At 39.9% G+C, this 267,448-nt stretch overlaps 2 protein-coding genes and 2 pseudogenes across 4 annotated transcripts; 2 read left to right on the top strand and 2 right to left on the bottom strand.

Annotated features, from left to right (window-relative positions):
* Positions 1 to 39,777: 39,777 nt before the first annotated feature.
* PPP2R5E (protein phosphatase 2 regulatory subunit B'epsilon) lies at positions 39,778 to 200,386 on the top strand. Of its 3 annotated transcripts, none has more exons than XM_005211993.5 (14): positions 39,778 to 40,353; positions 42,522 to 42,682; positions 125,253 to 125,449; positions 155,339 to 155,440; positions 161,834 to 161,926; positions 179,491 to 179,621; positions 179,778 to 179,837; positions 181,698 to 181,806; positions 183,235 to 183,288; positions 183,393 to 183,443; positions 185,090 to 185,209; positions 188,404 to 188,531; positions 190,606 to 190,707; positions 195,721 to 200,386. In XM_005211993.5, the coding sequence occupies exons 2-14, from the start codon at positions 42,526 to 42,528 to the stop codon at positions 195,818 to 195,820; spliced, it is 1,404 nt and encodes a 467-aa protein (XP_005212050.1). In that variant the 5' UTR covers positions 39,778 to 40,353; positions 42,522 to 42,525; the 3' UTR covers positions 195,821 to 200,386. The 3 variants fall into 3 exon arrangements, with proteins under 3 accessions (XP_005212050.1, NP_001076937.1, XP_024853422.1); NM_001083468.1 differs by having other exon boundaries at positions 39,833 to 40,353; positions 42,519 to 42,682; positions 195,721 to 195,988; XM_024997654.2 differs by lacking the exons at positions 39,778 to 40,353; positions 42,522 to 42,682 and adding an exon at positions 112,053 to 112,439.
* A 28,167-nt stretch (positions 200,387 to 228,553) lies between these two features.
* Positions 228,554 to 230,141, bottom strand: LOC783478 (protein CBFA2T2-like; annotated as a pseudogene).
* Positions 230,142 to 246,761: 16,620 nt separating this feature from the next.
* On the bottom strand, positions 246,762 to 253,689 carry LOC783427 (dihydrofolate reductase-like; annotated as a pseudogene).
* Positions 253,690 to 254,558: 869 nt separating this feature from the next.
* Positions 254,559 to 259,821, top strand: GPHB5 (glycoprotein hormone subunit beta 5). Its single transcript, XM_015473288.3, has 2 exons — positions 254,559 to 255,100; positions 258,523 to 259,821. Exons 1-2 carry the CDS (start codon positions 254,897 to 254,899, stop codon positions 258,709 to 258,711), a joined length of 393 nt encoding a protein of 130 aa, XP_015328774.1. The 5' UTR covers positions 254,559 to 254,896; the 3' UTR covers positions 258,712 to 259,821.
* The last annotated feature ends 7,627 nt before the right edge of the window (positions 259,822 to 267,448 follow it).

Here is a 267,448-nt window from a genome sequence, read left to right as displayed (position 1 = left end):
CCGGTGGCCACTGCTGAGCTTTCCAAATTTGCTGACATATTGAGTGCAGCACTTCAACAGCATCATCTTTTAGGTTTTTAAATAGCTCAGCTGGAATTCTATCACCTCCACTAGCTTTGTTTGTAGTAATGCTTCCTAAGGCCCACTTGACTTCACACTCCAGGATGTTTGGCTCTAGATAAGTGAACACACATTGTAGTTATCCGTGTCATTAAGACTCTTTTTGTATAGTTCTGTCTATTCTTTCCACCTCTTAATCTCTTCTGCTTCTGTTAGGTCTTTACTCTTTCTGTCCTATTTATATTTAAATACACTGACATATTTAAATATAAATACTCTAAATAGAATTAAACTTTTTCAGAAATAGTGATTTTCATTTTTGAGAAAAGTATATTTAGTAAATTTGCATTTATACTTTTAATACTATTTGCATTTTTGAGAAAATATGTTGAGTAAATTTGCATTAGTACTTTTAATATTATTGGTTAAACAGGTATTTCACTGATGAAAAGGAAAATATCTTGCAAAATTTGTTTTGAAACTCAAAGTAAATATACAAAAGTGAAAGTATTTATAAAGCAGAATGACTTTTTAGTTTCAAAAGATTCCAATATTTTGTGATAAAATTTTCTTCTAAAGTGTTTCCTCCATCCATAATTTTAAACTTGAGTTTTTGTTTACTGCTAATTTTTCCATACTTCCTTTTAACTGTTTCTCCAAAGAATCTTAGTTAAAAAGTTGATCCTTCTAAAGGTTTGGTACCTTATCTATGAGACTGTAGCACTAGGGGAAATTTTTTTTCTATAGAACATTTGTAACTTAAATTTAGATATGATCTAACTTAACTCAAGTGAGACTGAACAGTAAGTGAAAGTGAAAGTCTCTCAGTAGTGTCCGACTCTTTGCGACCCCATGGACTATATAGTCCATGGAATTCGAGTCAGAACACTGGAGTGGGTAGCCTTTCCCTTCTCCAGGGAATCTTCCAAACCCAGGGATCATACCTGGATCTCCTGCATTGCAGGCAGATTCTTTACCAGCTGAGCCACAAGGGAAGCCCACACAATAGATAAGTAACTATTAAACATATTAAAAATACATGATTCTTATTTCAAGAAATTCAACTATGCTTGGTATTATCCAAACCATACACCTGAGGGTAACTTAGGACTTTCCGTTTTTCTCTTAATCACTCACCAAGTCCTGTGCCATTCTACTTCCTAATAGAAGTAGAAACTTGTCATCCTTTTTTTTTGCTTTACCCCTACCACTACTGCCTTAGGTAAGACTTCCATCATTTCTCTCCAAGATTATAGACTTTTATCTACTCCAGTTCATTTTCTCTATTCTTCTTGACTGAACATCTAAAACACAGGTTTGATAATGCCTCATGCTGCTTAAAATCTTTGATACATTTAGATCTTTTGATAGAGGACTATGTAAAAATGAAAAGCCATGTTTTTAACATATTTAGGATATGAGGTAATGCTGACTATGGTGTAAGTGGGAAAAAATTCAATTATTAAAATGAAATAAGAGGCTATCCCAGAACTTGTCTTCAGGTTGAAAGGCCCAACAAGACTGTCAAGTGTAATGACAATAATAAGACCACCCAATTTTTTCAATGGTCAAAGGATCTGAATAGACATTTCTCCAAAGAAAATATACAAGTGGTCAATAAACACACAAAAAAAGATGCTTAATATCATTAGTCAGTAGGGAAATGCAAATTGAAACCACAATGAGATACCATTTCACACCCACTAGGATGGCTATAATTAAAAAAAAGTATTGGTGAGAGTGTAGAGAAAGCTTCACACACTGCTTTTAGGAATATAAAATGGTACAGCTGCAGTCTGACAACTCTTCAAACAGTTGCTATTTGATAAAACAGTTTCACTCCTAGGTATATGCTGAAGAGAATTGAAAACAAATCCACACAAAAACTTGTATGTGAATATTCATAACAGTATTCACAATAACCAAAAGAGGGAAATTCAAATATCCATCAGTTGATGAATGGATAAAAGTACACATATGATGCAATATTATTCATCCATGAAAAGGAAAGAAATATTCATCCATGTACTAATGTATGCTACAACCCTGATGAATCTTGAAAATACACTAAGTAAAGATAGCCACAAAAGACTACATATGTATGATTCCATTTACATCAAATTTTCAGAATAGTCAAATCTATAAAGAGAACATATATACAGTATTTGCCTGGGGCTGGGAGGTGGGGGAAAATGGGAGGGTTGATGGCTGATTGCTGATAGGATTTCTTTTGGGGATGATGAAAATATTCAAAAATTGATTGTGGTTATGGTTGCATAACTGGGCATATTAAAAACTATTAAATTGTACACTTCAAATAAATGAATTATATGTGAAATACATCTGAATAAAGCTGTTGCCAAAAAAAAAAAAAAGATATACCAAACAGATATGAACCAAAAAGCTAGGTGGCAATCTTAATTATTGACAAGTGGAATTTACAAATGTAATTATTGACAAATGTACCATTGATTCCAAAATCAGATGAAAATGAAGAAAAAGGCTTATTTTGTTTGTTATGAATATATATTCACAATTTAAAATATTAGCTACCAAATCTAATGGTGTATTTTTTAAAAACATGATAAATAGGGTTTATCTGAGGGATGCTAGGGTGACTCAACATCAGAAAATCTATCAGAGTGATAGAGAGTGACATAGAAAAACATAGAAAAACACGTGGTAAGGCTTCATACCTATTTATGAAAAATCTAAACCTCAAGCTATCAATAGAATAATTTTAACTTGGTTAAAGTTTATATATACAAAATACGCACTAAATGTTATTCTTAGTGGAGAAATGTTAGATTAAAATACATTGTCTTTGAGGAATTGAGACCGGAATGCAATGAGGAAGCCTGTTGGAGTAGTACAGATTCTGGCTAATACTATAAGGAACGATGAAAAAAAACTATAATGTGTAAGGATTGGAAGAGAAGAGGGGGAAAAAAAACTCCTTTGCAAATAAAAAATACCTGAAAAATCCAACAGTCAGCAAACTATTTGAACTATAAAGAGGTTCAGCAAAGTTGCCAGAGGACGGTCAGTCTACAAAAATCCAAACATCATTTAACAAAAGCAAAAGTTAAAAACTATCCCAGAATTGACCAAGATTATAGGATATCTATTTGAAAGTGAAAGTGAAGGTTGCTCAGTGGTGTCCAACTCTTTGTCGGACAAAGAGTCCAGGCCAAAATACTGGAGTGGGTAGCCTATCCCTTCTCCAGTGGATCTTCCTGACCCAGGAATTGAACCAAGGTCTCCTGCATTGTAGGTGGATTCTTTATCAGCTACCAGGGAAGCTACTGTACGGCCAGAGAACAATGCAAATGAATAGAACTCAGAGATAAAGCATGGATGTATGGCAACGTAATATTTTATAAAGGTGACATAATGAAAAAGGAAAGTTTTTTCATTAAGTTATTTAGAGGATACTAGCTAACTATATTTGAGAAGGAAATGACAACCCACTCCAGTACTCTTGCCTGGAAAATCCCATGGATGGAGGAGCCTGGTGGGCTACACTCCATGGGGTCGTGAAGAGTTGGACACGACTGAGCGACTTCACTTTCACTTTTCGCTTTCATGAATTGGAGAAGGAAATGGCAACCCACTCCAGTGTTCTTGCCTGGAGAATCCCAGGGATGGAGGAGCCTGGTGGGCTGCTGTCTATGGGGTTGCACAGAGTCGGACACAACTGAAGCGACTTAGCAGCAGCAGCAGCTTACTATATAGAGAAAAACAAAACTAGATTCCTTAAATGATAAATGTCATTCAGTTGATAAGCCTTGTCCAAATCTTGTGACCCCGTGAATTGCAGCATGCCAGGATTCCCTGTCCTTCACCAACTTTCTGAGTTTGCTCAGACTCATGTCCATTGAATTAGTGATGCCATCCAACCATCTCATCCTCTATTGTCCTCTTCTCCACTTGCCCTCAATCTTTCCCAGCGTCAGGGTCTTTCCAATGAGTCGGCTCTTCACATCAGGTACCCAAGGTATTTGGAGCTCCAGATTTAGCATCAGTCCTTCCAATGTATATTCAGTGTCAATTTCCTTTAGGATTGACAGGTTTGATCTCCTTGCTGTCCAAGGGAATTTCAAGAATCTCCTCCAGCACCACAGTTTGAAAGCATCAACTCTTTGGTACTCAGCCTTTACAGTCCAACTCTTACATCTGTGCATGACTACTGGAAAAACCATAGTTTTGACTATATGGACCTTTGCCGGCAAAGTGATGTCTCTGCTTTTTAATACTCTGTCTAGGTTTGTAGTAGCTATTCTTTCAAGGAGCAAGTGTCTTAATTTCATGGCTGCTGGGACTGTCCGCGTTGATTTTGAAGCCCAAGAAAATGAAATCTGACACTGTTGCTGCATTTTCCCCATCTATTTGCCATGAAGTGATAGGACCAGATGCCATGATCTTAAATGAGACGAGCTCTAATTTAGAGGTGGTAAATGGCTTCTTAAACTTCAAAAGTATAGAGTATAAGGCAGAAAAAATATTATTGTATCAAAATTAAGCATTTCTGGTCACAAAAGATCTATTAATAAATGACAGATGGAAGAAAAGATACTTGGAATCAATGAGTGGTTAAATGTAGACTATAGAAGGAATTCTGCAAATCAATAAGGGAAAATACCAATGGAAAAACTAGCAATAAATATATAAAGGCAAATTTCAGATGAAACCCACAAAAATTGTCAAACTTCTTAGCAATCAGAAAAATGAAGACTTAATCACCGTATATCTTTTATAATTAAAAAAATTAGGAAACTGATACCAAAATGTTAGAGACATGTGGGCACAGAGGAATCCTACTGCACTGCTGATGGGAGTGTAGACACACAGATACAGCTATTCTGGAGAGCAAAAGCACATGTTCATGTACCCTCTGACCTAGCCATTACACTGCGATGTGATAGCCCAAAGATATTTGCATCCAGGTTCATTATTGGGCATTGTTTGTGATGTCATAGAGTAGTAGACAATCTGGATATGCATCCCTGGGAAACAGGTAAAAATGTGATGGATGTACACCATGAAGTATTCTGCAACATTTAACAAGCCACAAACTAGATCTATGTACTTCAGACATATGGCTTAATCATAAAAATATAGTACCCAATGAAAAGAGTAAGAAATGGAATGCATGTGTGGGAAAACCATTTATATAAATTTAAAATATACCAAAAGCAATTCACATTTTGCAAGCACATACAGACGATTATACATGTTAATCACCATAGGGTGGTTGCCTAGTATGGAAGGAGAAAGTAATGGAAGAGGGTTCAGAAACAGGGAGAATGAGAGAAGGAGGAGAGAAAGCAAAGACAATAATTTTAACAGGAAAGAAAAGAAGATCACATTGATGGGATATTACAACCTCTTTCTGCAGTTTGTGGGTCATCTGCTTGGCGGCTATATGGTGAGTGGCATTAATGGCGACCTCCTCCAAAGGGGGTTATGCTACAGGCTGTGTCACCCACGTAGCTGCATCCTTCCTTCCAAGGACATTCCTATTCTATACCTATGCCCCTCATGACTTTCAGAGCTTCAGGCTCTGGTCCTTTCATCAATCTCTAGGTCCATCACAACTTCATTCTTTGCAATGAAGCCCCATCCAAGCCCAGAAATGCAACTGCAACCCACACAACAAACCACATATATGTAAGTGTTCTGTGTACTGCCCCAAACTTCCACAACCTCTGCCTCACCTATCTGATAACCACACAGTGAACCAAAGACCCCTGCAACAGATAGCCATGGCTCCTGCTACCACACTGATTATATTCTTTGCACCCAAAGATGGAGAAGCTGTATACAGTCAGCACAAACAAGACCAGGAGCTGACTGTGGCTCAGATCATGAACTCCTTATTGCAAAATTCAGACTTAAATTGAAGAAAGTAGAGAAAACCACTAGACCATTCAGGTATGACCTAAATCAAATCCCTTACAATTATAAGTGGAAGTGACAAATAGGTTCAAGGGATTAGATCTGATGGAGTACCTGAAGAACTGTGGACAGAGGTTCGTGACATTGTACAGGAGGCAGTGATCAAGACCATCCCCAAGAAAAAGAAACGCAAAAGGCAAAATGGTTGTCTGAGGAGACCTTACAAATAGCTGGGAAAAGAAGAGAAGCGAAAGGCAAAGGAGAAAAGGAAAGATATACTCATTTGAATGCAGAATTCCAAAGAATAACATGGAGAGATAAGAAAGCCTTCCTAAGTGATCAATGCAAAGACACAGAGGAAAACAATAGAATGGGAAAGACTAGAGATCTCTTCAAGAAAATCAGGGAAACCAAGTGAATATTTCATGCAAAGATGGGCACAATAAAGGACAGAAGCGGTATAAACCTAACAAGCAGAAGATATTAAGAAGGGGTGGCAACAACACACAGAAGAACTATAGAAAAAACAACCTTCATGAGATAACACGATGGTGTGATCACTCATCTAGAGCCAGACATCCTGGAATGTGAAGTCAAGTGGGCCTTAGGAAGCATTGCCATGAACAAAGCTAGTGGAGCTGATGGAATTCCAGTTGAGCTATTTCAAATCCTGAAAGATGATGCTGTGAAAGTGCTGCACTCAATTTGCCAGCAAATTTGGAAAACTCAGCAGTGGCCACAGGACTGGAAAAGGTCAGTTTTCATTCCAATCCCTAAGAAAGGCAATGCCAAAGAATGCTCAAACTGCCACACAATTGCACTCATCTCACACCCTAGCAAAGGAATGCTCAAAATTCTCCACGCCAGGCTTCAACAGTACATGAACCATGAAATTCCAGATGTTCAAGCTTAATTTAGAAAAGGCAGAGGAAACAGAAATCAAATTGCCAACATCTACTGGATCATAGAAAAAGCAAGAGAATTCCAGAAAAATGTCTACTTCCGTATTGATTACACCAAAGCCTTTGTGTGATCACTACAAATTGTGGAAAATTCTTCAAGATGGGAATACCAGACCACCTGACCTGCCTCCTGAGAAATCTGTATGCAGGTCAAGAAGCAAGAGTTAGAACTGGACATGGAACAACAGACTGGTTCCAAACAGGGAAAGGAGTTCATCAGGGCTGTATATTGTCACCCTGCTTATTTAACTCAGATGCAGAGTACATCATGTGAAATGCCAGGCTAGATGAAGCACAAGCTGGAATCAAGATTGCTGGGAGAAATATCAATAACCTCAGGTATGCATGCACATGACACCACCCTAATGGCAAAAAGTGAAGAGGAACTAAAGAGCCTCTTGATGAAAATGAAAGAGGAGAGTGAAAAAGCTGGCTTAAAACTCAACACTTATATACTAAGATCATGGCATCTGGTCCCGTTTCTTCATGGCAAATAAATGAGGAAACAATGGAAACAGTGACAGACTTTATTTTTGGGGGCTCCAAAATCACTGCAGATGGTGACTGCAGCCATGAAATTAAAAGACACTTGCTCCTTGGAAGAAAAGCTATGACCAACCTAGACAGAATGTTAAAAACCAGAGACATTACTTTACCAACAAAGGTCCATCTAGTCAAAGCTATGGTTTGTCCAGTAGTCATGTATGGATGTGAGAGTTGAACTATAAAGAAAGCTGAGCACTGAAGAATTGATGCTTTTGAACTGTGGTGTTGGAGAAGACTCTTGAGAGTCTCTTGGACTGCAAGGAAATCAAGCAAATCAATCCGAAAGGACATCAGTCCTGAATATTCTTTGGAAGGACTGATGCTTAAGCTGAAACTCCAATAATTTGGCCACCTGTTGTAAAGAACTGACTCACTGGAAAAGACCCTGATGCTGGGAAAAATTGAAGGCAGGAGGAGAAGGGGACAACAGAGGATGAGATGGTTAGATGGCATCACCGACTCAATGGGCATGAGTTTGAGCAAGCTCTGGGAGGTGGTGATAGATAGGGAAGCCCGGCATGCTGCAGTCCATGAGGTCACAAAGAGTCAGACATGACTGAGCAACTGAACTGAACTGAACAGTCCCATTGGAGGGTTTGAGAACTAATCATCAGTTCAGTTCAGTTCAGTTCAGTCGCTCAGTTGTGTCTGACTCTTTGTGACCCCATGAATTGCAGCATGCCAAGCCTCCCTGTCCATCATCAACTCCCGGAGTTCACTCAGACTCACGTCCATCGAGTCAGAAACAGAATTATTGTATACTGTTTGACCCAGTGGTGAATAATATTTATGTAGTCATCATGGCGGAGAAGGCAATGGCACCCCACTCCAGTACTTTTGCCTGGAAAATCCCATGGACGCAGGAGCCTGGTAGGCTGCAGTCCATGGGGTCGCTAAGAGTCGGACATGACTAAGCAACTTCACTTTCACTTTTCACTTTCATGCATTGGATGAAGGAAATGGCAACCCACTCCAGTGTTCTTGCCTGGAGAGTCCCAGGAACGGAAGAGGCTGGTGGGCTGCCGTCTATGGGGTCGTACAGAGTTGGACACGACTGAAGTGATTTAGCAGCAGTCATTATGGAAGTACTGGAATATTGATTTAATCAAAAGTTGTAAAACTATGTTAACAGCAGGGAAGGGAAGTGGAAATGGTGTGCAAATGCTTAGTTTCCTTTTCCACAGTAAAATGTTGGCATTCTTTCTATGGATAAATCAAGAAAATAGCAAGGTAAGCATATTATCAGTTTTAGAAGTATGTAAGTAAATCATCTGCCAAAACAGTTGAAAATTTAAAATGATCCCCTCTAGAGAAGAAAGGCAGAAGAGAAAGGAAAAGAGATTTCTGGTTTTATTGTTCTTTGATTTTTGTTATATGTAGGCTTCCCTGATAGCTCATTTGGTAAAGAAGCCACCTGCAATGCAGGAGACTGGGTTCCATCCCTGGTTTGGGAAGATCCCCTGGAGAAGGGAAAGGCTTCCCACTCCAGTATTCTGGCCTGGAGAATGCCATGGATTGTGTGGTACCTGGGGTCGCAAAGAGTTGGACACGACTGAGCGAGTTTAACTCACACCTTGTGGTGGAATATCAGGATAGTTTTGGCCGCAAATAACAGCTCAATTCAAATTAACCAAATGAGGAACATACTACCTGGCGTAAGTTCAGAAGTAAGGCATTGCCAGGGCTGCTAGCAAGAATGCAAATTCTTTCCATTTTTCTGCTCTGCCAGTTTTCATCTTGTCAAGTTCAAGTTCACAAGATGACTACAATCAGCCAATGAGCATATCCATACTCAACAATGTCTAATGGAGAGCAGCTGCTTCTTTCGGAGAAGGCAATGGCACCCCACTCCAGTACTTTTGCCTAGAAACTCCCATGGATGGAGGACCCTGGTAGGCTGCAGTCCATGGGGTTGCTAGAGTTGGACACGTCTGAGCGACTTCACTTTCACTTTTCACTTTCATGCATTGGAGAAGGAAATGGCAACCCACTCCAGTGTTCTTGCCTGGAGAATCCCAGGGACGGGGGAGCCTGGAGGGTTGCCATCTATGGAGTCGCACAGAGTCAGAAATGACTGAAGGGACTTAGCAGCAGCAGCAGCAGCTGCTTCTTTGCTTCTGATACTTTTTATTAATGTTTACATACATTTACAGAGAAGCCTTGTAGCAAGTGTCATTGGCTGAAATTTCATTGTGTGCCCAAACCAAAAACAGTCACTAGCAAGAGAAATACCATCACCACCAACTGGCCCAGTCGTGATTCACTGCCTGTGGGGCTGAAGATGGCACGTGTTCCTCGGAAGCACATGGGTTCAGAGAAGGGTGCGAAACAGTAGGTTGGGGTTGATGAATAGTTGTTCTTCCACAGGAAGACTACTTCATTCTGTGTATGTGTTATTTCAAAACAATTTTCATTTTATCACTGAGTCAATATTTGTGAGGGAAGGATTAACTTTCACGGTCTAATCAACATGCATTAAATGCAAATTATTACATCTTTATTGGACTCTTGTTTAGAGGGGAGGTAGACATTAAAAACGAAGAAGGCAATGGCACCCCACTCCAGTACTCTCGCCTGGAAAATCCCATGGACCGAGGAGCCTGGTAGGCTGCAGTCCATGGGGTTACTAAGAGTCAGACATGACTGAGTGACTTCACTTTCACTTTTCACTTTCATGCATTGGAGAAGGAAATGGCAACCCACTCCAGTGTTCTTGCCTGGAGAATCCCAAGGACGGGGGAGCCTGGTGGGCTGCTGTCTATGGAGTCGCACAGAGTAGGACACGACTGAAGTGACTTAGCAGTAGCAGACATTAAAAAATTAAAAGGAAAACTACTACATATAAAATAGACAAACAATGTCCAACCACATAGCACAGGGGACTATATTCAGTACTTTCTAATAAACCATAATGGAAAAGATTGTGAAAAAGAATATATATGTAAAACTGAGTCATTTTGCTGTACACCATAAACTGACAAAACACTGTAAATCAACTATGTGTGTGTGCTTGCTAAGTCGCTTCAGTTGTATCCAACTCTTTCTAACCCTATGAACAGTAGCCTGCCAGGCTTCTCTGTACATGGGATTCTCCAGGCAAGAGTGCTGAAGTGGGTTGCCGTGCCCTCCTCTGGGGATCTTCCCGAGCCAGGGATCGAGCCCTCATCCCTTATGTGTCCTGCTTTGGCAAGTGGATTCTTTAACACTAGCACCACCTGGGAAGCCCATAATACTTAAATAAAATTTAAAAGAGAAACTGAAAAATGTGTCAGGTGATTTTTGTGGTCTTTTTGGCAAAGTTTACAATACTGATTGCTTCTGAAGTTGGTAATATTATTTAAACTAATTCATTATTCAATTACTGACTCATTAGTAAATACATCTCTCAGATCCACAAACTAACTCTCAGTTATCTAGCTTTGAGATTACTCACCTTATGTCTTCTGTACTTTAGTGCTGCCTGGGTTTTGTGCTTTTCACTACCCATTAGCTATTTGATCATGTGACATGTCAGAATTAAAATCATACAACTTTGCAGCCTCATCACCTTTCATTCCTCCCACTTTTACACTTGTGCATCAGCCAAAAGAAACTGCTTGAAATCCCTGAATGCACCATGAAAATAATGTAACCACACTTTGCATCAGTTTTGTTAAATGAAAAATGAAGATCAGTTCAGTTTAGTCGCTCAGTCGTGTCCAGCTCTTTGAGACCCCATGAACCGAAGCACGCCAGGCCTCCCTGTCCATCACCAACTCCCGAAGTCCACCCAAACCCATGTCCATTGAGTCAGTGATGCCATCCAACCATCTTATCCTCTGTTGTCCCCTTCTCCTCCTGCCCTCAATCTTTCCCAGCATCAGGGTCTTTTCAAATGAGACAGCTCTTCTTATCAGGTGGCCAAAGTGTTGGAGTTTCAGCTTCAACATCAGTCCTACCAATGAACACCCAAGACTGATTTCCTTTAGGATACACTGGTTGGATCTCCTTGCAGTCCAAGGAACTCTCAAGAGTCTTCTCCAGCACCACAGTTCAAAAGCATCAATTCTTCAGCGTTCAGCTTTCTTCACAGTCCAACTCTCACATCCATACATGACCACTGGAAGAACCATAGCCTTGTCTAGACAGACCTTTGTTGACAAAGTAATGTGGCTGCTTTTTAATATGCTGTTTAGGTTGGTCATAACTTTCCTTCCAGTGTGATAAAAACTTTATTGTCTCCCATTATCTGTTCTCCCTTTCCATAGTATGGAACCCCTACATTTTAGGATGGGGATGTAATGTCCAGAATAAAGATAGTATTTTCCAGAGTATTCCTTAACTGTTTGTGGTTATAAGATTTTGTTGAGGGACTTCCCTGGTGGTTCAGTGGCTACGACTGCACTCCCGATGCAGGGGGCCCACGTTCAGTCCCTTGTCAGTAGATCCTACACGACACAACTAAGAGTTTGCTTGCTACAACAAAGATCAGAGATCCCATGTGCCACGACTAAGACCAATGCAGCCAAATAAATAAGAAATAAAAATAAATATTAAAAAAAAAAAAAGGACTAGTTTGGGTTGGGCGTTCCCTGGTGGGCTGGTGGTTAAGATTCCAGGCTTTCACTACTGCGGTCCAGGTTCAATCCTTGGTGAGGGAACTGAGATCCCACAAGCCATGTGTGGCATGGCCAAGAAAAAAGACTAAATTGGGTTAATGAAACATATGTCGAACTTCCATAAAATGACAGTTGAGTTCCTTTGCTCCCTTCTGCCATCTGGAATGTGGTGTGATCGCTGGAGCTCTAGCCAACATCTTGGACCAGGAGGATGAAGGCCTAGAGTAGTTGGCTAAAAGAAACCTGGGACCCTGAGGTTTTATGGAGAAAGGACATATTAAACTATCATTTAAGCCACTGTTATTTTAGTCTTTTTAAGATTGTTCAAAACATTACATGAACTGACATATGTCAAAGCTTTTAGAGCAGTATCTGAGAATAGAGTGAGTGCAAAGTAATATTTATAATGTTATAGACTGCAAGGAGATCAAACCAGTCAATCTTAAAGGAAATCAACCCTGAATATTCACTGAAAGGACTGATGCTGAAGCTGAAGCTCCAATACTTTGGCCACCGGATGTGAAGAGCTGACTCACTGGAAAACACCCTGATGCTGGAAAAGATTGAGGGCAAGAGAAGATGTGGGCAACAGAGGGTGAGATGATTAGATAGCATCACCAACTCAATGGACGTGAATCTGAGCAAACTCCCGGAAATAGTGGAGGACAGAGGGGCTTGGCATGCTGCAGTCCATGGGGTCACAAAGAGTCTGACGGGACTGAGTGACTGAACAACAATAAAACTATTTCTGTGATTTGGTAAGGTTGTTCTATCTGCCTGGGGGTTTATTTGGCAAACTTGTATTTGTTCTTAAGCCCCAGATCAATCATTTCTCCTCTCTGAAACTTTTTCTGATCCCCACCTGGGGAGGTAATCATTCCTTTATTTTATACTGGTTCTTAATCTTTTTTTTCTCAATCTTGTGTATACTTTTATAGCAGGTTGACATTTCAGTTTACAAATTTGTCTTCATACTAAATCACTTTTTCTCATTCAAAACAAAACAAAAACAATTGGAATCCTCTCTCAATAAACATAAGAACCTCATGGCTCATGTGGATTCCAATACTGCCCCTAAGCCTATTACTGCTCCTAAAGCTTTCCTGGTGGCTCAGACAGTAAAGAATCTGCCTGCAATTCAGCAGACCTGGGTTTGATCCCTGGGTTGGGAAGATCCCCTGGAGAAGGGACTGGCTACCCACTCCAGTATTCTTGCCTGGAGAATTCCATGGACAGAGGAGCCTGGCAGGCCCCAGGCCATGGGGTCGAAAAGAGTCGGACACAACTGAGAGACTTTCAATTGCACTTTCAAATTTATTACAGTATTACTATGCTAATCCTGCAGCCCCTTCCCCACTCCCCACCACTGCTGCCTAAAGACCCTGATGCACCACTCTTAGAGGAGACATACCCCTCCTCCCCTCTCCTGGCTGACTCAACTGATGAGTTAGGATGAATGCCTATTGAACTGGACAGTGTGGCAGATGATGCTGGAGGAAGAGATTTGGTCTCGTCTTTATAGGGCTTGCACTGTGCTAGATGAGACAGGGTCTCTAATAAAAATAATACAATGTACAGAGTGAACAAGTAGGCGGGATGAGAGTGTGATTCATTCTGTTCTCAGGCACAGGTTAAGAAAAGATGATGCCTGGACTGTGTTTGGAAAGAAAAATAGTTTACCCGATAGACTGGAGATCGGGGAGAAAAGAGCAAGGCAGATAAATTGGGCAGAAGGAGCAACATGTGCACAGGCGCAGAGGCATAAAATTCATGGTTAATTTTAGTCATGAGCATTGCACTAGGGGCTTTCTGAGATTCTATGCAGACACATTCACAAAATATTTCAAGGGGTGAGCTACCTCTGCAGATGGTTCATCACATCTCTTCTGTCTTGATTTTTCACTGCTTTAGTCTGAGGGCTGTGTTTCCCTGAGCCTCTTTTCTGGACTCAATAACATGATTTAATAGCTGAAATTGTTAATTTCTCTTCTGGAGAAATATCCCTTGGTGCCAGTTCAGGGCCTCACTGTTGATTCATCCTGCAATTGTGCATATTCAGAAGCTCTTCCTTCTAAGGCTCATGCTCTTCTCTGACATTCAGAGCATTTGCAAGATTACTTTGTAGAAACTTAGTGGTTAGTGCTTAGCTTTCCTTTTCTAGTTAACAGCAGGTTGGTTAGTTTTCTACCCTCTGTCTTTAGTCCCTAGCCTAGGGACAATGCTGTGCTCATTTAGCCTTAGTCTTTCTGTGTTTGTTTTTTTTTTATTCCAACAGCCTATTTATAAAGTTCCTCTCTGTGCTTTGATTTCTCTTCTCTTGGAGGGAACAAAGGCTACATATTTCCTTGCTGCTGCTGCTAAGTCATTTCAGTCGTGTCCAACTCTGTGCAACCCCTTGGTCGGCAGCCCACCAGGCTCCTCCGTCCCTGGGATTCTCCAGGCAAGATTACTGGAGTGGGTTGCCATTTCCCTCTCCAATGCATGCATGCATGCTAAGTCTCTTCAGTTGTGTCCGACTCTGTGCGACCTCATAGACGGCAGCCCACCAGGCTCCCCTGTCCATAGGATTCTCTAGGCAAGAACAGTGGAGTGGGTTGCCGTTTCCTTCAGGGCTTTTCAAATAATGTAGCTTGGCTCAGGTGTTGAATGAGCTCCTAAAAGGAGGTTTAACCCAGTACTCTTTCCTTGGAGACCTTCAGCGGCTATGAGTCTCACAGTGCACTGGACCTGGCATGATTTTACTGTCCCCTGGCTGGATAGAGCTGCCACACTCCACCTGGCAACTCCTTTTAAATTTGGATTGAGTTTTGTGAGCCCTGAAGGCTATTTTGGATCCAACTGTAAGCTCCTGCCAGGACGGGGGTCTCTCTGCTTCCTTTGTAGTTTGCTCACACACCTCGGCTGTTACATATAGACTATAGTTTACATTTGTAACTCTACTATTAACTGCCGCTACCACTTGTATTGGCCAAAGCCAAAGAACTGAAATATTAAGAAGTGAATCTTGGGATTTCCCTGGCAGTCTGGTGGTTAAGACTCCGAGCTTCCACTGCAGGGGGCACGAGTTTGATCCCTGATTGGCGAACTAAAATCCTACCTGCTGAGCACAGTGGCCAAATAAAAAGAAAAAGAAAAAAAAAGAGGTGAGTTTTGTGAATGCTCTTCTCTTTACCAAGACTGCTCACTTGGCATGGAGTCTTTGATAAGGTTCCACTTTGAGTGCTGTGTTCTTGGCATCATCAGGGCCACACACACGTAGCCATCAATAGATCTTTAGCTCCTCCTAGATTCGGAGTACTTATTTCCTGCAGCTGTGTGGTCTCTTTGCTTCTCTTTCCTGCCACACCTGTTTTGATACAATCAACCACTTGCTCTAGGATCTAGGTGTGATCCCTGACCTGGCTTTGCTCTCTGAAGCAGTTTTAGAAAGAATCCTCCAGGCAACTTCGTGCAATAGCAACCACTAATCCCAAGAGGAAACAGAGGACACAGGAGAAAACGGAGATTTGCAGAGGTAAAGTTACTTATGATTCCAAGATTAAGAATGGGAAGTAGCCGGCTTCTGTTCTGACCAGCTGACATTCTCAGGATTGTAGGTAGGAGGCTGTAATGTGATCTACATGGTTACCAGTGTGGACTCAGATGTCAGGTTGCCTGGGGTTAAGTCCTGGCTGTATTAATTGTTGCTTCTGTGGTTTGAGGGGCAAGTCACATAATCTCTCTGTGTCTTGGCTTCCTCATCTGAAAAAAAAAATAGAGCAATTAATAGCCTTTACCTTTTCGGTTGTTCTAAAATTTTAATGAGTTGATACAATTGAAGCATGTAAGTCCTTGATAAATGTTAGTTATCATCATCATCATTGTCATCAGTGGAACTGAGTTTCTCAGATAGTAGAAGTCAGATAAAATGAGGCCCACAGCTGTTCGTCACTGACCACACGAATTTGTTACTTCCACAGTGTTTGTCAGTGTTCAGAGAACTTTCACATTTATTATCCTGTGTGATTCCATCACTCTATTGGCTGGTGTAGTCAGTTATGCCATCTTCATTTTATGGAGATATTCAACTCTACTTAGTGAGAGTTATGTGCCAATCATTTATGTACCAGGCACCGTTACATTCTGTAAACTCAAAGATAGAAAGATAGCATGGTTCCTGCTCTAGGTCAGTAAGAGCTATCTTTGGGAGTGGATTTTGAGAGGCCTTTTCTTTTTCTACACTTTGTTTAAATTTATATGATAATAATATATTAATTTTGTGGTCAGAAAATTAAAAGATGTGGCATAGGGGATGTGTCTAATGGGGAGACAGGGGTGCAAATTACTAATTACAATACAGTTGTCACAGCAGAGGTGCAGATAAGGGTCAATGGACATATAGGACTTTCAGGAAGAAAGTCAGAGGAGTGGTATTTAATCAGGGAAAGGAGCTTTAGGAAGTTTGCAAGTAAATGATGGAGAAGGCAATGGCAACCCACTCCAGTACTCTTGCCTGGAAAATCCCATGGACGGAGGAGCCTGGTGGGCTGCAGTCCATGGGGTCGCTAAGAGTCGGACACGACTGAGCAACTTCACTTTCACTTTTCACTTTCATGCACTGGAGAAGGAAATGACAACCCACTCCAGTACTCTTGCCTGGAGAATCCCAGGGACAGGGGAGCCTGGTGGGCTGCCATCTATGGGGTCACACAGAATCGGACACAACTGAAGCGACTTAGCAGCAGGAGCAGCAGCAGCAGCAGCAAGTAAACGAAGAGAGGAAGGTATTCAAGCAGAGGAAGCATGAATGACTGTGCTATAGCTTGAGGAAATTATGAACCATTCAGTGTTGCTTGACACAAAGTGAGCAGCAAATGATATAAATTAATGCGATTTACACAAGCGGGAGGAGTCAGATAAGGAAGGAATGTACTAGGACAGAGGTGTTCAGAATTTGCTCTGTAGGTGATGGATGTTGTGTTGAAGAATTTTGTGTTGGAGAGTAGCAGGATGAGAATTGTTGGCAGTGCGGGGCTTCCCAGGTTGCTCAGTGGTAAAGAATCTGCCTGCCAAGCAGGAGACGCAGGTTGGATCCCTGTGTTGGGAAGGTCCCCTGGAAGAGGAAATAGCAACTCACTCTAGTATTCTTACCTAGGAAATCCCATGGACAGAGAAGCCTGGTGGGCTACAGTCCATGGGGTCACAAAGAGTCAGACACGACTTAGTGACTAAATAGCAGCAGCAGCAACAGTTGGCAGTGTAGACAAGGGGGTGATTATATTCTAAAAGGCTAAAATTGTCAAATCAATACCAATATCAGAACTCAAGTCTTTTGACCCAAGTTTAGCATATTTTCCATTAAACCATGCTGACCCTTCTACAGAGCAGTTTATCAAAAGTCCCACTCTATTGATTTGCTAGTGTGAATTTAAATTCTGAACTAAGAGAATGGGAAAAGATTTCATATAATCACTAAACAACTTAACCCTGTCTTTCCTCTCTTTGGGGAGACATGCCTATTAGAAGATAATTTTCTCTTGAATTCCATCTCGTCATTTGACAATGAAAAGAGCTATGAAATTTGGAAAAGAGCTCCAATTCATTCATTCTTCAGATATGCACAGAGCACAGATTCTACCAAGCAATTTGTTCTAGTGCATATATCCTTTATAAATTCATGTAATTTTTAGTCTAAATTTAATTTTCTTTGATACAGTGTAGTCCCACTTCTCCTTTCATAAGATATATAAAGTCCAAAGATGTATGGACAGCAGCCTTTCACAGGAAAAGCCTGCCTTCTCCGTGTGACTATAACTACCCTCAGTGTGTGCAACACTCTTTGCTTCTACACCCCTGTCCCCAACAGAGGGCCTCAGTCAGCCTAATGCACAACAATCTGGTCATCACAGATTCTTCCATTTGGGGCGACAATGCTTTTGCTTCTGATGCTCTCTACCCAGGGCTCCTGCTGTCTGGCAGGAGAGAAAGGAAAATACACTATTACCTACACTACACTACACTATTAGCGCCCTCTCTCGGCTTTTCCTACCTAAAGCACTATCCTGTCAATTTGCAGGACTTTATTAGTATTCCAAGGGCTTCCCTGTTGGCTCAGATGGTAAAGAATCTCCCTACAGTGTAGGAGATCCGGGTTTGATCCCTGGGTCGGAAAGATCCCCTGGAGAAGGGAAAGGCTACCCACTCCAGTATTCTTGCCTGGAGAATTCCATGGACAGAGGAGTCTGGTGGGCTACAGTCCATAGGGTTGCAAAGAGTAGGACATGACTTAGTGGCTAACACTTTCACTAATTTTATTAGAATACCAAGGGTTTTCTGAGCTCCCCAAATCCTCGTGGTTAGTATGATCCTATGTTACCAGCAGAGATTTAGTCTGAATTCATCCTAGGGATGTTATCGTCGTTCTGGCAAAATTCATGTCATTGAGTGTTTCTTTGCCATCTGTGTTCTACTTCCTGCTTGTTGGAACAAGAAGTGCTAAACTATTCTCTCTCATCAGTGACAACACCCACTTCTGGGGTTAAGTTCAATCTTTTAAACTATAACCAGAAGCATGGTCTTTTACTCATATACTCATTCATTTATCCATGTTTTGACTGCTTGTTTAATGCCAGCCACTGGCAGCCTTAAGTAACTACTTGAGGCACAGTGCTGGACAAAACAGAAAGATACTTCCATCATGAATCTTCTGACCTAGTGACCCTGATGAGGGGTGGTATTAAAAGTGAAGAACAGATTATTAATTGAGAATGGGAGGAAATGGAAGCATTTACATTTGCCATCATTGTAACTGATGCATTTTAAGTAAAAAGTTTAAACAAATTTTAATTGTTACAGATGAGCATGGATTGCTATTTTCAATTTTATTAGAGGGAAGGCAATATACTGTCTCTTAACATATTGCAGGAGAGTCCATGAGAATGGGGCTATTTGTTTAAAAGATAACTTTTTCCTTAAAAAACTAAATATGGTCCATATGATCCAGCAATCCTACTTCTGGGTATATGCTGTTGTTCAGTTGCCCAGTTGTGTCTGACTCTTTGTGACTCCATGGACTGTAGCATACCACGCCTTCCTGTCCCTTACCATCTCCCAAAGTTTGCCCAAGTTCATGTCCATTGCATTGGAGATGCCATCCAGCCATCTCATCCTCTGATGTCCTCTGTTCCTGCTGTCTTCAATCTTTCCCGGCATCAGGGACTTTTCCAATGAGTTAGCTGTTTGCATTAGATGACCAAAATACTGAAGTTGCAGCTTCAGTATCAGTCCTTCCAACAAGAATTCAGGGTTGATTTCCCTTAAGATTGACTGGTGTGATCTCCTTTTTGTCCAAGAGACTCTCAGGCGTCTTCTCCAGCACCACAGTTCAAAGGCATCGATTCTTCAGTGCTCCGCCTTCTTTACAGTCCAGCTCTGACAACTGTGCATGACCACTGGGAGACCATAGTCTTCTTGACTATATGGACCTTTGTCAGCAGAGTTATGTCTCTGCTTTTCAACACACTGTCAGGTTTGTCATCGCTTTCCTGCCAAGAAGCAAACATCTTCTGATTTCATGGCTACAGTCACCATCCGCAGTGATTTTAGAGCCTGAGAAGAGGAAATCTGTCACTACTTCCACCTTTTCCCCTTCTATTTGCCATGAAGTAATGGGGCCAGATGCCATGATCTTAGTTTTTTTAACATTTAGTTTTAAGCCAGCTCTTACATTCTCCTCCTTCACCGTCATCAAGAGGCTCTTAAGTTCCTTGCTTTCTGCCATTAAAGTGGTATCATCCGCATATCTGAGGTTGTTGATGTTTCTCCCACCTTATCTCAATTTTAGCTTGTAACTCATTCAGACTGGCATTTCTCACAATGAGCTCAGCATATAGAATAAACAAACAGGGTGACAGCAGACAGCCCTGCTGTACTCCTTTCTCAATCTTGAACCAATCAGTTGTTCCATACAGGATTCTAACTGTTGCTTCTTTACCTACATACAGGTTTCTCAGGAGACAGGTAAGATGGTCTGGTATTCCCATCTCTTTAAGAATTTTCCAGTTTGTTGTGATCCACACAAAGGCTTTACTGTAGTCAATGAAGCAGAAGTAGATACTTTTTGGAATTCCCTAGCTTTCTCTATGATCCAGTGAATGTTGGCAGTTTAATCTCTGGTTGCTCTTCCTCTCTAAACCCAGCTTGGACATCTAGAAGTTCTTGGTTCTCATAATGCTGAAGCCTAGCATGCAAGATTTTAAGCATTGCCTTAGTAGCATGGGAGATGAGTGCAATTGTCTGATGGTTAGCACATCCTTTAGTACTACCCTTCTTGGGAATTGGTGTAGGATGATCTGAAGGTCATCCTTGATGCCCTCTTCTCCTGCTGTCTTCAATCTTTCCCAGCATCAGGGACTTTTCCAATGAGTCAGCTGTTTGCATTAGATGACCAAAATACTGAAGTTGCAGCTTCAGTATCAGTCCTTCCAAGAAGTGGGATGACCATTAGAGTACTATCTTTCTTGGGAAACTCCCAAGTCCTGTGGCCACTGCTGGATCTTCCAGATTTGCTGACATATTGAATGCAACATCTTGATGGCATCATCCTTTAGGGTTTTGAATAGTTCTACTGGAATTCTATCACATCCGCTAGCTTTATTAACAGCAGTCCTTCCTAAGGGCCACTTGACTTCACTCTCCAGAATGTCTGGCTCTGGGTGGCTGACCACACCATCATAGTAATCTGGTTAATTAAGATATTTTTTGTACAGTTCTTTTGTACAATTCTTCCATGTATTCTTTCCAACCCTTCTTGATCTCTTCAGCATCTACTAGGTCTCTACCATTTATGTCCTTTATTGCACGCATCTTTGGGTAAATCTTTGAAATCTCCCATTTTCCTGAAGAGATCTCTAGTCTTTTCCCTTCTGTTGTTTTCTTCTAGTTTTATACACTGTTCATTGAAGAAGGCCTTCTTGTTTCTCCGTGCTGTTATTTGGAAATCTGCATTTAGTTGGATATACCTTTCTCTTTCTCCCTTGCTTTTCACTTCTCTTCTTTCTTTAGCTATATGTAAGCCTCCTCAGAGGGAAGGGCTTCCCTGATAGCTCAGTTGGTAAAGAATCTGCCTGTAATGCAGGAGACCCTGGTTTGATTCCTGTGTTGGGAAGATCCACTGGAGAAGGGAAAGGCTACCCACTCCAGTATTGTGGCCTGGAGAATTCCATGGACTGTATAGTCCATGGGGTTGCAAAGAGTCGGACACGACTGAGTGACTTTCACTTTTAGATAACCACTTTGCCTTCTTACTTTTCTTTTTCTTTGGGATGGTTTTATTTGCTGCCTCCTGTACAATATTACGAACTCCATCCATAGTTCTTCAGGCACACTGCTTACAAGTTCTAACCCCTTGAATCTATTCATTACCTCTACTGCAAATTCATAGGGGATTTGATTTATGGCATACCTGGCTGGCCTAGTGGTTTTCCCTGCTTTCTTTAGTTGAAGCCTGTATTTTGCTATGAGATGCTGATGATCAGAGCCACAGTCAGCTTTAGGTCTTGTTTTTGCTGACTGTATAAAGCTTCTCCATCTTCAGCTACAAGAACGTAATCAATTGGATTTTGGTATTGACCATTTGGTGATGCCCATGTGTGAATTTGTCTCTGGTGTTGTTGAAAAAGGGTATTTGCTATGACCAATACATTCTCTTGGCAGAATTCAGTTAGCCTTTGTCCTGTTTCATTTTGTTCTCTGAGGCCAAACTTGCCTGTTACTCCAGGTATCTCTTGACTTCCTACTTTTGCATTCCAATCCCCAATGATGAATAGGACATCTTTTTTTGGTGTTAGTTCTAGGAGGTCTTCTAGTTCTTCATTGACCTGATCAACTTCAGCTTCTTCAGCATCAGTGGCAGGGGCATAGACTTGAATTTCTGTGATGTTGAACAGTTTGCCTTGGAAATGAACCAAGATCATTCTGTCATTTTTGAGATTGCAACTGAGTATTTCATTTCAGACTCTTTTGTTGATTATAATGGTTACTCCATTTCTTCCATGGGATTCTTGCCTACAGTAGTAGATATAATAGTCATCTAAATTAAATTTGCCCATTCCTGTCCATTTTAGTTCACTGATTCCTAAGATGTCGAAGTTTATTCTTACCATCTCCTGCTTGATCATGTCCAGTTTACCTTGATTCCTAGACCTAACATTCCAGGTTCCTATGCAATACTGTTCTTTGCAGCATCGGATTTTACTTTCATCACCAGACACATTCACAACTGAGCATCATTTCCGCTTTGGCCCAGCTGCTTCTTTCTTTCTGGGGCTGTTAGGAGTTCTCCTCTGCTCTTTCCAAGTAGCATATTGGACACCTTCAGACCTGAGAACTCATTTTTCAGTGTCATATCTTTCTGTCCTTTTATACAGTTCATGAGATTCTCACGACAAGTATACTGGGGTGGTTTGCCATTCCATCCTTCAATGGATCACATTTTGTCAGAACTCTCCGCTATGACCCATCCGTCTTGGGTGGCCCTACACAACATGGCTTATAGCTTCATCAAGTTACGAAGCCCCTGCTCCATGACAATGCAGTGATCCATGAAGGGGATATATTCCAGAAGAATCAGAAGCAGGATCTTGAAGAGATATTGGCACCTCTGTTTGTGACAGCATTATACAACTGCCAAGAGGTGGAAGCAGTCCACCATTCATCTGTAGACAGATGAATGAATAAAGAAAATGTGATATAAACATTCAGTGGGACTTCCCTGGTGGTCCAGTGGCTGAGAGTCCACCTACTGATGCGGAGATCACGGGTTCGATCCTTGCTCTGGGAAGATTCCACATACTTTGGGACAACTAAGCCTAGGGTGCCACAACTACCGAGTCAGTGCACCCTCGAACCTGTGCTCTACAGCAAGAGAAGGCACTGAAATAAGAAGCATGCACCACAGCAAAAAGTAGCCCTGCTTTCTGGAACTGGAGAAAGCCCTCGCATAGCAATGAAGACCCAGCACAGCCAAAATTAAGTAAATAAATAAATAAAAATTTTAAAAAGATCCTGCTTCTATCCTCCCAAATACATTAAAGAAAATACCATACAATGGGATATTATTCAGCCTTAAGAAAGAAGGAAATCCCATCATATGCTACAACGTGGACAAACTTTGAGGATATTATATTGAGTGAAATAAGCCAGTCACAAAAGGACAAATACTGTATGATTTCCCTTATATGAGACATCTAGAACAGTCAAAGTCATGGAAACAGAAAGTAAAATGCTGGTTGCCAGGGACTGAGGGGAAGGAGAAATGAGTTGTTTGATGGCTAAAGAATTTCAGTTTTACAAGATAAAACAATTTTAGAGATCCATTACAGAATAATGTGATCATGGTTAACATATTGAACCGTACACTTAAAAATAGTTGACGGAAAGTTTTATATTATGTCAGTTTTTTGCCACAATTAAAAATTTAAAGAAGTAATTTTTAAAAGTTAACATGGTTACCATGGAAACAACTATGGGTATGATAGAAGGAGTGGTGAGTTGGGGTCAGTTAAAAGACTGAAGTTATAGACCTAGCCCTGCTGGTTCCTAGCTGTGTGACTGTGACCTTGGACTTGCATTTAACCTCTAAGTCACAGTGTCCTCCCTGATAAAATGGAGATCATGTCACTACTTCAAAGAGTTTTGCAGGTGATCATCTTACAATTTTTAAAATTGCACTATTTAATTTTCAGTGTTTATAAAAAGATGAGTTTTTCCAAAAAAACTCAAAGGAAAAAAAAGTTCTGCAGGGTTAAGTGAGACAGTGAGATGATGTCTGTGCAAGCTGGCAGGCCTAAAGCACGGCTAGTTGGTGTGATGATGGGTTTCTCTATTATCTGGCTTCCCCACTGTGGCATCTGGCCATCCCTGGACTTGGAAGGATGTTGAGGCACTGTGTGAGATAACTGAGCATCTCTCTTCCATTTGTCCTGCTATTTTCTTCAAATTCAAGATTACAGATTTTAAAAGTAGAGTGCCTAACCTGGTTGCTGTTCCTGTTACCAGCAATCATTTTTTTTTCCTGGCTGCACCAGGAAAAATCTTTGTTCCCCAATCAGGGATTGAACCTGCACTCTCTGCAGAGGAAACACAGAGTCTTAACCACTGGAACACCAGGGAAGTCACTCAACAACTGTTCTTACTGACTTCTCTCCAGGCAAGTTCTACCTGCCTCGCTTTTGTTATTTTAGTTAATCCAATCATCGAGTTGGAGAGATTAAATACAAGCATGAGGAAACAGAATTGCAATGCAAGATAGTGGGATAACTCCTAAGACTCTTAGAGTAGCTAGGACCCCTTCTTTGGGGAATGGAAGGAAGGGTTGGCATTTCTGGTGGGAGGAAACCTCATGAACAAAGTTTGGAGATAAAAATAGATGAGAAAAGTTTAAAGGACAAAGAGGATACAAGTATGCTTGAATTAATGAGCTTGAATGATGAGAAAGAGTTATAGATAATGGGAGAGACTTCAGTAGAAGCTGAGGGTATTGGATTTTGTGCAGTGACCAGTTTAGTCATTTCAGTTTGAGAGTGGGAGTTTGATCTGTTTAGTGTGGGTTTTAGACTAAAATTATTCTTGGACCTAATGCAATTACAATAAAATCTCGATAAGCTATTTAGGAGAGCTACAACATGATTCCAAAATTCAACTATGTAAGTCATCAGGTGAGAATAAGGAAGAAAAAGACTTAAAAGTCTAAGGAAAATGGACTTGTCATGACAATAAATGATGGTGGGAAAATTGGTTATTTATAAAAAATCAATTTAGGTTCTTATTTTATACCATATGCCAAAATTAATTCAAGTTCAATTAAAGGATATAGTAGGAGAGAGAAATAAAAATTAGAAGATAATGTTGATAAATGTCTACTTTCTGAATGAGAAAGGATATTTTGGACATCAGAATCTCCTGTATGCTGCTGGTGAGATTGTAAATTGGCACACACATTTAGGAAAGCAGTATGCCCCTATCTTGTTGAAGTTGAAGAGGACATACCCTTTGACCTGATGCCTCTTCTAGATATGCACACTGGAGAAACCACAGTACACAAGGAGATGTGCCCAGGAATGTTCACAGCACCGCTGTACAAGATATAAAATGCTGGGAAACAGTCCAAACATCACAAAATAAGAGGAATAAATGGCAGAACATTTGTAAGCAGAATGCTATATAGCAGGGAAAGTGAATGACCCAAAGCATCTCTATCAACGTGGTTAATATCATGTTGAGTGGATAATTATGTTACAGAAGATAATGTACAGTATAATACTAATTATATGCAATCCTAAAATATGAAAACTAAAGAGCCTCTGTGAAAGAGGAGAGTGAAAAGGCTGGTTTAAAACTCAACATTCAAAAAACTAAGATCATGGCATCTGGTCCCATCACTGCATGGCAAATAGATGGGGAAACAATGGAAACAGTGACAGACTGTATTTTCTGGGGCTCCAAAATCACTACAGATAGTGACTGCAGCCATGAAATTAAAAGATGGTTGCTCCTTGGAAGAAAAGCTATGACCAACCTAGATAGCATATTAAAAAGCAGAGACATTACTTTGCCAACCAAGGTCCATCTAATCAAAGCTATGGTTTTTCCATAGTATGGTTTTCCAGTAGTAATGTATGGATGTGAGAGTTGTACCATAAAAAAGCTGAGCGCTGAAGAATTGATGATTTTGAACTTGGTGTTGGATAAGACTCTTGAGAATCTCTTGGACTGCAAGGAGATTAATCCTAAATCAATCCTAAAGGAAATCAGTTTTGGATATTCATTGAAAGGACTGATGCTGAAGCTGAAGCTCCAATACTTTGGCCACCTGATGTGAAGAACTGACTCATTGGAAAAGACTCTGATGCTGGGAAAGATTGAAGGCGGGAAGAGAAGGGGACAACAGAGGATGAGATGGCTGGATAGCATCACCGACCTGATGGACATGAGTTTGAGCAAGCTCCGGGAGTTGGTGATGGACAGGGAAGCCTGGTGTGCTGCAGTCCATGGGGTTGCAAAGAGTTGGACACGTCTGAGTGACTGAACTGAATCGAAAATATGAAAAAATACTACATGATGTTTAGGGACATTTACTTAAATATGACATCATGAGAATAAAAGCCCCCCAGATTCAGGGTCATGGTAACCTCTGAAAAGAAAGGACATGATGGGAGACCATTACATAAGAGACTTCCACCATAATTTTTTTTTTTTGACCAAGTTATGAGGCATGTAGGATTTCAGTTCCCTGACCAGGAATTGAACCTGGACCCTCAGCAGTGAAAGCTTGGAGTCCTAACAACTGGATCACTGTTTAAGGGAATTCCCTAAAATGTTTTATTAAATAAAAGGTAAGATGATGCCTATTCTTTATAAAAATTAAAACAATATTTCAATATATAATTTAACCTTTACCATCTTCCTCTGAGCCATGCCCTCAAATATTCACTGTTAATAGTTCCAGGTATATTCTTCCAGATCTTTTCTAGATATCTATATATCTATTTATATATCAGGTTTCTCCTAATATAAATGGGGGACTACCTTATCTACAATTTTATGATTCTTGCTTTTTTCACTTACTGCCATAGACACCTTACCACATGAGTGCATATACATCTCCTTTATATTTAATAGCTACATAGTATTCCATAGTATGAATGTACCATAATTTATTTTACTGTCCCTCAACTGATACATATTTACGTTGTTTATATTTTTTTGTTATTAAAATTCTGCAATGAGTATCCCTGTAAACCTCAGGAGTGTTTTTGTTTGAATTATTTCCAGAGGGAGGAATTTTTAAGGCAAAGACTTTCTAAGAATTTATGCTTAGCAATGAAGGAAATCCCAAAGGAAACCTGGTATATTCCTGTATGTAAATCAATATGTAAAAAATTCATATAAGTAGATCATAAAAGCATTAAAACTGTAATAGAAAAACAAGCAATGAACACAAACAATTTGCAGGAAAATAAATATAAATGACTACTAAATATGGAAAATATTTTAACTATTCTAGCTCTATAATTAAAGAGATGAAAGTTATAATTAGTTTCAAATTTGGGACCTATCAACTCAGACAAGATAAGAAAGGGAGTAATAGTTTTGGCAATGTGGCAGAACTTAATCAAGCACTTAACGAATACTCTTCTCCCCAGACCATTAATTCCACTATTATAAATTTAATTTGAGGAAAAAAAAAATCAAAGATGTCATAAGCAGATAGTCATTGCATGTGTCTTGGGGTAATGGCTTCTTTTCTTTTTTTTCTTTCTCAGCACACATGGAGACAACAGAAAGCCTCATCGCTTATTTTGTGCAACAATCCTCTGATGTCCTGACCACCGTTGACAGGACCAGACGTGGGGAGGACCTAGGTTGGACCAGAGTCCCCTCCCCAGGGAGTCTAGCCTAACTTCTGGATACTGTCTTAAATGGAGACAATGAAAGCATGAGACCTAGATCTGCCATTTTGCACCGTGTAGCCTGGTCTTCGAAGAAAGTGCCTCTTTAATGAGAGAAAAAAAAATAGAGTACAATCACAGCAAGGGACAGAGATAAAAAAAGACCTCAGGCTTTCCAGTCCTGCTGCTAGTCCCTGTCGGCTGAGGCTATATGTCCCCGCCCAGAATTTTAATAACAATTCATCCCTTTTCACACTGGCTAAATCCCTGATAAGGCTCCTGCTGCTCTTTTATTATTATTAATTATTTGTATTGAAGTATACACTTTGCTGTACAGTAAAGTGTATCAGTTATACGTATACATATATCTACTCTTGTATTTTAAAAAGATTTATTTATTGATTTATTTTTTGACTGCGGTGGGTCTTCGTTGCTGCATGCGGGCTTTCTCTACCTGTGGCAGAAAAGCGGAGACTACTCACTAGCTGCAGCACACGAGCTTCTCATTGCGGTGGCTTCTCTTATTGTGGAGCATGGGCCCTAGAGAGCTGGCTCAGCAGTTGTGGTGCATGGGCTTAGTTGCTCCGCTGCATGTGGGATCCTCCCAGACCAGGGATTGCATTGGTGTCCCTTGCATGGCAAGGTGAATTCTTAACCAGTGGACCACCATGGAAGCCCATGTCCACTCTTCTTTAGATTTCCCTCCCATTTAGGTCACCACAGAGCGTTGAACAGAGTTCCCTATGTTATACAGTAAGTTCTCACTAGTTATCTGTTTTATACATAGCACTATGTATACATCATCGAGAAGGCAATGGCACCCCACTCCAGTACTGTTGCCTGGAAAATCCCATGGATGGAGGAGCCTGGTAGGCTGCAGTCCATGGGGTCGCTAAGAGTCAGACGCAACTGAGCGACTTCACTTTCACTTTCCACTTTCATGCATTGCCTGGAGAATCCCAGGGATGGGGGAGCCTGGTGGGCTGCCGTCTATGGGGTCTCACAGAGTCGGACACGACTGAATCGACTTAGCATGTATACGTCAATCTTAATCTCCCAATTCATCCCACCCTCCAGGCCCCTGCTGCTCTGACTCAAGAGAGAGAACCTAGATTCTACCTTGTTCTGCAATATCCCAGCACACAGAGAGTGAAGGGAAATGAGTATCCTAATTCCTAACTCTGAAGGTGGACTGGGGAAGAGGAGAAGGAATGGAAGGAAGAATTCAACATCAGTTGAGCACTTATTAATCAAATGAAAATAATTTATGTGACTCATTTGGATATTTCCTGGCTATAGCAAAGAATACTTTAAACAAACAACCAAACAAATAAAACGCTGAGCCAGGAATGAATGAGAGCTCTGAGCGTCACAATGTTTAGCTTATATACCACACCCTCTTTTTCCTTTATTTATTTTTTTCCATTTGCCTTTCCTGCTCACAAGGTTTTACACTGGACTCAGATGGGAGAAGGCAATGGCACCCCACTCCAGTACTGTTGCCTGGAAAATCCCATGGATGGAGGAGCCTGTTGGGCTACAATCCATGGGGTCGCTAAGAGTCAGACGAAACAGAGCGACTTCACTTTCACTTTCCACTTTCATATATTGGAGAAGGAAATGGCAACCCACTCCAGTGTTCTTGCCTGGAGAATACCAGGGACGGAGAAGCCTGATAGGCTGCAGTCCATGGGGTCGCACAGAGTCAGATACAACTGAAGCAACTTAGCAGCAGCAGCAGATGGTAAAGAATCTGCCTCCAGTGAAGGAGACCTGGGTTTGGTCCCTGAGTCAGGAAGATCCCCTGAAGAAGGAAATGACACCCACTTCCAGTATTCTTGCCTGGGAAATCCCATGGACAGTGCAGCCTGTCCATGGTGGGCTACAGTCCATGGGGTTGCAGACAATCCAACAAGTTTGAGTGACTAAAACTTCCCTTTTCACTTCACTGGGCTCCCATAATAATTAACTCTTGATCATAACTTCCTGTAATACACTAGAGTAATATTACTTACTATATCTTATTCATATTTGAATTTCCTTTGAGCACAGAGTAGTTACTTAAATATTTGGAATGAATGCACAAAGGAATGATTAAGTAAAATGATAGAAATTTGGTTAGGAACGTTCTCTGATATTAAGTGTTTGAAAGGCTTATTGAAAATGTACTGACTTTGATGATGATAATGATTTCTCTTGAAGCTAAGCATTGGCTCCCATCTGCTTCCAAAGCCAGTGACTTTTAGTTATGTTTAACTTTTCCTCTCTAAAGGTCAACACAGCTGGAATTTTATATTTTGAATGAGTCTCTTCCAATGCTTGTTCTTCAAAAATACTTTTTCATAAATAGTTTGTTCCAGTTGCCAACTGATTTGTTAAGCGGGTCACTAACCATCCAAATCTGAGAATATAAGCTTTACTGACTTTGAAACCCATCAGACAGAACGTTTTTAAATATTAGAGGTGGCTGCTGCCATTGTCCCTGTTTCAAAGCTCTTTAAGACTAAGATCTCCAAAGCAGATCTCTTCAATAAGAAGGTTGATTTGGAGCCACACTGCAACCTAACTCCACCAGCAAAGTGCACTTCTCACCAAAGACAGAATGGGGCTTCTTTGTTGTTTTGGAAAAAGGCTTGACTATCAAGGGAAATGAGTGAGAAAGTTTTCATGTTTTCTATATATTCTGTAAAGCACTATATACAAACCGGATTGTATAGACCATTTCCCAGGGGAGACAGGCAGTAAAACAATGAATTTCAATGCCTGTCTTCTAGTCTTAACTCCTGCCCAAATTCTGACACTTACTAGTTGCATGATTTTTGAAAAGAAACAAAACGTTTCTGTGCCTTAATTTCTGTCTCTGTAGAATAGGATAAAAGTACTTGCATTAACAGGTTATTTTAAGAATTAAGAGAATACATGTAAAACGTCTGCTGTAATTCCTCGCTTATAGGGTGGGAGTTCACATTGATGATGATGATGGAAGACTTGATCCATTGTTTATACCATTTTTTTTTTCTATATGACATTGTATAGGATATTTGATCTCTGTGTCTTATTAGTCTTTCCTTCTGTAAGATGGAGAAAATAGTAGCCTTGTATTCAATTACTTGGCCATATCATTAGCAAACAAGGATTTAAAAATAGAGGTAACTTGGTACAGTGTGAAAAGGCCTGGGCCCTGGAAGAACTGGATACAAATTGTGGTTCTACTAGTTACTAGCTATGTGGAACTGGACAACTTCCCCATCTCATCTTTCCATATTTATAAAAAATGTCCATATTTATAAAATGGAAATAATATACATCTACAGAGATAGGATTCAAATTAAGTAGTGCACAGGAAAGTGAGCTAAATTGCTATGCATGTGTTTGCAGTTATCATTACCAATACCATACAAGATTGATTATATTGTCCTTATTGTTGTTTTGATAACAGTGTATTCAGATTTAAGTTCTCACCCTCTTGGTTGTCTTGCCCATTGATAACATTTTAGCAGTGATTTACCTCCTGTTCATAGGTTTTACCCAATTTTATTGATCTCTGAGAAGTAATGCTTGCTCTCTACGATAGGTAAGAATCCTGGATGCAACATTCAAACATAGGCTACACTTTCTAAAATATGGTCTGGTGTCTTAAGTGATACAGTAAAAACAACCTACTGAAAAGCAGCAGTTTGCTAAGAATAAAGCTTATTTTCGTGTTTGGTAGGTCACTGCACTTTCTCCTCAGGTAGATGTATTCTAAGGAAACTTAACTCTGTAGGTGTAATTCTTAAAGATATTTGCTTTGAATTTTAGAAATAAAACCCAACAAATAAATTTGATTTGGTAAATTACATTATGAAAGAATTTCTGGCAAGTTCACTTTAAATAATTTTCTCTCATGCATCGGATCAGAGTTCACCTAAAGATTTCATCCCATAGAAAACCCAAGATTCAGGGCCTAAAGAGTAAATTGAGGCTTGGAGAGGTTAAATAACTTGGCCTTGCATTATTAGTCAGGATTCTTTTGGGTGTAAGTTATAGAAATTCAATATCAAAGTAGCTTAAACAAGATAGACTTCACTGAATCACACAACAGAAATTAGTTTCTGACATAGCTGAATTCAGCAGCTCCAATCAGGTGGTTAAAACTCAGCATTTGCCAGTGTTTTCCCCACAGTACTGGCTCCTTCCAGGCTGGAGGAGAGGAACGGAGATGGTCAGAAGTAGCTCCAACTTACATCATTTCTACGGTTTATGATCCAAAAGAAAGAGAGGCATCGCTCTCAGTTTTCACAGAGCAAATCTTGTGGAAGATCCAGGTGATCCCCTTGGGTTGTGTACGCATCTCTCATGGTTAACAGTTCCACCAAGACCACATGAAGTGAGGAGTGTCATCCTCAAAGGAAAAGCGGGTTTGGATGGGAAGCCAATATCCACCACACCAAGGCTAGGCTATTGCTAGAAACAGGCCTAGGACCTCAGTCTTAGTGCTGTTCTGAAGGTTACAAGGAGAAAGAAACTAGGTAAGCTTAGAGCAAAATAGTTTACACCTCTTTTAAAGGTATATAAATTAGAAATGAACATAAAGCTCTGAAATGATGTTAAATCAAATGATCATTTTTTATTACTTTCAAAAGTATGCAGATATTGTACAATGCAAATCCCTGTTATTGCTAATGAATGCTGCCAAACGCACATGATAATTTAGTGTGGAAATGGATTGAAAAGCATGTGGCTCATTTCCTTGCTCCTTGTTTTCTTTTTATCACAGAAGGGCATTTCAGAATATAATTTTAGCGGGGAAAAAAGACAAAACCTCTTAAAGGACAATTTCTAAATGGACAAAAAGTATTGAAACGTGAAGACAGTGGATGATTATGGTAATGACTAGTATTTATTGAACAGTTAACATGTGTCAGGCACTATAGTAAGTGCACTCATGAATGCATGCTAAGTCACTTTAGTTGTGGTCTGACTCTTTGCCATCCTATGGACTATAGCCTACCAGGCTTCTCTGTCCCTGGAATTCTCCAGGCAAGAATACTGTAGTGGGTTGCCATGCCCTCCTCCAGAGGATCTTGTCAAACCCAGGGATCGAATCCATGATTCTTAAGTGTCCTGCATTGGCAGCCGGGTTCTTTACAATAGTGACGCCTGGGAAGCCCATAGTAGGTGCATCGTTGTTCAGTCCCTCAATTGTGTCTGACTCTTTAAGACCCTGTAGACTGCAGCACACCAGGCTTCCCTGTCCTTTATCATCTCCAAGTTTGCTCAAACTCATGTCCACTGAGTCAGTAATGCCATCCAACCATCTCACCCTGTGTTGCCCCCTTCTCCTTTCAATCTTTTCCAGCACCAGGGTCTTTTCCAATGAGTCAGCTCTTTGCACCTGGTGGCCAAAGTATTGGAGCTTCAGCATCAGACCTTCCAATGAATATTTAGGGTTGATTTCCTTTAGGATTGACTGGTCTGATCTTGCAGTCCAAGGGACTTTCAAGAGTCTTCTCCAACACCACAGCTCGAAAGCATCAATTATTTGGCACTCAACCTTCTTTATGGTCCAACTCTCACATCCATACATGAATGACTACTGGAAAAGTCATAGCTTTGACTATATGGATCTTTGTTGGCAAAGTGATGTCTCTGTTTTTTAATACACTGTCTAGGATTGTCATAGATTCTCTTCCAAGGAGCAAGCATCTTTTAATTTCAAGGCTATAGTCACCATCCACAGTGATTTTGGAGCCCAAGAAAATAAAGTCTCTCACTGTTTCCATTGTTTCTCCATCTATTTGCCATGAAGTGATGGGACCGGATGCCATGATCTTTGTTTTTTGAAAAGTGAACATGAAAGTCACTCAGTCGTGTCCAGCTCTTCGTAACCCCATGGACTATACAGTCCGTGGAATTCTCCTGGCCAGAATACTGGAGTAGGTAGCCTTTCCCATCTCCCGGGGATCTTCCCAACCCAGGAATGGAACCCAAGTCTCCTGCATTGCAGGCGGATTCTTTCCAGCTGTGCCACAGGCAAACCCATTTTGAGCTTTAAGCCAGCTTTTTCACTCTGCTCTTTCACCTTCATCACGAGGCTCCTTAGTTTCTCTTTGCTTTCTGCCATTAGGGTAGTGTCATTTGCATATCTGAGGTTATTGATACTTCTCCCGGCAATCTTGACTCCAGCTTGTGTTTTATCCTGCCCAGTATTTTGCATGATGTACTTTGGATATAAGTTAAAAGAGCAGGGTGACAATATACAGCCTGATGTACTCCTTTCCCAATTTTGAACCAGTCTGTTGTTCCATGTCTGGTTCTAACTGCTGCTTCTTGACCTGCATACAGGTTTCTCGGTAGGCAGGTAAGGTGGTCCGGTATTCCCTTCTCTTGAAGAATTTTCCACAGTTTGTTGTGATCCACACAGTCAAGTGCTTTAGCATAGTCAATGAAGCAGAAGTAGATGGTTTTCTGGAATTTTCTTGCTTTTTCTATGATCGGGTGGATGTTGGCAACTTAATCTCTGGTTCCTCTGCGTTTTCTAAATCCAGCTTGAACATCTGAAGTTCTTGGTTCATGTACTGTTGAAGCCTAGCTTGGAGGATTTTGAGCATGATCTTGCTAGCATGTGAAATGAGTGCAATTGTGTGGTAGTTTGAATATTCTTTGGCATTACCCTTCTTTGGGGTTGGAATGAAAACTGACTTTTTCCAGTCCTGTGGTCACTGCTGAGTTTTCCAAATTTGCTGGCATATTGAGTGCAGCACTTTAACCTTTGAAATAGCTCAGCTGGAATTCCATTACCTCCACTAGCTTTGTTCCTGGTGATGCTTCCTAAGGCCCACTTAACTTCGCATTCCAGGATGTCTGGCCCTAGGTAAGTGATCACACCATCATGGTTATCCGGGTCGTTGAGATCTCTTTTGTATAACCTTATTTAAATCTGATGACTATCCTGAGTTAGGAAGTATTCTTCTGTTCATTTACAGGCCAGGAAACCCAGGCTGTGAAGAGTGAGAAATCTGGCCCAGTTGCTAGCTCTTGGCACTGGAATTCTACTTTGAGTATAGTATCTGATTCCAGAGTCTGTGTTCTCATCATTATGATTATAATTAGTTACAAATTTAGTCCATTTTTTGTGGCTTCCTTGGTGGCTCAGATGGTAAAGAAACTGCCTGCCATGCAAGATATGGGATTGATGCCTGGGTGGGGAAGATCCCCTGGGGAAATGAATAGCAACCCACTCCAGTATTCTGCCTGGAGAATTCCATGGACAGAGGAGCCTGGCAGGCTATACAGTCCATGGGGTTGCAAAGAATTGGAGGCAACTGAGCAGGCACACACATTAGTCCATTTAATTGTATGTAAGTTGACTATTTTACCAGCAAAATTATTGCTTGTAGTACATTTGTCTTTTAGCCTATGTGAAAGAAAATGCACTTGAAGCATAGGCTTTCTCGTTCCCTGTTTTTTCCCCCTTTTTTGTTAAATTTCCTCCCCCATCAGCAACATAGGGTCCCTCTTCCTGTTTGATGCATTAGTGACCTAGGACTTCTCACTGCTAGGAATGGAACTGGAACAGCTAAATGTTTTAAATCTCAAGCTATAATTATACACATTAATCACATGAAAAGCCATGCATAACCTATGACTTTTGAGGTATATCTGAAAACGCAACTGTACTGTTTAAATTGTGACCCAAGAAAATGTCAGTGCTGAGGGTGTTTCCTGTGTAGGTAAATGTTGTAGTACCAAATTTTCTTGCCTATGTATCTGTACATATAATCCTTTTATTGCTTTTCTAAGACAGCAGCTCTTGTCTCAGGCTTTTTCACTATTCTTCACTCTTAGCTCACAACCAGCTTCATGTACCCTCTACCCCCACTCACAAATTGGGCTCGTGCACCTCTGATGGTACTTATGCTGATAAGATGACACCTCTGATGGTGTCTGTCATCTTATCAGCAGAAGTCTTTGTCTCCTGTGGTGGTAGTGTAGTCACTCAGTTGTGTCTGATTCTTTGGGACCCACAGACTGTAACCCTCAAGGTTCCTCTGTCCATGGGATTCTCCCAGCAAGAATACTGGAGTGGGTTGCCATTTCCTTCTCCAGGGGGTCTTCCTCACGCAGTGATTGAACTTGAAGACATGTGTCCCCTGCAATTGGCAGTAGGGTTCTTTACCACTGAGCCACCATGGAAGCCCTTTCCTCCTATACTTGTTGATAATTGTTTTGATGATACTTCTGCTTATTATCTTAACCCTTCTTTAGTTCACCAGAAGATGATAGTTTATATCTTCCAGTCTCATCACATGGTCAACTCACTAGTAGATTCACGGTAAGCTCAGCCTTGGTCTGGGAACTGAATGCTTTCATCTGATACAATGAACAGTGTTTTGTCACTTGATGGCTTCCCAGACAACTATAATGTATTTCTTCATTGTTGTTTGTTTTTATATTTTTGTGTAGAGTAGACGTCTCCAAACTTTTTTGATCATTCATTCCCATCAGCATATTTTTGGGAAGCAATTATTAACTGCATATATGTATATTTATTTATAAAGTGTATACATATGCTACCAGCATTAGCTAATAACTCAATTATATGTTCAGGATGAAGTTCACTGTTAATGACAGTGGATATAAATCCACATTCAGAATCTTCTTGATGAGTTTGGTATTTTTTCAAGCCAAAATTTGGTTGAATTTATTATATTAATTTTGAAATGTAGCTGCCAAAAAACCTGATACTAGAAGATGTGTCAGTTCTGCCATTTGCTTGTTTTCCTGTGGTTTCATTGCAAAGAACCCTGTAAAGCAGCTTGGATATTTTCTATGGATTAGTTAGGAAATGACAACCCACTTCAGTATTCTTGCCTGGGAAATCCCATGAACAGAGGCAGGCTACAGTTCTTGGGGTCACAACGAGTCAGATATGACTGAGCGGCTGAGCTCAATCATGAGTTTCATTAAACCTAGGTAATATATTCAGTAACTTCTCTTAACTGAACCGAGCAAACTGCAATAAGTCATTACATGTTGACAGAGATTTGACTGAGTGGGACTACCACTGCCAACCCTTGAAAATGCGTAACTCCCACTTTTCCTTGAGGACCTCTCCTGTGCTGTTCTAGGCCAAGAGATCATTCCATGGACTGGGTGCAGGATCACTCATTATATATATGTAAAATATTATGTAGAATATTAGTTTTCTTTTTTGATTAGAACTAGGCATAAAGACGGAGAAGGCAATGGCACCCCACTCCAGTACTCTTGCCTGGAAAATCCCATGGATGGAAGAGCCTGGTAGGCTGCAGTCCATGGGGTTGCTAAGAGTCGGACCCGACTGAGCGACTTCACTTTCCCTTTTCACGTTCATGCATTGGAGAAGGAAATGGCACCCCACTCCAGTGTTTTTGCCTGGAGAATCCCAGGGACGGGGGAGCCTGGTGGGCTGCTGTCTATGGGGTCGCACAGAGTCGGACACGACTGAAGCGACTTAGCAGCACCAGCAGCAGGCATAAAGAGATGTCCCCATACTTTCTTCTCCTGCAACCCAAATGGACTGGGTTGACTTTAAAAATAGTCACAATCTAAAAGTTCAGAGTTATATTTTATTTGGTGGGAATTTTTAGGACTTTAAGCCCAGGGAAACAGCATCTCAAGCGACCCTGAGAGAGCTGCTCCGAGGGTCGGGGGGAGGAGTCAGGTTATATAGAAGTTTCCAACAATGAGCAGGTGGTTTAAACATTAAAAGATTATTGTTAATTAAGGAAAACCAGGTATCTCATGAGTTTGAGTAAACTCTGGGAGTTGGTGATGGACAGGGAGGCCTGGAGGGCTGCAGTCCATGGGGTGGCAAAGAGTCGGACACGACTAAGCAACTGAACTGAACTGAGGATATCTCAAGGAATTTAGTGCTTTTCTATATATAGGAAGATGCAAGAGTCTAGGTTCACTGAAATCACTTCTTTCATTTACATCTCAGCTATCTGGGGCCAGTATTCTGCATTTTTCACATCTTCACTGCACCCCTCATCTGCCCTGCCCCTCCCCCACCACCAGCTCCTCAGTGCTCATCTAGGGAATGACTGCAGCCTGAGGGCTTCCTGGGGGCCCTCCCAGCTCAGAAATTCACATTTGGAGAGCCAAAATAGCTGATGGTTGTGACTCCATGCTTTATTGATATGACAGGAAATACTCCATTTCTCAACTGCTTTGTACTTGGCTGGAATATACATACCCCTTGGATGCTTGGATCTCCTTTAGAAACTATCAGTTCAAGGAACAATCTCTCACATAGGCAAGGATTTTTCCATTTAAAAAGACCTACTCATTTCAGTTACTCAGCCATTTTATAGAAAGCGAGAGTTTTGAAATGAATTGTCTTTATAGAGATCCATAATTTGCAAGCAAAATCCCCACTCTACAAAATGTGAAATATTCTAAGCAACAGCTGTGAGCATTTCAAACAAGCACTACTCTTTGACAGTTCAATTGTTGCCAAGGGAAACTGAGTTGGTTTTAAAATCTTCTCTGGTTTAAATTCTACATTTACCCTTAATCAGAAATTGAGCAAAGAAGTACTGCATGGCTGGGACACTGAATTTTTCATGAAGACTGGTATGGGAAATTGAGATGTGGAAATGCAAGTTGCTTGAAGGTGGGAGGGAGACTGGTATTCTAGCCAGTTTTATAATGCTTAGGGGAGATGGAACTTTTCAGAGCAAACACAGACACCACCTATAGTGGCCAATCATCTGGAGCCAGTAGGGGAAGCCCGCTTCCGTCTAAGAGCACCAACATTTTCGGCTTCCTATATCACTTAAAATTTTTTTTAATGACAAATTTTTTTTTCATTCAAGACTCATTTCTGGGGATATGCATAGAAATTTGCAACGCTTGAGTGTTAAACAACACAAACAAGAGAAATAAAAGCATTTCTTTTTCCTGCTGTTAGTTGTATGCATGGTACAGTTTTACTTACATGGAAAACACGATATAATGCCAAGTGGAAAAATTAAAAGTCTACAGAACGGAATAGACAAATTTTAAGGAAGAAAATGCTGGAGAGAAGCACATCAAAATGCGAACAGTGGTTGTCCCTGGGTTCAATGATTATAAATGCTATTTTTTTTTTCTCATTTTCCAAGTTTTGAACATTTGGTACCTTGGCATTTGTACTTAAGAGTTTTTTTTTTTTTTTTCACCCTCTCAAAAGACAAATGTAGCATGCAGTCGAATAGAGCAACGGTTCAAGAATATTATCTGGTAATGCACCACGTCGCCTGTTCAGTCACTCAGTCGTGTCCGACTCTTTGAGACCCCTTGGACTTCACCACTTGGCCTAGGGCTCACTAAGAATGCAACCATTTCTCTAAATATTTAATCACTTGTTCCAGCTAGAGTTAAGTGAAGCCTTCGCCACAAACTCTTTCGGATCCAACTTGCTAATTAAAAGCTCCCAAACTCCCACAGTTTGGAGCTGGATTTCCCTGAGCTCCGTGCAGCGGGTGAGCCCAAGCGGCGGTTCTCAGTAAATGATCTCGGGGCTTAGAGACAGCGTTCCCACCTGCGCCCGCCACACCGACCTGGCCCCAACCAGGCTTGCAGCAGCTCCAGAGAGCTGACATTCAAAAGAGGTTCAGGAAAAAGGAGACGAGGACGAGAGAGAATTCGAAGCGATATCCAACCCTTGGCCGGGCCCCAGGGGTTCGGATTTCGGTGCCAGGCCTCCCACAAGGTGGAGCGGAGAGCGACTGCTGGGGGTTTACGGCCGCGAGCCGCGAAGGGCCCATTTACACGAGCAGCGGCGCTGGTTCCCGTCGCGAGTGGACTACTCGAGCCCAGAAGGGCCAGTCTCGCGGCTGAAAAGGGCGGAATCGAGGGCCGGGAATTACCCGACCCTTGCCCTCGGAATCCTCAAGCTGCAGACGACCGCCGCCCAGAGGTTCCGCACTGCACAGAAACCCTTCGTATTTTTGTCCGCTGCACACCTCCCGAGCTTTAGCAGCTCCAGTTAGGCCTAGTCGCTGCAGCAGCTCTTTTCCTCGGCCTACCCTACTGCTTGGCGGAAGCGGCGGCAGCGCGGCCTGAGAACGCGGCTGCATCCGGGTTCCTCTCACCTTAGTCCAATCCTCGGTCTCCTCTCTTCCCACCCTCATGTTTCTCCGCCCACCCCCCGCCGCCAATCCGCGATCGGCTCTCAGCCGAACATGCTGACAGGGGAGTGAAGGCGGACACCGACCAATGAGGCCTTGCTTCCCGTTCGAAGTTTCCAGTGAGTGGGCGCCGGAGGCGGGCGCTGTTGGCGAGAAGGTTCGGTTGCGCGTGTGCCATGGACTCAGCCGCCCGGTGATATTGACAATAGGAGAGAGAAAGGGGCATTGACGGGGACCCACCGCGGGTACCGAACGGAGGCTCTGGCAGCGGCGGCTCCAGCCCCAGCGACTCCTCCTCTTTCTCTTTCCTTCTGCTGCCGCTGCGGCTTCAGTCTTCCTCCCTCCCTTCCCCCCTCCCCTCGTCGTCGCTTCTGCCGCCGGGTCCGAGGCAACGAGCAGAGGCGCCGCCCGCCGGGAATGTGAGCGAGGAGCCACCGGCGGAGCCGCAACGGGGTCGGTGCCGATTTGATGGGACGGGCCCGCGGGGGAGGATCGTGAGGCCGCCGCCGCCGCCGGAGCGCTGTGAGGCCTAGAGGCGCCGCCGCCGCGGAACCGGAGGGACGCCGCGCCGGACAGCCGTCGCCCCGGGCTCCCTGCCGCTGTCCGGACCTCCCCCTGCACGTCCCTGTCCCGCCACCCGCCCCCGCTGCGGCCCTCTCTCCCGTCTCCCGCCCCTCCGAAACCACAGATCATCTTTGGATTCTTCTCCAGAAGCTTCAAGGTAACTTCGTCCCTCCAGCCCCGGGGCTTGTCTGCTTCCTTTCCTCCTTGCTTGCCTCTTCCCTGTCCTCCTGGAGAACCCGCAGGGCACCGGACTTGGGAAAGGCCTGGCCCGAGCTGGCGAGGGGTGCGGTGGGATGAGGTGCGGGAGAGGGAGCGCCGGTCCCACTTGTCTGATTTACCTGCAATTGCTTCTGATGTTGTCTCTCGTTCTGTTTGCCCCCTCCCCCCTTTTTCTCCACCTTCCGGCACTGGAGGCGTATTCTTGTCCCCCTTTATCCACTGACGGAGGCGGAGGGGGGAGGAAAGGGGGATTGGTGTAGTGAGAAGGATTCTGTAGCAGCTTAGCTTCTCCAGGGCTTCGGGTGGTGGGGGGATGGGGTGGGTGGGAGCAAAGGGAGTATGTGAGCATCCCTACAGACCAACCCCTTGTCTGTCTTTCTCCTCCACCCCAGCACCCCCTTTGGATTATCCTGAGCTTTGGAAATGCCCTATGCCTGCTGCTCAGAGGATGATAAAGCTTGGGCGCTCTAGTTCGGGGCGAAACCTGTTTCCCCGGGCTTTGCACCGACCCGCTGCTACTGCACGTTCAGTTCTGCAGCGCTTCAGGGTTGAGATCCTTGACGTTTATCCTGGGCTGCGGGCATAAGGGTCAAGTGATTTAAAAAAAATTTTTTTTTTTTTTGGTACCAGTAACTTATCTGTAAGATGAGACGTGAAGAATAAAGGGGAGACAAAATGAGTGATGGAGGAACAGGATTTACGGAAATTTTGTGTTGTGAGGGTTACGTGTAATCTAAATAACTCACATACCAGATTGGAAAAGAAAGCTGCCCCTAAATTTACAACATACAAATGTGTTGTGGAGCTTCTTGTAGATGCAGTCATTATGAATTTTTAAGTGACCTTACTTCTACAGTCATTCATGCTTTGCAATTATCTATCACATTGTATTTGAGGCTAAATTAGATTGCTAAAAACCTTTTTTTTTAAAAAGAGCCAAACGGGACTTCAGCATCCCAAACCTCAGCACTGTAAGGTTTTGTTTGTTCTTGGTTTCTGTTTTTGTTATTTTTGCTCTGTCAGAATCCAGCTAATCCAGGTAACTTTTTATTCTCACACGTTCAGAAAGAAACTCCCTTACTCTTTTATTTCGAGGTTAAAAGCCACTCATGTTATGTAGGGATGCCAGGTGAGTGATTGCATTTCAGCGTTTCCACTATGTGTCTTATTTCTATTCAAGACTGCCATTCATTTTACATGGGGCATGGTGGAGCCTGGGTGCCATGGAAATAAGGGCATCTGTTTAAATTGGTGAATGAAACTGAGCTTAATGCTTGTTACTTTTAGGAAATAGCCTTCATTTTAATAGTTTGAGAAGGTTAAAAAAAATCTCAAGGAACTGTTCTGTTCCATTAGTTTGATGGAATGAAAATTAATATTTGATGATGAACTTCAAGGGAACTCAACTTTGTTGTCTAAGTAGGCTGTGACTTTAGGTTTTTACGTCAATTTTGGTGCACGATTTCATCATAGTTTTTAAGCTTTAGTAACATCAGATGGCTTCTTTGAAAAAGATGACTTCTTTGAAATGATTTTAATTATGCCCTTTATGTGTTCTGTTTAATCTAGCCTGTCTTCATTGGTGGTATGGTGTCGTTTATTTTAGCTAGCACATTGCATTAAAAAGACATGCCTTGTTAGTTCAGAAATTGTAAATTTCACCTTGCTGTGATCCATTGGTGTAGATTCTTGAAGTACCATAAGGATTTCAACTCTAGAGCCCATTCATAATATTAAATATCTTGGGAAAATGTATCGATGGAAGTTTTCCAGTTGCAGAATAGCTCCAAAATTAATTTAGGATCTCAAGATGAGAAGAGCTGTGCAGTTAAAAAATGAGTACATGGCTTAGAAGAATTTTTTCAGGTATAAATGAACATCTTTACTGCAATATTACAATGTTGTTTATATAGTACTTAAATTCTATTTTCCACCAAGTTTTTCTGTTTTCCCATTGAATATAGAACTGTTAATTGATTTTATTTGCTTTTTTTCCCCCATATTCCCATTTTCAAAAAAAGTGTGTGAGAATTTTAGAATTTGTGTAACACACTTGTTTGCTTCCACCTTGGGGGTGTGTGGATGATACTTCTTTCTCTTCAGTAGGGATATGTCCTCAGCACCAACTACTCCTCCATCAGTGGATAAAGTAGACGGATTTTCTCGGAAGTCCGTCAGAAAAGCCAGACAGAAGAGGTCGCAAAGTTCCTCACAGTTTAGGTCTCAAGGCAAGCCTATTGAGTTAACACCTCTGCCGCTGCTAAAAGGTAAGGCTCATGACCAGGTGTGGATTCCTTTTCAATTCATCTTTTTATATCTGTATATAATTTTCTTTTTGTAAGTTCCATATTTGTTAAAATTCTATGTTGCAAGTTGAAGGACATGTTTTAGACAAGTCACTCCCCCTTTTTAGAGGGCTCAGTTGAACCTAAATAAATAGCCATGGACAGATGAAAAAAAACTTATTATCAGGAGTATCTCTAACATTGATAAGTAGAAAAACTGAACGCCACAGAAACTTTAAGATGTCTGGGTCTGTGTTTTTCTTTTTTTTTTCTGTTGAGATTTAGATGTATACATTGTATGCAATGACACCTATAAATTGTACAGTCTTAATCACAGGAAGTAGTAGAGGATATGGGACCGTTAATTTAAATATAGAAAATGATACTTGAAATAATTCATTTTTTTAAAATTGAGAAAAAATGGTCAGTAATTGATGACATGCATTCTTGTTTTCAGATAGTACAAACAGGAAATGGATTTGATGATCATTCTTGTTTGTGGAATTAATTATGGATAAGTTCTTATGAGAACTGTTTTTTTTCTAAATTGGACTTTATTCTCAAAGGAAATAAAAAAACTTGGTTTCCTTTAAGCTCAAAGGAAAGAAAAAACTTGGTTGCTAGTTAGTGAACATTTATTTCTATAATGATTTGTGAAATTGTTTCAAAGGTATTATAAGAAAGTTATCATAAGAAAAGCTGGAGTGTGACTAGAAAATGTAGCGGAGGATATTTCAAGCTTCTGTTTTTCCCACATGAATTTATGCTTATGTTTTTCCCAGTGTAAACTTGAAGTTGGTGGAGATGAAATGAATATTTATTACTGTAGAGATGATATATCTACAGTTAATGAAGATGAGCTCATATGAGTTTGGTGGAGAAAATTTTTGACTAAAGATTTTGCTGGTAAAAATGAAAATAGTCTTTGTAAGACTTTGAAAGAAAAATGAAAGAAAAACTTGCTAGGGATAAAAGTAGCCATGCTTGAACTACAAAGTTGGGAGGTATATTGGGTTTTTTATTAATTTATTTTCTCTGAAATGGACAGCTGATAACTACTATCATCTCTGTTTGGCAAAGGACTTTATTTGGCGGAAGCAGTTTAAACTTTTTTAGAACAGATTTAAACTTTGTTATATTAATTTCTTGGGGTCCATGGTAAACATTTAAATTGGAATTTAACTGACCACTCAGAGCCATGATGTTGGTTTTGTGCGTAGTGAAAGAGGCATGCATGAGGCAGATTTGGCTCATGTTTCAACACTTTGCTGTTGCTTACCTTATTTAAAAAAATGTGGTAAAATATATATAACATAATATTGATCACTTTGCCTATTTTAAAGTATGCATTAAGCATGGCATTTACCTTTGCATTGTGAAAGCATCCATCCCCACCTCTCATCTCCAGGACTTTTTCATCTTTCCCCAACTGAAATCCTGTGTCCATTAAATAAATACTGCCTCCCCGTTACCTCTGCCCCTAACCTCTTTGTAGCCATCATTCTACTTTCTGTCTATGAATTTGAATACTTTAGGTATCTTGTATAAGTGGAATCCTACAATATTTGTCTCTCTTGTGGTTGGCTTGTCTTGCTTAGTGTAATGTCCTGAAGATTCATCCATGTTGTAGCACGTGACAGAATTTCTTTCCTTTTTAAGGCTGATTAATATTCCATCACACACACACACACACACACACTCATGCACACAAAACTCATCTTTTTCCGCCTTTTGGTTATTGAGAATAATGCTGCTATGAACATGGGTGTATAAATATCTGTTTGAGTCCCTGCTTTCACTTCTTTTGGGTATATACCCAGAAGTGGAACTACTAGGTCATATGTTTAATTTTTTGAGTAATTGCCATGCTCTTTTCCACAGCAGCTGCACCATTTTACATTCCTACCAGCAGTGCCCAAGGCTTCTTCCAATTTCTGCACATTCTCACTGACACTTGTTCTTTTCTTTTTTTGATAATAGCAATCATAATGTGCATGAAGTGGTAGTTCATTGTGGTTTTTATTTCCCTAATTATTAGTGACACTGAACATCTTTTCATGTGTTTATTGGCTATTTGTATTTCTTTTTCCTATATTTTAAACGTAGTCCGGTAGTACTGAAAAATTTCCAAGATTTCTGCTCTCCAAAAATGTGATTTTTGTGAACTTGTATATTTTGCCAGCATAGGAGCATTGGAGAGCAACAAGATCATATAATACGAGATACATCTGCAAGCTTAATTCCAGACAGACTAAAAGTGATTCTTGTGTAATAAGCACGTTTTGGGAAAATATTTAGGAAGCATTCCATAAGTTAGATTTCCATATCTGTAGAATAACAAAGAAGTAACAGTCATGTACAGACTTGAGAAATGTGTGTATGTTCTTGATTATAGTGAATGTAGAGAGTTTGTTGAATGACATTTGTTGTCCTTACAATGGATTGACTTTTGTTTGTGTGCCTTCTTACAACTTTAGGAAGTGGTTTATGAACATAATGAAAATGTAAGATGAATTTCTTTTCTTTTTTTGCCATTTCTTTAGGAAAAACCAGAATAAATTATACATGCATGCCAAAGGCTAGCTACTGATTTAATTTTCTATAGAATTGTTTTGACTAACTTGGAAGGCTTGAGTTAATTTTATTTGGGGGTGCAGTATAAAGTACAGTTGAATTTTGGGGGTTGCTTTAAAGAATAAAGTAAAAACATGTCCTTAAGGTCTTTAATTTTAGGGGAGTTTGAAAATGGAAATTGTATAAACATTGTAATTTTGTAACATTTTTAACATATACTTTTTGAAAGCTCAAAAATTAGGTATTCATTAATGATCACTTATTTTGTGTGTTTGCCCTATAAAAATGTTTATTATAGACATCATAGTATTTGACTGTAACTCAGTCAAATAAGTAACACTACCATTATTGCTTAGCATTTTAAAAAGTCTCTTTATTTGCAGAACTGTAATAAAGTGAAAGGAAAGTTTCATCTCTTTTGCTCTTTTTCTAATAGGTGGGGTTTTGAAATTTGTATCAGTGATTTTATTCTCTGCAGAAAGCAGCACCAGCACGTAGTTCTGTCTGTGTTAATATATTAGAGTGACCTGGCTTTTCCTGCAATTGTGAAATTGCAGGATAGACCTTGACATATAGACATCTGAATTTTCTCCATGAAGTACTTCTGAAAGTATTTTCAGAAGGTCCTAAAGTTTTTAAGCTTGAGGGACTTTTCCTCATTTTCCTGATAAGGGAAATTCAGTAGAGGTTGAGTGCCTTATGAGCGTCATAAGAAAGTAAAGACTTTGATGCTTTCTGGGTACCTGCACAGCAGGACAGGAAGCAGACTTTGACAGGTACCTAGGACGAGATAAACACTATGCAGATACACACACACACCCGTGAATAATAATTGCAATAATACTAATAACTACTAGGAGTTATTATCTGGTCAGGTGGTTTATGTTCTCTACCCACTCCTTATTTCCTTCTCTTTTTAACTTTAAACGATTATATACATTTAGATTTGAGAGAAATGTTTTTGAAAACTACCACCTCTTTGAAAATGTGATTATAATGGAAGTGGCATCATTGTTGCTAGGCTCACAATTCATCATACGTTTCTGAGACATTTTGCTTATAGTTCGAACAGTCGGTATCAGATATTCCCAAAACTTTGATGCCTGGAGGTGCTGTTCAGCAGAAAGAAACTCTTTGCCTCTTGATATTGAAACCTTTAGATGGGTAACATTTCTGTGACACTCATTCTCTGATTTTTTTTTTAACTTTAGGCTTATGATTCAGCATACATTTTTATTTTATAGGGTGACAGTTTGTAAGGACTTAAATAATTTCAAGGTAAAACTAGTTTTTGTGCTTTTGAAATTGTTAGATGGGATAATTCCTCTCTTTGATTTGTATCTGGTTTGTATAGTGTATAGGAAAATGCAGATAGAATTTTCAGTTTTTATAATGGTCTAGGGCTCTAAACTGTATTTATAATGAGAATGATCGCCTGAGAAATAGTGTCCTTGATTTTAGTGTTCACCTTCCTTTGTGGAGGTTATGCTGCAGTGTGGCATGGGAGGAGGTACATAGGCTTTGTTTCCTGCAAAAGTTCTAGCTAACTTCTAGCTTTGTTGCCCAGGGCAAGTGAGTTAACGTCAGAAAGCTTGGTTTCCATATCTTTCAAATGGGAATGATAATAAAAATCAAGAGATATGGCAGTACCACATCCAATACATTACTAATTATTGTCATTTAACTGAGATTTCAGAAGTTAGAATATGAATAATGTGAAATTATTATTTGACTTTTTATATTTTCATAGCAAAAAGTTGAAACTGGAAATTTCTCTGAAAATTAGGAAACAAGAGCATAGTTTTGTGGTCAGGAACCTCTTTCCACCCCCAAATATGAAGAAACAGTGTGCAGATATGTTGATTTTGGTAGACTAGTTATTTTAAATATCTTTATCTGAAGATTTTTTTACCTTCTGCATTGGTATCCTGCCACATATTTGAGTGTAATGCTTTTTTATTTTTAACTTACTGGTGGTTTGAATAGATAGTAGAGTTTTATGGTTCAAATTTTGAAAAATACAAAAGGATATGTAATGAAAATTCTTCCTTCCAAGTTGGTTTTCCTATTTAGTTCCCCTTCCCAGAAACAGGCAGCCATAATATACTTGTGTTGTAGGTATAGGCATTTTTAAACCCTTGATTTAATTTGAAATGCACTGAACAGAATGAATTTATATGCACATTTTGTATGCACATGTCCATTTTTTTTTTTAAATGGGAGAATTGTATAACATTTTTCAAATTCTTGAAGGGGTATTGGAATCAAAAAAGGTTCAGAACCATTGATCTAGTGACCTAGTTTGTACCTTAGATTAGTGAAGTATTTCTTTATTTTCTTTTCCCTTATGGTTTATTACAAGATATTAAATATAATTCCCTGTAGGGCCTTGTTATTTCCCTGTTTTATAGTAGTTTAAATCTGCTAACCCCAAACTCCTCTAATTTATTACCCCCCTCCCTTTTCCCCCTTTGGTAACCGTGAGTTTTTCTTCTTTGTGACTCTCTTTCTGTTTTATAATTTGTAATTGATGTATATTCCTTAGGCAACTAAATTGTAGTGTGTGTTTGTGTTATGTGTGAATGGTTTAAAAAAAATAATCATAAGCTTTGCTTTTGAACCAGAAGAACATCTGTAAGTTAATAGGTGTTAATGTTCAGCTTTGCAGCCTTTGAAGCAATGTGGTAATATTTTTCTTCGGGAGAAGAAATTATAAGATTTTGCACAAACCAAATCTCAAATTACACTGTTATCATGTGTGAAAGATTACAGTAGGTGTAGTGAAGAGGTATTTCATTCACTTTTAGGTGGGAATTTATCTATCTTTCTTCATACATATATGTATAAATCTCTCTCTCTCTCTGTATATATATATCTGTTTATCTATATTCTCGGAAAAGGCAATGGCACCCCACTCCAGTACTCTTGGCTGGAGAATCCCATGGACGGAGGAGCCTGGTGGGCTGCAGTCCATGGGGTCGCTAGGAGTCAGACATGACTGAGCAACTTCACTTTGACTTTTCACTTTCATGCATTGGAGAAGGAAATGGCAACCCACTCCAGTGTTCTTGCCTGGAGAATCCCAGGGACGGGGGAGCCTGGTGGGCTGCCGTCTATGGGGTTGCACAGAGTCGGACGTTACTGAAGCGATTTAGCAGCAGCAGCAGCAGCAGCATTTATATTCTCTATATATGTATATCTGTATATATATATATCTAATTATATCTGTATCTATCCTAAAAGTCTGTTTCTGTAGAATAGAGAAAATTCCTGTACAGAGTCTTATGTGGGCCAATATAAATTGAGAGTAAGCATTCCTGATTTGTGAATGATTTAAAAGTAGAGTGGCAGCTTGCATTCATATCCATACCATCTGAGTATGATAATTACTGCTTAATTCTTAACCTAGAATTCATGGATTTCTGGTTGGGGATAGGGTGTATGTGTTATAGATGGGCTTCAAGGTTCTAACAACCTCCTAAAATTTTATGTAAAGTTTCTGTGTATATACTTTTTTTTTTTTTTTTTTGGGAGGACAGAGTTCATTGCTTTCATCAGATACTCAAAGATTTAGCGTAATCATTACTGCTCGTTCCCCAGAGTTAAGTGCTTCCGGCTTAGACTAAAAGATTGGGAAATTGTTATTACTATTACTGTTTTTTCTGTGTATCAGGTTAGCTTTGTGTGTGCACAGATGCATTGGATAATTATCAGTAAATATTGTAAGCTATAAACAGAATTCATCATAAAGTGGGTCTCTCCAGGATATAACCCATCCAAGACATAAAAATGAATTAAATTGTGAAATAAAACCTCTCATATGGTGATCAGATCAGATCAGATCAGATCAGTCGCTCAGTCATGTACAACTCTTTGTGACCCCATGAATCGCAGCACGCCAGGCCTCATTGTCCATCACCAACTCCCGGAGTTCACTGAGACTCACGTGCATCGAGTCAGTGATGCCATCCAGCCATCTCATCCTCTGTCGTCCGCTTCTCCTCCTGCCCCCAGTCCCTCCCAGCATCAGAGTCTTTTCCAATGAGTCAACTCTTCGCATGAGGTGGCCAAAGTACTGGAGTTTCAGCTTTAGCATCATTCCTTCCAAAGAAATCCCAGGGCTGATCTCCTTCAGAATGGACTGGTTGGATCTCCTTGCAGTCCAAGGGACTCTCAAGAGTCTTCTTCAACACCACAGTTCAAAAGCATCAATTCTTTGGTGCTCAGCCTTCTTCACAGTCCAACTCTCACATCCATACATGACCACAGGAAAAACCATAGCCTTGACTAGACGAACCTTTGTTGGCAAAGTAATGTTTCCGCTTTTGAATATGCTATCTAGGTTGGTCATAACTTTCCTTCCAAGAAGTAAGCGTCTTTTAATTTCATGGCTGCAGTCACCGTCTGTAGTGATTTTGGAGCCCAGAAAAATAAAGTCTGACACTGTTTCCACTGTTTCCCCATCTATTTGCCATGAAGTGGTGGGACCAGATGCCATGATCTTCGTTTTCTGAATGTTGAGCTTTAAGCCAACTTTTTCACTCTCCACTTTCACTTTCATCAAGAGGCTTTTGAGTTCCTCTTCACTTTCTGCCATAAGGGTAGTGTCATCTGCATATCTGAGGTTATTGATATTTCTCCCAGCAATCTTGATTCCAGCTTGTGTTTCTTCCAGTCCAGCGTTTCTCATGATGTACTCTGCATATAAGTTAAATAAGCAGGGTGACAATATACAGCCTTGACGAACTCCTTTTCCTATTTGGAACCAGTCTGTTGTTCCATGTCCAGTTCTAACCGTTGCTTCCTGACCTGCATACAGATTTCTCAAGAGGCAGATCAGGTGGTCTGGTATTCCCATCTCTTTCAGAATTTTCCACAGTTTATTGTGATCCACACAGTTACAGGCTTTGGCATAGTCAATAAAGCAGAAATAGATGTTTTTCTGGAACTCTCTTGCTTTTTCCATGATCCGGCAGATGTTGGCAATTTGATCTCTGGTTCCTCTGCCTTTTCTAAAACCAGCTTGAACATCAGGAAGTTCACGGTTCACGTTTTGCTGAAGCCTGGCTTGGAGAATTTGAGCATTACTTTACTAGCGTGTGAGATGAGTGCAATTGTGCGGTAGTTTGAGCATTCTTTGGCATTGCCTTTCTTTGGGATTGGAATGAAAACTGACCTTTTCCAGTCCTGTGGCCACTGCTGAGTTTTCCAAATTTGCTGGCATATTGAGTGCAGCACTTTCACAGCATCATCTTTTAGGATTTGGAATAGCTCAACTGGAATTCCATCACCTTCACTAGCTTTGTTCGTAGTGATGCTTTCTAAAGCCCACTTGACTTCACACTGCAGGTTGTCTGGCTCTAGGTCAGTGATGACACCGTCGTGATTATCTGGGTTGTGAAGATCTTTTTTGTACAGTTCTTCTGTATATTCTTGCCACCTCTTCTTAATATCTTCTGCTTCTGTTAGGTCCATACCATTTCTGTCCTTTATCGAGCTCATCTTTGCATGAAATGTTCCCTTGGTATCTCTGATTTTCTTGAAGAGATCCCTAGTCTTTCCCATTCTGTTGTTTTCCTCTATTTCTTTGCATTGATCGCTGAAGAAGGCTTTCTTATCTCTTCTTGCTATTCCTTGGAACTCTGCATTCAGATGCTTATATCTTTCCTTTTCTCCTTTGCTTTTCGCTTCTCTTCTTTTCACAGCTATTTGTAAGGCCTCCCCAGACAGCCATTTTGCTTTTTTGCATTTCTTTAATATGGGGATGGTCTTGATCCCTGTCTCCTGTACAGTGTCATGAACCTCATTCCATAGTTCATCAGGCCCTCTATCTATCAGATCTAGGCCCTTAAATCTATTTCTCACTTCCACTGTATAATCATAAGGGATTTGATTTAGGTCATACCTGAATGGTCTAGTGGTTTTCCCTACTTTCTTCAATTTAAGTCTGAATTTGGCAATAAGGAGTTCATGGTCTGAGCCACAGTCAGCTCCTGGTCTTGTTTTTGCTGACTGTATAGAGCTTCTCCATCTTTGGCTGCAAAGAATTGAGATGGTCCTTTTCTACTTAGAACTTTCTTCTCTTGGTATCATTCTTCAAATTTCAGCTCAAATGGGACCTTCTTACGGACCATCCTGCATCACTTTAAAAAATAATCTTCTTTGACATTTCTATCATTTTATTGTTTTTTAGCATCATATTTATAACCTGAAATTATTTTATCTTTCTTTACTTGTATGTTATCTGTTTCTCATCCCCCATGAGAATGTAATCTTTAGTGTCAATACCTTGTTTCACTTATCTCTAAGGGCCTAGACCAGTGCCTCATATATAGTTGGTATTCAGTAAGTATTTGTTAGCAAATGAATGAACATTGTTAGATCACAACATTGAGATTATTAGTAATAGCAGTATAGACATTTGTTTTTCCTTTCTAAATATTAAAATTCTTCCCCTCAAATCCAGGCCATGCAGATTTTAACTAGTAATTTACACAAAATAGTAAACTTGTTTAATGAAGATTTTTTAGTTTTAAAGGATCAAATTGCTAAGTGTTCACCTAAAATGCTGAGAATGGGTTTATGTTCTGTGTAATTCTGCGTGTTTCAGGTTAAAAACAGAAGTGGTATCTTGTGGAGAGAGAATAGAGTGGATTATATGTATGGTAGACTAAATCATTCCTTTTACTTAGGGGATTCATCACTTTGATTTTGCACAAGTTAAGATGTTAAGTACAATGAAATTTCTTTTTTCTGCTGGTATTTGGGGACTGAATTATGGGCTGATCAGATTATCAGATGTTCTTTCTTAATATAGTTGGAGAGAATATCTGATTTATAATGGACTTTAAGAGCAATGTTTTATGGTCAGATTTTCTTGTCTTTAAAACTTTTATAATAATGTTAACTCTTAATATTAATTAGATTTTGTAGCACTTGAAAAAGAACAGTAAAGTTTCTTGATATTCCATAAAGGCTAACTAAAGTAATTCTTTGATTTGTTTGCCAATGACATTCTCTTTTACCACTTAAAAATACTTTTCTACCTTTGGTATTGTAAGATTTTATTTAAAAAACCAGGGATCTTATTTTTATATTATAGTACAATTATGCATAAAAGAACTTATGCATGTGATAGCTGTGTATTATTATTGTTACCTAATATATAACAGTATATACCTAACATATGTATCATATATTACTTGTAGGAGGCAGTTACCCTCCCTGAGGTGAGAATGATCTCTGGGGTCACACACACGTAGGTTTGAATTCCAGGTCCTTCACAGCCATGTGACTTCTGAGCATTGGCTTTATATCTTCAAAACTGGGAGTATATGGGACTTCCCTGGTGGCCCAGTGGCTAAGACTCTGTGCTCCCAAAGCAGGGGGCCCTGAGTTCAGTCCCTGGTCAGGGAACTAGATCCCACATGCTGCAACTAAGATCTGGTGCAGCCAAATAAATAATTAAATATTAAAAAAAAACAAAACTGGGAGTGTATTAGAAGAGTAAACTCCGGGAGTTGGTGATGTATAGGGAGGCCTGGCGTGCTGTGATTCATGGGGTCGCAAAGAGTCGGACACGACTGAGCGACTGAACTGAACTGAACTGAACTGGAGAGAGTCAGATTAAGTACCATCAGGCAGGTAAAACATTTAGCTCAGTGATGGGGACATTGTAGGAGTTGAAGAGTATTAACTATCACAATTATGGTAAGAACTGCATAGTAGAAAATGCTTACCAGTGTTTTCAGTTGATTTTTTATTTAATTCATTACATGGACACCCCACTCCAGTACTCTTGCCTGGAAAATCCCATGGATGGAGGAACCTGGTGGGCTGCAGTCCATGGGGTTGCTAAGAGTCAGACACGACTGAGCGACTTCCCTTTTACTTTTCACTTTCATGCATTGGAGAAGGAAATGGCAACCCACTCCAGTGTTCTCGCCTGGAGAATCCCAGGGTCGGGGGAGCCTGGTGGGCTGCTGTCTATGGAGTTACACAGAGTCTGACACGACTGAAGCAACTCAGCAGCAGCAGCAGCAGAAAGATATGGAGTGAGTGGAGCTATGAGAATTAGACTGTAAAAGCAAAAGAGGGAACTGGTTTTTGTGGAACAATCTCAGCATTATTGTTGAGTCAGTTTGAAACCAACTTCTCATTTCAGGAGTAAGAAAGATGGCTAATGTGATTATTTTCAAGGGAAATTCCATTTGTGGAGAGTTACCTAGGAGAAACTATTGTTAGGTAAACTAATTTTGGAAGCTGTCTAGTAGGACAGGATTTACAAACTTTTTTTGTGATTGCTTACTCCTGTCAGTAAAAATAACATGTATTTCTGTTCATATATTATATATATGTGTGCTATTATGTAAATATGTAATGCATGTTAAGAACATACACAGACATTGAAAATTAAAAAGGATGATATTGAAAAATACAATGTGTAGATGTTCTTAATACTTCATCTTTTAACCTTCTTTTCCCTTGCCCGCCCTCCCAGCACATTCACTAGCCTTGGGCATCTCTTTATTTTGATGTTTTGCTTCAAAGAGAGAACCTTCTTTTTAGGTTTTGAGCCTTGCTAAATTTATAGCATTTTGTTTTGAGCCAGAAAGAGTTGACACTGAACCCAGATGTGGAGAATTGAATGTGAATACTTCTTTCTTTATCTTCTTGAGGTTTTTGTCTAGGCTTTTGAGTTTATTGCACCTTAAAGAAACAAAATCTAAATGGATGATTTTGCCAGTTTGAATATCGTAGATGGTTCCTTGTTGAGGGCTCTTTGCTGTTGATGGGTAGGTTTCAGAGGGCTTGTGAATTTAACCCTCATGAAATTCCAGGCAGTATTTTATGTCTCTGTGCAGATTGACATTTTTCTGGGCATAGGGTTTAGAGTGTTCATCAGATTCTCAAAAGGAGTTTCTCCCAAAGGCTAGCAATCATTGCCTTGGGTGGTGGGTGTCCATTTGCTCAGAGCAGAAAGAGAGAGAATTCGTCATATGACCCGTTTCTATAGAAGGGAGATCTCATGTCAAGAGATTTCTCCTGCCTGTGTCTTCTGATTTTTAATTCTTTTTGGTATCAAACAGAATCTTAAAAGATGTTTGAAGGTAGAAGTTGCTACGTGACTCCAATGTGGTTGGTTGGAAAATTTTTGATCAGTGTCTTTTGAAAAATTAAGCTGAATGAATGTAAAATTGAGAGTGCCTGTAAAACAGCATTTTCTCTGGAACAGTTGTAGACCAGGAAGAAGTCGGGTGGAGAAGCTCAGGTTATCTTTGCTGGTGAAGAAATAATTTAGTAACCAGTGAAGCAGAAGAGAAGCGCTGTCTCTTGGTTCTGCCCTGTGCTGGGCCATGTGGCACGTGGTGTTGCATTGACGCTTCGCAACAACACGAAGAGCATGGGATGTTTGCTGTTGACAGAGGGTAGAGAGGGCCCGAGTTGGGGCCCCAGGCCCACCTGGTTTCAAAGCCAAGGCCTTCTCCATTGTATGCATTAGTGGTGGATGAACACAGGTGGGCCCTGGACCTAACAACTTTCTTGCTTATGCTATGCTAAGATGATTTCCTAAGTGAATCATCTTACTACCTCTTGTAAGAACCCTGAAAATTGTGAGGAGATGAGGTGATGAGAAAGAGAAGCAGAGAGTAGAAGAGCAGGGAGCAGCCAGGCTGGCAGGAGCACTGTGGTGATGGAGAAGAGTTGAGGAATAGTAGCAGGCCTCCCAGACTCAGCTCCCTGGAAACGCCAAGGCAGTGCCACCGAGAGGCAGACAGAAAGGGTAGTTGGCACCTCACAGTGGCAGGGAGAGGGAAGATGCCTCCCTGGACCCCTGTTGTCACTGTCACCGTTAAGTCCAGATAGAGTTTGATAAACAGGTAGCACTCTTGCCATGGTGGTTTCTTTTTCTTTTTTCTTTTTCTGGCTGCACAGTGGCATGTGGGATCTTAGTTTCCTGACCAGGGATTGAACCTGCACCCGCTGCAGTGGGAGGGTGGAGTCTTAATCTCTGGGCTACCAGGGAAGTCCCTGGCAGTGTTTTTTTTTTTTTACCATTTATCTTCCCATCTTTGGGAACTAGCATATTGTAGGAAAGGGTCTTGGGTTCAAGCCTGGGTGATAATTCTAGCTTTGTGAATTGAGATCGGGTATTTAACCTCTTTGGAGCTTCAGTTTCCACTTTGTAGAGGGGGACTCATACATCCCAAGGTGGTTGTGAGGAATGAGATCATGTGGGTAAACTGCTAATGTGTGGTTGGTGCTTAATAAATAGTCCTTCGCTTGCTTTCTGTTTGCCATTGATCTTTCTTTGAGTCACTCCTGTGGGCCTGTATCATGTTTCAGAGTATACAGTGTGAAGGAAGAGATCTGGCAAAATTCCATCCTTTTATGTAGGCACCATGAAAGCCTTTTTGTCTTTTAAAAAAATTTATTTATTTTTAATTGGAGGATAATTGCTGAACAATGTTGTATTGATTTCTGCCATGCATCAGTGTGAATCAGCCATAGACACACATATGTCCTCTCCCTTTTGAACCTCCCTCTCACCCCATCCCACTTCTCTACGTTCTCACAGACCACTGGGTTGAGCTCCCTGTACCATACAGCAAATTCCCACTGGCTATCTATTTTACATATGGTAATATATATGTTTCAATGCTGCTATTTTAATCTGTCCCCCCTGCCCCCCCAGCTCTGTCCGCAAGTCAAAAGACTTTCATCTTAAGGTGAGGTTACATCTTAATATAATTAATTTGTGGTTGCCAGTGTCTGGAACATGGTTCAGAGTAAAACATTAAAGCATGAAAAAGAACTTGGAGAAAATTGGGACTTGCTACCATTTCAGGAAAAGTGCTATCTTCTGACAGGAAAGATACAGGCTTTGGAATTAGCCTTTCACTGAAACATGCCCAGAAGACCCGCTCCATTGAGGGGTTGCACCTTAGCCATACCTTATAAGGGTATAAGTGAGAGTTCAGAGTGGTTCCAGGCTCCCAAGGAGCTCTTCGTGTATTCTTACATTAGCAGTTTGGAAATCACAGCCAGACTGTACCTTCCACATTGTAAAACTGTAACACTTTTTTTGAATGAATATTTTGAAATTCAAGGACATTTAGCAAAAATAATGCTTCTTTTAAGGGTCAGAAGGCTGTTTCAACCTTTTGACTCATCAAGTTAAATTTTCAGAAAGTTAGTGATGAATAGGACTGGTGTTTTACCTTAATTTGTGAGCAAAAGTCAAAATAACTTGAAAGCACATTGATACAAGGGACTTTCTAAAAGTAAAAGGAAGTTTCAGTACTCTCCGTTCCACCTTCAGCTACATCTACACGTGATAGAACCAACTGTTATTTTTAATGGTACCTAGTGATTTAGAAGGGCTTCCCTGGTGACTCAGAGGTAAAGACTCTGCCTGCAATGCAGGAAACGTGGGTTCGATCCCTGGTTGGGGAAGATCCCTGGAAAAGGAAATGACAGCTTACTCTAGGGCTTCCCTCATAGCTCAGTTGGTAAAGAATCCACCTGCAATGCAGGAGACCCTGGTTTGATTCCTGGGTCGGGAAGATCCTCTGGAGAAGGGATAGGCTACCCACTCCAGTATTCTTGGGTTTCCCTTGTGACTCAGTGGGTGAAGAATCTGCCTGCAATATAGGAGACCTGGGTTCCATCCCTGGGTTGGGAAGCTCCCTGGAGAAGGGAAAGGCTACTCACTCCAGTATTCTGGCCTGGAGAATTCCATGGACTGTATAGTCCATGGGGTTGCAAAGAGTTGGACATGACTGAGTGACTTTCACTTCACTAGTGTTCTTGCCTGGGAAATTCCTTGGACAGAGGGAGCCTGGTGGGCCACGGTCCCTGGGGTCCCAAAGAGTTGAATACGACTTAGGGACTCAAAACAACAGCAGCAACAACAGTGATTTAGAAATAAAATATATCTCACTTTAAGAAAGGATTCGCTGGTAGCTCAGATGATAAAGAGTCTGCCTTCAGTGTGAGAGACCTGGGTTTGACCCCTGGGTCAGGATGATCCACTGGAGAAGGAAATGGCAACCTACTCCAGTACTCTTGCCTGGAAAATCCCAAGGATGAAGGAGCCTGGCAGGCTACAGTCCATGGGGTCACAAAGAGTTGGACACAACTGAGCAACTTCTCTTTCCTTTTCTTTAAGAGGGCTTAAGGATGTTTTAATCAATAACAGTTAAGATGAAGTCCTAAAACTCAGTCATTTCAGTCTGGGATGTGACTGGATCTTGGAGATCTGTCTATAACTTTTCATGTATGAGGAATCTTGGCGTAACCTTTGGCTATTGAGAAAAGCTTGTGCTTTACTACCTAAACGTAGTTATTTCTTAAAAATTTGAATAGAGCTTTATTTTATTGTGTTTAGACTTACAACTTAACATTGTAAAAGGCATTTCAGGTAATAGTGGAATTTATTTAGGCATTTCTGGTTTAGTAGTATGTTCAAGAAATGGTATATACTTTAAATACCCTTGGCTTACAAGTGGTAGGTCCTGTACTCATGCTCTTGAATTTCAGTGAGATCTGAATGAAATAAATTGTGTGCAGGTATTTTTCAATGTGTATAGAAGCAAACACCTATGAAAAGAGTCTGCATTTGACTCTGGCTAAATTGGTCACATCCAAGGGACTTAAATTCTCATTTTTGAAGTTGTTTTGTGGGCTGTTTAATTCATTTTGTTCATTTGTTCCTTCATTCATTCATCAGATTTCTACTTTGTGGTGTGATGTACCAGGCACTGTCTTGGGAACATGGTGATGGGCAAAACAAGAAGACTGATGAGGTGCTTCTTCTCAAAAGGCCGTTGTAGCTGGAGGTCAGAGACTGATAGAGCTCTTCAGGTTGTTTGCCCAAATAATTCAGGCTAGGTTAAAGTTTGTCCTTGATCCTGAGGGTATTTGTTGTCTGTTGTTGTTTAATTCTGTGACCCCATGGACAATAGCCTGCCAGGCTCCTCTGTTCATGGGATTTCCCGGGACATTTCCTTCTCCAGGGGATCTTCCCAACCCAGGGTGTTTCCTGCAATGGCAGCCAGGTTCTTTACTGTTGAGCCCCCGGGGAAGCCCAGGGGTATTTGCACATAGCTGTAAATATACAATGATAGACTATATACATCACTTGTAAATAAACCTCCTACTCAGTCAGTCACGAGGAGTATTTTCCCCTCACGTTTATATATTCCCTTTAAAAAAAGTCATTTGTTTGGCTGTATCGGGTCTTGGTTGTATCATATGGGGTCTTTTGTTGCAGCCCACGGACTCTCTAGCTGTGGTGCTCGAGCTCTGGAGTGCACAGATTCAGTAGTTGCGGCTCGTGGGCTTAGTTGCCTTGAGGCATTTGGGGATCTTCCCAGGCCAGGGCTCGAACCCGTGTCCCGTGTACTGGCAGGCAGATTCTTAACCACTGGACCACTAGGGAAGTCCTTCATGTTTAAATATTCTTGTGTTATGCTTTAAATTTCTTTTTTTGTTATATGTGACAATTAATAGCATTGTAATTATTTTCAGTTCAGTTCAGTTCAGTTGCTCAGTCGTGTCCGACTCTTTGCGACCCCATGAATCGCAGCACTCCAGGCCTCCCTATCCATCATCAACCCCAGAGTTCACTCAGACTCACATCCATTGAGTCAGTGATGCCATCCAGCCATCTCATCCTCTGTCGTCCCCTTCTCCTCCTGCCCTCAATCCCTCCCACCATCAGAGTCTTTTCCAATGAGTCAACTCTTCGCATGAGGTGGCCAGAGTACTGGAGTTTCAGCTTCAGCATCATTCCTTCCAAAGAAATCCCAAAGCTGATCTCCTTTAGAATGGACTGGTTGGATCTCCTTGGAGTCCAAGGGACTCTCAAGAGTCTTCTCCAACACCACAGTTCAAAAGCATCAATTCTTCGGCGCTCAGTCTTCTTCACAGTCCAACTCTCACATCCATACATGACCACTGGAAAAACCATAGCCTTGACTAGATGGACCTTTGTTGGCAAAGTAATGTTTCTGCTTTTAAATATGCTGTCTAGGTTGGTCATAACTTTCCTTCCAATGAGTAACCGTCTTTTAATTTCATGGCTGCAGTCACCATCTGCAGTGATTTTGGAGCCCCAAAAAATAAAGTCTGACACTGTTTCCACTGTTTCCCCATCTATTTGCCATGAAGTGATGGGACCAGATGCCATGATCTTCGTTTTCTGAATGTTGAGCTTTAAGCCAACTTTTTCACTCTCCACTTTCACTTTCATCAAGAGGCTTTTGAGTTCCTCTTCACTTTCTGCCATAAGGGTGGTGTCATCTGCATATCTGAGGTTATTGATATTTCTCCCAGCAATCTTGATTCCAGCTTGTGTTTCTTCCAGTCCAGTGTTTCTCAAGATGTACTCTGCATATAAGTTAAACAAGCAGGGTGACAATATACAGCCTTGACGTACTCCTTTTCCTATTTGGAACCAGTCTGTTGTTCCATGTCCAGTTCTAACTGTTGCTTCCTGACCTGCATACAGGTTTCTCAAGAGGCAGGTCAGGTGGTCTGGTATTCCCATGTCTTTCAGAATTTTCCACAGTTTATTGTGATGTACACAGTCAAAGGCTTTGGCATAGTCAATAAAGCAGAAATAGATGTTTTTCTGGAACTCTCTTGCTTTTTCCATGATCCAGCGGATGTTGGCAATTTGATCTCCGGTTCCTCTGCCTTTTCTAAAACCAGCTTGAACAGCAGGAAGTTCACGGTTCACGTATTGCTGAATCCTGGCTTGGAGAACTTTGAGCATTACTTTACTAGCATGTGAGATGAGTGCAATTGTGCAGTAGTTTGTGCATTCTTTGGCATTGCCTTTCTTTGGGATTGGAATGAAAACTGACCTTTTCCAGTCTGTGGCCACTGCTGAGTGTTCCAAATTTGCTGGCATATTGAGTGCAGCACTTTCATAGCATCATCTTTCAGGATTTGAAAGAGCTCAGCTGGAATTCCATCACCTCCACTAGCTTTGTTCGTAGTGATGCTTTTAAGGCCCACTTGACTTCACACTGCAGGATGTCTGGCTCTAGGTCAGTGATGACACCATCGTGATTATCTGGGTTGTGAAGATCTTTTTTGTACAGTTCTTCTGTGTATTCTTGCCACCTCTTCTTAATATCTTCTGCTTTTGTTAGGTCCATACCATTTCTGTCCTTAATTGAGCCCATCTTTGCATGAAATGTTCCCTTGGTATCTCTAATTTTCTTTAGAGATCTCTAGTTTTTCCCATTCTGTTGTTTTCCTCTATTTCTTTTCATTGATTGCTGAGGAAGGCTTTCTTATCTCTTCTTGTTATTCTTTGGAACTCTGCATTCAGATGCTTATATCTTTCCTTTTCTCCTTTGCTTTTTGCTTCTCTTCTTTTCAAAGCTATTTGTAAGGCCCCCCCCAGACAGCCATTTTGCTTTTTTGCATTTCTTTTTTATGGGGATGGTCTTAATCCCTGTCTCCTGTACAATGTCACGAACCTCATTCCATAGTTCATCAGGTACTCTATCTATCTAGGCCCTTAAATCTATTTCTCACTTCCACTGTATAATCATAAGGGATTTGATTTAGGTCATACCTGAATGGTCTAGTGGTTTTCCCTACTTTCTTCAATTTAAGTCTGAATTTGGTAATAAGGAGTTCATGATCTGTAATTATTTTGAGGTAGTCTTATTATTGGAGTTGGAATTTTAAAAAGTTCTTTTTTCTTGTCATGGTAACATCATGGCTTGTCATTTTCTGACACTGAGGTTTCTTTGAAAACAAATCACTTAATCATGACTTGCTTTTAAAAAATTTTTACCAGTTTACTTTCAGACTATAAACATGAAGTGTACAAAATGGAAAAAAGTCTTTTTAAAACTAAATAAAGTCCACTTGTAGGTCCAGCTACACGCTCTATAGATGGCACTGTGTTATTAAAGTGCGTGGTCTTAAGTTTTCATGTTTTAATTCACTCTTTAATGAACTGCTGCTTGGAGTAGTGGGGGACATAATACAGTAGATTTAATTCATTAATACAAGAAAGGTTTGGAAAGATTAGAGCTAGATGTACTGTCAACACCACTTGAAGCTCATTAAATGAGAATGTAAGCAACAGTAAACCACAGTTAGGCAAAGCAATTAACACTGGTAAGCATTATGGTTACTGTGAAGATTGGGAAAAACAAATGGAAAGTATTTTAAATTTGACAAATTGAATGAAGTTAAAAATTGAATCCACCTCTTTATCACTTGCTAATTTTAAATTTTCCCGAGCTATTATGATTTAAATTATTGGGTGTTATCTGTGCTGCGTTCTGTGGGTGGTGAAAATTGAGTGGAGTGAGTGCTTTTCAGTACCAGTGCTTGAAGCAAAATTGGATTTGTGAGAGTTTGTGATGTCTCAGACTCTGACTTGTGGGAGTGTACAACAGAATAAATAAAAGAACTGTAGAGTTTGGAGTTTTTGACAGTCAGAGCTTAAAGGACCACTCTTGTACATCAGTGGTTAATGAATTTCAAAATGATTTTAGAATCAATGTACAGTCCTCTAAGTGCAAATCTGTATTTAATGTTAGCACGCTCTTGGTGAAATTATATTTCTTTGCAGTTTTACTTACTGGAATATTTTCTTTTAGTTGTTAAAATAACACTTTACCTTCATATATTTCCTGGCTAGAAAGACCCCCTTTTTATTTTGTAGTATCTCTTAAGAGATAGTAGGGATAGATAGAAGGGAATAATTTCTTCGCATCAGAGCATCGTAGTTAATAATTGATACTCATTTCTCCATAAATATAAGGATAATTGTGTAGTTATTTGCCCTGCTTGGTGAGACAGTTGTAATGTTTTGCTTGACTCATGTGGAAAAGATGAGAGATCAAGAACTTCTCCACAGGGTGGTTTTGAGTGTTGAATGAGTTAATTTAGCTAATGCTCGGAGCAGGGCCTAGCTCATGCCAAGTATTATATAAATGTTAGCTAGCTTTGTCATTGTTGTTACAGTTATTATCATTTATTTATAAATAGTACTGAATTGTATCTTAAGGCTTGGGTTTCAATTGAATCCTGTGAGGATGATCTATTTTTGTATACCATGTTTAGGAAGGGTGTTTTGTTTTTTGAAATCTGTTTGGTCTATACATAGACAAAATTGTTTAAGCAAAACAGTGTATTAGTAAATGTATTACAGTTACTAGTGGACTTTAAAGAACATTTAAAACGAGTTTTTGAGTGAAGAAATATTTGGAAGCTGTAAAAAAAAGATTACCGAACCCAAGGACTAGTCTAGCCAAGAGTGAGCTGCAGTGCGTTATGATGGATGCGGAAGCATTGTGCTCACCTGTCTTCCCCAGCTGGTGTGTCCTGTGCTTTGAAGGGAGGGAGGCTTGGAGTTGCATGTGTGTGATGACACTGAACATTGTCACGTGAGACATCAGGAGGGACCGTAGGTGGTTGCTAAATGGAGTTAAGACGTTGGTGGATGCTACCTGGACAGATAGAAAATAGTTATCAACCTAACATCTTTCATTTCGTGGGACCATTAGAAAATCGTAAAAATCCAAAGCAACTCCCCAAATCTAAGAATTTGTTAGGAGTTTTGCAAAAGTATCTTTGGAGCAGGTGGTTTAGAGTATGAATTTCAGGTGTGTTAGAAATTTTCCTTCATCTGTGAGTTTTTACCTAAAGCTGTTTTTATGAACTGAGATTATGGATTCAGTGAACCTGTATTTAGTCTTTCTTCAGGCCTAAACCTAGAAAGTTTTTTTTCCCTTTTTCTTTCCCATGGGAAGTTATGGTTGTTACAATGTTCAGACCACTCTTTTCTCATCAGATGGTAAAGAATCTGCCTGCTGTGCAGGAGACATGGGTTCGGTCCCTGAGTGGGGAAGATCCCCTGGAGAAGGAAGTGGCTACCTACCTCAGGATTCTTGCCTGGAGAATTCCAAGGACAGAGGAGCCTGGCGGGCTGCAATGGGGTCACAGTCAGACCTGACTGAGCGACTGATAGAAATCTAGAAGGCTTTTTTCCCTTTTTCTTTCCCATGGGAAGCTGTGGTTATTACAATGTCCTGACCACTCGTTTCTCATACTTGTCTCACGATAATGAGTTTTCCCATTGATATGTCTTCAGTTTCTGTTGAGAAATAATGAATTCAAATAAGTGACTGTGAATTGAAAACATTCATGAAAACAGCATATACATACACTGAAGTAGGTATATAATGAGGGAAACCAAGGCTCCAGGAAATTACTGGCAGTTCAAAGTTCAGTAAGTGGAGTCGAATTGGAATGCGTTCAGAAAAGAACTCTCTCTTCCCAGTGACCTTTCTCCTTGAACTGATAGATGCTGATGATTCTGTTCTACCTTGAATTTTTACTTTTTATCTTAAAGATTTAAAGTAAAGACGCAAACTTGGAGAAATGAAAGCTTCAGTCAAGGCAAGGCACTTTAGGTGTATACTGTACTGTTTGACTTCAGCTTTGTTGAAGCAAGAGATGGTTCCTAGACTTTTTTCCCCGCTATCTGTTTAGAAAAAAATTTTTAAGACAGATTTTTGACATTTATTTTTCCAACTCGGTTTCTCTTGCTTAGTTTTTTTTTTTTGTCTTTCAGGTGAGTTTACTTCAGGCCATATAGAACTAGCTGTGACTGGGTCATAAATACAGACGTAGCATGGGAAGCTAGGGAGACTGATGATTAAGACACGAAAATGTTACATAGCCAGCAAGGTAGGGTTATGGGAAGAGGCTAGGTTTGTGAGCCAGCCAGCCTGACGTCTTGGAATTCCATCCAGTTTTCCTTGCAAACTGGTTGACTTTGGACACATAACTTTCTCAGAGCCTCAGTTCAGCCTCTCAGTCGTGTCTGACTCTTTGCGACCCCATGAATCGCAGCACGCCAGGCCTCCCTGTCCATCACCAACTCCTGGAATTCACTCAGACTCACGTCCATCGAGTCGGTGATGCCATCCAGCCATCTCATCCTCTGTTGTCCCCTTCTCCTTCTGCCCCCCAATCCCTCCCAGCATCAGGGTCTTTTCCAATGAGTCAACTCTTCGCATGAGGTGCCCAGAGTATTGGAGTTTCAGCCTCAGCATCAGTCCTTCCAATGAACACTCAGGACTGATCTCCTTTAGAATGGACTGGTTGGATCTCCTTACAGTCCAAGGGACTCTCAAGAGTCTTCTCCAACACCACAGTTCAAAAGCATCAATTCTTCCGCGCTCAGCTTTCTTCACAGTCCAACTGTCACATCCAGACATGACCGCTGGAAAAACCATAGCCTTGACTAGACTCAGAGCCTCAGTGTACTCATTTGTAAAGTGTTGATAGTATCCATGTCTATAATATGTCTCGACCAGTACCTCACGCATGGCAGAGACTTGCTGATTGACCCTTGTCATGGTATTTCCGTCTTTGGGTCAGGGACCATGTCCACTTATGATTATATTCCCACTGTCTAGGACAGTGTCCCTTCACATTGTCCCTGTTGATTGAGTACCTGTTGAGTTGGAGCCATCCTTCAGATAGGAAAGGAATTCTTTATATATGTAAAGCAGTGCTGACTCATCCCTTTTTCTTTTCTGATTTGTATCTTAAATATTCTTTTAAACAAGTGTACATATATATTTTAAATGAAGAGACTTTTATGTAACATAGTTGTTTAATAAACTGAACATTGCTTTAAAGACAGATGTCTATGACTGCTTGCCCTGGTTAGGGTGAAAAGGTGCTGCTTTGGATAGAGCCCAGTCTCTGAAAGGATTATCTGAAGGTGCCAAGTGCTTTGAAAGGCTTCCTCTTCTGCTTTTATCTTCAGTCTCTTCAGCTGTGATTTAGAACCGTCTGTGTCTGGTGTGTTGGAGACATAGCATGAGTGCTTATAGAGTGAATGAATATGCTGATGGTTCAGATATCAAAATTTTGTGGGATCTTCATTGGGTACTGTTTATTTAATCATCTTTGCAAAGCAGAGAGAGTATGCAAACATTAAATGAATTTTAGTACCTTCTTGACAATAAAACCACCTCAGTTTCCTGTCACATCCTAAGTGTAGACCAAACAGACTTGCTGGTTCACAGTAATTGCTGCTGACACTAACCTGGCACTTTACTGCTCTCCTTAAAATACACCATAGAGAAGTTTCCACTGGTTTAGCAGCTAGGGCCTGAAAAGCGTCACATTTGTGTAGTCTCCTTTGGTTGGATATGTAGGGGATGTATGCGTGAAAGAGGGAGCTGCAGGAGAGAGTGTGTATGTTCTCGTCTTTTCTCTCACTTTGGCCCAACTTTTCTTGTAGGTATTTATGTCATCTCAGATGCACTGGTTGTGGCTCATTTGTGCTGTAAAAGTTACTACTCTGGTCCTCTGTGTAGTTTCTCTTTTCTCTTTAATGGACTTTTTTTCTTCACCCAGTCTGTCGCTTGTTTGGTGTGTGTTCAGGAAATCTAAAAAGCTTATTTTAATTCTAGCCTTAAGCTAACATAATTAAAAAGGAAAAGTTTCTGTTGGTTATTGCAGGAAGCCCTCCCTACTTCTGCTCCCCGCCTCCCACGCCCTACCATCAGTATATTTTTTAATAACTCAGGAAGAAGTGAATTTTAGGTTTTCCATGTCCCTTCATTAGGGAGTATAATTAAGAGGTGAAAGGATTTGATGTGGCTTGCTAAATTTTTGAGTAACAGGAGAAGCACACTGAGTGGTTCATATTTTTGAAAATCTGTACAGTATTTGGGAACATTTTCTTTTACTAGAAGCTTTATTTTCTGGACTCTTCATTTTTCTGTGCATACTTTGATAAGACTCAGTCTGTCTGTCCTTGTTCTTTATACTTGAAAGGAGATGCAATGTATATTCTGAATAGACCAGCCTGTGACCCTGGGAGGCCTTTGGTGAGCGTAGCTTCAGAAACAGAGGTAATCAGAATCTGTCCCCAGGAATTTCCTTTCTTCCCGGAGACACGTTTCCAAACGCCAAATATAAACTAAGCCCATAAACTCTGGCAAGTGCTTTCCTTTAACCATCCAAACAGTTTCTGTTTCAGTTCTAAAAAAGGTAATTTTCCCCCTCCCATTAAATCTTTAGGTTTTCAGATTAAAAAAAAATATTTTGTGAGGCAGAGTGGATTGTTAACAGTGATTATCTTTGGGGAAGTAAGAGGGTTTCATTTTCAAACTAGAGAAAGTAAGCAAGTGGGAATAAAATGATCCATTTAACATTGGTGATCATTAGATTAAGCCTTTATATAGTTAGTTGTAACCTGAGAAAACATGAATAGGAGTTTATCCATATAGCGTAAATGCTTCTACTGAAAGCAGTTAATAGTCGAAGTATTATTTGTATGTAGGTATGCCTGTCCTTCTATTCTTCCACCTTCTATCTACCCATCTGTCAAGGAAGAGTGATCTCAAGTTGTGATCTCTTTAATATAATTGGTTTCTTTTCTATAAGGAAAGAGTTTTAATTACTCATCTGTCTACACAGCCTTGAAAAAGTTATCATTTTTAATGTTTAGAAGGGAGGTAAAGTACTTTGTAATTTTCAGAAATGGTGTGTAGGACATTGCAAAGAAAAAGTCTATCGGTGTGAAATCTTTTATTCTCACAGTTTTCTGAGATGCTTATCTTGGTGATTTTATTTCACAAAGAACTCAGCTCCCTGAGTCTCATACACCACACTTTAATGAGCTACACAGTAATTTGTGACTTGTGCTCTCTCCTTTTTAATCAGCTTATCACTCATCAACATCATACCCATTTTGTATCAATTTACTTTACAATTGAAACTTTCTTTTTGTGTAATGCTATTAGAGAAACCAGGAGAGCTTAGTGGTTTGCTTTCAATTTGGGGGATCAAAAGGTATTCACTTAGCTTTTGCTGCTTAACAAATGATTCCAAAACTTGGTGGGTTAAAACAGCCATTTAGTTAGCTCACCATTCTGTGGTTTGGCAGTTGGGGTTGGGTTCAGCTACGTGATGGTCCTGGCCTCTGCTGGGCTCACTCTTGCACCTGCAGTCAGCTGGTGCATAATAGTGTCATTCATACATCTGATCGTTGGTTGACCGTTGACTGGCTGTGGCTGCAGGGGTGTCTGGGCTGTGTTGACTCTCACCATGCAGCAGGTTAGCTTGGTTTTCTTTATGTGGTGGATTGTGGGGTGCTGTGAAGCAGTGAGAGAGGGCAATCATTAATGCTTCAGGACTTTTCAAATCTCTTGCATTATTTTTGCTGTTATCTTATTGGTTAAAGCAAGTTACAAGCAAGCTGAAATCCTAAGGGTGGAGAAAGACTCCACCCCTTTGTGGGAGGAGCTCTAAAATTGTATTGCAGTGTCATGAATACAAGGAGGAGAAGAATTAGTGACCATTTTTGCAGTCTGTGAAAGATATTCTGAGGACTTCAGGTCTTGTTTCAGTGGATATTGTCTCTCTTTTGAAATACATGTGGAATCTACCACCACTTCTGGTCCTACCTCCAAGTCCAGACCACAGTCACCTTCTGTCTCCTAACAGGTCCCCCGCTTCCACCCTTGCCCCTGTATTCTACACAACAGCCAGAGCAGACTTTTTGAAATAAGAATCAAATCATGTTTAAAACCTTCTATTCACTTCTCATCTCTTTCAGAACAAAATTTAAACTCCCTACTGTGGCTGTAAGACTGCACGATGTAGCCCTTTCTCTGACCTCTTCTTACCTCACTCTTCTCACTCACCCTGTCCAGTTCCACTGCCCTTCTGGCTGTTTCTGATACACTAACTTGTTCCTGTCTCAGGGCTTTATCTTTGCTCTTTCTCTGCCAGATATTCTGCACAGCTCCTCTCTTCTGTTAGATCTCTGTTTATATCCTCTTTGCAGAGAGGCCTTCACTGATATCCCCACGTAAACTAGCATTCTTTCCTACCAGTCTCCAGCTGGCATTATTTTACTCCCTAGCTCTTATAATCACTTGCTGCTGCTGCTAAGCCGCATTAGTCGTGTCCGACTCTGTGCAACCCCATAGACGGCAGCCCACCAGGCTCCTCCATCCATGGGATTTTCCAGGCAAGAGTACTGGAGTGGGTTGCCATTGCCTTCTCCATATCATCACCTGACGTGTGTTTATTTCCTCTCTCCTCCAGGTAGAATGTAAACTCCTTGAGGGCCAAGATTGAGTGTTTATTCCCAATGACTGGAACAGTGCCTGGAGCAGGGTATATGCTCCCTGAGCCTCAGTGGAATGACCATTAGGTGATATTCATCACTGGGCCTTGTTGATGGCCGTTCACTAGAGCTAGTTTCATCTGTGTCCCGTTGTTTCTGGGCTGGAAGCAGCCTCTCTCTTCCCCTTGCCTGATGCTCAGCTGGACCAGTGTAATGGTATTTAATGAAGTAGTCATTCAGTTTCCCTTAAAAAATTTTAAACAATCTAAATATAATGATTTTTGGATCATTTTTCTTTATAAATATCTGTATGGACTCAGGAAGATAATCATTCTCTTTTATCCTGATGGCTTATGTAAATGCATAAATATTCATTCATTCATTGTTTTTTTGTTTTTTGTTTTTGCAGAAGGTTGCAAACAGCAAACTCTCAAGGCTAAATGGGGAGGTTCAGCTGTTGTGGTGTTAATACCTTTTTTTTTTTCCTTCAAAGATAATTGTCAGAGTTATTTGTCAGAAAGTTAAGAGCACCTCACAGAGAATGACCGAACTTCCTGAGAATTGTTAATGACAAGAAAAATACTCCTACTTAAGTGACAAAACAAATCAAGAAATAGCAGTTCCATACGTTTGTTCCCAAGAATATATAAGTTGTTGTTTTTTCAAATACAAATAATACATTAAAATAATATAAACTATCATTTGCTGGTGGGATGAAGGATAACCTTCTTTATATGTTCATATTGTCTAAAGAAAGTACTACTTCTGCAAACAGTACATTTAAACCTGGGAAATAAAATGGCAAAAAATCAACAACATGATATTTTTATTAAGAAAATCAAGCGGGAGAATGAAATAGGGCCCATAAATTCTTCGCAAGAGACATAAACAGATCTTGAAGGCTGCTAGGACACAGAGAATGAGAAAGAAGTCTAGGGTAATTCCAAAGTCCCAAGCTGGGAGGGATATAAAACAAGAAAGAGGTTTGGGGAGAGTTGTATTCTGTTTTGAACCTAAGGAGTTTGAGGAGCCTGTAAAGTTCAGTAGAAATGTATAGAGAGCGTGTGTGTGTGCTCAGTCGTGTCCCACTCTTTGTGACCCCATGGCCTGGCCTCCCCAGTCCATGGGATTTCCCAGGCAAGAATATTGGAGTGGGTTGCCATTTTCTTGTCCAGATAATCCCTTCTTCTTGTACGCTGGAAACTCCTTCAGTCCCCAAGCCCCCTTTTGGTAGGCCTGTGTACCAAATTCAGGTCCTACTGAGCCACACTTCCCCTGCACTTTAGCTGACCCAGGCATAGGGTTGCTTCAAGTGTAATTTGTCTCTCAAATGGCTTTCCTATAGCCACCTCTAGGCTTTGAATCTGAGTTCTGCAGGAGTTTACCATCTGCAGGTATTTGTTTGTAACATAGAGTCAAACCTCTAATTTGGAATAATGAGATGGGATGGGGCTGAGTAGGAGGAAGGGCATCTGGCTTAGTGAAACCTCTGAATTACAGAAAACTTAAAAATAAAAACAATTATATGATTCTTAAATTATAGTGCGTATGATACACTAATATATAACTGAGACATAATGAGCTGTGCGAACAACAGTAATGGAAATATTTACCATTCACAACAGGGCTACAGAATAAGCTAAGAATGGTAAGCAGCAAAGTCTTTGTGAGAGTTATTTGACTCAGAATTTGAAGGCTGACCTAAAGAACCCGAGGACTCATAAATTTCCTGAAAGCTTTGATTTGAAAATATCATTGATTTTTATATAGAGTGTTCTTAATTTATGAAGACCTGAAAATGTGCAGGTATGGACTGACTTGTATTTGATTGTAATCACAATCTTCAAGTTTAAAATGGGAACGTGGAAGAGGAAAAGTTGAGACAGGAGGTTTCACTGCTTCACCTTCTTTCTTTCTGGCCATTCAGGTAATCCTCTGTGGAAACATCTTCTCCCATCCTAGAAGGTGGGTGGGTACATATTAATTTCTGTTGCTCCAAAGCTGATTGAGTTAGGAAGCTGGCAAGCAAAACAAGATGGGGTTTTAAATAATTTAGTGGAAAGAGAGTGCTCATAATGGCAGTAGGGACTGGGGCCTTTTCTTCACTGTGGCTTCTTATAATGGAATGGCCAGGATTAAGAACATGCACTTTGGAGACAGGCTACAGTTTTAGTCTAGTTTTTGCCATTTATTGTTGGAGTGATCTTGGGCTTCCCAGGTGGCGCTAGTGGTAAAGAACCCACCTGCCAATGCAGGAGACCTAAGAGACGTGCGTTCAATCCCTGGGTCGGAAAGATTTCCTGGAGGAGGGCATGGCAACCCACTCCAGTACTCTTGCCCGGAGAATCTCCACGGACAGAGGAGCCTGATGGGCTACAGTCCATAGGGTCGCACAGAATCGGACACAACTGAAGCGACTTAGCACATACGCACACATTGGAGTGATCACTAATCTAATAATCTACATCTCAGTTTCCTTTGCGATAAAAAGGAGGGTGCACATAGAACTTGTATTTTAGACTTGTAAGGAATAAATGAAGTTAATATATGCAAAAGACTTAATACTAGAGAAGGCACATAATATATACTCATGAAGTACTAGCTAATTTATAGAGAAGGCATACTTTCTCAAGTATCTAGACAAGTGATGGTATCAGAAGGATTTAGAAATGGGCAGCAGGGTATAGTCTTTTATGACGTTTCGGGCCCTATGAAAATATTGAATATGTGCAGTTAGTCTGTGAGAGGGACAGGGTGAGGGGTGACAGGGAGAGGGCAGGGGGTGTCTTAGCATTCACAAGGCCTGTGGCTGGGGTGGGTAGCCAGTGGTTTAGCAAGGAATGGGCAGGGCCTTTGATGTGTGCAAAGTGGCTCTGAAGAGAGGAGTGTGAGGTTGTGTGAAGAGAGAAGAACATGTGCATGATAGTGGGCACAGAGCTATAGAGCAGGAGGAGAACACTGGTGTGTGCGGGGTGTGTAGAGGACAGGGGTGGGAAGGCAGGGAGTGGAGTAAGGACTTGCAGGCTTCAATCTGGCAGTTGCATTGGATTCCAAAGACATTTAGGAGCCACTCAAGCAAGGCAAATGGCAACCCACTCCAGTGTTCTTGCCTGGAGAATCCCAGGGGCAGGGGAGCCTGGTGGGACACGACTGAAGCGACTTAGCAGCAGCAGCAAGCAAGGCCTCTACTAGGAGGGATGATACAAACTAAGGCTCTCCTATTGGCATGAGACAAATGGTGTAAGGATAATGCTCGAGTGTGTCCACTCAGGTGCCTAGCCATAAGAGAATTACCCTTGCCACAATCCTGCAATTTCTTTGAAGTTTTGTTTTTTACTTTAAAAATTCAGAGATTTTTGCATTGCATAGGATCTTCGCTTCTTTTAATTCTCAAAATTGGTGTTTTTAGTAAAGTTTATGGTTCCAGGGAGATGTGCCATGTTTATCCTGTGGCTTCTGGAAGACACTCGCACTGCCCTCCTTGGATCAATCCAGGAGCAAGGTAATTAACAAATAGGGCATTTGGAATGTGAGGACCAAGGGGCTTTAGGAGGGCTTCACCCTCAGTAGGCAGGCCTTCGTTACTCTCCTTCCAGACCTTGTAGGCCCCAAATTCTTTTCTTGGGGTCTTTGAAAGTTCATTGACCATGCTCTAGTGCTTACTGCTTCCCCATCTTTTTTTCCTCTTCCCTTGGCTTAAAATATCCAACCTCTTTCTTACTGCTTTTTTCAAGCAACTTTTTGGAGACATAATTTAGATATTGTACAATTCTCCCATTTACAGTGTTCAATTCAGTGTTTAGTACATTCACAGAGTTGTGCAACCGTTGCCACCCTGTAGTTTTGGAAATTTTTGTTCCTCCTAAAAGAATCTGTGCCTATTATCAGTTACTCATTCTCCTTGCCCCCACCCCTGCCACCCCTAATCCTTGGCAACCGTAATCTATTTTCTGTGCATAGATTTGCTTTTTCTATTCATGTAAGTGGAATCATACATTATGTGGTCCTTTGTGACTGACTGCTTTCACTTAGCAGGTTTCCAAAGTTCATAATGCGACGTGTATCATTGCTTCATTCCTTTCTGTGGTCAATCATATTCCATTGTAACACATTTTACTTATCCGTTTGTCACTTGATGAACATTTGAGTTCCCATTTTTTGGCTTTTATGGATAATGTTATGTTTTTGTGAGGACATGTTCTTAAGTTTTCTTGGGTAAATACTTTAGGCGTAGTAATTCTGTGTTTAACTTTTGAGGAGTCGCCAAACTTCTTCACAGGGGCGTGCCATTTTGCATTTCTGTTAGTAATGTATAAGGGATCTGATTCTTCTGTATCCTTGCCAGCACTTGTTATTCTTTGTCTTTTTGTTTCGGCCCATCCTGTTGGGTGTGATAGGCATTTTTCTGATGGCTTGTGATGTTGAACATCTTTTCATGTGCTTATTGGTCAATTAAAAGACGCTTACTCCTTGGAAGGAAAGTTATGACCAACCTTGATAGCATATTCAAAAGCAGAGGCATTACTTTGCCAACAAAGATTTGTCTGGTCAAGGCTATGGTTTTTCCTGTGGTCATGTATGGATGTGAGAGTTGGACTGTGAAGAAGGCTGAACGCCGAAGAATTGATGCTTTTGAACTGTGGTGTTGGAAAACTCTCTTGAGAGTCCCTTGGACTGCAAGGAGATCCAACCAGTCCATTCTGAAGGAGATCAGCCCTGGGATTTCTTTGGAAGGAATGATGCTAAAGCTGAAACTCCAGTACTTTGGCCACTGCGAAGAGTTGACTCATTGGAAAAGACTCTGATGCTGGGAGGGATTGGGGGCAGGAGGAGAAGGGGGCGACAGAGGATGAGATGGCTGGATGGCATCGCTGACTCGATGGATGTGAGTCTCAGTGAACTCCGGGAGTTGGTGATGAACAGGGAGGCTTGGCGTGCTGCAATTTATGGGGTTGCAAAGAGTTGGACGCGACTGAGCGACTGATCTGATCTGATATCTTCTTTGGAGACATTTTTGTTCAAATCATTTGCCTATTTTTGTTTCTTTGGTTATTGAGTTGTGAGACTTGCTGTAATATTTTGAGCACAAGTTTCTTATCAAATATTTTTTCTTGTTGTGGCTTGTCTTTCACTTTTTTGATGGTGTCCTTTGAAGCAGAAAAGTTTTTATCTTGATGAAGTCCCACTTATTTATTTTTCTCTTTCACTGCTTGTGCTTTTCTTCCTGCTTTATAATCCCAAGCTTGTTGGGATAGGAACAAGAGAACCTGGGTTTTAGTCCATTTTACCAATAATGAACTGGTTGACAGTGGGCAAGTCACTGTTTGCTCTGCTGACACCAGTCTGTCCTCCACAAAAGAGATCTTTTTCTAAAAATTCCACGGTGATCATGTAAGTTCCCTCTTCACAAATGTCTGTTTATTATTGTCCATAAAGGATAAAATCTAAATATTTAAGACATTTATTTAAAGTTGGTCCTCTGTTCTTTAGCACACATCTTTCTGGGTATGCTGAATACCTCATCAGTGTTTAAATCTATGCTGAATATTCTCACCTGCGTCTCAGTCTGTCGTACCCTTTTCCTACTTCATGACTCTGTGTGCTTTTTTCGTGACTGAGAAATCTTTCTCCATCCCATATTCCTCTTTGTTTAGTAAACTCCCTACTTTAGTCTTTCAAGATCCTCAGCAAATGTTCATTGTTGTGCCCATGCAGTGCCTGGTACACAGTACATACTTAATAAATAATTGTTGAATAAATGAATGAATGAAACATTACCTTTTCTTGAAAGCCTTACCAGACTTTATTCAAAATTGTAATTTCCTCTTTCAGACTTCTAGAGCATATACTTTTTTTATGTTTGTCATGGTATTCCCACACAGTTTTGTACTTTGTGATACTTTTCTGTCCCACCCAGTGATCCCTTGGGAAGCAGGGACTATGTCCTCTATGCTCCAAGCTGAGTTTCTGCCAAGGGCAGCAGGATAGCTTAAGGTGGTCGGGAAATGTTGCCTGTGAAGGGACGAGTTTCTCTGGGGAACTCTGTAAAGTGTAAGAGGGGATATAGACTGTTGATTCTCAGCTTTTATGAACCAGGTTATAGAATGATTGTAAAGCTGGTGTAAAAGGATGTGAGGAGTTAAATTCTCAGCCAAAGATACTCCTCCAGACTTTGACAGAGACTGTTTGGAGACACGCCAGCTCCGTGGACCCAGCCTCCCTTGCCTAGTCTTTTGAGTGTGGGGAAGGAGTTGGGGGAGTGAGTGGGAAGAGTACTTGAGCAGATAGGTGGTTATTATTAGGGTTCTGTAATCCCCACCGTTTATGCGGATTTCCTCAATTCTAAAGTAGTTACTACCGAGTTTAATTATCTTTTTAACCTTAGCGGGGTGTAAAGCTGTTTTTGGCTTCTTTAGAAACTTCCTTGGGAGTAACTAGATTATGTGATCCTGCTAATGCTATAATAAGATCTGTTGTAGTTCTGAGATTTCATGGTTCAAGACTTTGTCTTGCCTGTGAAATATTTCTTGATTAGTCCTCAGTGATCTCTGTCTTCTTATCCTAAGTCATGCAAGACATATTTATGTGTACTGCACCCTGTCGTTCATTCATTCAATAGACCTTCTCCTAGGAACGTGCTAGATGCTGTAGTGACCAAGATGACTAAAACAGCATCTGTTTAACTGCATTTATTTGGCATATATTTTATACTATGTCCTGGGGATAACGTGTGAATAATACATGCAAAGCTCTGACATTGCACCGGTTGTTGTTGCTTTTCATGGGTGTTGGTTTGCTCTCCCTGATTAGACGGTAAGTTTGTATTTCATTCCCTCAGTCATCTTAATACGCTGAATAAATAGTTTGCAAGAATTACCTGATTGACTTCTTGGATAGGGTTCTTTTGATTGATTGCCAAGAAAAATTCTACTTGCCAAGAAAACACATGAGCTGTTTGGATAAATCAGAACTTTGAAGTTTATAATCTATACAATGGTGTCCAGGTCTTACATGTAGTAAGGTAGATAATGTGATAGGAATAATCTATACCTGTAGTTGAGTTTTATTTGGAAGGAAAAATTGGAAATAACTTAAACTCCTGGGCTTTTTACCCAGATTTCATTGCCTAGTGATGAACTTGTATTCAAAGCTTGGACTCAGGATCCTGGCATGTGACTTTGGTATTGCATGCTAAATCAGAACTTCAAAGAGTTTTTCTGTTTTGTTTTGCTTTTAAAAACAGGGCAATGCCCTTCTTAGTAAAGTAGAATCTTTTTGTTTGCTTGTTGGAGTTGTATTGGGGTTCTCCCAATATTTTTTCCTTGCATTCTGCTTTTAATAAGGGCTTTCAGAGCCCTCATGCAGTTCTCACCGGTTCATTATTTAATACCTAAGAGGATAGAGACTATGATTGTTGTATCATTTGCAGATACTTTCTCCATTCCGTAGGTCATCTTTTTGATTGGTTGATGGTTTCCTTCACTTTGCAAAACCTCTTAAGTTTAAAAGGTTTTGCAAAGTGGTCTCATTTGTTTATTTTGGGCTTTGTTTCCTTTGCCTTAGGAGACAGATCCAAAAAGATATTACTATGTTTTACGTCAGAGTATTCGTCCTATGTTTTCTTCCAGGAGTTTTATGAATTCTAGTCTTACATTTTAGATGTTTAATCTGTTCTGAGTTTATTTTTGTATATGGTATGAGAAAATGTTCTAATTTCATTATTTTACATGTAGCTGTTCAGTTTTCCCAGTACTACTTATTAAAGAGTTTTCGCTGTTGCATATTCTTGCCTTCTTTGTCGTAGATTGACCATAAGTGAGTGGGTTTCTTTCCAGGCTCTCTATTCTCTTCCCTTGATCTGTGTGTGTGTTTCTGTGCCAGTACCATACCTTTTTGATTACTGTAACTTTGTATAGTATAGTCTGAAGTCAAGTAATGTGATACCTTCAGCTCTGTTCTTAGGATTGCTTGGCTACTCGGTCTTTTGTGCTTTCACACTACTTTTGTATTTTAGTCTTCCTACTGACTGTGTATGTGGTTGATTTGCTGCAGTTACTGCGGTTTTGCCATTACCAGTGAGCTTTTTCCTCTTGTACCTTTCATGTTTCTAGTTGTGGCCTTTTCGTTTTTGCTTAGAGACCTCCCTTTGACATTTCTTGTAAAGCTGGTTTGGTGGTGCTGAACTCTTTCAGCTTTTGCTTATCTGTAGAACTTTTGATCTCTCCATCAAATCTGAATGAAATTTCTTGGTTGTAAATTTTTCCCTTTCAGCTTTTTGCATATATCATGCCACTCCCTCTGGCCTGCAGAATTTCTGCTGAGAAGTCAGCTGATAGCCTTTGGGAATTCCCTTGTATGTAAGTTGTTGCTTTTCCCTTGCCGCTTTTTATTATTCTCTTTATCTTTAATTTTTGCCTTTTTAATTACAGTGTATCTTGGTGTGGTCTTCTTTGGATCGATCCATTTTGGGGCATTCTTTCCAGGTTAGGGAAGTTTTCAGGTATTGTGTCTTCAAATAAGGATATATTTTCTGTCCCTTTCTCTCTTCTTCTTCTGGGACCCCTGTAATGTGAGTGTTAGTACCCTTGATGTTGTCTCAGAGGTCTCTTAAACTGTTTTCATTTCTTTTTATTTTCTTTTGTCATTGTTGTTCAGCTTCATTTCCACTACTCTTATCTTCCAGCTTGCTGGTTCATTTCTCTGTATCATATCTACTGTTGATTCTTTCTAGTTTTTTTTTTTTTTTTTTAAGAAAAATTCATTTGTTGTATTCTTCATCTATTTTTGGCTCTTCTTTATATTTTCTAACTCTGTTCATCCATTCTTCTCCAGGGTTCTTTGATTATCTTTACCATCATTGCCTTGAACTCTACTGTGTAGATTGCCTGTCTCCACTTTTTAATTAGTTCTGTGGGGGGTTTATCTTGTTTCTTCATGTACAACATGTTCCTCTGTCATCTCGTTTTGTCTGATTTGCTGTTTTTATTTCTATGTGTCTGCTAGGTTGATTATGTTTCCTGACCTTGGAGAAGTGGTCTTTTGTAAGAGATGTCCTGTGCATGTCAGCAACTCACTTCCCTCTGGTTACCAGGGCTGTATGCTTTAGGAGTATCCCCTATGTAGGCTGCATGGGTCCTTCTGTTGTGGTGGGCTGACGACTATGGGCAATCTGGTTGGTTGTCAGGCCTTACCTTATGTGGAGCCTTGATGGCCGTTGGTTGGTGGGTGGGACCAGGTCACAAGGTAGCTGGCTATGGAACCCCAGGGGTTCTTACAACTAGTGCTGGCTCACTGGAAGGCAGAGCTGGGTTCTGGGGTGAGGGGTTATAGGACCAGGGTTCCTGAATCCAGTGTTGGCCTGCTGGTGGGTGGGCCAGTTCTTGTCATGGCTGACTGCAGGTTTCTGGGTGTTCCAAAGTTAGTGCTGGCCTTTCGGTGAGTATGGAGGATCCTGGCATGACTGGCTGAGGAGTTTAAGATATTTCAGAGCTAGTGTTTGCTCGCTGGTAGGTGGGTCCAGGTTCCAAGGTCCCTGGCCGCAGGGCCTTAAGGGTCCTGAAGCTGACGTTAGCTGGTGTTAACCCACTAGTGGCTGTGGCCGCTGGCTGATGGACCTAAGGTTTTCCCAGAGCTGGTGTTGGCCTAATGGTGGGCAAGATCAGGGCTTTGGCGGTCCTAGGGTTTTTGCCAGCCCGCTGGCATGTTGGATGGGTCCTGATACGGCAGGCTGTGGGACTGTGGTGGTGTTGGGCTTGTGCCTGCCCACTGATGTGTGAGCTTGGTTCCTGGTCTAATGCTGGCCTTCTGGTAGGCAGAGCCAGGTCCCAGAGTCTCTGACTATAAGACCTGGTGGTTGCAGAATTGGTGTGTTACTGATGGGTGGGGCTGAGGCCCAGTGGGATTTGAGGCTGATGCCTGGTCCACTGGTGCGTAAGCTGGGTCCTGGACCCTCTGGTGAACAGGGCCCATGTTCAGGGCTGTGGTTTCAGGGGGATTTAAGGCAGCCTGCCTACTGGTGGGTGGGGCTGCATCCCTGCCCATCCAATCGCTTGGCTCAGTACTGGTGCTGACAGTCTGGTAGGTGGGGCTAGGTCCCTAGTGCTACTAAGCTAGTGGGAGAATTCCAAAATGTTGCTTGCCAGCACCAGTGTCCACACAGTAGAATGAGCTAAGTGATGACTGCCGCCAGTGTCTTATATCCCCAGGGGGACTCCAGTTGCCTCCTGTGTCTCTGGGAGGTTCTCCAAGATCAACAGGTGGGTTTGACCCAGACTGCTTTCACATCACTGCCTCTGCCTTGGGTTCAGAGTGTGTGAGGTTTTTGTTTGTGCTCTTTAAAAGTGGAGCCCCTGTTTCCTGTTGCTCTCTGGGTCTCAGGAAAGTAAGTCCTGCTGGTATTCAAAGCCAAACAGTCTAGAGGCTTGTCTTCCTGGTGCAGGATCCCTGAGGCTGGGGAGCCTGATGTGGGAACTCAGACCTGTTGCTCCCTGTGGAGAACCTCTGCAGCTGTAATTATCATCCTGCTTGTGTGCTGCCCACCGGAGGTGTGGGTTCTGACTATATGGGTTTTGACTATACTGCTACTCTGCCCCTCCTTCTTATTTGCATTGTCACTTGTAGATGATCTTTTCTGCTAGATTCTGGTCTTTCTCATCAGTAGTTGCTCTGTAAATAGTTGTAATTTTGGTGTGCCTGTGAGAGGAGGTGAAATCAGGCTCTTCCTACTCTGCTATCTTGCCCAAGCTCCTTGAGTATGTAATTCTTGATGTATGGTATGTATTGCTTATTGGACCATTCCCATATATTAGACTGCCTTACTAGCATACTTTTCAGGGCTCCCACATAGAGCTTTGCAGATTTTACACTCACTGCATAATGTATAGTGTTTTAATGCAAAAAATAGCTCATTTCTCTTATTAATATTTTCAGTTCCTTGAAAGTAGGAATAATCTTAGATTTTTATGTTCTCCATAGTACCTAGTTAACTATTTATGTTCAGCCTATTTCTTCTAATGTTTTTATCAATTTCATACAGCAAAAATATGGTGGTATTATTTTATCTTTTATTTAGGAAATAATTGTACTAACAAATGATTTAGGATTAGTCACAATCTTAAATTTGATGAATGTTCTTTTTTAGTTTTAGAGTTCTTTTGCCACCATTGCTTCATTTTCATTATAATTTAATATGTGATGAGTAATGTTTTAATAGCCATTAAAATTAAAGAACTATTGATTGAATATTGTCTTATGAAATATACAGTTGCTAAAGATTATTTTTATGTAATGATTCCAGTTAGAAGCCTTGAGCTAAGTTTTTCCAAATCTACCCCTCCACTACCTTCAAAATATACAGATTATTCTTATGTGAATAGTTGAATGTGTTTTTTGGTCTTCTGAAAAATAAAAAAGAACAAAAATCGCAACATTTTCAGTTATATAAGTCACACATATATCATTATAGAAAATACAGATGAACATTATAGAAGGACATAAAAATAATCACCCCTACTCTCAGCTCCAGAGATGGTTACAATATCAAACATTTTGTTGTTATGTTCTTCAAGCTTTTGGTCGGGGGTGGTGGGGGGTGACTATTTATATGGGCTCATGGTCTTACAAATCATTCTGAATTTATTTTTAAATTGATCCCCCATTTTTGGGGGTAAGGGCTAATTCTGTCGTATCCACAACTATGAGTAATTTGTTAATTTGCCTTTTTTTCAAGTCACATCAAGAAATTGACTTAGCCAATTAGTATTATGTCTCTTGGTTAGTTCAGTGCTTATTGAGCAACAAGACTGAAATACAAAGAATATAAAGCAGTGCTACTGGGATATTAGGTCATTGTCTTCTGCTTCAATAGCCTACCCATTTTGGGAACCACTGACTTTTTTTTTTTTTTTTTTTTTAATATTGGAAGCTGAGCCAGAACATTTTGCTTGTAGTTTGAGGAAAAAGACTGCTGGCGCTCAGCTTCTCTGCCTTTTGGAGGATCATGGTTTATGACTTAATGTGTACATTTCTCCAGTTCCCTTCTTACCCTCCCATCTTCCTGGCAGAAGGAATCCAGGTTAACTGCTGACTAATGCCAGTACAAAGATTTCTTGTGTTCATAGAAGGAGTCTGGGGTAGTGGAAGAGAACAGGCTTTGGAGGTTTGCTGTTTTTGCCCTGTGCATGACCCTTAGCAAGAGCATAACCCTTTTGAGTCACAGTTAACTCATCTATTGGAGTCTGCTCCAGTGGTCATCCCTGCTGTTGTCCTGGCTCTCTGTCCTTACATCACATTTCATTTGGTCTTCATGGCATGTGAGAGAGTGAGGAAGATGAGGATTATTATTATTTAGATAAGGGAAGTTACAGGTGTTAGGAGGCAGGCCCTTTTGCCTCTAGCTGTGGTACCCTCTACTTTATGATATGTTGATGTTTCCATTAAAAACAAAAAGAACTAAAAACAAAACAGAACCTAAAATAATTTTAGATTTAAAGTTGCAAAAGTAGAGAATTCAAATTGCTTTCCCTAATACTAGCAATTTATATAACCATCATCTCCATTTTTTTCTACTGAATATGGTTCAGTTTTGAATATATTTCACCACCGTCTTTTCATTTTATTTATTTTGGCTGTGCTGGGTCTTTGTTGCTGTGCATGGGCTTTCTTTAGTTGTGGTGAGTGGGAACTACTCTTCCTTGTGGTACATGGGGTTCTTGCTGTAATCGCTTCTCGTTGTGGAGCAGAGGCTCTAGGGTGATTGGGCTTAGTAGCTGTGGTTTTTGGGGCCCGAGAGCTCAGGTTCAGTAGTTGTGGAGCAGGGGGGCTTAGTTGCCCCACGGCATGTGTAATCTTCCTGGACCAGGAATCGAACCCATGTTCCCTGCATTGGCAGGTGGATTCCTATCAATTGCTCCATTAGGAAAGTCTCATCTTTTTCTTTTTTTAAAACAGCTTTATTGAGATAACAGTTTATTGAGATAAACCTAAGGTTCCAAAACTGCAGATTCAACCAACTGTGGATTGAAAATATCCAGGAAAAAGAAAAAATTCCAGAAAGCTCCAAAAGGCAAAACTTGAATTTACTTCATGCTGGCAGCTGTTTACATAGCATTTACATTGTATTTACAACTATTCATATAGCCATTTACATTTTATTATAAGTGATCTAGAGATGATTTAAAGTATAAGGGAGGAGGTGCATAGGTTATATGCAAAGGCTATGCCATTTTGTATAAGGAATTTGAGCACACATGGATTTTGGTAGGTGGGTGGGATTTGTGTCCAAAAACCAATTCCCTGAGGATACCGTGGGTTGACTGTGATATGCACACCATATAGTTTACCCATACAATTCACTAGTATTTAGTGTAGTCACAGATTTGTGTAACTATCACCAACAGTCTAATTTTAGAACATTTTTATCACCTCAAAAATAACCCTATATCCATTAGCAGTCACTTTCCTTTCTTCTTTCTACCCCTTTCCCCAAGCCCCAGGCAGCCACTAATCTACTTTCTGTCTCTTCTAGATTTGTCTAGATATTCTGGACATTTCATGTACATTTTCTACCATCTTTGTATCTTGTTAGCATTTTCTATACAGATTCCAGAGCTTCACTTCCTGATTTTAAGTCCCTTACTAGAACCTAACCGTGAACTTGTCATTTAATTCGTCTCTGCCTTGATTTTTTTAGTTTGTAAAATAAAAGGTAATTATAGTACATACATACAAGGTTTTAAGAATTAAATGCGTGGAAGGTACTTAAAATTGTACCTGTCCCCAGTAAATACTCTATAAATTTTAGCTGTTGTTATTGTGGTATGATCTGTCATATTTCTAATTAATTCATTTTGCAGTCTTCTGTATTAGTATTTATTGTTTATGTGTTGTTAACGACTTACCTTAAAGTGTATAAAAGTCATTCAGGTCAGTTTTAACTCCAGAGTTTAGAATTTAGTTGTAAACTATTTCCTGTCACAAAGGCTTAGTTGGTTAAAAAAAATACCAAACAACCCCCCCAAACATAAAAAACCTGCAACATTTTGCAGTGTAATTATGCCTCTTCATTTGGTACCTTGATGTGTTTATTTGAATGGGAGATGATGCACCCATCTGATTTTAAAGTAAAGTAAATCTCAGGCATTGGTTTCTGAAAACCAAGTTGGACTTCATTAAAGGAAGTTTGTTTCTTGGAAAGTTGTGTTTGAAATTGATTTTTTGGACACAGTTATTTTTCATAGACTTCCAAAATCCAAGAGGAGATATGTTCCTATAAGAAAAATTCACAGTGCCCAAAAAGCATATCCACCACCACCACCACTTCCATAGATGGGTAAACTCTGAGGCTCAGTTGAAATGATCTGTAGGATAGTAAAATGAAGCGTGAGAAATGTCTGTTTAAAGTTAGTTATCTTTGTCAAAATAATTGTCAGCATAAATGCAAATCACATCTAGATTAGGACATTCAAGAGGGATTGTAAAATACCAGATAAGACACTAGAGAGGTTAGGCTAGGAACCAGAAGTTCTGGGGCTACCACTTGCTATATCAGTCGGCTGAATGACCTGGAACATGCCACTTAATGTTCTTTGGGTTTTCTCATTTGTAAAATGAGACAGTGGGTCCCGAATAGATGGTCTCTTGGGGCTTATCCAGAGGGAAAATTCTTTGGTTTATTTAGTAACAGACAAGATGCTAGCAAACATTGATCAATTCCCTGTGCACTATAAGGGAAGGATAGGGCAGAGGAATGACTAAATGTGTGTTGTTACTGCTCTTTCCCCATTCTTGTAATTGCTGCCACCTTTCTTCTAGTTTCATAGTGAGGTGGTTGTTTTATGACTTGTATTTATGCATTTCTGCAATGTGTTTGTCTCTCTCAGTAGCAAAGTCTTGTTAAGATTTTAGTTAGAGATGGTCTGGCTGAGCAGCATAGCTCAGGACTAAAATCAACCTTCTCTTCGGTGGTGGAAATGGAAGCTGGCATATCCCATGTTCTAGAGTATCCTGAGGCCTTTTTATGAGTAATTGCATTTCTTAAAAATTGCCTATGAAGTAAATGCTTGTATGTAAATGATTTTTGTGACTAATTTTTAATTTAAATTCGGAATTGTAATTTTAGAGGGAAATAGCGTATTCATGCCTGACATACAATAAACTGTCACTTCAGATTCCAGATACTTAAAGAGCTGTCTGCTGTTTGTACCTAGGCAGTTTTGTGTTTCCTGTTCTCTGCCAGTGGTTCACCAAATGTGGCCTTCAAAAGATGAGGGATATGTAGTAATTGTAAGGGGTTCAGTCATCTATGCAAACCCCTAAGCTACAGGCTAAATAAATAGGCCTTGGGCATAAATGTATTGTACTAGTATTTTTCAGATGTTTATAGGTGCTTGTGATTAATAAAGCATAGATTTATTTAAAAATATATATTGAATTCAGAAAAACTTTGTCCTTGTATTTTCTTGAATGATAAAATTACTAGCATGTAAAGATCCCCAAACACTGTAAAGCCTTGTAAAAATTCATATATGTGAAGCTTGGAAAAACCATGTCAAGAAGGTAGTGAAATGCTTAGATGAACCATCTGATAATACATATTTGTTTATAAATATGTGTATTAAACAGTTTCTGTCTTAAGTAAAACAATTTAAGCAAGCTTTGCCTTTTCACTTAATAAAACCCACAGTATTTGTCTCTCTAATGGATTTAGGGCATTGAGTCTCAGGACAAAATGACAAACATTCAAAAAAGCTCTCAAGACTTGGTTGATACTAACTAAAAAAGCCATCTAAGTCATAAAGAAAAAATACTAACTTCTTTTTTAAGATGATTATTTTGTTGACCGAATGATATTATACTTAAAATAAGACATAAGCCATAGAAACTGAATTCAGTTATTGCCAAAAGTTCACCAAATGTATTGTCTTCTAAGTGAGTAAGGAAATGAGATTTACTGATATTTGTGACGAAGGAAATATTGAACAATACCAGGTGGCACCATTAAACTGAGTGTGTTTTGGCCATGAAAGAAGTGGTGTTTTTTGACAGGTTGCAGTGATGGTTACCTTTCCAGTTTCTGGGTAAACTTTGTGCAGTTTCCTGTGTTTATACCTGCCTGGTTCCTTACTCCGTACACTGTTAGTTACTTTTGGAGAATGAAGGAGTGTGGTTTATCTGCAGATGGTGCTTTATCTTGGTGGTGTCAAGAAAGAAGAGGATTGTATGTAGCCTTTTGATGTAGACCCAGGTTTTATGAAATCCCATGGATCCAGTCTTCAGATCCAGCATTCTAATTGAATAAAGACCTTCAAGGTTCTTTGTTATATTGTTCTTTCAGTAGAAAGGAAATAGTATCATGCTCACATTTATGCATCTCTATGTAAAATAATTTAGAAGTGGTATCATATCATCATCGTTATAGTCACTAAGACGTGTCCAACTCTTACGACCAATGGCTCCTCTGTGGATGGGATTCTCCAGGCAAGAATACTGGAATGGGTTGCCATTTCCTTCTCCAGGGGAATCTTTCTGACAGAGGAATTGAATCTGGGTCTCCTGCATTGCTGGCAGCTTCTTTACTGACTGAGCTATGGATATAGTGTATTTGAGATAAATGCCCTAATAAAGGTTAAACTATCTTGGAAAAATGGGAAAACTTAAACAGGAGGGAATACAGTTTATTTTTACAACTTAGAATGTTCCATTTAAAAGCAGTTAAACTGGTTAGAGCTGAGGGTAGAGGGTGGTGTGCTAAACTGGTTTAAAGGCCATAGCTATTATGGTTCATGCTTGACATTTTGTTTTGAAAAGTGTCTGCTCGTTTATTTTAGAACCAAAAAAGGTTTTTTTGGAAAAGTACCTTTCCTACTGTGCACCCAGATAAAATAGTTTGTTACTCTAAATCTAGAATTGAGGTTTTACTTTTTATTTCTTATCAGGTCTGTCAGTCCTTCCGATGTTTGATTATTCATTGAAGATTTAAGTAGAAGAGGCAAAGCCACATCAATAAGTATGGATCATTTAGAGCAATAAATTGAAAAGTAAACTTAGAATCAAATTTAAATTTGTATAAGATAAGAGTCTGCTAAATTAAACAATAGGACATTTATTAACATTTCACAAAAATTAAAATATTGTGCTAATTAAAATACTTCTTTCTGACTATGTTCTTAGTTATCCACTGACTATGATTCAAGAAGGCATCTTGGTGAGATTTCTTACCTCTTTGAAGTTGACTTGGCAAAGTGAATTAAGCCTTACGTGACTGCTTTGAAGGCTCAGCAATGTCAACATTATGTGGTTGACAAACGGCGGACTCTGATACATCCCAGTGTGTGATACAGAATTACCACAAAGCTTGATTTATCGAAAAAGTGACATACAGAAAAAACAAGTTTTTAATAAGCCTTAAATTTGAAAAATGAAGGTAGCCCAAGTCTAACTTTAAGTCTGTGTCTTGAAAATTATTAGTGGCTTAAAAGAACACATACTTGTCAAAAAAATCAAAACAAATTGGTGTATATTCTTTCAGACTTTTTTCTGTCTGTATCTACACACACACACGCCCTCACCCACACCCACATACATGAAGCCATACTTTCTCTCACTATATATATTTCTTTGTCCATTTATTTCCCACTTAAAAGTTTGTCTTATTATTGCTTTTTTTTAAAAAAAAATGGCTATACAGTCTTCCAAGGTGTGAATATACACTAATTTATTTAAAACTATTTCCTTATTGGCATTTGAAGTATTTCCAATTTGTTGTTGATGTAAACAGTGCTGTGGGAACTGCTTTATGCATCCCTCTCCTTGTGTAGAGGTGAGTATACCTGTAGGATAGATTCCTAGAAGTGGAATTTTGAGTAAAAAATGAAGTTTGGTAGATGCTGCCAAATTACTTTACAAGTTGCAGTCTACATTCCTAGAAGGTTATCGGAGAATACCTGTTTTCCCACAGTCCCCGGATGTTCTCAATCCTGTTAATTTTTTGCTAACTGTGTGGGTTGTGTGTGTGTGCGTGCTAGTCGCTTAAGTTGTGAAGCGCCTCTTTACGACCCTATGGATTGTAGCCCGCCAGGCTCCTCTGTCCATGAGATTCTCCAGGCAAGAATACAGGGGTGGGTTGCCATGCCTTCTTCCAGACAGTCTTCCCAACCTACTTACCGAATCTGTGTTTCCTCCGTCTTCTGCATTGTAGGTGGACTCTTTACCACTGAGCCACTGGGGAAGCCTGAACTATCTGGGTCACAAAGTGGTATCTTATTTTTCTTTAAAACCATATTAAGACAGTAACCATCTGAGTTTAGGGGTTAGAACATCATGTCTTCTGAATAATCATTGTTGGTTAATCTAATAAAAATGTTTACCAATTAAATTAGTTACTTAAGGCAGGAAGCTTTACTTCCACTGTAGTTGAAGAACCTTGTGTCTGAAGCTTGGCTGGTTCCTTCAATAAATTGTGACCCTCCATGTTTGGTCGTATCAGAGACTTCGTCAGAAGTACTTCTTACCAGGTGTGCAAGACCAGCTGTTGGAGTACAACTTGCCACCCGGCCTCCACACGGAGAAAGTTGCCTCTGATTTGGTGCAGCTTTTCAGGTGCTTTTGCTCTCTACCAATGATTCTTGACTGTGGGCTTTTTTTGTCTCCCAAGGGACCTTTGACAGTGTCTGGAGACCTTTTTGATTGTCACAGCTCGTGGTGTGGGTACGTGGGAAGGAGGTCACTGCTGGCATCCAGTGGGTGGAGAGTGCACAGATGCTGCTAAGTATCCTACAATTCACAGAACATTGCCCACAGTAAGGAATTTTCTGGCCCTAAACACCAGTAGTGTGAAATTGAGAAACCCATATCTATACAAAGAAGTTAGGGTGTTTAGCCTTAACAGCTATTTGATTTCTTAAACTGTACCCCCATTTCTTGCTGCTTCATGCCAAGTCTGTCTTTAATGTATCAGAATTTTTTACTTAGAGTGGCTGATGGGCAGATGACCATCTGGTTAGCCCTTAGCTACCTTTCGGGACTTTGTTGTTAGAATGTCTAGCTTCTTCATGTTTTGCTCAGAGGTAGAGACAGGCAGGATTAGGCACAACTTGGCCAAGTAAAGCCTGGTATAAAGAGTCGACTTCTAAGTTCCAGTGAGGACACTCTGGTAGTTTCTGTCTTGGAATTAGCTATTTTAATTTTGCTGTTATTTTCTACTTAAATGGATAAGTAAAGCATTCCCCCCCCCACCCCCCGCAACAAACAAACAAAATTGCAAAATCCAATCAAACAAAAATCCCCCCATAAACAAAAACAAAACACCTGAGAAGGAGAGAGCCTGAAGTAATTCTCTTTAGTTCACATTTCAAGTTTGTACTTGACTTGGGTTAGCGTAAAAGAAAACGAACTGGTGTGACCGTCCGGTGTGCATTTCCAGTGAAGAGGCTGGGAGAGTCCAAAAGAATGTTTTGAGTCATCAGATCCTTTTAAAATGCCAGATTCTTTCTGTGGGGTTAACTTAAACCTGTTGTGACCCTTTAAAAATTTTCACAAGAGGCCTCAGAGTCATAATAACGTGGAATACTGCTTGTTTAGTAGAAGTTTCTAAAGGGCACCTTTATATTTGGCCACATTTTTTACATGATTAACCATCATGTAAGAGAAAAACAGGAATTTTGGAGTCCTTAACAGGAAAGAACAGTTGCTTAGGGTAGAGCCTCTCATGGCATCGTTGTCTTTTGAATAAAAAGGAAGCTCTCTGATTGAAAAGTAAGGTATTTTCTTCTTCTTTTTCTGTGACAATTTAGGTTTAATCTAAGTGTATGGAGTGTCAGTGAAGGTGTAACAGTTCAGTGTGCTGTTTATTTAAGGTTGTCTGCACTTCTTGTTCAGAGGTAGTAAGCTGTTAGTCAGGTTATTGAAGAGCAGAGAATGACTGGGTAATGGTGTGGGCTATTCCAGGTCCAAAGGAATGGCAGTTTTCCTCTTTGTTTTTTGTTGTAGCAATTTGTCTCCTTTGTTTCTTGTGTTAGTTTAGTGCTTCCCAGGGAAATAGGATGCAGACCTCAATATGAGTCACATACATAATTTAAAATTTTCTAGTAACTAGATTTTTAAAAAAGGAAAAAGAAACAGATAAAATTAATTTTTATTTCTTTAACTCAAGGTATCTAAAATACATTTTAATACATATATGATATAAAATGAATTATTTCTCTTTTTCATACTTAGTCTTTGAAATCTCATGTGTTTTTTTACACATTTATAGCGCACCTCACTTATTAGAACACCTGATACTTCAAATGCTTAATAGCTACATGTGGGCTACTGTATCGGACTGCACAATTGTTCTTTGTTTTTTTGTTTTTACTGAAGTATGATTGACGAATAGAAATTATATGTATAATTAAAGTGTACAATGTGCCATTCTAATACTTAAGCATTGTGAAATTACCAGTCAGGCAGTTAACATATTCATAACTGCATATAGCTACTGGTGTGTGTGTGTGAGAGAGAGAGATATGAGAATACTTGTATAAAATAAATTATTTGTTACAGAAAAAAGTGGGTTTGAGACAGCTCAGCTCTATTCATGTTGTGTGTTGGTCTCATAGGGGCTACATGGCACAAATACAATTAAATATAATTCCAAGAGGGCAGATATTATTGCATCCTGTAATCTACTTAAGTGCAGTAAGAGAGTTAGAAGCAAAGGACCCCTGCACTTCAAAGGCAGGGAAAGATGACATCAGGTTGAGCAAATCACCAGGAAAGGTTCATGACCTTTGAAAATGACATTTGAGAGGGACATCTAAGGATGGATGGGGATAGAGCCTGGAGGGGTCCGGGGCCAAAACGAGGAGAGTGAATACTTGCTTGGGGTCTTTTAGCTGAAACACAGGTAATAGTTTGGGGCTTAGAGTCTGTACAGGAGAGAGGAAGGCAGGAAAGCAGAGATAGGATGGAAAGAAAATGGAAGGGGAAGGAAATGGTAGAGCATAGTGGATCTCATGATTTCTAGTTTCGTATTCTGATATATTCCAAATGATGGTGTTGGTAAGCAGTTTGTGATGAGAATTGAGTATATTTGCACAAATAAACTAAATATGTAATTTAGTGTACATCTCAAGGGGTTTCCCAGGTGGCACTAGTGGTAAAGAACCTGCCTGCCAATGTGGGAGACTTAAGATATGTGGGTTCTGTCTCTGGGTTGGGAAGGTCTCCTGGAGTAGGGCGTGGCAACCAACTCCAGCATTCTTGCCTGGAGAATCCCATGAACAGAGGACCCTGGCAGGCTGCAGTCTATAGGGTCACGAAGAGTCGAACATGACTGAAGCAACTTAACATGCACACATGCATACATCTCAAGATAAGAATGTTGCCATATATAGATAATAGATCTTTTTGTATGAGAGAGAGGTAGAGAGAAGAAAGAAAGAGACTTATTACCGAGAAGAGTGTGTCTTTTGGTATTTGTTAGAGAACCTATTGTTTGTGCAAATGTTTTCACTTATAAGCATCATGGAAAAAAAATTGCTTCCTGGTGAAAATGTTTAAAGTGTGTGTGTGTGTGTGTGTGTGCTTATGAAAGAGAGAGTGGAAGAGCCAGAAGTTAGGAGAGGGCAGGGGGGAGAAAGGTGAGGAGGAGAGGAGAGAAGTGAGAAGGGGAGTTGGAGAGAATAGGTAATACCAAAGTGTAACGAGGACATAGTTTTTAGAGGAAATGCCTTTGGGAGGCTTCTCTACCACAAATGTTTGTCAGTATTTACACAACCATAGATTCATCGCAAGTTGTTGTTCAATTGCTGTCATTTTGACTCGTTGCGACCCCCTGGACTGCAGCATATCTCCTGGAGTTTGCTCAAATTTAAGTCCATTGAGTCAGTAATGCTATCTAACCCTCTCTCATCCTCTGCCACCCCATCTTCCTTTTTTGCCTTCAGTCTTTCCTCGCATCAGGGTTTTTTCCTGATGTAAGCCTTCAATCTTTCCTAGCATCAGGGTATTTTCCTGATGTAAGCCAGCTTTTCACGTCAGGTGGCTAAAGTATTGGAGCTTCAACTTCAGCATCAGTCCTTCCATTGAATTTCAGGGTTGATGTCCTTTAGGATTGACTGGTTTGATCTTCTTGCAGTCCAAGGGATTCTCCAGAGTCTTCTACACCACAACTCAAAGCATCAGTTCTTTGGCGCTCAGCCTCCTTTATGGTCCAGCCTCCACATCTGTACATGACTACTGGAAAAACCATAGCTTTGACTATACGGACCTTTGTCGGCAAACTGATGTCTGCTTTTTAATACGCTATCTAGGTTTGCCATAACTTTCCTTCCAAGGAGTAAGCGTCTTTTAATTTCTTGGTTTCAGTCACTGTCTACAGTGATTTTGGAACCCAGGAAAATAAAATCTGTTACTTTCCTCTTTTCCCCCTTCTAGTTGCCATGAAGTGATGGGACCGGATGCCATGCTCTTAGTATTTTTCTTGTTGAGTTTCAAGCCAGCTTTTTTCATTCTCCTCTTTCACCCTCATCAAGAAGCTCTTTAGTTTCTCTTCACTTTCTGCCATAAGGGTGGTATCATCTGCATATATGCATCACAAGTTATATATCACTAATAATAGAAACACCTGTAGATTTTTTCCCCTGCTTTTTAAAAAAAATAAGAAAAACATGGAAAAGAGCACTCACATTTCATAGTCATCTTGTTGAACTAGTTATGTAAAAAAATGTGTTTTTACTTGAATACCGTAGCAGTAGCTCTCTTCTGCGAGGCAGAAAGATTTAAGCCAAAATCTTACAAAAGGAGTTGATGCTTCCTTTGGACGGAACATTTACTTTCATGAAAGCAAAGCAGGTGAAAAGGCTGTTCAAAGAAATAAATGGTTGAGTTTGGATATAATAATGGCTTTAGGAGAAAAATTATTTTTTCCTTTCTTTTAAAGTGCTGAAAAGTTTTTATTTTTAAAATAAGAAATGTGGTTACATTGTCCCCTCCTACAGGACTGTTTTCAGGGGTGCTCCCACTGAGAAGGATGAGGCAGCTCTTTGCTGGCTTGGTCTCCTACAAATTTAAAATAATTTGTTGGCTTATCTGTTTTTATTATGAATTATTGAAATCTTAGGCTATAAAAAATGAACTTGGTGGTGCCCTGGTAGTATTTTTAAACTTCCTGTATCTCTGACTAGCTTGAGAACACTGTGAAGGACCCAGCAAATATACCTGGCCTAGTTAGAGCCTTGTTGTGTCTGGCTTTCCTGATCTTTTGAGTAGATTCTGAATACTTTTCTTTGGTTTGAATTATAACATTGTTCCTTGTGGTTCTGGAAACTATCTGTAATAGCCTCATTCTTAAGAAGTTCCTTTTTTGCTTTTGAGTAATTGTGTTTGGCACTGTGCACTTAGGACAGATAAAAAAAATCGTAGTAGTTGTGTTGTTGCAGGCTGCTTCTTTCTGAAAAAGATGAGAAGATCTTGGTGCTCTCTTTGTAACTGATACATTGTGTATGTATGTACTGTATGTGTGAGAGAGAGAGCTGGAGAGAGAGAGGGAGGGGAGGGGAGGGGAGAGAAAAAGATTGATAGTATCCATTCTGATGCCTTCAGCTGCACCTCCCAGACTTTTCAGTTTATATTTCCAGGCTAGAATTTTTTCTAATCCAGATCTGCATTTCTCACCACTCCATGGTCCCTTTCACAGGTCCCTTACATTGAGCGTGCCCCAAATCTCTAGGATCTCTTTTGAATGTCCCCATTTTAGGGAGTGGTACCTTCATCTCCAATGTGGCCTTTACTGTATCTGTTTGGGCTCCGTGTCTTTTCTGCTTCTAGCTGCTCAGTAGATGTTTTGAGTCTGTCCTGTCCTCCTTTCCCCATCACTGCCTCTGCTTTTTCATTTCTTTCCTGGCCCCACACGAAGCTGCCTTTCAGAGCTGCCTGTGTGAGTTTTCTGTAGCACAGCTTCGTGGTAGAAAGCCACCCCCTCGAAGGCAGAACCCCCTTGCTGTGACCCCTGCCTGCCTTTCTCACAGCTGCCTCCTCCCCCATCATGTCAGCCCTGGCTTCATCCTGGGAGGCTGCCCTCTCCTAGCTCTCCTCTCCCGGCCACGGCACATGCTGTTCTCTGGGCATTGAGAGCCCATTGTCATCTCATGCCTCTGGCCAACTTCTCTTGATCTCTCAAAAATTGGTTCAGATGTTCCTTCCTCTGGGAGGCAGAATTAAGGGCCTCCTCCTCCTTCCCACTGAGCCTTGATCAGATCTCACGTAATACGTATTATCATATTGATGTCATAATTAGGTAAATGTCTGTCTAGGCCACAAGTCTGTGAGCTCATCCTACTTAAAATTGTAACCCTGCTGCCTTTCCCGTTGCTCTTTCCTTGCTTTCTTTTTCTTTTTACTGTTGCACTTATCCCCCTTTAAAATACTAGCTAATCTTCATATTTATAATAGTATCTGTGCTAGAACATAAACCCCATCAGGGCAGGAATTTTCATCTTGTTTGTTCACTACTGTATCATCACTGCCTAGAGCAGTGTCCAATGCACAGGAAGTATTCAAGAAATATGTGTTGAAGGAAATATGCTGGGGTTCAGCTCACAGCAGGCATTGGATAAGTTAAACTGTTGATGAATAGTATATTCTGTTAGACTTGCCAGAAGGTATATGCCTGTGCCTTTGTGTGGTACATAGAAGTAAATATAATTAAATACTTTTCAGGATTTTTATGTGTTCAAATAGTTGTTTTATTTTGTAAATGGCTGGCTTACTCTGTTAGTTTCTTTGTCCTTGTTGATGAGAGATATTTTGTGCCAGCATATATTTACCCCTCTTTCTTATATAAACCAAAACTCAACAACTAAGAAAATATTTCACCAAAACTCATGCTTTCAGAATACCATCTATATGGCATCCAGGATCACACACGCCTGATGGCAGCAGTTTTCAAGTATTTTTGGTCTATAAACCTGACAGAATTTTGTAGAACATTGAATTTTTGAATTGATTCTGACAAGTTTATCTTGTATGTTTAGACAATTGCATAGCGTGTAATTTCCAGGATGTTGTAAATATTGACATTTAGAGAATGTCAGAAAGAGAAGTTGGATGATGTGTATGTGGGGATTTATTATACTGTTTTCCTTTTAAGTGTATTTTAATACAAAACACAAAGTAAAACAAGACAAAGCAAAAGTTCTCTGTGGAAAGTGTTTTCACATGTGTATTCTGGTTTGAGCCTATTGTCCTTTGATGCTACTAATATTATTAGTCTTAGTGCTATTAACGAATTAAGGCATTCTCTTAGGTTGAGTCAAGTGAAATTGCCTATATTTCATATAGGCCTAGGATCAGTTTTGACATATAAAAACATTTTCTGTTTTATTTAATTCACACTAACAATATTTGATCATATGCATTGGTTTTCTCTTCACACGTTTCACTTTTCTAGTTGGAAAATTTCATTTTACTAGCTTGATGGCTCAGGGAGAATTTTTTTCAAGCTCTTTAATCCTTATAGACAGTATTTTTAGTTAGGATTTGTCAAAAGGGTTTTTAATTTGATGTCAGTATGGTGCTAGGTGCTATTTAGATTGACATGTAACCGTGTCTTACTCTATTGTATCAAAGACTGCGTTTTGTTCAGCTCTTGATTCCTAAGTGTAGGCAAACAAACGGGTCAGTTCATTTAGCGAGGTGTTGAGTGAATAGAAGACACCGTTTGGGGCCAGACAGCTGGAGCTGTCACCTGAATAGTACTTGACAAGTAGACTTTAGAGGGAAATTAATCTTCTAAAGAGCTCAGAGTGTGTATGTCTCTGTGTGTTTTTGTCTTTGTTGTGAAGTATGGGAATAACAGACTGGAGACAGATACTCTTCTTAATGTTTTCTTTAGCCAGAAGGAGATTAGGATCTAGAGAAGATAAGTGATTTAGTCTGCTCTTATGCTAAATCAGGGATAGAGTCAAGTTCTCATGGATTCTCATACCCTAGACTGGTTGTACTCAGAGTGTGCTTGCTGCCTTAGCCAGCTTGGCTGTTGTCACCCAAGAGATTCCTGGCCCTCTAGTTAAATGTGTTACTTACATACTTTTTAACTTAACGTCGGGTAAATATTGGAGAAGGCAATGGCACCCCACTCTAGTACTCTTGCCTGGAAAATCCCATGGATGGAGGAGCCTGGTGGGCTGCAGTCCATGGGGTTGCTACAAGTCGGACACGACTGAGCAACTTCACTTTCACTTTTCACTTTTCACTTTCATGCACTGGAGAAGGAAATGGCAACCCACTCCAGTGTTCTTGCCTGGAGAATCCCAGGGACGGCGGAGCCTGGTGGGCTGCCATCTATGGGGTCGCACAGAGTCAGACACAACTGAACAGACTTAGCAGCAGCAGCAGCAGGGTAAATATTAAGCATTTAATGCATTTTTTTTCCCTAGTTAGGTATCATATGGCATAAATTACAACAAAACTCTGGCTTTTGTGATATATAGATCTAGCCTCTGAATTTCAGTAGAGGGCTTTGCCTATGGTACAGTTTGCTTTGCTACTTCAGCCTCACTGTAGAGAATCTCAGACATACGATTATTTTGTGGTATCTCACAAAAGAATAATTATGCTCAGAATTTATCTTGAGTTTATAGTAAAGTAGTGAATTTACTATTCACTGTAGTAAATTTTTGTGTTTTGGTTGGGAAAAAAAGTTACAATGGTTTAGAACTGTTCGACCATATGAGTGAGTTCATTGGTGAATTTTGAATGTATGTTTCAAGTTCTAGGTTTCATGTAGGTACCATGTTTGTATTTTCCAAAGCAGTACTTGGAAGTTCAGTTCAGTTCAGTTGCTCAGTCGTGTCCGACTCTTTGCGACCCAATGAATCGCAGCACGCCAGGCCTCCCTGTCTATCACCAACTCCCAGAGTTCACTCAGATTCATGTCCATCGAGTCGGTGATGACATCCAGCCATCTCATCCTCTGTTGCCCCTTCTCCTCCTGCCCCCAATCCTCCCCAGCATCGGAGTCTTTTCCAATGAGTCAACTCTTCGCATGAGGTGGCCAAAGTATTGGAGTTTCAACTTTAGCATCAGTCCTTCCAGTGAACACCCAGGATTGATCTCCTTCAGAATGGACTGGTTGGATCTCCTTGCAGTCCAAGGGACTCCCAAGAGTCTTCTCCAACACCACAGTTCAAAAGCATCAATTCTTTGGCGCTCAGCTTTCTTCACAATCCAACTCTCACATCCATACATGACCACTGGAAAAACCATAGCCTTAACTAAATGGACCTTTGTTGGCAAAGTAATGTCTCTGCTTTTGAATATGCTATCTAGGTTGGTCATAAATGTCCTTCCAAGGAGTAAGCGTCTTTAAATTTCATGGCTGCAGTCACCATCTGCAGTGATTTTGGAGCCCCCAAAAATAAAGTCTGACACTGTTTCCACTGTTTCCCCATCTATTTCCCATGAAGTGATGGGACCAGATGCCATGATCTTCGTTTTCTGAATGTTGAGCTTTAAGCCAACTTTTTCACTCTCCTCTTTCACTTTCATCGAGAGGCTTTTTAGTTCCTCTTCACTTTTATGCCATAAGGGTGGTGTCATCTGCATATCTGAGGTTATTGATATTTCTCCCGGCAATCTTGATTCCAGCTTGTGCATCTTCCAGCCCAGCGTTACTCATGATGTACTCTGCATAAAAGTTAAATAAGCAGGGTGACAATATACAGCCTTGAGATACTCCTTTTCCTATTTGGAACCAGTCTGTTATTCCATGTCCAGTTCTAACTGTTGCTTCCTGACCTGCATACAGGTTTCTCAAGAGGCAGATCAGGTGGTCTGGTATTCTCATCTCTTTCAGAATTTTCCACAGTTGATTGTGATGCACACAGTCAAAGGCTTTGGCATAGTCAATAAAGCAGAAATAGATGTTTTTCTGGAACTCTCTTGCTTTTTTGACGATCAAGTTAGAATCAAGTTGGAAGTTATGGTCTGGCAAATATTTAATTTTTCTTCATGGTATTTGACACACATATGTATAAAACTCAGATACTATTTAGTTAATATACTTCCTTTTACTTTTATTGATAAATACAATTCACATAAGAATGAAACTATCCTAGAAAATCTAAGATGGTGGTTTTCTGATTTTTTTTGCCGCCTCCAGTAAAAGGTTCATTTTGCATTCTGGCTGCAATTTATGGGCCTCTCCGTAAATGCAACAGGGTACATGTAACCAATACAAAAGTTAAATGAAATAGAACTTATATTTCATATGTTAGATGCACTTGTTTATATTGTTGTTTCTATTCTGCTTCATTTACAAATATATGCTGTTGCAATTCCCTAAGTTGAGATTGAAAAAACAATGAAATAGTACATATTGTTATTATATACATGGTATTAAGTGCCTTCTAGAAGGAATTTTGAAGAACTGTGTTGAGTACCAATTCCTGTTGATTATTTGTGTAATCTTTCTTTCTTTCCTCCCTGCCTCCAGTATTTAATGGCTACTCTCTGCCAGGCTCTACCCACCGTCTAAGGCAGACGCAGTCCTTGTCCCCTAGAAGGTTGTATTCATAATAGTAACTGTGATGACTGTCACCTGCTGAGCCACTTGCAGGGGGATTGGCCTAACACTAAAACCTAACTAAAAACACTAAAGTGTCTCCCGCTTACCTAGCACCTATTACTTGCTGATGTTGTACATTCTGTTTTCTTTATTTCTTATCAGCTTGCTAGAAGAGTGGTATAGTTCTCTGATTGGATGAGGAAAGTGAGGCAACACTTAGTGAGGGAACTTGGATCGTACTCTTAAGTATGACATTTCTTTATGTTCCTGCTTTCCACTGACCATCTGGCTTTTTTAGACTTAACCCCTCTAGGTTTCAATTTCATTATTCTTAAAAAAAATGGTTGGATGTTGGATATTAGGTTGCTGAAGACCAGAAGTTGCCATTTATTTGTTTTGCAAGTTGAGAACAATGGTCTCAGTGTTCAGTTCTACAGGGTAGGTGTCCACATCAGTAGATTCAATTTTTCCTTCTTTTGTTTTATTAGTAGTATAAACAGATGATCAAGTAATAAGCCGGATATTAAATGAAATTGAGCTCTGTCTTTTTTTGTTGTTATTATTTCCACCTTTGAAATGGGAAAACAGCCTCGAGAGTGTTTGAAGGATCTCAGAGCTAAATCATACTGATTCATTTACCCATGTTTTGCATAAGAGCAATATCACTTGGGATTCATTGTTTCTCTCATGTAGATTTTTGGATTTTTAACTCTAGTATGCATGTTAAGTAAGAGCTTTTTTTTTTCTGTAGGAGTCAGTAGTGGATAGTGACTTAACCTTAAGCTAACCTACACTTACATTTTCTTTGAAAGAGCTTGCCTTAAAATGAGGATATAAATCCTCATTTATTGGCAGTTAGTTTTTACAGATAATGTATCTAACTTCTCTTTCCCTCATTTTCCTAATTCCTTCTTCTCCCCTTCCCATTTCCTTTTAGTATTATTGCATTTTTTTTTTAAATAAATGAATCAGTAAAATAATAGAAGATGACATTTTGTTACAAAGATACAAAACTCTGGACAGTCATCACTGAACTTGGCCTTTCTTTCTGAAAGCTTTGACTTGTTTCTTCCTGAGGTTTCGCTTACGGATCTGTTACCTTCTCTCTTCTCAGTTTCCTCTTGTTTTCCATATTCTTTTCTCATGTTTTTATTTTAGGAGTTTATTTGATTGTTAGGAAGATTGAGTAATACTGGTAACAATTACTAGCATCTATGGAGTGTTCATCATGTGTCAGGCATTGTTCCAAGCGCTTTACTTAAATTAGCCCATTTTACTCACATATGATGAAGAGAGAGCAGAGGTTGTGGTGCTGGGTTCTTCCTAACTGCCAGCGTGACCTTGGGCAAAATTCGTAGTCCCTATGGATCTTAGTTTCTCCGTTTGCAAAGAGGGGTGTATGTATGAATATGAGTGAGTCACTCAGTTGTGTCCGACTCTTTGCGACCCCATGGACTATACTGTGCATGGAGTTCTCCAGGCCAGAATACTGGAGTGGGTAGCCGTTCCCTTCTCCAGGGGATCTTTCCAACCCAGGCATCAAACCCAGGTCTCCGGCATTGCAGGTGGATTCTTTGCCAGATGGGCCACCAGGGAAGCCCAAGAATACTAGGGAGGTCATTTCTGCAAACCACGGAGAACATTATCTGGTATTTGTTGTTGTTGTTGTTATCATTAAAGCACATCAACAGTTCCTAGAATATATCAAGTGCTCAGTAAATGGTAGTTATTCATATTATTTAATATTGTTAAAAAGCCTCTTGATGAAGGTGAAAGAGGAGAGTGAAAAAGTTGGCTTAAAACTCAACATTCAGAAAACGAAGATCATGGCATCTGGTCCCATCACTTCATGGCAAATAGATGGGGGAAACAGTGGAAACAGTGTCAGACTTTATTTTTTGGGGCTCCAAAATCACTGCAGATGGTGACCGCAGCCATGAAATTAAAAGATGCTTACTCCTTGGAAGAAAAGTTATGACCAACCTAGATAGCATATTCAAAAGCAGAGACATGACTTTGCCAACAAAGGTCCGTCTAGTCAAGGCTATGGTTTTTCCTGTGGTCATGTATGGATGTGAGAGTTGTGATTGTGAAGAAGACTGAGCGCCGAAGAATTGATGCTTTTGAACTGTGGTGTTGGAGAAGACTCTTGAGAGTCCTTTGGACTGCAAGGAAATCCAACCAGTCAATTCTGAAGGAGATTAGTCCTGAGTGTTCATTGGAAGGACTGATGCTGAGGCTGAAACTCCAATACTCTGGGCACCTCATGTGAAGAGTTGACTCATTGGAAAAGACCCTGATGCTGGGAGGGATTGGGGGGCAGGAGGAGAAGGGGACAACAGAAGATGAGATGGCTGGATGGCATCACCGACTCGATGGATGTGAGTCTGAGTGAACTCTGGGAGTTGATGATGGACAGGGAGGCCTGGCGTGCTGTGATTCATGGGGTCACAAAGAGTCGGACACGACTGAGCGACTGAACTGAACTGAACTGAATTTCACATTTGCTTTTAGGTGGTGTATTGAGTTTGGCTGAGGCAGAGAGGTGAAATAGTAGTTTAAATGCTATCTTAATTTCTAGGTGAAATTTCTTTTTCTTATGAAGTGATGCAGATGCTGGATCATGCCTGTGATCCAGATATGTAGTAGATATTGTGGACTTCATAAAGGATACCCTGAGAACAGTCTGTTAAATTAAATGGGAAGTGGGGAGAAGAGATACTGGTGAAGTGGCATTTCAGGTTACAAATCTAGGGCTGTTTGAATCATAGTGTATTTCCATGCCCTGTGCTCTCTTATTTTCCTAGAGAGAGAATGTGAATAGCAAAGCATGGGGCCCTGAAAAGGGAAGCAAGAAGGCATCTCAGTGGAGAAGAGAGAAGAAGAGGAGCATTAAGGACAAAGTTATTGCACATTCTAATTTTGCCTGTGGCCTTTCTTGAATCCTTTAGTTATGCTCTGTCTGATATGGTGGCCACTACATGCATGGTATTATGGAACGCTTGAAATGAGGCTGATAAAAATTGAGATGCTTTGGAAGTATAAAAATACACTGAATTTTGAAGACTTAGATATGAAAAAAATGCAAAATATCTCATTAATACTTTTATACTGATTATGTGGTGAATGATAGTATTTAGAAATTTTGGGTTAAAATGTCTTATTAAAATTAAAAGAAAGATTTGATACTTGTTAATCAGCATCTTAAAGTAAAGCGGTGTTGGATTTTTTGTTTGTTTGTTTGTTTTTTGGTGTGTGTAAGTCACAAAACAGACTCTAATACTTTACAGTCTAAATGGTTCACCTTGTTCTTTAATTTTCAGCTATTACTCTTAGTTAAATGAAGTTGCTCAGTTGTGTCTGACTCTTTGCGACCTCATGGACTGTAGCCCACCAGGCTCCTCCATCCATGGAATTTTCTAGGCAAGAGTACTGGAGTGGATTGCCGTTTCCTTCTCCAGGGGATCTTCCCAACCTGGGGATTGAACCCTGGTCTCCCGCTTTGCAGGCAGACGCTTTTATGGTCTGAGCTACCAGGGAATCCCTATTACTCTTAGTTAAGTTTGTGTTAAATATATGATCTTACTCATGAATGCCATGAATGAGTAATTTATAGATTACTTTATAACTGCTAATTATTAATGAGTTTGAAATCAGTGGAACTTCTAAGAAAGGATGGAAACACAGTGACCACCAACAGTCTTACAGTGATTTCTGTGTGCTCATTAGGAAAAATAATAGCATAATGAATGAACTGTCAGAATTGGCTTTCTGGTCATACATCAGTGTAGTTGGGCATCTAATGCCTCAGAACTAATCATCAAAGCTTGGTTATTACTTGGGCAAATAGCTGAGTCTGTTGAGAAGTCACAGTATTTTATGTGATATTTGAACCAATTTTGGCAGGGATTTGAAACCCTTTAATTAAAGACTATATTACTGTAAACTTTGGTGGAGGGAGAAGTGGACCTCTTGAAACCTGTAAGACATGGATTTGAATGTGGTCCTTGTTAACTCTTATATGTGTAATTTTGAGCAAATTGTGCCTCTTTGGTGCAACTCAGGTTCCTCAGTTGCAAAATTAGTATCAAACTTAGCCTACCTCATAGTTTTGTTAGATCACTAAATGAAGTATTGTATTTTAGGGATGCCTTAAAATGCTTCTGAGTACTATACAAATATAAATTAATGTCAGTCCTGCTTTCAAATGCAAAGGCATTGTTTGAGAGTATTCTGACTCTAGCTTGTGTTTATGGTTTTAATTTTTTGTTTCGGTTCATCAGTGGCAAGTATAAGCTTTAAGTATCATGCATGATCTTTTATTTTTTTTGACCACTAATTGAAATGGAGGATGTATGCATTTGTGTCTGGCTATGTAGGCATAAGTAATGATAGCAGTGCTGTTTATGACACTATAGTTAAGCGTTTGTCAGAGTTTCCACTGTAAACTTTCCATTAGATTTTTTTTTTTTTTTTTTCATTTTACATTGGCTTTCCTGTGGGGTGAAATTATAGAGGCCTGAGTGTTTTGGTTGGAAACTTTTTTTCTCTTTAAAATAGGGAGTGAAGGCATGCTATTAAAAACTTTTCTTGCACTTTGTTTTATTGTAAAGGTTTTAAAATACATGTATGTATTTTTCTTTCTATAATAATTAAAAATGTATTAAATATTTTCACTCTATATTCATAAGTAGTTTTTCTTTGTTGTAGTTTTTCCACTTAAAATGATCACTGTCTTCATTCTATTATCCCAGTTAAAAGGATGTAAATTGTTTTTATAAATTAATGATAAGGTCTAAGAATGATGTCTTGAACACCTGGATACTTACTCCAAATTAAGAAAAACTAAACTACTTACAGTTTTAAAATTTCCTTTGACCTTCATCAGTAAAAATATTCATTGATTTTTGTTTTTTAAAAAATTTTTATTTATTTGGCTGTGCTCAGGTTTAGTTATGGCTTGTGGGAGCGCAGAGTCGTAACCACTGAACCTTCAGGGAAAGTCATGATCTTTGTTTCAAATTTAAGTAGAGGGCAATGTATTAGGGACAAGCCAAGACTTAGAATACCCATTGTATTCACAGACCTTCTCTTAATGGATGTCATGTAGAACCTCGTGGTCTGGTCTCAAGACCATGCAATGAATAGGCAGGCCTTTGATCCAGGCAGGAAGGAATCCAACCCAGAGGCTCTACCCAACAGATGAGAGTGACGTGTTATACCAAAATCAGAATCCCTAAGTTTGAACTTGGCACAGAGCAACTGAAGGCAGGAATAGAGGCTGAAAACATACCTATGGCTGATTCATGTTGATGTATGGCAGAAACCAACACAATATCGTAAAGCAGTTATCCCTCAATTAAACATAAATAAATTGAAGAAAAGTTATGTTAATGGTGGGGCCACAGGGTAGGATTCCATAAATTCCTGGTGTTGTGTAGTCCTGCCTTTTTGTTGCTTTAGTGAAATTACTCTTCAAGGCCACCTCCAAATCTTGATGGACACATGTCTGTCAGCAGCATCTGCTGCTTGTCCCCATTCTCCTTGGGGAAACATACTTTGCTTTGGCTTTTGTGACACTCTGGACATTTTCTTCCTAACTCTGGCTATTTTTTCTCATTATCCTTGCTGCTTCTTCCTTCTCTCCTACACTTACATGTGTTGGATTTTTTAGGCTTCTCTACTCACCATAGGTGGTCTCATCTATTTGATTGGCTTTAAGAACATTTATGTGCTGTTTGCTTCCACATTTCTATCTCCAGCTCTGACCTTACTTCAGATTTTGGTCTTGTATGCCCAGTTACTGACTAGACATCTTCAGGTTAGATGTCTCCTAAACACCTCTAACTTAACACATTCTCAGTGGAATACTTGATTTCTCCCACTCAACTATTTCTTCTCTTTTTTACTGACGACTCCTTCATTCGCCCAGCTGTTCAAAGTAGGCAACCAATACTCACCATTGATTCCTATTTCTCACTTTCAAGTCGCCTTCATACCCTCCCCAAAGAACGGTTGCCATCAGTAAGTGCTTTTGATGCCGCGTCCGGTATATATCTCTAAGTCCACTTTGTCTCTAGTCATTGTGGGGACTCCATGGCAGTAGCCTTTTATATACCAGTGGTCTGATTGGTTTTCCAACTTCTTCTCTTGCCCCCTTTCCATTCATTCACCTCATTGTGCCCAGAGAAGTCTTTTTAAAAATAGAAATTGTATGCTATGTCTCTCCCTCAGGGTTTAACATTGCCTAACCTTCACCTTTTCCTCTTCTCTCTTCACCTTGGCTTTTTTCATGCAGTTTTCCTGACATTACTAATTAAAATGTAATGTTGAAATCAATAGCATGTGGGTTAAAACTGCTGAGTTCCTAAGAACTTGAATGGACTTGATTTTTTTCCCTCTTTCATCTTGTCTCTTTTTCCTCTTGTTTCTTCTCTTAATTTGATAAAAACTAAATCAAAACCAAATTACAGCTGTCCCTGTCCCAGTTCCCAAGTTTTTGAGTTCATTGGGTATCTCAGACCTCTTTGGGAACTTGTTTTGTTTCATTAGCATCAGGAGAATTTCTTTAAGGCTACAGGAGAAGTTTTTTCCACTTGTATGTCATAAACTCTTGGCATAGGATGTGGCTTAGAAGTTCTGCTTATTGTTATTGGTGACACTTCATCTTGGTTCTCAGCTCCCATACGGAGCTTTCTGCCTTGTGATTGAGTTTTCTTTGTCTTGTTTCTAGCCACTTTATGGTTCCATTTTTAACCTTCTGTGCTTAGCTCGTCACTTATAGTGTCATTGAGCTTATTTATTTCTCTGACTTTCACTTTTATGGGAAAACTCTGGAATCTCTATTCTCTAGTTTAGCCTCATGTTTCCAGTACCGTCAGGAATTTCTCTTCCCGTGCATGCCCTGGAGTTAATCTCATACTCCATTGTCCCCAACAATGACATACATGAGCTTCCTTTATAAATTAACCTCTCTAATGATTCCACTTTTACCACCAGTATCATCATTCTCTCAACCTGGAGACATTAGTAATCTTTGACTATCTTTCCTTTGCGTTACACGTAGTATGACAAAAAAATCCTTTTGACCCCTTTGTTCCTGTCTTTTAAATGTATCTCAGACTTTCCTCCATTCCTCGGTTGCCATCAGCATAGTTTTGGCTGTCATAACTCTTCATGTTTGGTTTTGGTGACAGTGTTTTTGCTAACCTTCCTTCACACCTCTCTTAAACACTTATTGTGTTTGCTCCTGCTTAACAGATCTCTGTTGTCACCTGCATGAAACTCAGATTACTGTGCATTTTTCAAGGCCATTTGAAGGCCTGGTCTGTTCTAATTCTTCACTCTGGTTTCCTACTCTTCCCAATCAACTGTGTCTGCTATCCAGTCAGTTGTACATTGTTGTTGTTGGTCAGTCGCTCTGTCCTGTCTGACCCCTCAACCCCATGGACTGCAGCATGTCAGGCTTCCCTGACCTTTATTGACTCTGAGTTTGCTTAAACTCATGTCCATTGAGTTGGTGATGCATACCATTCAACTATCTCATCCTCTGTCTCCTCCTCCTCCTTTTGCCTTCAATCTTTCCCAGAGTTAGGGTCTTTTCCAGTGAGTAGGCTCTTCGCATCTGGTGGTCAAAGTATTGGTGCTTCAGCTTCAGCATCAGTCCTTCCAGTGAATATTCAGGGTTGATTTCCTTTAGGATTGACTGGTTTGATCTCCTTGCTATCTAAGAGTCTCTCAAGAGTCTTCTCCAGCACCACAGTTCAAAAACATAAATTCTTTAGTGCTCAGCCTTGTTTTATGGTCCAACTCTCACATCTGTACATGACTACTGGAAAAGCCATAGCTTTGGCTATATGGACCTTTGCCAGCAAAGTGATATCTTTGCTTTTTAATATGCTGTTTAGGTTTGCCATAGCTTTTCTTCCCAGGAGCAAGCATCTTTTCATTTCACGACTGCAGTCACTGTCCACAGTTATTTTGGAGCCCAAGAAAATAAAGTCTGTCACTCTTTCCATTTTTTTTCTCCATTTATTTGCCATGAAGTGTTGGGACCGGATGCTCTGATCTTCATTTTTTGAATGTTGAGTTTTAAGTCAGCTTTTTCACTCTCTTCTTTCACCTTCATCAAGAGGCCCTTTAGTTCCTCTTCACTTTCTGCCTTTAGAGTAGTGTCATCTGCATAGCTAAGGTTATTCATACTTCTGGCATTCTTGATTCCAGCTTGAGCTTCATCCAGCCTAGCATTTTGCATGATGTACTTTACGTATAAGTTAAATAAGCAAGGTGGCAGGTAGGGTAGTCTGGTATTCCCATCTCTTTAAGAATTTTCCACAGTCATGAACATCTTCTTATATTTCCCATATAATGTGCTCGATCTTAACCGTATTCTTCTTGCCTAAAATAAAATGTCTTCTTCCCCTTCCTTTGTTTTTTTCCTTGTCCCATTCATGGTTCCCTTAAGTTCCATTGCCCTCAATCTGCCGGATGTCTTCTTGACCTTAGGCCCTGCCAGTGATAACAAAGGATTGAACACTCAATTTGACTCATCTTATCAAAACATATGAAGGATCAACAAATGTCAGGTATTCCAGAAAAAAATGCAACAGCTAAACCTCTGTGTCCTTACTTTTCCTTGAAAAGTAAATTAAATCCAAACAGATTAAATTTAAAGCAGCTCAGGTGCAAAGGAGGGTGTTGGAAGGCCAGAGAAGACTTGTAGTAATCATTTGAGAGACTTAACATCAACATAAAGGGGTCCTTTAAATGTTAATAGAAATAACAGTCCAGATAGAGAATCTGTATAACTCCTGGTACTTGCGTTTTGTTTGGTCCAAGTGGAGGTAGATCACTGAACTTGTGTCTTTAGTAGACACTATATTAAAGAATCTATTAAGAGGATACCTTTTCAGTTTGTCCCTCTAATGCCATGGTCACCAACCTTTTTGGCACCAGGGATCAATTTTGTGGAAGACTATTTTTTGACGGATTAGGGGAGTTGGCAGGGTGGGGGGATGATTTCAGTATGATTCAAGTGTACATTTTTGTGCACTTTAAAGAATAATTATTTATTTGGTTGCCCCGGGTCTTAGTTGCAGCATTCAGGATTGTTGATCTTCATTGTGACCTGCCAGATCTTTAGCTGTGGCGTGTGAGATCTAGTTCCCAGACCGGGGATTGAACCCCAGGCCCCTGGATTGGAAGTGTGAAGTCTTAGCCACTAGACCACCAGAGACATTCCTATTGTGTACTTTATTTCTATTATTATTTTATCAGCTCCACCTTAGATCCTCAGGCATTAGATCCCGGAGGTTGGGGACCCCTGCTTTAGTTTATGTTGTAGGTATGAGATGAAAAAACAAAAGTGGTTATTGATAAGCCAACTCATATTACTCTCTGGCAGAGGTGATAGAGTGTACAGGTGCCAGATTGTTTGAGTCTAAGGCTCAGCAGGGCTCCTTTCCAGCTGTGTGACCAAGAGCAAATTACTAAATCTCTCTGAGACTGAATTTCCTGTATGTAAAATGAGGATAATAATGCCTCCTGCACAATATTATAGGAAGGATTAAATGAGTTAGTAATGTAAACTGCTTAGAGTAGTGACTGTCTCAGAGTAAGTGCTTACTAAGTTTTTACTATTATGTATACATGATATGGCTGGGAAATGGTGACTCATTGAAGATTTTCAGAAAGAACTATTTATTGTGAAACAGGAAATGGCTCTTGAGAGTGTGTCTTTTTTTTTTTCATATCTGACCTGTCCTTGGTGACTCTTGTTTATTTTGATTTATTCATTCATGAACAAGTATTTTTTGACATTGTTTATAGTGTTTCGGATCCTAAAAGGGCAGATTGTCTCTAGGAGATTATGGTATTTTCAGTAGAAGATGGATTCTGAAAAATACTCTAATGAGGGGTGTGAATGAGGTTCTTCTGACCCATCTGGATCTGTGAACCAGCTATACAGATAAAGCATCTGGTTTTATCGGAAGCTGGAAACATACACATTTTAGCATGTGCTTTCTATTCCCACAGAGAATCTGGTGCATATTTTCCCCAGTTTATGTAATATGAGAGTTTCTGAACTCTGGATGAATGTCATTCAAAACTCTGCTGAGCTTGCTGCATGTTAAACCCTTTCAAAGAGACATTATCCTTTGCTGGCAATGCTTGATAACTCTTAAGACTTTGGACTTCAGGAGGAGCAATGGCTCAGGAGCAGTGACTCATGCTGTTGCCTGGTTATCTTTCTGTCCTAAAGGAGATCAGTCCTGGGTGTTCATTGGAGGGACTGATGTTGAAGCTGAAACTCCAATACTTTGGCCACCTGATGCGGAGAGCTGACTCATTTGAAAAGACCCCGATGCTGGGAAAGATTGAGGGCAGGAGGAGAAGGGGACGGCAGAGGATGAGGTGGTTGGATGGCATCAATGACACAATGGACATGGGTTTGGGTGAACTCCGGGAGCTGGTGATGGACAGGGAGGCCTGGCGTACTGCAGTTCATGGGGTTGCAAAGAGTCGGACACGACTGAGTGACTGAACTGAATTGAATGATATAAACGAACAATGTGATTTGTTTGAACTTCAGAATAGATATTTCATCTTTTTAAGACTGGGGCACAGGTGAGAGAAGGGGGAATTGAGTGAAGGCAGTCCAAAGATATATACTTACAAGATAGGTAAGTACTAGGAATATAATATACATTTGATAAATATAATGAACACTGTATATATTATGGGCTTCCCTGGTGGCTCAGACAGTAAAGAATCTGCCTGCAATATAGGAGTCCCGGTTTTAATACCTAGGTTGGGAAGAAGGGATTGGTTACCCATTCCAGTATTCTTGCCTGGAGAATTCCATGGACAAAGGAGCCTGGTGGGCAGCAGTCCATGGGGTTGCAAAGAGTTGGATGTGACTGAGTGACTAACACACACACACGTTCAGTTCAGTTCATTTCAGTTAGTTGCTCAGTCGTGTCCGACTCTTTGCGACCCCATGAATCGCAGCACGCCAGGCCTCCCTGTCCATTATCAACTCCCAAAATTGTCAAGAGTGTCAATCCAAAGAGTTCTTGTTATAAGAAGGGAACATATTTTTCTTTCATTAACTTTGTACCTGTGTGAGATGATGGATATTCACTAAATTTATTGTGATAATCACTTCACGATGTATATAAATCAAATCATTATGCTGTATACCTTCAGTTCAGTTCAGTTATGTCCAACGTTTTGTGTCCCTGTGGACTGCAGTGCGCCAGGCTTCCCTGTCCATCACCACTTCCTGGAGCTTGCTCAGACTCATGTCTGTCAAGTCAGTGATGCCACTCAATGACTGTATACCTTAGACATGTCCAATTATATCTAAGTAAAACTGGAAGAAAAGAAACATATTTTCTCTTTTTATCAAGATGTGCTTTTCTTGTTTTTTTTCCTGCCCAAGATCTATTGGTAAGACTTGCCTTATGAGGATGTGAGTAGTGTAAATATAACTGGGAAGGAGGGGGCTCTAAGTATCTTGCCCATTTTGTTTGAAATGTCCATTGTTAAAATTAGACCGAGTGAGGCCATTTTGTTATTATTTATGAAATCTTTGCAGTAGTATAAATATGTTTCTTCATGGGTGTAAACCTGTTAGCCCTTTAGCATTCAGGGTAATCCACCATATTTTTCAGAGGATAAGGCAGATACTTGCGGGTGTGGAAAGGTCATGAGTGCACGGTGTGATTATGTGAAAATACTGTCTGCCTCAGAGGTTGGAGATGGACTATAAAAGAGGAAGTAGAGGAATCTGTTCTCCACATTCCTGCTGCCACGTATATCTGTTCAAATTAGTGCCAAAGAAGGATTCCATTTTAATGTAAAATTTTCATACCTTTTGGTTCTGTACAATGAAACTGCTTTTACATCATGGTTATTGGCCTATATTAATGAAACTGAATAGCTTGCAGCCTCAGTTTTCTTATCTGTAAAATGGGATTATTAATGCCTGCCTTTCAGGATTTTTGCAAGATTTCAAGAGAGAACTCATGGAAGGACCCTGGCTGGAATATTTTAGGTCCTCCCTGAATGCTTTTTACTTTTCTGTCTCTTAGTCCTTGAAATTCAGGTACTTAATTGCATTGTTCTTATATTTTTTGCTCTCGTTTACATATGTTAATTTTGCTTCCAACCAGGCTGAATTTCTTTGAGGACAAGCATCATTTCTTTTTTATTCTCTGTAGTTTATGTTCCTATAGTATCTTGTACCTTTTCTTCATTGTGCAACCTGTTTTATATTTATTTACATGACTCTTTAGTTAGATTTTCTTCCTTTTTGGTCTGTAAGCTTCTTGAAGAGTAGAATCCTGTTTGATCGTGCTCAGAAATGTGTACTTAAGGCCTGAACTAGTGCCTGGCATGTAAAAAGTGTTCTGTAAATATTTGTGGAATGAATGAATGAATGATTGATTATTAAATTAAACATACTAGATTCTAAGCCAGTTCTGTTCTGGGAAGGCTGAAACTACCTATCATATTCCTTCCAGACTTAGCCTGAAGCCTTGTAGGAGGCTATAAAAAGTTTGCTGAATTTTAACTAACACCTTAGATCTTTAAATAACAGAATATGTGGAAAAGAAAAAAGGTTTACGAGGTACTTTGAAGTGGTTCAGTACTTAATGTTATTTTTGTGGGAGGTCAGTAATGTTTGTTATAAATATGTTATTGTAAAGAACTCTTTAAGTATAAATTACTGTTATTGCTTCTAGCTAATATTTATAAGTATTAACATCTGTGAGTACTAATGTTATTTTAAAATTCAGGCTTGAAGGACAACACTGTGCAACATTGTTTATTTTTCTTTCCTTTGCAAACCTGATTGTTTGGGAATGTGTGAGAACTGGGTGTGTCCGGGTCTGGCCAGTGCTCCTCCAGATGGTTGTATTTCTCATAACTTCTTGGTTTTCTGTCCCTGATGCTCTGTTAGGCTCTCATACTTTGAATCAAATGCTGACTGTCTTCACCCTCTGATTGTGACACACTGCTGAAACATGTCCTGACAGCCAAATCATTTCACGTATTGAATTGAGTCAGGGTCTTCACCTTTCTTCTAATCAAATTACAATTTTATTTTGAAGTAATCTCACTGGATATTAGTAGATCAAAAGCTCAATATTATAATTCTACAAATATGGCTTGCACAATTAGACACATGTACACACACACATGCAGAAGGGAAGGGAAGAAATCCTCCGTGTATCATCAATTTATGTTTTTCATTTGTTAGGTATTTTTTAAAAAGCTGATATTTTGAAACATTTTCCATGTGTCAGGCATTGTGTGAAACATTTTATGTATTATCTCATGAAATGCTTGAGCTCTCACTGTGACAAAGCTACTATTCTTAGATTCATTTTGCAAAGGATTTTAAGGTTCAGCAGTGCTTTTTAGCAACAGCAGTGTAGCAGCTAAAGTTTATTGAGCACCTAAAGTGTTCCAGACATTGTTCTATGTGTTTTTATTTTTATTCACTCACTTAATCCTTAAGTTAATCATATGAGGTAGGTAGTTACTACTCTTAAGCTAGTGCAGGTGATGGAATTCCAGCGAAGCTATTTCTAATAGTAAAAGATGATGCCCTTAAAGTGCTGTACTCAATATGCCAGCAAATTTGGAAAACTCAGCAGTGGCCACAGGACTGGAAAAGGTCAGTTTTCATTACAATCTCAAAGACAGGCAATGCCAAAGAATGTTTGGCACAATTGCACTCATTTCACATGCCGGCAAGGTTATGCTCAAAATTCTCCAAGCTAGGCTTCAATAGTACGTGAACTGAGAAATTCCAGATGTTCAAGCTGGATTTAAAAAAGGCAGAGGAACCAGAGATCAAATTGCCAGCATTTGTTGGATCATAGGAAAAGCAACAGAATTTCAGAAAAGCATCTACTTGTGGTTCATTGACTATGATAGAGCCTTTGACTGTGTGGATCACAACAAACTGTGGAAAATTCTTAAAGAGATGGGGATACCAGATGGAAACACTGTACCTGCCTCCTGAGAAAGCCGTGTGCAGGTCAAGAAATAACAGAACTGAACATGGAGCAATGGACTGGTTTAAAATTGGGAAAGGAGTACATCAAGGCTGTATATTGTTAGCCTGCTTATTTAACTTCTGTGCAGAGTACATCAGTGTGAAATGCCGGGCTGGATGAATCACAGTCTAGCATCAAAATTGCCAGGAGAAATATCAACAACTTCAGATATACAGATGATACTACCCTAGTTACAGAAAACAAAGAGGAACTAAAGAGCCTCTTGATGAAGGTGAAAGAAGAGAGTGAAAAAGCTGGCTTGAAATACAGCATTCAGAAAACAAAGATCATGGCGTCTGGTTCCATTACTTCATGGCAAATAGAGGGGTAAACAATGCAAACCATGATGGACTTTATTTTCTTGGGCTCCAAAATCACTGCGGCCGGTGACTGCAGCCATGAAATTAAAAGACGCTTGCTTCTTGGAATAAAAGCTATGACAAACTGAGACATCGCTTTGCCGAGAAAGGTCTTTCTAGAAATGCTATGGTTTTTTCCCAGTAGTCATGTATAGATATAAGAGTGGGACCATGAGGAAGGCTGAGCACTGAGGAATTGATGCTTTCGAGCTGTGGTGCTGGAGAAGACTTCTTGAGTCCCTTGGACAGCAAGGAGATCAAACCACTCAATCCTAAGGAAATCAACCCTGAATATTCATTGGAAGGACTGATGTTGAAGCTGAAGCACCAAAACTTTGGCCACCTGGTGTGAAGAACTGACTCATTTGAAAAGACCCTGATGCTAGGAAAGATTGAAGGCAGGAGGAGAAGGGGACAGCAGAGGATAAGATGGTTGGATGACATCATCAACTCGATGGACATGAGTTTGAGCAACCTCTGGGAGATGGTGAAGGATAGGGAAGCCTGGTGAGCTGCAGTCCATGGGGTTGCAGAGTCAGACACAACTTAGCACCAGAACAACAATAAATACTCTTAAGGGATTTCCCTAGTGGCTCAGTGGTAAAGAATCCACCTGCCAAAGCAGGAGATGCAAGGAGATGTTGATTCGATCTCTGGGTGGGAAAGATCTGGAGAAGGAAATGGCAACCTGCTCCAGTATTTTTGCCTGGGGGAATCCCATGGGCAGAGGAGTCTGGTGGGCTACATGCTGTGGGTTTGCAAAAGAGTTGGACATGACTTAGTGACTAAACAATAACAACTATTATGCCCTCATTCCTGAGGGAATTGATGGACTGAGTCTCACCTCTGATTCTCTGGCTAGGAAGTGGCAGGTACAGGCTTGGAATCCAGCAGTCTGATTTTGTAGTCCATTGCCTTAACTGTCACCCAAACTGACAAACTGGCAAACTTCTCCAAACTGACAAGCGACAAACAGTGGAGTCTGCTTAGAGCCCAGACCCCTGACTTCAGAGCGTGGAACCTGCAGCATAATCTCAGCCATCTGGTATATTGAATGTAGAAAGTTTCCGCTTGTGCTGAAGGAAATCAGCTTAATGTGAAATTGTAAACATCTATGTAATGTTCCTTCAGAATTATAACTGACAGACTTTTGAGATAGTAGACTTAAGTGTCCAGTTTAGTGTTTATCACTCTTATTAACGCCAGATCTTATGTCTCACATTTGGTCTGATTCCTTAAGTGGAAGATACAATCATAGAATATGTTTCCTGAAAGTCGTTTTTAGTATAACTGAAGAGAAAATATTTGTACTACCCAGTGACGTTAGCTAAGCCCTAGAGTACTGAATCGGAGAAGGCAATGGCACCCCACTCCAGTACTCTTGCCTGGAAAATCCCATGGATGGAGGAGCCTGGTAGGCTGTAGTCCATGGGGTCGCTGAGTCGGACATAACTGAGCCACTTCCCTTTCACTTTTCACTTTCATGTATTGGAGAAGGCAATGGCAACCCACTCCAGTGTTACTGCTTGGAGAATCCCAGGGACAGGGGAGCCTGGTGGGCTGCCGTCTCTGGGGTTGCACAGAGTCGGACACGACTGAAGCGACTTAGCTTAGCAGCAGCAGAGTACTGCATTGGTTGTAGAATGCTGAATTAGATTCAGTAAAAATACTTGTGCTTAGAGTTGCATCATTAGCATGCTTATCTTTAGGTGTCAGTGACTCTTCTTACCTTTGGTGACAGATTTTTGTGGCCAGGAAGTCAGTAGCAAAGAAGGGAGTTATGTTGTAAATATCCTCGTTCTAGTTGGTGTATCTTACTGTTCAGTGCTTTAAAATGTTTCTCTGCTCTGAAGCTGTTAAGCTTGCCAGATTAATTCTGTGTCTTTACAAAATCTTTGTATTACTGTTTTCTAAGTTTCCATTTTGGAATCATGCACTCACAGTTGTATTTATACATACAAATGAACATGATACATGAATACATACATGTAAATTCCTGTCTATTGTTTTATACTTGACTACTGTCTTTATACATAATAGGAAATAAGGTTTCAAAATTGACTTCATTTTTCTCAGTATGGTGTTTATATATCTATATGGGCTTTGCATTTATCTTCAATTTCTATTCATTAAGTAATATCCTTTGTATGAAGTATAGGCACATTCCACAGTTAGTGAGGTGTACTACATGCCATTGCTGGATTTTATTGTCCAGATTATGACTTTAATTATACATATACACTCTTTATTACTCTTGGGATTAGAGGTCATTTCACTGTACTCAGTCCTGTGTCACTCTCGGGAGCTTAAGGTCTCATATTTAAAACTCCCAGCCGAGGTTCAGAAATAGCATCTCTAAGCTGGCATTGCAACATTGGATTGATTCTTTTTTTTTTATTTTAAAATTTTTTTTTTTTTTAAGTTTAATGATATCTTTAGTGTCAGCTGTAAGTTGTGAAATAGAGGTAGTGGTGGTTAAATAGCAGACATGGGCTTAATTGATACTAATGTGATGTCTATGTATTTAATTTGTTTTTAACTTCATATCATACCATTAAAATAGCTGAGGTTCATCTCATTCTGAACTGATTCCCACTGATGTTAATCCTCAAAACAAATGGAAAGTAGATAGGCCATTTTTTATCCCTTGTAGAAGTAATCCCTAGGGAAGAGGTGGGGGTGGTGGTGGTGGTGGTGGTGGTGGTGCTCAATTAACTGAATACTTGAAGTAATGCATTTTTTTTTCTTTTGGTGGGGGAGGGTCAGCTGAAGGGCTAAGTGCTTGTTGAAAAAAGCTATAATCCCATTAATTTATTTCTTACTTTATAATCATGAAATAAGTGAAAATAATCTTTTAGAAGGTTTTTGTTGCTCATATATTTGAACTTGGCTGAAATTTGGGCATCAACAGTGCTGACTCTTTAACATATCCCGGAAATTTGTTCTATTAGTTACTTTTTATCAGATTATGATTTTCATGATTTACTCCTTGTCTTAAAATCCAAATGTAGAAAAGACAAATTATTGTTATCTTAGGGGTTTAAAGAAATGGCCTTTATTTAATTGAAGTTTGATATTATTAGAATAAATTTTCAAAAATTAATGTTTCTGAAAACACTTCAGAATGTATTTTGTATATGTTTTTAAAATACTAATGAAGATGTGCTAAAAAAGCAAATGTAAGCCTTTCTATACAGAAAATAGTTTTAATAGGATTTTATATATCAAATTTATTCAATACTGTATGCTGTAGATATGATGTTTGTGAAGTAAATGGTAACTTTTTGAAAGTGCTTTTGGAAAGGACTGAATAGCCTACAGAACACCTAATTCATTTACTTCTCTCTCCACCCTGTGCAATACATTTTACAGATAAGGAGACTAATGCTCAGAAAGTAAGTGGCTTGTCCAGTGTCTATTATTAAACTGTAAAAGTGTGATTCCACTTCAGAACTGGAAGCCTTGTGTGCATGCTCAGTTTTGTCTGACTCTTTGTGACCCCATGGACTGTGGCCCACCAGGCTCCTCTGTCCATGGGATTCTCCAGGCAGGGATACTGGAGTGGGTTGCCGTTCCCTACTCCAGGGACTGGAGGCAAGGCCAGAGTCCTTACTGTGTTTTTCAAGGCCCGCCATGATCTCCTGCAGCCCATCACCCCACTTTGCACTCAGGCTCCAGCCTTGTTTGCCTCTTTGCTGATACTCAGATTCATCTGCACACTCTGCTGCCATGGTCCCCTGGATTTATTATCCCTCTGCTTAGGCACTTGCCCCTCAGATACTCTCTGATTACCTCATCTTCAAGAATTTGCTCAAAATTCATCTTCCAGGTAGCTCAGACGGTAAAGAATCTGCCTGCAATGTGCAAGACCTGGGTTCAATACCTGGGTTGGAAAGATCTCTTGGAGGAGAGCGTGGCAGCCCACTGTAGTATTCTTGCCTGGAGAATCCCATGGACAGAGGAGTCTCAGTTAAGTTGCTCAGTTGTGTCCAACTCTTTGTGACCCCATGGGCTGCAGCATGCCAGGCTTCCCTGTCTATCGGAAAAATCTCCCTGTCCTTTGGAGAGTCCAAACTCCAGGAGCTTGCTCAAACTCACGTCCATCGAGTCAGTGATGCTATCCAACTATCTCATCCTCTGTGTCTCCTTCTCCTGCCTTCAATCTTTCCCAGCATCAGGGTCTTGTCCAGTGAGTCAGTTCTTTGCATCAGGTGGCCAAAGTATTGGAGCTTCACATCAGTCCTTCCAAGGAATATTCAGGATTGATTTCCTTTAGGATTGAATGGTTTGATCTCCTTACCATCCAAGGGACTCTCAAGTGTTCTCCAATACCACAGTTCAAGAGCATCAATTCTTCAGTGCTCAGCTTTCTTTATGGTCCAGCTCTCACATCCATACATGACTACTGGAAAAATCCACGCCTGGTGGGCTACAGTCCATGGGGTAGCAAAGGGTTGGACATGACTGAGCGACTAAGCACAGCAGACAGCATCTTCCAGATAAACATTCCACTTAAAATCATACTCTCCAACCCAACAGGCCTCATCCCCCTTGTCCTATATATTCTGCCTGCCTCCAGCATATACCATACAACGTGTTTATTATTTTCAGTTGCAGTTTTTTTGTCTCCTCCTGCTAGTATGTAAAGCTCTGTGAGAGAAGGGATTTTTGTCACTTTTCCTCCTTGTGATTTCCCTGTGTTTGGACCTCAATGAGTGTTCAGTGAATATTAGGTGAGTGAATGCCCTTTGCACCAGATCTCCCACTTTTCATTTATTAATGAAAAACTTGACAAAATTACTAGATTTATGTTTGCTATGAAGGGCATTCCAAATAATACTACTTCATTAATTTCATGCATTCATCTTCATTTCAAATATTTTTTTCTGTTGTATTTTCCTCTCATCTGTGAAGATGAACCATTCTGTTTGATTTTAAAAGTCAACCAGTTTTGTTTTTTTTTTTGAAGAAAGTGTTAGAAAGTGAGACATAATCTTTTCAGATAGTAATAGGGGCAGGTGGTTCAAAGAACTTAAGTCTTTGTCAAATAAGCCACACTTTTTTTTTTAACATTCATAAATATTGTGTCATTAAAAACCAACCTAGTTTTAAAATTTTATTTATGTCTAGTTTTCTTGAGATGTATATAATATTGTGTAAGTTTAATGTGTACGGTATGTTGATTTTCTACACTTATATTTTGCAAAGTGATTACTACCGTGGTGTTAGCTAACACCTCATCTGATCACATAATTACCATTTCTTTTTTGTGGTGAGAACATTTAAGATCTGTTCTTTTAGCAACTTTCAAGTATATAATATAGCTTTATTTAGTGTTACATCATGCTGTACTTCAGATCCTCAAAACCTGTTTATAACTAGAAGTTAATACTTTTTGACCATTATCTCTCCATTTCCTCCACCATTCTAGTTTCTGTTTCTTTGAGTTTGACTTTTTTAGATTTCACATATAAGTGGTAACCTCCAATATGTCTTTTTCTGTCTGACTTGTTCCATCTTAGTTTTAAAATTTGCATTTTGTGACTTGGTATTACTAAAATATTAGGAAATAATTTATTCTATTAAATATATTAAACTTTTTCGTCTTCAGTATAATTTTTTTCTAGAGGAATAAAGCTGTAGTTTACCATTGAAAGTAGAGGGAAATAAGATTCGGTTTATAAAGTCAACCTGCATTTATTATGTACCTAATGGCAAGCCACTCCAGTACTCTTGCCTAGAAAATCCTATGGATGGAGGAGCCTGGTAGGCTGGAGTCCATGGGGTCACTACGAGTCGGACACGACTGAGCGACTTCACTTTCACTTTTCACTGTCATGCATTGGAGAAGGAAATGGCAACCCACTCCAGTGTTCTTGGCTGCAGTCTATGGGGTCCCACAGAGTTGGACATGACTGAAGTGACTTAGCAGCAGCAGCAACCATGTTCCAGAAACTTCTTCTGGGGGGCATTAAAAGAGGAACAAGACACATGATTCATTGACTTGAAAAAAAAAAAGTGGTCCTAATGTAATGTGGCAAGTCCTTGAATGGAGTTATATATATAAAGTTTTACGGGGGATTTTTATGTTATGGGATTTCAGGACTTCATGGCTGCTATAAAGTGAGATACTCCTATACTCATGCAGGGTGTATGATTATCTTCTCAGCGTTTACAACCATCTAAATACAATTGAAATTAGTACTGTCATTACAGCTGAGACTGTTATCCACGCTACTAGAGAAATGTTGGAACAAAGAAGTGATGTGGCCCAGAGGTTCCCAAACGCAGATGACCAGTGGAAGAGTTGTTGCTGGTACTGGGCAAAATGAAAAAACAAGTAGAGGGGAAAGCAGATGGAGAGAGAATACATGACTGTGTGTGTGTGTGTGTGTGCTCACATGTGTGCAGGTGTGTGTGCATGTGTGTACGTGTGTGTGGAGAATTGCCACCCTCCTTTTTGAGGAAGGGTTATTTTTTATTCTAAGTTTGAGCTTTCTCTTCTTTTTCTATCCTTAAAGGTCCTTTCATTTTAGGAAATTATAGTGGAAATAAGTGATATCTAGTTATTATTTTAGTGTCTTTTCCTGAAATAAAAGAAAGTCAACCTCTTCTTTTTAATACTTTTATTGCTAAAATCTTAGAGGGAGCCGCTGTCAGGGATACTTTAGAACATTCTATAATTCTTGCAGCTCTTATTTTATTTTTTTGACATAGCCCAGCATGCTTCAGGAATTCCTTTTATTGAAAAAGCCTTGGTTCCTATTTTCCTAGTCTCATCTCTGCAGATGGTAATGGACTGATAGTAGAGAGACTGTGTTAGTCAGAGGCTGTGGTGGCTATCCTGTGAATAAGTTTAGTGGCAGAAATGTAATCTACATCTGTAACTAGGAATGTTTAAATGTTTTATTTTTCTTGTCCTGACAAGTTACAGTGCATGAGAAGGTCAAGCATGAGGGAGAACTGTGAAAAATTGGAAACATATTTATTAGAAGTTTTGTATGTGTGGGTGCATGTGTGTGTTTCCCATTTATTCTGATTAGAACACAGTGTTGAAACAATATGATAACTCTGAATCCTATGGTTTTGGTGCTGAGGCCACTTTTCTGCATTAGTGGTGACCTTTGGGTATTGCTTATAAACTGGCATGTACATATTTGTCAGCTTTGGGGAAAGGATAACTGGAGAGATCCATGAAAGAGTAATAACACATGTTGATTGTCCAAATTAGGAAGAATAATTAATATATTATTATTTAAAACTGTATCCACCTACCATTGTTCACTTATGTTAAAGTTTTAAAATGTGTAAATACTTGTAGAAAAGTGTATCAGATTTTCCTTTACTTTTAGATACTTTTCTTAAACAAATAAGCAGTCATAATAGTTTACCCATTGCTCCAGTGGTGGTGGTGGTGATAGTAGTGAGTTGCTTTTCTTTATCCCAGTCATCGTCATCGTCATTGCTATTGGTATGTGCACTGGATTAAGACTATCTGGGTTTGGATACTAGCTACAACCCTTAATAGTGGGTGATGTTGGGCAGGTGACTTAGCTGTCTAGGCTCTATTTTTTGTTTTTGTTTTTTTGTTTTTTCATCTGAAAACCTGGACTATTAATAGTGGCCACTCATAAGATATTCTAGGGATTAAATAGGATAATGTGTGTCAAGAGCTTAGTACAGTGCTTTGCAGTAGTAAATGTTCCTTATCATTGTCATCATTCTTTTAACCTTAAAATATCAGTACTGGTCTTAACTGCCTTTCAGTTTGTTTAATATTTAACACCTTGGTCTTCTTTTGATACTATTTTTTATTGGTGTAGTAGTTCTATGTGACACATTTTTGAATCTAAAAAAAAGTGTGTGCTAATAATCAGCAAAGTGTTTTTGACCTTCCTAATAGATTGTGAAGAGTTCTGAAAGCAGCCACCTCTACATTCACATATTTATAGCCAGGGCCAAGAAGGAATACTTTCACTGTTGTAGGTGTTGCCAGGGACCTTCCTTTGCTTGAAAACCAAAAGTTTTCACTGTTAGCTTTAAATAAACTGAGGGCAAATTTCAAAGGTGAAGGAGATGAAAGAAGGATTTTAAAGTGATTACTTTAAAAACAGTGGTCTTCAGCTGTGGTCACACATTGAAATCACACGAGACACTTTTATAAAATACAAATCCCTTGTAGTGGAAGCATCACCAACAATAAACGTTTTTGGAGTCCCTACTTGGAACACAGTAATAAAGTAATTGGGATGGTCAGATACTTAATACTTATTTTAGCTCATGTCAATTTCTTATTTGCTTATTTATATGAGACAGTCTTGTGTCACCAACATGGTATGCTTGGGTTCAGTTATAGGACACGAAGCCTAATTTTATTATTTGGTTCATTATAAGAATTTATAGTGGTCTTATTTTGATGAAATATTGTTGGCTATATCTGATTTTGTTTTTTTTTTAAGTATCAAAAGCAGTTCCTAATAGAAGCATAGTTCCATGAATAAAATAGGATTCTTTTTAGGTTTGTTTTTGAAGTAGGTATGACAAAAGTGGGGGCTTCCCTGATGGCTCAGTAGTAAAGAATCTGCCTGCAGTTCAGGAGACCTGGGTTTGATCCCTGGTTTGGGAAGAAACCTGGAGAAGGAAATGGCTACCCACTCCAGTATTCTTTCCTGGAATACCCAAGGACAGAGGAACCTGGCGAGCTACAGTTCATGCAGTCGCAAAGAGTTGGACATGACTGAGAGACTAACAGTTACTTTAGGTATCTTACCACATCTGCCAACATACCACACTTCAGTCTTCAGCGCTCAGGCAAGCTCTTCTCAGTGCTGTGAGACTAGTTTTCTATAAGTATATTCTCATATACCCATACAGATACAGTTCTGTGACTTTGTTGAAGTTTTGAAGGGTGACTTGTAAGGGACTGATAGCATACTTGGATGGGGGTGTGTTTGCCTTAGGGAAAGTTCTAAAGGAGGAGGTAGAGGATCAGAGACCATATTGACATGCTGAGTACTATTTTTGTTGTTGTTTGAATTGGGGAAATGGATGTAAAAGGGCTAAAGGAGTAATAGCTCAGGGTGTTCTCAGGTGAAAAGCATTGTTAATTTAGAATTTTTTTCCCCAGATCTTTTGAATGGATATAACTGATTATAAATATTATTCATTAGGAGCTCAAACAGTGTTACTGCTTAACTTCTAGTACAAACATGACCATTTTATGGAAATATTTATCTACATACATTTAAACAGCTTATGTGTAAATGCATTATCAGCCCACATCTCTTATTTTATTTTTTTCTAAAAACCAATCTGCTTTCTTCCTGTGATATTGTGGCTAATGAATTTAATGATGTGGGCTTTCTTTATTTACTCGGTTGGCATATTTATTTGCAAGTTGCAGTGATTTTCAACAATTTCGTTTAACTGGCATCCGAGTACCAAACCCAAAGGACATTGAGCTCATGTTTCATTTCTTCTGCCTTTGCTGTTTTCTTCTTTGCAAAGTCCAAAATTGAATCAGGCCCTCAGAGAAGATGGGCTGATATTGGGTCCATGATTCTGTGTCCCAGACTTTAGAAGGGGTGGAATACTGGAAGCTGTTGATTAGGGAGGAAAGAGTGTTCTTCCAGTTATAAACAAGTAATAAACATCCATCCCTTGAAATCATAATGAGGGTGAGTGGGGTGTGTGTGTGTCTGTATGCATGTGTTACATGTTTAACTAAGTGTGTGTAACACCCGTTGACTATTCTTTAGATATAAGGAGAATCTTCGGCTCTTAAGCTGAACTTGCATCCTTTCTCTACTGTTGAATTCTGTGCCTGTTTTCCCAATACTTTGGGGCTTGTAAATTTTAAAATTCTTTGGGTATGAACACCTTGGAGGTGAGAGTAATCATTTCAACTTACTAATGAAAATTGATAGGAGGATGCTGAGAGATGGTGATAGAAAAAAGCATGTGTGAGAAAATGACTCATGCTGAAAGGGAAGGACAAGGACACTACAGTTAGAAATGCAGGTGTCAAAGAAGATCGACCGTTTGGTCATTATCCTCTTGGGTGAGGAACATATTCTGGAAATCAGCTTAAATTCTAAGAGTTGTTCCAGAAGAGTGGAATCTGACCTTATGAAATTTATCAAGCTAAGATCATTAGATCAGTTAACTCTTCCCTTCAAACAGATACTAACATTGGATGGATGGGTTGTTGTGCTAATGACCTTCATGGCATTATATAACTGCTTACTGATTCTTCATTATTTATGGTTATGATTTTATGGAATCCCTCTCCTGGGGGGAGGGACGGTCTGTGCAGGACTGAAGAGAGACGGCACAAGCCTCCACTGCCGGGGTGCTTTGGGACTCTGCAATGACCCTTAGTTTTTCTAGTTTACATTTATTTTGAAATGTCTATAATTTTTTTTTCTTCATCTAAGTTACTGAATGTTTCGATTCTTAGGTGGCTTGGATTTGGGAGGTGGGTAGTTTTGAGTTGTTAAAATCTAGTGTTACTGCATGTGGCCAAAATGTACTGCTTGTCTGATTTCTTCTTTTTGTCATTTATGGGATTTTCTTTATGGCCTAGTACCCGATCCTTTTTTTACACATGTTTCTTTAAAAAAGAATATTTGCATCTGCCTCTGGGACTGGTTCTGTAGACATTAAACTTACATCTCTGGGACCGTCTGCCCTACTCAGTGTTTCATCTCTGATCCTGGCCGGTCCTGCCTGTTCACATTCTACTTTTATATCCCGCTGGAACTAGGGAAGATGAGGGCACGCGGGGTGGGAGCAGCACAGCCATGTGGGGCAGTCTGAGGGCCAAACGAAGAGCCCTGTGCTTGGACTGTTGTGAGTTAAGGGCATCCTTCAGCACAAATGAAAACACAGCTTTTAAATATTGTTATAATGGGATTGGTTCTTTGAGGACACCATTCCCCTTTTTTCTTTGTCTTGACTCTCCTTTTTTCCCTTCAGTCTTGATTATTTAAGTTCTTAAATTTAGGGGAAGGAGGTTATTTTAGAGGAATTTAGTCTGTGATAAAGGATAAAACATAGCTTGTTGCTGTATGTATTAATCTCTGGGAAATGGGCTGGAGGGTTCAGCATCATACTTTATATTGAGGGCATGTTGGAAATTAGTTGGTTGTTTTCTTTCTGTGTTCTTCCTCTTTTCTCTTTGTGCATACCTCTCTGTGGAATATGGTATTATTCCCGCATTTCATTGAGTTTGATTGTTGCACAGAGGGAAGAGTTCAGGCTCTGGAGTCAGTTAGCTTGAGTTTGAATCCTTTCTCCGTTGCTTATTAGCTCTAAGACTCTGCGAAGGTCACTGGATCTCTTTGTGTCTTGGTTTTCTCATCTCTTAAGTGGGAAATAGTACCTATTGCATAGGGTTGTTGTTGGGACTAAGTGAGATATAAAATATGTAAAATGCTTAGAATATTACCCAGTACTTGTATCCAATAGTGGTTAATAAATGTGAGCTGTTACCATTATTGGGCAGTTGAATAGCCTGTTTCACATTTGTCTTTGACATTATAGCAATTTAGATTAAAAGAGAATAAATTTCAGTTGTTTAAAATTAAGAAAGAGGACTAAATGTTAACTGCCTGCATTTTTTTAAATAGCTAAATGTGAATTATTTGAGTATCATTGTACTGACCACAAAGAATAATCATTGTTAAATGATGATTTGCTTTTTGGAGGAAAAAACTGTCATTTATACATGCTTTTATAATTCATATGTGCTGAGTTAAGGAGTTCTCCTTGTACATGGCCTGGTTTTTAAGCTTTATCAAAATTACTGTATCAAGAATAGGATTCATTAAAATTTGTCCTGAAGACTTTAATACATTAATAAGCCTTTTCTTGTTCTCTGTGCAGCGTCAAAACTCCTCTTCCACTTTGAGGTGTGGGATCTGATTTAGAACTTAGAAGACTTCAGTAATTAACCATGATGGTTATGTTCATTTAATTAGCCATGGGTTAAGGATATAGAGTCATGTTGATAAGCAGCCTTGTCTAGTTTTTGTTTGTTTATATAAACACCTGAAGGAGATAGCAATTAAAGAGAATGCTTGGTTTGTCTAATTTAGTCCTTATAAAGCTTAGATGTTTTGAAAGTGATTAAATTTAGGGGAATAGAATAAGACATCTCATGGCTTAATTCAAATTCTTTGACGTTACTAAGTCAATATGTTAGACTTTTGGGGGGACTTTGGGGGGTGGTGGTGAGAGGGGCAACTGGTTGAGAATACTTTCTAAATATATAACTTGTTCTTGCTGAGAATAGCAGTGGTGCTATATACCTTTTAAAATGATCAGCTATTTCTTGTTCCCTTACATCTGGTAGAGAAATGTGATACTTTCAGATACCATTATGCTTCACCTAAAGTTGACATCAGTTTTGAGGGGAATGATCCATGAGGTCCTGGGTACATGGGCTGGCACTTGGGTTGTGGGTTGTGAGGAGGAGAGGGGGAATGGAGAGGAGGAACCAAGTGGATCCTGTGACTAGCAGTCTATCCCTGTCCACCCTCTGCTGGGGCTGCTGGTGACTGTGCAAGATGGGTGCTGTTAGTCTTTGCATTTACCTCCAGGAATCAGGAGGCCCGTGCTGCAAGGCCATTGTAGTGCATTTCCTGGGAGATTGGCAGCTGAGGATGGTTGCAAGTGACTGGACAAACATTGTTCGAGTCCTTCTTGAATCGTACAGAGGAAAGATGGGAGTGTGGTTAGAGACTCGGGTGCTGTGCCTAGCTTCACAACTCATTCGTTGTGGAACCTCCATGATTGTCTCTAATTTTCTTTGTGAAAAATGGAGAATAATAATAATAATGCCACCTGCTAACCTCAGAGAGTATTCTGAGGATTATGAGTTAATCTCCTTGGATGAAGGCAGCAGCAGTTCTCTTGTCATAATATCATTGCCTTTCCAGAGAAGCTCCAGTTTGGTGGAATAAAGTAGTGGAAAGAAGATAGAAGTGGAATAAACTATTTACCATTAGTTGGTGTCTTTCAAGTCCAACTCTAGGTCAGGTTTCCATTCTAGCTGGGGAATTTAGTGTAAAATTTCTACATATTTTTTAATGACACCAAACCAAATGTCTGATCTGCTGTTTGTAGGAAAAGAACAGATGTTTATTCTGAGAACACATTAATGAACATGTTAGTGGTTTTCGCCCCTGTAAGAGAAGATGGGTCAAGAGGGAGAGCCTAGATAGAGTTTAGGTAGAGTTTGCTTGCATTGTCCTGTTATGGATGTGCCCTTTTTGAGAGAGTCTATATTGCTTCATTCTTTTGATCTTTTGAGTGTCTTTGACAAGAAAGCTTCACAGATACCAAGCCAAAACAAAACAAAAAATATAAACACTCAACAACAGTTGCCTTAAATACCAAGGATGTCAGCGTGAAATTAAAATGAATCAACTGACATTTCTGCTTTGAAAATTTTCTAGCAAAATTAATTTAAACCAACAGTGAAAACGTCTATGTCTACCTTATAATGGAACGTTTGACCTTTTTCAGTGTTTCTGGCTTAAGAGTGTAGACATTGGGATGTTTTTGGTTAAAATTTGCTTCACCTCTCTAAGGGCTCTTGGGATCTTGGTTGGTGTCTGGTGGTGGAATAGCAAACGCTGTCCATTGTGTTGGTACCCTGCAGTTTCTGAAGACAAGGTCTCTGAAGTAGTGGATGTGGTATCTCCTCCTGTCCATGTGTAACTGTTTTAAAAGAACACTGTTGTCATTTGAATTCTTATTTTTTTGAGCTTGCTTTTGAAGTTAACTTTCACAGAGAATTCCTGTTACCTAGAAATTGATGACAGACTTACACCATTTCCTTTTTTTTTCTTAGACGTTCCATCCTCAGAGCAGCCTGAACTGTTCCTAAAGAAACTTCAGCAGTGCTGTGTCATTTTTGACTTCATGGACACGCTATCTGATCTTAAAATGAAAGAATACAAGCGCTCCACTCTTAATGAACTGGTGGACTACATTACAATAAGCAGAGGCTGTTTGACAGAGCAGACTTACCCTGAAGTAGTTAGAATGGTGAGTTTCTTTTTTTCGCCGCGGACACATGTAAGCACCTTCCATAAGGACGCACAGGTGTATTTACTGCAGAGTCAGGTCACAGGAGGTCACCTCCACAAATGAGAGCCAACCTTCTGAGAGCTAAGCACAAGTAGTCGGCACAATACTAGAATTTGAAGAGCATGATTTCATGAGAATGAAATCCAGAACTTGTCACCTACAACAGTATTGGCGGAATCATTGACTTCACAATACGAAACCAAGATTGCCAGAGCGTTACTGGATTTCTGGCATTGGGAAAAGAAAAGACACAGGAGAATCAACAAAAGTTTTAGATCTGTGTTCGAAAATATACAAGCCTGTTGGATGCCTTGATTTCCCCACCCCAACCCCCATTCATTGTGGTATATTAGAAATGGCTTTAAACTTAATGAAATTGTGATATGTAGAACCTAGATAAAGCCTCTCTTGGCTTTATAAACTAATCATTCACTTTATAATCTTACAGTCAGGAGTGATGTCTTTCATTATTTTTGAACAGCTTCTTATACTTTGTGTGGTCGTTAAGAGTTATGAGAAGAAACATTATTAGTATAATATAAGAAATTATGTTCTTATTGTATCAATAATTATATTAGTTCTTCAAAAGCTGAGCCAAAATACAGTCTGCTGTTAGATTTTTGTGAGAGGGTTGCCTTTCTTGGCCTCCTAGAAGATCTTGGGTCTAGAGAGCACACGCTATTTGGAGGTGGTGGCACCGGTCTACTAACTCCTGAAATGATGCTGAAGAGATCTAAGGGGCTCAGTGCATCACTGGGAAGCCCACTGGGGATCTGGCTCACCCTCTGTGTACTGCTGAAATGTACTTAGTCTTTTTGTGTAACTTGTAGCACTCAGATTCAACAAATGCAGAAGAGAGACATCTGTGATGGAGTAGTTTTGGTTAAAAATGAATAGTTTTCTCATTTGGGAAGGGACCTGAATTATCACAACTTGAGAAACTATCACACATATATGAAGGTCATTTCAAAACAGTGTCCAGTATAGTCCTCAGATTCACATTGGAGTGTCTATTGCGTTTATTAATTTACAGGAATGTAAAACAGTGTTTTGTACATTAACTGTTTACATGTTTACATTGTGGCTCTTGAGCTGTGGTTCTCAACCAGGGGTGATTTTCCCTGCCAGGGCACTTTGACATTGGAGACATTTTTGGGAGCTGCAATCAGGGTTGAGAGGGGGGTGCTACCAGCATCTAAGGGGTAGAGGCCAAGAATGCTGTTAAACCTCCTAAAATGCACAGGACAGCCCCTGTAACAAAGAATTATCTGGCCTCAAATGTCAGTAATGCCACCGGTGAGAAACCTTGGCTCTAGAGTTTACCTGTTCTCCAGCCCTCTTACCCTGATACCTAGGATTTTCTTTAGTCCACCTGCTTCTTCAGAGCATAGTCCCTTGGTTTTAACCTACCTGTGTTCTCAGCCAACAGAGTTATCCACTGTTTATAATGTTCTTCTGCATCTTTCCATGGATAGTCTGTGAATATTGAAGCATATCCAAGCCTATTATCTTTTGTAAACACACAAATGGTAACATACTATACACACTCTCTGTATCTTGCTGTCTTCGCTTACATAAGTACATACAAATCTGCCTCATTCATTTTTTTGTATTTAAAAAATTTCTTTTTAAATTTTATTTTATTTTTTAACTTTACAATATTGTATTGGTTTTGCCATATCCTCATTCATTTTTATAGCTGCATTTCATTGTGTGGATGTGCCATAATGTATTTAACCATAACCGCATGAATATCTTTGTATGCATATCGTTTGCCCTTGTTTGAGAACAGCTGTGTATTTGTGGATTTGTTTTCTACTAGCCTGTCTTGTCCCCTCTTCCTGGACCTTTGTGAATTCCCTGGCCCCCTGCCTCTAATTCTAGTCGTCGTCCCCGCCGCGCACCCCCCCCCCCCCCCGCCCTTGCTTTCAAGAGCTGGCTTAAAGTGCTACCACTGGTTCCTGAAAAGTCCAGTGTTTTCTCCTTTCTTCAGTTCTACCACTTCTTGACAACCCAGCCTTTAGAATTTGTTCACTGGCTGCTCTTTAATCCTTTCAAACATTTATTTGATTTTTCTATTTAGATTATAAGTACTTCTAGGGGTCCCTGGCCTCTGGGCCACAGACTGGTACCTCCTGTCAGATCAGTGGCAGCATTAGATTAGAAATAAAGTGCACAATAAATGTAATGTAATTGAATCATCTTGAAACACTTCCCCCCCGCCCTCTAGTCCATGGAAAAATAGTTTTCCATGAAACTGGTCCCTAGCCATAAAGACTGGGGACTGCTGAGTACTCCTAAGCAGGAACTATGTCAGGAACATCCCTGTGACCTCTGTAATATCCTAGTCCAGGCCTACCTGGAGATTGTCAAATGAGTGAATGAAAGCGTATTCCCTCTTAAAATATGGGCATTTCATGCTGTCAAATTACGATGAAGATACTGGATTTATTGGGTTATATCCAGTTTTAAACCCAGTATGTGGCATAATTCAAAAATTAATTCATTCCTGTGAATCATCTTGGTCCTAAAGCAGCTTGAGTCTCAAAGGAGAGACCATATTCTCTTCTCTTTTACCATCCATCCGTGCCTCTCCCCCGCACCGGCCACAACTCTCAAACCTCAACAAAAAAAATGACTCCTGTCATTTGCTTCTGAATATATACCTTAAAATGTACTTAAGTCCTGTTTTAGGAAGTATTACATCTGTAGCATGCCTGCTATTCTAGGACATTAGATAATTGACTTTCTAGATGATAGTTTAGGGTTCTTGGAGGTGTAATTTATTTTTCACATCTTGTGATTTGTGAAATTGCTACTAATTTTACATGATTCTTAGATAGTCTGGGATTTAGAGAGAAGGAAGTAGTATGGTAGAGTAGAAAGAGAAAGGGCTTTGAAACCCCACAAACTTGGGTTCAAATGCCAGCTCTTGGCATACTTTCTTGCTCCATCACCTTGGACTAAGCCCTCCATCTCTAACGTCCTCGGTTTACATGAGGTTCCAAGAGGTGGGTAGGATGGAGGGAAGAGTGGCTACAGTCCCTCCCACCCTGCTCCATAAATAGTCCACTAAGGAAAATTGTTATGCTTTGTTTGTACATCAAGGTTCTCACCACCTCAGATACACATACAATCTAGTAAACAGGGATTTAGGGATTTAAGAAGGGTTGGAACTAAGTCCCTCCTTATCCTCTATTCCCTTCCATTTTGCCACCTGTGAGCCCCTTGTATGTAGAAATCCTGGTGCTGTTACTGCTTATTTTTGTCATCTGTATTACACCTGCCTTTTGGTTATTTTGTGAGGATTGGAGATGACAATGTGAAGCTCTTGGTATAATCCCTAAAGGGCTTCCCCAGAGGCTCAGTGGTAAAGGATCTGCGTCCACTCTAGGAGATGGGGTTTCGTCCCTGGATTGGAAAGATCCCTGGAGAAGGACATGGTAACCCACTCCAGTATTCTTGCCCGGGAAATCCCATGGACAGAGGAGCCTGGTGGGCTGCAGTCCATGGGGTCGCAAAGAGTCAAACATGACTTATTGACTGAACAACAACGATAGTCCCTAACACATGGCAAGCGTTTAGTCAGTAATACTATTACTATACTTGGAGGATTTCATTATTAGGTACTTGACTTTATAATCATTGGAGGAGCTCAGAGTTCCTGTTTGCTCTATTGGCTAGATGTGTTATATCCCACTGTCTCTGGTCCTCAGATTCTCTAATTCCAGTCCTGCCTGTTGAATAGTCACTGTCCCCACCTGTTCCTCTTTCTTATTATTGTAAAATGAAATTGCTTCAGTAGGATTAATGAAAGAAATGGTGGTACTTTTAATGAAATATCAGTGAAGTTGATAGCCAGGTTTTACAAACGAGTATGACTGATGACTTAAGATAGCATGTTCTGTTGTCAGCATTATTCCCAAACCCTGATGGGACTGTTCTGAGAGCTGCTGTTCCTGTTAGAGTAAGAAAAGAGTGGCAGATGCAAGTAATCGAGGAGTTGGGGAACCCATTTCTGACATTTAAATAAAGTCTAGATACTACCTACAGACTGTTAGAATTAAGAAAGAAAAATGACTCTTTATGTGTAAACAAAATAAAACAATGTAGCATGTAACTCACCTTCGGGTGGTGTGGGTAATGGAATAGCCCCAGATAAAGTAGAAGCCACTGTCCTCATTTCTTATCTTCCACTTAACTACTGTGAGACTTGGCTAAGCTCCTCTAAGCCCATTTCTCCCCTTGTAAATGAAGGGAGTTGGTGGTGGTCTCTCATGTCCGTCCAGCTTCAAAAACTACCACCACATTTTAAGAAATTTAGAATGGGTCCTGCCATCCTTAAAGTTTACCGAATATTGTCCAAAGTAGTTGCTTCTATTCTGTCAGTGGTTTCTTCCATGTGTTTCTTTCTCATGGGGTCATATCTGATGGAAAAACGAGAACCAGGACTGTTAGTTCCTTAGGCTTTGGCACATATTGCCTTGTATCATTTCAAGTGTCAGGCTTCTGTCCTTGAGGCAGTGTTTTTACATTTATGCTCATGTTTTTTTTTTTTTTCTGGTTCTGTTGCCATGCATCCATTTGAGAAATTTCTTAGCATTTCTAACTCTCTCAAAGGGTCGGACATGACTTGCCCACTGAACAATAAGTAATCTTGGGTTAATTTTTTTATCCAGACTTAAACTTAGTCTTTTATACTCTTTATATTCACACATCTTCCTTTTCAAAACCATCTCTGGGAAATAGTTCACATATGAGAGGAAATCTTACGGGTGAAGGCATTATTTTAATTAGCCCCAGGTAATATTTGTTGAGTGATTTAGAGCCACACCTTTACATTTTGATGATTAAAAAAAGACAGGGCCCTGCTCTGTCAAAGTCTGGTAGAAAGGGCACCCATGTGAGCAAATAATATGTCATCCACGTATTAATAGAAGTTTGTAGAAGGCAACAAAGGAGCAGAGAGAAAGGGGAAAGGTAGGAAGGTCCGGAATGGCTTTACAAAGTGAGGAAAGCCTGACTCCAGTGGTTGAAATGAAAAAGAGAATTACATGATACAAAGGCATTCCCAAACTACGTGATATAATCAGAGGAACACAAGCAGTACTGTGTTGTTGTAGCATGGTGTGTGTGGGAGGTGGGGAGTGAGAAGAGGCGAATGGTGGCAGTTGAAGATGTAGGTGTGGACCAGAAGGACCTGAAAGAACCTCTGGTTTATCTACAGACAGTAGGTCACCATTGAAAAGTTATGAACAGGGGAGTGATAACGGTCAGTTTTGTATTGTAGTGGCAATGGGCCAGGTAGATTGGAGTGAAGGCAGAGAAGAATTGATTAGGGGCTTGTTGTATTAGAGAAGTTTTAGAGGTCCTGAACCAAGGACAGGGTGGAAGTAGAGAAGGGGAGGAAAGTTCAGTTTAGTTGCTCAGTCGTCTCTGACTCTGCAACCCCATGGACTGCAGCACGCCAGGCCTCCCTGTCTATTACCAATTCCCGGAGTTTAGTAAAACTCATGTCCATTGAGTCGGTGATCCGTCCAGCCATCTCATCCTCTGTTGTCCTCTTCTCCTCCCGTCTTCAATTTTTCCCAACATCATGGTCTTTTCAAATGAGTCAGTTCTTCGCATCAGGTGGCCAAAGTATTGGAGTTTCAGCTTCAACATCAGTCCTTCCAATGAATATTCAGGACTGATTTCCTTTAGGATGGACTGGTTTGATCTCCTTGCAGTCCAAGGGACTCTTTAAGAGTCTTCTCCAACAGCACAGTTCAAAAGCATCAATTCTTCGGCACTCAGCTTTCTTTATAGTCCAGCTCTCACATCTATACGTAACTACTGGAAAAACCGTAGCCTTAATTAGACGGACTTTTGTTGACAAAGTAATACTTTTTAATGTGCTGTATAGGTTGGTCATAACTTTTCTTCCAAGGAGCAAACGTCTTTTAATTTCAAGGCTGCAGTCACCATCTGCAGTGATTTTGGAGCCCCCAAAAATAGTCTGTCAGTGTTTCCACTGTTTCCCCATCTATTTGCCATGAAGTGATGGGACCGGATGCCGTGATCTTAGTTTTCTGAATTTTGAGCTTTAAGCCAACTTTTTCACTCTCCTCTTTCACTTTCATCAAGAAAGGAAGGAAAGGATGGCATTTAAAACTCAAAATGGTTCCAGTGGTTAATAATCTGCCTTCCAATGCTGAAGACACGGGTTTGATCCATGGTTGGGGAACTGAGATCTCGCATGCTGCAGGGCAGCTAAGCCCATGCACTGCGACTAGCGAGCCTGTGTGCTGCAGCTATAGAAGCCCACCCGCTGCTGCAACGACCGAGCCCGTGTGCTGTAGAACCTGTTCTCCACAATAGAAGTCCGTGTGCTGCAGTGAAGCCCCAGTGCAGGTGCCCACCACCCTCATTAGGAGGTAAAACTGAAGCCCCTTAGCGTTTACATTGATGTTTAGAGAGAGAGAAAGGAGTCTCGGATAGCTCTGGAAAACAGGTAGTCTATGGAGCTACTATTTGAGAAAAGTACAGCAGGATTAGCAGCAGGTTTTGGATGGAAGCTGAGTTGAGTTTAGATATATTACCTTTGAGGTTATAGGAGTCCTTGATGGGAAGGTTAGAGATGGTTATTCGTAATTATCAGCATGAGCGTGGGGCAGGGGAGATAAAGAACAATGCTGGGGACCCCAGGTGATAGCAGAGAATCATTGTGCTTCACTGCAGTGGTTCAGGGGGAGCTAGTGGGTTGTATGTGAAGTGTCAGGAAGTTGAAGTGATGGCTGTGGATAATGATTGCACACACAGTAGTGGAATCTTGGGTGTACTATCCTCATTAGAGTGAAAATCCTATCCCTTCTTTCCTGAGTGAAGGATGTTTTAGCACATAGGTAGTTTATTGTTATTATTTTCATATTTTCTCTCTATATCTTGGCATTTCTTGATTTGAGTCGGCTCCACTCCTGCCTCATTTTGGTTAAATATGGATCTCAAATTATAGAATATATGATTTGCCAAAGTGAATGTAATTTTAAGATAAAATACAACATTATCTACTGAAATCTTGCCTTGAGTCCTTTATATTGCTTCTTGTCCACATGTTTGGTTTGTTTTTCCCACTCTCAAATTACGCCCTGTCACTTAGTTATCTACGTGTTTTATCTTTTCTTTGGCTCTACTGGGTCTTCGTTGCGGCAGGTGGGCTTTCTCTAGTTGTGACCAGCAGGGACTACTCTTGTCGTGGTGCCTGGGCATCTCATTGTGGAAGCCTCTCTTGTTGGAGAGCGTGGACTCTAGGTTGCACGGCCTTCAGTTGCAGCACGTGGGCTCCTAGTCGTGACTCTTGGGCTTTAGAGCACTGGCTCAGTAGTTGTGGCGCATGGGCTTAGTTGCTCTGCAGCATGTGGTATCTCCTTGGACCAGGGATTGAACCATGTCCCCTGCCCTGGCAGGTGGATTCTTAACTACTGGACCACCAGAGAAGTCCCTGTTTTTATCTTTTATATGTTTTATGATTTAACTGGAAATCAGCGCTCTGGTTAGCCTCTTAATAGACTAAAACGGTTTTGTGGAATAATACGAAGTCCGCAATTTAAAGATCTGAGAGTCTCCCTACACAGACTCTTATGGGTGCTTTGTTAACTTCACTGCATCCTCTCTAGGCTGAAGGATGGAAGATTTCTTTTCATAAAATAACAGCCATCTGAAAGTAGCTTTGGGGATGATAACTACCGGAGGGAGCATGAAATTTCCATTTTTCATTTTCCTGCATCTGATAAGGACTTTAGCTCTACATTCTGGCTGGATTTGTCTTGGAGGTGACTCTTTAGATCCAGAGGAGATTAGATCTGTATGTAGGTGTGAGCCATTGGGTGTGGTGGGATAGAGGAGGTGGGGTTGCTTACATGATTAGAAATATAAATAATGGAGGAGAATTGAGCAACATCTGGGAAAGGCATTTAGGAAGTGATGAATTTACTGGGAAATTTTTAAGGATAGGATAAGTCTAAAAGATAGGACCTAGTAAATTAGAAGGTAAATAATTCATTGGCACTTTGAATATACAGTGGTGGTGATTTAGTCACTAAGTCATGTCTGACTCTTTGCGACCCCATGGACTGTAGCCCTCCAGGCTGCTCTGTGCATGGAATTCCCCAGGCAAGAATACTGGAGTGGGTTGCCGTTTCCTTCTCCATGAATATACAGCAGGTGCAGACAAATAATTGTTGACGCCACTTATCACGAGGTACCTAGAATAGTCAAATTCATAGAGTTAGAAAGTAGAAGCCAGGGGGCCTGGGCGTGGGGTGGGAGTGGGGAAGGGGGATGGGGAGTTAGTGTTTACTGGGGTTAGAGTTTCAGTTGAGGAATGTGAAAAACTCTGGAGATGGATGATGGTGAGAGTTGTGCAACATTGTGAATGTACTCAGTGCCACTGAAGTGTTAAATGTGGTTAAAATAGTATGTTTTATATTATGTGTAATATAATATATATTGTGGACTTTTACCACAATTAAACATTTTTTAAAAAAGAATTTTTTGTTATTTTGTAAAGATTGTAAGGTTATGATGATGAAGATTGCCAAAAGATATTTTTAGAATGAGATCAGGAAGAAATCACTGCTCAAGGTTAGGAGTAGATTGTTACCGTTTGTAATGTATCAGAGGGTAGAGAAACTGGCAGGCACTCTGTCCTGTTATTAAACTATCACTCTGTGCTGCATCTGTTAATGCTCATTTAATAATGTTGTTTGGCATGTTTGTGTGTCCATCGAATATTTTTGTGGGGGTCAGTGGACCTCTTGATGTTGAGCACAGAATTTTGTGTGTTTTGCCTGTTTTTATGGGAGAAGATCTGTAGTTTTTGATGAAATTTTGAGACATAGTCTGACTCCAGAATGGTTTAAGCTCAATTTTTACATGTGCAGTGCTCTGCTAGGTGCTGCTCCCTAAAATATAGCATGAGATTAGGGGGGAGCAGGGTCTTCCTATTTATGGCAGTAACTAAAGATGAAGATGAAATTGTTAGAATGATTTCACCAATGAAACCATCTGGGCCTGGAGTTTTCTCCATGGGAAGGTTTATGGCAGTGAATTCATTGTTTAAAAAAATTTAGTGTATTGAAGTATAGTTGATTTATAATGCTCTGCTAATTTCTACTGTATAGCAATTATATGTATCTCTCTATATATACATCAATTATGAATATATATATACACACGTTATTTTCATATTCTTTTCCATGATGGTTTATCATAGGTTATTAAATACAGCTCCCTGTGCTATACAGTAGGCCCTTGTTGCTTATCCATTCTATATAAGTTTGCATCTGCCAATCCCAAACTCCTAATCCATCCTTCCCCCATCCCTTCAATTTTTAAAATACATATGTGACTATTCAGGTTTTTTGTTTTCTCTTGTGTCAGCTTTTGTTGGTTTTTATAATGGTTTCACAATTAAGAATTGTGTTTGAATTACTTAATCCTTAGTGGTTCTTCATAAAGGTGTGTACTAATGAAAGATGACCAGCACCTGCACAACTTCCAGTGTTAGCAGTGTAATTATCTCCTGCAAATACTGTGTGAGTCAGTTAAGTCTTCACAACAACCCTGTTGTATTATATGTTATATTATTATTATATATTATTTTATAGATTATGTTAAGGAAGTAGAGAGAGGTTAAGAAACCTTCCCAAAGCTACTCATCTGGGTACCTGTCAGGACTGAGAATTGAACCCAGTCTGGCTACAGAGTTCATCCTCTTGACTGCTGTGCTGTAATACTCTCCTGGGATCAGTCTTTCTAATAGGAATGGAGACTAAAATCTCTAAACTTGGACTCTTGCCTCAGTACTGTGTCGTTTTCCTTGAACCCCTCTACATAAGTAATAAGGCTTTGATGCTTTCCCTGGAACCTTTTCCTTGCTTGTTATTTTACCAGATAATAAGCTCTGGGGTTAAATGTTCATTTTTGCTTAAGGAACAGCTTCCTTTTCACTCCCTCTCCACCCCCCACCCCAAACCTCACTACCCTGTATAATAACTACGTTGCCTTTGTTATTCTCAAATTAATTTTTTTTCCCTGCCTGACTACTGCCTCCCAGTAGGCAAGAGTACATGGTCATTGGGAGTGAGGAGGTGGTCAGGAGGAAAGCTTTGTAGTTCAGAACTCTCCTCTGTTCCACCCAAACCACAGTCCTTGAGATGGTCGTATCCCCTAAGTTCATGTGCTCCCTGTATGACAGTTCTCCCCCTCTCTCCTTGTTAGAAACAAGAGGGCCATATCCGCAACTAAAGGATCCTTAAATTGCTAGGTTAGCTTGGATTTAGAGCTAGGAAGTTAGATATTTAAATGTCCTTTCATCTTTATGTTGGCCCCTAATCCTTGGAAGTATTTACGATTACTTAGGATTGTACAGCCTGCCTATTTGTGGTCCTTACTGGGTCAGTGATACAGACGAATAACCTGGGCCACTTACTTCGCTGTGTGATCTTAGGTGAATCTTCATCCTAAGATTGTTACGCACTGTAACTTTGTAAAGTTATTGTGATGTGATTATTGTTATCATTTATGGTACTACCTTTGCCACCTCTGTTAGACTTACTTTTTTCTTTGAATGGATTAATTAGTTTTTTGGTCACAATGAAGTCTTGCTAGCATGAAAGCTCTTTTTGTGTCATTAAGGTGGCTTTTCACATCTTTGACTATTGATTTTAAACTTTAATTCTCTCTGGGAAATCTTATTTTCAAGTCTGTTTTTTGTGATAGGGTACGGCCCTGTAAATCTGCAAGTGCCCATGTGTATATAATTATATTAGGTTGTCCAAAAAGTTTGCTTAAATTTTTCCATAACGTGATAGGAAAAACCTGAACAAACTTTTTGGCCAACACGGTATATACTTACGTATGTGCTGTCCTTAGTTCACCTATATAACCATTTTTTTCTGATACTACTTGCATAGTAATATCCACACTGTATTAATAATTTACCACTTCTCTTCTGCAGACATTGTCTCTTAACATATCTGATAGGGATTTTAATGGGTTTAGGTTAATTTAAACATTCTAAGGAGCAGGTGTTTACTCAGGAAGCAGTAAGCTACTCATGATTGCTATTTGCTTCATTTACAAGCTGTAGTCCCTCTGGCTTAACTGCTTCACAGATTGTTGAGAGTTTTCAATATACTTAAAATGGTTTGACAGCTGTGACTTGTCTAGCGCTGAACTATCCAATACTATGATTTCAACTGAGATGAGAATATTCCTTTTCTTTCTCCTCCCTCCTTGCCCCCAGCCTGGCAGCAGAGTTTGCAGCATAAGTTACAGTACTGCATTCAAGTTGTGATTTCTCTTTTATCCCACCTTGTAATTTAACCTAGAAACTGAAAATATGGTTAGTTATATAAGCAATACTTCTGGAAAAACCTGCCAAGAAAATGGATGACAAAATGATTGGAAAATATTGCCGGTCGTATATTTAAGTGGGTCCTTACCTCTAGCATAGCAATTCAATTGATGTTAGTTTCTATGGCTCGGTCTTCTTTTTACTGAAGAAGGACAGAAATGAGAGAGAGAGGGATTTATTGGTTGATTCTCTAAGGGAAAAGCCGGTTACACCATAGCGGTGCATTATTAGCAGGAAAAAGTGGAGAAAATGAGTGTCTTCCATGCGGAATTCTGAGAGATGCTTGAGGCAAGAATTTGGCAAGAAAACAATGAGCAGGTCCTTTCCAGGAGGTAGCTGGCCTCTGACCAATAGTAAAGACCAAACTTGATCTGTAAATGAAAACAAGGAATACGCTATCTAGTGACTTCTGCAGAGAAAGTTGCCTCTGAAAAGTGAGGGGAAAATAAGGGACGCTATTCTATGCAGTTACAGTGATGAATAGAGAAGTGGTGGGGGTTAGCAGAGGAGGAACAACAGGAAAGACCAGAGCCTGAGGCAGAATTCAGGGAAGAGCAGTGCCAGGAGAGGACGGCAGGGGTGACACAGAGAAGAGAGGATGTTTCTGAGTAGAAATAGGACTGGGCATAACTATCTGGTGAGTTGGAGAGCAAGTTTATTTTTTCATAAAATGGACAAGCAAGGTATTTTGGAGAGTATGATATTTCCTGGCACTCCAGAAATGTAGGTTACAAACAGAGTGGGGGGCTGGGCAGGTGCTTACACGGGCATACTGTGGATTTTCCCTTCCTGAAGAAGTTAAGCCTTTTATGAGAATAGGGTAGAACATTCTGGAATAACCCCAGCCTCTTTCTTTTGTGGGACTTTTGGATTTTTCTCTGAGAAGTTAGAAAAATTTAGACAGTAGGTGAGGTGCTAGAAAATGGAGTTTTGTATCGTCAGGAACAAAGCGGGGTGTCTCTTATGCCCTATTCTGGAAAGCATGTGTAGTAATTTGAAGGATAAAATAATTGGAAGGCAGTGGTCTTTAAGAGCACATTTTAAATGGAAGCTAAAAGGGTTGGTACACAGTGCCCCTAGAACCCTCTCTCGTTTTTTTTCTGAGGAACTTACACCCACGCTTTTGCCTCCCCCTCCGAGACGGGGCTGGCACGCCTCTGTGAGGCTGGTGAGGCGGGGCTGGCTGGCTGGAGTGGCGTGTCTTACTCAGCTTATTATGAAGAGTAGTATCTGGTAAAGAGTGATGTTCATCTCTGGTCAGAGGTAGGTCAGGTGTGTTTTTGTTTTCGCTGCTCACCCTCTAGCTCAGGGCTTCTTTTTTCCTAATGAGGGGTCACAGAGACCAGAGAATTACACACAGACACAGAGTAAGGGGCAGTGACAGTTTGGGCAGTTTCCTGTTTATCTTCAGTAATTTTATGTAAGAACACATACTCAGTAGCCAGAAATGCCCCATTAGGAGCCTCCAGTGTTTTGTGTGTTTTTTTAATTCAAAATTCAAGAGGTTTAATTATTCCTTTAGCACTGGCTGATTTTGAAAGTAAAGCGTTGAAAGCAGATGTTAAAAGACCATATGTGTTCTCAAAAAAGCCCCGTGTTGTTATTGTTTTATCAACTTGGGCACTGTGATTCTTACTGGAATCACTTAATTGAGCAGTTTGAGTACCTTTCTGGGATGTTCGGACCTGCAGTCCGTGCATAATGAAACGCACTGAAAACCTGGTGTCACAGGGCGAGCCTGAGTGTGGGGTGTGAGTGCGCGACTGCCAACAGCAGGACAGCCTGCTCTGTATTTATACACAGCAAGCACCATGACTATTGCAGTGTTTACACCTCTATTTTTGGATTCCAAGATTTAATATCAACAATCTTCACTTTTGGATTCACTGCTACATTTCCAATTTTGGAGACGGTGCAATATAGTTGTCTCTCTGTGGGAAATATTTCCCTGTGATGGTTCGTGTGGGGATAATAGACTCTAGAGAGAATAAATTTGACATTATTGTCAGCGTGTCAGCAGGTAAAAAGTTGCCTCTTTGAGCAAAGTCTAGTCTTGAAATAGAAGCCTAATGGGAGTGGAGGGTTCATGGTTGGAATTTGTGGGAAATGAGATGAAGCTGCAGGGATGGCTCTAGATTACAGAGGTCTTGGCAGGCTAAGTAGGGGAGAGTAGGCTTAATCTCGTGGATGGCAAGCAGGAAGTTGCTAAGGTTTTTGAATAGGAGGTGAAATGTAAATGATATTCTTATTTTTCTTTCTCCTACCCCACAAAGAGAGCTTCCTGCCAGCTCCTTTGTGTAGCTTTTCAGTGGGCCGATTCAACCCACCATGGCCAGTGGCAGAGGACTGTTGTCCCAGTCCTGTGCAATGGTGGCAGAGGAAGAGGAACTAGAGAAGAATATGTAAAGAAACTCCCCATCTTCTCTATTTTTTTCTGTGCTCATCAAAGAAAGTTCAGGAACCAGAGGGAAAAATGATCTGTAGTTTCATTATTTAAATTCAATTATTGCCCACATTTTGGCAAGTTTCCTCCTATCAGTTTTTTTAAAATGAGATTTTTCCCTTAAGTAAAAAAATTTTTTTAAGATATATGGAATATAATTTTAAGAGTAGAGCTTAGGCAGTGAATGTTCAGTGAATTTAACAATTCTATATACTCATGTAACCATAACCCTAAATCTAGAACATTGCTGTCACTAAGGAAAATTTCCTGTTTCATGTTTTCCCTTGTTAAATTTTTTTTCTAATCTTACTATATGTATAATTTCTATTAAAATTTTTCTTTAGAATTATGATGCAAACATGCTTTCATGTAGTTAAATATCTTTTAAAAACATCATTCTAATGTCTGCCTCATACTACATCTTGTAGATATAGCATTGTTTTATAAAACAGCTTAGCTGTTTTCCCATTTGGAAGACATTTAAGCTGCTTGCAAATTTCCACTATTAGAAGTAACACCACCATTAACTCCAAGAGACATTATGAAGGAATAACTAAAATGACTTCTTGATAAGTTGCATAAAGCAGATAACGAAGAGGAAGAGTTAAAGAAAATTTTTAAGAGTTAGAATAAGGAAGGTGAAAGGAGAATTCTCTTTTATGGGGTGGTGGAGGATGTGATTGGTTTTGACTAGAGTGAATTTGAGATCTACTGAGAATTGCACAACTGGAAATAATGGAGTTAAGGACATCCTAGGGCCTTGGAAACGAAATCATAGTAGAAAAGGTGACAGAAAACAGACAGGAACTTCCTGCTGAGGATTCAGCTTGCTCCACCTTGAGATTTAGTGATCATCTCTCTTTTGAGATGTGTGTTCCTTGGGTGAAATTGATGACTTTGAGGCATTCATTGACTTCTGTATTTAATATTCCAAGACCCAGAATGTGCTTTGCTTTCTGTTCTGCTTCACACTAAGACGTTTTACTGTGATTGCTGCTAATTCTGAGAAAGAAAACTTGATGTGGGGGTCTCTCACTTTTCTTTGGCTCAGGTCAGAGCAGTTGCCATTTAATTTTCTTGACCTCCTACTGGATTCTTTCCCACTAATGGAGGATTGATGTATTAGCCTAAGAAAATTAAATTGCTTGAATTTGCAGAAGTTATTAATGGAAGAAATAGTTTTGTAGGAAATGATGGCTAACTTTTGAGTAAATAGCAGGAATTGAACATATGCACATATGCAGAGTACATCATGAGAAACGCTGGGCTGGAAGAAGCACAAGGTGGAATCAAGATTGCCGGGAGAAATATCAATAACCTCAAATATGCAGATGACACTACCCTTATGGCAGAAAGTGAAGAGGAACTAAAAAGCCTCTTGATGAAACTGAAAGTGGAGAATGAAAAAGTTGGCTTAAAGCTCAACATTCAGAAAACGAAGATCATGGCATCTGGTCCCATCACTTCATGGGAAATAGATGGGGAAACAGTGGAAAAACAGTGTCAGACTTTATTTTTTTGGGTTCCAAAATCACTGCAGATGGTGATTGCAGCCATGAAATTTGAAGACGCTTACTCCTTGGAAGAAAAGTTATGACCAACCTAGATAGCATATTCAAAAGCAGAGACATTACTTTGCCAACAAAGGTCCTTTTAGTCAAGGCTATGGTTTTTCCAGTAGTCATAGAAGATGTGAAAGTTGGATTGTGAAGAAAGCTGAGTGCCAAAGAATTGATGCTTTTGAACTGTGGTGTTGGAGAAGACTCTTGAGAGTCCCTTGGACTGCAAGGAGATCCAACCAGTCCATTCTGAAGGAGATCAGCCCTGGGATTTCTTTGGAAGGAATGATGCTAAAGCTGAAACTCCAGTACTTTGGCCACCTCATGTGAAGAGTTGACTCACTGGAAAAGACTCTGATGCTGGGAGGGATTGGGGGAAGGAGGAGAAGGGGACGACAGAGGATGAGATGGCTGGATGGCATCACCGACTTGATGGACGTGAGTTTGAGTGAACTCCGGGAGTTGGTGATAGACAGGGAGGCCTGGTGTGCTGCAATTCATAGGGTCGCAAAGGGTCAGACACTACTGAGTGACTGAACTGAAAACACATGTCTACTTCCTTTATCTCTGAAACCACATTGAAATTACTGAAAGGAAATAAAACCCACAGGAAAAAAGTGAAACGGAGAGATCTCGGAATCAACATTTTGGAAACCATAAAGCAAATGACCTGGTGATCACTACCAAGGCTGATTAGAGAAAGCTGATTCTGGTCTGTAGCAACAATAGTTTGGAAATTGCCAGCTCCCACTGCATTAACTCCAGAAGGTGCAGAAAGGTACTTTTCAAAGTAAGGGTGCTTCGGGTGAAAACAGACTTGGTGGACAGTCTGTATAAGATATAGCTGGAACTGCTTCTCCCAAACCAGGCAGCCAGATGACTGCTCCTCCCAACCCGCAGCAGAAGGCTGAGGGTTACTCTCTGGAGAGGCTAAACTGGAGGGAATCCGAACTCAGGGACATTGGTTCCAAGCAGCAGTACCTTTCTGAAAGCAGGGAAGCGTATTGAGTGAAAAGATCCTTAACCCTCTTCCCCACTCAGCTCCCAGATCCTTTATGCCACTATTCTAGAGATGTATGCTTCTTTTCTAGAGAATTAGATAAGCCTAAGAGAAAAGATCCAAAGGCACCAATAAAAGGAGCATTCCTGGGGGGATGAAAGGATGGCTGTGGTGAGGAATAGCCCAGCCAGTCTCACTGTAGGGGAGCCCACTGCTCACTGCCACCCTCTCATACAGGTCTCCCATTTTAGTACGACGGGTGCGATACTGAGTAAGAGCACCAATTTTGTGGGTTTAAATCCTCTCTTCCAGTTAGTTTTCCAAGATTTTGAACTTTATGTAAGTGTACATGGAGGGGTTCAGCTCAGATGTCTTCCTCTTTCCCTTGCACCCCGCTACCCTCCCAGTCTCTTTTCCTGCCACTGGTCTTTGCAGTCTTCTGATGGGCGTAGGTCAGAGAGAGTGGAGCAAAAAACAACGGCCTGTCCTTCCCACACTTTCTCCCTTTCGTCTCCTTGTAGCTAAGTGTTGATGTTATTCCTCAGAACTGCACCTGGTACTTGTATTTGATCTGTATTCAAGTTCTGTTGATTGTCTGTCCTTGATCTCTCATGGACGGATTCCTTTCTTCCTATACAGCTGTCAGTGCTCTGATCCTTCTAGAAACCGATTGTCTAAAGGGGTCAAATTATTTTCAGAAAAATCCAGTTATATCTGTTGATCATAACAGTTATCAACTACTGCCACCACCACCAGCAGTAGTAATAACATCAGTGAAAACAGGTTGTTGTTGTTTTTTTCCCCCAGTCTGTGTAATCTGAATAGTGTGTGTACCTAGTAGATTTTGAAAGGAAAACTTGATTAAGGAAATACTGATGTAAGTAAAAATGTTGGTATCCTTGTGAGTTAGGAAAATGCCTAAGATTTCTATTACTCTAATCTTTTGAGTTTGGCTGTGTATTTAAAAACTCTGATTGGGCAACATAAGTTTTTAAGCTTCCTTTTGTTGTTTGTTTGTTTTGTTATTTGTTACTCTCTTTCTTCAACTGATTGCTAAGCTTTAAAAATTTTTTTTATCATTTTAAAATGTTCTTTCTGCCTCATTTCAGAAATCAGTTTCAATAGAATAGCTGCTATGTCCTAGAAAGCCCTGTTAATACAGATTTAAAATATGATGGTGAAGGGGTAACAATAATTAGGTTGTAATCGTTGACTTTAGAAATCTTTTAAATCCTCTTTTAGATTTCTGGATCTTGTAAAACAAACTGCACAACTGTCTCACGGGCATATTTCTTAGTCACACGAAAACAGTGCTCTCTGTCTTGGTTCTGGTTTGGTGAATGTGTTCTGAAAGGTATAGAGCTTTGTCCACAAGATGATTTTATGATACAAATGTGAACAGCCTTACTGGAGTAGCTTGACACACCTACGTGTCGCAGTATTTTAGTCCTTACTGTGTTGCTAAGACCTGTGCTTGTGACCTGCGTGGAGGTGGTTTTGGTTCAAGGAATCATATTCTAATGAGCATGTCTGGAATGATAACTTATGGAAATGCTTGTCTGAAACTTCTAATTTCATTGACACTTACCATATTTAATATATTAGAGAATAAAATGACACCTGTAATCTAAGAAGTTGTTATACTGATTTAATTTCTCCTCTTTAAAATTAGTGTTAAGGACTTGTCTTTATGTTAGAATAAGAGATTTTAATGATTCCATGAGTTAGATAAGTTTTAAACAGCCTTGTCCATTCATGTAGACAGTGAGGTTTAAAAAGAAAATTTGTGCCTAGTCTGAAGTGGAGACTACAGGAGATTTATTATAATTAAAAGACATAGTTTGTCTTTCAAAACATTGATTGAAGGGATTGCCAGTGAATTAAATTAAGTGCTAATTGAAAGTTTAAAATGTTGCCATTTGTTTCCTAATCAGAGCATGAGTTAAAAAGATAGTTTATCTTCTGCAATTTTCTTGAGCATAATTACAGATGCTTTGGGATTTCCCCCTTTATTTTTATTTACGTGTAATTAAAAGGGGCTGAGAGTCAGGTTTGGAAGGTTCTTTATAATTGGGATCACTAAGAATTCTTAAATTTGGTGTTACCAAAAGTAACTTGACACTATATATGTATATGTTGTTACTTTTATGTTACAAAAATTATATAGCATAGCAAGGTGTACCTAAGCAAATTTTGTTAGAATTTTATTTCTTAGAGTTTGAATGTTTAATACAAATTCTAGTATGTTTGGAAATCAGTCTTCTCTGTTCAAATGTCTGATTTATAGATTTAAAGTAAGTTTTGTTTACATTTTTATTTTGGATGTGATTATTTTTAAAAATGGCATACATGGCAGATGTTGATGAACTACTATGAAATTTTCTTTCGATTTAGTGTATCTATTTAGATACATCTTTTGAGCTACCACAGAATACTATGAGAATAATGCGTGATGACCTAGCTTCAACATTGAGTTTCCTGGGTCCTGCCTCTGCTTATAAATACTTGATTAAATCATTTGTTTGTTTTTAATACATGATAGATTATGGAATGATAAACGAAGAACTGGATGAAAAAACTCAGGGATATTATTGGAATTGTTACTTGCATGGGGTCTTGATACAAATTTTGCTAGAGGAGTGCTAGAGGAATAATGGCATTTTGAATTTTGCTTGAATGTTCTCTGCTTAACATCATGTAGCTCTTTGTTGTTAGAAAACTTACTTCTTAGATGTAATCCCAAGAAAATTTATTTTATAGTTATGATGTCATTTTTTGTATTTACAGCTAGTATTGCATAAGTATTTGAAATTACAGTTTCACAGATGAAAGGGGGAGAAACCTTTCTGATGTTAATTAGTTCACTTGCTTTTATCAAAGAAAGATGACACTTAATCATCTAGAAAGTATTGTTTTAAAGCACAGGGAAGATAATTTAAGTTACCTTGTTATACTGTGGTGGAAGTGTCCCTGACCACATTACATGCCTGGTTTCCGCAAGCCTTAAATATTAATAGTGCTAACAAATATATAACCAAAGGAAATAAAAAGTATTCCTTTAATACCTTTAAAAAGTACTTTTTAATATTCCTTTAAGTTAAGTAGGTATTTTTTTTTTTAAAGCAGTACTCAACTGTATTATCCTTACCTTCTGTTTTGTTCATTATTAATCCTGGGAGATATTTAGTAGTTACTAGGTGCTTCCACATTCTGTTTTTTTATGCTAGGCTAGTTATTTTCCTTAAGCAATAACAATGGCAAGGTGTCAACCAAAATCATGGTGTAAAGTTAGTAGTTTCTATGGAGAGAAAGAGATTGAGGATATTGAGTTTTCCTGCAGTAATTTAATAAATTATTTAAAATGCTAGTAGTTGTATTTTAATATTGCAGGTTAAAATGAAATAAGTTGTTTAATCAAAAACTGTTGAAAATATGCCTAAACACTTCTTCTTTTGCTAGATGGGCTATGTACTTAGAAACTTTTCAGTCTTCTCTTTCACATTTGGTCAAGACTTCAAAATTTATTTCTTTACACCGAAGTTAACAGCAATCAGCGGGAAACCAAAGAACTGAAAAATAAGAAAGCAGCCAGTCCCTCAAAGCAAGCTGCTGTCCGGTCCTAGGCCTTGCCTAGCATCTCCCGCTTTCACCCTCTTCCCCAGTGTGTTACAGTGCCAGTTTTGAGTTGTAACTGAGTTGTAACTGGTAGATTCTTAATTAACATTAGTATTATTTTAGGGCTGTTGGATTTAGGAAATAAAAATACAGGGCACCTACTTCAATTTGAATTTCAGATGAACAGTGAATAACCTTTTTTAGTCCCCATGTAGTGTGTGGGATGTATTTGACCAAAAAACTGTTTATGTGAAACTCAGACTTAACTGGTAACCTGTATTTTATCTGGAAACCCTATTTATTTCCATTTTTTTCTATATTAGGCTCTAGGCATTCAGAAATTAGGGATTCCCAGGTGGCTCAGTGGTAAAGAATCTGCCTGCAAAGCAGGAGACCCCGGTTCAATCCCTGGGTCAGGAAGATGCTCTGATGAAGAGAATGGCAACCCACTCCAGCATTCTTGCCTGGAGCATTCCATGGACAGAGGAGCCTGGTGGGCTGTAGTCCATAGGGTCCTAATGAATTGGACACCACTGAGCGACTGACCACACACATGCCCATGCTTTCAGAAATGAGTAAAGAGCCCTAGAGGGACTCAGAAGCTAACTGGGCAAGGTGAGAAGGGACGTGAGGAGGAGAAACACCAGAGACGAAACTTGCAGTCATCCAGATGTTTGATGATGGGGCTGTGAACCAGACATCAGGGGTGCAGAGCTTGCTTTATTTCTGTGTTAGTGCCGGGTAAGGGCATCAGCTTGAGTCTGAATGCTCTCAGAAAAAGAGTGTCCGTGCATGTCATTGAAGGCCACTGGCAGACCAGAAACCTGAGAAGGGGGTGATGGGAAAACAGAGTCTGGTGAGGGGAATCAGGGAAGAAAGAGAGATATAAAGAAGGCAGGTCCATACATGGTCCTCAGGGGTGGTGGTGGAGGTGAGGTGTCAAACAAAGAACCCCAAGAACCCTCTGACAGATCATGGCACTTTTACCTTGAAAAACTCACAAGCTCTTAGGACCTCACTTTTCTGATTTCCTACAGTGGAACTGGGTTTTTTTGTTGCTGTTACGTTGCTCAGTCATGTCCCGACTATTTGCGAACCTATGGACTGCAGCACGCCTGGCTTCCCTGTCCTTCACTGTCTCCTGGAGTTTGCGCAAATTCATGTCCATTGAGTTGGGAATGCTATCCAATCTTTCATCCTCTGCTGCCCTCTTCTCCTTTTGCTTTCAGTCATTCCCAGCATCAGGGTCTCTTCCAGTGAGTTGGCCCTTTGTATCAGATAGCCAGAGTATTGGAGCTTCAGCTACAGCATCAGTCTTTCCAATGAATATTCAGGGTTGATTTCCTTTAGTACTGACTGGTTTGATCTTGGAATTCATGGGACGTTCAGAAGTCTTTTCCAACACCATGGTTTGAAGGTATCATTTCTTCTAAGCTCAGCTTTAGCTCTCACATCTGTTTATGACTACTGGAAAAGCTATAGCTTCTTTTACTATACAGACCTTTGCTGGCAAAATGATGTCTCTGCTTTTTTAATACACTGTCTAGGTTTGCCATTGCTTTCCTTCCAAGGAGCAATCATCTTTTAATTTCGTGGCTGTAGTTATTGTCTGCAGTGATTTTGTAACCCAAGAAAATAAAATCTGTCACAGCTTGTACTTTTCCCCCATCCGTTTGCCATGAAGTAATGAGACTGGGTGCCATGATCTTAGTTTTTTTAATGTTGAGTTTTGAACCAGTTTTCTCACTCTCCTCTTTTCACCTTCATCAAGAAGCTCCTTAATTCCTCTTTACTTTTTGCTCTTTGAGTAGTATCATCTGTACATCTGAGGTTATTGATATTTCTCTTGGCATTTCACATGATGTACTCTGCGTGTTAAGTTAAATAAAGTGACAATACATAGCCTTGTATTCCTTTTCCTATTTTGAACCAGTTATCTGTTCCATGTAAGTTTCTAAGTGTTGTTTCTTGACTTGCGTACAGGTTTCTCAAGAGACAGATAAGATGGTCTTGTATTCCCATCTCTTTAAGAATTTTCCACAGTTTGTTGTGATCCACACAGTCAAAGGCTTTAGTGTAGTCAATGAAGCAGAAGTAGATGTTTTTATGGAATTCCCTTGTTTTCTGTACGAACCAGCAAATGTTGGATTTGATCTCTGGTTCCTTTCCCTTTTCTAAACCCAGCTTGTACATCTGGAAGTTCTCGGTTCATGTACTGCTGAAGCCTAGCTTGAAGAATTTTGACTCTAACTTTGCTAGCATGAGAAATGAATGCAATTGTCTGGTAGTTTGAACAATCTTTAGCACTACCCTTCTTTGGAATTGGAATGAAAACTGACCTTTTCCAGTCCTGTGGCCACTGGTGAGTTTCCAAATTTGTTGCATGTTGAGTGCAGCACTTTAACAGCATCATATTTTAGGATTTTAAATAGCTCAGCTGGAATTCCATCACTTTACTAGTCTCTAACAAGATCTGATTCTAAAAACATCTTGGTGGAATCACCTACCCTAGGTTTTCTGTCTGTGAGCAGAAGTTTTAACATCCAGATTTAATACCTATTCCTTCCATTCCCCCCACTTTGCTTTCTATCCTTATCACTGCTTTCTAGAGACCAGGCCAATGCCTTCAAGCCTTTAGTTTGGTCCAACTTTCAGTGTTTATTTTAATATTGTTGAAATGAAAATGAATTAAACTTACCTCAAAGACACTTGTTTCTTAATTTTTTTCATTGCATTGACCCCAGTATAGATTAAAATAAAATAGAGATAGTATACTTTAAAAACTTTTGTTCATTTCTGGTTATTAAAAATGTATTAATAGTGACAGTTTGTGACTTTATAAAGACCTGAATGCATTTTAATCTAGCTACATAGATGCTTTAAAGTTTTCTATGCAGTGAGGAATGATGCTGGTGGCTACTTGTGGTCATGATACATTTGCCTAAGCACGCAGCTGCCAGTTCAGTTCAGTCGCTCAGTAGTGTCTGACTCTGTGACCCCATGGACTGCAGCATGCCAGGCCTCCCTGTTGGTCACCAACTCTTGGAGTTTACTCAAACTCATGTTCATTGAGTCGGTGATGCCATCCAACCATCTCATCCTCTGTCGTCCCCTTCTGCTCCCCCCTTTAATCTTTCCCAGCATCAGGGTCTTTTCAAATGAGTCAGCTCTTCGCATCAGGTGGCCAAAGTATTGGAGTTTCAGCTTCAACATCAGTTCTTCCAATGAATATTCAGGACTGATTTTCTTTAGGATGGACTGGTTTGGTCTCCTTGCAGTCCAAGGGACTTTCAAGAGTCTTCTCCAACACCACAGTTCAAAAGCATCAGTTCTTCGGCACTCAGCTTTCTTTATGGTCCAACTCTCACATCCATACATGACTACTGGAAAAACCATAGCTTTGACTAGACAGACCTTTGTTGGCCAAGTAATGGCTCTCCTTCTTAATATGCTATCTAGGTTGGTCATAACTTTCCTTCCAAGGAGCAAGTGTCTTTTAATTTCATGGCTGCAGTCACCATCTACAGTGATTTTGGAGCCCGCCCCCCCCCCCCCCCCACGCCAAATAAAGTCTGTCACTCTTTCCATTGTGTCCCCATCTATTTGCCATCAAGTGATGGGACCAGATGCATTGATCTTAGTTTTCTGAATGTTGAGTTTTAAGCCAACTTTTTCACTCTCCTCTTTTACTTTCATCAAGAGGCTCTTTAGTCCTTCTTTGCTTTCTGCCATAAGGGTGGTGTGACCTGTATATCTGAGGTTATTAATATTTCTCCTGGTAATCTTAGTTCCAGTTTTTGCTTCACTCAGCTAGCGTTTCTCACGATGTACTCTGCATATAAGTTAAATAAACAGGGTGACAGTATACAGCCTTGACATAACTAGTTTCTAGATTTGGAACCAGTCTGTTGTTCCGTGTCTGGTTTTAACTGTTGCTTCCTGACCTGCATATGTATTTCTCAAGAGGCAGGTCAGATGGTCTGGTATTCCCATCTCTTGAAGAATTTTCCAGTTTGTTGTGATCCACACAGTCAAAGACTTTGGCATAGTCAATAAAACAGAGGTAGATGGTTTTTTGGAACTCTCTTGCTTTTTCAACGTTCCAGTGGGTATTGGCAATTTGATCTCTGGTTCCTCTGCCTTTCCTAAAACCAGCTTGAACATCTGGAACTTCACGGTTCATGTACTGTTGAAGCCTGGTTTGGAGGATTTTGAGCATTACTTTACTAGCATGTGAGATGAGTGCAATTGTGTGGTAGTTTGAGCATTCTTTGGCATTGCCTTTCTTTGGGATTAGAATGAAAACTGACCTTTTCCAGTCCTGTGGCCACTGCTGAGTTTTCCAAACTTGCTGGGATATTGAGTGCAACACTTTCACAGCCTCATCTTTTAGGATTTGAAATAGCTCAACTGGAATTCCATCACCTCCACTAGCTTTGTTCATGGTGTTGCTTCCTAAGGCTCACTTGACTTTGCATTCCAGGATGTCTGGCTCTAGGTGAGTGATCACACCATCATGATTATCTGGGTCATGAAGATCTTTTTTGTATAGTTCTTCTGTATATTCTTGCCACCTCTTCTTAATATCTTCTGCTTCTGTTCAGTTCAGTCGCTCAGTCATGCCCGACTATTTGTGGGCCCATGAACCATAGCACATCAGGCCTCCCTGTCCATCACCAACTGCCTGAGTTCACCCAAACTCATGTCCATTGAGTTGGTGATGCCATCCAACCATCTCACCCTCTGTTGTCTCCTTCTCCTCCTGTCCTCAGTCTTTCCCAGCATCAGAGACTTTTCAAATGAGCCAGCTCTTTGCATCAGGTGGCCAAAGTATTGGAGTTTCAGCTTCAACATCTGTCCTTCCAATGAACACCAGGACACCTTCCAATGAACACCTGATCTCCTTTAGGATGGACTGGTTGGATCTCCTTGCAGTCCAAGGGACTCCCAAGAGCCTTCTCCAACACTGCAGTTCAAAAGCATCAATTCTTTGGCACTCAGCTTTCTTTATACTCCAACTCTCACATCCATACATGACCACTGGAAAAACCATAGCTTTGACTAGATGGACCTTTGTTGGCAAAGCTTCTATTAGGTACCTATTTAATTGTTACCTACTTAATAGTCCTTTTAAAACCTGGGCTGTAAATCAGAAGTGACTGCCATGATAAAGGAAGATTTAATGGAGGCATATTTATTATTTTGAACAGTGGTTTTAAACCATTTTAGAATCTGGAAGTCTTTTAGAAATCTGATGAAGGCAACTGGGTCGTTTCCCAAGTTGGACTCACACATACACAGTGCTGGCTAAGACTTGAGGAATTTAGAGAACTGTCTCCTCACTTTCATCCAAGGATGACCCAATTTTAAACTCATGATTTTGCAGCTCAGCTGTATAGTTCACCTGGTCCATTCATTCATTCCTTCAACCATTCATTCATGAGGTAGATCCTAGACATTGTGAGAGGCTCTGATTTTTAACTTTCCTGACAATCATAATCTTTTTCAAACAAATTCAAGAGCTTGTTTTTATTTTGAAATTAAAGGCATAATGCACATACCTCATGTCTCTAACTTAGGCTTTTTATGCATTTAGAACTTATTTGGTGTATCCCAAGAGAATGAATAGCAGCTACTGAATTTCATCCATATTCCTCTTACTTTAATACAGCTTTTCTTAATTTATTTTTAGTTGTTGTGCTGTGTGATCAGTCGTTTCCGACTGTTTTTGACCCCATGGACTGTAGCCTGTTAGGCTCCTTTGTCCACGAGATTCTCCAGGCAAGAATACTGGAGTGGGTTGCCATTTCCTTCTCCAGGCAATCTTCCTGGTCCAGGAATGGAACATGTGTCTCTTGTACCTCCTGCACTGGCAGACAGATTCTTTCCCATTAGCGCCACCTGAGTTATCCATATCTGCTCTTATCTGTATAGTTACAGTTGACAGCATTAGAGCTCAGTTGGTAAAGAATGCACCTGCAATGCAGGAGACCCCGGTTTGATTCCTAGGTCGGGAACTTCCGCTGGAGAAGAGATAGGCTACCCACTCCAGTATTTTGGGGCTTCCCTTGTGGCTCAGTGGGTAAAGAATTCTCCTGCAGTACAGAAGACTTGTGTTCCATCACTGGGATGGGAAGATCCTCTAGAGAAGGGAAAGGCTACCCACGCCAGTATTCTGGCCTGGAGAATTCCATGGACCGTATAGTCCATGGGGTTGCAAAGAATCAGACACGACTGAGCGACTTTCACTTTCATTATAGTCACATCATCTTTCCCCCTAAATCTTTATTTCTGACATCTCTTTGTGCTTCAATATAATGATTAACTTTAATCCTGTACAGTGTTCTACTGAATCGATGTGCTTCTCTAATGTTGGACTTAAAGGTTATTTCCAATTTTACACTTTTTGGAGAATGTTGCAAATGACTAAATAGTTTTTTCAGTCTTAGATTAGTTTCTTAGAATAGATTCTCAAGGATGGGAACAATGGTTCATTCAGTCATGACATTTTTATTAAGCAACTATGATGTGCCAGGCAGAGTGAAAGGCTGACTTGATTTGCTTTCCATTTGTTCTAGACAACTACTTAATTAGTTGAGTTGGCTATTAATTGTTCAGCCCAATAGATCCTTGCTTCCTCATTACTCATGGTGAATGTTCAGGAGTACTAAGTAAAGCATTGTAAGGAAGGTGGATCTGAAGAATGGCGTTGTGTGGCTAAGTGACATGTACATGCCTTTAGAATTCTTTGTTGTTTGGATTGGTTATACAATTCAGCATTCTTTTGATGTGACAATAATTGAGAGATGAAGCTTTGGCCAAAAGAGAGGCTTAGAACACTGTGCAAAGCTAAACATCTTAGGTTAAATAACCTAGGCTTATTTAAATCACTCAAAAATTTAGATTGAAATTTGGTTAAAGCAAAAACATACAGTTGTATTATATATCCAAAACTTTATTTTATGAACATTTATTGGAAGACTCATATGTGCCAAGAAAACCAGTGTGAATATGACATTGCATATTCCTAATTAGTGGGAAGAGACAAATATGTAAGCAAATATTTGCTGCAGCCCAGTATTTCCTCACTGTGAAAGAGTTTGAATGTCAAAGAATACAGAGGAACAGAAGTTTCTGTGTCTTTTTACCCAGATTTTTTTTTTACTATAGAAAGTGTGTTTCTTTTCTCTCTCTTTTCTCTTTCTTTTTATAAATTAATCTTTATTGGAATGTAGTTGTCCTTCCTTCTGTGTTTTACTTTTGCATCTTGTGGGAAGGAAGATAAAACTTGTTCCAGAGTACAATAAATATAAATGATGTAGTTGAGATGGAAACTCAGTTTCTGCAATAAATGCATAGTTGAATGAAGATTCGAAAGCAAGTAATTAAAAGATTTTTGCTCTTTTGATTACACAGTATGAATGGCTGGTTGAAGAGAAATCATTGATTGATGATTATCTGAAAAGTCACTGGTTTCTTTGTAAACATAATTTCTAATCGTTAGAAGGGATGAAAGTAAAGTAACTGTGTGCTATACATGCTGTAGTTAGTTCCTGCAAAAATATTCTAGAATGATAATTTTATTTTTCAGTCATTTAAGCTAAAGAAGTGCAAAAGAGTTAGACTACCCACTTTTTTAGAACACTGGGGTGGAGCCTGACAGGTTGGGTTCAGTCATAACTGCTGGTTACTAACGATAACCTCAGCTCTCAACACCTGTGCCTTTATTTCCTCAATGGCAAATTGAGGGTAATGATAGTACTCGCTTTATAGGGCTTCTGAATCCAGTAGGTTTTGCTCTGGAGGAGGATCCAGCAGCATTTGCTGCTTGGTCATCTTTTTTTCCTTAAGACACTCATTTCTCCTAGCTCATAAGATCCTCAAACTCAAATCTTTTTTTTTTCTCCTACTTCCTACTCCTTTCCATTTGTCTTTCTTGTCTCCCCCACATCCATGTCTGGTTTCTAAATGTTGGATATCTGAGGGTCCTTTCCCTTCTTTCTATTTATTCCTTTCAAGAAGATCCCTTAATGCCATGGTTTCAAATATCTTTACATGCTGATGAGTCTGTATAGATCTCCAGTCCTGACCTGTCTACCTCTGAGCTTACAGGTTCATGTGTCTGGTTGGCTCCTGGATATTGCTCTTTTAACATATTTTAACATGGATCTCTGGTGTCCCCACTAAAGCCAGCAAACAAAGGAAACGTTTCCCTTTCCCAGTCATTTTCATCTTGGGTAAATGACCTTACGTCTATGACTCTTTCTCGAGTCTTTCCTTTTGTTCTCCCCGTACTTCCAAGCCAGCAGCAAATACTACCTCTAGAAGATACTTGAATCTGTGTTTCTGTCTTCTCTGCTAGCCATCATCATGTCTTGACTCTTTCATAGGCTTCTAACTTGTCCCCTTCCTGTCTGTTCTATACATAGCTGCCAGAGGGATTGTTTTAAAAGGAAAAATGGAACTGTATCCTTTTTCTGTTTAAGATCCACTAATGGCTTCCCATTGCACTTAGAGTAAAATCAAGTCTTTCCATAGCTTACACTTCTGAGTTCAGTGACCATATCTAGAAAATAGGGATAATTGTGACTTTAAACTAGAATATAAACTCCTGGAGGGCACAGATTTTTATCTACTTCATTCACTTCTATTGTCCCTGTGCCCAGAACAGTGTGAGTTCATAATGAGCACTTAACAATTATTTGTTGAATGAGTAAACACATTCAGATTATATGAGCCTTTCTTTTCCCCTCTTTCAGAACAACATATTATAGCCTAGTATTTTCTATATTATATAGAAAGTTCAGCAAAGGCTTCTGGTACCATATCTACCCATCCCTGCCTTGTTTCTTTTGTGTTTGTTTGTTTGTTGGCCTTAAGGCTCCAAGATCTTAGTTCCCCAAACAACTGTTGTACCCTTGCGCTCTGTAGTGAAAGCTCAGAGTCCAAACAGTTGGACCACCAGTGAATTCCCTCCCCACCCCTGTTTTATTTTTAAATTTGAGGCTGCATTTGAGTCATTAGGAGAGGATAGATAAGTAGTAGAACAAGAAACAGAATAGAAATTGGAAGGAACCCTGGGAAGGTCACTGCAAAATAGTAGCAGCAGCATTTAAAAAAATAAGCATTTTACCATAGAAATCTTGGACTATGTGCAGAAATAGTAGAATAGTATAATGAATTCCTCTCTCTTCGTGGCCCAGTTTCAACAGTTGTCAACTCACGGCCATTCTTTGAGCCTCCAGGATTTAGTTTGGAAATTTCCTATGGTAAAGGAGTACCTGGTTTATAGAAGTTTGTATCACAGATACCTTACCCTGGTCATTGTTACTATTTTACAAACCCGCTGAGAGCAGGTTAGATATGATTGTAAGGACTCTAGGTTCTGAAATATTTTTTCCGATTTGCTTTCTGTAAATGCCTGAAATTTACCATTAGTATGACTGTAAACCCGCAAATTGTGAATAAGCCTGAGAAGGGAAATACATGAAGCCCATTAGCAGTTATTTGTATTTTAGTGTAAATTGATTAATGAGAAGCTTGCTTGAGTGGTAAGTAATGAAGCACAAGCTTTGATGGAAGGCATAAAATCACACAGGCCTGGGGTGGAGATGGCATCGTAAGCACAAGGAATACTGTTCAAGAGGGTGGAAGGTACTGCTGTATTTCCCAGCTTTTCTTGGAGCTGGTCCTGGCCTCAAAGCCGGGTCTTCTTCCAGTTTGGTGGTGTTCTTGTCATCTGGGTTCCCTTTGGCTGGCCGCAAAGACCTTGTGTAAGGCTGCCAAGGAGGTGATTCCATTCCAGCTAACTCTGCTACTTGTTTATTTTTAGGTATCTTGCAATATATTCAGAACTCTTCCTCCTAGTGACAGCAATGAATTTGATCCAGAAGAAGATGAACCTACCCTTGAGGCATCGTGGCCACACTTACAGGTACTTTGAGCTAACATTTGTTCTAAAAGAAAGATCCATTAATCCATGAGCTGATTAGCATGGGAATTCCTTGACGGCCTTTATTCACCAAGAAATCAGATTAAGAGTACATTGCTGGAAAGCTGGAGAATGCTTTTTATGTTTCTTACTCTTGATAATTGGATGCCAAAAGAATAAAATAATAAGTGTTACAATGCTTTAGGGCGGCCCCTCCCAGCTTGCACACTCGGCCAGCAGCTTTTATTAGCGTTTCTGTGATCTTCCCGCTGGAGCCTCAAACAAGAACAGAACTATTTCACATTAACATTAGTTAGATGTGATTAGGTCACAGAGTACATACCTCATTTTCAGCAGTTAGGTGCCCTGGGGACTTTGAATGCCTGTCTTCATGATAACCACGAATGTGTTTCTTTAGCCTGGAAGGACAAGAACAAATTGCAGTAGCTGTTTCACGGCGTCGTAAGGAGGAGCAATAGCTGAGAAAAAGCTTGTGTGAAGGCCAGTTTTGCTCTGTTGCACTGAGAAGGCCATGTTTTCCAGTTACCCTCATGGGCCAGGACAGATTAGGACCATCCCTGCATCTTCTTTCCCAGCATTAAGCCCATTTGTACTGTGTTGAGTTATCCACACCAGCCCTTCACCATCCTCCTTTCCTGGCTGCCTTCTTTCAAGACCGGACTTTATCAAATGAATAGAATGAGGAAATGTGAGTACAGTGAACCTTAAGGCCAGTTTTTCCATTCAGTTAGGTTGTTTTCCAAGGCTGTGTAACAGTAAGGACGGAGGGAATGATGGAGAAGGAATATGACCTTGTACATTTTAACCCGAGGCAGAAGCCACTGCATCTTTGTAGCAGTGTGCTTGTGGTTACTAGTTGACTTTCTGAAGGGCAGAAAACTGTAGCAGGGAGAGAAGGCCTAGAGATATTCTAAGGGTTTATTTTTTTCCCTGTTTCAGAATTTTTGACATACATTTGCAACTTTCCCTGTCCTGCTTTGGCAGCTCAAGGTTGCTGCAGATACATATGTAATGCTCTTTTGTCTAGTTATATGGAGAGCTTTCAGGGCTGTGTTTTCTCAACTCTCACCTAGGCATGTCATACATATATATTCCTGCTATGATTGCCAAGTGGAGTAAATTAGTTAAAACCCTATAGTTGATTTACTATCTTAGATGCTTGATTTTTTTTTTTTTTCCCTTAAGGTGCCAGACATACTTTCTGCAGTCTAAGAAATTTGGGAGACTATTTGTGCTTTTCATGGTGGATCCCAGATTGTGACCAAAAAAAAAAAAAGCAATAACTCTTTTGAATGGATGGGGGTTTTGTCATGTCTTATTCTTCATACTTGGCATCAGGTCACAGAGGTGCAATATTGTCTGGAAGAAATTTAAAAAACAAAGCAAACAAAAAGATAATTTTCTTAGAAAAGTCCTGTATCGTGTAGTAGAAAAGACGAGGAGGGAAATGCCTTCAGAGCTTCAACTTTAGTCTAGTCTACATTCTGAAGAAGAGACCAGTAGACCATTCTTAACCATTTGCAAGAGCTTTTGAATACTCTAAATTATGATCACCATAGATATAAACTTCCCCTAAAGTATGATAAAGTTTAACTCAGTATTTCAGTTAATCCTTCCTAAGCTTAATGACTCTATAAAACATGGGACTAAATTAATTTCTAAAGCTATTAAGCTGAATTCCACCACCACAAATGTCAAGCTTACACCGTGTCATTAGTACAGAAACATTAACCATTAGTTCATCTGAAACTCTTAAAACCAAAGCAACAGTGAAGACTGATGCTGAGATCTGTGTCCTTGGAGAGCTAAAGTAACAAACTGTGTTCCAGAACAGTCTGGTTTCATCTCTGTTGACACGTGTTTCAGCCTGTAGTCCTCTCAGCCCTTCTTTAGCTCAGGGGAAAACATGACTTAGACTGGATCAGGTTCCCCGAAGGCTCAGTTGTAAAGAATCTGCCTGCTAATGCTGGAGACTTGGGTTCAATCCCTGGATTAGGAAGATCCCCTGGAGAAGGAAATGGCAGCCCACTCCAGTATTCTTGCCTGGGAAATCCCAGGGACAGAGGAGCCTGATGGGCTATAATCCAAAGGACTGCAGAGAGTTAGACCCAACTGAGCACACACAAACACACAAAAGAAAACTACATGAGAAAAGATTCTAAAAAAGAGTGAATATGTGTATATGTGTATCTGTATCATCTTGCTATACACCTCATACTAACACAACATGGTAAATAAATTATACCCCAATTTAAAAAAAAAAAAAAGGAAACCTCTTAAAATTCACAAAGCAACCTTCATTCATAGCAAAGGTCAAGTCAGTAGGCAGTCTTGCCTTCACTCTCTTTGGCTTTCTGGATGCCTCTGTACTGGTTCCTGACTTGTCTCCTGAGTTCTGTCTTCTTTGTGCATTCTGACTCCACGAATCAGTCACACTGAAAGACCCTGGGTGGATGTTTCAGAAATCTCCCTTTCTGTCCATGATTGGTCTCTCTTGTTGCAGTGATCCATCACTACTATTCAACATCTTACTTTATGATTGATCAGACAATTGATTTTTCCTAACCCAAACTGCATGTTCTTCAACCTTTTCACTTTTTCGTAACTCCAGCATCTGTAGTGTGCTGCTGCTTCTGGAGCACATTTTACAAGAAAACACAGTGAAGTTGCTCAGTTGTGTCCAACTCTTTGCGATCCCATGGACTGTAGCCTACCAGGCTCCTCCGTCCATGGAATTTTCCAGGCAAGAGTATTGGAGTGGGTTGCCATTTCCTTCTCCAGAGGATCTTCCCGACCCAGGGATCGAACCCAGGTCTCACACATTGCAGGCAAATGCTTTACCGTCTGAGCCACCAGGGAAGCAAAACACAGGAAACAGTGTTTATTACCACATCTCTGACAATAGTAGAGAACAATAAAATCACACTGTGGTTGTTGGGTGGCTGGCTGTGTTCATTGCTTTCACTAATTGTCTGCTCCAGCACACTTGGATTTTATTTTTGGCTCATACAGTATTACTCATAACAAATTATGAATCTTTGAGGATTTATTGAAAAATAAGAAAAAATGTTAAATCTACCCTATGTGTTTTGTTTGATGTTTTCTGTTATTGGTATCTTTAAAACTGGCATCCCATGGTTACCACGGTTATTCTTTGCATTTTTTTGAAATTTGGTCTATATTTCTAGTAGAAAATGATTTTATAGGACTTCCATTTACAATTAAGGGGTTATTTGTAATGTTTTACACTTGAGACTGAAAATCTGGAATGCTCAAGTCTTCTTAAGTTCCTTGGAGAATTCACTTGTGTGACCTTGAAAAGTAATTTATTCTCCCCAGTCCCTAGTCTTTTCCTTTAGAAACTCAAGGAGGATTTTTGATTCTGAGGTAAAATTGGTAAAAAAGAGAGCATTTACAGTTATTAATAAATGTGTCTGAAGTATTTCCACCAAACTTTTTTAAACCATAGCGGCTTTCAGGAAGGGAGAGGACACTTTGCCAATCCCACCAGAAAGCCCTGCCAGCCCACAAGTCGGGCCTGGAAGATGGAAATCTCTCCGTTTTGTGGGAGTCAAAAGAGAGATGAAATCCTCTTTCATGAGTTATTTGAATAATGCTGATGTAAAACTATTGGTAAAACTGTAAGTTGAAAGATTAGTATATTGAAGAAAAGAGCAATTCTTCTAGGGCGTGTTTGAACTCGGGCATTGGTATGACTAGAAGTACAACGTGGCGGTGTTCAGATCACAGGGAAGAAGTTGTTCTGAATCTAGAGTTTCAGAGAGCAAAACAGAATTTTATAGAAAATTAAAATGCTAACGTGAACACCTGATATAAGTGTTACATTAGAGTCTAAAGTCACAAGATCCCTATGTGACACATTTAGTTTAGTGGTATTTGCAGACCATTGGGGGATCCTGAGATCAGATTTTCAGTGGCCTGCAAAGTCAAAATTAGTTTTATAACAATACTGCTTTATTCTCTCTTTACTGTGTTGGCATTTATTAGCACAAATCAAATGTCAAACTGACTCAGTAGTTGCCTTCTCTACTGCCATGCACCTACAATTTAAAAAAATCCAATTTCAATTAAGAATGTCCTTGAAGAGCAGCAAAAATTACTAATTGTATTAAATCTGAACCTTTGAGTACTCATTAAAAATAACATTCTTCATGGTGAAATGGAAAGTATGCATAAAGCCTGCTGAATCTTTGTCTTGTGCTAAATAAAGCATTTGTGTGATTGTCTGAGCTGCAAGTTAAAGTAACTATTCATAAAGTATCATTTTTACCTGGAAGAATACCTGACAAACTGTGGTTGTTCTCACTTGGGTATTTAGTAAATGTTTTCTGTGAAATAAACAAAGAAAACAGTTGTTTTCCCACTGATAAAATTAGAGCATTCAAGCAAAATTAAGAATTAGAATTTTGGAAAACTTGTGTCTGTCCTTTGTTTGTCACCGTGAGCTTTATAGCTCCCCAAAGCTTAAAGACTTAAAAAAAAATTGGAGATATTAAGGAATGTTAATTCCTTGGAGATATTAATGGAGATATTAAGGACTTTTATTGATACTATGTAATAAAATATATCAACATTTGCAGTAACTCAGTGAACCAATGTTTTCCAGTTGACCAATGAATGATGTTAAGTAACCATGCATGGGTAGATATCATCCAAAGTGCAAGATAGATGATTGGAATTTAGTGTAACAGTGAAAAATTCGTTGATACGGTTTCAGATTCTTAACTGCAGCTTTAAGAAATGACTGTCGTTCTGGTGTAGTATCAAAGAGTATCCATAATTATGTAAAAAAAAACTGTGGAAGTACTCTTTCTTTTTCACAACAGTAGGTTTGTGTATGGCTTGATTTTCTTGATATACTTTAACCAAAGCAACATATTCTAACAGCTTGAAGATAGAGGCAGATGAGAATCTGTCTTCTAACATGCCATTAAAGAGATTTATAAAAACAAAAAACAATATTCCTTTTCATAGTAACTTTTTTGAAAAATAAAGTTTTTCACAAAAATATATTAGTTATGTTAACATGTGATGTGTTTTATTGTTCTGAATAATAAATATATTAAAATAAATATAATTTTATAGTTATATTTATAAAATAAATAAAAAGATATTAAAGGTTTTGTATTTATTTCTACTTCTATATCTCATGTAAACAAAAGCATTTTAGAGTCTTCAGTAATTTTTCATTATAAAGGGGTGAGACTAAAAAGTTAGAGGATCCCGTTTTAAGCAATAATGCCAGTGGTGGTATGTGTCAGCCACTGTGCAGGGGCTTTATGTATATATTATCACAGTTAATCTTAGGGATGATCATTCGCATTGCACAGTTGAAACAACAGACTAGGGTTACACAGTAAGGAGTAGAGCTAGGTTTTCAACCCAGTATCTGTCTCTTGAAAGTTCTGGTTTTAACATACTGTGGTATATGTGCTACACCAGGATTTAATGTATACTTTAACATAGGTTTATTTTGCAAAGTATGTAAACAGTGATCCCCCACTGTTTATCAGAAGTTATTTGAGGTTGACTCTGTGGATGAGATATTCTTAAATCTTTGCAGATCAGAACATCCTGACACGCTCTTATATATTGTTGTTGTTGTTGCTAGAGGAGTGTAAATTTCCATAAAATTTCTGAAAGGCAATTGGTAATGAATGTTGATAATCCTGACATGTTTGAATATCTTTTGATCTAACAATTCCCCTTTAGAAATATTTTCTCGTGAAATATTTGAACAAGTGCACACTAATGTATGTTATATAAGGTACATTGTGATGTAATTTAATAGAGTGGTAATTTAAGAACTATTTACATGTCTCAGCAGAGGGTATTGGTTAAAGTAATTATGAATAATGGAATTATTTATTATAAATTATCTATAGTGGACTATGCTTCTGGCTACTGAGAATGGTGGTATAGATATTGTTGGCACAAATTGACCACAGTATATTGTTTAGATGGTAAAAGTAGTTTGAAAACTATATTTTATATATGTGTGTGTGTGTGTGTGTGTATACATACATACATACATATATTTATAGTACATTGATATGTTGTAGAGGTATAGAAAAAATCGGTAGTTTTATACATTAAAATGTTAACAGTGGTTCACTCTGAATGATGAGATTTGGGGAGGTTTTTATTTGCTTTCTTAGGCTGTGTTTCAGATTATAAATTTAAAAAGCTAAAAATCATAACAGCAACTGTGAGCTGCAAGAAAGGCTAGCACTGCTAGTTGATATTAAAACACACTAAACCCCTCGTCAGTTTTACTATTAGAGCTTTTTATGGTTTTTAATACTGTTCTCAGTGAATTATAGTTTGAAATTAACAATAATCCATTTCTTGCAGCTTGTATATGAGTTTTTCATACGGTTTTTGGAAAGCCAAGAATTCCAACCCAGCATTGCCAAAAAATACATAGATCAGAAATTTGTATTACAGGTAAGTATATTCTTGTCATTGTATGTATTTGTTTTGCAGTTGATAACACTTTATCTCATTTGCTGTAGATGTTTGTTAAAAAATCTTACAGTGGCAGTTATATAACCCCGTAAACAAATGTATATGCACAAATTTATTATTGCCCATTAAAAGTAATAGGTACCTCTTTAATTTATTTTACTGGAAATTACATTTTAAACAACAAGGAATGCTAATGCCTAAATCCCTGCAATTTTCTTTCTTAAAATGTAATTATAAAGGAATTCCACTTATATAACTCTAGTTTGTGACTCTTTATATAATTCGAAAACTTCTATTTGCATAAGGATTTTAAACTATTTCATACATCTGTTAAAACTGAGTAGGCATGGTCTAGAGCGTAAGTAAGCTTTAATAAGTAATCAAAGTCAGGGTACTAGTAAGCTTTCATAGCTAGGAAGTAGCACAGGTTAATACTTAAGATTCCCTTGAAGAGATTAACTCTCACCTATCTGTTTCAGAGAAGGTAATGGCACCCCACTCCAGTGCTCTTGCGTGGACGATCCTATGGACGGAGGAGCCTGGTGGGCTGCAGTCCATAGGGTCGCGAAGAGTCAGACACGAGCGACTTAACTTTCACTTTTCACTTTCATGCATTGGAGAAGGAAATGGCAACCCACTCCAGTGTTCTTGCCTGGAGAATCCCAGGGACGGGGGAGCCTGGTGGGCTACCGTCTATGGGGTTGCACAGAGTCGGACACGACTGAAGTGACTTAGCATCTGTTTGGAACTTCCTACATATTTTTCTTGAATGTCATTTTACATTTTATAATTATGGATCATATCTGTTTACTCCAGACCTGAAGTATGTTCATGGTGTTCTTGTTGACAGTCATCTGTAAAAATGGATACTTGAGCCAACTGGTGTATGGATTGTTGTAGCTTCTTTCTAAGTGATTAATGAGATGCCTTATGTAGAAAAAAATAAGTATCTCCTAGTGAGTCAATATTGGAGAAAGCAATGGCAACCTGCTCCAGTACTCTTGCCTGGAAAATCCCATGGGCGGAGGAGCCTGGTAGGCTGCAGTCCATGGGCTCATGAAGAGTCGGACATGACTGAGCGACTTCACTTTAACTTTTCACTTTCATGCATTGGAGAAGGAAATGGCAACCCACTCCAGTGTTCTTGCTTGGAGAATCCCAGGGATGGGGAAACCTGGTGGGCTGCCGTCTATGGGGTCGCACAGAGTTGGACACGACTGAAGTGACTTAGCAGCAGCAGCAACAGTGAGTAATATGCAGAACTTCAAATTTAAAACATTGCTTTGGCAGGAAATTGATCCTCTGTGTCTTACGGGATAAAGGTTAATGACTCAAGTGATGACCTCATTCCCCTTTCTTAAATTAATACCTTTAGAATTCTGGACATATGAGGCTGAGAAGTTTTGGAAAAGTGAGATTTGATATTTGTTGTTGTTCAGTCGGTCAGTCATGTCCGACTCTGTCACCCCACGGACTGTAGCATGCCAGGCTTCCCTGTCCTTCACCATCTCCCAGAGCCCGCTCAAACTCATGTCCATTAAGTTGGTGATGCCATCCAGCCATTTTGTCCTCTGTCGCCCCCTTCTCCTCCTGCCTTCAGTCTTTCTCAGCGTTTGATATTTAAAGAGGTGGTTCACTGGGCAATAGGTAGATTGGTCCAGATCCTTATCCCAAAGAGGTAAATGCATTTCAGGCAGAACAAAAAACAAAACACAACAGATCTGTGTTTGTATTGGAAAGTCCTTGCATTTCTACAGCACTGTATAGTTGTCAGAGCACCTTTATATGCGTTATTTAATTTGATATATACAATAATCTAAAGCAGATATGGCTAAGTTTTATGCCCATTTTGTAGATGAATAAATTTGAGGTCTAAAAAAGTTAACCAGATTCCCCACACACATGTCCTGTTCAGGTTTCTGTCTCTTACACCATGATGCCTCTGTGTGATTCCCTTCACTATAACTTGGAATGACAGGAGTAGCCCCCATCTCTCAACATGGATGAAATGATACGATTCTCTTACATTTATGGTAAATTAAAGTGCCCAAGAGGATCCAATAATTATTCAGCAGTAGACGCTGTTGACATGGAAACAGTAAATCCTGCAATCTTATTATGAAAGTCGGTGCTTTTCTTACATGAAAAACATTCAGGGCCCAGTCTGTGTGCTCTCCATGGTTGATAATACTGATGATAATAAAGCTCCTAGAATTAAAACATCAGAGACCCCCAGACTTGGAAGGGACATTTTGGTTTGTCTCTTCTAGTTCTTTACCCATTGAATCAGTTTCCTTTGAGACCCTGATGAGGGGTAACCTGCTTGCTCTTTTTCAGTGAGGAAGGGCCACATACTTAGGCAGGTTCTTCCCTTTTTGTTGGAAAGTTGTTTTTTATGTTGAATCTCTCTGTACCTCATATGCCTTTGGCCTTATTTCTTCAGTAGAGTCCCTTAGTGTGTCATTAGCCCAGGCATAACCTTTCAGGTCCTAGAACACAGCTTTTGTATTTACCTCTATGCAGTTTTTCTCTAAAGCAGCAGTTACAACTCAGATGTTTGTAGGCTCATTTAAAATAGTCTGGGGGCTAGATTCAGACAATAGGAGGCAGACCAGCTGCTCCTGAAGGGAGCTTTGACTGTACCTCTTTCATCAGTTCTTGCTAAATAAGGTTTTTTTCCAAGAGAAAGTTTTTTTTCTTCCAAATTTGTTTTTTTGGTGAAATTTTCTGATAGTTTTAAAATCCTATTCAGAGTGAATTAAAGCCATCTGCCTCACGGATCTAGCCTTCCAGCTGTCAGTGTGCGTTCTCTGCTCTAGACTGAGTCCTAAGTATCTGTCTCATTTGTTAGTTTTTGAAGTCTTTGACATGTGTCCATTTGTCTTTAAGGGTGACATCTATATCTGAACACAGAGCTCTGAGCTCGGTCAGTCCAATGGTACTTAGAGTTGGGGTCTGCATTCCTTGTCTGGATGCTAGGGTTCTTAAAGGAGTCATCTCATTAGCTCTTCTTGCTGTTCTATGACACTGTTAATTTAGGTTAATAAGCTTATGGTCTTAACTTTTTTTATTTTTATTTTTTTTATATTGGGATATAGCCAATTAACAATGTTGTGATAGTTCAGGTAGACAGTGAAGGGACTCAGTCATACATATACATGTATCCATTCTCCCCAAACTCCCCTCCCATCCAGGCAGCCATATAGCATTGAGTAGAGAGTTCCATATGTTACACAGTAGGTCCTTGTTGGTTATCCATTTTAAATATAGCAGTGTGCAGATGTCCATCCCAAACTCCCTAACTATCCCTTTTCCCTATCATTCCCCCTACCGCCCCCACTGGCATTGGACTGACTTCCAATTTAGTTTCATGCATTTTGTCATAAACCCATTTTCATTTTCCCTTGTTTTTGTTCATTTTGCAGTTAGCTTTTTTACCTTGACGTAGGATCTGACATATATTCTTATGGAATATCTTATCTCCCAGCCTTCTGAAGTCTTTCTGGGTCTTGATTCTGTCATCAACCTTGTTCACTCTGCCTTCCATCTGTATCACATTTGTGACTTTCTAAATATGCTAGCTATTGGCTTCATTAAAGCCACTAATTAAAATTGTTAAACTAGCCGGGATGGAGGATAGAAGCCTGTGGCATGCCTTTAGCAACTTCCCTTTATTTTAGCACAGATTCATTAATCAGCAGTCTTTGAATTCCATCCTTGAGCCAGTTAGAAATCGACTGTAGAATTTCATCCTCCTCTGATTCCAAATTTTTGTTTATAAAGAGAGTCAGAGAGATATTTTGTCCAATGCAATGGTAAAAGCCAGGACTTCATGTTTACAGAATTCCCCTCCTCTATGGACCTTGGAACTTTATCATAAAAAGGAAAGCCGAAATCCAGTGGTCCAGTGGTTAGGACTCCTGAGCTCTCATTGCTGAGGGCCCAGATTCGATCCTTGATCAAACGTCACCACGGAGTGGTACTTGAATGTAGTCATGTGACTCAAACCATTGCATCAAGTTAGAGATGAGCTGTTGTTCTGTCAGCTTCCATCTTCCATATCACCCTGTTCATTCATGTTGGTGGCCTGTACATTTGGCCTCCCGTTCCTTTTCCTTTCCTAAGTTTGCCCAGCACCTTCTTGGAGAAGGGACTCAACCGTCTACTTGCTTCTCCTGAGATTCCTTCCTTGGACCTTTGGCCCCAACCTGGGACCTTCTGGCAATGGTGAGCCTTTTTGGATCTTGAGACATTAGTGCTGAGATTCTGTCTGTTATCCCCTGTCCCACCCTCGCTCCCTCTTCCTCTGACCACCATGCCTTAACCGTTCTTGAACTGGCAGGTCTTTTTACGTCTGTGCTCTATCGTCAGCCCATTCATTTTGCACACCCTGACTTTCCTCTGCCCCATGGACTCGCATGGTGCAGCCTGGTTCTAGTCTGTTTCTCTTGTGACATGGGAACCCTCAGATTTTTCCCTTTTGCAAATCAGAATGACACTTACCTTATTCCTTTCCTTTGAGCAGATATCTTATTCTCTGTGAATTCTCATAGATTCCAGAGAGTTTTGGTGATCTTAATGCAGAACTGTATTTATTCAGTTAGACATAATTTATTCTAGTTACAAGATTTACACTATTGGTAGCAGCTAGCTAGATTCTTTATAGTTTGATTCCTCCATCCCCTAAAGCAAAATAAGAATTGGGCTATTTTAGCATGATGTAATGGAAAGAAAGCTAGAAAACTCTGGATTTGAACCCTGACTCTCCTGTGTATTGACTTATATTTTAGGAGCTGAGAATATGACTGTGGCATAAGAAGAAACTGTTTTCAAACCCTGGCTTTTCTGCCTACTTACAGTGTAACTTTCAGCAAGTTAATATACTTGCTACCAAGCATGGATTTCCTCATTTGTGACATAGGGATAGTGGAATAAGTGAGATACTGTTCAGTAAAGTAGAAAATACCCCAAATTGACAGCTGTTAGATTTTCTTAATTGAATTGGCACTACAGATACGAACACAGGCTCCCTACCTTCAATCTTAAATAGGTACTGAAAACTTGGGCAGATTATTGACTATTCTGAGCCTGTGTTTTCTTCAGTAAAGTGACAATGACAGTCGTCTCTCTTATAGCAAGTTAAAACAAAGTAGTAGGCTGTTATGATGATAAAATAATATGACTTACATAAATGTCTGCTAGTATTGTATATGAGGCCTAATATTTGTTCATTAAATATGAATTCCTCTTTTCACGTCCTCATTATATTACCTGTCCACATTGGCAGAATATCTTATTTTTCTTGATTCCAATATTAGTTTCATAATTTCCGCCTTTTGAAATAATTTTAAAATTTATGAGAAACATAATAAAAATTTGCAAAGAAGCCTTGTATAAATGCAGAAATGTAACATTCCAAGGCGGGAAGACTTGCCATCAAAAAATGTCCATAGAATCTCCAGATTAATCTGCACATTTATGTGCACTTCTAATTAAAATTTCAGTGTGTGTGTGTTTGTATGTGTGTGTGTACACACACACTTTAGTAGTGTCTGACTCTGTGCGACCCTTTGGGCTGTAGCCTACCAGGCTTGTCTGTCCATGGGATTCTCCAGGCAAGAATACTGCAGTGGGTTGCCATGCCCTCCTCCAAGGGATCTTCCCAACCCAGAGTTCAAATCCACATCTCTTAAGTAGTCTGCATTGGCAGGTGGGTTCTTTACCACTAGCACCACCTGGGAAGCCCAAAATTTCAGTAGTTTCTGTACTTGAAAATTTCAGAGTTCATGAAATAAAATGTTTTTGAAAAAGGAAATTAATGATATGTTATTAGACATTAAAACATACTATAAAGGTATATTATAAAAGTCTGGTATGGGTACAGGAGACTAGAATATAATGAGATTTGGGTAGAAAAGACTTTTTCTTGTTAGGGCTTCCCTGGTGGCTCAGATGGTAAAGAATCCACCTGCAATGTGGGAGACTTGGGTTCGATCCCTGAGTTGGGAAGATCCCCTGTATGCCATAAAACTCATAAAAATGCACAAATGAATAGATAGGTACCTACATACCTATATATTAAATTGGAATAATGCTCTGAAGAGGAGATCTGATGGTATTCTGTGGATGCAGATTGGGACTGAGCAGTTCCATGAGAAATAGATATGTACACAAAGCAAAATATACAGGGATAGTGAATGCATCATTGTTAATGATTATTAGAAAATTGGGAACAATTAGAAAGTTCCTCAGTAGAGGGTTAGTTGAATAAACTGTGGACAGTCATTTAACAAAATATAGATCACTGAGTAAAAAGAATGAGATAGAGTTACACAGGATCTGTTTTTAAGTGGAACATGCACATTGTGGAACAGTAAAATATTTTGAACCTGAGTCTGTTATTTTAGAGAAAAAGATTATTTGTCTATGCAATAAAAAGTGTGAAAGGAGATACAGTACATTTTTGTTAATTATCTTGTAGGGTGTCAGATTATGTATGATGATCTTTACTTTTTAATTTTGGTATTTCTCTATTTTTTCATTTTAAAGTATGAACATGTATGTTGTAATTAATAAGAATAGTCAAAGTATTTCCATTGCAACTACATTCTCATTTTGTTGCCTTGCATTTTTCATAAATGTCAGCTGATTCTGTGCATTAACTTTCCTAAGACTACTTTTATAAGACTGGGCCATTCCTTTACACTTAACATTTTTTATGTGTCCATCCTTTTATCTTTTGTGTATGTCCTTTTAAAGTCTGAATCTCAGCGGAAGCTTCCTGTATTTCCTCAAAAGCCTCTTTCAATAACTCTTTTTTAATTGATAATTCCTCAGCAGGAAGCAAAACAGATGAGTGGATAATGTATAGAGAGGTTTGGATGCAGACTCTGCCATTTTTTAGTGTCTGACCTTGGGCAAATTATATAACTGCTCTGTGCCTCAGTTTCCTCCCCTGGAAAGTAGATCCAAAATATCCATAATATGATAGTAATTACAAGGTTGTTGTGCAGATTTAAAAAGTATATTCATGTGTAAGTATGGAGAACAATTTCTGATCACTAACTATACAGTAAACGTTACACTGCTGCTGTCACTACTGTTTTTGTTAGGATCACCTCTTGTTTTGAGGAGTTTCTTTGTCATTATTTTCTAGAACAGCCTCCGTCCCCAGAGTTATATATTAGTCTGTCATGTCTTACCTAGCATGTTACCAATTTTTTGAGATTTAACTTTTACCAATCTAAAAAATCAAAAAGCCCTTTGGACTCTACTTGTATGGTTCTTCTCTGGCTGTTGGGTTTTTTTGTTTTTTTTTTAAGATGTTTAATATGGTCTCTTGTCCTTGAATTCTTATCATTTCCACTTCTCCAACTGATTTCTTTCAGTCAGTGTTAGAAGTAACTGTTTAGTGCCAGGAACGCGTACTTTTTAGTATGTGAGAACCAGGGAAAGCACATTCAAATCTTCAGAGGTCAGACAAGTGATATGGAATTTAGTAGTCTGGGTTTGACAGAGAGGAGTTGATGGAAACAGTGGTGACCCAGAGAGCTTGGACCCTGCTGCCAGTCCACTCTGGTCAGCTGTTGGCTAATTGCTAAGTGGGCCAAGTATTGCTAGATTCTTTTGATTTTTTTTTCAGGAAAACCTGGAAGTCTAGATTTCTTTATGGGCCAGTCAGAACTATCTGTGACTTGTACCTTTGAAGGGTTTGCTGGTTTTTATTTCAGAATGGACTTATGTTGTCCAGTTGCTAAGTTGTGTCCAACTCTTTGTGACCCTGTGGATTGCTGCACGCCAGGCTTCCCTTTCACGATTTCCCGGAGTTTGCTTAGACTGGTGTCCGTGGCATCAGTGATGCCATCCAACCACCTCATCCTCTGTTGCCCCTTTCTTCTCATACCCTCAATCTTTCCCAGCATCAGGGTCTTTTCTAATGAGTCGGCTCTTCAAATCTGGTAGCTAAAGTGTTGGAGCTTCAGCTTCAGCACCACTCCTTCCAATGAATATTCAGGGTTGCTTTCCTTTCGGATTGACTGGTTTGATCTTCTTGCTGTTCAAGGGACTCTCAAGAGTCTTCTCCAGTACCACAGTTCGAAAGCATCCATTCTTTGGCCCTCAGTCTGCTTTGTGGTTCAACTGTCACATCTGTAAATGACTACTAGAAAAACCACAGCTTTGACTCTGCGCATCTTTGTCGCGAAAGTGATGTTTCTGTTTTTAAATACGCTGTTGAGGCTTGTCACAGGTTTTCTTCCAAGGAGCAAGTATCTTAATTTCATGACTGCAATGACTGTCCACAGTGATTTTGCAGTCCAAGAAAATAAAATCTGCTACTATTTCCATTTTTCCCTCATCTATTTGCCATAAAGTGATAGGACAATATGCCATCATCTTCGTTTTTTTTTCATGTTGTTTTAAACCAGCTTTTTCACTCTCCTCTTTCACCTTCCTTCAGAGGCTCTTAGTTCCTCTTTGCTTTCTGCTATTAGAATGGTATCATCTGCATATCTGAGGTTGTTGATATCTCTCCTGGCAGTCTTGAGTCCAGCTTGTGATTCATCCAGCCTTACATTTCGCATGATGTACTCTGTATAGAGATTAAATAAACAGTGACAATATATAGCCTTGACGTACTCAGAATGACATATTAACTAGCTTAAATTTCATACTAATTTTTGTTAAATCTAGGTTTACGTAACCTTTAGCATTTGTTATGTACTTAATCTAAATCCTTACATAAGGAATCTGTCAGAGACTTCAAAGATAGTCGATTGATTACATAGTGCACTTGTTTCCAGGGTAATGTTGATTTTAGACTTAGGTAACTTAAGCTATAAGTGTGTAGGCTTGCCTAGACTTAGGAAACAACCTTGTCTGTTCCCAATAAAGATAAATTTCATCTGCATTAGCTGGGCAAATGGTTCGTTTCTGACACTTCGTACCCCCAAGACCAAAAATGAATCACCAAACCTTGAATTATTTCACTGGGTGGATTATTGTGGCAGGAATTGAGTGGTGAATTTCTAAAGACTGCTTTCAACCACTCTGCAGGTCTGAAAAGTAGTCAGTGGTTGCTAAGAGACATACGATTCAAGTATCTCCATAAACATATGTACTTTGGAGATGGCTGGCTAATAACTTGTTCCTCACATGTGCGGTTATATTTAGCTGAAAGGTGCTGTAATTTTTATGCAAATTATGCAAATCTTCCAGCCTGTCCTTGATAGTGACCTTTGGTTATTGTGTTTTAAAAACTGAAGACAAATTGGACACAACATAAAACCAACCTGTGAAAAAATTTTAGATTCTAACATGAAATAAAATTCACAAACCTTGAATCTCAGCCCTAATACAAAGAACTATTTTCCAAACAAGTTCCTTGAGTGTGTCAAAATGTTTACGTTTCTCTCTCAGAGTCTAGCAAATAAAACTTGAGAGTTTATTTCTACCATGAATTTTATCAGATAGCCATTACCAATGAACAGTAAATTACCATGTCTCATCTGTCCAACCTGTAACTCAGAAACCTTAAAAAAGGGTCTTACTGTTCTGACTCCTGCATTCAAAGCCAGCTTGGTGGGGATGCAGCTCATGCTGGGGCAGAGGGCCCTGTGCTTAGAAGGCACTTGTTCATGGTTTAATGCTTTGCTGTTCTTGTCTTGAACTACTTAACACTCCTTGAACAGGGAGTAAGGCATTTTCATTTTGCACTGGGCCCACAGATTACGTAGCTAGTCCCTGCCTGTGTCCCACTAAGTGCATCATTATGTAGCGTAACCAGTCTTTCTTGAGATGCCCTCCAGATTGATTGTCTTAAAATTTTAAACCGCAGGGTTTTCTTGAGTCAGGATAAATGCTTAACGGACAAAGAATGGACTTCTCTACTTTGTAGGAAGAATGCTGAAATTAGGAGGAAAATAAAAGCATGTGACTTGGTGGAGTTGTTCATGTTTATATGACTTATACCTTTGAAATTTTTATACTGAGTTACAAAGTTCCTGAAGTCAGAATTGCTGTAAGCTTATAATGTGAGCTTGTGCACACTGTACTTACACATTGACTGCCCCACAGTCAGTTCATTTCATATGTTGGTCCTCTTGAGTTGTGATACATGGGAGTCAGGCTGCCGCTGGCTCTTGTTTCTTGGCTCTTCTCCAGGTGCACTTTTGCTTGATCGAGGTGAAGGTATTAGGAAGATAGTATTTTTTCATGTAGCAGAATTTGTTGTTCAGTCACTCAGTCATGTCGGACTCCTTGCGACCCCATGGACTGCAACACACCAGGCTTCCCTGTCCTTCACCATCTCCCAGAGCTTGCTCAAACTCATGTCCATTGAGTCAGTGATGCCATCCAACCATCTCATCCTCTGTCTTCCCCTTCTCCTCCTGCCTTCAATCTTTCCCAGCATCAGGGTCTTTTCTAATGAGTCGGCTCTTTGCATCAGGTGGCCAAAGTATTAGAGTTTCAGCTTCAACATCAGTCCTTCTAATGAATATTCAGGGTTGATTTTCTTTAGGATTGATTGGCTCGGTCTCTTTGTAGTTCAAAGGACTCTCTTTGTCGCCCAGCACAACAGCTCAAAAGCATCGGTTCTTCTGCATTCAGCCTTTGTTACAGTCCAACTCTCACATCTATACATGAGTCCTGGAAAAACCATAGCTTTGACTATACACACATTTGTTGGCAGAGTAATGTCTCTGCTTTTTAATATGCTGTTTAGGTTTGTCATAGCTTTTCTTCCAACTAGCAGCGTAGCAGAATAGCTTAAGTAAAGCCTGACATGTAGAGATCTGATTTGAGTTAGGTTTGAAACATTTAGAATACTAATTTCATTGATTATTTACTCTTCTTTACATGAAGTTCCCTCGTGGCTCAGACGGTAAAAGCATCTGCCTACAATGCGGGAGACCCGGGTTCGATCCCTGGGTTGGGAAGATCCATCCCCTGGAGAAGGAAATGGCAGCCCACTCCAGTATTCTTGCCTGGAAAATCCCATGGACAGAGGAGACTGGCAGGCTACAGTCCACGGGGTCGCAAAGAGTCGGACACGACTGAGCGACTCACTTGCACTTACATGAAATAGAGCTGGGCAGTTGCTTCTTTATTGCAGAAGAGGATCATGGGCTTTTTGTTTCAAGTCTTTTGCTCACACATTTTGTAAAGAAAAATAGCAACTCCTGCCTGATCCTTCCCCGACCCAAAGTCTCATTCCCTGGAAGTAACCACATTCAAGTAGCTGTTTCCTGGTATGTATCTCAGTATTTCTAAATAGCATTCTTACTGCTGTTTCTTGATGGCACCCTACTCCAGTACTCTTGCCTGGCAAATCGCATGGATGGAGGAGCCTGGTAGGCTGCAGTCCACGGGGTCGCTAAGAGTTGAACATGACTGAGCAACTTCACTTTGGCTTTTCACTTTCATACATTGAAAGAGGAAATGGCAACCCACTCCAGTGTTCTTGCCTGGAGAATCCCAGGGACAGGGGAGCCTGGTGGGCTGTCATCTATGGGGTCGTACAGAGTCGAACATGATTGAAGCGACTTAGCAGCAGCAGCAGCAATGCTGTTTCTTGATTGTTTAAAATATCTTCCTGTTATGAGCTAGTACATGTCTGCCTCTCTATCTCCCTCCTGTCCATCTTTCCAGTACAGTCAGAAAATTTAATTAAATCAAATTGTAGTATTTTACAGTCAAACAACATGACTGTGTACATGTTGTTCAGAGCAAAGGCACATTATGCCATAATGACATTTGTTTTCTTGTAGGGTTTTTTTTTTTTTTAAACCCCTAGAATTAGTAGTTACCTGATTTTTCACTTGCTTGCTTCCTTATGTAGTGGTCATTAGTCATTCGTTAGTTCTGTGAGAGTGTCACACAGCTCTTAATCTGGCCCACACTGGTAACTAGTCTTTTGTCTTTGTATTTTCCTTGGAGGCCTTCTTCCTGGAGCCCAAGTCATCCTGCTCTAGTTGCACTTTCGGCTGTGTCCACCGTGGCCATCCTGGGACTTCCCTTTGCCCCTTTTCTGACTGTGTGTTTACTTGCTTCATTTCCTTTCATTTTGGTGGGCTACATCCTCTAGATGCTTCCGAGGAAAGCATGGATGGGATGTACATTTTTTGATACCCACTTCTCTGAAAATGTCTTTATTCTGCCCACATAACTTGATTGACATTTTGATCTGCTAGTTTTCTTGTCTTCTTTCTTCTGTATACTCTATCATTTGGTTATACTTTCAAGCTAGATTTGCTCACTTTAATGCGCCAGACCTTCTGTGAATTTCTAAGTGTGCTGTTTTATTTCCTGAATATTCATCTATAGTAGCATTCTGTTTTTGTTTCAAAGATCTAGTAGATTTGTTTATTTTGAGGATGTTACAGATTCTTTTATTTTCAGTTTTTTCCACTCTTGCGCTGTTTCCTCTGGATTCTTTATGATTTTTTGGGGGGGTCTGTATCTTTTATGTTAGAGTCTTTGGTGATCTTAGACTATATTCGTAGTTGTTGTTTAGCTGCTAAGTCGTGTCCAACTCTTTTGTGACCTTGTGGAGAAGGAAATGGCAACCCACTCCAGTGCTCCTGCCTGGAGAATCCCAGGGGTCGGGGAGCCTGGTGGGCTGCCGTCTATGGGGTCGCACAGGGTCTGACACGACTGAAGCGACTTAGCAGCAGCAGGACTGTGGCCCACCAGGCTCCTCTGTCCATGGGATTTCCCAGGAAAGAATACTGGACTGGGTTGTCATTTCCTTCTGCAGGGTATCTTCCCAACCCAGAGATCAAACCTGCGTCTCCTGCGTTGGCAGGCAGGTTATTTATGACTGAGCCACCAGGGAAGCCCTATATTCATAGTTAACATGTTAGTTTTAAAAAAAAGACCTCTTAGAATCTGTATCTGTGTGTGTGTGCATGTGTGTGTGCATGTGTACACACACGCGTAAGTGGGAAACACTTGGCAACTTGGGCAGAGGCCTTGCCATTTAATTGAGAAACCTTCAGATAAGAAACCTTCAGATATCAGTATGTCTATAGCTGTTTCCTCTTGGGACTGTCCATTTCCCCCATAAGGAACTTTCTAACCTCCTGCCTCAGTCAGAACTGAGAGCTTAGTCAGGGAAGGGCCTGGCAAAGATAATGCTCTTCAGCATGCAGAATTTTATTGAATCCCATTGTTTTTAATAAGTGTTTTACTTCAGCCTATATCTGATGTCCTCAAGACTAGAGACTTGCTCATTTATTCTCTCCAGGCCTTGAGTGTAAATCTTCAGTAAACTGCATGGATCTGGGAGATCTTGTTACTCTTCCTCCAAACTTTCAATCAGTTCTCCTGTTTCTAGCTCCTCACAACCTTGCCATCAAATGTATCTGGTGCCTTCAGTGCTTATGCCTTTTAAGGGTTCTCTGGTGTGAATTGGCTTGCTTCTTGTTGGCTTCCCTCCCTGCTGGCAGAATGGAAAAACACTTAGCAGAGTGGAGAAGAAGAAACCTAAGATAGTTACCTCTTGCCATCCACTTTCCATCTTTGAGAGATATGCAGATTTGTCTGATCTGCTCCCCAGTCCTCTCTGCCCCATGGATTTCTTTCATTTTTATTCCTTTACTCTCATTTCAGGGAGTGTTTAAGAAGAGAGAGGTTCAACCCCTCTAGTCTAACTGACAGACCCTGACTACCTTTTTCAATTTGTCCTTTACATTTCACTGTAGATTTATGATGAGGTTCAAAGGAGGTTGTTGGGCTAAGTCACTGGGCACTGTCTCTGTCAACTTCAGGATGGCTGGTTTTGTAAAGTGGGAGACAGCATGTTGACAGGTCTGTCTTTGCTCTGCAATCACCTTGGAAACTCTCCAGCTTCATTTCTTTGACAACAAGTTGCCTGTTACATTATAGAGAGCACAGTCTACCTAGGCATTTACAGATACTGGATTATATTTTTCATAGCTTTTTTTTTTTTGGTGGGGAGTATTTGGACTTTATATATGACTATGCACACAAATATTACTTGGTTTTGGAAATTAAAACTCATCCCACCCCCTTCTTTTTGGGCCTACACATGATTCTACCTTTTCTTTTGCCTCATATATCATGAAATCATTGAGTGTGTTCTGTAGCGGTGCAGAAAAGTAGTTTGTATACTATAGTTCATCTTTCTCAAAGAACATAGTATATATATATTATTTGTGCCTTTAAGACTGGCTCAGATTAGGTGCCTGGTAATACATTTTCTTTGAGGGCCTAATGAAAACACATTCAGTTCAGTTCAGTTCAGTCACTCAGTCATGTCCGACTCTTCGCGACCCCATGAATCGCAGCACGCCGGCCTCCCTGTCCATCACCAACTCCCGGAGTTCACTCAGACTCACATCCATTGAGTCAGTGATGCCATCCAGCCATCTCATCCTCTGTCGTCCCCTTCTCCTCCTGCCCCCAATCCCTCCCAGCATCAGAGTCTTTTCCAATGAGTCAACTCTTCGCATGAGGTGGCCAAAGTACTGGAGTTCCAGCTTTAGCATCATTCCTTCCAAAGAAATCCCAGGGCTGATCTCCTTCAGAATGGACCGGTTGGATCTCCTTGCAGTCCAAGGGACTCTCAAGAGTCTTCTCCAACACCACAGTTCAAAAGTATCAATTCTTCAGTGCTCGGCCTTCTTCACAGTCCAACTCTCGCATCCATACATGACCACTGGAAAAACCATAGCCTTGACTAGACGGACCTTTGTTGGCAAAGTAATTGTCTCTGCTTTTGAATATGCTATCTAGGTTGGTCATAAACACATTAGTTAAATAATTTTTGTTTAATTATTATGTGTTCATCAAGCTCTTAAGATTAACAGTACATAAGCATGGTTGATTCAAGTTTTGCTAGCATTACACCCCCTCAAACCTTCTCCTGTGTTAGTTACAAATTACTCATTAAGCCTTTTTGCAACACTTAAAAATAGAAACCAAATTAAAAAATAGAACTCAAAGGTAAATTATTTCTGTTAACACGGAATGGAATGGGTCAGTTAGAAATCTGTCATTTTCTGCGGTAGAGGCAAGAAATAACGAACCCATGGGGCCTTTTTTGCCCACAGGGCTCGCATCTTTCTTCAGTGTTTCCTGTGGAAATGTGTAGTTGACTTTCTCATTGCTTTCCTGTGGGTTTCAGGTTTGTTCGTGTGTGTGTGTGTGTGTGTGTGTGTGTGTGTGTGCGCGTGTGCGCACACGCATGCGTGCACCCAGCAAAGGCAATGGTCATGGTCATGGTCCCTGGTATATGTAGAGATTGATTGATTGACTGGCTGGTTGATTGTATGACTAAGTAGGCAGAGAGACGGCAGGTATTTTAACCACATCTTCTATTTGGATAGGCTGCAGGTGAAGGTATGTACTGTTGAGTCTGCCATGAACACTTTCTTCACCTCTGGCTCCTAATTTTTACATGGATGTCACTTCGAGTAGAAGTCTTACGTGCTCACTCCACTTCTCTCAAATAGAGTAGATGTTGCTGCTGTGTATTTATCTAGTATCCTGAGTCACTTGCCATGGTGTTGATTTCCATGTATTCCTCATTACACTAGGTTCTATAAAAGCAGTGTCTGTATTGCTCATCATTTTGTCCCTGACACTGTGCTCAGTGGCTGGTGACATGCTCATTTGAAATACTCAATTTTTGAATGGATGGATGGATGACATTGTACAGTCAAAAATTTAGTCTGTCTTACTGCTCAGTTTTGAAGACTGTTCTTCAGTTTGTGTTTTTTTGCCCTGTAACTCTGTCTTTTGTTCAGACAAAAGTAGATAATTTATTTGATTACTGCCCACCAAGTTCTTCTGCTGTCAATCCCAGCCTCAGTCTTTAATCACCTGAAATCATGTTTAAGTGTGTCTTGACAGCTTTTTTTTTTGGTAATTAAGGTAGTCTGCATTCATTTGTATGGTGTCTATATGCTCATGAAATGTTTTGCTATAAAGTTAACATTAGAACTATGAGTTGCTTTATTGCAATGATAATGAAGGTATGAAGAATTAAAATTCAAACCAGTCTCCAAGTTTGTTCTACAGGTAGAGGAACCTTTCTGTTATCATTAAAAAAAAAAAAAAAAAAGCAGCCTTACTGAGATACAATTCATATACTGTAAAATTCAGCCTTTTAAAGTTTATAATTTAATGTTTAATATATTCTACAATGGAGAAGGCAATGGCACCCCACTCTAATACTCTTGCCTGGAAAATCCCATGGATGGAGGAGCCTGGTAGGCTGCAGTCCATGGGGTCGCTAAGAGTTGGACACGACTGAGCGACTTCCCTTTCACTTTTCACTTTCATGCATTGGAGAAGGAAGTGACAACCCACTCCAGTGTTCTTGCCTGGAGAGTCCCGGGGATGGGGTAGCCTGGTGGGCTGCCGTCTATGGGGTCACGCAGAGTTGGACACGCCTGAAGCGACTTAGCAAAATATTTTACAAAGTTTAATCATCACTGTCATATAATTGCAGAACACTTTCTGTCATTTCAAAAACAAATGCCATACTCATTAGTGGTCACTCCTCATTCTACTTTCTGTCTCTACGGATTTGCCTATTCTGGATATTTCAATGAAATCATACACTATGTGGCCTTTTTGTGTCTGGCTTTTTTTGCTTGGCATGATGTTCGATAGGCATATCCATGTGGTAACATATTTCAGTACATTATTCCTTTTTATGCCTGTATAATATTCCACTGTAGCACACTTTGTAGCAGTTGATGGGTACTTGGGTTATTTTACTTTTTGGCTGTCATGCATCATGCAGCAGTGGACATTCGTGTGCAAGTTTTTGTGTTGGCATATGTTTTCAATTCTGCTAAGATGTGATCTTATCAGGATTCAGTTATTGTCTTTAGATTATAAATGATTGGAAGCTTGAAAAATGTTATTCATGTATAACATACATACGGAAATCATAAATGTTCACACCAGTGAGTATTTATAAAGTGGACATACCCATGTAATAAGATCCAGGATCTCAGAAGAGAATGTTGCCAGTGTTCTTGGGAACTTTTTGGTCTTTGCTTTGGGTTAGGTTATCTCAGTTTACTTGTATGCTCTGGGAGAGCTGAAAGCCTAGCTGTATCTTTGAAACATAAGCTCAGTAGATGGCTTATGTGACAAAAGTGTGGTGACTGAAATAATGGACTCTAGGGTCCCGACTGCTTGGGTTCAAATTCTAGTTCTACCACTTCTCATCTTTGTGCCCCAATTTCCTCTTCTTTAAAATGGGAATAAGACTACAACGTAAGCAGGTTGTTTGGAAAAGTGCCTGCTGATCATACTAAGTGCTATATGTGTGTTACCTAATATTATAATTACGGTTCTGATTATTGTTCTTCTTGTGCATCTCTTCTCTAGTCTGACTGACTTATCCCTGCATTCCCAGAGACTAGTGCTGTGCTTGTCACATAATAGATTTTTAATAATGTTTTGAAGAAGGAAGGAAGAGATTTTAAATAACAAGTGGCAGAATTTCTAAATCCTTTGCTGAAACCGCTTTTGACAGCTACACTATTTTTTATTTACAACAGCTTTTGGAGCTGTTTGACAGCGAAGACCCTCGGGAACGGGACTACTTAAAAACAGTCTTACACAGAATTTATGGCAAGTTTCTTGGTCTTAGAGCATTTATCCGAAAACAGATTAACAATATTTTTCTAAGGTAAGTAGAGGGAGGAGAAGCAAAGTTGATGGTTTTATAGAAGTATTAAGTAAACCTCAAATATTTGAACATAGCGTACTGACTTTTTCTTTTTTTCCTTCTCTTTCCTCTCCTCTTCTCCCCTTCCCTCCCCTTTTCTTTCCTCTCTGTTTTTAGGTTTGTTTATGAAACAGAACACTTCAATGGTGTGGCTGAACTGCTGGAAATATTAGGAAGGTAAGCACATTTTTCGGAGAAGGCAATGGCACCCCATTCCAGTACTTTTGCCTAGAAAATCCCACGGACGGAGGAGCCTGGTAGACTGCAGTCCATGGGGTCGCTAGAGTCGGACACAACTGAGCGACTTCATTTTCACTTTTCACTTTCATGCATTGGAGAAGGAAATGGCAACCCACTCCAGTGTTCTTGCCTGGAGAATCCCAGGGACGGGGGAAGCTGGTGGGCTGCCGTCTATTGGGTCGCACAGAGTTGGACATGACTGAAGCTACTTAGCAGCAGCAAGCACATTTTTAGCTCATTGCTAATCTCGGGTGAATATTGTTGTGATGGTTAGGGTCAGGTGGCACAGGGAGACGCTGCCCCAGATCTTACTGTATGTACGTCAGGTCTCAATTGTGCTTATAGCACGTTTCCCAACTGACTCTACAAAACATAGTTTTGTGTTCCCCTTCTTTCATAATTATGCATTGCTAATTATTTTGGAATGACAGAAAGAGCCGACAGTTTATTCGTTATTCATCTAATCACCGTCAGACCAGTTACTCAAACATCTTCTTCTTGTCATTTACGTTTCTCTGCCATAATTTTTGAAAGCAGGTTTGTAATAAACTAGAGGGACATCCCTGGTGGCACAGTGGATAAGAATCCGCCTGCCAGTGCAGGGGACATAGGTTTGATCTGGCCTGGGAAGATTTCACGTGGTGCGGGCAAAAAAGCCTGTGCACCGCAACTACTGAGCCCACACTGTAGAGCCCACAAGCTGCAACTGCTGAGCCCCCGTGCCGCAAGTCCTGAAGGCTGCACACCCGAGAGCCTGTGTTCTGCAACGAGAGCAGCCTGTGCTCTGCCACCAAGAGTAGCCCCCGCTTACTGCAGCTAGAGAAATCCTGCACACAGCAAGGAGGACCCAGCATAGCCAAAAACAAATAAATACAGTATTTTTAAAAAATTAGAAAGATTGCCATTTTCAAAGGGCCCATGTACCAGGTGTAGTTCTTGAACGGCTGCTGCCTGGAGTAGTGAAATGAATTGGGGAGAGGCAGCTGTTGTTGGGTTTCCACACACAAGGGAGTCTAATGTAGCTGGACAATGTGGTTACTTAGTTTCTTCTCCTAATATGAGGAGAGAGAGAAGGTGGAGACACTTGGTTCCCTTTAGGACTTCCCACGGGTGGGCTTTATACCCTGGGGTGTTCTTGGCATGAGCAGATTTCAGGGATGGAAAGAAACACTGTCTGGAAATGGAAAGGGTCATCAGTGAACCAGGCCAGCGATTATTTGGGGAAGGATAAGGGGGAAGGAACGGAGAAGGCAATGGCACCCCATCCTGTGGATGGAGGAGCCTGGTAGGCTGCCGTCCATGGGGTCTCGAATAGTCGGATACGACTGAGCGACTTCACTTTCACTTTTTCACTTTCATGCATTGGAGAAGGAAATGGTAACCCACTCCAGTGTTCTTGCCTGGAGAATCCCAGGGATGGGGGCGCCTGGTGGGCTGCCATCTATGGGGTCACACAGAGTCGGACACGACTGAAGTGACTTAGCAGCAGCAGTAGCAAGGGGGAAGGAAAAATAAAGAGTTTTGATACAAAAGCTTTTGGGAACTGTGCATCTGAGTGTAAGAGCTCAAGAGCCTTTGCTGGGAGATCAGAAGCAAATTTCCTTCTTTTAAATTCTCTTTCTACTTAAAGATATTCTTTAAAGCAACTGAGAGGACTTGAATGCCACTGGGGTGGGTTTTGGTTTGTTCTGGATCAAACAGAAACTGATTTAGATATACCTGATCTCACAAGAACAGCATCTCAATTTAGCCTGTGGTAATAACATCACTAATTCATGTCTCTTTTCTTTTTCCTAGTATTATCAATGGCTTTGCTTTACCTCTTAAGGCAGAACACAAACAGTTCCTGGTGAAAGTGTTGATCCCTTTACACACTGTCAGGAGCTTATCACTCTTCCATGCCCAGGTAGAATTTTGTACAACTACTTTCGGAAACAAAATAAAGTTTGTAAACCCAGTGTTTTGTTGTTCTTTTTATTTACTTAATTTAAACAAACAAAAGGCTTGTGAAAGTTAAAAATATTCCCCAAAGCAAATAAAATGTGTATATATTTGCCTGTGTATAGGAGAATCATGGGAATTATTCCTTAAGTGGGAACAGCAGTTGCTTAGTCATCTCATCTTACAGAGAGAACTTAGTTGCCCAAGTTCATAATCATATATTCAGCGGGTTGCGTGTGATAAACATGTAGGTTTCAGATTTAGACATTTGGAGGTATGTCATCATTTTGGAATGTTCTCAAGTCTCTTGGCCCATCCTCATCTTGTGTTACTCTGTCCTTGCCCTTTTTGCCCCCTCTTCTAGTTCATTCACCTTTTTTTCCTCACCTTCTCCATGCAAATAACACTCTCACAGGAAATGAAATCAATCAGTATTTTCACTTTAGCCTCCATTACTTTAAAAAGCATACCCTGTCTAGTCCCCTCATTCTAATTTCCCGCTAACACTGCCTTGCATGCTAAGCATGTCACTGGGAGGTCGATACATGCTACCATGGCGTTTTAGTTTTAGCATTTCAAACCTCTGACATGCCCCCTCCCTGTAATGGGAATGTTTTGAGTTTTCATAAAAATGTAACACATCTTTCAGAGTAGTGTTCCTCTTTAAATGTGAAATAGTGTGTTTCGAGGAAAAATTAGCCCATATGCTTCTAATTTAGAGCACCATCAAAATATTGTTTCATAAGAGTGAATTTCTTGTCCAAGAATCTTTCTGAGCCCCTTTGCTGATCTTGCCTTGAGTTTTTGAAATAGGATATCACACTTCATGATCATTTAAAAAAATTCTTACCTTGATGAGTTAGCATCAGATGTGGAACTCTTCGTGTTTATTCGGGGTTCTATCCATGGCAGGTACAACCTTTTAAATCTTTCCATGAAACTATTTCAACTTGGATGTGCCATTTCAGGTGGTCAGCAGTGTTTTCAGTTAAGTGCCTGCTTCTCAGATAGGGCTCTTCTGGAACCACAGTAAAACCGTATATTGTTAATGTTCCAGCAAAGAGAAAAGAAACCCGTGAGATGTAGCTCAAACTCTATGTAGATGAGATACTTTCAGAATATACTGGATGTGGTATTTCACCTCTGCTTTTCATTAACTGACTACTTCATGTCCCAACATTCTTTTTAAAAAAATTTCCCTGCTGCCTTATTAGTGTCGATCTTTGGCTTGAAAAAGTAGCTTATTTTCCTTTATATGTATTTTATTTTTTAAATGAATGTGAAGTTATTAAAACCAGATTCTGGAAGCTTTTTAGGGCTTTTTAATAATACATCTTTGAGCCCTGAGCATATAGAATTTCTAATTTTGTCTTGTGTTTGCTTGTTTTTCCAGCTGGCATATTGCATAGTACAGTTTCTGGAGAAAGATCCTTCACTCACAGAACCAGTAAGTATTTTTTTCTATAATTTTGAAAAACTTCAGAAAAACCACTTTTCATGGAGTATATAAGAAAAATGAAGTGCAATTTGTTTTTCTCCTTTTCATTTTAGGTTATTAGGGGATTAATGAAATTTTGGCCCAAAACATGTAGTCAAAAAGAGGTAAGTGTTCAGTGTCAGTGTGTTAATAGCTCACTAGAGCACTGAGATAATAGGCATCTGTAAAGATGCATTATCTTAGCTAATCCTCACGGTAACTCAGAATAAGGCAGGACTGTAAATATTCTCATTTTTACTAGTTAGGAAATTGATAGTTAGGGGTTAAGTAGCCTTCCTGGGCATACTAAGTTTAGGTGATTAGGCCAGAGCCTTCCCGCCTGACTCCTGCACCCTGGGCTTTTATCCTGGTCTGCTCACTGATGTCCGCTTCCTACGGAGTATGGAGGTTTTGCTGTCACTGTTGATAGATGCTGTAGCAACCTGCCCAGATACCCACTTTAAAGCATCATGTGGGTGAGATCTTACTATGCACAATCTTAAAATATGTTGCAGACCTTTAGTTTCAGCTGTTCACAAGTGGCCCTGGAAATCCCTGATTTATAATCATTTGTACTTTTGCCAAGACCTCACCGGGCATGTGCAGTGTGAGGTTGTGGTGGAAGCAAGTCTTACAAAGTGAGCCTCGCTGAGCACCAGATCTATACCACCTTTTCTGAAAGGTTAGAAACCATGTGGAAAACGGCCCGGAAACAAAGGTCAGCAGTTGGTTTTATATTTGGAGAGTGTTTTAGAAGGAATTCAGAATGTTTCTTAACAAATGGTAAGGCTCGACAATATTTCACTTTTGATGGAAACACCCTCCTTCTCAAATCAGCTTCAGTTCGCCAAAACCCTCCTTTACATATTTTCAGAAACTCTCTAATTTCTTAATACCTGTTAGGTAAAATTAAACTAGTCATTGCTGCCCAGATGCATCTTAAGATATGAAAAGATCATTTTTCATATTTTAATTGCGTACTTGATTTTTTTCTAGGCAGTCATTTCTTCATACCTAAATAGGAAAATGGTTTTTATTTCTCTCTCAGTTTTCCATTATATTTAAAACAAGTGACTGTACTATTGATTTGGCTCCATTTTGTGATCTAAAAGCTCTGGTTCTGCAAGCACAGGGTACTGAGGCAACGAGATTCATTGTGCTCCATAGCGAGCGAGTGTGTACATATGTACATGTAAGCGTGGACAATGGGTCAGCGTGTGCTGAGGAGTTTAAAGTGGCATCTGTCTGTGACTAAATCTGCTCACTGGTGTGTCTCTGACTTTGTATGTTCTGTGAACCGGTGTCTCCTAGAGGAGCACCTCGCTCATGGCACGGGGCTGTCAGTCTTTGGCAAATATCTGCATGTGCCGCAGTGGACTTTGTCCATCATGCAGGAGGGCCACTTGCCCACCGTTTTAAAAATATGGAGGAGGGGAGGCAAGCCCCACAGGGACAGTCCCATTTCCCAGGGCCCTGCTGCAATGTGTAAGTACTCCCTGCTTTATGTACTAGATGTAGCACACAGAGTATTTTTTCCAAAGTAAATAGAATCACATCTTCAATGCTGCAGGAAATTTGTTCTTAACAAGTACCCTCCGGTGAATTTCTTATGAAATAAACATCCAACATAAGTTAAATTCTGATTTGTTCATGTTCGATTTTATGCATAAATTTTCACTATATTAAAACCATGCAAAATTCTCGTTTTCCTCATTGTCCGTATAGATTTTTAATCAATACCTGACTCTTGGTGTTTTGCATGTACTTCTAGGTCATGTTCCTTGGGGAGCTGGAAGAAATACTGGATGTGATTGAACCTTCGCAATTTGTTAAAATCCAAGAACCTTTGTTTAAACAAATCGCCAAGTGTGTGTCTAGCCCCCATTTTCAGGTTAGTTAAAAAGAGGGCATGAGCCAGAGTGGCTTGTACAACATGTATTATTTTGGTCGAGTTTTATTTCTATTGAAAGAAATGTAATGGACACTAGCTACCTGTTGTTTTTATTGGCTGTTTTTTCACACGATAATACTTGTGATAATCACCACCTTCATCTTTAACTCTTGCTACATGACATCCACTGTGATGGTGCATGTCTAGTAACTTGAATTCTCATGACCACTCTGCAGGCAGGGCATTATGATTTTTACAGATGTAAACACTGACCTTCAGAGCGGTACAAGAACTTGTCTCAAATGAAAGGGCTGAATAAGAGGTAGACAGGTAAGGCTCCTATGGTGTGTAAGAGAGAATGGTGAATAAAGCTTAAGCGAAAAAAAGAATGCTGATCTTCTTTACTGTGTTACATGTTTCACATACATTACTCCTGAACTTCAGATCATCCTATTAGACTCCCCCACTCCACTTTCTAGATGAGAAAAAGGAGGTTCAGAAAATGATTTGTTGAAGTTCCCAAGAGGGAGTGAGGAGTCACATGGCATAGCTTCTTGTGAAAGCCTGTGACCTTCCGGTGGCACCAGTCTGCCTCCTTGTGGCCACTCTCAGAGATTACAGGGAAGGTGAGCCTGGGCAGCGCTTTTCTCCAGGGAAGGTGAGCCTGGGCAGCGCTTTTCTCCACTGGGGCCATTTAAGTTGTGCTGTGGGACCCACACTGGAGAGAAGAAGGTGATCTGGGGTGAAACACATTAGGTTTTCTAATTTGACTGTCTCATCAAAGGTCCAAATCACAGACCTAGAGAATTGACTGTTTATATACTGCCTCTTGATTGGAAGAGATTGTTCAGATTGCAGTTGGCAGCACAAAGCCCCACTGCTAGCATGATGGACTTGATGGTAGACTTCCCTCTGAGCTGTTATTATCTTGCATAGTTAGAGACACTGGCTGTTGCTGTTCTAATTTTTGACCTAAAGACATCTTTAGTATGTCAAGTCAGTAATCTAATGACCACCTTGCAGTTGTACCACAGAGCCAAGAAAAAAAAAAAAAACCATTCTATGAACCATCACATTCAGATGATATGACACATGTCTAGATTTCTTTGAAAATGAAGGACCCTTTGTAGATGTTTTACATATTACTCATGGTCTGTGGTACTCAAATACTTGGGTTGTTTACCTTATTTTTCAGTTTTTATTATGTGTTTGGGGGTAGTGGAGGACAAAGAGCAGGAATCTCTTTCCAAATGAACTTTATCAGGAAGACTTAGACTCTAGTGAAGCTCAAAAGCATCAAAGGGAGACAGAGTGTCTTAATCCACTGGGTCTGTGTCTTAGGGCTGCTTAACAAAATACCACAGACTGGGTGGCTTATGAAAAACAGAAAACTTTTCTCAGAGTCCCAGGGGCTGGCAGTCTGAGATCAGGGTGGCAGCATGTATGGGTGAGGGCTCTCTTTTGGGTCACAGACTTCTTGTTGTATCCTCACGTAGTAGAAGGGGCTAGGGGGCTCTCGGGGGTCTCTCTGAAAAGGCACTAATTCCATCATCTTTGGAGATTAGGATCTCAATTTAGGAGTTTTGGAGGACGCAAACATTTAGACCACAGCAGACTTCCATAGCGCTTCCCAGGTGATGCTAGTGATAAAGAATCCACCTGTCAATGCAGGAGATGCAAGAGACATGGGTTCGGTTCTTGGGTTGGGAAGATCCCTCTGGAGATGGGCATGGCAACCCACTCCAGTATTTTTGCCTAGAAAACTCTGTGGACAGAGGAGCCTGGCAGGCGACAGTCCATGGGGTCACAAAGAGTTGGACATGACTTGAGCACACACATGTCTGTGTGGCTTAAACACTAGGAATTGATTTCTCATAGTTCTGTAGGCTGAAAGTCTGAGATCAGAGTGCCAGCATGGTCTGCTGCTGGGAGGGTTCTTTCTGGCTTGTACATCTTCTCACTGTGTCTTCGCATGGCCTTTCCTTGCTGCATGCTTGAGGAAAGAAGCAAATCTCTTGCTTCCTCTTCATACAAGGTCACCAAGCCTATCTGATTAGGACCTCACCCACATGACCTCATTTAACCTTAATTACCTCCTATCTCCAGATGCACTCACACTAGAGCTTAGGGCTTCAGCAGATGAATTTTGTGGAGGGGGTGGGGACAGATTTATTAAATGTATTTAAATGAAGCATAATTTCTTAATTGGTGTAAATGAAAGAAACTCTTTTCCCCATATAACTACTCTTAGAGTTTTTAGTGGGTTTTTTTTGGTACTGTTTTTTTTTCTTCTGAGACTTTGGTTTACTTGAATTCTTATTGTTATCTTAGATTGCTTTTTAGATTTTTTAGGTTTTCTTTGAAGCATTCCTTTGAATTCAGAGGGTCAGTTGGTAAAAGTGGCAGTCAGAAAAAAGAGGTCTGAGATAGCAAGTGCATGTACATACAGCCAGTAGCCCTAAGTCCAAAACTGAGTGCCTTCCTCCTGGCTTACCCAGTTCAAAGGAGGGGACCAGAAATGAACTCTGGAAGGAGTCTAGGCACTAAACTCATGTCTCAGTTTATCACTGACAAGCAGTGTGACTGTAGCCAGGTTCCCCATCTCTCTGAACCCCAGTGCCCTCGTTTGTACAGTGGTACCCACTCCTCGGATGGTGGTAAGGATGACACATTCTGCCTGCAGGCTGGGCATAGTCTCTGGCCGAAGGAGGTGTTTAGCAAATGTGCCTGCTCTGCAGGGATGGGCAGCTGCGTTTTCTGCAGCAGCTATTGACTGAAGGCCAGCTACATGCTGGGCCCTGTGGTTGATCTGAAGTGTGTGGGATGAAAGAGGTGAGCCAGGAAGGGAATTAAAGTGATGGGAAACAGCATGGCATTTAGAAGCAGGGTGAAGGTGTCTGATGCTTGCGAGCTGTGTAGGGAAAATGTGGAATCAGGAGAATAAATGTGTTAAAAGGAGAATAAAAATAAGCAGGTAGCAGATCTTCTTTTTCTTTCCCAAATTGATTAACCAGTTTGGAACTTTGTGAAAGATTTTAAACCCACAAAAATGTAAAGTGTGATTAATACTTAATTTTATACTTGTTTGAATGATACTAAAATAGTCTTAAAAAACTTTTTTTGATGAGGTTATAATTTTGTTTTATCTTTGTCTCTTTCTCTCTGTTAACATTTTCTTTTTCCTTTTCTCAAAGGTGGCAGAAAGGGCACTCTATTATTGGAATAACGAATACATCATGAGTTTAATAGAAGAAAACTCTAACGTCATCCTTCCCATCATGTTTTCCAGTCTTTATAGGATTTCAAAAGAACATTGGAATCCGTAGGTTTTCACAGTTTTCCCTCTCCTTCTCTTTCTTCCTCCCTCCCTCCTCTCCTCCGCCTCTTCCTTCCTTCCTTCTTTCCTCCCCGCTCTCCATACCTCCCTCTCTCCTTCCATCTTTCCCTCTCCTCCTCTCCTTTGGCCTCTCTTCTTCCTTCCTTCTCTTTTGCTTGATAAAATATCTTGTATGCATGCTGTATGTCAGATGTTGTGCGTGCTGCTGAAGATACGTGTGTGAAAAGGTAAAATGTCTCCATTTTAGAAATTCACTGACTGGTTGGGGAGACCCACAAGTAAACAGATTTTTTATAAAACAGTGTTTTAAGTGTTGTTATGTTCACGTATCTGTTTATTTGAGGGCATCTTAACCTGTCTATGAATATTGCTAAGATCTTTTGGGGATGCTCTGGATCAAGTGGAGAGATTTGTATTATATTGATGGGGGTGATGATGCTCATACTGAATCTTAAAAGAATTGGGCAAGTGGATGGGATGGGGGTAGCCCATTGAGATGGTGGGTTTACCCGTCGCCTAAAAAGGCACAGAAGGTAAGAAGCACCTGTCGTGTTCTGAGGCCTGTGAATTCGGGAGGGCTGAAGCGCACAGTCATTTGAGAACATCGAGTAGTGCCTACGTGAGTCTTCACCAAGTGAATAACAAGGAGACGTTAGAGAGTTGGAGGAAGGGAAGTGGTCTGAACTGATTTGCATTTTAGCAAGATCCATTTTTTAAAAACCAACTCAGTCATTATACATATTCTGTAGAGGGCAAAAACATTTTTGAATGTTTTTTATCATCTAGTTTTATGAAAGTTAAAGCATTCTGTATTGAATGACTTGACATGTTTCTCTATGACATAGAAAGAAAATTGAATGTGGCATTAAAAATGAAATATAATTCCATATTTCCATAGTATGTTTGTCTACAAGCTTTGCATACAACTGTAAAATGTCATATTTCTCACTTTTCACATTTGTCAAATTTGTGACTAAAGCTTATAAAAATATAAGAGCTGGCAAACAGTTAAATTTCATTATGCAGGGAGCCTCTTGAGAACCTAGAGTGCTTCTAGCACGTGTCCTTAACCGCTCAGCAGACTGTGTTTGCCTTTTCTCCATCACAGCTCCATCACGGTCATATCTGAGAAGGTCTTTCTTTTCAACAAAAGACAGCTGAAGTTTCTCTTTTAATGAACACAGGGTAGAAGCAACACAGTAAACCCACTTATAAATGTTTTAGAAACTTCAAACCCAAGGAATGCCTTTTTCAGTGGTGTTGGAAAACACGCAAAATGGAAGAAATGTTGTATAGTTTTGCACAGGGAAGTGTTATTTAGATTCTAGTCTGGAGATACTAGGCTTGTCATGGCAGAGTCCTCACATTGCCGAGAGCTTATTCTTAGACTTGATAAGCATGGGCAGCCATTTGGCTCTTGAGCTGTTTAGTGTTCCATCACTGATAGCAGCCATCACCAGCTAGCCAATTACCTTCAGCCTGTGTGTTGAGTCAGCAAGAGGACTGATGCAAATCACCACTAGAAATGTAACTCTTATTAAGCTGCCCAACTTATGGGGGGGGAGGGCTTGGTATCATCTTTGAATATGAATTATAGATATATAAACTTTGTTACCATGGAAACAGCCTTTGATTTTGATGAATTATGTATTTTATCACTTTAGAAATAAAATTCTATGCAAATTCAGGTCTCAAAGGTTGGTCCTGCCACAAGTGTTCATTTTTAGGGTGAAGTTGCTTTATACTTGCCTTTTTATTAAATGAAATTAACAAGTGCCCATAGGCAAGTCTATTCTGGGTACCAGTGATTAGAAGGGCAAAATTAGATTTTCTTTTTCTAATCCTGCCAACCCCTCAGAAAGATCTCTTGTCTAAAGAATGTAGCTCTCTTCAGGTGGAAATGAATTGTAGGTCATTTCTAGTTGTTCCAACTAAAAAAGGGATGGTGACTAGGCGGTGTGAGCAGCTCATTCAGGTAAAGGTTGTACATCCATTTTCTTTGGGCAGCAACCCATTACATAGGACTAAACAACACGTTCCTTTCTCTCTGTGCTTCCAGGGCTATTGTGGCGTTAGTGTACAATGTGTTGAAGGCGTTTATGGAAATGAACAGCACCATGTTTGATGAGCTGACAGCCACATACAAGTCAGATCGTCAGCGGTAACTTTTTAAAGCTTTTTTGTCAGCTGTGCATAAAACTGTTGAGTTCTTTCCTTGCTCTTTGCTGAATTTGCCTCGTTGTACCTGAAATCCTAAGCAGCACAATTGTATTTATTTCCATATTCATTTTCGCATGTGCATTAGTTGTGTCTTTATTAGTGTGTCACTGGGTAACAAAGCGTCATTTTGGTTAAGTCTGCTTTCCTCCTCCCTTCCCTAATGTTTCTCTTCTGCGTCCAGGTTAGAAGCCTGACGCATAACTGGTGTTTCAGGCCCACATAAGGGGACCATCAGGTTGATAGCCATCTGGATTCACTCCCATTCTGAACTAGAATGGGGCTGATATGTCCTTCACTCCAGCAGCAAGAGAGATGGGGCATGCTTTTGTTTAGCTCTTTGACCCAGAACTTAACTATCTATACTAGAACCCAGCACATTCCTGTGATTTAGAGGGCAGTGAAAAGAACAAGGAGGTAAAGAGTATTATGCAAATCTTGATACGTTTAAGGTCAGAGGGAGCAGAAACCAGTTGAACTCATTATAAGAAATGCTTCTGGTTTCATGGGTCTTTCTTGATTTCATTTATGTGATTCTTCAATTTTGTTATTTCTCGTTCAGTATATTCAACTTTCCAAAAGATGTGTCTTAGTCTGTGTGGGCTGCTATACTGTATTATAGGTATCTTGTGGGTAGCTTCCAAACAACAAAAATGTTCTGGAATCCAGAAACCCAAGAGCATGGCGCTACCATAGTTGGGTGAAGGCCCTCTTTCTGGTTCAGAGCTGGTACCTTCTCACTGTGTCTTTGAAGGTGGAAGGGGCAAGGGATCTCTGTGGGGTCTCTTTTATAAGAGCACTAATCCCATTCATGAGGGCTCCACCCTCATGACCTAATCACCCCCAAAGCCCCCACCTACTAATACCATCACCTCTGGGGTTTAGGATGTCAACATGTGAATTTTGGGGGCATACAAATATTCAGACCCTTTGATGTACTTGGAGAGGTTGAGGAAAGTCTGGAGAGCTAGTTAGTAGTTGAACCGCTGGGTTGACTTTTCTCATCCAGAAGAAAATGTCAGCTTTGTGTATATTGTAAAACCATAGACTTTCAAGGATCCCAGTGTTCATACTCAGGACCTGGCTAAACCTCCTGAGAAAAACTGTCTGGTTCCTTTGCACCTTTTCCCGATTTTTAATATGTTACTTGGATTTTAGATAAAAGGAGCAATGAAGGGAAAGGTTTGGTGGCAAGGGACAGATGATCGTCACAGTGATTTTTTAAAAAATTACCAAGATATGGCATACAAGAGCAACTTTATGGAATACGAAAAGTGTTTAATAGTAGAGAGAAGAGACTTGAGTTGTTTTTAATACCATGTTGAGGTAAATATTAGTTATTAGATATGTTGTACCAGACTTAAAGAACTTTTAATTTACTATATTTGTAGTTGTTTCAAATCATTAAATTTATAATAATTCTCCATGTTTCAAACTTAAAATCTTTAAAAAATGTTATTTAAGTGAAGGGAATACAGGGCAGATTTTCATACTGTGATATACCATTAAGGAGTGCATTGTACGTAATATCCTTCTTTTTATAGTAACTAAAAACCCATTTTTATTTTCCTAGTTGAATAAGAATTAAATCTGTAGAAATCCATTAAGACTACTGAAGACATGTTTCTAAAATATTCAAATCATTTGAATTAATTTCGTTCATTTTTATTGAATTTCAAAACTGTTTTATGATAATTTATCATTTAAACTAAATAGGCCAGCCTCTTGAAAAAGATAATTAACAGCAAATAGACACTATGAAGCTGACTATGACAGTCTGGTGCTTTAAAGTGATTTATAGCGAGTGGACTTTCTTAATGACAGAAGGAGTATTTAAAAACCAGTATTTTGTCTAATGAGCAATACAAGGGTATACTTAGTAGATGGAAATACTAGTTTTTCCATGGATATAGGAAGAGAAAAAGAGACTAAAGAGATTCATTTGGTATTGTCCGACAAGAGCTTCTCTGGTGGCTCAAATGGTAAAGAATCCACCTGCAGTGTGGGAGATGTGGGTTGGATCCCTGGGTTGGGAAGAGTCCCCTGGGTTGGAAAGAGTCCCTTGGCGGAGGGAATGGCAACCTACTCCAGTATTCCTAGCTGGAGAATCCCCATGGACAGAGGAGCCTGGTGGGCTACAGTGCATGGGTCACAAAGAGTCCCAACAAGAAATGAAAAGAGGATTTATTTCTAGAAGGCAAGAAGTTAGTAACTGTTGCAGTTCACATCAACATTTTTTAAAATATTTAATCTGAAAATGGTGGGTGGAATAAGTAACTAACTCTGACGGATACATATGTCAACATTAGTGCTCTGTGAAATTGTAACAGGGAGTTTGACATTATCCCTAGTATGACAGCCTAGTGAAGTTTTAAACTGCCACCTACAGGGAGAGAGAAAAGTGGGAAAGAATAGGGGTGACAGAAGCTATATCAGAAATATTTAGGGTTTTTGAAGATAAAGCTGTCAGTATAAAAGATGTATGATAACTCAGCAAAAAGTTTACCTAGAAGAAAAGCCCCATAGGGTAGACTGCTGCTGCTGCTAAGTCGCTTCAGTCGTGCCGACTCTGTGCGACCCCGTAGACGGCAGCCCACCAGGCTCCTCTGTCCATGGGATTCTCCAGGCAAGAACACTGGAGTGGGTTGCCATTTCCTCCTCCAATGCATGAAAGCGAAAAGTCAGAGTGAAGTCGCTCAGTCGTGTCTGACTCTTAGCGACCCCATGGACTGCAGCCTACCAGGCTCCTCCGTCCATGGGATTTTCCAGGCAAGAGTACTGGAGTGGGGTGACTGCATTGATTGCTATACAACTCTTGATCAAAGACTGGTGAAATGCCTCAGTGACAAGATTATGAATGTTTAATCATGTCAGCTCTTCATTTAAACTGCAAATTAAGGTAGTAAGAACCTAACATATATTGAAGCTGTTTTTTAGTTGAATAAAGTCTCTAAAGCTCTTGCTTACTATCTTCCTCCTCTTCCAAGTAAAAAGATCAATATGCATTGAAACTCAGCAGGATCAGCAAAATTTACTTTCAAATCAGTATTCTATGATAACATTTATTTAGACCTAATGTTGGGCTTCCCCGGGAGTCCATTGTTTAAGAATCTGCCTTGCCGTGCAAGGGAAACCTGTTTGATCCCTGGTCTGGGAAGAGCCCACATCCTAGAGCAACTAAGCCCGTGTGCCATAACTACTGAGCCAGCCCTCTAGAGCCCGAATCACAATGACTGAACCCACACACTGAATCTGCTGAAGCCCAAGTGCCTGGAGCCTGTGCTCTGCAACAAGAGAAGCCACTGCACTGAGAAGCCTGTTCCACCACAACGAAGAGCCCCCGCTCACCACGACTAGAGAAGGGCCTGCACGGCAATGAAGACCCAGCACAGCCAATGATAGATAAATAATAAAGCTTTAGACAGACCTAATGTTATCCCCAAATTGTACTGAGAAACCTAAAGTGATGATTTACCAAACAGTTTTGCTCTGCAGTTAGGTATCTAGGATCCATAGTGGTTGGAGAATTATTGCCCTATAAATAAAATTTTTCAGGGTCAAAGGTACCAAGTAGGTAATTGTTTGAAAAACTATTATGCCTACTAAAATTTATATTGTATCAAGTGTATTTGAGCCAGTTAAAACTAGTTGCAGTAAACAAGGCTTAAATTGCCAAAATACTAATTATAAAATGATGGAATGGGGATGTAAAAGTCTTTAGATATTTCTAGAGGTATTTTGGCAGAGGGGGATGAAGATTAATTTCTGTTGCTGTAGACAATCAGTACAACTTAAAAAACTGGTAATGACTTAAAAAATATAAGGCGGTGGAATTATGTATACATTCCACTTATGTGGATTTCCTTCACTGAATAAATACACTATACTACAGTGAAGTGCAAAATTCTTGCTAAGTCAAATTCTTCCCAAGTGAAGTAGAGCCCCTGTTTTTAGGAATTATCTGAATTTATAGATTCACAAATATTATCAGGTGTGCTGTTTACTGGTTCATCACAACATGAAGAAACTAGGGACAGTGTAGTGAGTTATTTTTAATAAATATGAATTTATAGTGTACCCATGTGTTCCTGGATTGCGTACTTACTACTTCATTGATATTAAAGTTAACATCTTTTCTTTTATAAAACTATGGTAATCTAAAAATGTCCTTGGCAAAATAAAATTCATTTACCCTATTTGGAACATCTAGTTTTTGGGAAAATTTTAACCAAACAGTAAAATCTGAAGTCTGTAAGTCACAAATTGATACTGAGCCAATTCGAAGGCTTGGAACATTAAAAATTTAATAACTGATAATACTAACAAAGTTCTGTTGAGAGTTAAAACTGAAATTATAGAAGAAAGATGTTTAGTTTTATATATAGGTATAAAATAAATTCATAATTTGGTTCCTGTGGTTTGATATTTTTAAGAACAAGATTCTGCTAAAGACTTTACATACATATAATGCAGAAAAAATGGACTGTAATAAAGAGGAAGTATGTTTTCTTGACCTACTACCTTCTCTATATCATGTCATCTCTAGCAACCCTTTTGAGAAACTATTCAGAGAGAAAAAGAAAATCAGATTTGAACTAGACCCAAAGTAAAAATGCCATTGGATTTAGGGTAACAGATACTTATAAATGTTGATCTTTTTTTTTTCTTGGTATTTTGAAGTTAATCTTCCTTATTAAGCTAAGTGTAAAGGAATATTAATGTGAAATGAAATCTTAAAATATACTTGTCATTTCCTACTCTATGTTCTTTCTATATATGTGTCAAGGAAAAAAAAAGAGCAGAAAACCAAAAAGATTAAACACCTACAAGTTTAATGCCAGAGTTTTCAGAGATTTTTAAAAGACTGGGTTAAAATATGTCAAAGGGGCAGTTATTGTTGGATAATCTTTTTAAACTTTCTCAGTTGTTTACCTTATATTCTATTTTTTTTCCCCAGTGAGAAAAAGAAAGAAAAGGAACGTGAAGAATTGTGGAAAAAACTGGAGGATCTGGAGTTAAAGAGAGGTCTTAGACGTGATGGGATAATTCCAACTTAACAAAAATATCAACAACAACATTACTAACCTGTGGAGTCACACATTTATGTAGTAGAAGATGGAGCAACAGTTTTCTGTATTGTGCAACTTTACAGTAGATTTCACATTTGTTTCATTATTACAACAGCACTGTATATACCTGTCTCTAAGTAAAGGAAAAAAAAAAAATAAGGACTTCAATCCAAAGTTTGGACAGTAGATGGACTTCTCAGAACTTGGCAAACATAATTATTGTTCTAACCCTCTTTTAAAAAAAAAAAGCAGTCTTCAGAGGTCTGTTGATGAAATTGCTATATTAAAATTCCATTATTGGGAGTTCCTTATTTATCATTAGCAGAGAGTATGAAACAATTTTCAAATGTGAACAATCTTAAATTTAGCTTGTCTTTCTGCTAAGCTGTTAAATGTATTTATAGTAAAGGAAGGAAAAAAAAAAAAGACTGTCATTTCCTTATAAGTTTGTATAACATCCTCCTCTGGATAACTTGACTGTAATTTGACATCTTTTCCTTTTGCACATCTTCATGAGTTGAATGTGGAATGGGGCTATGAAGTATAAAGGTCCCGTGTTAAAAGTTTTGTTTACTGGAATGAACATCCTTCCAGTAACCAGGTAGTGCTGGTACTCCTTTAGTTTTAAAATTAGGAGTAAAAGAGAACAGGTGATAAACATGGTAGGGAAGGGAATTTCGGATTCATGCCTGAGTTTATGGTGAATCCAGATCAATGTCTTGAATCCTTTGAAAACAGGCACTGGGACAGGAGAGGGTTCAGCACCTGACCAGTATTAGTTATGTACATCACTGAAAACACATACCAGAGATGTTTTAGAAATGTCAGGAGACATCCTTTCGGACCATTTGGAAATAAGAAAGACAAACACTGAACAGTACAACCATGAAATTGATTGCCAGGATGTGAATCTAATTGGGAATAGTCAAGCAAACAGCTTGGACTGTTTGGAGTTGTTGCCTTACTTTTTCATATGTATTTATAAAGTATTCCAGCAAAAAGAGGATGTAGCCTCTGGGGAAAACAAACAAACATATTACAGTGTTTTTTGTAGATTCTCGTTCTGTATCCCATCACAGCGCCAGCCCTGTTTTTAGCCAGAAAGGATTCAGGATAAACATTATTATGCATTCTGAATTGGATGCGTATTCCTAACTACTGTATTTGTTACCAAAAGTGGTTCTACAAATGCTACTGAAAAAAATCTGGAAATTCCTAATGTCCTGAGTGTTAATAATAAAGTTTAAAAATGCTTTTATATCAAAGGTGCATTGTGACCAAATTGTTTAAGAAAACAAAAAAAACCACAAAATCTAGGGCTGTATTATAGATATATCTTACTGGCTCTCTGCTCTGTATTTGAAAGAGGAATCTTACATCTTGGGGTGTTAAAATGCTGATAAAACTTGTGTACATTGTGTACTTAACCTAATGCAGTTGCATTATCATGTACTGAAAGATACGTGTTTTGGGATTTATTTCCAGGATGCTTTTGCTTGTTATGGACATGGCAGCAGTGAGTTGATAATCCTAAACCATCCCTTCCAGAAGTATTCGTGACATGGAGCTGATTCTGCGTTCATGTGTTGAATTGTGATAGTAGCAAACAGGAACATATGAACTGTTGTTGCTCTTAATAGAAATATGGTATCAATATGGGCTTGTATAGTTTATTCCTTCCATTTAAAATATAAGATAGAATATGCAGTTTTATTCTTTATAAGAAAAAAGGAAAAAAAAAGAAGCCGCTGACCTTTCTCCCCTATCAAGTGTTTCAGGATTATCAGGTCACAGTTTGTGCATCAAAAGTCAGCCAGTTATGGACATTGTCATCTCAATAACTTTGTAAAACAAAAACAAAACTTGGCATTGTTAATTCTGAAAAAGAAACAGCAGTAAAAGAGTCGTATGCAATATCAAACACAACATGGTTTAGTGGAATTAATAGATTTTTTTTTTTTTAAAGAACTTTAATGGGGATTCTATGTAAAGCTGGCAGAGGCTGCCAAAGATGAAAGAACTTACTTTAAAAGTGCTGGAGCAAAGGTGCAAGTTCAAATGCTAAAGATAAAAAATAAATTTGTAACAAACCATCTCCTTCAGCCCTTTTGATTTTAGCCCATGGGTTTTGACTTTGCTTTATATTTAATTTTGACAATATGAACTTTTGTTTGCTATCAAGGTCACAGGTTTATGAACTATATCTCTGCCCATTAGAATGAAATGCAGTCATTTGAAATGAGAAAGACCAGGACTCTTTATTGCACCTTACCCTGTCCTCAGAGTTAAGGTGAAAGCTGTACCGATATCCTTGATGTCAATTTCGTATGCTGAGCATTCCAAACTGAGAAGAATAAAGCCAAATTTTAGACATATTTAAAGAAGCTATTATATGTCTAAAATTCATAGGGCAACTTCTGAGAAGAAACACTGTCTTTTCTACTTTAACCGAAAGTGACAATGTGACATTTGTCATGTTGGATCCAGTGACGCAGAGTAACTGAGGTAACCTGACTGTTGCACTGTGTGACATATTTAAGGACGTACTTGCTGCATTTGCAGCAGCCCTCTCTCTTTGTCCTTTCCCACATTTCTGCTGTTGCTGCAAGTCGAGTTAATTGTGACAAATGCATCTTTGTGTTATATTTTGTTTGCTTCCTAATTTCCAGAACTATATATAAATATATTTTTTAAATAGCAAATATTGTAGTTAGTGAGTGATGATCACTCCAACCTTATCCCTACCATATTGGTTTTAGGGGTAGGACTAAGAGTGTCTTTGGAAGAAAAACAAAAAACGAAAACAAAACCCTGTGGTTTAGAAGGATGCTGAGGCCTTAGGCTGTGGGCCTGGAACAGCCATGTGAGTGAACTGACCCATCTCATACTTTGAATCAAGCATGCATTCCTTTTCTCATTGTGCAAGTGTCCCCAGTTTTCCCTCAGTGTTTAGTTTTCGGCCTTTGAAATTTTATTATATTTTGCTCTCCCTAACATCTGTTTTTTATAAAATAAAATAAAAAATAAAAAAAGTGAGATATAAGTAATACCCTCAATGCCTCTGGATACTCACAAGCAGGGTTATACTCCTTCATCTTGGGCTCACTTGCCTAAATGGAAGGGTTTAATTTATTTTGTACCTCCTTCTATGCGTGGGACAGTCCAGGGTGCGGAGCCAGGAATTGCTCATAATTGCACCTGCTATACTTAAATGTATAGCCCTAGGCTCAATCACACTATGGAAAGAAAAAAAAAGTATATTTAGAGCTTTAAAAGCTTTTTTATTTTTTTGTGGGGGCCGGGGTGGGGGGTGGGTGGGAAAGGGAAGATGTATGGATGCTATTGGCATTTTTAAGTGTTCAGAGGTGTTTTTTTTCCCCCTTCTGTTTTGTTTTTTTCCCTTCAATTGGATGCACTGACCTGGCCCAAGAAATAAAGAGATTCTCTCTTTTGATGCTGTTACCAATGTTATGACAAAGTGACAGTCGCCTAGAACAAAAAAAGTGGCACCAGACATGATCAGTGATATTTATTTGCACATCGATATTTTTATTTTTATATTCTGGCTCAGCTGCTTCTCTGAGTGGAGTTAAGGAATGAGCCACAAAGAATTTTTGTAGTAGCTATATTGGGAACGCATTTTATATTTCTCAGTATTTAATTTTGAAACTCTAAAAGGATGGTGCATCTTGAGAGAAAGCTGAGCAAATTTTAATCTGGTGGAATGTTCGTTTGTGCTGCTTATTGTGCACAACTGCAGCAGTAGCATCTCTCTTGGAAATAAACATCCCAGATTATGACGTCTATGAATATAGGTTTCCTTTTCTACCCCACTCTTTCCCTTCCCTCCCCCGTCTTTCCTTCTTTCCCTTCTCTTTACTTTTTTGGAAATCACTTATTGTATATAAGTTGTAATCCAGACCTCATGTATCAGTGGGGAACTTTCAAATATAAATATTACCAATACATTTTCTGGTTGTTGTCTGATTTTTGATTGAGGTATAATGAGAATGACATGTCCATTGCTTTTGGTTTGAGGACTTCGCTTTAGCTTCATACATCTTTTGGTATTTTAGTATTTCATTGTTTTAGCAGGAGAGGGCAGCAAAAGTTCATTTTCCCTGTTAGAAATGCTGTGGTTCATGACCGGTTTTAAATTTAGTTGTGTGTGTGTGTTTTTAAACAGCATCTGTTTGTGGGTAGAGGTAAAAAATGAAACATTTTTGATAATGAAAATTTGCATATGAAAATTATAGACTGATTCAACCAGACAGTGAAGACTTCTGATCCACATGAAAGTCAAAAGGCCACAAAAGAATCTTCTGGCACTGGCTAAAATATGCTACTTCCTTTTCAAACACAACAAAATGCAAGCTGAATCTTAAAACACTTGGAGTTTAAAATGTCTTTCTTTGGAAATGATATACTTTCTTCAAAGTGGTAACAGAAACAAAAATGAAGGTGCTCCTGAAGGAAAATGTAACCTTCCCCTTTCACAGCTGTGTGAGAGGTTCTGTACTGTGGGTACATCCAATAAAGAAGCAGTGAAGAGTTTTCAGGCGCCTGGCTATGTGTGTGTGTTCATCTGTTTCTGACCTCCGTGACCTTTTTGAACCATACAAATGGTAGATTTGATCAATATAAATGTGAAGTTGGTATGTTCAGGCTTTCAACTTGAGAAAATCAGTTTGTAATTAGGGTGGGCTTCAGGATCTATTGCTGGATATGCAAATACCCCAAAACTTGGTGGCAAAATCAAAGTTATTTTGTTCACAAATGTACAATGTGGGCAGGACTTGGCAAGAATTCTTGTCTTTGCTATTCCAGTGTCAGCTTGGGTTTATCAAGGGGGACAGGAGTCATGGCTCACTTGCATGGCTGGCCAGTCGGTGCTGGCTGTTGACTTGGGGTTCAGTCAGAGACCTCATTTCTTCTTGACACAGACCTCCTTATGGGGGTGCCTTCCTTTACTTCCTCAAAGTATGAAAACTAGGAATGAACGTTTTAATCGACAGGAGGTGGATACTGCGAATTCTTTAAAACCTGGGCCCAGAAACTGTCACAGCATGATTTCTGTCATATTTTGTTGCTCAGACAGTGATGAAGTCTGCTCAGATACAAGTGCAGGGGATGTGAGCCTCACTGCTATGTGATGAGAGGAATGTCATCTGTAGCCAACCCTGGGATACTTTGTAAAGCATTTGATTTAGGTGTGGTTTACTCTCTTGGCTAATTAGATTTGGAACCACGTAGAGTTAACTAGTTAATGTTTCATGTTCAGTTAAACTAAGTTGGGAGGGGAAAAAAAATCCTTGTACATTCAGTAGTTTTGTATTTCAAAGCATGACAATTTTACATCTGAAGATCACCTTGGTAAGTTACTTACCAAGAAGAAACTTGTAACAAAAAATTTCAGGGTTCATAGAAATATGAGTTGATTTCCATGGAATGTCTAACCTTTTCTATAACATTGCTTCCTGTCTTATAATGAAGCAAAACAAATGTATAATCCAGATTTTGTTTGTTTGTTTGTTTTAGCCAAGACTAAGTATGGAAAAGTATGGAATAGTTGACCAAGACTGTAGGATTAGGGAATTAAAATTTGCTTGTTTCTGATTATGATACATGTTCATTGTATATTCTTGAGAAGGAAGATTTTAAGAAACAAACTGAATACCTATATGCTACTCCCCATATCAAAAAGACCATTAAAAGTCATGTATGTTCATTGATTGACTGGACCAATGTTAATTGATCACCTCTGTCCAGAGTTTTGCCCATCCTCCGTTGTTCCCATTTCCTACATCTTTATTGTCTCATTTAATTTTGTTCACAATCTGAATTAATTATACGATTTGAGTCAAATTTTGCTGCTACCAGATGATATGGGGCCTCAGAACCAGGATGGATATCAGTCACGGCCCCCTTTGTCCTCCCTAAAGCTCTTCAGGCAAGGTGTCTTCAGCCAGTGTCACCCAAGATGATGACCATGGACTTGGAAGACAGAGACCCCTGGGATCATTTGGCTTCTGACATTTATCAACGGTGTGACTTTGGGAAAACTGAGCTAAGCCTCAAATTCATTTGTAAAGTGGTACTTATTTTTCAGTGTTGTTATATTCTATTAGGCAGTATGTGTAAAATAGCATAAAGTGTGACACATGGTAACCTTAAAAATATTATGTTTGATGAATACTTTATTAAACCCAAAAGTTAAACCCACAGCAGAAGAATGGAAGTAATAAAGATTATTAAGCAGAAACAAAGTAGAGTATAGAAAAACAACAGGGAAAAGTGAAACCAAAAGTTGGTACTTTGAAAAAACCAGGAAAATTAACAAACCTGTAACCAGATGGACTAAATAAAAGAAGACTCAAATTACTAAAAATCAGAAGTGAAAGTGGAGATATCTTTGCTGATTCTATAGAAATAAAACATAAGAGCATTGTGAACATTTGTTTGCCCAAAAAAAAAAAAAAAAAGTTGGGTAGTCTAGATGAAATGATTCAATCACCATGAAATAGAAAATCTGAATAGACTTATAATTAGTGAGAGGATTGCATTGGTAATCAAAAATCTCCCAACAAAAATCTTGGCCCAGGTGGCTTCACTAATGAATTCTACCAAACATTTAAAGAAGAATTAATACCAGTGCCTCTCAAATGTTTTCAAGAAATCAAAGAGGAGGGAACACTTCCTAACCCATTCCTATCAGGTCAGTATAATCCTGATACCAAAAACAGATACTTTAAGAAAGTAAAACTAAAGACCCATATCCCTTATAGACATTGATAAAAAAATGTCCAGCAAATTGCTAGCAAACAGATTCAGCAGCATATTAAAAGCATTATCCATAATTAGATGGGATTTATTCCTGGAATGCAAGGATGGTTCAACATACAAAAATGAGTCAATGTAATGTACCACATCATCAAAATGAAGGGAAAAAACCCCAACGTAGTAATCTCAACTTATGCAGAAGAAGCATTTGAGAAAATTCAACACCCTTTCATGATAAACACTTAACAAAATAGAAATAGAAGGAAATTATCTCAACGTTGTAAAAGCCACATGTGAAAAATCCATAACCAACGGTATTCAATGGTGAAAGACTGAAAGCTTTTCATCTAAGATCAGGAAGAGCATGAGGATACCCACTTTTTCACTACTTATATTCAACATAGTGCTGGAAGTTCTATTCAGAGCAATTAGGCAAGGAAAAGAAAAAGCATCCAAATTGGAAATGAAGAAGTAAATTTGTTTGCAGGTGGTATGATGTTACATGTAGAAAACTCTAAAGACTCCACAAAAAGTTGCAACTAATAAAGTAGCAGAATACTAAGTCAACACACCAAAATCAGTTTCATCTCTGTATACAATGAACAAACTGAAAAGGAAATTACAAAAACAATTCCATATACTATTAGCATCGAAAAGAATAAAATCCTTAGTAATTAATAGTGAAAGACTTGTACAATGAAAACTACAAAACTGCTGAAAGAAATTAAGACATAAATGGGGACATATTCCATGTTTATTGATTGGATTAATTATTATTGGCAAAATGTACATACTGCTGAAGTGATCTATAGATAGAATGTAATCATTGTCAAAATCCCAATTGATAATGATTGATAAAAGGATTTTTTGCAGAAATTAAAAAATCCATTCTAAAATGTATATGGAATCTCAAGGGAGCATGAATTGTCAAAACGATTTTGAAAAAGAACAAAACTGGAGGACACTCTGATTTTAAAACTTACTATAAAGCTACATTAATCAAAACAGTGTGGTGGTTTTGGCATAAAGCTATATAGGTAAATGGGATAAAATAGAGAACTCAGAAGAAACATATATGGTCAAAAGATTTTTGACAAGGCTGCCAAGACCATTTGATGAGGAAAGGAAAGTCTTTTCAAAGAACAGTGCTGTGAAAACTGGATATCCACACTTTGAAGAATGAAGTTGGATCACTATATACAAAAATAACCTCAAAATGAATCAAGGACCTAAATGTAAGACCCCAAATAATAAAACTCTTGGAAATAAACATAGGACAAAAGTTTCATTGTACAACATTGTACAATATTTGACAGGACTTCTTGGACATAACATCAAAGGCACAGGTAACAAAAAATATGTGAATTAGACTTCATGAAATTTTAAAAATTTGTGCATCCTAAGATACTATCCACAGAGTAAAAAGGCAGCTCATGAATGGGAGAAAATATTTGCACATCGTATATCTGTAAAAGGTTTAACATCAAGAATATGTGGAGAACTTTAAAAAACTCGATAAAAAACTTAAACAGCCCAATTCAAAAATGGGCAAGGATTTAAATAGATATTTTCCCAAAGAAGATAATAACTGGCCAACAAGCACATAAAAAGATACTCAACATCACTAATCATTAGGAAACTACAAATCAAAACTGAGGTATACCTCCTCATACCAATAAGGATGGCTACTATCGAAAAACCAGAAAACAAGAAGAGCTGGCAAGGATGTGGAGAAACCAGGTCATTTGTGCACTATTGATGGGAATGGAAAATGATACAGCTGCTGCGGAAACAGTATGGAAGTTCCTCAAAATATTAAAAATATCATGATCTGGCAATTGCCCTTCTGAGTATATACCCAAAAGAAATGAAAACAGGGCTTCAAACAGTTATTTTTACACCCATCATTATTCACAGTAGCTGAAATGTGGAAGCAACTCAAGTGTCCACCAGCAGATGGCTGGATGAGCAAAATGTGGCATGTACATGGAATATTATTCAGCCTCAAAAAGGAAGGAAATTCTGAAAGATGATACATCATAGATGAACCTTGAGAACATTATAGTAAATGAAAATAAGCTGGTCACACTAAGGCAAATAGTGTTTGATTCCACTTAAACGACGTACTTAGATGAGTCAAAACCATAAAGACAGAAAGTGTAATGGTTGTTGCCAGCGGCTGAGAGGAGGAAAGAATGGGGTATCTTCTAATAAGTATGGAGTTCCAGCGTTAAAAGATGAAAAGAGTTAAGAGGATGGGTGGTGGTGATGGTTGCACACTGAAGTGTACAAATGACCTGTACATGTAAAAATGATCAAAATGGTAAATTTAATTTTATGTGTATTTTACCTCAATAATAAAAAATGCTACTAAACCATTTTCCACCGTGGATATGACATTTCACACTCTGAACAACAAGGTATGAGGATTCCAGTTGCACATTTTTGCCAACATTTAGTGGTGTCACTTTAAATAGTTTTAGCCATTCTGGTGAATGCATATAAAGATATTTTATTGAGGTTCTCATTTGTATTCTCCTGATGACTAATTATATTAAACACCTTTTTCATGTGTTTTTGGCAATTTGTATATCTTCTTTTGTGAAGTGTCTGTTCAAATTTTTGCCCATTTTGCTTTATTGTGTTGTTGACCTTTTTATTATCAAATTGTAGGGTATCTTTATGTTTCTTGGGTAATAATTCTTTGTCAGATATATGTTTTGTGAATATTTTCTCCATACCTAATGAGCAAAAGGTTTAAATTTTGATGAGATATAATTTAACTTTTTTTCTTTTATGATTATTGTTTCTTGTGTCCTAAGAAATCTTTCTTCCTGCTTCCTTTCATCCCTCCCTGCCAGTCCAAATTATACTCTTTTATATATCCCCTTTGAAAGCTTTATAATTTTTGCTTTTATGTTTAGGCTCATGATTCATCTTGGATTATTTTTTTGTGCTCATCTCTGGCTATTTTCAAAATTTTCTTTATCCTTTGTTTTCTGTTTGCTTCTGATGTGCTTCATGTTTTGCTTCATATTTATCATGCTTGGAGATCACTGAGCTGCTTAAATCTCTACATATTTACCTATTACCAGATTTGGTAAATATTTTGATCGTTATTTTTCAGATATTTTTTTCTGTCCTGTTCTCCTTCTTTCTTCTGGAACACTAATTACATGTACTTAAATCTTTGTTATAGTATCATACATCACAGGTACTGTTCATTTTTTATTAATAAATTATCTTTTTATTGAGATAGAATTCACATAAAATTAATCATTTTATTTACTTTTAAAAATTGGCCATTTAAAAATATACTAGTCACTGACATTTTGTACATTAAAGATATTGTACAGCTTTCTTTTCTATATCATTCCAAATATTTTCACCATCCCAAAAGAAAACCCCATAATCTTCAGGTAACCACTTTCCATTCCTCCCTCCCAACACCTGTCAACCATAAATTAGCCTTCAGTCTTTATGCATTTACCTAGTCTGGATATTTCACATAAATGGAATCATATAATGTATAACCTTTTTGTCTGGCTTCTCTCACTTGGCATATTCCTTTTGAAGTTCATATTGTATGTATCAGTACTTCTTTCCTTTTTATTGCTGCATATTTCATTGTATGATATACCACATTTTATTTATCTATTATCAATTTATTGATATTTAGGTTGTTTTAACCTTTTGGCTATTGTGAATAGTGCTGTCATGAGTGATGATTATGAGTTTTTGTTTAAATACATGTTTTCAGTCCTTTCAGTAAATAAGGTTGGAGTGAAATTTCTGGGTCATATGGTAATGCTATGATTAATTTTCTGAGGAACTGTCAGACTTTTTTTCTACAGTAGCTGCACTAATTTACACTCCTTGAGCAATGCATGGGGGTTCTGATTTCTTTACCTCATTGCTAATGCTCGTTGTTTTCTGTTGTTGTTTTTATCTATAGTCATCCTAGTGGATGTTCTGTTCATTTTTTAAAAAATATCTTTTTTTCAGTGCTTTTTAAATTGATACTATATTGATTTTCCTCAAGTTCTTTTTCCTCTGTCCTCTCTATTAACTGTTATGCTCATATAACAAATATTTTTATTTTAGATACTATATTTTTTAGTTTTAGAATGTTCTCATGGTTCATTTTCTGGAGTCTATTCCTTTGTTGAGATGTCTATCTTTTCATTCACTGTATGTCTTTCTTAATATCATTCTGTATAGTTACCATAGCTATCATAAGGTTCTTTTTGCAAATTCCAGTATCTGGGACTTGTCTCTCTTAATGGTCTTTTTCTTGAGAATTTGTCACATGTTTCTGGTCCTTTGTATGTTGAGTAAATTTGAATTTTTTCTTGGATACTTTAAATTTTATGTTTTGGGAACTCTGGATTGTGTAATATTTCTCTGAAGAGTATTAATTAGTTGTAGCAAACACTAATTTGGTGGGACTCTACAAGCTCCATCTCTTGGTAAGTAGCTCATATCATCGTTCAGTTGTCTTATCCTTCTCTGGAGTTTGTTCCACGCGTGTGAGGGTCAGGTGTTAGTCATAGATTTGGGTTAGATTACGCACACAAAAGTTTTGTTTCTCCTTTCTAGTGCTGTCCTTTCTGTGATATTACCCTCACTTTCCAATGGCTGTGGCTGCCCTGCACTCTGGTTCTTTAGGGCAGAAAAACAGTTTTCCTGTCATGTTCTACTTGTGTTCTCCTGCTTCACCTAGCATTGACGCTCAGGCTCAAACTTACAAAAATGGAAGATTTACCCAGTGTCATCCTTTTTTCCCGAGTGTTGACTTTCCTACAGAATATGCCTTTTAGTGCTTTCCAGTTGCTTTCCTTCTCCTCTGTGTGTATGTCTCTCTTGTGCTACATTTCCCCATTTTTATCTGCATGAAGAGGTCTGGCAGAATTCTGATCATGTATTCTTAAAGCAGATTTTCCCTCAAGGGCTATAATTTGGAGACACATGATTCTCTCCCTCCCCCACCCCAAAACATTCTACATATGGGGCATGGTACTAAGTCAGGTAAGTATTTCCCACACATCAGTAATTTACATATCACTGCCATTAATTTTGCCACTTTAATATTACACTTGTAATGTGTTAGCTTATTTTTAAATGAATCATATTTTCATTCAATTTTATTTATTCGCTTTTAAAACTTTTTGTTTTGAGACAAATTTAGACTTATACAAGAGTTGAAAAATATTACCGTGAATTCCTGGATATCCTTCTTCCAGCTTCCTCTTATGTTACCATCTTCTATAACCAAAGAGGATTTATCCTTGGCACAAGTACCCTAGATGTAATGCTGTCAACTAAAATACAGAATTTATTCAGATTTTACCAGTTTTCCCATTAATGTCCCTTTTCTCGTCTAGCATCCAATTCAGGACTCCACGTTGTAAGTAGCTGTCACGTCTCCTTAGTCTCTTCAACTTGGTGACACTTTCCAAGTCTTTCCTGATCTTTCATTACTGATGTTTTTGAACAACACTGGTAAGTTATGTTTTAGAGTGTCCCTCAGTTTGGGGTTTCAGATGGTTCTTTATGATAAGATTGAAGTTAGAGGCATTATTTCAAGATATTGATAGGATGCTTCAGAGATGATGCTCCTCCCTCAGTGCATGATATCAGGGAGTACATGGTGTCACTGCTTATTATTAGGCTAGAGAGAATATTAACATACTCATATTAATGCAGCCCCTGATTACTGACTTAATTAAAAGAATGATATATTGGGAGGATGGGAGAGGGGAGACACAGGTTATGCAAAATTAAGCTGAATCTTTGACAATGTTTGTAGAATTTCCAAATCAAGAAATAACGACATAAGCAATTGGACATGTGGAAGCAACTACTGATAGCTTGCAGATATAATATAGGTAATATTAGCTAAAGGTATTCAAGAGGAGAGAGAGCATGAAAAAAAGGCTTAATTGTCTTTTATCAAAGTCTTGATGTCTGAGAAATAGGTCAAATAGTGTGCATTCTTTTTTCAAAAACTCAAGTGGAGCAGACCTATAACAACCTCCAACGCAAGTTGAGACATGCCTGTTGGTATAAAAGGGGCTTTCTTCAGACCAGAGTGATTACATATTGTATGGATAGAGCACATCCTGGTCAAGAATTAGGATGTAACAGGTTGAGTTGATATCCCTCAAGATGCATAATTCTTTTTCTGAGATTCTGAGAATGCAGGGGGTCAGGAATTGACCTCTGCCACTGATCAGAAAGAAATCTGGCACAGATAACCTTCTAGTTTGCTTGAATGAGGAAATTTGAACATCAGATGGTGTTAATTAGGCGTTTACAGGCTATTTCACTGGCACAAAAAGGATATTATCGCTGTTCCCCCTTGCACTTCAGCACCTGGAGTGTCTCAGACAATAGCGAATTCACATAATGAGCAATGTGAAATGGCAAGTGATTATGACTGAACAAATTGAGCTTGTGGAATCTCACAGGCAGACTCATTTCCTCCTTACAACTCTGGAATAGCTCTGTCTCTTTGGAAAGCCTGCTGCTTGTTCCAGGAGCTTCAGCAATCCAGGAAGGACCACCTGGAGAAGCCCAAGAGGGGCCAGTCAGGAGAGAGAGGAGAACTTTCATTATTTCTTCTGCAGACTCTGAAAATCCAAAGGTCAGGAGGCATCCTTATGGGGGTGGAGTCCTGTACTCTTCTTATGGCTAACTTGATGAGGAATCATCACAGGGAGAAACCTCTGAAGATACATAAAACACCGCATGAATGGTTCAGCTAAATTACAGCAGTGGGAGAGGGAAGGGAAGGGAGGTGCTGGGGAGAATCATTTTAAAAGCTCATGAATAAAAAGTATATCAATTTTGCAGGCTTTATTTTCATTATGAAATTATATGTACCCTTTCATTTTTACTGCTTCTTGAGGTATAATATGGGGTTTCCCAGGTGGTGCTAGTTTTAAAGAACCCACCTGCCAATTCAGGAGACATAAGAGGCATGGGTTTGATCCTGGGTCAGGAAGATCCCCTGGAGAAGGGCATGGCAACCCACTCCGGTATTCTTGCCTGGAGAATCCCATGGACAGAGGAGACTGGTGGGCTGAAGTCCACTGGGTTGCAAAGAGTCTGACATGACTGAAGCAACTTAACACACATGCACATCCTTGCAGAAAAGAGTACATATGCTACATGAACAACTCACTGCATTTTTTACTGTTTTCTTTAAGAGATAAAAACAAGAAACCAAAGTGAGACATAGAAGATAGGTTGGGAAAGACTGCATTCTGCTGTTACCATCTGGAGACAAACGGCTCGATGCTTTGATGTACACCTGACAACCACGTATGGCTACATCTCCTTGAAATTGTCTCCGTGCCGCTAAGAACCAACCAGGATCACCTCAGGCTGACCTCCTTTGAGGATACCCATAGCAATGGAAGTCCTGCCAAGCTCGGCGCTGCACCCAGCAGCACCTGGGAAGACAGTAAGTCTTCAGGTACAGGCTATAAAAGAAATAAGACTGTGAGAGATTAAATGAATCATTACAAAGTCTCTCCTATGGTTTCTCCATGAGCTTCATGGTTTGTTTCCATCCCATGACACATCACTGATTCAGATAAGTGAAAGAAAGCCTGAAGAAAAGGCAGTGGATTGCTCTGAATATCAGATCATGTCAACATTCTTCCAAAAACCCTTTCCGTGATTACTTGATATACTAGGAATAAAGACTAGACTCCCAAGCGTGGTGTACAAGGTGCCAAGTTATCTGGCACCACCCGGCTCTCTGATCTTGCCTGCTATTCTCTTCCCTTACTCATTGATCTGAGCTCCCTTGGCTGCCATCTTCTTCCTTGGCTCTGCCTCAGGACTTTTGCATTTGCTGTTTCCTCTGCCCTCGGTACTTTGTGTCATTGGCTGCTTCTCACTTTTTAGTTCTCTGCTTAGATGTCAGTGGATTCCCATGACTGGTCTACCTAAATAAACAAGTCCCTTCTTCTGAATCACTCCTGTCTCATAGTCCTCTTTATTTACTGAATTTAGCTTCTCATAGCCTGAAACTACCTTTTATTTGTTAACTTTTTTAAACTTATTTTTACCTCCCCTTTCTAGAAGGTCAGTTCAGTAGGGGAGACTTTATCTGCCTCACCGATGCCTATAAACTAGCCCTGAGAATAACAGTGCCTGGCAGGTAGTTGGTGCTCAGTAAGTCTGTGTTGACTGAATGAGTAAATGAATAGTGAACAATATGCATAATAAACGTATCCATTACGCTAAGATTTCTGTGAGGATGAGCCTATGCTCTTCTTCTTTGGAAGGCCCCTGGGGTCTTGCGTATAGAGATCTGAGCACTGTGCTCTACATGTAGGCTTCTGCAAAGCCCAGGCTAGCTTACTGAGCTCTGTATTAGTTATTGCTGTGTGACAATTTACCATAAACTTAGAAACTTTAGAGACTTAAGTCACATTCATTAGCTCCTAGTTTTTCTGGATGAGGAGTCTGGGCATGGCTTAGCTGGGATTTTGCTTGGGATTTTGCATCAGGCTGCCATCAGGGTGTAGGCTAGGGTTGTGGTCTGTTTGTTCTCAAGGACCGATGGGGGAAGGAACTGCTTCCAAGCTCACGTGGCTGTTGGCAGAATCCTGTGCTTTGCAATTTTAGCGCTAAAGGCCTCAGTTTCTGGCTGGCTATTGGCAGGGTGCTGTCCTCAGTTTCTAGTTGATTGTTGACCAGAGACTATCCTCAATTCCTTGTTATGAGGGTCTCGCCAGTCTGCCTGCTCATTACAGTGAAGACAGCAAGGGAGAGAATCTGCTATAAGATGGATGTTCTGATCTTATGTCATGTGGTCACAGAAGTGACATCTCATTTCTGTTGCCATATTCTAGCCTAAAGCAAGTCACAGGTCCAGGCTGTACTCTAGGGGAGGAGATGATGTGAAACGGGAATGCCAGGAAGCAGGGCTCCCTGGATCATCTTAGAATCTGCTTGTCACTGTCCATAATCTAGCTTCCAATGGTTTACATCCTCTTTGTGTCCTCCCTGCCCCCCAAAATACATCCGCCTCCTTCCAAGAGGAGCCACGAGTCTCATCCCATTTCTCATTACAGCCTCTGTTCAGAGTCCAGCATCTCGTTATCCAAATCAGAAAGTGCACTTCAGGTAAAATTCCTCTACGCTGATGGATTTTTAAAACTAGAGAGACAACTTATCCACCCCTTGTCCCTGCAACCTACAACTGTGGAATATAGGCAGAGGATGAAGGCTATAGATAGTTCTGTTCAAAAAGGGCGAAATGGGAGGTACAAAGGGGAGTTAGGAATCAATCTCATTGGCCCTGTTCTTTGAGATCTTGGTTTCATCCCCTGAACGATTCTGTATTTATTTATTTATTTTTGTAGCTTAATAGTCCTATTTATTAGCCTACTTCTTGTGAGTAGGATTTTGTGAGTTCAAATGCCTCTTTTCACTTAGTGGTGGTGATTTAGTCACTAAGTCATGTCCCACTCTTTGTGACCCCATAGACTGTAGCCTGCCAGCCTCCTCTTTCCATGGGGGGTCTCCAGGCAAGAATACTGGTGTGGGTTGCCATTTCCTCTTCCAGGGGATCTTCCCAATCTAGGGATCGAACCCAGGTCTTCTACGCTGCAGGCAGTCTCCTGCATTGCAGGCAGATTCTTTACCAACTGAGCCACTAGGGATTTATCTCTAGTTCCTTCAGTCCAATCTGGCAGGACTTTTGCTAAAATAACTTTTTTGAAAACGTAATGGGTCTTCCTTGGATTCCACTAGGACTGGGGTTCATTTCATTGAACGAATCCACACTCGCAGATCTTTGTGAGGTAGCCCTTTTCTACCTATGCCCCTGGTGCGATGGCTGAGATAGGAGGCTCCGAAGATCCCCACTGAGCTTCCTTGGTGGCTCAGCTGATAAGGAATCTGCCTGCAATGCGGGAGACCTGGGTTCAATCCCTGGGTTGGATTCTTGGTTTCATTCAATGGCTATTTGGTGTGATTAAGAGAATCTGGGAGACAAAGCCTTCGTGTCTTGAGAGGACATTTTGTGTGACTGAATACTATTCTGCAACTCTGTCTTGAGATTTTAACAAAAGTCACGTCCTTGGCTTTTTTTTCCCCGTGCCACATTTTCCTGATAGTGCAAGGAAACCATTTCTTAATTTTAGTATCTTTCAACATACAAAAAGTCTAATAATTTAAAAAAGTCATTAAGTCCTGGTTCTTGATTTAACAGTTCCACCCCCCGCCTCCAATTCACTGGTCTCCCAGTGCATTTTACCATTGTACAAATGGCAAGAAGAAGCAAGGTGGTACCTTCTTTATTTTGCTTGGAAATCTCTTTGGCTAAATAACCAAAGTCAATCCTTACATTTTTTTTTTTCACGTAACTGCAAGAGACCTTTGCAAAGCTTTCTGCCACTGCAAGCATCTCCCTTTCTCCAGTTTCCAGTAACTTGCTCCTCACTTCCTTCAGAGCCTTAACAAACAGTGTCTTCAAGTCTCCTCTACTAACAGTCTATTGGAGTCAATTTAGGTTTTCTCTCATGTGCCTCAAAAGTCTTCCAGGCTCCGAGACCATGCTCATATTTGTTATGGCAGGACCCCACTTCTATATACCCAAATCCATCTTAATAGATTTTCTGTATGCCTTCCACCAAGCTGAATTAAGGGAAGTTAACAGTTGACTCACTTTGATTCCCTAAATGCCGAGTAAAACATCTCATACTCCCAACAGTATGTTAGGGGCACAGAAAACTACTTGATGACAGTTACCTTTTAGGACAACTTTGTTGGTGCTGTTCTGACGCTGTTGTTCCATCATCATGGATAGGTTTCTTTTCTCTTCGTATTTATATGCCTGTGGGGTTCCGTCCCTCTGCTGAGCGAATAGAGCAAATTGAAGCCAAGCCACTGGGTGAAGATTTGGGCTTGGGGTTTCTGGAAAATATTAGCAGCAAGGAGGACCAAGGAGGACTGTGAGTGGCCTAGAGGGGTATTAGGGATAGATCATTTGGTGTTGGGTTTGTGCTTTGTGATTGTCAATCCATTTGAAAACATGTTTTCCCCAGCAGGCTGTTGGGCCACTGCCTGTGAGTTCCCTCCAGCAGTCTGACCTTTGAGAGGAGGAGGAGGATGATGATGGTTGTCCCCTAGGGTGGCAGCCAGGCTGTCCAAGCATCCTGACACATGATAAAGATGCTTCAGTCTAGAAGGCCCTCATGACAACCCTGTTCTGCTGCCAAAAAGTCAAGCTGGCCATGGGATTCCATGACTTTGTCCACTTCTGGGGACACACCCTGAAGGTGAGCCTTGGGGTCCCAGGTTGGGGTCCTCCCAAGGCTCAAGAGTGCTGCTTGGCATTCATGTTTGGTCTCTACTAACCTGGAATGTTTCTCTATGGCAAATGCCAGGATGAAAAATCTATAGACATTTGAGTGCCCTAAGGATCATGCCTGCCTAACTTGGTATGTATCTCATGAGCTTAATTCAGTATGATTTCCTGGATGCCACGGGCATGTCCTTATATCTTAGTGTCCTAACATCTCAGTTGACCGAATGACTCATTCTTCTGCTTGGGAAATTGCTATTGCATTTGTAGCATCCATCCTTACACATGTTTCCATTTCATCTAGGTCAATATATTCCTCAGTTTCAGCTAGGCTCCTATTCTCCACTGTCATGCAAATATATTCTTTGTCTTTTGAAAGATTCACTTTTTACCTTTTTATTAGGAAAGTGCCCTCAATTGTGAGTGGTCTTGCCTTGTAGTTATTCCTAAGAGCCTTTGTCCAACTTTCTGATCAACTTTAGTTAAAACTGTGTTTTAATTCTTTGGGTGGATAGGAGGCAGGGCTTCCAGGGACAAGATTGTATGGTTAACAGTAATTTCAGCTGATGTGGGAAAGAGGCAGTCTTAGAGTCTCTTGCTGAGTAGAAATTGCCAATTCTTAAGAAAAAAAAAAAGACAAAGGTAATTTTTATTTTATTAGCTCCATTGGAGTAGGTTCCTATTCAGGTCAAGTTATATCACATTATTTTTGATCATCAAGCCTTCACTATCACTTGTCCAGAGGCAAAGAATATATCCAGCCAGAACTTGTGAATGTGACTCTACATGGAATGGATCTTTGCAGAGGGAATTAAGTTGAGGATCTTGAGTGAGATCACCCTGGATTTAGGTTGGATCCTAAAACCAATGTCAGGTGCCCTTAGAAGAGACAGAGAGAGGGAGATAGAGACACAAATTGGTCTCCTTAAAAACTAGGATGAAACATTGGAAGCTAAGGGGATCAAGTTGTTGGCTATGGGATCAGACTACAAGCGTGCTTATACTTTCCTCCTGATCAGGAGGTGAAAGTCTAGGTTTAAGAAGCAGCCACTATGAAGAACAGTATTAAGGTTCCTTAAAAAAGTAAAAATAGAGCTTTCATATATCCCACTCCTAGTCATGTATCTGGAGAAAACCATAATTTTAAAGGATGCACAGGGAACTCTACTCAGTGATCTGTGGTGACCTAATTGGAAAGGAAATCTGAAAAATAGACAATGTCTGTATATATATAACTGATTCACCTAGCTGTACAGCAGACACTAACACAATATTGTAAAGCAACTATACTCAAATAAAAATTGGTAAAAAAAATCACACACCCCAAAGATGCCATTTTTAAACTCTGTGCACATGAATGTAAATAAGTACTAAAAGCAAAACTTAAATGCTAACTACACAGCTGAAATACAAATGAAATAAACCACACGTGAAACCCTTAAAAAAAGAAACATTCATGTATGTGTTCAGTTATTCATGAAAGTGTAGTTTGTGGCGGCAGAAGATTGGAGACATTGAAGCAATAGGGGAATAAAGGACGATACTATGGCATGATGACGATACTATGGCATGACATGCAGCTGGTAATAAAGGATGAGGGGGATCTCTATGAAATGATAAGGTGAGATCTCTAGGGCATATTATTGGATGGAAAAAGCAATACTGGAAAGAGTTTATACAGTAGGCTTACTTAAAAAAAAAAAAACAGAGGAGAAAATAAGATTTTGGGCGGCATTTCTTTGTATTTGCCTAGTGAAATACTGTAAGGATAAGTAAGACATTAATATAAATGGTTCCCTGTAGTGGGTGAGGGCAGAACTGCGTGAGTGGGGGACAGGGTGGGAGTTAGACTTCTAATGTTGATTTGCTTTTAAAATAATGTAAATATGTTATTTTTTCAAGAAAAGGAAAAAATTAATAAGACTGAGCCTGCCAGGCTTCTCTGTCCATGGAATCCTCCAAGCAAAAATACTGCAGTGGATAGCCAGTCCCTTCTCCAAGGGATCTTCCTGACCCAGTGATCAAACACTGCATTACAGACAGATTCATTACCATCTGAGCCACCAGGGAAGTCCAATAAGATTGAGGTTCTCTTTTTTTCAAATATATAAAATCTATGATATAAAATAATATAGTGTTGTTGTTGTTCAGTTGCTCAGTCGTGTCCAACTCCTTGCTACCTCATGGACTGCAGCACACCAGGTTTCCCTGTCCTTCACCATCTCCCAGAGCTTGCTCAAACTCGTCCACTGAGTCAGTGATGCCATCCAACCATCTCATCCTCTGTCATCCCCTTCTCTTCCTGCCTTCAATCTTTCCCAGCATCAGGATCTTTTCTAATGAATTGGCTCTTCACATTAGGTGGCCAAAGTATTGGAGTTTCAGCTGCAGCATTAGTCCTTCCAATCAACATTCAAGGTTGATTTCCTTTAGTATTGACTGGTTAGATCTCCTTGCAGTTCAAGGGACTCTCAAGAGTCTTCTCCAACACCACAGTTCAAAAGCATCAATTCTTTGGTGCTCAGCCTTCTTTATGGTCCAACTCTCATAGCCATACATGACTACTGGAAAAACCATAGCTTATACTATATGGATATTTGTTGGCAAAGTAATGTCTCTGCTTTTTAATATGCTGTCTACGTTGGTCATACCTTTTCTTCCTAGGAGCAAGCAAATTTCATGGCTGCAGTCACCATCTGCAGTGATGTTGGAGCCCAAGAAAATAAAGTCTCTCACTGTTTCCATTGTTTCCTCATCTATTTGCCATGAAGTGATCAGATTGGATGCCATGATCTTAGTCTTTTGAGTGTTGAGTTTTAATAATATATATATAAAGCTGTATATAGTCTATCATTTATGTATCTAGAATTTTAAAATTCAGCCTGACAATCTAGGTTTTTACTTAGAGTAAAACCTTGAGAATATGGATGTCTAGAGAGAAGAGAGAGCAGGGGGTGAGGCTGGTGAGGAAGGTGAGGGAGTTATGGGCTAGATAACACACAGCTTTTCATATTGCAATAAAGCATTTGGATTTTATCCCCCAAACTATCCAAAGTTACTGAATGAATTTAAGAAGAGGAAGGACTGAATATAATTTTTTTTTAATTTTTTAAATTATTTTTGTTTATTTTTTTTAAATTTTATTTTATTTTTAAACTTTACATAATTGTATTAGTTTTGCCAAATATCGAAATGAATCCACCACAGGTATACATGTGTTCCCCATCCTGAACCCTCCTCCCTCCTCCCTCCCCATACCATCCCTCTGGGTCGTCCCAGTGCGCTAGCCCCAAGCATCCAGTATTGTGCATCGAACCTGGACTGGCAACTCGTTTCTTACATGATATTTTACATGTTTCAATGTCATTCTCCCAAATCTTCCCACCCTCTCCCTCTCCCACAGAGTCCATAAGACTGTTCTATACATTAGTATCTCTTTTGCTGTCTCGTATACCGGGTTATTGTTACCATCTTTCTAAATTCCATATATATGCATTAGTATATTGTATTTATGTTTTTCCTTCTGGCTTACTTCACTCTGAATATAATTTCTATATTCCACTTTGGCTGCTCAATTTTCTGGCCATCTCACTGATAGAGTAAACTGAAGTTCTTTGCAACTCCCAATATCGTATCACAAATCATTATGAACTGACCATATTGCAGGGCAAAACATTTTTGAAACTTAAATAAAAGCCAACACCATTCAGTTCAGTTCAGTTCAGTTCAGTCGCTCAGTCGTGTCTGACTCTTTGTGACCCCATGAACTGCAGCACTCCAGGCCTCCCTGTCCATCACCAACACCATTAACAGATTAATAATCTAATATGTAGACAATACTTTCAATTAAAACAGCTTTGCCTGAAAGCTTTAAGAATTTGATTTTGAGATTCAGGGAGAAATCTTGGTAATTGGTGCCAGTCAATATGTTACTGCAGAGAAGGCAATGGCACCCGACTCCAGTACTCTTGCCTGGAAAATCCCATGGATGGAGGAACCTGGTAGGCTGCAGTCCATGGCGTCGCTAAGAGTTGGACACGACTGAGCGACTTCCCTTTCACTTTCCACTTTCATGCATTGGAGAAAGAAATGGCAACCCACTCCAGTGTTCTTGCCTGGAGAATCCCAGGGATGGTGGAGCCTGATAGGCTGCCATCTATGGGGTTGCACAGAGTCGGACACGACTGAAGCGACTTAGCAGCAGCAGCAATATGTTACTGACTTCATAAACATGAATGCAAGTTGGTGCTTACCCCATTAAAAAGATATCGAGATGTGTTTCATTAATAGTTCTACTATTAATAAGTTTAGGTGAAAAATGATAGTGATTTCTAGTAATTAACCAAAAATCAAATTTCTCTCTTTCTTTCTCCCTTATCCCCATCTTTCTAGTCCAGCTTTAGTCTATTGTTTTTGTAGGGCGGTGCTTCTCAAAGACTGTAGGGCAGTGTCTCTTGGACACTGAGACCCTTTTAGGAATCTGCAAAGTAAAAACTATTTTCAGAATAATATTCAGATGTTATTCACTCTTTTCACTGTGTTGACATTTCCACTGGTAGTGTAAAATCAATGGAAGATAAAAGTGCTGGCAGATAAAAGTGCTGAATTAAGGCAGTGTACATCAAACCATAATAGTAGTAATTGAAATTTTCACTCAGTTTAAAAAAGAATGCTAGTTTCAATTAAGAATGTCATTCATAAAGCAGTAAAAATGGCAAATTTTACTAAAATTCTCATTCCTTGAACAATTTTAATATTTGTGTGATGATATGGAAAGTGTATGTACAGCACTTCTGTTACATATTGAAATATGATTATCTTCAGAAGTAGCACTTGTTTGAGTTAGGAGTTGAATTAGCTGATTTTTCATGGGGCATCATTTTTACTTGAAAGAGTGAAAGACCAGTTGTGGTTACTTAGCATTGGGTATTTTGCATATATTTTCTGCCAAAAATTTCAAGTGAACCTATCACTTCAAGGAAAATAACTGATAGTGTTGGTTGGCAAAATGAAATTTGAAATTTTAAGGGAAAATTAGAATTTTGGAAAACATAGCCACTACTGTGACCTTGTCAGCTTCCAAGAAACTTAAAGACTTTTCTGATCAGAGTATTGGTGAAATTAATGAATGTGATTTTATTTTTATGTTGTATGATGAAATTTATGAACTCTCAGAACATTTGCACAATTCAGTCAACTAATGTTTTCTCAATCACCAATGCAGTATGTGACGATATCATGCCTGGGTAAACTATTTAAAGTGCAAGAGAGACAAATGGATTTTAATGTAATTCACTACAAAAAGTTCATTGATGTAGTTTCAGATTCTATGTTACAAACCAACCTTAAAGAAACTACCACTTGTTGAGCTTTGGTTTAGTACCAAAGAATATGCTTTATCATCACAGTAATGTTTTCTTTTTTTGGATCCGTCTTCTAGGGTAATGGAAATAAAAACTAAAATCAACAACTGAGACCTAATTTAAACTGAAAAGAGAATCATTAGAGAATACAAATTAAACCTATAGTAATGTATCTCCCCACACCAGTCGGAATGGCATAATTAAAAGCTCTATAAATTATAATTGCTGAGCAGGGTGTGGAGAAAAAGGAACCCTCCTTCACTGTTGGTGGGAATGTAAATTGATATGGCCACTATAGAGAAGAATATGGAGGATGTTTTGAAAAACTAAAGGTAGAGCTAACGTATGACCCTGCAGTCCCACTCTGGGGCATATATCTGGAGAAAAACCCTAATTAGAAAAGATAAATGCACCCCAGTGTTCACAGCGCAATATTTATAATAGCCAAGGCATGGAAGCAACCTAAATATCCATCAACAGATGAATGGATAAAAAATGGTGCATATATTATATATGTATGAATATATATATGCACATACATAATAGACTATTACTCAGCCATAAAAAGAATGAAATAATGCCATTTGCAGCAAACTGGATGGTCCTAGAGATTATCATATTAACTGAAGTAAGTCATACAGAGGAAGACAAATATCATATGGTATCACTTACATGTGGAATCTAAAAAATTAATATAAATGAACTTCTTTACAAAACAGAAATAGACTAACAGACATAGAAAACAAACTTTTAGTTACATGAGGAGGATAGCAAGGAGGGGTATGGGGGAGGGGAGGGATAAATTAAGAATTTGGGATTAACATACACACACTACCATATATGGAATCGATAAATGATCAAAGACCTACTGTATAGCACAGGGAATTATATTCGATATCTTGTAATAACATATAATGGAAAAGAATCTGAAAGAGAGTAGCTGTATACACACACGTGTATAACTGAATCCTTGGGTGTACGCCTGAAACTAACACGGCATTATAAATTAACTGTAATTTTTAAAACGTTAAAAATAAACATCTGAAGAGTATGAAAATATTTCTCTCATTCCCAACTATGTATCATTATGAGACTAGCTTGTCATCATATACGTCAACATAAACAATGTGTTACAACAGATTGAATATAAAAGTACCTTTAAGAATCCAGATGTTTTTATATGCCAGCTCTTATAGCAACTTGTAAATGAGTGAAACAGAGCAGTTTTTCTTACTACTTTTTTTGGGAAAATATATTTTTCCCACAAAATGTGTTATTTATGTTAACATGTAATGAGCTTTTTATTGTTATTTTAGAACTGATTAGTAGTTGAACGTTAGAGTATATCTATGAATATGTGCCATGAATGAGAATGAAAGGATGAAATGAGGGTGAAAGGTAGAAATGAAAGGATTTAACAGTTAGAACGTACATGAACAAAAGCTCTTGGGAGTCTTCAATAATTTTTAGAGAATAAAAGGATCCTGAGATCAGAGTTTGAGAATCTGTGGTCTAGAAAAAAAGTCTGTGTTCCTCATGTGCATTCCAGTGTTACTCTTTTTCTCAACGATTTCATGTGAGAAAGTCTTTAATTTCAAAATTCTCATCTGAAGCAAAGTACAAACTAATATGTACATAGGATAGACAATGATTGAGATATTTAAAATTTTAAATACTCTTGGTAGTTTATTATTCTCTCTTCCTGTAAGAAGGGGTTAACATCACCAATTTTATGGAGCTGTTGTTGGGACAGATGATGTATGTAAAATGCATGATATGATTCCACTTGTCTCTCAGTGTTCTTGATTATCATTTTCTTCAAGTAGATGCGTGTGTGTGTATGTGTGTGTGTGTGTGTGTGTGTGTTAGTTGCTCAGTCGTGTCCGACTCTTTGCGACCTCATCGACTGTAGCCTGCCAGGCTCCTCTGTCAATGAAATTCTCCAAGCAAGAATGGTCGAGTGGGTTGCTGTTCCCTTCTCCAAGGGATCTTCCAAATCCAGGGATCGAACCCTGGTCTCCCACATCACAGGCAGATTCTTTACCAGCTAGATGCATAAATATGCTTAAATGAGTTTATCTGGGCCTTAAATTCCTCTCTGATGTCTTTGCTGGCACGTTTCTGTGTGGCATCTGTAGTCCTGCAGCTCTTCCTCTCATCATCAAATGAAACTTCCATATAAGGAGTTTCTTGTATATATTTCTTCATGTCCCATAAGGAGAATGAGTCCAAGAGGCCACCTCTAAGCAACAATCATTGCTTTTCTAAACAGACTAAGTGATGAGGACTTCTATAGAATATACCTTACAGGGAACTGGAAAACTTACTAGGATACCACATTATCCTAAAGCCATCTTGGAACCTTAGTGAATTTGAGTGACGAGTTCCTAAGAGGAGAGATTATGCAATTCTATTACTGCCCTGAAAAATCCCTACTTACAACCTTTTCTTTTCCCCTCCACTTGACAAATTATTCCTAAAAACCATTGCCCATTACTATTATTTTCTGATTTTCCTGACTCATCTACAACCCCTCTCAAAAATCCTTGGCTGTGATGTCTGAGATTTCAGAACAGTCTGGTTCATTATTGTGTAACTAGAAACCAGGTAATGAAATTTCTGTTTGGCTTAACTACCAGGGAAAAGATTGTGGAGAAATAAGCCACAAGTAGTCCTAGTATTTTCCTTTGATCAAATGTCATAGTCATGAATAATAGAAATTCTGATTTAGTTGGGACGTTGACTAATTAGCACAGAGTTACTATGTTTTCCTAAAGTAAACAAACATGTCTTTTGTTGTCTTTTTACAGATGGGCTTTTAAAAGTTTTATATTTTAATGATATGGATTTCATTACTATTGATGACATCTGATTGGCAGCTTATGAACACGAATTAGAAGAAGATTAATTCTCTAGGGGAAACTTTGGAAATGACTGGAAATTTTTTTTTGTTAATAGGTAGGTATCCTTTCTAAGGAAACCTTCCCAGTATCTAGTCATGGAAGAGGTAAGATAGAAACCCACTCAGAGCCTGCTGGAGAGAAACTGAATAATGGAGTTGGAAGAAACTTATGTAAAGTGGATTTTTCCATATTAGCTTATTCTAAGTTCTGAACATGTTGGCTTTGTTTGCCAAAGCACTGACTAACTTATTCTAAGATTGGGTTATTGAAGTCTCTTGCTTTTCTGTCTTTCTCTTGTGTTCTGATATTTGTGTATTTCATTACTCATTAACATTTATATCAAAGGATGAGATTATAACAGAGAAGAAATTTATGGCAAGATGGAAATCTGATGCTTCCTTTCAGCTTGCCTTTCCTCATTTATAAAATGAAAATGATAATATTCCCTATTTCATAGGGTTGTTTTGAGGATCAAAGAGATAATATATGTAGAGTGCTTAACATAGTGGCTGGTACAAGGTAAGATCAACAAATACAAATTGCAAACCATTTTATGTGGGCTTCCCTGGTGGCTCAGACAGTAAAGAGTCTGCCTGCAATGCAGGAGACCCAGGCTCATTCCGTGGGTCTGGAAGATCCCCTGGAGAAAGAAATGGCAACCCACTTCAGTATTCTTGCCTAAAGAGTTCCATGGATAGAGGAGCCTGGTGGGCTACAGTCCATGGGGTCCCAAAGAGTCGGATATGACTGAGTGACTAACACTTCCCCTTTTCACTTTACATGAATTAGTTTTATTGATTTCTCAATAAAAAAGAAGAGGGGGTCAGATTATTGGCTGAAATGAGGCTTAGATTTTATCTCTGTTTACATCAGGTCCTCCTAAATTAGCTGGTCAGAAATATTGTCAACAATATACTTACGAACCCACCTAAGTTATTGTGCTTCTGAACTTCCTGACCTAAATACATGACTATTTCAATTTAAGTGAATTCAGTGCTACCCCCTTGTTGCAACAACATCGTGTGAGTTACAGCTGGCAGGTGAGGGATCCCACTCTGTTGGTCTCATTGTAACAGGTGGAATAGGGCGGCAACTAACAGAAAATTGGACTAACAATGGCTTAAATACTGAAAATATTTATAAATTCACATAATAAGAGGTCTGAAGGTTGGATGCAATGACTTTGATCTTATCACACCACTGTCCTTAACACGCTGGTTTTCCTTCGCAAACTTTTCTCTTGCTTACTAGATGGCTGCCTCAGTTCCAGGCGTCATGTCTTCATGTTACTGCATCCAGAAGAAGAAAGAACACTTTCTCTTTATAGGTCTCTTTCCACTAGAGAGGAGATTCTTTTCTAGACGCCTCCCAGGAGACTTACCTGCCCTTGCTTGGGTTCCCCAGAAAGCAGAGTTTGAGCGTCAATGTCTTAGATTTTAAAGGGTCAGAGCAAAGGAAGCAAAGAAGTATCCATCTGAGACAAGAATTAACAAGGATGAATAATAATGGTGAGTTTTGTCTAACGATGATCCTAGTGTTCTAATGTATAAGCCCCCCCCCCCCAATTCTCTGTGTGTGTATGCACATGTGTGTGTGTACATTCATGGTATATATGAATTCATTCATCCATTTCTTTCATACATCATAAATTCAGTATGTACTGATGAGCATTGACTGTGCCGGAACCTGGGATTCAGAGACAAATGTGACCTGGCCCTTGCTGCAAGGACTCCATGGCCTGTTAGCTCTCCCTTGTCCGCATTCTTTCATCCAGTTCAGACTCCTGCTTCATTTCCCAACTCACTTTGTCTACAACCTCTCAAGCCCCTTGCCTTAGAGCAGTCCTGAAAGTGAAAGTGAAAGTCGCTCAGCAGTGTCTGACTCTTTGCGACCCCATGGACTACACCGTCCATGGAATTCTCCAGGCCAGAATACTGGAGTGGGTAGCCTTTCCTTCTCCAGAGGACCTTCCCAACCCAGGGATCAAACCTAAGTCTCCTGCATTGCAGGTGGATTCTTTACCAACTGAGCCACAAGGGAAGCCCAGAGCAGTCTTGGAAACCTCCTAATCTTGCCTCAGTCTGACTCTCTGCTTTCTACAATTTGGCTGACGTTGGCCCCTGATTTCTGCCGAATAAAATCAAGTAGACCTAGAGATTAGTTTCTCTACTAATGTGTAGTTTCAGTCCTATCGGAACTAGGAAAAGCTGTGATTCTTTCGAACACCTTTAGGTTGGATGTATCTATATATATCCTCATGGGATATATACGTGTATCTCCTTATGAATGTTTAAATCTTCACTAGGACTTCGCTTTGGATGAAAGAAAACTTAGAGTGAATTTGTGCCTTGCTGTAGCACATGAGCAGAAGCCCACTATGTGTACAGAAGGGTACACCAGAAAGGGACGAGGCTGCCTGGCTGAGGGGCGAGCCTTCCTGTGGTGGGAGCCCTGTTACGGAGGATGAAGACCTGGGCTGGATTCTCCAGCTCTGTCCCTTGCTGGCTGTGTTCTGGGGCAACTTGTATCAAATTTTCTGGCTAGTAAATTTTCTGGCAATGTTGGGTGTCTTCAAATCTTCTCCAATTCCCTCTCATTTATTACAAAATTAGTGGATGTTTTTTCATGAAATAGCTTACAAATGTTGGATAATATTTAGACCCATGTCATGTGAGTAAACAGTAGCCCCTTTGAAGAAGATACCCTTGCAAGATAATTAGAAAGAAGCAAGAAAGTTTTACTCAGAGCCTTACTCTTTTTTGTGTTAGAAACAAAATATGTGCCTTTGCTATGGTTGTTTGTGGCGTCAAGTGCCGGGGGTTGAGAAGGAGGCCAACTTATCGTAGTTTGGATGTATCGGATGTTGAGAAAGCAGCATTTTCAAGGCATGTGAAACATTCATCCCCAAGTGGCTTAATATAGTTAGTGACAACTCAACAGCTAATCAAAAATAAAATAATTATATGAGACTTAAAGCATCTCACTGTAAAAGGAGCCACTGTAAAAAATGATCAAATATTTTCTAGGGAGGCTACATTAGAAGTTGATTTGTGCTTTTGCAGCAGGTTACATTGGATGTTGTAACATTGTTCAAATGGTAGACAATACTTCAGATGTTTTTCAACGTCTCTCTGGGGCTCTTTTTGCTAGGAAATCACCTTAATGTCAGAGTTGTGACCAAAGCAACTTTTAGTGCAACTATTGGTTTACGAGTGTAGGTATCTGCCTGGTGATATAGTCTCAGTAACTTACAGCCTGGCTGATTTTGCTGACGACATATTTTCTCCTGTGTTGAAATGCTGCCTTTCTTCATACTGCCTGAATAGGAAGTAAATGACCTTTAATTACTGTGGAGGAATATGTTATTTTGTAGATGCTTCATGTTTTGACACTGATTTGTGAAAAATGCTGTCTGGTGAAACGTGTTTTGTACTGCTGTTTCCATCTCCTTCCCTCAAGAAAGGGTTATATTTGACTCTCTTTCCCCCAGTGCTCAGTCTCTCCCAGGAGGAAAGGTTTTGAGACAGGTCTCCTGTCTAAGAGTGGTACTTTACTCAAGACATCAGTTCAGTTCAGTTGCTCAGACATGTCCGACTCTTTGCAACCCCGTGGACTGCAGCACATCAAGCTTTCCTGTCCATCACCAACTCCTGGAGCTTACTCAAACTCATGTCCATTGAGTCAGTGATGCCATCCAACTATCTTATCCTCTATCTTCCGCTTCTCCTCCCACCTTAAATCTTTCCCAGCATCAGGGGCTTTTCCAATGAGTCAGTTCTTTGCATCAGGGTCTTTTCTAATGAATCAGTTCTTCACATCAGGTGGCCAAAATATTGGAGTTTCAGTTTCAGCATCAGTCCTTCCAATGAATATTCAGGATGGATTTCCTTTAGGATGGATTGGTTGGATCTCCTTGCAGTCCAAGGGACTCTCAAGAGTCTTCTCCAAAACCACAGTTCAAAAGCATCAGTTCTTCAGTACTCAGCTTTCTTTATGGTCCAACTCTCACATCCATACCTGGCTACTGGAAAAACCATAGCTTTGACTAGATGGACCTTTGTTTACAAAGTAATGTCTCTGCTTTTGAATATGCTGTCCAGGTTGGTCATAGCTCTTCTTCCAAGTAGGAAGCATCTTTTAATTTCATGGCTGCAGTCACCATCTGCAGTGATTTTGGAACCCAAGAAAATAAAGTCTATCACTATTTCCATTGTTTCCCCATCTATTTGCCATGAAGTGATGGGACTGGATGCCATGATTTTCATTTTCTGAATGTTCAGTTTTAAGCCAACTTTTTCACTCTCTTCTTTCATTTTCATCAAGAGACTTTTTAGTTCTTCTTTGCTTTCTGCCATAAGGGTGGTATCATCTGCGTATCTGAGGTTATTGATATTTCTTGCAGCAATCTTGATTCAAGCTTGTGCTTCATCCAGCCCAGAATTTTGCATGATGTACTCTGCATATAAGTTAAATAAGCAGGGTGACAATATACAGCCTTGACGTACTCCTTTCCCCATTTGGAACCAGTCTGTTGTTTCATGTACAGTTCTAATTGTGTTTCAAGATCCCAAGAGGCTAGTTACTCTGTCAGAAAGGGTTTCCTGGGCTTGAGAGTTCTCTGAAGTCAGAGATCATAGTTCAAGATTGGTTGTCTGTTTAAGACAAGGATTCACCTACTTTTTCCTCCTGAAACTCCTCCATTGTGAGACAGTAGAGGCTGACTCTAGCCCTTCTCCAGGGATGGATCCTCATTCATGTGAGCCAGAATTGGAATTTAATCCTCCTTTTCAGTGGTTGGTCAGGGGTGGGCATGTGATAAACAAAGGGAGCTCAATCAGATGGAAGGGAAGGACTTTAATTTCACAATGGGTGAGGAATGATGGTTAATTTTATGTGTCAACATGAGAGAACTCTGACTGGTATAAAGGGAGAATCTTTCTCTCTCTCAAATGGACATGAAAGAGAAAGCATGTTGCTCTAGGTACTGCTGCAGCCATCTTGTGACCATGCGGGCAGCCTCTTTCTAAGGATAAAGCAGGCATGCTCAAGGGGGAAGACCACAGAGAATTTCAAGAGAAAGAGAAAAAAACCTTTACTATTTCCTGGACCTAGTCCTACCTTGGGGATTTAGCTTTGTGAGATAACAAGTTCCTTGATGTTTAAATATGTGTGAGTCATATTTTCCTCTTTATTTCAACAATTCACTTAACCTGTTGCCTGCTTAGCAGCTACTATGTGCCCGGCGCTGTCCTAAACAATGTGGTCAAAGTGCCTATCCTCATGAAACATAATTTCTGTTAACAGAAAAAAACAGTACACACATGAGTACATAGAATGATATCAGGTAATGCAGCGGGGTAAGAAGACAGGAAGTGTCGATTGGGGGTCATATATCTGAGAGGCTTGCTGTTTGGTCAGGCAAGTGAATAAAGTGAGGGAGTGGGCCATTAAAACATTTGCGGAAAGAACTTTCTAGACAGGGGAAACAGCAAGTTCAAAGGTCCCAAGGCAGGAATGTGCTTGGTATATCTTTAGGAAAAACCCAATTACTGGTACAGGTGAATGAGATGGAGATTGGTGGTAAGAAGGAGGCAATGGTGAGAACATGTGGGTTGATAGACTTGGAATTGCTTATCTGCATAAAGCAAAGCTACTGGAAAATATTGAGAATGGGAATAATTTGCAGCTCAAAGCATTCTAATGAGTATAGAGGTAAACTAACTTGGACTTAAAGGTACAATCTGCAAAGATCAGGACAGGATTTGCCTTTGAACCTTTGAATAGTCATGGCACTCAGTTAGTCTTTTAGGAACTCATCAGTTCATCTGTTGCTGTATTCTTATAGTTCTAAATAACCAAAGCTCAATATAGTTACATACATAGTGCTCTTGCCTGGAAATCCCATGGACGGAGGAGCCTGGTAGGCTGCAGTGCATGGGGTTGCACAGAGTCGGACACGACGGAAGCGACTTAGCATAGCTTAGATATACAGATAATTGAGAAAATACCTATTTTTCCTATTTTACTAAGAATTTAAATATTTTCAATTGGGAAATAACTGTTGGATTTATTTTATTACATGCTTTTGCAGCCTATGTTGAGATGACATCATGTGTTTTTCCTCCTTTGATCTATTAATATGGAGAATTATATGAACAGATTATTTCCTGTTACTGAATCATCCTTGTATTTCTAGAATAAACCCAACTTGGCTATGGTATATTATGTGTTTAGTATGTTGCTGGATTCAATTTGCTCAGTTTATTTATTATTTTTATATCAGTATTCATAAGAAAAATAAGATTATGGCTTTCTTTTCTGGTGCTCTCTTGTCCTGGTTTTTGTACTAGGGCCTTTGTAAGGGCACTTTGTAAGGGGAGAAACAGCCGCAGTATCGTGCGATGTTGCAGCCACTGCAGTTTCACTGGCTTTGCGGCCACAGTTCCAGCAGTTCTCCGTTGACTCTTCTGCTCGTTTATGACGAGAAAGGCATCCTCTGCAGCCTGCCGTTTGACGTCCGCTATTGTCTGCTCCATTCTAGCTCTCTCGGTTGCAGTCACTTCAAAGGCTTTTTGCTCTGCCTCAGCAACAGCTTTCTGTACTTCTGACATGGCCTGAATTTTCACCTTATTCACAGCTTCAGTCTTTTTCCAAAACTCCACAGGTACATATCCTATTCCCTGCCTACTGTTGAATTCCTGGCGAGAATCATTGCTGAGAGAATCTGCGCTCCCAGGACTGTGCTGCCTGGAGACCAACTCACTCCCTGTTTTCCTCATTTCTGTGTTTTTGTTGAATTGTCTTTTCCAGTAGTTGAGTTCTTCATGGTCTGCTTCTTGACAGTGCCGCAGGACTGCCATGGAGCGCCTTGTTTTCTCTGCCATTTCCATAATGCAGTTGAGGGCACGGTCAAGATGTTTCCATTCATTAGCCCATTCCCTTTCTGTCAAACGGTAGTCTACCAACTCATCTTGATAGCCTCCATTTAGACTAAGAATGTGGTGTCTATCACGAACTTCTCGGTGTTCTATCATCTTGCTAGGCTCACGATATAGGTGGGAAGTTGCGATATCATCTAAGGTGTAGTGCTGAAGAGGCGGAGTAGGATGGAACTGGCCCCCAGCATTCATGAAGGGTACAGCGAGGGCAAGACTGTGCCGGGGAGCAGGGCTAATGGTACACGCTCTCTTGGCAGGAGGTTCAGGAGCAATTGCATCTCTTTCAAAACTGGTCTCTTCCCGCCTCTCTGGACTGGGCCTTTTTCCATTTCCATGCACTTCCATGAGCAGCTCAGAAGAGTCAGCAGGGGACGCAATACTTGTGTTGAGCAGACGGTGTTCGCATTGAGCCAGGTACTGGGATGGGGTCTACTTGGCAGTCCGAGCGCAGTGTAGCAGTTCTTGCTGCAGCAGAGAAAGGTTGGCCTTGAGGAATGGAATAAAAAAAGGATGAAGAGGAAAGTTTGTAGCCTCCTGGAGCTTGCAATGGAATTCTTCAATTGTTACTGTTGAGTTGACCAGTGTTAGAACAAGAGTCTGCACCTTCTCCCCAGTCTCAGGTGAGATGACATTGCCAAACTGCTGCAGAGTGGCGAGGAAGCGTTTCAACTTGCTGAGCTGCCGAGCACCACGAGTGGCTGGCAACTGTTGGTTAGTTAGTGCAGATGATGTGGAAGAGGCAGGACCATTGCTGAATCTTTGTGGTGGTGATGGGGCACTGCTAAGGGTAGGAGGAGAATTGTTGATGCCATTGCTCAATGCTGTAGGAGTGAATGACACGGGCCTGGGTCCTCCAGGATTTATTGGTGGAAGGGGTGGCATGGTGGGAGTTGAGGAGCTTGACTGTATCTTCACTTTCACAGGAGATCCAGGCATCACTGGCACCCTTTTGTCAGCACCAAGCTGGAAGGCGGCCGCTCCAGGGACACCCACCATTGCCCAGGGCTGCTGCCGTGCACTTCCGCCTCCACTCGTGGCCTGGGTTCCCTGCAGGCACTTTGTAAGTGCTTTCCCACATGCTACAGTCTTTATAATAATTTTAATTGATAAATACTTTTCATTGTGTGGCTGGACCATGGTCTAACACTTTCTTATCCTTGCACGGTTAGGATATTTCCTGTTGCTATAATAGTTTGTAAAATAATGCTACAATAAGTGCACTTTGCAAAGTTATATCCTAATTTTAGTTTTTTTTTTTCCCACTAGGATAAATTTCCAGGAATGAGAGGGTAGAAAACTTTCTATGACTTTTAAGATCTATGAGCAAATTATTTTCCCAAAGATTTGTATCGATTTACAGCATCTCCATAATTTTGATGTATTATCTGTACAACATTCTTGTCAGCACTGGATGTCATTTAAATATATATTTTTTCTGTTGTCAGGTATGGAATAGCAACACAGACATCTAATCTCCAGGCTCAGGGGGAGAACTGTGAGGAGAGCACTTTTCCATTAAATGCTGACCCTCCCACTGAGGTTCCAGGGTTGATACAATCGCTGTTGTTTCTTGGGTGTAGAAAGTTAGTCTGAGACTGGGACCCCAGCTCTTGCCTGCATTGTATTGACTGGAGCCAAAGCCCAGTACTCAGATTTGGTCACCTTTTTGTTTTTATTTTGTTTTTAGGTAACATTGATCGGGCTCTTATGCCAAATACAAACTCTTAGCTGCATTTGTTTATTACCAAGAGGGCCCATGGCTGGGGATATGAGGACTTCTATGGGCAGATAGGGCAGGAGCCTGCCTCTGATGGCCTCTTTTCAAAGACAGATGCCTTCCAACTTGACTTTCTCTTCAGTTCAATTTAGTGACTATAAACACGTATCACTATCTTCTGAGCAGGCTGGCTCAGGGAGGGGAGAGAAATCTTGGCTCTTTAACACTGAACTTGTGGTTCTTCCCCAGTTAATCTGTATTAAACAAAACAGCACTTGCTACCTCAGCAGAGAAGACCTCTTATTTTTGTGAAATCAAAGTGCTCTGTAACCATGACGAACTTCCAGTGTCAGTAAACTATCCCCAGAGAGAGGTTCTGATTACAAAAGCCTCATAGAATAACCATGCTGCTGGAATTGTCACACAGGTGCCCGCCCCAGGAGGGGGTCTGATCTCCCTCTCCAAGCTGGGGCCTCAGACAAGGATTAACTGAAGAGCAGAAACCAATCAGGACCCTTTCTATGGTATTTAAATTTAGTTGTAAAAGTGAGCACAACGAGAAGCTGCTGCATAGTTCAGGGAACCCTACTCAGTGCTCTTTAGTGACTGAAATGGGAAGGAAATCCACAAAAGAAGGGTTATATGTATATGTTTATATGGGCTTCCCTGGTGGCTCAGCTATGTGTATAGCTATATGTATAGCTGATTCACTTCGCTATACAGTAGAAACAATACAATATTGTAAAGCAATTATGTGTGTGTGTGTGTGTGTGTGTGTGTGTGTGTGTGCTCAGTCATGTCTGACTCTTTGCAACCTCATGTACTGTAGCCCACCAGGCTCTTCGAGCCATGGAATTTTCGAGGCAAGAATACTGGAGCGGATTGCCATTTCCTACTCTAGGGGATCTTCCCCACCCAGGGATTGAACCCACATCTCTTAAACCTCGTGTACTGGCAGGTAGATTCTTTACCACTGTGTCACTTCGGAAGCCTACTATACTCCAAGAAAAATTAAAAAAAAATTTTTTTTTAAGTAACCACATGCAGTTCAAAGAAAGAATACCCTTGTTTTCATGATGATGGAGAAAAACAAGCGGCAGAATCTAGAAACCAAATTTCTGTTCTTAAGTGACTAAAGAGAAAGAGGGGGCACAGGGAAGAGGTGTGTTCCTAGATTAAAATTTATCTTGAGTGACATGCTAAAGCCTTATACCTCCCTGAATTTGAAACACATCAGACTTGCTGTTTTTGTCTCTTCCATGAACTATAAGTTTACAATCAATATTTAATAAACATGTGTTGAACATGTAGAATATTATAGAGTATTCTGAATTGTGTATTTAATCCTACAGACGTGAATAAACTAAGATTTTGTCCTTACCTTCAAGCTCACTGTGTCTCAGGCAGGAAAAAACTGTATACAGACATAACGATGGATGTTAGGTCAATGTGCTGTGGGAACCCTAAGGAGATAAATACCTTGGTTCAATGAACTAAGTACTAAGCTCTGAGGCTCTTCATATGACTTCTTGCCTCTTCAGTTCAGTTCAGTTCAGTCACTCAGTTGTGTGACTCAGTTGTGTGACTCTTTGCGACCCCATGGACTGCAGCATGGCAGACTTCCCTGTCTATCACCAACTCCCAGAGCTTACTCAAATTCACGTCCATTGAGTCGGCGATGCCGTCCAACTATCTCATCCTCTGTAATCCCCTTCTCTTCTCTCTTCCCACCTTCAGTCTTTCCCAACATCAGGGTCTTTTCCAATGAGTCAGTTCTTCACGTCAGGTGGCCAAAGTATTGGAGTTTCAGTTTCAGCATCAGTCCTTCCAATGAATGTTCTGGACTGACTTCCTTTAGGATTGACTAGTCTGATCTTGCAGTCCAAGGGACTCTCGAGAGTCTTCTCCAACACCACAGTTCAAAGGCATCAATTCTTTGGTGCTCAGCTTTCTTTATAGGCCACTATCACATCCATACATGACTACTGGAAAAACCATAGCTTTGACTAGATGGACCTTTGTTGGCAAAGTAATGTCTCTGCTTTTTTTTTAAATTTAAATTTATTTATTTTAATTAGAGGCTAATTACTTTATAATATTGTATTGGTTTTGCCATACATCAACATGAATCCACTACGGGAGTACACGTGTCCCTAATCCTGAACCCCCCTCTCCCACCTCCCTCCCCATACTATCCCTCTGGGTCATCCCAGTGCACCAGCTCCAAGCATCCTGTATCCTGCATCAAACCTGGACTGGCGATTCATTTCTTATATGATATTATACATGTCTCTGCTTTTTAATATGCTGTCTAGGTTGTCAAGTATTTAGGACCAAGTAAATGACATTCTAATAGATCTTACAGAACTAACAGCAGAACTATTGCTGGTAAACTTTTAGAAGTATGAAGGGTAGCAAGAGAGCCAAGAAATGGACAAACGTTGCCTACAAAAACTAAAGGTGAATTATTGAAATTAGACAGGTAAGACTGATAGCTGTACCAGCAATTTGGGAGGCAATACTTATGGGTGATCACCAAAACAGTCATGTCAAACTAGATAAAGAGCACATAGAGCACATTGATTTCAGAAAAATGCCTAAAATGTCTTATTTTTAATTTTTTGGGGGGCAAGATGAAGGAGAGGCAGACATGGGTGGTGGTCACTGGTGAAATTTCAGGGCCTGTGTTCATGGCCCCATCTGTTTTCCCCTCTTCCCTTGAACCTACTCAGGAAGATGGGACCATTCAGTTCAGTTCAGTTCAATCGCTCAGTCGTGTCCGACTCTTTGCAACCCCATGAATCGCAGTACGCCAGGCCTCCATGTCCATCACCAACTCCGGGAGTTCACCCAGACACATGTCCATCGAGTCAGTGATGCCATCCAGCCATCTCATCCTCTGTCGTCCCCTTCTCCTCCTGCCCCCAATCCCTCCCAGCATCAGAGTTTTTTCCAATGAGTCAACTCTTCTCATGAGGTGGCCAACGTACTGGAGTATCAGTTTTAGCATCAGTCCTCCAATGAACACCCAGGGCTGATCTCCTTTAGAATAGACTGGTTGGATCTCCTTGCAGTCCAAGGGACTCTCAAGAGTCTTCTCCAACACCACAGCTCAAAAGCATCAATTCTTCGGCGCTCAGCTTTCTTCACAGTCCAACTCTCACATCCATACATGACCACAGGAAAAACCATAGTCTTGACTAGACAGACCTTTGTTGGCAAAGTAATATCTCTGCTTTTTCAATATGCTATCTAGGTTGATCATAAATTTCCTTCCAAAGAGTAAGCATCTTTTACTTTCATGGCTGCAGTCACCATCTGCAGTGATTTTGAAGCCCCCCAAAATGAAATCTGACACTGTTTCCACTGTTGCCCCATCTATTTGCCATGAAGTGATGGGACCAGATGGCATGATCTTCGTTTTCTGAACATTGAGCTTTAAGCCAACTTTTTCACTCTCCACTTTCACTTTCATCAAGAGGCTTTTGAGTTCCTCTTCACTTTCTGCCATAAGGGTGGTGTCATCTGCATATCTGAGGTTATTGATATTTCTCCCAGCAATCTTGATTCCAGCTTGTGCTTCTTCCAGACCAGTGTTTCTCATGATGTACTATGCATATAAGTTAAATAAGCAGGGTGACAATATACAGCCTTGATGTACTCCTTTTCCTATTTGGAACCAGTCTGTTGTTCCATGACCCATTCTGACTCTTGCTTCCTGACCTGCATATAGGTTTCTCAAGAGGCAGGTGAGGTGGTCTGGTATTCCCATCTCTTTCAGAATTTTCCACAGTTGATTGTGATCCACACAGTCAAAGGCTTTGGCATAGTCAATAAAGCAGAAATAGATATTTTTCTGAAACTCTCTTGCTTTCTCCATGATCCAGCGGATGTTAGCAATTTGATGGGACCATTGGCCAGTGTTTTTTTTTTAAGAATTGAAAGAACTGGACGAAAGTGAAAATACTCTGTTTGGAGTTCAAACAAGATGTCATATTAATAAACATTTACCCTGTCTCATTCTTCCCTCTTTGACATTTGAGGCCATAATAAGGTCCGTGGGGGGGGAGCTTTAGGTAGGATGAAGGAAAAAATTATGAAAACCTCTTTATCTCTTTTTCCTGTTTATTTAAAAAATATGTAAAATTTTAGCCAAGAATTACATTACGTGGTTAAATACTCAAATACTCTACCAAGAGCTAGAATGACAAATGGCATCCTCTGGCTGTATCCCACCCTATTTCCAAGTTCAGCTCACCCTACTTCCAAGTTCAACTATCCTAGAGCAACACTTTTCAACTCTTTTTAACTGTTCCATTTGTCATTTACTTCTCTGTTTCTAAGTAATACGCCTATATTGAAATTTCTAGATTTATAAATTTGTGATGTTGTTTATTGACTTTCTGTAATGAAGATGAGGGAGCAGGGTGGTATGTCATCCATTTATATACCAGCCCCCTTCCCTTTTCCCCATCTTCAAATGTGGCCCCCTTATACCCTTCTGGTCAAGTTTGGGTTTGTCGTTCTCTGGGCCATTTTTTGACTCTTCTGGATTCTCTTCAACTCTCTCCTGCCTTGGATTGCTCATTCCTGAATTTGATATTTTCTTCTTCCTTTATTGACTTCCTTGTTTATATTTCTTGGTTGCTTCCTGAGAACAGGCACATCTGAGATATTGCATGCCTGAACATTTCTTTATCCTACTTTTATGCTTGACTGAAAATGTGTCTAGGTGTAGAATTTGCTAAGATGAAGATACTATTCAATAGAATTTTGAAGGTATTTTTCCATATTACTGTGAAGGAGCTCTGGTGAAAAGAATATTATGTGTTCATAAAATTTATTTCATCTTCTTTGTGGGCAAGACTGCCTCATTTCTCAGCCTTGTTTGCAGTTAGGTCAGAGCCATGAGATTGAGTTATGGTGGAGTGTGGTGGGGAATGATGTGCCTACTTCAGGCTCGCCCTGTCTTCCAGGCTGTCTCTTTCCCATCCATGGTGGTCTGGGCCACACCTCAAGATGATGTTGTCACAAGATGGACCCTCTGTCCCTTAATGATAGCAGAGCCCTGCCCTCAGCTTCTGCTAATGGTAAGTGATTTTATTATGTTCAGCCACTGAGACCTGGGGACTTTTGTTAGCTAATCTGATTAATATGCAAATCCTGTGTCATTCTGATTCTAGTTCCTTCTTATGTGACTTGTTTTCCATGTGACCTATTTTTCTCTTTGGAAGATGGATGGAAAGAACACAGCATGGATACAACATTTGAGCACATGCCTAAAGGATTAGTAGGAGTCTGCTGGGCAGAGGGAGCTGTATAAGGTGGGGCACAGCAGCGGGGTGGTGTAATAGAGTCTGTTTGAAGAACATTGAAAAGTCTGCACAGGAAGTCATTTGTTCATTCATTCATCCATTCTTCAAGTATTTATTGAGTGTCTATTTGCTGTCAGATATAATACTGCATGTGTGTGTGCTCAGTTGCTTCAGTCCAACTCTTTGTGACCCCATGGACTGTAGCCTGCCAGGTTCTTCTGTCTATGGGATTTTCTGGGCAAGAATGTTGGAGTGGGTTGCCATGCCCTCCTCCAGGATATTGTCCCAATGCAGGGATTGAACCCGTATCATCGCAGGCAGATTCTTTACCACTAGCACCACCAGGGAAGCCCCAGATACAATACTGCTGCTGCTGCTGCTGCTGCTAAGTCGCTTCAGTGGGTAGAAAAACAATGACCCCTATGGATTAGTGGTAGAAGTAGAAATGTAAAGAAAAGTTTAAAAAATATTTAGATACTGTCAGAGAAATATAACATAGTGGTTAAGGGCATGGGCTCTGGACACAGACTGCCTAAATTCAAATCCTAACTCCATTACATTTCTCTGTGTGACCTTGGGCAAGTTACTTAACTCCAGTTTTTTCACATGTCAAATGGAGATATTAACATTATAGCAATATTCTTGTTGTGAGGGTTAAAGGAGACAATGACAAGAAAGTGTTTAATATGTATTGAACAGGGAGTAAGACTAAAAACATTAGCTGTTATTATTATGTGTGAATAGAGGCTGATGCTAGGAACTTTTATAAACTAGGTCAAGCCTGTCAGGACCCAGGCTGTATCCTGTAGACTTAGAGATTATTTCAAAGCAGAGATGAACGAGAGACTCATTTTTAGTGCCTTGTCATTCTTCTTGTCTTACAAAACTCAGTTTCAAGCAAATAACAATTTTCCTAAACTCTTGTCAGCCCATTACATGGCTACACTGAACAACAGGCTTGGGGCATATTCACAAGTTCCTATTTTTATTAAACTGACACTGGCATCAAAGTTCATCCTTATTTACTAGTTTTGATTCCTCAAGGCCAGAGTAAGTCAATGTGAGTCAAATTGTTTCCTTTCATAATGTTTCTTAGGCTACTTGTGATTTGATTCACTGCATGGAGACATTTGAATGCATAGTCATAGAACCACAGAACATCAGGGCTGGAAGGGGCTTCAGAGACACTCATGCAAACCCCTCACTTTGCAGATAAAGACTGAGGGTACTGGTTTATTTTCCTACTGTCAACAGTGTTCCTGGCAGTAACTGTTAGTGTTTGAGGGTGATAATCGTGACTTTCTCCTTGCTCAGAGCTTTGGACTAACAGATAAACACAGGAATCTGACAGGAGGAGGTACAGATGCTGACTTTCCTACTGAAAGGGGTTAAATTAGAGAGCAGGCCTTGACCTGGCCTTTGCTCTGACTCCAACCAACACATGGGACAGGCACTGATGGTTGTCTACTCGACACCAGTAGGTGTCCTGTCTCGTCAGCAGAGCTGGTCTTCCACTGTAGAGGCTGGAAATGCCAGGCACTCCCATTCCCAGCCTTCCTTACAGTAAGGACATGATCGTGTGGCCTGATTCTGGCCTATGCGATTAAAGAGGAAACTGGCAGGAAGTGCTGGTAAGACCTTTCCTCTCTTAAAAGAGAAATGCTGTGACAAGGTACTTTCTTCTTCTTATTCCTCCCCAGCCTGATGTTTTGTTTTTGGACACTGTTGCCTAAGGACACTAAGTTTGGAGTTGGGGCAGGTCATGAGGGCAGGCAGGTCAGCATGCTGGGGATGGCAGACCAGGCAGATGGGCAGCACCCAGGTCCTTGATGACAATGTTAAGCAGCAACACCAATGCTGGATCACCCTGACTCTGGGCTTCTTGTTACTTAAGCTCAAGTATGCTTATGACACCTTCAGTGTCTTGTTATTTGCAGCCAAAACCATCCCAATTGATAAATCTACCTGAACTCTAAACCTCCAAGATTTTGAGTCACCATATTTATTTTCCAATCTCATCAGTCGATCAGAAAAGAAACACAGGTGGGGTGTAGAGTAGAGAGACAGAGGCATGAAGCGTTCTACCCATCCTTTTCTGCCCACTGCAGACAAGTGAGAATGGGAGATAAGCATCTCTCCCCACCCTGATCTTACCATTGGAAATTAGAGTCTAAAAGACAAGGGTCTTCTAATTTTTGAAGAGTTAGATCCATGATTTTACATGATGAGCAGGGCTGAATTGAGAGTGAGTGTATTCTGATAGCAGTTCTGAGGCTTCACACTTTGGGCTCAGTCTTCTACAGGCCTCACCGGTCTTCAAGGCAGTGCAAAAAACAGCACCAACAGCAGTGTTAGACATGCCTGAAATACGCATCTTGTTTCCAGAGCCTTGGACATGAATAATGCAGAAAGGATGAACCTAACGACCACATCTTTGAGGCACAGTAATTTCATTATGAAGTTTCCTTTTTTACTTTTGCCCCTGAGGGGAGAGGATTATTAAAATTATGTCATTACCCATCAGGCTGTCAGAAAAGCCCAAACTCCTTTGTCCAAAGAGAGCTGCTGAACAGCAGAAGTGATAGAAGCAAAGACCTGGCTGCCAATCAAATCTGGTTTCCATAGTCTCCACATTTCTTTGATGAGACATTTCAAGCTGCAAAGAAGGAAAATGTTTTTTCCTTTCCAAGTAATTGAAGTTAGTTATAAAACTCAGTCAAACAGACCACGGTGCCAAGGAGTTCCAAGAAGCAGATATGTGTGCCCTGCCTGACCACTCACATGGAGGACTCTGTTCCGATTGTTGGGGGGTGGAAGCCATCAGGTTACTGTCCTGTTATGGGAAAGAAGATAATGGGAAGGGCCCTGCTCCCAGGGCCTAATCCTTCTAGAACTTCTTGTTGCCTGTGTAAGTTCACAGCCTCTCATGTGGACCCCACTCTGCACTAACTCAAAGCATTTCATGGTGACACCTGCACTCGTCCACTGAGCTTTCATTTAGAAATTGAAAGGCAGATCTTATTGGATTGACTGTTTGCTTTTCCAGAGATACTTGCCAAACTTTAATGGAAGCTAAGTTTTGAGTTGGGAAAAAGTAGGAATAACTGATATTTGGTGTTCTCCACAAACATTCAGTTCTCATTCAGTTCAGCATTTATTGCTTACTCTGTAAGGCACTGGGGTTGGAAGATTGAACAGGAGAGTGATGGGGAACTATTAGTAGGGGTTGAAGACAAGTGAACTGTTCATGAAAGGAGCTGCAATAGGGGAGGCATGAGGAATGATGAAATCACATGTCTTGGGTGCCCATCTCAGACTTTGAGGCTCAGGGAAGGCTTCCTGAAAGAAGCTAGCAGTGAAGCCAAGTCCTAAAGGATGAACAGGGGGTGAGGCAGAGGTAGGGGTTGGGGAGAGGAAAGGGCAAATGTGATGACCAGATGGGAAAGAAGGTGGTCCTTGGCTCATGCAGAGAGACCTGAACTTGAAATGAGAATGGGGAGGGGCTAAGGAGAGAGCTTTGTTAAAGAGCTTGTATTTTGTCTTGGGTGGCATGAGAAGCAGTGATGAGTTTAAACCAGAATGAACAAGTCGTATTTAGACTGACATTTAGAAAAGATCTTCCCAGGTACAGTGAACAGAAAGTCAGAGGCATTAGTAAGAAGGGTCTTCAGGGGTTTTGAATTAGGAAACTGAGTCACAGGGTATTTAGGAGATAAAACTGATAGAACTGCACATGTTGGGGGGTAGGGGTGCAGGGGGTGGGATTGGGAGGTACTTAGAATGAATCTCAAAGGTTTCATTTCAGAGATGGGAAATGACAGACGAAGTGGGTGGGAAAGACCCTACGGAGAAAGATAAAGAACTTTGTTTGAAACATAATGAAGTTAGGATGTTTCTGTGACATCAAATGGGCTTCCCAAGTGGTGCCAGTGGTAAAGAATCCACCTGCCAATGCAGGAGACATAAGAGATATGGGTTCCATCCCTGGGTTGTGAAGATCCCTTGGAGGAGGTCATGGCAACCCACTCCAGTATTCTTGCCTGGAGAATCCCATGGACAGAGGAACCTGGGGGGCTCTGGTTCATAGGGTCACAAAGAGTTGGACATAGCTAAAGTGACTTAGAACGCACTCATGCATGTGACATCAAATAGAGAGATCATGTAGATAGTAAGGAAATCAACAAATGGTATTAGATGTTAATGTACTTAATAATTTGAGCTTCCCTGATGGCTCAGACAGTAAAGAATCCACCTGCAGTGCAGGAGACCCAAGTGCGATCCCTGGGTTGGGAAGATTCCCTGGAGAAGGGAATACACTTAATATTCAGGCTGCTTCAGCTTCATATTTGGGGCATTAGTTTGCTTTATATCCATGGCTTGTTAACTCAGAATCATGGGTTTGAGACTCTTTATTCAGCTCTTAAAAATCTCAAACTGCTTCTCTAATCCTTGGTCAGCATTTTGCAAAGGTGGGTCCCTGGTTCCAAGAGACATCTAGGACCCAGGCCCACGGCTACAGAGCGAATTGGGTCTCAGGTGTGCCTTTGATATACTGCTGTTCACTCTACCATAGCCACCATGGCCTCAAGATCTTATATTGTACTTTCCTTCTCCTCAGGCTTTGCCTGTCCAGCTTATCTTTTAGACTGGTGATTTTGCTTTTTCAAAGCCCATTATTTATTATTAAATTCTTCTATTCCCTTGATAATTTTAGCTTCCCATCTCTGGACTTGATTGTTCACTAAATGTCAGGGCCATCTCTACTTAGAAAAAATTTCTCCCCATAATTTATTTTGATGTGAGCTCTTCAGCAAGGTTAAGGTAAGAAGCAGTGATTCAGTCAGGCAGATTAGTGCATTTCTAAAGACTGAGACTCTCAAATCAAGTAATTAGGCTCAGCAGATCAGAAATCGGGTTCTAGATAAATAAGTGTTTTGATAAATTCTGAAAAAAAAAATCATCTCTTTAATGGACTCCTTGCTGCTTTAAGCTTTGAAATTTCACATGCATCAGCTGCACGGGCTCAGCTGGCAAGGCCTCGGATGTTGCCATAAAATTGATGTAATTATCCCTCACTGTAGGCCCAGGTTTCTCACTGGAATAGCCTAAAAAGGTGGCTAAAGCAGGCGGATATAGGAAAAGGTGGTCAGAGCTGAATTTGAATCCCAGCTCCATCACTGACTAGCTGGAAGGCCACGGTCAATTTAACTTCTTTGGGCCTCAGTTTCCTCATCATAAAGGTAGATAATAATACTTCACAGGATTGTTGTTGCTGTTGTGAGAATTAATAGTCATGCCACATGAAAAGGGTTTGGAAGGAGTTCAGATAATTTTTTCTTGCCACTGGGTATCACCATCTATGCTTTAGACCTGTGCCGTTCATTATGGTGTAAGTAATTCATCAGCACTTGAAACGTGGCTGCTTTGAATTGAATGTTCTGTCAGTTATGCATATCAATACAGATTAGACCAAAGACTTAGCATAAGAAAAGGATGTAAAAAGAGTATGGAGTATTTCATGAATAATGTTTTATAGTGTTTGACCTGAAGTGAAAGTTGCTCAGTCATTTCCGACTCTTTGCGACTCCATGGACTATACAATCCATGGAATTCTTCAGGCCAGAATTCTGGAGTGGATAGCCTTTCCCTTCTCCAGAGGATCTTCTCAACCTAGGGACTGAACCCAGGTCTCCCACATTGCAGGCAGATTCTTTACAAGCTGAGCCACCAGAGAAGCTCTTCATGTTAATTATATGACAATATCTGGTTCAATTTTATTTCTAGCACTTAACACACTGGAATTAATTATTATAATTAATTTTACCTTTTCCTTTTGTTTTCTTAATATGGCTACTAGAAATTTAAAATTGCATATGTGGCTTGAATTCTCCTGCTATTGAACACCTTTGTTTTGGACATAGGACTTATCCTTAAAGGACTTCTAACATAGCAAAGCACTCACCAGCTGGTGTCTCTCTTCCAGTCTATCTCCTCACTATGCCCACAGGATCTTTCTGAAGCACAGAATGTTTCTTTCTGAAACTCCTCTTTTATGTTGGAAAAAAGATTGAGCCTTTCAGAATGCCTGATCTGCTACCATCCTCATTCCTGTCTATCCTCCTGAGCACTCTGCTCAACCATGATGACTCCTTGTAGCTTCTTGAACTCACCACATCCTCTTCCACATCTTTGTAATTCATCCAATGAATAGTTTTCAATAATTAGCTGTGAGCCAGGTAGTGTTTTAGGCCTTGGATAAATTGCAGTGAACAAGACAGATGAAAAGTCTGCTCTTTTAAAAAGTTTTTATTGAAATATAGTTGATTTACAATATCTTAATTTCTGATGTACAGCAAAGTGATTCAGTTATACATATACATGAATTCCTTTTGATATCCTTTTATGATTTTTCACAGGATATTGAACATGGTTCCCTGTGCTATACAGTGGGACCTTGTTGTTTATCATTTCTATGTTCACTACTTTGCATCTTCTGACCCCAAATTCCCACTCCATCTCTTCCCCCACCCCCTCGGGAGTCATACATCTGTTCTCTATATCTGTGAGTCTGTTCTGTTTCACAGATAATTTCATTTGTGTCATATTTTAGGTTCTACATGTAAGTGATACATGGTATTTGTCTTTCTCTTTCTTTGTATGATAATCTCTAGTTGAATCCATGTTGCTGCAAATGGCAATATTTCATTCTTTTTTATGGCTGAGTAACATTCCACTGAATATACGTACTATATTTTCTATTCATTTATCTGTTAATGGACACTTTGGTTGTTTCTGTTTCTTGGCTTTTATGAATACTGCATCTATGAACATAGGGGTCCATGTATTTTTGTGAATTATAGTTTTGTTCCAATATCTGCCCAGGAGTGGGATGCTGGATCATATGGCAACTCTAGTTTTTTGAGGAAGCTCTATGTTGTTTTCCATAGTGGCTGTACCAGCTTACACACCTACCAACGGTGTAGAGGTTTCCTTTTCTCTATGCCCTCTCTGGTAGTTATTTGTAGACTTAAATAATGGCCATTCTGATCAGTGTAAGGTGATATCTCATGGTAATTTTGATTTGCATTTCGCTAATTATTAGTGACGTTGAGAATCTTTTCATGTGCCCTTGGCTATATGTGTTCTTTGGAGAAATGTCTATTTAGGTCTTTTGTCCATTTTTTCGATTGGGTTGTTGTTGTTGAGTTGTATGAGCTGTTTTTATATTTTAGAAATTATTATTTTTGAAATTGTTGGTCACATTGTTTGCAAACATTTTTTCCCATTTTGTAGGTTTTTTCATTTTGTCTATAGTTTCTTTTGCTGTGGAAAAGGTTATAAGTTTGATTAGGTCCCTTTTGTTTATTTTTGCTTTTATTTTGATTGCCTTGGGAGACTGACCTAAGAAAACATTGATACGATTTATGTTAGAGAATGTTTTGCCTATGTTCTCTTCTAGGAGTTTTATGGTGTTATGGCTTATATATATATGTCTTTAAGCCATTTTGAGTTTATTTTTGTGTATGGTGTGAGGGAGTATTCTAACTTCATTGATTTATATGTGGCTGTCCAACTTCCTCAACATCACTTGCTGAAGAGACGTTTTCCTATTGCATATTCTTGCCTCCTTTGTCAGATTAATTGGCTGAAAGTGTGTGGGTTTATTTCTGGATTCTATTCTGTTCCATTGATCCGTATGTCAGTTTTTATGCCAATACCATGCTGTTTTGATTACTGTAGCTTTGTAGTATTTGAAGTCTGGGAGAGTTATGTCTCCTGCTTTGTTCTGTTTCCTCAGGATTGCTTTGGCAGTTCTGGGTCTTTTTGGTTCTATAAACTATTAGAATTATGTTTTCTAGTTCTGTGAAAAATGCCGTGAGTAATTTGATAGGGATTTCATTAAATCTTTAGATTGCTTTGGGTCGTACGATCACTTGAACAAAATTAATTCTTTCAATCCAAGAGCATGGGATATCTTTCTGTTTCTTTGACTCATCTTCAGTTTCCCTTATTAATCTTACATAGTTCTCAGCAAACTCTTCAGAGTATTTCTGATGTGTTTTTAAAAGGTACTTTAAAAAAACATTCTCTTTTTGATATTTCATTGTTAGTGTAAAGAAAATGCAATAGATTTCTGTATGTTCATCTTGTATCCTGCCTGCTACCTTTCTGAATTTGATTATCAGTTCTAGAAGTTTTTGTGTGAAATCTCTAGGTTTTTCTCTATATAATTTCATGTCAAAAGAGACTGCTGTTAACTCCAGTGGTGGAGTCAGTGTGTGATTTCCTCTGCTGAAATGAATTCTCTCCCAACTCACTGGAGTCACCTCAACAGGAAGTCTAAGGTCACACAGGATCCTTTCTCCATTTTTATCACTGCGCTTACCCCATTTAAATGGTATTTTTTAAGCTTCTGGTTCTTTTGATTTCCTAGCAGTAATACTTAAAATTAACTTCTTTATTTTTTCTTGATGCAGAGTACTTTTTCATTAAAAAGTGGACATATAATTGACATATGCCTTGTATTTGTTTTAGTGTTATGTAATGATGGCCTGATATATATGTGTATTGTGAAATGATTACCACATTAGGTTAGCATCCATCATTACACATAGTTACAAAATTTTTTTCTTGTGATTAGAACTTCAAACTTCTACTCTCACACCAACTTTCAAATATACAATAGTGTTGTTAACTATAGGTCATCATTATGAGCATTATAGCCACAGGATTCATTTATTCATCTTATAACTGGAAGTTTGTAACTTTTGACTACCTGTATCCATTTGCCCATCCCGTAAATAAAATGTTGATTTATTTTTTAATCAAACTTTTAATTTTTACATATTTGTAGATTCATTTGCAATTGTAAGAAATGATACAGAGATATTCTGTGTCCCATTCATCCAGTTTCCCTCAGTGTTTTTTATACTTAAAACTGTAGTACAATAGTATATTGTCAGGGTATTCAGTTCAGTTCAGTTCAGTTGCTTATTAACATTGATATAATTACCCATCTTGCTTACATTTACCCAGTTTTACTTAGATTTCCCAGGTGGTGGCAGTGGTAAAGAACCCTCCTGCCAATGCAGGAGGTGCAAGAGACAAGGGTTTGATCTCTGGATTGGCAAGATCCTCTGGAGTAGGAAATGATAACCCACTCCAGTATTATTGCCTGGAAAATTCCACAGGCAGAGGAGCCTAGTGGGATACAGTCCATGGAGTTGCAAAGAATTGGACATGACTGAGCACATGCCTCAACTTATATTTGTGTATATGGGTATATTGATATTTAGTTCTGTGCAATTTTATTACATGTTTTGTTCATTTATTTACCACCACAGTGAAGAGAGGAGAAGGCAATGGCACCCCACTCCAGTACTCTTGCCTGGAAAATCCCATGGACGGAGGAGCCTGGTGGGCTGCAGACCATGGGGTCATGAAGAGTCGGACACGACTTCACTGTTACTTTTCATTTTCTTTTTTTTTTTTTGCTGCATGCTTTCCCCACACATTAACATTTATTAGACATTTTGAGTTGATACATAAGTTGCTTCTTAGCAGTTTTTGGCATTTTTTAGTCATCCTTTTTTTTACTGCTGCAGATGTTACATTTTATAGACATATTAAATAGTTGTTATTAATCAACATTTGGGTTCTTTCCAGGTTTAAAACAAAATTTTGCAACAGATATTCTTGGACCCATCTCTTTGTTCAGGAATAATTTTTAGAAGTGGAAGCTCTGGGTCCAAACCCAGAATATTTTGAATTTTAATTGATATTGCTAACTTACACACTAAAAAGCTTGTACCAATTTATAATTCGGAAAATGCTATTTTTTTATATTAGTAATCTAAATCTTTGCTAATAAGATGGGTAAAACATGGTTTTGTTTCTAACTTACTGATTTTGGTTTCTAGCAATATTCATTCTCAATTTACTACCTTTTAAATTTTTAGCCATTATGCTTGATTTTAGATTATCCTTTTTTGTAAAGAGCAGCCAATTCTTGTTCTATCATTTTAACATCCTGTGAAATCTCACTGAAGGTCAGAAACAAAGTTTTTAAAGGTCTCAGATGTTCTCTTAACCATCAAAAGGTAGTCTTGTACCTGTTTATCACTATCCTTGTAGAATGGTCTGAGTGAACAGAATTTTTTTCAATAGTGCGATCTATATGGAGTAATTCTTAGTCCCTCTTTTGATCTAATTTAATAACTGAATGCTAGTTTTTCTGTTTATTGTCCATTTCTGACCTTTGAACTTACCCCCTAGCTCTACAGGCTCTGGTTTCAATTCTTGCCACCAGGGGACTCTCCTACTTTGGGCTGTCTTGATAGATATATTCTACCCTAGGTGGTGCTGGTAACCTATTCCTGGCCCTTAATGGGAATTCAGACAGTTATAGCAAGAAATGTTTTACAAATGGTATCTGATATAGTCTAGTTAAGATTAATGGGGAATATACAACTATGTGAAAAACAGATAAATCATGAGAACCTACTATATAACACAGAGAACTCTACTCAATGGTCTGTGGTGATCTAAGGTAAGGAAATCCAAAAAACAGGGGATATATGTATATGTATAGCTTATTCACTTTGTTCTACAGCAGAAACTAACACAACATTGTAAAGCAAGTATACTCCAATAATAATTAATAAAAAAGGTTAATAGGGAATAAAAGTACATTGCTTAGAGATAATCTAAAGTGAACAGAAGTCTCTACAACAAAACATATATAGTTTTTTTGTGGGGGGAGAAAGGCTTGAAAAAGATCAGAAAACATTTTCACATTAATTGTTCTTTTCATATACTTCAAATTTGTACTTAATGCCTTTTTCCTCCTGGACATCCAAAGGAACACCCGGATATTCTGGAAGAAGTTTATATTTTTCAAAATCAATTTCTGGGAAAAACGCATCACTTTCAAAATTCTTGCTTGATCCTTGTCACAAATAGTCTAACATGGCCTGGCTTGTTCATGGCTTCCTTATAAACAGAACTGCCTCCCAGTATCCAAACCATGTCTACTTTATTTTTTAATTCTGGATCTTCAATAAGTTCAAAGGCATCATCCAGACTTTTGGCAAGAAAATGAGCTCCCTTTGGAGGTTCCTTGAGTTCTCTACTGAGAACTATATTAATTCTGTCCTTTAAAGGTCAATTCTTCTCTGGAATGGAGAACCAGGTCTTCCTACGCATAATCACCACATTCTGTTTACCTTCTACTGAAGAGACTGTAGTCATTCTTTGGAAATACTGGAATTCATTCCTGAGCGGTGGCCAGGTTCCCGTTCTTGCCGATGCCCATGTTCTGGGACACAGCGACAATGCAGTTTAGCAGACGAACTATGACAGCGGGCAGGAAATACTTTCTAGCTAGCCGTGGACCCCGACCCCGGCACAGTCAGCAAGCTTGGCCTCACTTTTCACTTTCATGCATTGGAGAAGGAAATGGCAATCCACTCCAGTGTTCTTGCCTGGAGAATCCCAGGGACGGGGGAGCCTGGTGGGCTGCCGTCTATGGGGTCGCACAGAGTTGGACATGACTGAAGCGACTTAGCAGCAACTTAGCAGCAACAGTGAAGAGAAGAACATTTCCACCATCACAAAAAATCCTACATTTGCCCTTTGTAATCACATCCATCTCCTTCCTATCTCTGAGTCTCCTTAGTGAAAAGTGAAATTGTCAGTTGCTCAGTAATGTATGACTCTTTGCAACCCCATAGACCGTAGCCTGCCAAACTCCTCTGTCCATGGGATTCTCCAGGCAAGAATACTAGAGAGGGTTTTCATTCCCTTCTCCAGGGGATCTTCCCAATCCAGGAATTGAACCTCAGTCTCCCACATTGCCAGCAGATTCTCTACCATCTGAGCCACCAGGGAAGCCTTGACCACTGGCAACTCAGTCTGTTCTCTGTCTCTAGAATCTTATCATTTCAGGAATGGTATATAGATGGAACCATATGATAAATATCTCTTTAGGACTGGCTTTTTTCACTCAGCATGATTCTCCAGAGATTCATGAATTGTGGTGTGTTTGTTCCCTTTTATTGAGATATGATTCCATGACATGGATAGACCATAATTTGTTTAACTATTCACCTAGTGAAGGAAACCTGAGCTGTTTCCAGTTTGGGGCTATTATAGATTAAGCTGCCATGAACATGTATGAAAGGTTTTTTTTTTGTGAATATAAATGTCCATGACTCTGGGATAAATGCCCTAAAGTACAACTTCTGGATCATATATCTGTTGGTTTATTTATTGCCCTTGCTAGGTTTTGACTCTTTGGGGCAGGTTCTTAGCTCTGTTCATATTTGCATCACATTTACTTAGCATGTGTTTGACACATGGTAACAGTCAATAAAATATGGAAGGACAGAAAGAAGGAAAGAAGGGATAAAGTAAAGAAAGGGAAGGAAGAAGGAAATCTACCACTCTTAGCTGTTAGCTATTCCACTTTCCCAACATCATCTTTTTATTTTTAAATGAACCCAGTGACTCCAGTGCTGGACAGTGCCTGGCACATAGTAGTTGCTTGATAAATATGTGTAAAGTTATGTAACGAGAACTCTGGAGAGTAGACCAGCTCTCCACGTCTTCACTCTCCCATCACCCTGCTCCATCACTCAGGCACGAGCATGGGTGCACACAGACATATGCCCGTACTCTGGGGCTGTGATCCTAGGAACCTTTTTCTGGAACAAAGCCAAATAGCTAACAAATGAGGTGCTGTTGCTTCGAAACTTAACTGACAACAACCTTGGCCCTGTGCGACGGCCTAGGGAATCACAAATGAAGGATTTGGGGACCCAGCCGCTTTGTGGACTCATTCCAATGAGAATACAGGATACACTTGAAATAAAGAATGCTTCTTTGTGACTCATTAAGCTCCTCTCTGTTCCTTTCTATTAGGCATGTGTCTGCCGTGCCCTGCAAAGCTATGACATTCAAAAGTGGAAGAGTCAGGCGGAAATAAAAACATTCCGCTTCAGCGCCTAAACCATGTGCCCCTTAATCTGAAATAAATCTGTGACAACTGACAGATACTTCTTTCAGACAGTTGTGGAGAAAGGCTTGACTTGTCCTAGTAAATCACACACAGGCTTCATTATTTTTAGTCTCGTTAAAAAAAAATAGTTGCCATGGCAACTGCGCCATCATCTAGGGCAAATGTTATCTCTCTAAATCAATGAAACGAAGAGTCCCACAAATACCCAGTGCTTTGAAAGGAAGAAATGACTTTTCAATAAGACTCATTTCTTCAAGACTTTGCCATTCATCTACATTTGTAATCCAAGATCTTCTTCTCCATCTAAATAAGGGATATTAAAAGCAGCATCAAACTTTGAAAAGTCCAAGGCTGACCTTGCTTGTATCTGTTTTTAGAAAATTGTGAATTCTATCACTTCCTTGAAACACATAGCTTCATTTGTGGCTTTTTTTTACCCATCCTCAGGAGGCATCATGCTAATTAATTTGGCCCTTGGACACAGCACTGTGTATTCTGAGAGGACAATGAGGAGAAACGTATCAGAGCTTGCATGTCTTTTCTCAACTCTTAACAGATCATTGTAATCGATGAAGCAGACAGCTGAGTTCCTGGGGGCTCTCACTGAGTTACCTGTGGGGATGCCGTATGCACTGCTTGGCTTAGTTACTTTGGCTCTATTCTTGGTCAGAACTGAAATTGTTTCAGAGTATTCATGAAGATTTCTTAATACATTAAAACTTGTTACTGTGGTACACATGAAGTATGAGATTTGAATCTTATAAATTAAATCTAATATGTCAGACTTTTTTCCTGCTTGCTCAGTCACTCAGTCGTGTCCAATTCTTTGTGACCCCATGGACTATGGCCCGCCAGGCTCCTCTGGCCATAGAATTTTCCCAGCAAGAATACTGGAGTGGGGTGCCATTTCCTACTCCAGGGGATCTTCCCGACCCACGGATTGAACCCACATCTCTTGCGTCTCCTACATTGGCAGGTGGATACTTTACCAGTAGTGCCAACTGGGAAGCCCTTTTCCTACTTAAAAAGTGTTAACTTTAACGTCAGATCACAGCACTATAGGCTGTGGGAAATCACAGTTGGTACCCACCTAAGTCTCCTGGTTTTAGGATGCTGAGAAGGTCTTCTAGCCCCCAAAGACTTTGCTTCCTCTATTTTCAGACTTGCATTTTTTCCACATTTGATACCTTTGAAATCAGGATATGCCTAATAATGAACAGACATCATTTTTTATTGGCAGCTTCTTTTTTCTTAGGGGTACACACAATGACAATGTGAAAAAAAGAGTAAAACATTTATTTCCCGCTTATGAGGTGTCAAGCACTGAGATAAACAATTTCTAGACATTATTTTGTAGAATGCTTACATAAACCCTTTGAAAAAGGCATTTTCAGTTTTGTGGAAAACTGAGATTCAGTGGGCTATGAGATTTTTCCAAGATCACAAGCTGGCAAGTATCAGAGTCAGATGAACACAAACCTAGATGTCTTTATTATAATATGAACCTTCAGATTCTCTACCTGACTTGCCCTCAGCTTGTTATATTCATAAATAATTTGCAAATCTTTAAGTTCTGGTGCTAGAAAGTGCCTCATAAGTCATCAGGTCTGACCTATTCATGTTGCAGATGAGGAAGCTGAGGCTGAGAGAAGTGACCTGCCCAAGGCAGTCACAAAAGAAGTGGTGCCACTGAGAATCAGCTTGGCTGAACCAGGGAAGAGAGTTACCAGGCTCTTGCAGTGTTTCCATCTCCTGCACAGACTGTACACTGCTGGTCCTCCCTTGTCCGGGACTGCCCACTCTGGACCAGGCCTCAACCCTTCAAGATGCTGACACTCAGCTCCTCCCTCCTCTGTTGTCATGCTCCCCTAGACCTCAAGATGACTGCTCTCCTACCCCCCTGTTCCCTGCTCCTTACCCCCAGGAAACCTACATCTTGTGACTCATCCTCCAAGGTAACAATGAATGAAGTGAAGATAATGTGACAAGATGAGAGAAGATTCTCTTGGATCTGTGCTTGGAGACATTGCCCACATCTTTGCTGTATCAAAAGAATGACTTTAAAGGTGGGAACGTCAATGAAAATGGAAGGGAAGCCTGCAGATACAGATTCTGAGATGTTTTGTGGGTATCAGGGCCTTAAGTAACCCTTGAAATCACACAGCAACCCTCTCACTGCCTCTAGAGAGGCAGGTGGCATGGCACAGTGCATGGATGGCAAAAAAGTGGCAGCCATATGCCATCCCCTTTTCCTACACTCATGATGAAGTTGGTGGGCCACAGCTTTCTGTACTAGGAATGGATTCAGAGGCCTTTCTTTTCTTATTTATTTATTTAGTTTATTTTTTGGTGATGGTGGGTCTTCGTTGCTGCAGGTGGGCTTTCTCTGGTTGCAGCGGGTAGGCTTCTCATTGCTGCAGCTTCTCTTGTTGTGGAGCACAGCAAGCTTCAGTAATTGCAGCGTGTGGGCTCAGAAGTTGCAGCTCGTGGGCTCTGGAGTGCAAGCTCGGTAGTTGTGGCACACGGGCTTAGTGGCCCAGTGGCATGTGGGATCCTCCCAGGGCAAGGATCAAACTGGTGTCCCTTGCATTGCAAGGCAAATTCTTATCCACTGGACCACCAGGGAAGCCTGAGGCCTTTCTTAACAGAGTGTTCCGGGTGGTACCTTCGATTGACTGCAGTTGATTACAGGGATGAAACAAACTGATTTGCCATCTCAGTGTTTCCGAAGGCTTTGGAGACCGGGAGATTACAAAATGACGGAGCCTCCATTTATCCCAATGGAAAAAGAAGACAATATAGTTTGATTTACATAACTGATATAAGATTTAGAGGTAACATATGCAAGAGCACTCAGTGACTATAAGTGGTCATTCTTATAAGGTCACTGCTGATGGGGAGCAGGCAGAACGCCACAGCCCAGCTGGAGAAGAAAGGCACTTCGTGGCCTCTCTTGGTTGTCTTTCCTCATCTTGTGACATCGCAGACCCAGGTATGTATGTTTCAGGTCTCCTCCAAAAGGACTGAACAGTCTCAGGTCAGGATGGCAGCTCACCACCCATTGGCTCAGCGAGTTAGGACAGTCACGTCAGGTCAGCAGTGTGTCCCTATAGTACCCCAGATCTGCTTATGCTTCTCAGTCTGAAGGGCTGAAGAAAGTCCTTTGTTCAAGCCTAGTTCGATTTCTATAAAATACATATGATAATCTGACTCTAGAGATAGGCATATTGATGATATAGTGATGGATTCACTAAGAGTTGTTATATATTTTGAAAAAAAATCAAACCCTTAATGAGTAGCAAGTCTATTTAAAGAACACCTTTCTTTGTTGAAAATAGAAATGTTTCAACTTTATTTGGAATCATATTTATTTAATGTGCACCTTAAATGTCTTGAAATATGTCATTATTAGCTAAGATATATAAACTCCTAAAGGCTAGAAAGATGTCTGCTTCATTAATTTTTTTAGCGCACCCACAATAATGCCATGAACAATGAGATTTTTAATCCATTTACATGCTACAATTGCAGATTGGAGTATAAACTGTGTCTCATACTCATAAAGAATGCTATTTCATTCTTAGTTTAAACTTTAAGAACCAGAAATCAAATGAAGCAGTTCTATTACAACAGCATTGAATATCCTTACATGCAGCACAAATGGATAATTATTGGTTTATTTTAATTTTTAAAGTATCAGTACTAACCAACTTTCTATGAGAGAAGCCTGCCCAAGTAGGAAATGTGAAAGATGCTGAAAACTACATGGAAAAAATAAAAAGTCATTTTAAGTCCCTTGCTGGAAGATAATCGTGTTGAATACCTTAATATTTGTTTCCTGTGTGATTCATTTTAAGGTGTTATTAATATGCTCTAATACTTAATGCATCTTAAGACATTCAAATGTTTCTTACCATGATTTCCATCCTTTCAGTTAGTGATCCCATGTTCTTCCCAGGAAGAATTATTGTTTTTTTATCTTTCAATGCATTGAAATGTGTTATGAGTTAAAGGAAAGAGTGCTGTGAGCAGCTGGTGACTGCCTCCTATTGAGAAGGAAAGTTGTGATTACTGCAAAGGAAAATCTAATCCATCTTGCCCCAGTGCACTTGGTCTTCCAGAGCCAGGTGAACTACCTTTGACTGTTTCCCCAGGATTATGTCACCCACCAAGGTAACTTTCTTTTTCAATAGGCGATGTTAAGAAACAAAACAACACCCTTTAAGTTAATCACTTTTGGAAAATAGAGAACGGCTTTATATTCCAAGGCTTTGATGTGTTTAGTGGTTCCTGTAAGGCTCTGCCTCCCTTTTCATTTTGATTGACAAGACCTTTCCTATATATTTGAGCAATCAAGCAGCCCAGTCACAGAGGGTAGAGGCATTTACCCAGAGCAAACTTGTACCACTCACTGCGACTTTCCAAAATCTTGAGTACAAGTTTCAGCTTTACAGGCGAGTCAGCTCCAGTAAGATCAGGTAAGTGCTTCTCCATACAGGAACTTCATTCTGCCTGAGGGTAAGTCCAGAGAGCCTTGCTAAGGTGACAGGTCAGAAGTAGGAACTGGGAGATAAGTTTGGGAATAAATAACTCTGCAGTCTAAATCATAATGAATTGAGGGTGTTCTTCAAGTGGAGAGTCCACCCTCGTTTCAGCATTCAGGTATGTCTGTCTGGTGGGCCAACCATGAAAGAAGTGATTCTGGCTCCTGAAAAAGCACAGGAAATGATCAAGACCCAGGAAAGACCCCGATGCTGGGAAAGGTTGAGGGCAGGAGGAGAAGGGGGCAACAGAGGATGAGATGGTTGGATGGCATCATCAACTCAGTGGACATGAGTTTGAGCAAACTCAGGTGGATAGTGAAAGACAGGGAAGCCTGGCATACTGCAGTCAACGGGGTCGCCGATTGAGTCACTGAACAACAATAACAGAGAGGATAGATAGTGGATTGGTATTTGAGTGGGGTTGTGTTTTAAACACCCCTGATGCTTTCCATCATTCAGATTTAAATTTAGTCACAAGATGCCTATTACAGTGGAGGCTTAGATCAAAGGGAATTTGTAGCAACTAGGACACATTTTTATCAATGGCCACCAAGTCGGATGTGAGGGCTGTTCTGCATATCCAAGTTTTATGGTTTTGTGCTGGGTTGGGTTAGTAACAATACATATGGGGCATGCCATTATTATTTGTCTACCTCTCTCCATTTCTCATCCATGACACTGGAAATATAATTTCGAGTGAAGCATGTAGCATGATACCGAATACCTTGGATCTGAATAAAAATAATTCGTGTGTGTTCATGTATCATGTTAGGATATGCATTACTTTCGGTGTTAGTCATATTCTGTATTCATTCTGAAGAGGTTATTGGAACAAACTTCTTTAATGCACAAATCCAGCAGTTGGGATACCATAAGGAAAAGCCTTAGGATACCCTTGGAGGGTTGGGTGTTTAGTGACCTGAAATTCTAAGGGCAATGTCCCTTTGATAGTGACCAACACATTATCCATGGAGGTTGTTGTTATTGTTCAGTTGCCTGGTCGTGTCCGACTATTCGAGACCCATGGACTGCAGCACACCAGGGCTCCCTGTCCCTCACCATCTCCTGAAGTTTGCCCAAGTTCATGTCCATTGCATTGATAGAGGTAGCTAGATCTATTAATAAATTCTCCTTCCTTTCCCTCTCGGAGGAACAGCATGAGGCTGGTGTACCTTTTTCTTGGCCCCATGACCCTCCTGCTCCTGGCTGGCTGTGGCTGTGTCATCAGCACCTCCAGTGAGAACCTGCGCACATTTGTGGGCTGTGCAGTGAGGGAGTTTACTTTTCTGGCCAAGAAGCCGGGCTGCAGGGGCCTTCGGATCACCACGGATGCCTGCTGGGGCCGCTGTGAAACCTGGGAGGTGAGTCCCAAAAGAGGCTTTGGTGGCAATGCCTTCATGTCGCTTGGACTGATTCTAAAGTACTCACTTAAAAAAAAATTATTTCTTTATTTTTATTTTTGGTTGTGCTGAGTCTTCATTGCTGTATGCGGGCTCTCCCTGCTTGTGGAGAGAGGGGACCACTCTAGTTGTGGTGCGGGGGCTTCTCTTGTTGAGGATGAGGGGCCCTACGGTGTATGCTTAGTAGCTGTGGCACTTCAGGGCTCAGTTGCCCTGAAGCATGTGGGATCTTTCCAGACCTGAGATAAAACCTGTGTCCCATGCATTGCAAGGCAGATTCTTAACCACTGCACCATGAGGGAAGCCAAAGTATTAAAGTTCTTAATGAAATGAGATAGAGCTGGGATATCTATACTTTGTTATGGGTTAAACAAACAAAAAACAACTACTTGGAATCTTCCAAAAGTAATCTGAAAGAAATATGATATTGCCCTTCTAACGAAGCATTGATAAAATTAATAATTTGATTGACATGCGTCTGTCTATTTGGGAATCATCTCTGGGAGGCCAAGATGTGCTGTTTTTCTGCCCATTTTACAGATGACATGCAAGAATTCAATTGGTAGCTGACTGCAGAGTCATGCAAGGAGTCACTGGAAAGTTCAGAATAAACTCTTGGTTCACGCTTATAACCCAAACTCTTTCCTGTGTTCCTCCCCCTTTAAAATGCCAGCCAGTTACCAAGTAAGGCCCTAAGCTAAGCAGCAGGTGAGGACGTGTCCTCAGCCCCTCCTTCAGTGCCTTACCTTCAGCCCTGCTCTCTTCTGTTCCCCTAGAGTCATTCCTGGGTCCCTCAGGGATCATCATTGACAGATCTATTAAGGTTCTTCATATACAATTATATGCAGCTTTTTAAGAGACTGTACATTTAAAATGGGATAAAAATCTCAATCAAAGTTAGAATGCTTTAAGGTTGAGAGGAGATGTTTGAGGGGTGAGGAGATAGAGCGCCTTTCAGTACCCCGTAGGATCACACCATACAGTGACTGCTGCCTCTGCCCACTAGGGCCTGAATTGGTTCCTAATGAAGTACTAGCTCTGATTTTGTCACCCTGGCTCCAAAAACCTTTAATGAGCACCCACTGCTGCAAATTCAGTAACTACCTTTTAAGGTCCTCAGCAATATGCCATCTGCCTATTTTCCCAGGCACTGTGCATATTATTAGCTCTGCCTGAGAGACTAGATTTTAAAGGTTTTAGTCAGTATTCCTCATGAAATCTTACTTTTGGTCCTTTTCTCATATTCCTGCTCACATTTATTCCTTGGTGCCTGTCTCCAGAACCAACTCCTCTAAGCCTTTTCTGACTCTTTGGTCAGCCCATGACCATCATCTACCTTTTTTGTCTTATTTCCTTCTCCACCACACATTAGGTTTTAAGTTTTTTGAGTGGAGAGGTTCATTCTTGTGCTTTTCATGGCTCTTGTCAAAAGACGTGTATAAGCAAGGCATTCAATAAATGTTGAATTAAAAGGGATGAATCCCTTCCTGGAGTTAAAAATCTTCTCATCTAATTGAGCCCATTTAGAAGCCTGGTGGCTCAGATGGAAGAATCTACCTGTAATGCAGGAGACCTGGGTTCCAGCCCTGTGTTGGGAAGATCCCCTGGAGAACAGAATGGCTACTGACTCCAATATTCTTGCCTGGAGAATTCCATGGACAAAGGAGTCTGGTGGGCTACAGTCCATGGGGTCATAAAGAATTGGACACAATTGAGTGATGAACACTAAACTAGAAGCCCATGAGCACTATGAAAGGACACTGCTATTAGGAAAAATATCCTTCTATTCAGGGACTCAGAGAGCAACCTGTTATCATTTGGATAAAATTATGGCCCTATGATTGGAATTGGATTATGGTAATGAAACCTGTAACTTAAATGAAACAACTCCACCAAGTTAGCTTCATTTCCCCATCATTTGGGGGCTTGAGACATAATAACAAATGAAAATTCAGTTGTTGCAGATACTGTGGCTGTCACATGACATAAAAGTTATGTGAGAAACTTCCTTGTGTTCAGGGCGTGGCCTGGCAGTGCCTTCCCCTGCTCACAGCCTTATCGAGGCTATTTGGAGCTCTTTCTGGGCTAAAATCTCAAACTACAATTTCCCTTTAATTGAACGCATCTTCTTTTCCCTTTATAAATCAACAAATGGCTTTAACTGGGTAGCGGTCACCCACAGAAGGTCAGGGACTATGCTCTCACTGGAGAAATGAGACTATTAAAGAGCAGGACTCTCCTTAATGTCAGTCAGCTTTTATGTATGCCTTTATTGTGGTATGAAAATGGAGGCTATGTCTAGAAAGTAGATAAAAGAATGAGGTTTATTTTCCCCACAATCTGAAAGTTTCTGATTGATAAAGCACTTATTTTTGGTAACTTAACTGGGGAGCATGTCTGAAAATAAGGATATTCATGATGACACAGTGGCTGGATTTACTTTGAAGGTGGAACTATTGATGAAATTAGCCTTTGTTCTGGCCTAGGTTTAGGGTAGCTAGAGTTAGCAAATAACCAAACCAATCAAGCCAGGATGCCAGTTACATTTGAATGTCACATAAACAACCTTTTTTTTTTTTTCATTTTGGTATAAGTCTATCCCATGCAATATTTGGGACATACTTATACTAAAAATTGCTGTTTATTTGAAATTCAGATTTTACTGGGTATCCTGTATTTTATTTGGCAATGTTGCCTGGGATTCCAGATTACTGAAGATAAGAGGACATGAAGCAAACTGAGAAAGGATAAAACATTATCTGAGAAATAGTAGGAAGAAGTTGATATTGAATTTAACTCTTCTACATGGTCCTCAATGAAGGCAAAGCCATATTCCCATGACATGCATGTAAGATCTGCATCCTGGACCTCCATTAAACATATTTCACTTGCCTGGGACAAATGAAAGTGCTGTCCTCTGAAGGCTTGCTAGTTATTATTTTTATATTACTTTCTTACTCTTGTAACTGCTCTGATAAGTACGATAGACTACACTTACTGAACGCTGACTTGGTGCTGGTCATCTACCGTCTTACCTTATTTCCACAGCTATGCTGGGAAGTAGGTATTTTGTTTTACAGATGAGGAAACTGATTTTCCAAGGTCTCCAACAAGTGGCAGATCAGGGATTCAAGCCTACTAGGTCTGACTGCAGGGTTTGAGATGCACGTAGGGCACTAAGGAATCTGCCTTGCTCTGTTTTCTTTTATTGATTCAACAGGTGGTTGTTGAATTTGCTTTCTACTGGAAGGGAAACAAGTAAAGAAATTAACAAGTAAAGAAATGAATAACAAGCTAATCTCTTATAGTGATGAGTGGTACCAAGAAAACGAAACAGGACGGTATGTTCTAACGGGTTTTCTGTTTTCTGCCTGTGGGGACAGAAGCCCATTTTGGAACCCCCCTACATCGAAGCCCATCATCGGGTCTGTACCTACAATGAGACCAAACAGGTGACGGTCAAGCTGCCCAACTGTGCCCCTGGAGTCGACCCCTTCTACAGCTACCCTGTGGCGGTCCGCTGTGACTGCGGGGCCTGCTCTACCGCCACCACGGAGTGTGAGACCATCTGAAGCTGGTGTGACCTGCAGACACAGCCGGAGGGCGCCAGGCTCACGGACACACCTGCATGGGCAGCATGAGCAGCTACACCCCCTGAATTCAAGGACTGTTTAATTTTGACCCCACCTATGCAGGAGGCTATACATCTCCCTTCTGCCCAGCTCAGGCACAAGGCTGAGGCAGCATACTTACGCTAAAAATGCAAAACAGCATTTGTGCCTTCCCTGACAAAATTTCTCTGGTTCACCCACTACAAATTAAATTTTCTTCACCTTGAGTCTCAGAACATAACTTGTATATCATAACCTGCCTCCAACATGGATTTATAGTAAGCCAATATTTTAAATGCTTTGGGCATAATTAGGAAATGGGGCTAGAAAAGCCTTTAAATTCTCATGTCTTATTTAATGACTGGTCTCCAACTAGATTTATGATCAAAGTGCCAAGAATTAATAAAAACCAACGCTTTAGTCCTCATGCCCTCCAAGAAAATCCAATTGCAGGCTCCCTTAGAACTTACTTTTCCTTTTAACTGAGGGATTACCAACACAAGATATAGAGACTGCTCAGATTAAAAAAGGGAGGGCAACAGTAGCTCAAATTGAAAGGTGTCTGGATTTAGGGGATTCTTTTCCCAAGAAAAATTCCTGAAGTCCCTTTTAGATCCTTGATAAAGAGACTACTTTGTGATTAAAAACAAACAAACAACTCAGAAAAAATATGTAATCAGAGCTATCACTTGATCTTAAAAATTTATGAAATTAAACTTATGCATTTAGACTCAAATGATTCTCCCCCAAAGATATGTCCCAGATTATCCAAGTCACAAATATTCTTTACCACTGAGCATATTTTAAATTGTAGTTTTTTAAACTCAAAAGTGTTCTGTGTTTGTAGGGGTAAAACTGCACTGCTGACTCAGAGGAAAAAGTCTGTGATTGTCTAGCTCTTTCCCTCTCTAAAATCTTACAGCAGCTGATTCTCTGTGACTTTTTTTTTTTTAAAAAAACACTCTAATGTTATGCAGGTGTCTTTAGTTCTGACATTTTGGGGGTTGAAATTAACCTCGTTCTTTTTTCACATTGCACCAGGAAAATCTATGTTAATGACAATAAAGCATTTCCTCTGTCTTTTGAATTCATGAAAACTTTCAAAAGTCTCTTTTGTCTTTAATACACTTGGAATTATAACAACAATCACACTTAAAATGAATTGCAAGGTTATTTTTATTTGCACATTTAGGATGTCATATTCAGTAAGGAATACAGACAGATGACAGGGTACCATGAGTCCCAAAGGTGGCTCAATCTGTATTCTCATCCCTGGCATTTCATCACTAGAACCAGGGGCCCTCCTTGAATGAGGAATCAATGAGTCTCCATGAAAACAGGAAAGCAAATGTTAGGATTGATGATCTAGGATTGGGATGCTGAGATGGACATCCCAGAACAAAGGGCATGAGCAAAATCCACCCAGCCTTCAGATCTGTTGGTAGATAAGAGGGTCACTCTAAGGTGAAAAGTATGTGAGTGCCTGCCGTTGCCACTGGGGTGGAGGAAGAGGATTAGGGATAAGACTGGATGGCTCCACTCAGGTGTTTTCAACCAATCCCTCAGAACTTCCATCAGGAGTTTCTGGGAGAAAGAGTTGCTTCTAAAACAAACTTAGGGGAAAAAAGCGGAAGCAGTAAGGGCTTGCCAGAATTTGAGAAAAAGTGACTGTAGCAGGTGGCACAGTGGTAAAGAATCCATTTGCCAGTGCAGGAGATGCAAGATACTTGGGTTCAATCCCTGGGTCGGGAAGATCCCCTGGAGAAGGAAATGGCAACCCTTTCTTGCCTGGAAAATCCCATGGACAGAGGAGCCTGGTGGACTACACTCCATGGGGTGGCAGAGAGTTGGACATGACTGAGCATGCAACATCTGTAAGGGTCCTGGTGGGAAACAAATAATATACTGCAGTGGGATGTTGAGTATAATTAAACGAAGAGGCTGTTTACAAACATGAAGACAGAATTAAGGAAACCAACTAGGGGGTGGTGAGACACTCTCAAACACTTGTGTGAAGCTGTGGGCAGCGTAGGCTGAATGACCAGGAGAAAGTGATTTTCAGATCTCAAAGAGAACTGTAGGAGAGGAATTCTTTGACAGGGGTTGTGGTTTTTCATAGGAGGATGTGGCCGCTACCAGTATGAGGCCTGGGAGGGAGGAAGGTGGTTAGCAAATACTCCAACCTCACTCTGCTCCTGTGCCCTGACCTGCAAATGGGAAGGCAGAGAATTGGGGAGCCCATTGGTTCAGGTCATAAATGTTGGCCACCCAATAAGCAGGTTGGAGAAAGGTGGGGAGTGAACCTAAGGGGGCCAATGGATAAAATCCCCAGAGGTATCTTTGGGAAACTTAGCCAGAATGCCATAGGTAGTAATACTGGCCTCGAGAGCCATAGGAGGTGCTATAGCAACACGATTACTAGACTCTGCTGTGATGAATTGGGATGGGGTGCGTGTGGAAAGGTATGTATGGGTTAATACAACATCGACAACATCTGAGAGATGTGGGAAGCATGGTAATCATCAGGACTGTAGGGACTGATTGGTCGTTAAGTGCAATCAAAGTACTTGGGGCTTGGCATGAAAGACACATTTGAGGAGATTCTCTTCTCCTGAAGGTGGAGGGCAGAAAGTGCTGAAAACCAGGCCTCAGGCCTAATCGGATAAGTTGAACTGATGAGTTGAATCATCAGAAAGGCTGAGTCTCTCACCCTGGCAATCTCCTGTCCTTAAGTTCCTCACAGGGAAGTAGTGGGTCACAGAGACTGCAGTGGGGACCACCCCTGGGTGAGCTTGAGGTTCCCTCACCAAAAAGGCTGTTCCTTCTTCCTAGAGGAGGCCAACCTCCTGGTGCTCGGAGACCAGGCTGAGGCCCCGTCCAAGGAGGCTGCTTTACACACCACCCACAACCCCTCATTTATTCTACGTGGCTGATTAGGGTCAAGACTCAGGGTGATCCAGCTGGGGAAGGACATTCCTTCTGGTGGGAGGAATGAGATTTTCCATTGAAGGAACCTCGGGACTTGACTAAAGCAGACAGGGATCAGGGAAATGTGCTTGGGAATGGATCTTGAGAATGTGAGATGGGATGAAGGAGAGGGTGGCAGAATATAAACCTGTATATATCCCTGGTGACTCAGTGGTAAATAGTCCACCTGCAATGCAGGAGACCTGGGTTCAATCCTTGGGTCAGGAAGATCCCCTGGAGAAGGGAATGACTGCCCACTCCAGTGCTCCTGCTGGGGGAATTCCATGGACAGAAGAGCCTGGTGGGCTAAAGTCCATGGGGTCACAAAGATTTGGACACAACTGAGTGACTAACACTTTCTCACTTCAAGAAGAGCTTCTTGGGCATTCTCCCATGACTCAGGACTAGCATCCTCACAAGGGCATCTGGATTTCATTCCAGTGTGTGTTTGGGCTGGCTCCCTAAATCTTGTGGGAAATGGTGGCATACATGAATGAAGAGAAGATGCCAGACTGTCCTGGCAGAGTATTTGAGGACTAAAGCCTCAGAGAGGGGCCCTGATATGTTCACCTGGAGAGTTCAGAGGAACGTCCCTTCATTAAGGCGATGAGGAAGGCACTAGTGAGGGGCTTCTGAGACACAGAAAAGCTCAATAGTGGCTGTCTTTGTAGATCAGGGTTGATGGGCAGGAGAAACTGGGCTTCCTGGTCTCAGCAGAGGTGAGAGGGGTCTGGAACAGCAGAGACCTGGTGGTGACATGTAGCTGCCAGAGGCGAGGTGGACGTGGTTGCCATAACAGGAGGAGGGTTCTGATCTGCAGGATCTGCGGTGCTGGAGAGGAGTCCACCGTGTTCCTAGTCCGTGGTGTTCCAATAGCTTCTGTGGTAAATATTTATTATAATCAGAAATGTTATTAATGAAAAGGAGGAAAATGTCTGTCTGTGGTAAACTTAATTTTTTTTTCAAATCTCCTCTTCCCTTTTCCTGTGTGCCTCTTTGTCATTCTCTTTTTCTCCCTCCTTTGCTTCCACAGTATTTATGAATTCTAATTTTGTGCAAAACATTATGTTTGGAAGTGCAGATATAAATATTGCTACCATTTATGGATTTCTTATTATAAACAGGACCCTTTATATATATATTTGAACTTTTAATTTTTATTGGGATATAGCTGATAAGGAAACAATGTAATAGTTTCAGATGAACAGTGAAGGAACTTAGCCATGCATACACATGTATCTATTCTCCTCCAAACTCCTCTTCCATTTAGCCTTCCACATAACATTGAGCAGAGTTCCACACGCTATACAGTGGGACAGGACCCTTTATATTAATTCTTTGTAATCTTGTGTCAACTGTGCTCATAGGCATTGTTACTGCCGAAGCATTGTTAATGCCATCACCATTTTACAGATGATGAAACCAAAGCTCAGAGAGGTCAAGTAACCTCCCCAAGCTCAGACAGCTGATTGGCAGCACATGCCAGGTTTCTCTGACCCAGAACCAAATTCTTTCCATTGGAGCACGATGGGCTTTTTGGAATGTTCCTTCTGAGTTGTTCTTGCCTGGAGAAGTCTTTGAATTTATTGATGTCAGACTCTCTCTCACCATTGATTAGCATGTCTGCTGCCTGTCCTGGAGGTAGCTCAGTGCAAGCTTGGGTTGTTTTATGGAGACTGTAGTTTTTCTCTAGTTTCCTTTATTAACCTCTAGCAAGATAGTGCTTTGCTATAACTCAAACCAAAGTTTATAACAGGAGGGATTGAAAGAGAAAAGGAGCAGAGCCTCAAAGGGAAATTCAAACAGACTGCTGTAGAGGTGAAGGTGGTATGCCCTCGGCTGATCTCCCAGGCAGCGTGAATGGTGCAGAGATGGTGGTCCATGCCTATTGGTGGGGGAGGGGCTCTAGACAAAACTGACTCCCAGCAACTCCTTACTCTTGGAGACATGCTTATTTTGCAACTAACAAAAGGTAAGGAGAGGGGGAATTTCCTAGATTTTTCCCCCCCATAAGAGTGTTTTTCAATGGAGAATGTAAATACACACATTCTACTTCTGGGCTTATTAGTTGTGCTGATTGAATTCACGTTTTCCTTCTTCCCCTGATCAGGAAATGAATGAGCCACCACAAAAGCACCAAATTCTGCTGTAGTGACTCAACTCTTCAAATTAATTAGGTTTTTAATATAATAAAAACATTTCTGAGATAGTAAATAAACTGTACATCTAATCAAAAATAATGTGGCATTGATAAAAAATAAATTGCATTTCATCAACTTTTCCAAGAGGACTGATTATCTTTTTCATTCAGGAGACATTTTCTTAAAAATAATATGTACCTTTTTGGTTTTCTCCAACGTGTTAAAGCAACTTATGAAGAAGTAACTTTAAAAGGATTCTTTGGAAAAATCTAAAAATTGTATTTGCTGCTGAAAATTTCTACTAGAGAAACAGTTTGCTTCTTATTGGTGAAATGAATCTTCTGGCATTTTCTTTTATAATGATCTCCCTTTGTTTTAACGAACAGGGTTGTTTGGAATTGTGTACAGGGAGATCTAAAAGGCTCAGTGGCTGGTTGTTGTGGTTCTGGAGTATCTGAAGGGGATGTTAAAGACCTCTGAGGAGGTAGGTGATGTCTAACAACAGAGGAAAGAAATAGAAAAAGGATGAGAGAAAGCAGAGCAGGTGTGCAGCATTATAACCGGTGTTGTAAGTAGAGACTTGTTCCAATGTTAAGGGGTTTAGAGGGATTATTCCAGTCTCTGTTCCAGGTCCTCATTAGCAGGAGAAAAGTAAACATTTCCTAAGCTCTTTGGCTTTATTTTTGACTCTAAGTTCCTCTGACTGTAGTTCTTTAGCATACTGAATAATCGAGTTAAAAAAAAAAAAGGCTTCCTGATACACAAGATTAATTATATGCTTTGACCTTGACTGTGGGCCATCAGGGTTTCTGGAAAGTCATTCAAACCCCCAAAGACACACACACCCTTCTTCAAAAGAGAAAAAAACATTTTGCTTTAACAAAGAATATCAATGAGGGCTTGATCTCTGGGTCGGAAGATCCCCTGGAGGAGGGCATGGCAACCCACTTTAGTATTCTTGCCTGGAGAATCCCAGGGACAGAGGAGCCTTGTGGGCTACAGTTCATAGGGTCACGAAGAGTCGGACACCACTGAAGGCGACTTAGCATGCACTCACACATCAATATATTACCAAGACGATAATTGTAATTTTTTTTGGTGATGCTCAAGGTATGATTACCAGCAAGGAATAAATATAATATCCCTAAGTCATAAATAATGAATGACTTAACTTGAAAGAACATTTATTCACAAACTCTTGTTGTTTAGTTACTAAGTTGTGTCCAACTCTTTTCTAATTCCAAGGACTGTAGCTTGCCAGGCTCCTCTGTCCAAGGGATTTTCCAGGCAAGAATACTGGCATTGGTTGTTATTTCCTCCTTCAGGAGATCTTCCTGACCCAGGGATCAAGTTTGCATCCCCTGCTTGGGAGGTGGATTCTTCACCCCAGGGCTTACCTGGGAAGCCTACAATAAACTCCCTATATATACAATAAAGGATACTGATGAATTATTAATAGTCATTATCTCTGTGAAGTACACATACAGAATTATACAATTGAAGTGGAAATTTAATCCTGTGAGGTTCCCAGTTCTTTGCATAGGAAATGCATGAACAGATCCCACTTCCTTGACCTCACTTTGTTGCTCATGCAGAGGTTATCAATACATGGAGAGGTGCACCCTTGAAGGAAGGTGCTCTAAGCTTCTAGGCTGTTCTGAACCCCCATCTTCCATTACCCTCTTGGCATCTGCATATCAAAACTAACATATTTGGAGGGACCGATTTTACTGAGTGGAATGATGACATACAGCATTTTCAACTATGTTGGAAATGGTTTTAAAAGGAAGATTTTGCTCAGCTTTTAGCTCCTGTTTGAGCAAGCTGAGGATGCTAATGCTAAAATATCTCCCCACTGAAACATAAACATTAGTTAATGAGAAAGTCCAGCTGAAATCAGTGGCAAATTTCAGCATGAACAAAATCTGAGCCACCTTCGAGACGAACCAAAAGGAACTAATGTACCGTAATTTCACTCAGGCCTCTACGCTGCAGGCTGCTGGCCAGCGGAGTAGAAGCAAGTAGGTTGTGACCAGAGGCTTCTCTCCTTCAGCACTTGATTATTTCAATGTGCTTAATTCAGTAGGGGACTTTCCAATTTCTTGGACTGGGATTTTGTTTTGCAGTTGCAATAAAGGGAGTGAGAATCAGACATTTAAAAATTATGATAAGTAAATGGATTCTTAAAGAGAGATTGATTGTTGTTGCCAGTGTCCTTGCCCTATTAGTTTCTTATGAGGAAGAGAAAACAGGCTCTATTTTGTGGCCTGGGGAAGGGAGTGAATGGGTGGGGGTGCAGGGCCCTAGGAGGATACACAGCCCGTTTTGTAAGAAGTGCTTTTTGGCAGCTTGCACCAGTGGTTATGAGTAAGAGGCTGCAATAATGAAAATCATCTTTAGTAAGATTCTGTTTTTGGATTTGGCTAAACTCTTCCAAGAATGCTAGCTGCTTTGGGTAGCCAAGCTGCTTCCAGATGTAAAAACTGTCCCAATTTAAAAGCTGTACCCAATTTAAGGATATCTTGGGACACAGGTGGTTCTTGCAGCCTTGAACATGAAGGAATAGCTGACTGACAGGACCAGAATCAGAGCCGCAGGGGGCAGAAGATGGTCCTTTCCAGAGGAGATGGTCCCTTAGTGATGGGATCTGCATAATAGCATCAGTTTCTTATTCTGGGATAGAATCACTGATATTATAGCTGGGAAATTAGTAGGCCATTTATAGGTACAAAAGAAGTGATCCTTGTGCACTTTCTTTGTTTGAAAGTAGGTATGACTTGCCTTCAGGTCTTCTGGAGCAACAGTGGAATGTGAATAAGATAAGAGACTTAAGCATGTGTGTGTACAATTTTGAATTTTTAAAGGGCTCTTGTACACGAGGTGGGATATGGGCGGAATTAACAAAGCATGGTCCCCTGTGATGTTTAGTAAAAATGTGTTGAATAAGTGATGACAATTCTGGTCTGTGCTTAGAGCAATAAACATCTAAATCAGGGGGATGCCCTTCATAGAGGTCAAGTTGTAGTCAATCCTTATTCTGGCCTCTAGAGAACTGTCTAGAATATTATCTTAAACAGTGAAGAATGAAATTTTATGCCTCAGAAACTTGTTTTATCTTCATTTTATAAGTTTATAATGTTACATGATATAAATCTTTCTTATTTCTTGATGGAAAATCATTTTGGAGGTTTTTTTCTCTCCCTTATAAATGCCAGAAAGACTTTTGGAAAAGAAGTTCTTGAGATTTATCAGATCTTTCAAACCAGATGCTGCTTTTCTGCTCTGGATTCCAAAACATGCTGTTTCTTTTACTGCAGCTGGGAAGCACATGAAAAGCAAAAGAAAGGACTTCTGAAAGTCTTTTTTTTTTCCATCAAGTAAATGTGGACAACTCAAATATTAGCCTAAGATAGCATCAGAGAGACAGGTGAAGCCGATGGTTTCATCATCTGGCAGCTATATGTTTGAGTGTAAAGACTAATGATAAACTTGGTTGTCTCATAGGCCAGTCTTCTCAAATTTCAAAGTGCACATAAGTCACCTGGGGTCTTATTAAAATACAGCTTCCGATTCAGTAGGTCTGGCCCAGG

The sequence above is a fragment of the Bos taurus genome, chromosome 10, assembly GCF_002263795.3.
Source record: "Bos taurus isolate L1 Dominette 01449 registration number 42190680 breed Hereford chromosome 10, ARS-UCD2.0, whole genome shotgun sequence".
Lineage (NCBI taxonomy): Eukaryota > Metazoa > Chordata > Mammalia > Artiodactyla > Bovidae > Bos > Bos taurus.
Note: the sequence above shows the minus strand (reverse complement) of the source record. Positions and strands in the feature narration are given on the sequence as shown.

Coding starts and splice junctions, on each gene's coding strand:
- GPHB5 (XM_015473288.3), top strand. CDS start 254,897: ATGAGGCTGGTGTACCTTTTTCTTGGCCCCATGACCCTCCTGCTCCTG. Junction 255,101..258,522: donor GCCGCTGTGAAACCTGGGAG/GTGAGTCCCAAA, acceptor CTGTGGGGACAG/AAGCCCATTTTGGAACCCCC.
- PPP2R5E (XM_005211993.5), top strand. CDS start 42,526: ATGTCCTCAGCACCAACTACTCCTCCATCAGTGGATAAAGTAGACGGA. Junction 161,927..179,490: donor ATCAGAAATTTGTATTACAG/GTAAGTATATTC, acceptor TATTTACAACAG/CTTTTGGAGCTGTTTGACAG. Junction 179,622..179,777: donor ATTAACAATATTTTTCTAAG/GTAAGTAGAGGG, acceptor CTCTGTTTTTAG/GTTTGTTTATGAAACAGAAC.